Raw genomic sequence first — 215587 nt, 5'->3', positions numbered from 1 at the left:
GCAGCATATTCTGTGAAACACAAACATTAACAACTGTGTTATGATCAAATTTCTATAAAATATAACACTCACTTCTTCAGTTCATTAATGTACATAAATGCAGAAAACATTCATCCACGTAAAAATAAATTGCTGACATTTTTGACATAGGATGTATGGTGCAATGATTTAATCACTGTCCAATGTTTCCTGCTTCTCAGACAGGCTACCTCAGGATTAATGATAATATACTCAGAGGTTGACTTGTGCAGAATTTAAAGCTCTAAATCAAGCCTTTGCTTGGTTGATAATTTAAAAAAAAAAGAAACAAGAATACACAACTGTCTCCATCTGAATGTTCAGAAACCCAATTACGAGGAAAATTGTTTTCTCAAATTGCATAGGAAAGGATGTCCTTTTGGGGGTTTATTACAAGTGCTCTTATTATATTTGACCCATGTCATGTCCTGTATCATCCAGGGATTATTTTTGATTACCGCAACAGAAAAAATAGACCATTCTTTTTAAATTTCCACCCTGATAAGAGGGACATATATCACTGTTTTTTCCCGATTACAAATATTTTGCTTTGTGTAGTTTCATTACAATGCTTCATTTTGAAATTTACAATGTATAGTATGAAAATGTTATTAAATGTCAGTATCAGCCTGAAGAATGTGTTCATATAATTGTGATGCCAATAAAAATACCTACATGGATAAAACTACATGTGCCGTATTTGAATACGATCAAGTAAAGTTACGTTTAAGAATATATCCTGAAGTTAGAACATAGAACAGTACAGCACAGAACAGGCCCTTCGGCCCTCGATGTTGTGCCGAGCCATGATCACCCTACTCAAACCCACGTATCCACCTTATACCCGTAACCCAACAACCCCCCACTTAACCTTACTTTTATTAGGACACTACGGGCAATTTAGCATGGCCAATCCACCTAACCCGCACATCTTTGGACTGTGGGAGGAACCACCCGGAGGAAACCCACGCACACAGGGGGAGGACGTGCAGACTCCACACAGACAGTGACCCAGCCGGGAATCGAACCTGGGACCCTGGAGCTGTGAAGCATTTATGCTAACCACCATGCTACCCTGCTGCCCCCACCATGCTACCCTGCTGCCCAAGTTCTTGATGAGCTCAGTTTAGTTCGGACCACTGTTCATATTAGCTAGCTTTTACATTTAGTTTGCTGCAACACATTACCACTTGTTCTAAATTAATGAATGATTGGTTTGCATTTAATTAAATACATCTAAAATAGTCGTTGTTAGCTGCTTATTAAGTGGCAGTAAAATAACAATAATAAGTTCTTCTTGTGCCAGTTTTCATCATTTACTAATCTTAATGCCACATCATTCATCAGAAGTACAGTCGCAATAATTCTGAAGAGCAGTGACTAGCATGCTGCTCTGGATTCAAATTAATCAGATAAAAAGTTCTGGTCTGTCAACCTCAAAAGACCAAGAGTATTGGCAATGTCAATCCAAATTTTAGGGGACATATTTACAGGAGACAAATGTGACAATTTGGCATTAACTTGAAATCTTGCTCTGAAAAACATTAAATTTCTGAAATGGTTAAAATTCATCTTTTAAGGTGAGCTGATCAGTGCTGGTAGCCCAGAGCTGAATTTTGCTGTTGGGGTTGAAGTCATGCTTGCCAGGGAGTTGACCCTATCTGATGAACAGCAGGATCCTGTGACAGCATTTTGCTGGCACTGTCCAGTTAACTGAGGGCTGACAGCTCAGCAAAGCCTCTGTAAGCAGTGGCCATTACTGATGTTGCATCACCAAGATAGGGTGCCTCAATGCTGAGGAGCCCACGTGTAGCAGGTAGGTTATGTTTGAAGAGCTGAGGCCACTCAGAACCTGACGATAAGTGGTGGCTCATTGGGTGCTACTGCTGTATTGGGAATGGGGCCATTGCCATTGGTGTCCATTCGTGGACCATGGGTTTCCCTTGACAGAAGCCTCCTCCCCACGGAGGCTACCAGGAGTTACCTAGTCATCACCCCCAGTAGCGGTGGAACCCCCCCAAAGTGGGAAAATGCCCGCAGGTTGGGAAGTGGCCTTTAGCCGGGCCATTTTAATGGCTCAATTGTCACCTGGCTGTTGGCCACATTGCTTAGGCTCTCACCGCTGGCGATAATAATAATAATCTATATTATTGTCACTAGTAGGCTTACATCAACACTGCAATGAGGTTACTGTGGAAATCCCCTCGTCGCCACACTCCGGCGCCTGTTCGGGTACACCGAGGGAGAATTCAGAATGTTCAATTCACCTAACAAGCAGTCTTTCGGGACTTGTGGGAGGAAACCAGAGCACCCGGAGGAAAGCCACACAAACACGGGAAGAACGTGCAGACTCCACACAGACCCAAGCTGAGAATCGAGCCTGGGACCCTGGTGCTGTGAAGCAACAGTGCTAACCACTGTGCTACAGTGCAGCCCCCATGCCATGGCAGTGGGAAGATGTCAGGCTCCCCTCCCGAAGACCTTCTCTGCCATATTGCCAGAACCCCTGCTTCCCACCCCATCTCAAATGGGCCAAGAAATTTCAGCCCCTAGAATCAGAAAGACTAATGCAGCTCCAAAATTATGCGGGATGTAGAGAAAGTTTTCTTGATATCCAAGTGCCTCAATGTTGGTGGTTAAAATGTTGTCAAAGTGAATGGATATGAGTAAAATCCCTTCTGAATGAAATTCTACATTAATTTTATGCCAGAAGCTTAATGAGCTTTTCAGACATGGAATATCTCGGCTTTCTGGATCGTGCATGGAACTTTGCTTCAGAAGCTTCTTGCCAGTACATGAAGGCCAAACGAAACCACGTGTTTCTGAAGGGCAATCTTCCAGCATTCACATTAGGTGGGCTCTGTTGGGGAGGTCAAGTGAAGTTTCACATTCTCAAATTTATGGCTGGCACAACAGTAACAGAGGAGCTGGTAAGTCTGTCATTAATTGGAAAATCTTTCATTCGAGGACTGGGGTTTGACCTTGCTTACACCAAAGTAATAACACTTTAATAATTTAGGGCAGGGCACAGAACTGCAGTTGATAATAGAAGTCTGCACGATTGAAAAGTTCTCGAGTCAAAACTTGCATGGCTATAAAAATAAACTGGAATAGAAATTAAATTTTAACCAGGATGAAATCCCATAAACCCATACCCCACAAAAAGGTATCTTTGATACTTTTGAGTGCAGCAATGGGAGCTTTGTAATCTATCGTGATGCCAAATTCTTTAAAAGTAGTTGTACTCATCTGAATTGCCTCATTCGATTCATTTAGCCAAGCCTTTAGTATGTAGGGATTCAGCAAACAAAAGTCGAGTTGCTGATTACCCAGCTCTTTGCACAATATTTAAAATAGCACAAGCCTAGTAGTGTAGAGAGAACATTCAATAAAGGAACAGCAAAGTCAATTGGAAGAAAACATTTATTTTCTTGTTATCCAAACATAATTTCAGTTTAAGTAAATAATAAAAAATCTCTAAATCCATTAAAGCTTTGAAGTCAGAAGACATGAAGAGAGACGATGACTGTTTTCCTGCAGTCTCAGATAACATGAATAATTCAATTTTGTAGTAAAAATGAGACAGTTCACCGACAGTTACATTTCCGTAACCCAGTGTAAAAATTCTAACAGTACCAAGATATTGCCAGTAAAATTGAAACAATGCCACCAATGATAACAGCCTAAAGAATTATATTTAAACCCCAAGCCTAACTATGGATGTTTGAAATTTCTTTATGCGTATCATTTAAAGAAATCAATCTGTGACACAACACAATTAAACTTTGATTGAGATTTCAGACCTTATTTTTGCAATACTCCCAGCACTTCAATGCACCGATTCTGCAATATCCTATATCCAATATCAGAAAGCTGCTTCCTCTTGTAGAGTTAATGCCATTCCACTCATGCAAAAGGTAGAAGATAAAAATGCTCTGCCATGAATCTAAACCTAAACTGACAGAAATGATCAAATTAAAGAGGGGTTTCAGCAAATGCTGTAAAGCTCTTCACACGAGCAAAGAACAAGGGTGTGTACATTTTATCGATGTCAAATGTGGTAACAGCAGTCTCGCCAGTTGACCTAAAAGATGAAATTTAAAAATTAGTCATATTTGCAAGTTCTGTAATTGTTCTGAAAATTAAGAATGGAGACAAGTGTTATGTTTGTAAATGTTAGGAACTATTAAAACTTTCCTGCCATGAATATCCATAACATTAATTTCAGTATTTAAACCAAGAGTTGAGTAACACTTGAGTAACAGTGATCATTGTGTCATCAGGTTTAGATTAATAATGGAGAGGAGCAAGGCACAATCCAAAGTAGAACTCCAAATTGGAAGAAGGCCATTTTACTGCGATAAGAGGGGATCCAACCAGGGTAGAATGGAACCAAGGACTGACAGAAAAAAAAAATGTCAAAAAAAACACTTGCCGATTTTTAAGGAGGGGTGCTTCAAATATAGGCTTGGTACATCCAACAAAGGTGAAAAGCAAGGAAACTAAAACTAGAGCCCCTTGGATAACGAGGAAGATGAAGAATATGATTAAACAAAAAAGGGCCAAATTATGTAAGAGAGGGAGGAGGTAAACAGCAAAATATGCCCACAAAGAGGGAATATGAAAATGGCATGTTGTTACCATTAAGGGAACTATAAAAACTGACATGTAAATACCAAGCTGTAGTAAGTGGCAGGGTGGGGCCTATTAGTAACAAAGGAGATAATAGAGAGCAGAGGCGCAGGGAAAGGCTAGAATACTTAAGTCACTTATATCAGTGTTTGCTAAGGATGAGGGTATGAAACATATTAGGAGAAGTGGTCGGGGTAATGGATAGGCTGAAAATTGTTACGAACAATGTACCAAAAAGGCTAGCAATGCTTAGAACAGTGACATTTCCTGGTCTGGATGGCCTGCATTCCAGTTTTGCTAAAAGTAACAATGGAGGTAGCGGAAGGGCTTAACAATGTTCCCTAAATATGGGACAAGGTGCCAGAGGATTGGAAAATTACAAATGTGACATCCCAGCCAGTCAGTTTTACATCAGTGGTTGATAAGGTTTTAGAAATAATAATCAGACAAACAAAAATAATTAACAAACACTTGGACAGGTTTGAGTTAATAAATCATGCTCGACAAATCTATTGAATTTTTTTATGAAGTAACAGAGAATGTCGAGGAAGGAAATGCAATGGATGTTGGCTACATAGGTTTTAAGATAACACATAATCATAGAATCCCGGCAGCGCAGGAGGCCATTTGGCCCATCGAGTCTGCATCAACCCTCTGAAAGAGCACCCTACCTCGGCCCACTCCCTACCCCCATAATCTCACCTAACCTACATATCATTGGACACTAAGGGGAAATTTAGTATGGCCAAACCCGTACATCTTTGGACTGTGGGAAGAAACAGGAGCACCTGGAGAAACCCCCCCCCCACACACACACGGGGAGAATATGTTAGACAAACTGGATGTAAACTTGGTTTAAGGACAGAAAATGAGTCACAGTAAATAGTTGTTTTTCTGACTGCAGAACGGTGGACAGTAGTGTTCACCAAGATTCAGTCGGATCTCTGCTTTTATAGTTATATGGTTATTGCAATACAGAGTACAATTTCAAAATTTGCAGATGACACCAAACTTGTGTCAGACAGTGCAAATTACACCTAGTGACTGCAACAGGACATAGACTGGAAGAATGGACAGACAAGTGGCAGATCGAATTTAATTAAAAAAAGTGTGAAGAGATGCATTTTGGCAGAAGGGCACAGACTAAATGGCACATTTCTAAAGGGTGTACAGAGACTGATAAGACTGGGAGTTCATGGGCACAGATGTTTGGAAGTTGTAGGACACATTGAGTAGTTTGCAAAGCATATGGGATCTCGGCTTTTTAAATAGAAATCTTGAGTGTAAAAGCAGGGAAGTTATGCTGGACCTTACTGGCTCTGGTTAGGCCACACTGGAGTATTGCCTCCAATTCTGGTCACACACTGTAGGATGGAGGGAAGGTCTTTGAGAAGTTCAGAGGAGATTTTCCAGACTAGTCCCAGGGTTGAGGGATTTTAGCTGCAAGGCCATGCAAGAGTAGTTTGTTGTTGTTTTGATTTGGGAAAAGGAGATCGTGGGGCGATTTGATAGAGGTGTACAAGATTATGATATCGTTAGATATGGTAGACCAAAAAATTATGTTCCCAATAGCTAATGGCACAAGGACTGGGGGATACAGATTTAAGGTTTTGGGCAAGAGATGCAAGGGGGATGTGAGAACGATCCTTTTTTTACTCAGCAAGTGGTACTGATCTGGAATTCACTGTCTATGAAGGCGGTGAAAGTGGAGACGGTGAATGATTTCAAAAGCAAATTGGATGGACAGTTGAGGAAAATAAACATGTAGGACTGTGGGGATAGATCAAGAGAATGGGAATAATTGGATTGCTCAACAGAGAGCAGCATGGACTTGATGGGGTGTGTGGCTTCTTAACGGCTTCAGGAGAAGCCAAGAGTTAGCACAGATCTTTCAATCATTCCCTCACTGAGGAGAATTTGATCGCTTGGTTTGGTTTCAATAGAGGGTAAAAGGCCAACAAGTATTTAAATGATAAAACTGCAGATGCTGGAAATCTAAAATAAAAGTACTTCAATCACTCAGTGGATATTCTGGATGAGCAGCTAATTCTCTTTGAAAAGACATCAACTGATTGTGGTAAATTTGAGTCACGCAGCAAACAATTGCGATTAATTGTATGGAACACATGATACAGTAAAAGAACGGGTTGCCATGTCATTGTACAAAGAAAATTGTTACATGTATTCTGAACACAAAAGTTCTTACATTAGCACTCGAGAAAATAAATGTCAGTATCCAAGGAACAGGATCGCAACCGGTTGTAAACATGCTCAGAGAAAATAATTACTGGAATATGGTTAAACAAAATAAATGATCTGGGATGTAAAATTTGGCCAGCAACTTCCACTTTGCCATCTTACATACAAAAACTTTTGAATTCCAGACTGCATCGCATAAAAAATCTTGAGCCAGTTTTCTTAAAATTAATTTGCACGATATAAACTCTTGCATTTGCAAATGTATTTGTACATTTCAATCTCTGGGTGTAACCACACAAACCCTGCAGTTGCAGAGCAAACACATCCCGAATGTGAAGTAAGAACCTAGCCTAAAAGTGAAATTAAGAGGAGCAAGGCCGACACTCAGCTTGTACCTGTACAGATTTAACATTCATGCAAAGCTGCATCATCTTTACAGGGCTGCGCTGCTGACATTAAAGCCTGCTCACGTCTAAAGTCCCTTGGCTAAAGTCTCAAATTACATCCTGAGGCTTAAAAATGTAGCATTTTCCATGCTCATCTTTCCTGACATAATTGCTATGTTTGACAACGCCATCTATGCCATCTTCGTTTGTTTCACAACTCCATGGAACTCCTAAAATGGCCCCACTTTCAACTGTCCCCATGCATCCAGCACATCTTCAAACCTGGTTTCTCCTCCTGCTCCAAATAGTCACCCTGGAGTTCCTCAATGATTGATTCTTGTGCCCCAAACCTTTCATCCAGGTAGTTTCCTGCAGTATGGTTTGCAAAGTCAGCTTCCACATGCATTCAATAAACTTCTCTCAACCACAAATTTACCACTGGGCTGCAGGGTAACCAACTGAGGAAATAAAATAAGGGACATTTCCACAACAGGGTCCAGGCAGGAGATGGGTGCTGGCGAAACAGAGTGCGGGGTGGATGCGGCTCTTTTGAACATTCCACAAAAACTTTTGCTCACAGTCTACCTCCTTGACCTATTGACACTTCTCAAAACTCATACCACACAAACACAAGATACTCCCCCGCCACACCTCCAACCAAAGGGTTACTCAGCATCCCACTCACCCAATAGCCCCTCTCCCTTACACCACTCACTCATTCACTCAACAGTCTGTTTTCAACACCACCCCCTTCCAGGGTTGCCGTCAGACTCGGGATTTACTGACCCACCTCATGTCCCAGACTCAGGGCTGACCGACCCCCAGCGTGTGACTTTGTGCTGACTTGCCCCCCCCCCCCCCCCCCCCCCCCGCCACCACCCATAACCCAGGACTGTCTGACCCCCTGCCCAGGACTTAGGACCTTCTGGTGTCATGGAACTTGTTTAACAGGCATTTTAATTCCTGGTGAAGTTGGCTCACTCTAGTGGTTGGTGAAAAACATTAGAGATCGGAGTTTTCTTTAGGGCAGAATAAATTACATCTTCTGGAAAAAGAAGCATTTTACAATGTTGGAACTCAGATCATCATGTCCGGTGACTTCTGCTGTGCGGATATCAGTTACAGTATGTCAGGTAAGTACAGGATCATGCCTTTGCCTCCCAATCTTTGGTCAGTAGCCCACTAGCTGCCTAGATGCACTGGTGAGAAACAGCAGTGGGCAGCGGATCGCATGGAATCACATCCCAGGAAGAGTCAGTGCTTTCGCTTAAAATATCCACATTAAGGATTCTAAAATTCTATTAATTATTACAGCAATACACTCTTTAATACTCACTTATAGGTAATCAGGCATGAGTGGTGAAGCCAAACGAGTTTGTTAAATCGCTGTCGACCACTGGAACACAGCTGTAATCCCACATGAAAACTGTGCTCTGCCTCTGGAGCAGAAGTAAGAGTACGCCGGTGAAATCTATATTTCTGATACTCTGCAGTTTTCTGTTGCACAAAGGAGAGAACAAATCACATTTTTTATTTTTTAAATCAACACTTCAGACAACCAGATTCCTGACAACCTATTCCTGATTACGACAATCAGAATAAGGTAATTTAAAAAATATTAATATTTGCAATGATATAAAATTAAAAGGAATATAACACATCAATTATTTTTTCTCTCTTCCTAAGCTGGGAGTTTCCTCAAAGCTATCCCAGCTTCGTCACCGCACACGTACAGCTGAAACCACAGGCAAAGTTTTCTGGGCCTGTTCGTCTTGGGCGTAAATCCCGTTATGGCCTCCAAATCTCGTGAGGGGCCAAAAACGGGATTTGTACCCGTGAAACCTCTGAACACGACCTTCCCGTACCCATGTCGCTGACCTAATCAGGCTGTCAGTTAGGAAGGGCGAGATCCTGATTTGAATGAATTGTGATATAATTAGCGATGGGCGTGGAAGAAGAGGTGCAGGTTGAGGGTGAGGGGGCAGGTCAGGGGTCTCTCCCGGGATGGAGTTTGCGGTTGGTGTGTGCTGCCTGCTGTGTGCCATCATTTGACCCTCACCAATGTCAGTTGTCCACAGTCTCAAACTTAAAGAGAGGAGTTGTGACAAGGGATGAAGGTTGGGTGCAGGCCATCTGGAGAGAACGTATTGAACTTTGCAGCTGCGACCACTCGAATGGCCTGGTGGATCCAAGGTCCTCAAGGATCAAATGGGCATTCAGTTGATCCTGAAGGGGCATCACCGAACCCACCTGTTGGAGACCCAAGGACTGTGATATAAAGGGAGCAAACGACCAGACGCAAGCACATTGGCGACTCGGAAGGGCAAGGGTAGACACTGTGGCTGGTCAAGCAATGATTTGGATAGGCTGTAGACATCCGAGTTAGCTCTAGCAGCTGGAGACGGTGAAGGTATAACAGCTTCCATGGCCAGGAGGGTAATAGGTGTTGGGAGGCTTTGAGGATAATGGGATGTAACACTAACCTGACTGTCTCTTCTCTCATCCCTCCCAGAGTTCTGTATTTTTTACGGGATGGATCCTGTGAAATAGGCCATTATACTGATCATGCTGGAACAGGACAGACTCCAACCATTACAAGTTGCCCAACCCAGGGAGGATGGAGTGCCAGGAGGCTGGGGGACGCCTGGGCAGGATCAAGGGCTGACCGCCCATCAGGTTGAAGGAGGGTTTTGAAGGCATAGGAGGAAATCAAGGATTTACAGGAGCTGGGTGTCCTTCATGGAGCCAGACACCATATACCGCAAGGAGATAGTGCAGCACCTGTGCCTCATTCCAGGGCTCAACTGGTGACCCATGTGAAATATCACAATCATCAGCCCATAAATGCATCTGCGAGGTTACAGATGCTCTGTATGCTCGGGCCTTGGAATACTTTCAAGTTCGAACTTGGCGAGGCTCATCAGGCTGATAGGGCTGCGGGCTTTGCAGCCATCGCTGGACTCCCGGGGGCTATCGATGGAACTCGTGTTGCGTAAAGAGCAGTGTGGCATCAGGGAGTCTCCTTTATTAATTGGAAGGGGTTCCACTCCCTTAATGTTTCGCTCTTGTGCGATGACCGCGTGAACGTTATGCATCTCTGTGCACGATTCCCTGGGAGCAATCACAGATGACCAGGTTCTTCAAGAACAGCTCCAGACCGCCGGGATGGTTCGTGGGGGACAAGTATTACCCCCACTGAGCTCTTGGCTGATGCTGCCAATGCAGAGACCCAAGACCAATGTGGGGTACCAATATAATGAGGCTCACAGTGCCACCCGGTCGGTTCTAGAGCGGTGCATTGGTATCCTGACAATGCGCTTCAGCAGCTGCCTTGACTGGTCTGGTGGAATCCTTCTGGACAGTCCCCTCGCTTCCACTCCGCCCCCGCCCACCAACTGAAGGGTTAATTAACATCTGATCAGGGTGTTGGGTCTGGATTGTTCATGTTCTTAAGTCTCATGTCAAGGCAGGAGGGTGATGACGACCCACAGTGAGGAAAGCTGAGATGCTCCTCAGCTTCTGATCATGTCGGACTCCTGTTTGTCTGTTGAACGAACACCAACAGGCTCGTGTCTGTGTGAGGGTCTGGGGTACATTTCTTACTTTTGTAGTTCCAAAGAGGGAAAGGCATCAAGGTGAAGAGTTCACTGAGTGATGGCAGAGACATTCCAGGAAGTCTGTCACTATGGGTGTCATTATGTTTAACTGTTCTCTCAGGTATGAGGACATGTGGGAAAAGTTCAGATGGGACGATGACCTTTCCCAGTGGGAGAGGGGCCAAAGAAAGTGAGGTTTTGAACTTTAAAAGATTTTATTTTGGTGACGAGTGATAGTGACACTAACTTTAATTACTGGTGCCTAACTTCACCCAAGCCCATTCTGTGCTCCTAGAACTCCTTAAATCTTGCAAGACCTACCACTATGTCTCGGTGTATTCCCAGGATACACATCAGAAATGGAGGTGGCCTTTTGCTTTCCTTGGCCTGAAGCCTGAGATGCCCTGAGTGGGTGCTCTCTGGAGGGCCTGGACCTGGAGGTGTCCGGCCACATTTCGGGAGTCTCTGCAGCACCCTGTTCCGTCCGCTGCCCCCGAGCTGTGCCGGTGTCAGGAAAAGGGATTCAGAAAGGCTGGAGACTGCCAGAGTCACCTTGGTGGAAGGCCCCAGCATAGGTTCCAGTGCTTCCTCCTCCCTTGGGGTGCACGTGGGCCTCTTGGTGACTCATTGGGATAGGAACATAGGAACAGGGGTAGGCCATTCAGCCCTTGCACCTGTCCCACCATTTAATAAGATCATGATTGATCTGAGGCCTGTGGAGGGACAGCTGGAGTGAACTCCAGAAGCCTCAACGTCACCTGGTTCTGCCAGTCCTGGAGGCCCGCCAGTTCCTGTGCGTGTGTTGTATCCCTTCCCCTTGACGGCCAATTGGGTAGCGCGAAAGACTTGAACCTGGCACCGAATTCCCCGCCGGGAGGGAATCCGCGCACCCGCCCCCGTTAGACACACGTAGTACCGACTGCCGACTCTGAGCAGCGTGTCCAGAGGGTCTTGGCAGCTTGACCACTTAGATGCCATGGTGTTAAAGCCCTCAGCAATGGACCTCTGTGCCTGAACCATACTCTTAAGGTCCTCATCCATGGTCCTTAGAGACGTGCCTTGGACTCCGCCAGTTATGGCTCTGATGCAACGCCGTCAATATCTGCTGCGACTGAAGGCTTTAGGACTCCTCCAAGTGGCCTTACAGTTGCACAAATGTCACTGACACCCTCTCTCCTGGATTTCCCGGCTCTGTTTATGTTTGGGCACATAACTCACTTGAGACAGGTCATCGGGATGAAGGTGCAGTGGACCCGGACATCAGGGCGGCAGGCCAACCCCGCTGTTGGTGTTAGCACACTTCTGTCCATCCCCAGTGAGCTCTATTGCCCTTTCCTCGAAGGGAGTGAGGATTTAGAGCTCGGGCATGCACCCATCCGTATTCTCCCTTCCCCTCCTGTTGTGGACAATTTCTTCTGCGGAAACACAGAGACACTGTGAGCTGGATGCCTGGCGGGTCAGGGACATTCGGCATTCATGGACACAGTGGTTAGGCAGAAGGGGGTTGTGATGAGGAGTTCCGCGGGGTTTCGTGGATAATGCTGGGAGGTTGGGTATTGGGCGGTTGCGTGGGTTTCTAGGGGTGACAGAAGGGATGAATGCAGGGACAGACATGTGGTAACTCACCCGTACACATGTAAGAGGCCATTCATCTTTTTCAGCAGAGCACCAGGTCCTCCTGGTCATGCTGCTTGCACTCAACTGCTGCCACCACCTCCCAGGTGGGACTGGTGATATTGCTTGAGTAGTCTTCTGCCAACACGTGGCCATATTGTGACCTCCTTCACCTCCACGGCATCGAGAAGTCCGGTGAGGGCCCCCTCCAATAAACTCTTCAATAATTTATGTGCAGAGTCTTCTTGCTGCCATTCTCCTGGCCTGACTGACAGTGAATGCTGAAGATCCATTTAAATATAGCACCCCGTTGATTGCACTGCTCAGCTGACCCCTGGGGTGTGCGAATCGGATACCTGGTGACTCAGGTGCATGTGCTGCATGCGGGGGCGGGAAAATATTTGACCAAGTGGATGAAGATGGCGATCCGGACTGTGCAGCTGGCTCCGGCGCGAATAGCAGAGTTTCCCAGCCAAAATTACACTTAATCATTTTTTGGGAAACTCCCACCCCACGTCTGCCGCATCTCGGAGGAATTAACATCATGAAATACTGAAAGGAAATTCCTAACTGTAGTCTCTATGTTTCCAGTTCCTTTCAAAAATAATGCTCAAGTAGCAGAGTAGTCAGGTTAGTCAGCCTAAAGGAATTCTATCCAATGGTTTGATACTCTATTATTGTCATTGCCATCATATAACTAATCTGAACATTGAAGACATTTCTAGGCACAGAAAGTTCATGATTTGGGATATCGAGGCTGATTTTCCTAATCTAACAATGAGAATAAATGCAGCCCAGTTGTTCCATCAGAGACCACCAACATTAACACAGAAAGGGACTGAATTGGAGACCTTTTTAACTCTTCCATGAGAGCAACACCGCACAGAGGATTTGTCCAATGATCCATTGTGTTCACTGTGCCTTCAGAAAATTTTCGAAGTTTCTAACTACTCTTTACTTAGAATATTTCTTCATTTTTGTTTCTCAAATCAAGAAGTTATGCAGCCACTTTTTAAAGGAAATTAAAATTTATGCCACATCCATTGGTTTCTAAAAATCATTTTCTGTTATTTATGTGCAGAATGATACAATCTCCAGTTTCTCACCTCCTCCTTCTTCTTCTTAGCCAGGACAGCAAATACTTTGGTTTGGTTATCCGTTTCTTGTGAGAGACGATAATGACCAAAGAGAACAGCATCCATCCTAAGGTGAAGTAGAAAGAATGCTCATGAATAAGACTCCCCCCTCAAAAATTTCATGAGATTAATTCATAAATCATGTCAGGGCGAATTAAACTCATGCACGTGATTTGACTTTAAAAACCACTTTTGTTTTCAGGTAATAGGTCTGTCTACTTTCCATCCATTACTTTAACATCCTGATGGGCTGCAAAGATTTAAAGGTTCAAACTTCTAAAACTAATTTGTGTCATACTCCAACAGTAGAACAGAAGGATGATCGAAATGCATAAAAGGAAAAGTCAGGAGTTTACTCAAAATTCCATCACTTCATAGATATGGCACAGTAAATAGCCATTCGATCCACCTTGATTGTGCCGGCTCTTTGAGTGATCAATCAATTCCATCCCCGTGCCCTTTTCCCCCACAGTCCTACAAAGCCTTCAAGCATTTATCAATTATTACTTTGAATCTGCTTCCACCACCCCAATAGTTAACGCTTCTCAGATAATGCTTCCTAGATCATCACAGCTCACTGTAAAAAAAAGCCTTCCTATGTTATGATAGATAGAGAAATACAGCACAGAACAGGCCCTTCGGCCCACGATGTTGCGCCGAACTTTTGTCCTAGGTTAATCATAGAATTTTGGACAATTTTTCATGGCCAATCCACCCAACCTGCACATCTTTGGACTGCGGGGTGAAACCGGAGTACCCGGAGGAAACCCACGCAGTCACAGGGAGGATGTGCAGACTCCACACAGACAGTGACCCAAGTCGAAATCGAACTTGGGACCCTGGAGCTGTGAAGCAATTGTGCTATCCACAATGCTACCGTGCTGCCCTTAAGAAGTTAATCTACACTTCATTATTCAACCCTAATCCATGTACCTATCCAATAGCCGCTTGAAGGTCCCTAACGTTTCCGACTCAACTACTTCCACAGGCAGTGCATTCCATGCCCCCACTACTCTCTGGGTAAAGAACCTACATCCCCTCTATATCTTCCACCATTTATCTTAAATTTATGTTCCCTTGTAATGGTGTGTTCTACCTGGGGAAAAAGTCTCTGACTGTCTACTCTATCTATTCCCCTAATCATCTTATAAACCTCTATCAAGTCGCCCCTCATCCTTCTCCGTTCTAATGAGAAAAGGCCCAGCACCCTCAACCTTTCCTCGTATGACCTACTCTCCATTCCAGGCAATATCCTGGTAAATCTCCTTTGCACCTTTTCCAAAGCTTCCACATCCTTCCTAAAATGAGGCGACCAGAACTGCACACAGTACTCCAAATGTGGCCTGACCAAGGTTTTGTACAGCTGCATCATCACCTCACGGCTCTTAAATTCAATCCCTCTGCTAATGAACGCTAGCACACCATAGGCCTTCTTCACAGCTCTATCCACTTGAGTGGCAACTTTCAAAGATCTATGAACATAGACCCCAAGATCTCTCTGCTCCTCCACATTGCCAAGAACCCTACCGTTAACCCTGTATTCCGCATTCATATTTGTCCTTCCAAAATGGACAACCTCACACTTGTCAGGGTTAAACTCCATCTGCCACTTCTCAGCCCAGCTCTGCATTCTATCTATGTCTCTTTGAAGCCGACAACAGCCCTCCTCACTATCCACAACTCCACCAATCTTCATATCATCTGCAAATTTACTGACCCACCCTTCAACTCCCTCATCCAAGTCGTTAATGAAAATCACAAACAGCAGAGGACCCAGAACTGATCCCTGCAGTACGCCACTGATAACTGGGCTCCAGGCTGAATATTTGCCATCCACCACCACTCTCTGTCTTCTATCGGTTAGCCAGTTCGTTATCCAACTGGCCAAATTTCCCACTATCCCATGCCTCCTTACTTTCTGCACAAGCCTACAATGGGGAACCTTATCAAATGCCTTACTAAAATCTATGTACACTACATCCACTGCTTTACCTTCATCCACATGCTTGGTCACCCCCTCAAAGAAGTCAATAAGACTTGTAAAGCAAGACCTACCCCTCACAAATCCGTGCTGACTATCCCTAATCAAGCAGTGCCTTTCCAGATGCTCAGAAATCCTATCCCTCAGTACCCTTTCCATTACTTTGCCTACCACCGAAGTAAGACTAACTGGCCTGTAATTTCCAGTAAGAAGTCTTACAACACCAGGTTAAAGTCCAACAGGTTTGTTTCAAACACGAGCTTTCGGAGCACGGCTCCTTCTTCAGGTGATTCACCTGAAGAAGGAGCCGTGCTCCGAAAGCTCGTGTTTGAAACAAACCTGTTGGACTTTAACCTGGTGTTGTAAGACTTCTTACTGTGCTCACCCCAGTCCAACGCCGGCATCTCCACATCATGTAATTTCCAGGGTTATCCCTATTCCCTTTTTTGAACAGGGGCACGACATTCGCCACTCTCCAATCCTCTGGTACCACCCCTGTTGACAGCGAGGACGAAAAGATCATTGCCAACGGTTCTGCAATTTCATTTCTTGCTTCCCATAGAATCCTTGGATATATCCCGTCAGGCCCGGGGGACTTGTCTATCCTCAAGTTTTTCAAAACGCGCAACACATCTTCCTTCCTGACAAGTATCTCCTAGAGCTTATCAGTCTGTTTCACACTGTCCTCTCCAACAATATGGCCTCTCTCGTTTGTAAATACTGAAGAAAAATACTTGTCAAGACCTCTCCTATCTCTTCAGACTCAATACACAATCTCCCGCTACTGTCCTTGATCGGACCTACCCTCGCTCTAGTCATTCTCATATTTCTCGCATATGTGTAAAAGGCCTTGGGGTTTTCCTTGATCCTACCTGCCAAAGATTTTTCATGCCCTCTCTTAGCTCTCCTAATCCCTTTCTTCAGTTCCCTCCTGGCTATCTTGTATCCCTCCAGCGCCCTGTCTGAACCTTGTTTCTTCAGCCTTACATAAGTCTCCTTCTTCCTCTTAACAAGACATTCAACCTCTCTTGTCAACCATGGTTCCCTCACTCGACCATCTCTTCCCTGCCTGACAGGGGCATACATATCAAAGACACGCAGTACCTGTTCCTTGAACAAGTTCCACATTTCACTTGTGTCCTTCCCTGACAGCCTATGTTCCCAACTTCTGCACTTCAATTCTTGTCTGACAGCATTGTATTTACCCTTCCCCCAATTATAAACCTTGCCCTGTTGCTCGCACCTATCCCTCTCCATTACTAAAGTGAAAGTCACAGAATTGTGGTCACTACCTCCAAAATGCTCCCCCACTAACAAATCTATCACCTGCCCTGGTTCATTACCAAGTACTAAATCCAATATAGCCTCCCCTCTGGTCGGACAATCTACATACTGTGTTAGAAAAGCTTCCTGGACACACTGCACAAACACTACCCCATCCAAACTATTTGATCTAAAGAGTTTCCACTCAATGTTTGGGAAGTTGAAGTCACCCATGACTACTACCCTGTGACTTCTGCACCTTTCCAAAATCTGTTTCCCAATCTGTTCCTCCACATCTCTGCTGCTATTTGGGGGCCTATAGAAAACTCCCAACAAGGTGACTGCTCCTTTCCTATTTCTGACTTCAACCCATATTACCTCAGTAGGCAGATCCCCCTCGAACTGCCTTTCTGCAGCTGTTATACTATCTCTAATTAACAATGCCACCCCCCCACCTCTTTTACCATCCTCTCTAATCTTGTTGAAACATCTATAACCAGGGACCTCCAACAACCATTTCTGCCCCTCTTCTATCCAAGTTTCTGTGATGGCCACCACATCGTAGTCCCAAGTACCGATCCATGCCTTAAGTTCACCCACCTTATTCCTGATGCTTCTTGCATTAAAGTATACACACTTCAACCCATCTCCTTGCCTGCAAGTACTCTCCTTTGTCAGTATTACCTTCCCCACTGCATCACTACATGCTTTGGCGTCCTGAATATCGGCTTCCTTAGTTGCTGGACTACAGATCCGGTTCCCATTCCCCTGCCAAATTAGTTTAATTCTTCTGGTTCTTCTGCCAATTGCCCTAAATCTGTGTTCTAGTCACTGGCCCTTCTGTCAATGAAAAGTTTCACATTATTTACTCAATCAAATGCCTTTCATGATTTTGAACACTTTTACTAAATATATCCAAAACCTTCGCTGCTATAAGGCCAATGATCCCAACTTAGCCAGTCACTCCATGTAACTGCATTCCTGCTACCATTCTAACACACCTCCTCTGCATCCTCCCTGAGGATTTGACATCTTCCCTGAACTGTGGTGCTCAGAATTGGGCATATGCTCGAGCTGGAGTAGCACCCACGACTTAGAAAAGATTGGCGTAACCTCCATGCCTTTGTACTTTCTGCACGGACTTATAAAGCCAAGGATCCCATATCCTTACTTCCCTTGCCACATTCAAGGATTTTAATACATGTGTCCAAAGATATGCGGGTTAGGTGTATTGGCCATGATAAGTTGCCTCTTAGTGTCGAGCGATGTGTAGGTTAGATTATGGGGTTACAGGGATAGGACGGGGTTGATAGGGGTACGGTGCTCTTTCAAAGGGTCGGTGCAGGTTCGATGGGCTGAATGACCTCCTTCTGTACTGTGGCTTTCTGTACATGTTCAGATCTCTCTGCCCATCTATCCACTTTAAAACTGAACCATTTAGCTCGATGATACTCTCCCTATTTTTCCTACTGAAATCCGCCACTTCACATTTCTCTGCACTAGATTGTATCTGACATGTGTCTGCTCATTTCACCAATTTCTTTTCCTCAACTAAGATCCTCCTCACATTCCCAAGTTTAGCTGCATACTTGGAAATTATGCCTTGTATACCCAAGGTCATCAATATAAATCAAAAAGAGCAGTGGTCATTATATCAACACTTGGGGAATCACCCTGCCCATTTTCGGTCTCTATTTCTATCCACCCTCTCCCAACTGCATTTTGGTGACAGCAATCCAATCCTGTCCACTCCAAGACTGGTAACCCTGCATAATATTTCTTAGGATGACTCCTTTTGGTAGATAATCTGTTTTTCACTCCCATTGATGCGATTCTTGGTTAAGCACCGCCTTTCTCCTGCCTGGGCTTTATGCTTTATACTTTTCCTGTGGTGGTCCGCTTGATCCAGCAACCACACAACTCCCAAACGTATTCTTTTACTATTAAATCCTTTCCATATGTAACAGAAACGGTCCACCATCTGTCACTCCAATCGCAGTCTCCTTTTGCATCCTGTTTCATACATTCTCCTCCTTTCCTCTCTTCATTTTCCCCTCCCTCCTCTTACTCATGTCATTCCTCCACTCCTTCTTTCCATTCTTGTTCCTCTCCTCACCACACCCTCTTCCATCTCCTTCCTCCACCTTCTAATCCTGTTTGAGCTAAATTCCTTATAAAGGTTTTATTAGCTTGTGTATAGCCCCGTAGAAAATTGAGTGGTACATAAATGTTTCATACATGGCATGCATCTCCGACAAGTCTCACACTTTCCCTATTATCTTCATTTGACGGAATACAATTTAGGCCTGACATCATGTAACACACCCTTGGTCTTACGATAATGCATCCTCTTACTTTGCATGGGATACTTGATAGTACTGATGTTTAGGGTGAATGTGGGGGTGGGGGCGTAGTGGAGGCCAATGGAGTGCAGAGATCAAGAAGATGGAAAGGTTTGGCTAGCTGTTGGGCAGAGAGGAGTCTGGTACACCCCAACCAGTTTAGTGGGGTGGGAGGTGATTGGCAGACTTGGGGGAAGGGCAGCAAGGCAGGAGAATGGGATGCTGTCCGATCATGGGGTTGTCTAGGCAGGCAAGCTGGAATCCAGCTGGCAGGCGGAAAGTCAGGTAACCTCCTAATCCAGAAGCCCTATTGTTCGGTGAATTGGATATTCTGAATTCTCCCTCAGTGTACCCAAACAGGCGCTGGAGTGCGGCGATTTGGGGGTTTTCACAGTAACTTCATTGCCGTGTTAATATAAGCCTACTTGTGACAATAATAAAGGTTATTATTATTCCTTTGATTAGCTGCTGAGTTTCCAGGGGCCATAACACCAGTCATAGAACATAGAACGATACAGCGCAGTACAGGCCCTTCGGCCCTCGATGTTGCACCGACATGGAAAAAAACTAAAGGCCATCTAACCTACACTATGCCCTTATCATCCATATGCTTATCCAATAAACTTTTAAATGCCCTCAATGTTGGCGAGTTCACTACTGTTGCAGGTAGGGCATTCCACGGCCTCACCTCTCTTTGCGTAAAAAACCCACCTCTGACCTCTGTCCTATATCTATTACCCCTCAATTTAAGGCTATGTCCCCTCGTGCTAGCCACCTCCGTCCGCGGGAGAAGGCTCTCGCTGTCCACCCTATCTAACCCTCTGATCATTTTGTATGCCTCTATTAAGTCACCTCTTAACCTTCTTCTCTCTAACGAAAACAACCTCAAGTCCATCAGCCTTTCCTCATAAGATTTTCCCTCCATACCAGGCAACATCCTGGTAAATCTCCTCTGCACCCGTTCCAAAGCTTCCACGTCCTTCCTATAATGAGGCGACCAGAACTGTACGCAATACTCCAAATGCGGCCGTACTAGAGTTTTGTACAACTGCAACATGACCTCATGGCTCCGGAACTCAATCCCTCTACCAATAAAGACCAACACACCATAGGCCTTCTTCACAACCCTATCAACCTGGGTGGCAACTTTCAGGGATCTATGTACATGGACACCGAGATCCCTCTGCTCATCCACACTACCAAGAATTTTACCATTAGCCAAATATTCCGCATTCCTGTTATTCTTTCCAAAGTGAATCACCTCACACTTCTCCACATTAAACTCCATTTTCCACCTCTCAGCCCAGCTCTGCAGCTTATCTATGTCCCTCTGTAACCTGCAACATCCTTCCGCACTGTCTACAACTCCACCGACTTTAGTGTCGTCTGCAAATTTACTCACCCATCCTTCTGCGCCCTCCTCTAGATCATTTATAAAAATGACAAACAGCAACGGCCCCAGAACAGATCCTTGTGGTACGCCACTCGTAACTGAACTCCATTCTGAACATTTCCCATCAACTACCACTCTCTGTCTTCTTTCAACTAGCCAATTTCTGATCCACATCTCTAAATCACCCTCAATCCCCAGCCTCCGTATTTTCTGCAATAGCCGACCGTGGGGAACCTTATCAAACGCTTTACTGAAATCCATATACACCGCATCAACTGCTCTACCCTCGTCTACCTGTTCAGTCACCTTCTCAAAGAACTCGATAAGGTTTGTGAGGCATGACCTACCCTTCACAAAACCATGCTGACTATCCCTAATCATATTATTCCTATCTAGATGATTATAAATCATATCTTTTATAATCCTCTCCAAGACTTTACCCACCACAGACGTTAGGCTCACCGGCCTATAGTTACCGGGGTTATCTCTACTCCCCTTCTTGGACAAAGGGACCACATTTGCTATCCTCCAGTCCTCTGGCACTATTCCTGTAGCCAATGATGACCTAAAAATCAAAGCCAAAGGCTCAGCAATCTCTTCCCTGGCTTCCCAGAGAATCCTAGGATAAATCCCATCAGGCCCTGGGGACTTATCTATTTTCACCTTGTCCAGAATTGCCAACACTTCTTCCCTACGCACCTCAATGCCATCTATTCTAATAGCCTGGGTCTCAGCATTCTGGGTCCATCATTAAATTTCAAATGGTGAATACAAATGAGACATGCAGCCTCCTTCCAATACTTAAACTTGTCCTGCCACCTCCTTGAAGTGAGTTGGCCAGCTGCTCCCTTTAAAAACACAAGTGGGCAGGATGGAGACGGGTTTTAACACTTAATTTCCATACCTTTTTAAAAATAAATTTAGTGTACCCAATCATTTTTCCAATTAAGGGGCAATTTAGCGTGGCCAATCCACCTAGCTTGCACGTTTTTGGGTTGTGGGGGCGAAACCCACGCAGACACGGGGAGAATGTGCAAACTCCACACGGACAGTGACCCAGAGCCGGGATCGAACCTGGGACCTCAGCGCCGTGAGGCGGTTGTGCTAACCACTAGGCCACCGTGCTGCCCTCTAATTCCCATACCTAACCCAAACCCTCTTGCTTGCTTTTTGAGGTTAAAATTCTCCTTAAGTGTGCACAGAATTAACAATGCAATATGAACATTTGTCTTACAGTGCAGACTAAATTTTAACATCCTTTTAGAATTATGTGATATGGCTGATCGATGAACATCTGAATACCACTTGATTATTTAATACCTTGGAGATCTGGCGGATAAACGGGGGACGATGGACTGAGGATCCTCTGGCGTAGTCAGCATCATTACCTGATTATCCGGGAAGAATCGCAGATATCTGGTAACATGAGAAATATCAAACAAGGATCAATAACTATAAATCCTGAATCTGCAACAGGCATGTGTACACTGCAAACCAAAGTTAGGTCTATTATTTAATAAAACAATACAACTTCAGGCGAAATTTCTGAATTTCCCATTGCAACTACCATTTGCATAATCGGAACAAATTTTAAATGGGATCTTGCATCAGATGCAAAACAATAACTGCGTCATGTGGTATTAGATATGAAATTTAACAGTGTAAAGACCCACGTTAGTGACATGGCTGGGTCTCTTAGTCTCGAGAAAATAAAGTTCGCCTTAAGAGGGTCAACGTTAGGGTTCACCCGAAGGTGGCAGCCATTAGTCGACTTTCTCGGGAAAATTAAAGTGTCAACAGCAGAATTCCAAAAAGAGGGGGGGGGGGGGGGGAGACTGTTGTTTTATTGTTGCGGGGGATATGAAGATTGCGATGGGGGTGGAAATGTTTATTGTGCCATGTTTATGTCGCTGTTATTATTATTATAAAAATTGCAAATACCCTAATAAAAATATTTCAAAAAAGATATGAAATTTAACACGTGGGTCAAAACACAAGTATAACTCAAGCAAAAGTAGAGACTTTGCTCAAATAAACTGAAAAAACATGGTTGTTAACACACTGAAAATGAATGAATTCAAAATCTATTCAAAGATCCTTCAAGTCACACAATAGCAAAAGATATAAACAATGGGATTGAGATAACGAGCAAAACAGAAAAAAAACACACACAAAAAAATCTATCGTCGTCAAATAATTTTCTCTGCAGGATATTGTACCAAGCAATTTTAATATTTTACTCGGTATTTTTCTTTTCTCATGATTCCCTCCAATCGAACTGCTGCTTCTATAATTCTCAGTTCCAAACTGACACTAGATTAACAACGTTATGTGGTGCCAGGAATTGACAACCTGAAACTAGGTAATGTCAAAAATCGGACAATAAGGATTTTAAAGTTTTCACACTTGCAACTTCTGGCAGACCAAGTGAAGCGACTCGGGGTCTTGGTCGGTTTCCCACATCTTCAGCTCACACACTGAAACAACCAACCAACCCGTGCTACAGTAACAAAAACTAATTAAGTTCAAGTTAAAGCACAACTGTTCTGCCTCCTTTCTTCTATTTCACTACTAAGAAATTAGCTTACCACAGCCTTCTCAAAAGCAATCAGGGATGTGCAATAAATCCGAAGCATAGGATTGGTGCTATATATATCCCCTCACCCCCCCCCCCCCCTCCACACACACACACACATGCGATCTGGGACTCTGATCCAACATCAGACATGAGGAATAACATTAGTAAGAGGGAGGGAGGGGAAAATGGAGAGAGAAGGAGGAAGATGTATCAAACAGGATGGGAAAGGAGACTGCAATTGGCACCACATAATGTTCATCTGCTGCTGAAATCCTCATCTTTGCCTTAGTTACCTTCAGACTTAACTATTCCAATGCGCTCTTGTCTGATTTCCCACTGTCTGAAAATATAATCATAGAATTTACAGTGCAGTAGGAGGCCATTCGGCCCATCGAGTCTGCACTGGCCCTTGGAAAGAGCACCCTACTCACGCCTCCACCCTATCCCCATAACTCACTAACCCCACTTAACCCTGTTATGGACACCAAAGGCAATTTAGCTTGGCTAATCCACCTGACCCGCACATCTTTGGACTGTGGGAGGAAACCGGAGCACCCGGAGGAAACCCAGGCAGACAGGGGAATAACGTGCAGACTCCGCCACAGACAGTGACCCAAGCGGGAAACGAACCTGGGACCTTGGAGCTGTGAAGCAACTGAGATAACCACTGTGCTACTGTGCTGCTCCTGAGTTCATTAAAATTCTGTTGCTTGTTTCCTAACTTGCAGCAAGTCCTGGGGCTGGATTCGCCAATCCCGATGCCGAAATTGCATTCGGCGACGGGGCGGAGGATCCCCGATGTTGGTGAAATCGGGGCGGCGCCGCTTTCACGATGCTCAGCCCCCTGAAAAGCGCCATACCCGCAGAGTACGCCACGCGCCATAGCCATGGCCTCTGTACATTGGCTGAGGCCCGGCCCGCCATGCTCCGCCCCCGACCGGCCGCGTCCCAGGCATCGTGGGACACATGTGGTCTCACCCATCAGGAACTCACCATGGTGGATGGAAAGTCATTCTAGCGCCACCACAGTCGGGGGAGGGCCGATCCCTGGGCAGGGGTGGACACATTTGGGACCGGGGGGCACTGTGGTGGGGTGGTCCGGGGGGGCGCAGGCCTGCCGAGGGGGGGGGGAGGGGGGGGGGGGGGGGAAGAGAGAACTATTTTGCGGGCCAGGTTCGCGAGCTGCATCCGCCATGATGCACGGCGGCTACAGGCCACCGCCGTGCGCATGCGCGGCCACGGACCTGGAAATTCTCCGGGGCGTATTGGCAGCTACAGCCGGGTGCTCTACACTGCCTTCCTGCTAGCCCCCAGCAAAACGGAATTTGTGGCCGTTTTGCGCCAGTTTTCCTGGTGTAATCGTTTTCGCGCTGGCCTGGCAACTAGTCTCCAAATCCAGCGCCATTTCTCCCATAACCTTTCTGTTTGGTGACCTATATCGTCTCCCAACCCACCAACGCCTCAATTTTAAACTTCGCATTCTTGTTTTGAAATCTTTCCATAACCTTGATCCTCTCCATATGTGCAACCTAGCCCCACAAACCTCAAGCATTTTGTGCTCCTCTAATTCTAGCCTGTGACGAATCCCTTGTCATTGGTCCGTTATTGGCAATTGTGCCTTCAGCTGTCCATGCCCAAAACTCTGGAATTTCCTCCCTCATCATTTCTGCCTGTCACACCTCTTTAAAGATGCTGCTTAAAACCTATTTCTGTGGCTCTTGTCCCAATATCTCACATGGTTTGGTGTAAATTTTGTTTAGTAATGCTCCTGTGAAGCACCTTGGGATGTTTCACTCTGTTAAAAGTACTCCATTGATGTTTGACCATAGGCCACTCGAAAATCAGTCCTTGCTCAACATCTACATAAAGCAGACATTCTGCCAAGGGACTCAATGCCTGGTGATCAGAACTAGGAGTCTTGGCTAATTTTCTCCTTCTTAGGTGAAGGATATAAAACAATTATAATATGAATTATAGTGTTCCTCGTTATCTCTCCCAACTTAATTCATCAAGGATGTGGGCGTCGCTTGTTAGACCAGCATTTATTGCCCATCCCTTCAGAAGTTGGTGGTGAGTTGCCTTCTTGAACTGCTGCAGTCCTTCAGATGTAGGTACACCCACTGTGCTGTCGGGAGGGAATTCCAGGATTTTGTCCCAGCGACAGTGAAGGAATAACGTTGTATTTCCAAGTCAGGGTGGTGGGTGAATTGAATTCTACTAGATACATTTAACCAGAATTTTGTAGACTTTGTTACTGTTAAGTGATTGACTTTAATCAAATGAGCTCAGGAGGGAACATGCCCACAATAGCAAAACACCTATACATTAAGGTTTTGATTGTCTTCATATATATTATTTTAAACTACTGATTCTGTCTTCCGCTGCTGATCCTGTCTTCTTCAAAGGAAAAGGAAAAAGTACCTGTAATATTCCACCTGATGCCAAGCCCTGTAAAAACCATCGAGAGACTCCTCTCCTTGACGTATATAGGTTGTCTTGTTGATATAAACACCTACAAAAATTAACATTGTTAGCAGGCATCAAGTATCAATCCATCATCAATCTAAAACCATATTGTCATTACCCTGACACTTTTTCCTTTTGAAATATCTATTTACTTTTGTTTACAAGCTTTATGAGTTTACTTTGAAATTAGCCACATGGAAATGGTTTGCTATAAGTGAATGAACAGAATTCCATCCCCCCCCCCCCCCCCCCCCCCGGGCATTAAGAATGACATTACTTCATGTTTCTGAAGAAAGAATGAAATCATCGCTTAAATTTACAAATTCTCTAGTTATGATCTCAACACTTCACAATGAGTGAAGGTTCAAATTTTATTCAACAACCGTAGCTGGAATTGTACATAGCGACACATTATGCAGCTTGGCTATGGTGTCCCTCCAGGACCATAAGGTGTCAACACTGGAAGGGGTGGGGGGAGGGGGCTGGAGGGAGGGTGGGGTGGTGGTGCGGGGTGGTAATCACCAATCAATAAAATCAAAACCTGATTCATAAAGACTCTTTCAAGCATAGAATATTCCCTTTTCTGGCAAATTCAATAGAGATCAGAATTAACATTCGGTATTTTCTGGCGTGGATATCATATTTGTGGATTCCTTGAGCTATATATACACCATTGTTAAACACTGGATCCTTCACATTAAGGAATGTTAACACATTGAAAAGAGAAGTCAGGCATACAGAACACCTGGAGCTTCCTATTGTTGGGCTTGTCACAATCTGGCACTGACATTTCTGAAATTAAACCTTGGAAACTATTAATGGGATTGCACTTCACATTCTGGAATGTTTTTTGTCTTGCATTTCCCTATCCCATTTCCTCTACTTTTGGTTTCCCTCCACCACAGACTAAGAAACAGGTTAGCAATCAACACCAAGGACTTTGTCAATGTCATTAACTAGATGTTATCAGATTTTCTCTCCCTCTTAACTGGGCTTTCCTAAGCAAATTAAAGCAATTGCTGAGTCAACTGTGAAGAGAATGAGTCAGTCTGCAAGATACAACAAATTTGTCTATGATTGAGGGTGATATCAGTTATTGCGCCACTTACAAGGAATATCACATGGTGTTATATGACTTGTGTTGTTTTATCATTAATTTTACGGGATGTGGGCTTTGCTGGTTAGGCCAGCAATTATTGCCCATCCTTAAGTTGCCCTTGAGAAGGTGGTCTTGAGTTGCCTTAGTGAAGCGATGCAGTTCCTGAGGTGCAGGTACACTCAAAAGTGCCGTTCGGGAAAGAGTTCCTGATTTTAACCCAGAGACTGTGAAGAAACGGCAATATTTTTCCAAGTCAGGATAGTGTGTGGCTTGGAGGGGAACTTGCAAGTGGTGATGTTCCCATGTGTTTAATGACCTTGTCCTTCCAGATGGTAAAGGTCGTGGATTTGGAAGATGCTGCCTCAGGAGCCTTGGTGAGTTCCTGCAGTGCATCTTGCTGTGTGTCTGTGGTGCAGGGAGTGAATGATTGTGGGTGGTGTACCAATCAAGCAGGCTGCTTTGTCAAATGTTGTTGGGGCGGCACTCATCCAGGTAAGTGGAGAATATTCCATAACACCACCGACATGTGCATTGTAGATGATGGACAGGCTTTGGGGAGTAGGAAGTGAATTATTGACTGCAAGATTCATATCCTTTGACGTACTCTTACATAGAAACATATATAGAAAATAGAAACATTAGGCCTTTCGGCCCTTTTTGAGCCTGCTCTGCCATTAGCATGGCTAATCACGTTCAATACCCTGACCCCACTTTCTCCACATATCCCTTGATCCCTTTAGCCCCAAGAGCTATATCTAATTCCTTCTTGAAATCACACACCGTTTTGCCTTAACTACTCTCTGTGGTTGTGAATTCCACAGATTCAACACTCTCTGGGTGAAGAGATTTCTCTTCACCTCAGTTTACCCCTTATCCCCAAACTATGACCTCTAGTTCTGGACTCCCCCCACCATCAGGAATATTCTTTCGAAATCTACCCTGTCTAATCTTGTTAGAATTTTCTAAGTTTATATGTGATCCCCTCTCACTCTTCTAAACTCCAATGAGTATGATCCAAACTGACGTAGTCTCTCCTCATATGACAAGTCTCACCATCCCAGGAATCAGCCTGGTAAACCTTCGCCGTGCTCACTCCATAGCAAGAACATCCTTCCTCAGATAAGGACACCAAAACCGCACACAATACTCCAGGTGTGGCCTTAGCAATGCCCAACAGAATTGCAGTAAAACATCGCTATTCCTCTACTCAAATCCTCTTGCTTTGAAGGTCAACATACCATTTGCCTTCTTTACTGCCTGCTGTACCTGCACAGCTTACTTTCAGGGACTGATACACAAGGACACCAAGGTCTCACTGAGTATCCACCACTCTCAATTTAAATAATAATAATCTTGCAGCCACAACATTTATATGGCTAGTCCAGTTCTGTTTCTGGTCAATAGTAACCTCCAGGATGTTGTTAGTGAACAATTCTGTGATGGCAATGTCACTTAATGTCAAGTGGCGATGGTTAGATCCTCCCTTGTTGGCGATATTTATTGTCTTGTACTTGTGTTGCCACTTGTCAGCCCAAGCCTGGATACTGTACAGGTATTGCTGCATTTGGGCATGGACTGCTTTAGTATCTGAGGGGTTTGCAAATGGTGCTGAACAAATCTTCAATGAACATCCCCAGTTCTGAAGTTATGATGGAAGGAAGGTCATTGTTGAAGCAACCAAAGGTGTTTGGGCCAGGAAACTACTCTGAGGAATCTGCAGTGATGTTCTGGAGCTGAGATGACTGACCTCCAGCCACCACAACCATCTTCCTTTCTGCCAGGTATGATTCCAACCAGCAAAGGGCTTTTCCCGGTTTCCCATTGACTCCAGCTTTGTTAGGGCTCCTCGATGCCACACTCTGTCAAATGCTGCTTTGATGTCAAGGGCAGTCACTCTCAACTCATCTCTGGCTCGCAGCTCTTTTGTCTTTGTTTGAACCAAAGCTGTAATAAGGTCAGGAGCCGAGTGACCCTGGCAGAACCCAGTGAGCAAGTTATTGCGAAACAAGTGCCGCTTGATAGTGCTGTTGATGACCCCTTCCATCACTTTATTGATCGAGAGTAGACTGATGGGGCGGTAATGGTAGCATTGTGGATAGCACAATTGCTTCACAGCTCTGGGTCCCAGGTTCGATTCCGGCTTGGGTCACTGTCTGTGCGGAGTCTGCACGTTCTCCCAGTGTCTGCGTGGGTTTCCTCCGGGTGCTCCGGTTTCCTCCCACAGTCCAAAGATGAGCAGGTTAGGTGGATTGGCCATGATAAATTGTCCTTAGTGACCAAAATTGCCCTTAGTGTTGGGTGGGGTTACTGGGTTATGGGGATAGGGTGGAGGTGTTGACCTTGGGTAGGGTGCTCTTTCCAAGAGCCGGCGCAGACTCGATGGGCCGAATGGCCTCCTTCTGCACTGTAAATTCTATGATAATTATGATAATTGGCTGGCTTGAACTTGTCCAGTTTCTTGCTTACGGGACATATCTGGGCAATTTCCGCATTGCCGGTTAAATGCCAATGTTGCAGTTATACTGGAACAGCTTTGTTAGGGACATGGCAAGTTCTGGACCACAAGTCTCCAGTACTTGTCTTCAGAGTATTGTCAGGGTCCATAGCATTTGCAGTATCAAGTGCCTTCAGCAGTTTCTTAGTATCACGTGGAGTGAATCAAATTGAATAAAGACTGACAAATATGATGCTGGGGGCCTCCAAAGGATGCCGAGATGGATCATATCTTCGGCACTTTGGATGAAGATTATTGGAAATGATTCAGCCTTACCTTTTGCACTGATGTGCTGGGAACCCCCAGAATTGAGGATGGGGATTTTGCGGGGCCTTCTCCTCTTTAGCTGTTTAATTGTCCATTACCATTCACGCTGGATGCGGCAGGGCTGCAGAGCTTAGATCTGATCCATTGGTTGTGGAATTGTTTAGCTCTACTATTTGCTGGTTATGCTGTCAAGCACTCAAGTAGTCCTGTGTTGTATCTTTACCAGGTTGTCACCTCATTTTTTGGTATGTCTGTTGTCCTGGCATGCCCTCCGCATTCTTCATTAAAACAGGGGTTGATATCCTGACTTGGTGGGGGAATATGCCAGGCCATTAAGTTATAGACGGTGGTCGATTCCAATTCTACTGCTGATGGATCACAACAGCTCATGGATGCCCAGTCTCGAGCTGCTAGATATGTTCGAAGTCTATCCCATTTAGCATGGTGGTAGTTCCACACAACACGTGAAGTGTATCCTCAAAATGAAAATGAGACTTTGTCTCCACAAGGGCTGTGTGGTGGTCATTCCTATCGATACTGTCATGGACAGATGCATCTGCAGCAGGCAGGTGGGTGAGTGTGAGGGTGAAGTCAAGTATGTTTTGCCTGGTTCTCTCACCACCTGTTGCAGACTTGGCAAACCCTGTCTGTGGTGGTATGACTCTTTGGGATGGACATGGAACTCCTCTACCCAGAGTTCATTCTGCACCGGTGCCACAGTTAGTGCTTCGTCCAAGTGATGTTCAAAATGGAGTACTAATTTATAGGCTTAGAGGAGAAGGAAGTGGTAATCAGCAGGAGGTTTACTTGTCCATGTTTGACCTGGTCCCATGAGACTTCATGGAGTCCAGAGGCAATGTTGAGGGCTCCCAGGGCAACTCCCTCTTGATTGTACACCACTGAGCTGCCACCTCTGCTGGGACTATCTTGCCTGTGGGAAAGGACATATCCAGAATGGTGATAATGGTGTCTGGGGCAATATATGCAAGATATGATTCTGTGATTAAGGCTTCACTAGTCTCTGAGAAAGCTCTCACAATTTTAGCACAACGCCCCAGATGTTAGGAAGGACGACTTTGCAGAGTAGACTGGGCTGGCTTTGTCATTGTCTTTTCCTGTGCCTAAGTAATGCCAGGTGGTCTGTCTGGTGTCATTCCTTTTTTGTTTGAAAGCAAGACTTTCAATGAATTGCAGGCCAGATTTTGCAGTTCCAATAGTGGTTACCAGAGAGATGTTTGCTGCTATTGAGCGTTGCAAAGACACTGTGCCTTCTGGTGTGTGCACATTTCTGTTGAAACCTGGGATTTTGCTTGGGGGAACCTTTGCTGTTGGTCCCCCCTGACCTGCGCTGCAAATTAGCAAGAACCTGTATTCTCTCATTTGGGATTAATTGTCTACAACTAACGCTGACTTTAACATTGTTTGGTGCAGAGCCATCTTGGGAGGGGTTTTTCTGTCAGCAGTTCCAAGATTCCTTGGCACCAGCAGAAGGGAACTTATCAGAGGTAAATTATATTTGCTAATTGTTAATATACTGCAACATTTTAACACGGATTATCAGACTTATTGAGTGGATTTTAACGGACCGTTTAAAATTGAAGCGATTTTTAAAAAAATCTTTAAATGTTTATGAATTTCATCCAATTAGTTGACACACTTGATATTTTAATGAAGAAGATTCTTTAGCAAGATTAAAGTAACTTTTTAAAAAGTTCTCGTTATAAAATCCTGTTTATGTGCACATGACACTGAAAGATGACTTAAAAATAACTGAGACTGACCTTCCAGCAGGTACTGCGAATGAGGAAGATCATGTCTGTTCCACTCTGTGCACATTTTTGTATGATTTCTGTTATATGATACCCCAATACAGGGATCAACAAAGAGTCAGGCACCATGCAGAAAGGCTGATCAGAAAACACTACTGCACAACTCTGCTTTCCAAAAAGGACTGACCCACCACCCTGTAGTCTAGAGATGGTGCCAAAAATGGGCAAAATGGAGAATCCCAACAGGACAGCTGGACCTATGTTTTGCAGACCATCTGAAGAAGCTGTAGCTACACCAGGGTGGCGAGGGGACAACTAATATATATTTAGACATTGAGGGGGACAATATCTCTCCTATCTTCAGGAAATTAGGTAAAGGAGCACTGCACACGGAAAGTGAAAAAAGTACCATTTTAGTTTAGCAGCAAAGACTCACTGCAAGACTCTGGAGTTAGTTATTGCTGAATAATTTAAACTTCAGGTGCATTGTGAAAGACTTTTAATACTATTTTAGCTAATTAGCTATTTTAAAATTTTGTAAAGTATTATATTGTTAAAATAGTCACGATTAATAGAATGATTTTGAAATATTTAGAATGATTAGACGGTTGTGTAAAATACAGCAACAGACTCAAGTAGAATAGCACAGCAATTTATAAATGTAACACAATAATTAACATAACATTGGCCAGTCCTCTTTTCATGCACACTAAAATCCTTCAGAAAAACCACACTATCTCCAGCCAATGAACGCCCCTGGGAAATATGTGCTATCTTACTCTACATAGATATACAAGAAATCACTGTACTTCTTTGCTGGCTAGATATGATTTGTTGGGATGATTGGGAGATAATCTCATGCTTCCACTCTGTGAGGTGCAACTTAAAAAAATTTATTCATTCATACTATGCCAGCATCACTGGCTAGACCAGCATTTATTGTCCATCCCTATATGTGCCCTTGAGACAGTGATGGTGAGCTGCCTTGTTGAACCGCTGCAGTCCATGTGTTGTAGGTACATCCACAATGCTGCTGTTAGGAAGGGGGTTCCAGGATTTTGACCCAGCAATAGTGAAGGAACGGCGATATATTTCCAAGTCAGGGTGGTGTGTGGCTTTGAGGTGGTGATGTTCTACTGCTCCTGTCCTTCGAGGTGGTAGAGGTCTCAGGGTTTGGAGCCTGGATGAGTGGTTACGGTGCATCTTGTAGATGGTACACACTGCTGCCACTTTGCTTCAGTGGTGGAGGATTTGAAGCAAGAACTAGTGATTTAATACCATTGCCTATCATAATAAAACATGTGAAGAATGAACAGCAGAAATTCTATATTGTTTAGCATTTACAATTACAAAACATACTGAAGTTGCAACATTTTACGTTATTAATACAAATGAAATTTCTTTAAACCACGCAAATCAGTTCATACGGGTGTTTGAAAATGAAAAAATGAAATGAAAATCGCTTATTGTCACGAGTAGGCTTCAATGAAGTTACTGTGAAAAGCCCCTAGTCGCCACATTCCGGCGCCTGTCCGGGGAGGCTGGTACGGGAATCTGTTCATACGGGAATCTTGCATCAGTTCATAAAAGTGTTTGCAGTGTATTTGATAAGATTCATATAATTGTATATCAAACAGATTTAGATCACAAACTGGATACGGTAAATATGTAGTTCAAAAACCGCAACTTCCAACTGCCAAAAGAAAATCAGAATATAGAAAAACGGGAAGCTAGTGAAATATATGATAGAAAACTTTTCATGATTCCTCTAAATGACAAATATTTCTACATAAACTAATTAATTTTAATATCCTCCTTAGTGAAATGTATGTCTCTACCAATGATTCTATGATAATCTAGAGTAAACACCAATAATTCAATACAAAATAAAAGGTGAACAAATTTTTTGGGTCATGCAAATAATCAAAATGTTCCAAGTACCACATGTTATAAATACTGTAACTAAGTGGATTTCAAAAAGCTTAAATGTTGCATATTTCAGTTATGTTGTCAGTCACCGATACCAACTAATTCAGTATTATCAAAGCAAATGAAAGATTCTTCCACAGGTAACCTAGTTTATATAATTTACACAACAAAGTTTAGGTTGCTCATCATCAACTCACCATCAAATCGGACACGAGGTCTTTCAAGAAACATCTGCCTCCAGGAAGTGTACAGGACCAAGCTACTGCATGCTCTACCCCATACCTTCAGGCAGGCCAAGCGCCAGATTTCAGGATCTCTGATAAACAGAAATTAATAAAATGACTGGAGACAAACAAATGCTCGAGTCGCTATGTACGTGCACATCTGTCCACTCATTTCTTCCCTCGGCAGCAAAGGCTCCAAGCACACTTTCTACTTGATTTATTTGTTCTTTTACCAACCTAATTTGCCAGTTTATCAAGCATCTCAAAGGTTAACTATTTTGATCTCAATTTAACTTTCCTTCCCGTTCTGCTACTAATGTTCCTATTCTGCCCCAACCAAACCTCAAGTGCACTATCTCAAACTGCTGGGCAATTTGAAAAGATCTGATATGAACACATAGATAAAGATTATGAGAGAGAACAATAGTTGCTGAGGTTAAAGGCAATGACATTCGTGCAACCTGGGTGAAGTTAGCCAACTCGACACAGATCAAGAACTTAACCTAGAACCTTTGTAATCTGCATGGTTGCCACGTTACATGGTACGATTAGACACTACGTTTACCGATTAATTTCCTTTAAGAATTTCATAAGCAAAAGTTGCAATATTATCACTTTTCTGACTGAATCAAGAAAGAATTAACTTTTGATGCAGGTTGCTCATTTATAAATCATACCTTGCACAAATGTAAAATGCACGACAGACCATGGACAATTGCTCTAAAGATCGCAGGTCCAAATCACTTGACACAACCCATCGAAAAATATACATGAGGACTTCAAAAGGGAGCTCTGCAAAACGTTAAACCAATGTATTAAAAAGAGAACGAAACAAACTCAACATAGTCACTATTTTCTGCTTAGATTACAACTGCTCAATCTGAAAAACTGGACCAAGACTAACTATTTTTTGAATCCAAAGGCAAAATGAAATAAAAAATGCATTAAATCTGTTATTCTGAAATGAAGGAACGAATAGTGAGCAAAACTTCTGAAATAACTTGAACTTCATTCCATGTTTGCTGTGTTGCTTAACACAAAATATTTTGGATATTGGTCTTATTTCATCAGAATGCAATCAATTAGCTGTAAGAGAATGTAGACAAAAGTAAACAGCTGAATAGTTAAAAAGTGTTACATTAATACTGAATGAAATATGATGAGCGTAAGGAGGCAGTAAAAGAAACCAAGTAGTGAAAGCAAATTTATTTAATTGAGACAATACGATTAAGTATAAAGCTCATACAATGCAGAGACACACAAGTGGAACGTCAAATTTTAAAAAATGTTATTCGGAGGTTTTATGATTTGCGGTTCATGCGACGCTTCAAGTACTTTATTTATGCATGTGGGCAACATTGGCAAGGCCATATTGATCGTCTTTCCAAGGGGGTCTTGACTGTTGCAGATTTGCAGTGGTTTTTATTATGAACGTAGGAAATTCCAGGTTTATTGCCCAGTGACAATGAATGATCCAAAAAAGGGATATACACGGACAAGCATGCAGTGAAGAGCAAAAGAGTAGCTATTAGCTCTACAGTCTAGAGTGGTTGTACATAAAGTGCATAAACGTTTAAAATCAAGGTGAAGAAATATTAAATAAAAACAAATTACTGCGGATGCTAGAATCTGAAACCAAAGAGAAAATGCTGGAAAATCTCAGCAGGTCTGGCAGCATCTGTAGGAGAGAAAAGAGCTAACATTTCGAGTCCAGATGACCCTTTGTCAAAGCTAAAAGACAAAGTGGGAAATATTTATACTGTGGAGTGAGAGAATGAAAGATGAGTCATAGCCACAGAAACCAAGGGAAAGAATGCTAATGCAGTCCCCAGAGCGAACAAAAGGTGTGGAAGGCCAAACAGCAGAGAAACTAACATCAGAGGGTAAACTGTCACATATGTAGATATGGGGGAGGGGGGGGGGGAGGGGCAGCAAAGGGGTGACAGGGTAAGGAAAGGGGATAAGATGGGGGGTAAATATATATAAAGAAAGAAAGAAATGGTAAAAGACAGTTAAAATGAAATGGGATGAAAACATAGGGGTCGAGGTGCAGTAGAGCTAATCATCTGAAATTGTTGAATTCGATATTCAGAACAGAAGGCTGTAGCGTGCCTAACCAGATTATAATATGTTGTTCCTCCACTCACTTTGCGTTGAGCTTCACTGGACCATTGCAGCAGGCCAAGGACAGACATGGCAGCAGGGTCTTGTGTTGAATGGCAAGCAACGGGAAGGTCAGGGTCCTGAATGCGCACAGACCGAAGGTGCTCAGCAAAGCGATCACCCAGTCTGCATTTGGTCTCTCCGATATAGAGACCACATCGAGAGCAGCAAATGCAATAGACCAGATTGAAAGAGGTGCAAGTGAAAACGGTGCTTAATCTGGAATGAGTGTTTTGAGCCTGGGATGTTAAGCATGGAAGAGGTAAAGGGGCAGTGTTACACCTTTGCGATTTCATGGGAAGGTACCATGGGTGATGGGAGGTGTTGGATATGGTGGAGGAGTGGACTAGATTACTTCGGAGGGAACGGTCTCTGCGCAATGCTGACAGAGGGAGTGAAGAGAAGATGTGTTTGGTGGTGGCATCACGCTGGAGTTGCCGAAAATGGCGGAGGTTTATGCTTTGCAAAAGGAGGCTTGCGGATTGAAATGTGAGAACGAGGGGGACTCCATCCTTGTTCTGTGAGAGGGCGAGGGTAGTGGCACGGGAGATGGACCGCACAGTGTTGAGGGCCCTGTCAACAACTGTAGGAGGAAAATCATGGTTGAGGAAAAGAACCACATTTTCAAAGCCCATTTTGGAAAGTGGCATCATCGGAACCATAAGACCATAAGACATAGGAGCAGAATGAGGCCACTCGGCCCATCGAGTCTGCTCCACCACTCATGGGTGATGGAACAAATGCGACGGAGGTAAAGGAGCTGAGAGAAAGGGATGGGGTAGGACTGTAAAATATTAAATATTGTGAATAAATTAGGCCGGTAAAAATAGAGAAAATATTTGATGAGTAAAAATTTTAAACAGGTTTATTTTTACTTCGAATTATGACAGATCAAAGTTTTCTGATGCTACCACGTGAGGTGGAAAGGTAAGCTGTGGGGAGGACACAGAAAGGCTGCCAAGAGATACAGACAGGTTAAAAGAGTGGGCTACATGATGGCAGATATAATATAGGGAACTGTGAAGTTATTCATTTCAGTAAGATTGGAAAAACTAAATTTTTGAAAAAAAAGTTTTTAACTTTGAAGTCTTGATGTTCAAAGAGTCTTAGGTGTGCTTGTACAAGGAACACAGAAGTTAGCATGCAGGTGCAGCAAGCAATTAGGAAGGCAATGGCATGTTGCCATTTATTGCAACAGGACTGGAGTGCAGAAATAAAGAAGTCTTGTTCAATAGGCAAGTGCTTTGGCGAGAACACATTTGGAATACTATGTGCAGTTTTTTTTTTACATAGAATTTACAGTGCAGAAGGAGGCCATTTGGCCCATCGAGTCTGCACCGGCTCTTGGAAAGAGCACCCTACCCAAGGTCAACACCTCCACCCTATCCCCATAACCCAGTAAGGGCAATTTCATCTCCACATTTAAGAAAGGATATATTTGCACTACATCAACGGTTAACTGAATTGACCCTGGATGAAGGGATTGTTCTATGATGAGAGACCAAGTAAACTGAGCTTATTGTCCTTGGTGTCTCGAAGAACGAGGGGCGATCTCATTGAAACGTACAAAATTCTGATGAGGCTTGATAGGCCCATCTCGAGAGAGATAATTTCTGCTCATTGGGGAGTCTATAAAAAGGGGGCATAGTCTTAGGATAGGGGCCGATCATTTAGGACTGAGGTAAGGAGAAATTACTTCACCCAAAGAGCTGTGAAGCTTTAGAATTTACAGTGCAGAAGGAGGCCATTCGGCCCATCATGTCTGCACTGGCCCTTAGAAAGAGCACCCTACTTAAGCCCACACCTCCACCCTATCCCCACAACCCAGTAACCCCACCTACCCCTTTTTTTGGACACCGGAGATAATTTAGTATGGCCAATCCACCTAACCTACACATCTTTGGACTGTGGGAGGGAACCAGAGCACCCGGAGGAAACCCACGCAGACACGGGGAGAACATGCAGACTCCACACAGACAGTGACCCAAGCCGGGAATTGAACCTGGGACCCTGGAGCAGTGAAGCGACAGCGCTAACCACTGTGTTACCGTGCTGCCCATATGATCGAGACTTTCTTGTGTTCTTGTGCCAGGCAGAATGATAAAGACAAGCTACATTTAAAATGCAATTCCTTGCTAGGAAGAGGCAGCAAATCCATATCTGATCTTACGCTCAACTATTTCTAAACACATTACTTAAAATTTAAGGCACTCAATGGTGAGCATGATAGGGAAAAGGTTAGTGCTCATTAAACGTTCAGTACATCAATTCAGCATTATTTATGGCTGCAACATCGACAAGACCTCCGCCCCTCCCCAGTCAGTGCACAATTCTTTTCATCATGATACAGACCCCGCAAGATTCCTTCTGTGTATTGATGACATGGCGAAACGGAAACAAGATGCGGCTTCTCTTTGGAGTCAAGAGCCAAATCAAAACCTATGCTAAAAGATTCCATAAGTACATTTCCTGTGGTTTGAACATGCTCTTACAAAATGCAATAAGGGAACTTACACTGCCTCTTTCAGTTAAGTAGTTTGCTCATACGGTGTGCTTTCACAAAAATGTAATCTAGCCAAAACTATAGCAGAAGATGGCACCAGCTGTTAGTCTATATAGTCAGTCACACCACATGCATGATTGAACCTGTCAAGTTAATCTTGTCAAAGATCTAAATGTCATCATGAAATTCAGGTTAGTCTAGCTTTTGAAATAATTCCTAGTTCAATGTTGATAAAATAAACAATGATGTTATCATATTAATGCAAACAGTTGGTACCTCTAAATCTCTCATTACACCAAATATATCAGGTTTCTATCTGGAAAGTTGTTTGAATTATGTCAAAAACATAAATGATGTTGCAACACATTAAGGACAAGGAAGGTTAAGACCAACTTAGGAGAACTATACAAATTTAATAGTGAAAGTCCAGACCTTCAATGCTTAATTTTTTACATTGAATACTATTTAGCCTCATTAATTACTGAGCTTTATAAAAGATTTTTAATCTTTGAAGTGAACTTTATTCTTTAAATTAAATGTACCTATTACAGAAAGCTGGCACCAGTATTGTTCATTGTGGAGAATCAAGGAAGAGATTGCCTCCCGTCCCACACACCCGCTGCACACCCACCCCCCAAAAAAAACCCTTCACAACCTTTTGATGCTGAGACTGGAAATATTGCACAAACCTTTCATCCTCTCCCAAGATATAGATAAGCAGAACCACAACTATATTGGTTGATTGAATGGAAACATCAAGTGAAATATATATTTCACTTGAAAGGACGAAGGTGATAAATATCTTTTGTTGCAAATCTATGGATCCTCCATGCGTTATTACAGACCAAGTACCTACTGATATTCAGAGAAAGGGGTGATTCCCCATGTGATGGTGGTGTGTTACACATCAGGGAGCCCAAGTTGCTGTGGCAGCAAGAACATTTCCATACATGCTGTAGTTTGAAGCTATGGATACTGATGGTAGAGGCTCCAATGTTCTTTCCATCACATGCTGACCAAGAATCTCTCCTCCTCTTATCAGCTGCCAATGGTATGTGGATCACCATGTAGGGGAGCAGAAACTTCAGTCACTAAAATGGCCTACTGCATCATTAAACAATAGCAAAACATAAATGGCAATAAACCTTGAAAGTGCAAGGTAATTTCTGATGGGCATTTGTTTGAAGAGCAATTATTAATTATAAGTAATTAGATTTATTGACCATTAACTTTGAGTTACTTGCTGTCAGAAATTGGTAGCAGTCAGCGGTGTACTCCAATAAGCAGTCCTGTGATGTACTCCTCCAATTGGCAACTTTTGGATATAGTTCATGAGTTTTAGATGTGTGTGATGTCTACTACAATCAAAAGGAAAACATTGTTCGAAAAGCTCAAGTAGTTGTCTGATTTCGGAATAGATAACCTGACCAGGCAGTTGTTGGAGGGGGTCTCTCCTGAGTGGCTGCAATATTAGCGTTTGGTTCAGTATGGTGTTCCTGAAATCACCACTGTCTGTTTTGCTCTGATTTTCTGTCTATCATAAACACCAAAGACAAGGAAATAGTGCAAAAAGATCTCTTTTCAAAGGCCAAAATCCTTTGTCAGGGGTGAGTTTTCATTTACAGAGCTTTGTCAGTCCCAGAACTCAACAAATGCTTCACAATTCGTATTAAGTTTGGAAATGCTGTGACTGCTCCTCTACAGATGAGTATTGCTGTTGTTTTACAGATAGAAAGGTCCCATCAAAAGGTAGTTGACAAGTTAATTTAGTTGCTGTTATTTGTTATGGGGAACTTCTTTTTCATACAACTTTTAAGACTTTGAACATTACCTGCATAAGCAGACACAGTCTTGGTCTAATATTTCAACTGACGGACAAAGGCATCGTTACATTAATGCCGAGATGTGTCTATCAGATTATGTTCTCGATTCCTAGAGTAGGACTTGGACCCAAACTTTCTGACTAAAAATAGAGAGTGCTAGCAATGAAATTCAGCTGATGTGAAAGGATTTACGGATGAGTCTCAGAAAAATGTCCTGGACCACCTAAGTATAGCCTATTCACTCATGAGAGCATATTGCCCAGCTCGGGTGAATTGACCATCACCATGAATGTTATTTCATAATTTCCATCCTGCTGACAAACAATTTACATGCAATCATACTGGCCCGTTAGTCCCGTCTTGGTTATTTACACACTATAATATGATGATCTTGTCTGCCCAATGGTGTACTGACTTGCTCAGGACCAAACTTTAAAATGGATCAGAGTCAATTCAGTAATTTGAAACGCAAGCCTTTTGACATGCCAAGAGGGCTGTCATCACTATAAGTTCAGGAGGGTGGCTGCAGCTCATAAAGAAAACATTTGTTCCTGAGAACACCAGCACAGATCTAAAGCAGAAGTTTTGTCTAACCTAGGAGATCAGACTGCATTGGAGATCACTAATGAAGCAAGTTTATCTACTGAGATCTTGGAATAGTCTCTTCGCTTCGAAAGCTCAACATAGGGATTGAAGGCAGTCATATCTATTGTGGACTGAAGCCGAGACAAGTGCGGCATCTTAAAGTTATACATTTTGAAAAATGCCACGAAAAACATTCAGAAATGTCACTGAGCATTTCTGACCATACTTGAACATTGTTTTAGAAGATTTTGGAGATCAGTAATATGGGCAAAGTGATTAGCCATTCAGCAACAAAATTGAAAAACTTTACTAAAGCTAAACATACAGCTGAGAGCAGGACTGATGAACATTTCACTGGTTTTGATGGAGAAAAACCTAATGTATAGACAGGCCTGCTTACATTTAACATGTATGCCAGAGAATCATGTGAAATACATCATAGAAGCAAGATTGTCATCACAAAGGGCGACTGTCTCTTTCATGACTTTCCCCAGGGAAATTAAGGTACTGGTGCCAGTCATGGATGTGGAACTTAAAAAATGAAGAACGATAGATCAAAGTGACAGCAAATTTATGCACCATTAGTTAGTTATCTGTTCAAAAAAGGAAGCAAGTGAAAAGTCAGCTCAGCGTCTCTTGAACTTTTATGGCAAGAACCTGAAGTTCAATCCTCATCATCTAATATTTTTCACTGGGAGAGTTTTGACAGTTCTTATATGAAACCTATACCAGCAGATCATATGAAAACTTAATTTAAACATGTCTTTAAGACAAGATACACAGTGCTGGATTTGCCTTACCATGATATAATATGTGCTAATTATTTACAAGGGGAGAGGTGTCAGTAAAACTCTGGAAATGTTATAACTATGCAAGCTGATTGAAAATATGCCTGAGCAATTTAATAATCCTCCTTTGTCAGAAAATGTTGCAGTTGTCAAAGTACCAAAATACTAACAGGTGAGGTGTTACATAGTAAATTGTCCTTTTACTGCATCCCAACAATGTCCTCATATCCAACCCTCAGATGACCTGACATGACTTCACCCTTCCCTTCACCTCTGTGGCACCGTAGCACAGTGGTTAGCACAGTTGCTTCACAGCGCCAGGGTCGCAGGTTCGATTCCTGGCTCAGGTCACATAAGGAGATTCCCAATAGGTTTTGTGAAGTAAACTCATATCTACTGCAAGCTAGGTTGAAGCTACCTAAAATCATCCTATAGACAGCAAACAAACAAGTTTCAATGCATTGACTTGCCTGCTTCATGAACAGGTCCTTCATTCAAAAGAAACAATTTCGACTGACATTTATTAACTTGTAAAATTATCAAATGCATAATTAACTTAAGTCGATCCTATTTTTTTATTTTTAAAAAATATTTTTTATTCTCCTCCTTTTTCACATTTTCTCCCAAATTTACACCCACCAACAATAAACAATAATCAGTCAATATGTCAATCCCCATATCAATAACAACGATCCCATCCTCCCACCAAACCCCAAACATTTGCCCACATGTTCACATGAACAAATGACAAAAATAAATCAGTAATCACCCATCGCCACCATTAACACCCATCGCCCCCCAACCCTCCCCCCCAACTAATGTTTGATGTTATCCAGTTCTTGAAAGTGCATAATGCTGATGAATTGTAGAACCCTTCTATCCTTCCCCTCAGTTCAAACTTAACCTTCTCAAGAGTCAAGAATTCCAACAGGTCCCCCCGCCACGCCAGGGCACAGGGTGGAGAGGTTGCTCTGCAACATATCAGGATCCACCTTCGGGTGATCAACAAGGCAAAGCCTACAACATCTGCTTCCGCACCTGTTTCGAACCCTGGCTGGTCCGACACCCCGAATATGGCCTCCTGGGGGCCCGGGTCCAGTTTCACGTGCATCACTTTAGAAATTACCCTAAAAACCTCCTTCCAGTAATTCTCTAGCTTTGGACAGGACCAAAACATATGAACGTGATTAGCGTGCCCCCCCACCCCCTCAACGTTCACACACATCTTCTATTCCTTCAAAGAATCGGCTCATCCTCGCCCTCGTGAGGTGTGCTCTGTATACCACCTTCAGCTGTATCATCCCCAACCTCGCACACGACGTGGAGGCATTCACTCTCCGGAGCACCTCACATCAGAACCCCTCCTCTATATCCTTTCCTGACTCTTCCTCCCACTTTGCTTTGATCTCTTCCAGTGGTGCCTTCTCCTCTTCCAAAATAGCTCCGTAAACCACTGACACTACCCCCTTCTCCAGTCCCCCTGTCGTCAGCACCTCCTCCAGCGATTGGAGGCCGGCTCCGCCGGGAGGTTCTGTATCACCTTTCTGGCAAAATCTCGAACCTGCATGTATCTAAATATTTCCTCCTGCTCCAGCCCATACTTCGCTTCTAGCTCCTTCAATCCTGCAAACCGACCCCTAAGAAACAAATCTTTGTGTCTTAATCCCCTTCTCCTCCCATTTCCGAAAATTTCCATCCAGCCTCCCTGGCTCAAATCTGTGGTTCAACTTAAGTCTATCTTATTGTATTCTTTACTTAAAATAAAATATGCCATAGTTATAACAGCGATGAAGTAATACATTAAAAAAAAAGTATGTTATTTGGTTTGTGATGTTCAACATACAATACAGACCAGAATCCATAAATATAATGCAGGAAAATCAAGCAGCCACGGATTAGCTGGCGTGTTAGGACAAGTAATACATTATTCCGCCGAAGTTCTGAACAAAAATGTGGTATAGAGTAGTCAGACTGAAGGTCCAGCATAAAAGGTTTTGCAGTCAGAATAATTTGTTGTTGCAAGAAAAAGAACATCCTCTGGTGCCTACTCCATTGTGAAGCATATTTTCTATCACAAGTGTCTAAAAACGCATAACATTTTGACACACAAAATACTTCAGAAATAGATTTGAGCAAATACGGATCACCAGACGGATGTTCAAATTTAAGATTATGGAACAATTCCGAACATACCATTTGAGTGACAAATATGCCTTCAATACTCCTTTAAAATATTACAATTTTATGATGCTAATTCACGAGAGAAGTACTTGCAGTATTGTTTCATCTCAATCCCTCAATGAACAGCATACCTGATATGTGCATCTGATTCACTCCAAACTCAGGTTGACATATTTTGAGGAAAGAGTCCTGTAAGGTGAGCTGCTGTTGAAAGTATGGCAACAAATCAGTTATTTCCTTGGCTTTCCCCATGTCTTCTTTACTGCAAAATGACATTAAGCAACAGAGGGATTAAATAATTATAATGCTGGTTCATTCATACAATGAAGGAATTAAAAAGATGTATACAATTTTAATGCACAGAAAACTACAGAACTGTAAATTCCCGTAAATCAATAACCAGTGTAAATTCAACTACAATTATTGCTGCTGGCATTACTTTTCATTATAATTTCTCATTCTGAATGTTCATGACACACACTATGTAAATGCACACTGATCTATTGTAGTGTAATTAAGAACATGCTTATTGTCAGTGAAACTTTAAGTCACTGTGCCCTACAATTATTCGGCCAACTAAAAGCATTACACCTTCAGGACAGTGAAAGGTGATTTAAAAAATTGCCATGGTCCTTCACTGAACCTTTTGCAAAACTACAGTAGTTTTCAGATGCTGCTGAATAGTGTCAATTACACCATTAGGGGAACGGTGAAGCACACATACCAATGACTTATAAAATGTGGATCATTAATGTTAAAAATCCATAGTATAGACAAATTGAGTTGTTAATCTTTTTAAAAGGGAAGATAGAAAACAGCTTCTTCAGCCCCAAATGTCATCTTAAAAAAAATGTCAATATGCAACTATAGGGCACCTATAGTTCAGGTAAGAGAGGGGTCTGAATATCCGTTTTATAATTTGGCTCTTAAATATAAAGGGAAATATATTTTCACTTCTTTTGTAAGTTGATTATAAACAAAAACACTGATTTTACACATATAAAGGAGAATTGATGTTCACTCTGGAAAAGTCTTGGAATTCAAGAGCATTTAAACATTAACATACCAAATGTACAATTTGCAATGTTCAAATATCTGGTGATAAGGATAGAAATATTAAAACATATGTCTTGTAGCTTCAGAACTATTTATATTTGTCATAAGATCAAATGCAGTAGCAAAAAATAAAATCACTGTAACCTCCTTAACTCTCTACACATAAATTTTCTTTTTTATTATAGATCCCATTGAATATCTAAATACATGGGTCTCCCTCCTCCCCGGTCCTTTAGAATTAAAACTGGACAAATATGATTCCATGTACATCCCTTTGCTATTTGTAATATTTACCATTACTGTTCTAGCTTGTATTATGCACTTCAGCTGCAAGCCAATCAGACATTGTTTTCATGGTATGGCTCCTGCCTGGCTTAAACTGTAGCTCCCGTTTAGTAGAGAGCTTGATACAGGTCTAAATCAGCAGGACCATTTTCCAATGTCAAACTTTAAATAACTAGTGAGGAGATGCCTTTTCGGGATCAAAATCAGCCTTCCCTAACTGGTCTAGTCTCTGAGTCTCACACCAATGTTATTGACCCCTTTGAAATAGCCTTGCAAACCATTCAGTGCGTTAAATCACTGATGTAGCAGGTCAAAAAGGTCCACCACCACATCCTCAGGACAACTAGGCACGGACAATAAATGTGAGAGAAAATGTCAGAGACACCCGTTTCATGAGAAGGAATTTAAAGAAAGGAGAGAGGTGCAGAATCCTGCTCTTTAAACCTGCAAGTCAAAGTCAGGCAAGTTGTGATGAAACCTCGGACCCGAAATGTCAACTATTTCTCTCTTCTTTGATGTTGCCTGATCTGTAGAAAATGTTGCCAAAAATCTCTGTTTTTACTGTGGAATTTGGCAATCTGAAGTGTTTTTATTTTGCTTTAAAGTTTACAATGCCTTCAAGCGATCCAATGGACCCCTTAAGCATTTTGAAAAGTAGGTTTGACACAATTGGCTTTGAGATGGATTTGTTGTGTGCAGCCAAACAGTACAAGACCACTTTCACCAGGGAATCTCGCCCATCTTTGCTTTAGAATCAGGTAAGGCACCCCACCATTGATAGTTGAAGCATTGTTAAGGTGAAGTCAAAAAAAAAAATAGGAAAAAGAACAGAAATGATCAGACAAGGTAACTCTACTGCGAAGTACCATTAAGAGAGTAAAAGTGTACAACAGTGCAGCAGGATTGAGATAGAGAATCACTATTAAATTTGCCTCAACTTTTCATGGTAAAATATTTTTATGTTTCAAAGCATTCTGTGTTGTTCTATGGGGTTCAAAATGTCTCTCTGGTGATATGGGTTGGTAATTGGCATTGCGCATCAGCACATCACACTGGCTTGGATGAAGGAAGAGTGTTGCTTTTCCAAGTTGGAAGATGACACCAAAATAGAAGCGTAGTAAACAGTAAGGACTGTAAGAATGTAACAAATAGACATGGGCAGGACTATGGCACATGGAGTTCAAATCTGAGGAAGCATGTAATTTTCCTCCTGAATGTTCATTCACTTGTGAACAAGCCTCTTGCCACCCATAAGCTGTTAGGACAACTGCATTGACTTCATAGAAACTTGACTGAGGGATGATGCCACCTTTTTCTCGAAATGAAGCGCCCACCACCCAGCTATATATTCTACCATCTGCCCCATCCAGAGTGATGCAGTGGCAATATTGTTCTCATTACCAAATCACACCTTGGTTTATGCACCACCCTCCCCCACCCCCCAACTTTCTGTGATTCCAACTGAACCTATAATGTGCCCTTGCCTCCGAATTCACTACCCTCTAATCTTTCCTTAATACTCCAGCCGATGTTCACATTCCCTCTGTTGGCCTTGCCATCTCACCTGGCCTCACTATTCCTGTCATAATATACATCTATGTATATAATGGAGTGCAGACAGTCAGTGATTGACACACAGGATGACCAGTAAGCACACAGAACACAGCAGCCAATCACCAGACAGGCAGTGATTGACACACAGGATGACCAGTAAGCACACAGAACACAGCAGCCAATCACCAGACAGGACACAACCACTATAAAGCCAGAGGGCACCAGTTTTCCCGCTCTCTCGGGACCAAGCCTCTGAGACAGTCAGAGCTCGTGAGCTAGCCAGTGCAAACACCACGTGGTAGCTAGTAAGTCTGGTCAGGCTAGTGTCAGGTCTCCATTCAAGTCAGCATAGTGTCAACCTACAGTTGAACATGTATAATAGTTTAGATGTTAAATAAAATTGTGTGGCATCTCATCAAGTGTTGGAAGTCTGTCTCTCGCTACACTGCATCAAGTGCAGTCCACATTGACCCAGCCAGCCCAACACATCAATTCCCATTGTTGGAATCCTAGATATACCAATCTCAGCTCAATTTCTTCCATTACTCTCCACCCACAACCCCATCTAAACTTATCTGTCTGTGTCTGCCTCAGGAAAGAAGCCTCTAGCAATCTGTTTACAATTACACTTTGGCCCTCCATTCACTACAATATTGAATAGCTACCAATCTACGAAACTACACTCTCACCTCCCACTGTGATGCATTAAAACCATTATTCTCTCACCCTGGCTGTTATCATTCTGGTTACAGCCCTCAGCTCTGCTTCCAAAATCCAAGGGATGCAGGCTTGAACATATATGGTAGACAACTGGTTTAGCCATTCAATGCCAGATCTGGTTCAACCACATAAAGGAAAAACTGCTCACTATTCCAGGATCATTCTGCAATGTAAAGACAACCTTTTCTCTTCTGCAAACTGCCTTCATAAATCCCCTTCTCCAACTTCAACAATAAGCACAAGGACTCATGGACATCAACAAGATTGAGATCTTCTGCTCAGTTGCCTCTAACCTCCCTCTGCTCACCAGCACATCTTGGATGAGCAGAAATTTCCATTTCCTCCAACTAAATCTTGGGAAAGGGCAAATCCATTGTCTTTGTTCCCCGCCATAAATGCCATTCATGAGCCCAACCACTGTCTCCATCCTTCTCGTTCGAAACGGTCTGAGGTTGAACCAGGCTGATCATAACCTTGATCTCATATCTGGCCCAAGATGAGCTTCTGACCACATATCTGCAACGTTACTGAGAATGCCTGTCTCTGCTCCTGTTGCAGCTTATCTGCTGCTGAAACCTTCACCCATGACTTTGCAATCCCTGGACTTGACTATTCCAATGTACTTTTGGCTGGCCTCTCACGTTTATAAAATATATCCTTCTGCATGAGTTCTTTTAAATGGATTTCCAGCAAGTATCTGTAATGCACATCAAATACTGAAATAATGGAAAAGAAAAAAAAAATGATCAATTCTGCTCATTACAATATCTAGGGGGATCCCATAGATGAACTCTACTTAAAAATATTCTACAACATAATATGTAATTGGACAAGGAAGTGCAAAAACAAAAAGGATGCATTTAACTAGAATTCCATAAAGCAGGTATAATTATATCGAGGTCCGCTAAATTAGAATGGATAGGAATGAATGACATTGTGTTTATACCAAACGTGTATTTACTGTTCAAATCAGACACAAATTACCCAAGATAATATCGCAACCTTTTTGAAGCATCAAAAATTTCAAAGCGTTGTTTCATCCTACAACATCCTATGCATAGTTCGAGAAAAGCACTGATAAGATCACAGAAAACTTTAGATCATAATTTAATCTTGTCCCAACAACACAAGCTTATCAAGTTTTCCCTGCACATGGGTTTTACTATTTAACTAGTCAATCTCCTGCGGCCTGGAACGTGGGTGAGGGCTAGAGCGTGCAAGTCAAAGAGGGTTAGAGAGAGGCAAATCAGTTGACAAATACTGTGAAGGCTGCAGATAAGCGATAAAGGAGGGAAAGGCTGGTCGGTGTGCTGGGGTAACAGGCCAGGGACAGTGTCGAGTGGCAAGATACTGCAGGGAGGGGGAGGGAAAGATAGGCAGGCATAGTGTGATGGTGGTAAGAGAAGTCAGAGACTAGGAGAGAGAGTTGGGGAGAGATAGATGAGAACTGGGGGTGCTGGGGAAGGGAGGGTGGATGGAGGGCAGTAGGTGAGAGAGGGGAATGGAGATAGGGAGGTTGAAGAGGACATGAAAGGCAAGCGAGCCACCCTTCTGTAGAAAATGCACTGCCACAGCACCACCTCTTGGCCAATATTAATTACTGCAGTTGTCAACATGTTTCATTTTAGTTGATTGACAGGCATGTAACATAATGGTGGCATAAGGTGTCAACCACAGCACCACCTATGGGTACAATACTATATGATGTTGAGATAATTCAGTTTTAATATAAAACAGTAAGGGCATACTGAAAAACTTATATATACATGTGTTTATATTACATTTTAAAATTGTAAGTGCAAATATGCGTCAGCTCAATAGCTCAGTTCAGCTGGCAGCATTTTCACCTCTGTCAGACAGCTGTGGGTTGAATCCCCATTCCAGGACACAAGTGCAAAATCTGACCCTCACAGTTTGGGTGCCATCTTTCAGATAAAATGCCAGATTGAATGGTATTGTCCAGGGCTTTAACCTCGAGTTCTGGCCAATATTTATCCCTCAATTAGCATGGTGATAAAGACAACTTCTCTGTTCGTTATCGCATTGCTATTTGGGGGAGCATGCTGTATGCATATTGTTGACGCACTTATTACACAAAATCAGTGACTACACTTTTGAAAGTACTTCACTAGCAGTAAAGCACTTTCAGATACAGAGAAGCAAACGGCATTGCAGTGAGGCATCGACTCCACAAACACATCATGATAAAAGACAAGACAAAACAATGCCAAAAGCAAAACAGCAGGTCCTTCAGTAACCGAAAAGTGAAAGGATGGGTTAACTTTCCACATTAGTCCTTTGTAGGAACTATGATAGCAAGACAAAGGAGTTACTTTCTAAGACTAAGCAAAACAAGCACTGGCGGTGACATCAAGAATATTTCAAAAGCACTGATTTGCTAACAATTACAAAAAGATTGCTAAAGATAAGAGCCTGTAAACAGCCCATGTTATTGTTAGCATTCTTTTTATTTTCATCAGACTTCCATCAGTTTTTTTATATTTTATCTTGAGATAGAACAAAAATAGTGGCTAACATTATTGTTAACATCAAGCCTATATCTCAAAAGCACATTAGGAGTTGTTTGCTTTTATTAGTTACACAGTGTGCTCTTTACTGTTATGAAAGTAAGGTTTTTGAAATGAGAAAAGTTAGGAATGTTAACAGAAGGAGAATAAGAATCAGCATAATGAATCTATCAGTGACTGCTGTATGGGCCGTTTCACTTTCCTCGGAAAGGTCATTACTGTACAGCTACGGTACCTCAAATCCAGCTGCTGAAAAACTGGGCAGTGTCCAAAAATCGGACATTTGTTTTGTGTGCACCGAGTGGCTTTGCAAACATTGCCCTCAACTGACCCAGAGAGCAGAAACATTACATGTATCTCCTATTCACTGAATTAAGGGGCTCTGATTTTACCCCCCGTACCCACCTCCCCCCAAAAAACTGGCAAGTTCCAAAATCCGACAGGGACTCAAAAGTCCCGAGTTTGACAGATTTGAGATACTGTACCTACAAATGACATAGTTTGTCAGTTTGACATCGACCTATCTACACATTGGATATCGGATAGGTAATTTTATACTTTCGATATAGGAAGCACATACAGTGGAGCATTTCAAACACAATGTCTTTAGGATACCCTTAAACGGTACACAATATTATTTAAGGATAAATGGATAAATGGGCAGCACGACTTCACAGCGCCAGGGTCCCAGCTTCGATTCCCGCTTGGGTCACTGTCGGTACGGAGTCTGTACATTCTCCCAGTGTCTGTGTGGGTTTCCTCCGGGTGCCCCAGTTTCCTCCCACAGTCCAAAGATGTGCAGGTTAGGTGGATTGGTCATGCTAAATTGCCGTTAGGTTAGATGGGGCTGCTGGGTTATGGGGATAGGGTGGAGGTGTGGGCTTAAGTAGGGTGCTCTTTCCAAGAGCCAGTGGGGACTCAATGGGCCGAATGGCCTCCTTCTGCACTGTAAATTCTATGATACACACCACTTAGGAAGTATTCTACAAAATGGCCACTAGATTGCGTCAATGTACTCTTAAAAAATATTTGTAACACATTTTATGGCCATAAAAAGGCCATTAGATCTAACAATTCTTCAGTGATTGTCCTACCTTTTCTCATTTTTTTAATCACTTGGTGAAAAAGTTACACCCAGCTTTGCACCTTCAAGTTCATAATTTATTCTTTAGTTAATGTAATCTCTCTTTAGTCTAGTTTTTGCTGCAACTAAACATTGTGCTACCAACACAAATTTAGATTAGTGCAGATTTGTAACTCCTTTCTTTCTTGATCAGCACACTCTATAACTTATTTGGCATATACGTTCTCTTGGTTCTTTGCTTCTGTACTTAATACAGAGCTCCTCCAAGAAGAAAGTGGAATTGAAGCCGCAAACAGATCAGTCTTGACCTAATTGAATCCAATTAGCCTATTCCTGCTGGCATTTATGTTCCAATGTTAACATTTATCTACATTTAATTTAACCCGTCACTGCGTGACCAAGATATTCTGAATTTCCTTGCACTGTTCCTCATTATATGTTCGCACAAAATAAAAAAAGCTTGGTACTGGGAATCTGAAGAAGCAGCAGGTACTGGGAATCTGAAAAAGCAGCAGGTACTGGGAATCTGAAGAAGCAGCAGGTACTGGGAATCTGAAGAAGCAGCAGGTACTGGGAATCTGAAAAAGCAGCAGGTACTGGGAATCTGAAAAAGCAGCAGGTACTGGGAATCTGAAGAAGCAGCAGGTACTGGGAATCTGAAGAAGCAGCAGGTACTGGGAATCTGAAGAAGCAGCAGGTACTGGGAATCTGAAGAAGCAGCAGGTACTGGGAATCTGAAGAAGCAGCAGGTACTGGGAATCTGAAAAAGCAGCAGGTACTGGGAATCTGAAGAAGCAGCAGGTACTAGGAATCTGAAAAAGCCGCGGGTACTGGGAATCTGAAAAAGCCGCAGGTACTGGGAATCTGAAAAAGCAGTCAGTCAGGCAGTATCCATGGAGCGAGAAAGCAAGTTCATGATTTAGACTGATAATCTGACAAAAAGCCATTGTCATGAAACAATGACTTGGTGTTCCTTTACGTATGCTGCCCGACTATTTCCAGCACTTATTATTAGGTATTGCCCTCACGTATTACGTCAATTGCAGATTTGGAAGATTTTTCTTACAATTACGAACTCTCCCCTCCCCCCATAAAATAAAGTAAATTCTTAAGTTCCAAGATTTACTCCCACAGTACCTTATTCTCAACCTGAAATATTCCAACATGCCCATCTTCTACTTCTGTATTGAAACCAATTTTATATCTAGCAATAAACTTTGTTTCCCAACTCTTGATTCCTTTCCAGAGAAATTAATCCGGAAACACTAAAAACCTTCGGCAAAATTCAAGCATAGGTCGACCATATCAATATGGGGGGGATATAATGCCAAATATCTGAAACAGGGGCCCAACCCACTTCAAACCCACCCATCACCAGTTTTAATAGATGTGCGACAAGTCATTATATACTATAACGGTCATTTAAATATCAAAGTGAGGCAATCTGGCTTCCTTTTAACAATCACTTGATTTTTAACTCATGTTGGCTTTGATTCTTTGGCTTTATGAGATCGAGCAGGTGCAAGAAGGGCTGAATCTGTGATATCAATGCCTTTACAGCACTGCTTGTGGGCCAGAGAAGAGTACAAGTCTTTCCTCCAGGGCCAACAGAGCCCAGTGACCACCCCACTTCGTTCCCGCACTGCCTGTTCCACCGGTAGGCTACCATCACATCGCCGGCCCCACCCGCTCATCCTTGCAATCTTCAACATGCACCAATAAGTTCATCTGATATCCTTGGTTGTGGCTTTCTGTGAGAGGCGACTTGCCCAACCGTCTTTTGCCTGACAATATGGTGGAAAACCAATAGAAAGTTTAAAAACTGCAGGATATTTAGGAAATCCTTTCTTCCAGTTGCCTGACCGCACAATAGCTCTCACAAAACAGAACATGCCTCTCGACTAAAATCCAGAATATAAACTTTTATAATCAAACGCTTCAGTATTCGCATGGATCGGGTTTAAACACGGACAGTGTCAGGAAAGCTCTGGGGGTCTGAAATCGGTTTATAGTGTTGGATACTAAGATGACAAAGATTGCAAACTCGGGGAGTGAAATCGGAGGGTGGAGAATCTTTAGAGACAGAATGGCCTTCACCTAAATGGAGCAAATACCAGTATCTGAATGGGAGAGTAAATAGGAAAAACAGGCAGATAAACTGACAAGGTAAACTGAGAAGAAACATTCAGGGCAGCATCATAGAACAGGTGATCACCTAGGTGAAAAGTGCGTTGAATAAAGACATAGGGCAGGATTCTCCCACTGGAAAGGGCAGGATTCTCCCATTGGGAACGCAAATCGCAAAGCAATTCAGTATTTCTTGCCATGCAAATTTACACATGGCGAGAAATACGAGGGATTTCCGAGGGAATCCCACCATCGGGCTGCCCGACAGCAAAGTCCCCCGGCTGGCTTTAAACACGGAAACCCCCGGCTCTCCTCTCGCTGTTTTAAACTGTGAAACTCCCGGCTCGCCTCTCACTGTTTTAAACTGTGAAACTCCCGGCTCTCCTCTCGCTGTTTTAAACACTGAAACTCCCGGCTCTCCTCTCACTGTTTTAAACACAGAAACCGCCGGCTCTCCTCTCGCTGTTTTAAACACTGAAACTCCCGGCTCTCCTCTCGCTGTTTTAAACACTGAAACTCCCGGCTCGCCTCTCACTGTTTTAAACTGTGAAACTCCCGGCTCTCCTCTCGCTGTTTTAAACACTGAAACTCCCGGCTCTCCTCTTGCTGTTTTAAACACAGAAACCGCCGGCTCTCCTCTCGCTGTTTTAAACACTGAAACTCCCGGCTCTCCTCTCACTGTTTTAAACACTGAAACTCCCGGCTCTCCTCTCGCTGTTTTAAACACTGAAACTCCCGGCTCTCCTCTCGCTGTTTTAAACACTGAAACTCCCGGCTCGCCTCTCACTGTTTTAAACACTGAAACTCCTGGCTCTCCTCTCGCTGTTTTAAACACTGAAACTCCCGGCTCTCCTCTCACTGTTTTAAACACAGAAACCGCCGGCTCTCCTCTCGCTGTTTTAAACACTGAAACTCCCGGTCTCCTCTCACTGTTTTAAACACTGAAACTCCCGGCTCTCCTCTCGCTGTTTTAAACATTGAAACTCCCGGCTCTCCTCTCGCTGTTTTAAACACTGAAACTCCCGGCTCTCCTCTCGCTGTTCTAAACACTGAAACTCCCGGCTCTCCTCTCGCTGTTTTAAACACTGAAACTGCCGGCTCTCCTCTCGCTGTTTTAAACACTGACAGTTGGGCTACTCAATTGCCTCTTAGTGTCCAAAAAAAAAATTTGGTCTGGTTACTCGGTTACAAGCATAGGTGTAGAGCGTGGGCGTGGGGGGTGCTCTTTCAGAGGGTCGGTGCACACACGATGAGCCAAAATGGTCTAATTCTTCACTGTAGGGATTCGATGATTCTATGTTCTCTTTCAAGGAATGGACAGGTGGTGCTTCCAGGTGAGTACCCAACTGTGATTTATTTCACTGCCCCCTAGCTTCCTGACAGGGAGAGGTGGAGCGGGAAATTTGGTGCCAGACCCGCTAAATGGATTATTAGGATCCATTTGCATCCATTAGTATCCCCCGCTGGTGCAAACCGTGAACTCACCGCCAGAAGAAGGCCGGAGCACAGCGGTCGCTTAGACGCCCAACGCAAACCTCTATTTCCGGCTGATTCTCTGCCCGATCGTCATCTGCATTGCGGTGTCGTGGGGCAGAGAATCCAGTCCATAGAATTCACAGAATGTACTTGAGCCAATTGGTCCAGTTATGCAAGATTCTATTATTAGAGAGAGAGAGAGAGAGAGAGAGAGAGAGAGAGAGAGCTTTTTCCGTAGCTGCAAACTTCCAAATAATCTGTTGCTCGTAGGTAAAGGATATAATGAAGATGCTAGATAGGAGTAGTAAGCAATCCATGTTAGCATCGAAGATGTAAGGAAGAGAAAATGGAGATGTTTGAGGAAATAGATGTTAGATCAAAAAACAGGACCTTGAGGATTGTGATTCTGAGATTACTCCTGCTGCCACATGCTAGGTCAGTGAGGTTAGAATAATTAACACTTTGACAGATGGTGCAGAAAGGTAGGTTTCCGATTTCTAGGTCACTTGCACCAATTCTGAGGCAGCAGCAGCTTTATAAACAGGATGGTTCTCTCTTTAACATAACCAGCACAGATGTCCTCACAGGCAGGGTAAATTGAGTAGTAAGGGAGGATTAAACCACAAATGGTCAAAATTGTAGGGCAAGTCAGGAGGGTTAATGTTAACTATTCTTGAGGGTAGACTCAGGAGAGCAATATGGAAAGATGCGCTATTAGGTAAATAGACAAATTACATATCAGAGTGAATTAAAGATGAGACACCCGGAGGAAACCCATGCAGACACGGGGAGAACGTGAAGACTCCGCACAGACAGTGACCCAAGCCGGGAATCAAACCTGGAACCCTGGAGCTGGTAAGCAACTGTGTTAGCCACTGTGTTACCATTCTGCCCAGTACTTATTTGTGAATGAACAAAGCACTAGAATTAAAGTTGAGAACTGGAGACAATAACTGGAATAGCCTTGATAGAAACTAGGTTTTAGCCAGGTTGGATTGGATTGGATTTGTTTGTCACGTGTACCGAGGTACAGTGAAAAGTATTTTTCTGCGAGCAGATCAACAGATCATTAAGTACATGAAAAGAAAAAGAAATAAAAGAAAATACATCATAGGGCAACACAAGGTACACAATGTAACTTTGTAAGCACCAGCATTGGATGAGGCATACAGGGGTGTAGTGTTAATGAGGTCAGTCCATAAGAGGGTCGTTTAGGAGTCTGGTAACAGTGGGGAAGCTGTTTTTGAGTCTGTTCGTGCGTGTTCTCAGACTTCTGTATCTCCTGCCCGATGGAAGAAGTTGGAAGAGTGAGTAAGCCGGGCGGGAGGGGTCTTTGATTATGCTGCCCGTTTTCCCCAGGCAGCGGGAGGTGTAGATGGAGTCAATGGATGGGAGGCAGGTTCGTGTGATGGACTGGGCTGTGTTCACAACTCTCTGAAGTTTGTTGCGGTCCTGGGCCGAGCAGTTACCATACCAGGCTGTGATGCAGCCAGATAGGATGCATTCTATGGTGCATCTGTAAAAGTTGGTAAGAGTTAATGTGGACATGCCAAATGTTTTTAGTTTCCTTAAGAAGTATAGGCGCTGTTGTGCGTTTTTGGTGGTAGCGTCGACGTGCGTAGACCAGGACAGATTTTTGGCGATGCGCACCCCTAGGAATTTAAAATTGCGAACCATCTCCACCTCGGCCCTGTTGATGCCGACAGGGGTGTGTACAGTACTTTTCTTCCTAAAGTCAATGACCAGCTCTTTAGTTTTTCTGGCATTGAGGGAGAGATTGTTGTTGCTGCACCACTCCATTCAGTTCTCTATCTCTCTCCTGTATTCTGACTCGTCGTTATTAGAGATCCGGCCCACTATGGTTGTATCGTCAGCAAACTTGTAGATGGAGTTGGAAACAAATTTTGCCACGCAGCCGTTTGTGTACAGGGAGTAGAGTAGGGGGCTAAGTACACAGCCTTGCGGGGCCCCGGTATTGAGGACTATTGTGGAGGAGGTGTTTTGTTTATTCTTACTGATTGTGGTCTGTGGGTCAGAAAGTTGAGAATCCAGTTGCAGAGTGAGGAGCCAAGTCTTAGACTTTGGAGCTTTGATAGGAGCTTGGCTGGGATTATGGTGTTGAAGGCGGAGCTGTAGTCAATAAATAGGAGTCTGATGTAAGAGTCCTAGTTGTCGAGATGCTCTAGGGATGAGCGTAGGGCCAGGGAAATGGCGTCTGCTGTGTACCGGTTGCGGCGGTAGAACTGCAGTGGATCAAGGCGTTCTGGGAGCATGGAGATGATGCGCTGCATGACCAACCTCTAGAAGCACTTCATTACGACTGAAGTCAGAGCTACCGGACGGTAGTCATTGAGGCACGTTGTCTGGTTCTTCTTTGGCACCGGTATGATGATGGTCTTCTTGAAGAAGGTGGGGGCCTCGGAGTGGAGGAGGGACAGGTTAAAGATGTCCGTAAACACATCTGCCAGCTGGTCCGCGCAGGCTCCGAGTGCATGACGAGGGATCCTGTCTGGGCCCGTTGCCTTCCGAGGGTTCACTTTCAGGAAGGCCGATCTGACTTTGGAAGCTGTGATGGTGGGTATGGGTGAGTTATGGGCTGCTGGGGCACTCGACAGCGGATTGTTGGTTTCCTGCTGGAACCAAGCATAGAATGCATTGAGTTCATCGGGGAAGGGTGTGCTGCTGTCGGAGATGCTGCTCATCTTCGCTTTGTAGCCCGCCCAAGTCTTCAACCGATCTATATCCTGCGTAACTAGAAGCCATATCAGGCATAACTATAAGGTTTGGGGGAGGGGGGGGGGGATATGGGAGAGATGTTCGAGGTAGGTTCTTTACTCAAAGTGGTTAGGGTTTGGAATGGACTGCCTGCTGTGATAGTGGAGTCGGACACTTTAGGAACTTTCAAGCGCATGGATAGGCGCATGGAGCACACCAGAATGACAGGGAGTGGGAGAGCTTGATCTTGGTTTCGGACAATGATCGGCACAACATTGAGAGCCGAAGGGCCTGTTCTGTGCTGTACTGTTCTATGTTGTTTAGGCCTTGCCACAACCGCCGAGAGCCTGTCTGTGTCTCTAGCTTTGTTTGATATTATCTCTTGGCATCTCGGATGGCATTGCGGAGGTCGTATCTGGATTTCTTGTAAAGGTCAGGGTCATCTGACTTGAACGCCAAAGACCTGTCCTTCAGTAGGGAGTCAATCTTGCGATTGAGCCATGGTTTGGTTGGGGAACGTACATACTGCTTTCTTTGGCACGCAGTCATCCACACATTTGCTGATGAAGTCTGTGACGGTGGTGGCATACTCATTTATGTTGGTCACAGTGCTCTTAAATATAGACCAGTCCACTGTCTCGAAGCAGTCACGCAAGAGCTCTTCTGTTTCCTCGGACCAGCACTGCACGACCTTCTGAGCTGGATTCTCCCGCTTGAGTTTCTGCTTCTATGCCGGGAGAAGGAGCACCGTCTTATGGTCTGATATCCCAAAGTGCAGTCAGGGGATGGAAAGGTAGGTGCACTTGGTTTTTCAGTAGCAGTGGTCAAGAGTGTTGCTGCCCCTGGTGGGACAGGAGATGTGCTGGTGGAATTTTGGCAGCACACACTTGAGGTTGGGTTTGTTGAAGTCTCCGGCCACGATGAACAAGGCCTCCGGGTGTTCTGTTTCGTAGTTGTTTATAACGGTGTACAATTCGTCCAACGCCTTCTTTGCTTCTGACTGGGGTAGGATGTAGATCGCTGTGATAATGGCTGAAGTGAATTCACGTGGAATAGTATGGGTGGCAATTCACGGTCAGGTATTCCATATCCGGGGAGCAGTAGGTCGCCAGGGTCGCCACATCCAAGCATCAGGAGGAGTTGATGAGGAGGCAAACCCCTCCACCCTTTGCATTGCCTGATGATGCGGTGCAGTCTGTCCGGTGAATTGAGAAGCCTTCAGGTTGTATGGCACAGCCCGGTGTGGCAGGGGTGAGCCATGTCTCTGTGAAACAGAGCACACAGCAGTCTCTTACTTCCCTCTGAGAGGTAAGTCTAGCGTTAAGTTCATCCAGCTTGTTTTCGATTGCTTGGATGTATGCCAGGTGTGTGCTGGGGAGAGGGGTCTTGAGACCACGTTGCCCCAGAATATTACAAAATGTAGAATTTTCATGAGGCACAAGTGAAGGAATAAAATAGTTGCAATCTTCAACCGATGTAATCACAGTCATGGTAAGGGAACTTTTTCTTGATGGTGCTGCTCAAAAAACAGTCTGGTAGAACTAAATTAATAATCAGTGACTCGCTATCATATTTGGACCACATTGTTGACCACAAGATAGCGGGAAACGAAAAAGGTATAGGCATCTTAGGAAAGGTTTGTAATCATAATGAGGTTACAGTACTTAAGCGAGTTCGTTGAACACATGAACAGATTTAGTTCAATTCAGATAAATGCAGAGCCCTTTTGACAGGGAGAAATATGAAGTAATGCAGAGTGACAAAATTAAAGTGAAAGGATGCACATTCTAAATGTTCAGATTCCTAATAGGGTAGATGAAAAGAGATATTTAGGAGGAATGGTGGCAGTGCAGGCTGAAAAAGCCATTAGGTTGGACACGTAGAATCTAGAATTTATACAGTGACAGAGTATAAAAATAAGGAATTAATATTGACTCTGTACAAGCTTTGGTAAACGTAGTCCACGTCAGAGCTATATCAAAGGGTTCACTACTGCTCTGCAGACCATGAGCTTGGTGAGATGCTGGTCTTCAAAACACTGTTCCTCAGGTAACACTGACAGCAGTGTTGAACCTTGAAGTCCATGTGTGCCCTGGTTGAAGGTATGCTCCCAAGGTATGAAAAGTGGTCCACGTTGCCTCATCGTAGATTTTGTTAGCTGGGGAGGTTGGTAGAGGACCTTTATCGTACAGACTTCGAGTGTAAGGCCCATTTTCTCAACATTTTGGTGTAGGCATTGACAATGGTTTGGAGTTTGTCCTTCAAGTGTGCACAGGAGCAAGAATTGTCTGCTTACAACAGTTCAACGATAGAGGATGGGGCAACTTGGATCTGGCCTGCAGCTGGAGGAGGTTGAATAGATTCCTATTTGTTCTGTAGTTTAGCTCCACTCCAGCAGGGAGCTGTCTGTGGGTAAGATGGAGCATTACAGTATGGAATATCAAGAGGAGCGGTGCGATGACATAGCCTTGCTTGACCCAGTCCAAACGTGAATTCGGTCTGCGGTGGATGCATTGGTCAGGATCACGGTTTGCATGTCATCATGGAGCAGGTGGAGTATGGTGACAAATGTTTGGGGCCAGCCGAAAGGGAGAGACACACCATATTCCCTCACAGTTGGCAGTGTTAAAGGCCTTTGTGAAGTCAAATGACATGTACAAGAGTTAGTGCTGTTCCCTACATTTCTCTTGTAGTTGGCGCATGGTGAAGATCATGTCCGTTAGCCCCTTAGTGGGCAGAATCCGCATTGGGACTCCATGTGGAGCTCTTCCGCCACAGGGAGAAGACAAGGAAGACTCCTGCGATGGCCGACTCACTTTGAAGACCGGGCATCTGAGAGTTAATGGCCGAGCCTGCAAGACCTCGCAACGGCATTATTCAGTACTGGTCTCAACAACAGGGTTTGGGGGAGGAGGGGGTCTTGCAGAGACCTTCTGGTTGATGGGGACAGAGCAGGGTAGTACCCTTGCAGTGCCAGGGTTAAGGCCCGATTCAGCAGACAAAAGCTAAAGTCCACTTTTGAGCGTGTTTGGTTGGATCTTTCTCGGTGGTTGCAGCAGCAAGAAACATCATTCAGCTGCACTTTGCCTTTTGTATGGGCCTCGGGGAGTTTTGTACCAGCGTGGCCACACTCATTTCTTGCTAGCGAGATTAGGTCACCAGCACGAACGACTCCCCCCAAATCAAGGCACAATTTTGAAAGGCAGCCCTGATTCTTCTCCACCCCCACCCACCCAACCCCTTTCAAGTCTCCCTCTTCCCCGACTTTGTCGAGGCCCCTGTAAACCCTCCTCCAAGAGGCAAGGGGCAAGGCCCCCACTCCGAGCCCGAACCCTGCACTGCAAGTTACTACCCTGCCCTGTCCCCATCCACCAGAGGGTCTCTGCAAGACCCCCCCCCCCCCCCCTCCTCCTCCAAGCCCTGTTGTTTAGACCAGCACTGAATGATGCCCTTGTGAGGTCTTGCAGGCTCGTTGACGCCCAGGTGCCCGGTGAATCTAGAGTCCGGGTATTTAAATGAGCCCATTGTCTCATTCAAATATGCAGATCTGGATCTCGCCCAGCGAGATTGTGATTCTGATCACGTCAGGCAGAGTGAGCCAGGTGACTCACAATTTGGGCACTCATGCAATTCACCCGTTGTCTCTGGAGTGTCATCGGGCGGAATACTGTTGCTGAATTGCACCCAGAGTCTCTTCCAGTGGACACTGGCCGACTCTCTGTCCTTGATTTGCACTCAACTTCACTTTCCCGCTTAATCCCCATAGCCTTGGATTCTTTACTGATTAAAAATAAGTCTATCTCAGCCGTGCACATTTTAAAAATGTTTTAAAATAAATTTAAGGTACCCAATTATATTTTTTTGCCAATGAAGTGGCCAATCCACCTACCCTGCACATCTTTTGGGGGTGGGGTGAGACCCACGCAAACACAGGAGAATGTGTAAACGCCACACGGACAGTGACTCGGGACCGAGATTGAACCCGGGTCCTCAGCGCTGTGATGCAGCAGTGCTAACCACTGTGCCATCCTGCTGCCCAACCTTGAGCATACTTAATGACTTAGTCTCTATAGCCCACTATGGTAAAGAATTCCAGAGATTCACCATCCTCGGAAGGATGACATTCCTCCTCATCTTGGTCTTAAATGGATGTCCCCTTCGTCTCAGATTATGCCCTCTGGTCCTAGACAAGGGGAAACAACCTCTCAGCATCTCAGTCACAAGGAGTCATCAGGCTGAGAGTGAGGCGCTAATTGGATAGGGCTCTCTTCTCAGGGTCATCGAGTGCTGCAGTTGATTTTTCTAGAACATTGTTTCTGAGTAACAGCAGTAACATGAATTCAACAAGGCACAATAGGATGCAACATGCCCATCAACAGGTAGAAATCTGCCCAGTGACAGCAGTAGCCAGCATTCAAAAGACAGGATGAGATGAGTTTTTCCCAGTAACTAGATTAGCAGGAATCCGGTGTGAATCATCTTTTAGTGGAAACAGCTGATCTAGGTGACTGGAAGCAGGGAGGTCAGTGTGTTGGTCAGTTTACATCGAGCAGCCTGGAGACCGTTTTTGTTTACATTTAATAGCTAAGAGGGCAAGTTTTACATCTAACAGCTTCTGGGTCTTAGAGCCAAATCAGTGCAGAAACCTTCATAAAGGGAGTTCAAATATCTTTTATCGACAAGGGAAAGTTATTTTCCAAACTTGATAATCAGCCCTGTATAGTGTCGGAATTATAAGCTCGATTTAACTTATAAATCTATTTAACTTGGATATTGTTTGGGGGACAGGGAAAGTGTTCAGGAGTTCAGGGATCATAGATATATTTTGGAACAAGGGTCACATTCTGCATTAACTGTGTGTTGGTGGTTCATATACTTTATTGTCTGAGTTGCGTAGTCCTGTTCCTGTATCTTTTCTTTAACTTAATAAATAGACTTTAATAATTGTTACATGACGATTGGACTAATTATTCTCACTGGAGTTTTACTTGACTCCTCACACTATTCCAAAAACAAAACTGTACACCCCCATGAACCGGTGTTCCAAGTTGGGATACCCTCGAAGATAACACTAGCGTGATTTGCAACAGTCGCTGCTTTGGGGCTACGCTGATGTTGATCACAGAGCGGATGCAACGATGGTACACCTTGTAGTCATCAGTCAGCTTCTGTCATGTTGCACATCCTTGCAGTCTCTCATTTGGACAATGATACACTTGAGCAAGTGCCTGTGCTTGGAGTGGCGTGTTGACATGAAGTCTTGAACTTGTCTCTCAGACGGAATGAGGTGTTGGTTCTGAGAAGGCTGTGTTCTCGGCATTTTGTCAGGAGCAGGGTACCATTGGTGCTGGATTTGCAGGGTATTATTGGTGCTGGATTTCTCTATCCCATCTCTGCTGTTTACACCTCCCCAGATGTTTGCATCCTTTTCAACTCTGGCATGGAGGTCACCAAGGAGGATCAATTTGTCGGCCATTGGGACTCAGTTCAATGATTGCTTGGGGCTGAAGTAAAATTCCTCTTTGGACTCATGTGTAGCTTCCAATGTTGGGGCATACATGCTCATAACTGGCTCTGGGCTTGCTGGGTCATGAGCAGTTTGTTTATCCTGCAAGGGGAGTCTCCGGGATGGTCAGCTAGTTTGTTTTTAATGGTGAAGCCAACCCATTAGTTCTATGCTTTAGACCATAAAAGTTCTATATTTAATTCCCAGTCTGCATTGAGTTTGCTTCTACTGTAGTACAGTTATGGGTTGGGATTCTCCGACCCTGCGCCAGGTAAGAGAATTCCCGGGGGGAGGCGCGGATCCCGCCCGCCGCCGGCGGCCCTATTCTCAGGCGCCGTTTTTCGGGGGGCGGCGGGATTCCCGACACGCTGGTCGGGGGCTGTTGACAGCGGCCCTCCCGGCGCATCTCCGGGCCCCAATGGGCTGAGTGGCCGTAACGTTTTGGCAGTCCCGCCGGCTTGAATTACTCACGTCACGCACGGCAGGACCTGGCAGGGAAGTGTAGGGGGGCGGTCCTGGGAGGGGGCGCAGGGGAGATCCGACCCTGCGGGCAGGGCCCACGGTGGCCTGGCCCGCGATTTGGGCCTACTGATCTGCAGGCGGGCTGGTTCTGTGAGGGGGCCTTCTTTTTCCTCCCCGCCGGGCCCCTGTAGGGCTCCGCCATATTGCCGGGGGCCGGTGTGGAGAAGAGAGCCCTCCCACATGCGCGGGAATGCGCCGGCCCTAGCAGCGCGAACCACTGGTTGGCGCCAGTTTTACGGCCGGCGTGGGGACATTGCACCATTTTCAGAAAATCCTGCCCATAGAGTCTGCAAAACCCATACTCGAAGGGCCACAAGCACAAATTGCAGCCACATGCAAGATATTAGAGGAAAGACATGACCTATGGTATCACAGTCGAGCTTGAAATTTTTTAACAGGATGGGAGAAGATTGAAGGGATTGGGCTGGGTCTCATGAATTTTAGAACACTAGCTTAAGTTAAATTAATTTGAGTATGTAAATGATTTTCACAAGAGGCCACCCAGTTAAATCAGGAAGCTAAAAGTACTATTCCATTGACAAAACACAGAAAAGAGGAGTACGTCATTCAGTTCCTCAAGCCTGTTCTGTCAGTTAGTTACATAAGGGCTGACTTACACTTAATTCCATTCATTTGCCTTAGATACACATCTTTTGAAACACTTACTCAGTTTGGAATATGGGCGGCACTGTAGCACAGTGGTTAGCGCTGTTGCTTCACAGCACCAGGAATCCGGGTTCGATTCCTGGCTTGGGTCACTGTCTGTGCGGAGTCTGCACATTCTCCCCGTGTCTGTGTGGGTTTCCTCCGGGTGCTCCAGTTTCCTCCCACAAGTCCCGAAAGACGTGCTGTTAGGTGAATTCTCCCCGTGTACCCGAACAGACGCGGGATTGTGGCGACTCGGAAATTTACACAGCAACTTCATTGCAGTGTTAACGTAAGCCGACTTGTGATTATTATTATGTCAATTGATCCAGCAGCTTTAGCCACCGAGGGAGGAAATTTCACATTTCCACTACCCTTTGTGTGAGAAAGTAATTCTTAACTTCACTTCAGAATGGCCGAGCTCAAGATTTCATCCCCTTGTTCTGAAGTCGCTCACTACGGAAATAATTACTTTGGATCTGCTCCATCAGGTAATATCAAAATTGACAACTGGATCACCCCATATTTTTCCAAATCCTAGGAATTATAACCAAGAGCTGTGTAACTTGTGCATATGATTCAACCTTTTGAGTCCTAGAATAATTTTGCATTTCACCCACCCGTACCTCCCCACCAAGGCTAATGTATGCTTCCTGAGGAAGTGCCCAGATCTGAACTTGATTCTCCAGACGAGATCTGACCACAGCATTCATCGTATGACTGAACATTTTCCTCCACCCTTTTGTTTTCCAATACTTCAGATGAAGGCTAATATCTCACTGGAAGTTTCAACCACACTGTCTACCTGTGCATTAACTTTTAGTGGTTTGTAAACTTTTATAAACACAATTTTCCTCCTCCAGTTTTTAGCTTCTATTCATTTGTTATTCTTGGATCCGATGTGGATTAATTCACACTTCCAAATATTTAATACTAGCTACTGCAGTTTTGCTCACTTAACCAGTTTATGTCCCTTTGAAACTTGTTCTCACCTACGCAACTTACGGTGCCTCCTAACTTAGTGTTATCTGAACCTCTCAGCAGGAACTGGCCAAAGTTCCCTAAGCAACAAACACCGGTCACATATCCATTTAGTTTACTATCAAATTTTTCAAAAAGAAACAGAAAAAGGTCAAAGAAACTAATCGGTATTTAAGTGAATGGTGAACTTCCCCATCATGGGTTATTACATAGCAGACATAAATACTGCACTCTTCAGTAATTTATAAAATGTTGCTGTGTCACAACAAACTGAGTGCAAGTCACCCTTACTTCAATCTCCATGTCATGGAGGGAGTGTTGATGATATCCAACTCATTTTTTTCATGCAACTGTAGGCTGTGCACAAGTTGATTTGGTAATTGTAAAACAAGTACTGCCAGAGAACTTGGATTATAATGCCTTTAAAGCACCATGAAAAGAAAGTGCATTCTAACTCCTTGCAGTGCTAAACTTTGCTCTGGCTTTATTTTTCCCGTGTCTTTTTGAATACCTGATAACCTTTCATTCAATGATGAATTTAATGCACAGTACATTCATCCTACAAAACAAATGTTACATGCATTTCTTTTACCCAAATTCTTTCATCACAAATGTCCAAGTAGTCAAATTTAGTTACTAAAGAATATAATCTCTATTTTTCATCTTGAATCTCAGTAGAGTTTGAGCAGTAATTTTTCACGTACTAAGCTTTGCCATTTCCATCACTTTCCGGAGAATGGACATAGGTGATCTTGAATTCAATGTCAGGTACAAGTTGCATGGCCCTCCGATAGTATTTGATAGCTGAAATCAAGAAGGATATAATTAGCATCCAGATGATAAACACAGCATCCAATAAGTTGATATTGATACAATGTGAAATCATAATTTTCTTCTTTGCAGCAAACATCACAGCTAGCATGTGCAGACATCACTGAATCACAACTTCTTCCTCGATATTGAGACACTAAAGTTATTATGGGGATATACCAAGGGATGTTTCAGTTATAAAAGAAAAAAGAGAGATGTTTGCATGAGCAGCTAAAATTTTTAACTAAATAAGGCAGCTGCCACAAAATTTGTATATTATTTTCTAAGTGAAAGATTTTTTTTTACACTGCATTATACTTCAGCCATCCACAATATCTGGTACACCATGCTATCAACTTACTGGATCAGAAAATATCAGAGTTTCTTAACAATCAATTTATTTTCTTTCCAGTAATTATGAAGCAGTTTCCTTGATTGCTGATTTAACATAAATGTAATGTATTTCTACATCAATTTTTTACATCTGTAATGTCAGTTTTGTGGTGGCTAAGGAAATTACATTTGCTTTAAAAATGACCAAAATTAGAACTGCTTTGTACAGTTGTTTTTGTTGTGCTGCAGTGATTTTTTATCACATATACAGTACATGGTCTTGCACAAATTGGTGTGAAGTAATCTCCACTGCTTCAAAGTGCCTGTTCCATCAAAAGCATAACCATCTTGAAAAGCAACAACTAAACATTTTTTAAAAAGGCAATAGGTTAGAAAAGAATCAAATGTTCTCTAAATCTGAAAACTGCCAAGGGGCAGCAGGGTAGCATGGTGGTTAGCATAAATGCTTCACAGCTCCAGGGTCCCAGGTTCGATTCCCGGCTGGGTCACTATCTGTGTGGAGTCTGCACGTCCTCCCCGTGTGCGTGGGTTTCCTCCGGGTGGTCCGGTTTCCTCCCACAGTCCAAAGATGTGCGGGTTAGGTGGATTGGCCATGCTAAATTGCCCGTAGTGTCCTAATAAAAGTAAGGTTAAGGGGGGGGTTGTTGGGTTACAGGTATGGGGTGGATACGTGGGTTTGAGTAGGGTGATCATGGCTCGGCACAACATTGAGGGCCGAAGGGCCTGTTCTGTGTTGTACTGTTCTATGTTCTATGTTCTATGTCTTTTCTGTGAAAATATTGGTTGAAGCAGCCGTTTCCGCGTGTGCTGCAGAAGGCCCCATCACATACTGGACCTCGACTTCCAAAAGATTTTTGACAAAATTCCAAACTCATCAAGGTCAAAGCTTGGGAGTTTAGGGTAAATCCTGAAGTTGATTGAGGAATTAGCTACAGGACATGAAACAATAGGTACTTGCCAGGAGAGTTATGGTGGAGGGAGTTGGGTGGAGTGAGTTGTAAACCTCCAGATGTGTGATCTAGATTTAGCAATTCCAGAAAGTGGCAAACTTTTCAGATGACACAAAAGTAGATGGGGCAGTGAAAATGCCTTTAAAGCACCTTTAAGTGCAAACTAACTCCTTGCAGTACTAATTTTTTCTCTGGTTTTATTTTTGATAACTTGAAGCAACTTGAAAATTGGTGACAGATTTGGGCGACATGGCAAAGTAGGCAGGGCAATGTCGAATGAAACTTAATGCAGATGAGGAAGGAAGAACGATTGCTATGGATGTTGTTGAAATATATGAAGATGAAACAGAGAGAGCCAGGAGTTAGTCAACTCAACATTAAACATGACTGAACAAAGTAGAACAGCAGTCAACAATCCCAACTGGATCTTAAACTATATAGCTGAAACACTAGAAAAAAAAAAGGTAAAGAAAGACATTGATCAAACTGCTGCTTGAATACTGCTTGAACCCAATAATCATTAATAAATCAGGAATATCTCCATTCACTGTACATCGTGTGAAAAACCCAAGGTTAATGCTTTGGGTCAGGGAATGTGTTCGGAGTAAGGACTGGAGAAACTTATTCTTTTTTTAAAACCTAGAAAGTAGGCAACAAACTATATAGAGGTATAATCATAAAATTGCATTAATGCATTAAAGGAATCCAACCAAACTATTTCTTTAAACTCGGTAAACAACATGACGGATTCAAATGAATGTGCGGTAACTACTCCCCCGCCCTATCACTGTAATTTTACCTAACCTGCACATCTTTGGACACTAAGCAGCAATTTAGCATAGCCAATCCATCTCACCTGCACATCTGTGGGACGAAACGGGAGCACCCGGAGGAAACTCAAGCAGACATGTGAAAAACGTGCAAACTCCACACAGACGGTCACCCAAGCCCAGAATTGAACCCAAGACCCTGGCGCTGTGAGGCAGCAGTGCTGCCGTTTTAACAGTACTATTTAAGAAACATATTCCAAAGCACAGAGGCAGCATCAGACAAAACTGAAAAGAATATACAGCAACAATAGAATTCTGGTTAAATAATACCATTACTGCCTTTCTTGTGGTTGTTTATTAGGACTGAGAAAACCTGAGGAGTAAATAAAGACAGAAAATGCTCAGCAGATCAGGCAGAATCTGTCGAGAGAGTACTGGGTTAACGTTTCGGGTATATGACCTTTCATCAGAACTGACAAAGGTCACTGAATCGATTGTCAACTGTTTCTCTCTCCACAGACTCTGCCTGATCTCCTGATAATTTCTAACATCCGCTGTTTGTATTCAGATTTCGAACATCTGCAAGTTTGGCTTTTAGTAAGACTACAGAAAGTTTGTATTGTCAACACCAATGGGGCTGTTTAGCACAGGGCTAAATCGCTGGCTTTGAAAGCAGACCAAGCAGGCCAGCAGCACGGTTCGATTCCCGTAACAGCCTTCCCGAACAGGCGCCGGAATGTGGCGACTAGGGGCTTTTCACAGTAACTTCATTTGAAGCCTACTCGTGACAATAAGCGATTTTCATTTAATTTCATCTCGGGTTTATTTGCTAAAATAACCAATAATGGTATCGATGTCTCTCTTCATTTAAATACTTAAGACCGACTGCATGGGAGCAGAGTAGAGCATGCAACAAAAGAGCAATTTAATTTGAAATTTTAAAATCAAGATATCTGTAAACATTGCTTAAGTGCATGACAGGTGAGGAGACTATATTCCCTCCTCACGGTGGCCGAATAATATCCTACACTTGCTGCACCTGTGGCTGTGTACCCTAGAATGAATATGCCTTCAGGAGACAAGGAAAGTCAAGTACTAACTTAACATATCCTTAGTTATGTTTTACCCATTATATGTCAACTCATGATATAATACAAGAATGTGTAAACAGGAGCATATCTAGCAGAGGGGGCTCCAATGAATCCATCAATGCATCATATAGTGCAGTACTGAGTTACAGATGATAAAAAGTCTCAGGCCACTGGTCTGCCTGAGTTAACTGGAAGCTCTATCAGCAGAGCAGCACGTCTCATCACTTGAACTGAGGAAAGGGAGGGGTAGCAACCAGTGACAATTCTTACTTCTGAGCACTATTTAAATCGCTGAAGGGTCAAGCTGAGGCTCGAAGATTCCTGATGGGACCGTACATAGGGACGCAGCCATGAGATTTGTATTAGACTGGACGGCAGCGACTTCAGTTGAGAGGAACATCAAAATGATATGAAAAATGCATAAAAGGAAAGGTTATGGAGTAGGTTACTTTGGAAATAAAATATTATGAGAAGTTACATGGATAGATATGCCAGAGGCACACACGATTTCATGGTTGAAAGATAATTCTAGGTCTGAGAAGTATCATGCAATACAGTCAAGTAAACAGAAGTACATTAGGGACAGAGCTGGATAAAAGCGCTAAACTATCTAGAAGGAAAACAGTGCAGTCAACAACCTCTGACCTTGTTCTGCTACTGCACTGACAAGAGTTCTAACTGGTCCCAGGAGAGAACAGTGAACATGGAATCGCTTAGAAAATGAAACCAGCATGTTGAAACCCCTTTTTTATGTCAACAAAAGAGGACATTTGGAAGCAGACTGAAAATGAAAGCGCTAATTAAAGGTTACGCAGAACTAACTCACTCCTGGTGGACAAGGCAGCCAGGGTCTTTCATCACATTAATGTGTTTCTCAATTGGGTAGATTCTTTAATTACAAATACAGGTTCAAGCATTAAATACTAAAATAGTTGGGAGATGAAAATAACCAAAAAGGAAAACAGTGCAACAAGAAGTCAACAATGTCTGCCCTTGTTCTGTTACTGCACTGATAGACGTCTAACTGATCCCAGGAGTGTTCGTGGCCATGTACATTTCAAATAACTACGGTTGTTCCAAAAAATAACACTACTATAAAGCTGCATGATTCTGGTTAGATAATGCATGTAGTTCAAATTATCTATTAATGTACAAACAATAATTATCCTTGTAAACTATATTTACCAAAGCACACACTCTTTTCACATTTGTTTGAACTTGAATAGTTGCAAGCTGACATTATCTGGTGCTCAAGTAGGCCAGCAGCAATAAGCATTGTTTAGGGTACAATTAAACTGGAGCAACAGTGAGTAAATAGAAATGACAAACAGATCAGCTATCACCTATTAACAGGGAAACAGGCTCAAGTGGTTAAATGGTCTCCTGTTTGTTGCTTAAAAACAATTGATGAATCTTTGTGATCAAGACAAGGGATGTTATGGGTCTGGTTTGCATTTCACTTATCGAACAGATCGTTAACACCATGTACAAATAAGTAAAATTCCATTGGCTGGACTTTGTAACCACAACGTTAGAAAAGTACCTGCTATTCACAATTGTCAACAACTGTTATTGAAAAATCAGGAACTGTGATCTTCACATTAGAAAATGAAGCACAAGAAAACTGTCAATGTTACTCCACTCTTTAAGAAGGGTAAGACACTCAAACTGGGAAATGATAAGCCAGTCTAACATCCTTTATGGGGGACTTACAAGACTATTATAAGGGACAGAGCAACTGAACGTTTGAGACAAATCTAAACTGATCAGAGAGACCCAGCTTTGACAAAAGGCCATTGACCTGAAAAGTCAAGTATTTCTCATTCTGTGAATTCTGCCAGACCTGCTGAATATTTCCAGCATTTTAGAATCATAGAATCTCAGCAGTGCAAAAGGAGGCCATTTGGCCCATTGAGTCTGCACCGGCTCTTGGAAAGAGAACTCTACTTAAGCCCACGCCTCCACCCTATTCCCATAACCTAACCTAACCTTTTGGGGGAGCGCAGGATGCACCCGAGGCTCTCTGCAGTAGGGTGAGGGGCTCACTCGTGCCTGACACTGTGTTGTCCTCTGGGGGACTCCCGGAATCCGGCACATCATAATTCAAGGTTCTTTTATTTTTTTGCCTCCGTAGATAGTTCAGGCAGTGCCCTATTGCCTCCCCTCCCCCTCCCCTGACTTCCTCCCTCCCCACACCCCTTCCTTTCCCTTCTGTTGGTACAGAGGCGAGGGTATCTGGTCTCTCCAGCGCAAAGTTTAGTGCTTGTACCATTTATTTTTTTGTAGAAATGTGTTGTGGACTGTTTTAATAATCAGAATATCCACCCCCTCCCCTCCCCATACATTGGTACTGAGGGGAGAGTACCCTGTTCCTCCAACACGAAATTAGTGTTTGTACCGTTCGGCCTTGTATATATTTTTTACTGTTTTAATAAAAAGATATGGACAATCCACCCTAACTGCACACCTTTGAACTGTAGGAGGAAACCCATGTAGACAAAGAGAGAAACTGCGAACTCCACACACAGTCACCCAAGGCCGGAATTGAAACTGGGTCCCTGGAGCTGTGAGGCATCAGTGCTAACCACTGTGCCACCATTTTGTATTTCAGAGAGAACCAGCATGGAAATGTAAAGGGCAGGACATGTTAATATGGCAAATAAAGGAGTTGTTAATAAAGTCAGTTGGGGAAGAATGTATCTGGCACCAAGCTTTACACCTCTATTAGAGTTACCCATTACAAGTTCACCCCTCTTAAACCAACCACATTTTTGTTATTTATGGGAAACAGTTAATGTTCATCATGTGTGTATTATGTAACACAATTAACAGGAGTATGTACAATGTTATTTAAGTACATAAGTCACTGAAAGTTCATGGTCAGGTATAAAAACAAACTTTAAAGGTTAATGGAAAGTTGGCCTTGATTGCAAAGGACATTAAGATGCAGAGGTTTCGTTGGGAGTTCCATAAAACTCTGGTTGGACCCCTTTTGGGTATCATTCTGGGCACCACATCTCAGGAGAAATAATTACCATCGGAGTGGGAGCAATGCAGTTTCACCAGAATAATAACAGGGCTACATTTTGAGGTCAGGATGCACAGATTAGGATATTCCCTTGAGTATAGCTGTTGTCGAAGTAAAAAAGGTGATTGCTTGAATCTTTATGAAGATGCGAGTCAGGCAGGTTGTAGTGATGCAGGAGCTTCCTTGACTTTGACCAGTATGAATGAGGTACTTGGTATTTGTGTGATTGACATCAAGGACTGAAGGATGGATGGGCAAACTGACCAGAGCACCATGGTACAGAAAGCCATTCAAGCGAGGGAACTAAAAAAACAATGTTGTAATATTGTCAGTGGATATAGTTCTCTGCATCTGCAATAGGGAATTCAAAAGATTGTGTTTCTGTTTCCTCAATTTATGAAGGGCCAGAAGGTCCTCGTGCTCCTTATGGCTAAAGATAAACATGAGATACGAGGAAAGGATCCAGTTGAGGTCTACGCAGGAACCAATGACATAGGTAGAACTAGGAATGAGTTCGGCTGAGAGAATGAGGATATTGGGTCCAAACTAAGGCACAGAACTTCAGTAGGAATATTCTTTGGATTGTTCCCTGAGCCATGCACCTATTTGCACAGGTCATACAGATCAGATAATTAAACGCATGACTCCAGTGATGCGTGGGAAGAAGGGATTTTGATTATGGTGCATTGACACCTGCATCGGAGAAAGAGGGCGCTGTCTCTTTTGTGATGGGGTCTACTTAAACTGAATGGTGTCAGCGTCCTGGTGTTGGGATACCAGACGAGACCCCAACATTTGTTAGGAAACCTGACGAGAACCCCAAACAATTTTTGTTAATTTCTAAAACTGTGAGGAAAGGGTACTTTACCCCAGGATTGATGACTCTGATCAATAGATATATTTTGTGAAAACAAATTTTAATTTAAACACAGAATTAACCATAGTAACATCGAAGAATTAGCTTTGCAATTATCTGTTAAACATTTCTTAAACACAAGGAAAAACTTCAACCTCAACCTCCTATCTATACTTGCTACTAACTCTAAGCAAGCCAATACAGTTCAAATGGCACTTATAAAGTTAACACAACAGGTTTCCGTGCTTAGCTGTGTAGAGATTTTTGAAGAGAGGTCTTTTCAAGAGTAGACACCATACACCTCTGCTCAACCTAACAGCGTTTGGCAAAACTGCTCTTCATCTTAAAACCCTGAGCACTAGACAGAGACTGCAAAACTACAGACAGATCTGGCTCCTCCCATTAATTACATCATCTGTGTCCCACTAAGTTCCATGACCTGCTTAGCTAGGGCTAAACACTTCAGTCCCTCCTAAATTATCTACACTGCAGGGAATCTCCAGCAATCGAAACATGATTCCATTAACCCTTCGTCTGTAACCAAGTTAAAATCAATAATTACCTCACTCGTTTACAACTTCTTAATTACAGCTTCAGCAGACACACAGTCTGGTACCTCAAGGTTCTTTATATTACTGCAATAAATATATGCCGTAACCAAGGATTTTAAAAAACATTACTACAGCAGATATAAAATAGAATATATAACAATTTCTACATTCATCACACTAGTAAATCACAGAACCAGGCTTGTAGGCAAAGCATTAAACTACAAGGTGGGAAGATTAATCAGCTGAAGAAAAGTTTGGAAATCTAACTAGAAATGTTGATGCATTAAAGCTATGTAATGATTTGGGTAAAGACAAGCAGTAAGGCAGGAAGGGATAGAGTTTAAAGGTAACAGTACATCCGTGAATATGGGACATGTCAAAAGAAGTGGTTAAATAAAGGCTCTTTAGGGCAGCGCAGTGGCACAGTGGTTAGCACTGGGACTGCGGCGCTGAGGACCCGGGTTCAAATCCTGGCCCTGGGTCACTGCCCGTGTGGAGTTTGCACATTCTCCCTGTGTCTGCATGGGTTTCAGCCCCACAACCCAAAAGGATGTGCAGGTTAGGTGGATTGGCCATGCTAAATTGCCCCTTAATTGGAGAAAAAAAAATTGGGTCCTCTAAAATTTGAAAAAAAATAAAGGCTCTTTATCTGAATACACAAAGTAAACATAACAATACAAACAATAATGCTATAAACAGAGATAAATCCACAGACGGTTGCAAGGTGACCAGGATGGAGAACTAAATATTCCATAGCACTTAAACATTTTCAAAGGACAAGCATAATGGAAAAATAGTAGCCTTGATAATAAATGATGACATAAGTACAGTGATAAGAAAGTTTCATGGCTCAAAAGATCAGGAGGTACAATCATGACGGGTTTAGATTAAGGATAATACGGGTCAGAAAATGCTGGTAGGGGTAGTTAATTGACCCCCTAACTGTAGTTATACCATTAGACAGAGTCTTGAGGTAAGAAATGAGAATTTGTAACAAATGAAATGTAATAATCGTGGCGGACTTTAATCTTCTTATCGACTAGGTAAATTAAATGGACAAAGATAATCTTAGTTGGGAGATGAATTTGTAGCATACTTCTGTGACATTTTCCCAGGATAATAAAAAATTAGGGGTAAAGCTGTTTTTGATCTAGCATTCCACAATGAGGCACGTCTAACTAGTACTCTCGTAGTAAAAGACCCTGTGAAAAAGTGATCGTAACATAATTAAATTACATATTAAATTCCAAAAGATGTGCAGATTAGGTGGATTGGCCATGCTAAATTGCCCGTAGTGTCCTAATAAAAGTAAGGTTAAGGGGGGGTTGTTGGGTTACGGGTATAGGGTGGATACGTGGGTTTGAGTAGGGTGATCATGGCTCGGCACAACATTGAGGGCCGAAGGGCCTGTTCTGTGCTGTACTGTTCTATGTTCTATATTAAGTTTGAGGGTGACATTCACAATGCAAAACAAAAGTCTTAACTTAAAATAAACTACAACGGTGCGAGGCGGAGGTAACTGGCCTAAAGTTGATGGGGGGTAAATAGACAAAAAGGTAAATAAACAGTGGGAAACATTTAAAGAAATGATTCAAATCTTTCAACAAAAATATGTTCCATTAAAAAATTCGGGAAGTTTAGGATAGTGTTAGATTTAAAAAGGCTTACAATGCTGCAAAGAACAGTGCTCAGTCTGCAGGTTGGGATTAAAACGAACAAAGAAATGAGAGTTAACTGATCAGGAATATAAGAAGATAAGAACTTTTACAAAAACTTAAAAAATAAATTCCTTAGAGGCAGAGGCAGGAGAAATTTTCACGGGGAATAAGGAAATGGCAGAGACATTCCATCTTCACTACAGACGACAAAGTACATACCAGAAATAAAGGATAAACAAGGACTCAAGGTAATTAATATAAGAGAAAAAGGATTAATGAAACCCAGACTAAAAGCTGACAAATCCCCAGGCCCTGATGGCCTATTTCCCAAAGTTCTATAAGGGGCTGTTGCAGAGATAGTGGATGAACTGGTAATGACTTTCCAAAATTCCCTAGATGCAGTAACAGTTGGAAGTTAGCAAATGTAATGCAGTATTCAAGAAAGGAAGGAGGGAGAGAGAGAACAGGGAACTATAGACCAGTAAGTTTGCCATCTGTAGTTAGGAAAATGCTGGAGTCTCTCATTAAGTAAGTCTCAACAATGCATCTAGAAAATTGTAGCATTATCAGAGTCAAAATAGTTTTATGAAAGGGAAATCATGTTTGACCAATGTATTAATGGTGGAACGGTGGTGCAGTGATTAGCACGGCTGCGTCACGGTGCCAAGGACCCAGGTTCGATCCTAGCCCTGGGTCACTGTCTATGTGGAGTTTGCAAATTCTCCCATTTACAGTCTGCGAGGGTCTCACCCCCAGATGTGCAGAGTAGGTGGATTGGCCACGCTAAATTATCCCTTAATTGGAAAAAAAATTAATTGGGTGCTTTAAATTTATTTTTAAAAGACAAATTTTTAAAAGCTTTTTGAGGATGTAACTTCTCAGGTAGATAAAGAGGAACCAGTAAATGTTGTATACTTCGATTTCCAAAATGCATTCAATAAGGTGTCACTTAACGTTAATACACCTTGCTCCCAAGTCCACATATCTGTCCTTGGCCTGCTGCAATGTTCCAGTGAAGCTCAACCCAAACTGGAGGAACAACATCTCATCTTCCGGTTGGGCACACTACAGCCTTCCCATCTCAACGTCAAATTCAACAACTTCAGATGATTAGATCTACCCCACCTCGATCCCTTTGTTTTCATCCCATTTCATTTTAACTGTCTTTTACCATTTCTTTCTTTCTTTATATATATTTAACCCACCCCCATCTTATCCCCATTCCTTACCTTTTCTCCCCTTTGCTTCTTCAATCCCCCCCCCCCCCCCCCACATCTACATCTGTCACAGTTTGCCCTCTGATGTCAGTTTCTCTGCTGTTTGGCCTTTCACATATTTTGTTCTCTCTTGGGACTGCCAATAGCAATCTTTCTCTTGGTTTCTGTGGCTAATAGCACCCTGTTTCCTTGGTTTCTGTGCCTATGACTCATCTTTCATTCTCTTACTCCATAGTATAAATATTTCCCACTTTCTCGGTCTTTTAGCTTTGACAAAGGGTCATCTGGACTCAAAACATGAGCTCTTTCTCTCCCTACAGATGCTGCCAGATCTGCTGAGATTTTCCAGCATTTTCTCTTTGACTACATAAGGGCTCATGGGTTTGGGGTAATATTTTACTATGGAGGATTACTTAACAGACAGGAAAAAGGACTAAATGGGCCATTTTCAAGTTGGTAGGCTGTGGAGTTCCCCAATAATCAGATTGGAGATTCAGCTATTTATAGTCCATTGAAACAACTTAGATGTGACTGAGAGTAATGTATCCAAATGTACAGATGATACACAGCTAGGTAGAAATGTAAAACATAATAGTGTGAAGATAACAAACTGACAGCTTATATTGTGGGGAAATGTGAGGTTACACACTTGGGTCATTAGAATAGAAATGCAGAGTATTTTAAAAACACAATTAAATGTTCAGAGGGACTCAACAAAATGGCATGTTAGCCTTTATTACAAGGGAATTGGAATACAAAAATAACAACGCTCTGTTTCAATTGTACAATTGTACAGTGCTTTGGTGAGACCACACCTGGAGTATTGTGCATAGATTTGTCTCCATGTATAAGGATATGGTTGCCTTGGAATTTCATTAGGTTGGTTCCTGGGTTACTATGAATATGAAAGGTTGAGTATAGTATAGTGGGCCAATACTGTCTAGAGTTAAGGAGAATGAGAAGTGATCTCATTCAAACATTCACACTCTGAAGGGGCTTCATAGGGTAGACATTAAGAAGTTAGGGGCAGCAGGGTAGCATGGTGGTTAGCATAAATGCTTCACAGCTCCAGGGTCCCAGGTTCGATTCCCGGCTGGGTCACTGTCTGTGTGGAGTCTGCACGTCCTCCCCCTGTGTGCGTGGGTTTCCTCCGGGTGCTCCGGTTTCCTCCCACAGTCCAAAGATGTGCGGGTTAGGTGGATTGGCCATGCTAAATTGCCCGTAGTGTCCTAATAAAAGTAAGGTTAGGGGGGGGTTGTTGGGTTACGGGTATAGGGTGGATACGTGGGTTTGAGTAGGGTGATCATGGCTCGGCACAACATTGAGGGCTGAAGGGCCTGTTCTGTGCTGTACTGTTCTATGTTCTAAGCTACGTCCCCTGGTTGGGTAATCCCGAATATGGGGCACAGTCTTAGGATAAGGGGTCAATAATTTTAGACTGAGGTAAGGAAATATTTTTTCATTCAGAGAGTTGGAATCTTTGGAATTGTCTATCAAAATATGCTAAATACAATCAAGGCTGAAATGTCAAGATTCTTGATCTCTCAGGGAATCAAGACATATCAAGAAAGTGCGAAACTTGAGTTCAGAGAATCACAGAATTGTTATGGTGCAAAAGGAGACCATTTGGCTCATTGGGTCTGCACTGGATCTACAAATGAGCATCATGACGTAGTGCCATTTCCCTGCACATTTTTCTGAAAGTAACCATCTCATGCCCACTTGAATGCCTCGACTGAATGTGCCCCACCACACTTGCAGGCAGTGCATTCCAGACCCGAACCACTCATGTGAAAAAGTTGAGGCAGATGATTAGCACTGACGATACTGAATGGCTGAGTCAGCTTAAGGTGCCATGTCATCTACACCGGCTTCCATTTCTTATGTTCTTATTCAAGGGATTGGTAGGGTATAGTGAAGAAAGCCAGAATAAGAGGGTATATAACTTCCAAATAAAGGTAGGCTCTTCAGGGGTGATGTTGAGAAACACTCACACAAATGATAGGGACATTTGGAACGCTCTCCCCAAACATCGATGAAGCTGGAGTAATTTAAAACTTCAAAACTATTTCTAATAAATATTAGGGAATGATATTAATTAAGGGTTACCGCTGCAATGTGGTTAGATGGAATTAAGACAGAGATCAGTAATTACCTAAATGAATGACAAAACTGCCTCAAGGGGCCGAATGGCATACTTCTATTTCTAGTTACATCTTACAGTAAAATGTTCCCTTTGTGTTACGTTAGAGCAAGCTTGCATTGTGATATTGTCCTATAGGAACTGAATTGAGGCTGCCCAAACCAATTTCGCATAGGGAAGCAATATTATATGATAAACAGAAGACTTTTAACTGGATTCAAATTTGGGTCTTAGAAGATGAAATATTAATTCTCGTTTGTACGAACATGAAAAGGAGTTGTCTTTCTCCCAGGTCCCAATACAGGTAAAAATATATTCTAAAAATATTTTCAAATGTTCTTTGAAATCTGAGCAGCAACCTGAACCTTTTGGTCTTTTCAGAAATTGAAGAACAAAAATCGTGCTGATCCCTTCATGACTGAAAACATAGTTCACACACATACACATTACCTTCATAAACGATAGGGACATTTGGAACGCTCTCCCCAAACATCGATGAGGCTGGAGTAATTTAAAACTTCAAAACTATTTCCAATAAATATTAGGGAATGATATTAATTAAGGGTTACCGCTGCAATGTGGTTAGATGGAATTAAGACAGAGATCAGTAATTACCTAAATGAATGACAAAACTGCCTCAAGGGGCCGAATGGCATACTTCTATTTCTAGTTACATCTTACAGTAAAATGTTCCCTTTGTGTTACGTTAGGGCAAGCTTGCATTGTGATATTGTCCTATAGGAACTGAATTGAGGCTGCCCAAACCAATTTCGCATAGGGAAGCAATATTATATGATAAACAGAAGACTTTTAACTGGATTCAAATTTGGGTCTTAGAAGATGAAATATTAATTCTCGTTTGTACGAACATGAAAAGGAATTGTCTTTCTCCCAGGTCCCAATACAGGTAAAAATATATTCTAAAAATATTTGCAAATGTTCTTTGAAATCTGAGCAGCAACCTGAACCTTTTGGTCTTTTCAGAAATTGAAGAACAAAAATCGCGCTGATCCCTTCATGACTGAAAACATAGTTCACACACATACACATTACCTTCATAAACTGCACCATTCCGTTCTTGCTCAACAGCTTTCAGGAACAGTTCTTTGGCCTGCAAAATAAATATGTATTTGTCACTTGCAAGCAAGATTTAAAAGCAGTACAATGTTACTTGGCAAAAAATAGCAGCTGTGACTCAGCTGTGAAGTTTGTCTGCAATGTGAAGCCACATGCCAACCCAGATTTTATTTATATTTCACATTCAGTTCATTTCGTGGTTTTCAAGCAACAGATATTTGGACATGGCTACTGTTAAAGCAGTTCATCATTAATGCTGGTGTTTGCTCAAAGCACAAAAAACAGAGTGAAAAATATGTTTTGTGATATTTGAGAACATTTTTAATATTGTCTGCCACTTTTGTTAATTGCCTGCAATATTAAGTGCATAGAACTCATGATGTTTTCACCTCCAAGACTAAAATAAGCTGTGCAGATACCGTGGCCATAATTTTCTCCCATTTTTGACCGCTCCCCAAACTTTCCAATTCCTGTAGGGTTACCACCTTCTTTCAGATTCCCCTTCTGATTACATGACCCCACCAACATTGAGCTCCCACCTAAGCACATGATTAACTATCTAATCAACGCGCATACCAATATATTGCCGATGATTCTACCAACATTATTAATTATTTCCTTTATTCACTGGTTGTTTCAAAATGTTCTTCATCATAACCTCCTTAAAATCCCACCTTTAATTTCCCACCCACTTCAACGAACGAATTTCTGAAATTGCCTTCCTTTCCCAAGACTTTGATCAAATTGCTGACGTTCAGCCCTGCCCATTTCTCCCACATGTAAAAACATATAGGGTGAGATTCTCCGCACTCCCCACGGTGCGGAGAATAGCGTGGCTCGTACAATTTTACGGCCACGCTGTTCCGACGCCCTCCCGCTATTCTCCCCCCCCCCCACGCCCAACTCTCGACACGAATCGCTGCCGCCGTTTTTTTACGGCCGGCAGCGATTCACAGCTGATAGATGGGCCGAGTTCCCAGCCCTTTACGGCTGTTTTTACGAACGGCAAACACACCTGGTCTGGCCGTTCGTAAAAACGGCCGTAAACACTCGCATTTTATAACCATGGCACCGATTGGCACGGCAGTACCACGGCCTTACGATTTCTCCCCATATGGGAGAATCTCGCCCATAATGCCCATACTTCATAATGTAATTAAATGCCACAATGGTTAAATCATCCTCGGGTTTTCATGTGTTCTGAGTGGTTAAAGTTTCCAGACTCAAAGTAATTAAGTATACATATTTCATAAAGCATCAGAAACATTACAAAAATTACCTTTTCTTCACGAGCAAGCTCCTGTTTCCCTTTGATACCTGAAGATTTGAAAAGCGGCTTCTTGCCCGAGACTTTACCAGACTCCATGTCTGATCCGTTGGAGGTTCCATTTGGATTCAGCTCAGACATCCATTGAGCACGAAATACATCAAGTTCCTCCTTAAAAATAAAAAAATGGCACCTCCATAAAAAGGTTTAAACACGATTCACCCACGACATGACGAAAACGTGATCCCAAATTTTAATAAGTACCAGAAATTATTTAATATTTATCAGTGTGGTAACGTGAGACTGCAAAGTAGGTAGTTTAAAAGGAACATATTTACATAAATAAATAAGGAAACTTAACAATAACAGTAACTCAGCAGAACAGTAGTAACAGGAATAACCATGTTACTCAGGAGCACTAGTAAAACAGGTGTTGCTTGACAGGTCGCCTCTTGCAGACTGAATAAGCCCGCCCAAAGCTTGCACCTGCATTGAACCCTCAGCAGGCACCAGTAAAACAATTACACAGGAGACAGGATTATAAGACCACTGTACTAAAAATGACACTGTAACAATTAGTTATTTGCCTTTCTTGCATTAATTTTTTACCCAGCATAGAATTCTACAGCATAGGCCCATCGTAGAGAACTATTAGCTCCACTCATCTTTTGCTCCCCATAGTATTGCAAATTTTTCCTCGTCGTGTACATACCCAATTTCAGTTTGATGCTACACATGGAAAAAGGAAGTTAAAAGACTTCACCATAAGTGAAGGTCAGGCACAGTAACAGCGGGACACATTTATCGCATATAGTGAACCTTGGTGTATGATGTGGCTAGAATAACAACATTGTCATGTGAGAGTACCTTTAAGAAATTGGGGTTTATAAAATAGCTGGAGTGGATGTACCTTTAAGAAATGGGTGTTTATCAGTGATGCCAGAGTGTGGGTGGAGCTGGGCTGTCTGTCTGCTTTTACTTTCGCTTTGGAGTCTCTGCTACAGGGTGTGTTTAGTTTTGTTTTAGGTTTGGAGAAGCTGCCGTCACAGCAAGATGTGTATGAATCTCTGCAAGCTGAAGAATGTTCATTTGGTGATTTCAAAGTGGTAACTATTCTGAGTAGTGAAGTTAACGCTGATGTGTCTGTTCGAAGGGTTCTTTTTGTCTTATAGATGTTGCAAGGAAAGATTAAGAGTTACTTAGAGAGTACTGTATTCTTTGGGGGATTTATTGGTGTTGATAGTTAAGATTTTACTGTGGGTTCATAAAGTGTCAACTGGTTTCATCAATAAACATTGTTTTAATTTAAAAGTACTGTAGATTTCTATTGCATCACACCTGCAGAGTAGGCCAGTGTACTCCCCATAACTACAATCTATTAAAGGTTGTGGGTCAGGTGAACTCCATGATACACTTTGGGATTCTCTAAACCCTGGCCCATAACAACATACATAGGGAAACGTGCAGCGATTGAAAACATTTTTTACAGAATGATGACATCACTGGCTAGGCCAGCATTTATTGCCCGTCCTTAGTTACCTTTCAAAAGTCTACAGTGAGCTGCCTTCTTGGGATCGCTGCAGTCGCGGAGGCGTAGGTACACCCACAGTGCTGTGAGGAAGAGAATTCAAGGATTTTGACCCAGCGACAGTGAAGGAACGGTGATATATCTCCAAGTTAGAGTAGTGAGTGATTGGAGGGGAATCTCCAGGTGGTGGCGTTCTCAGGTATCTGCTGCTCTTGCTTTCTAGATGTTAACGGCTGTGGGTTTGGAGGGTGCTGCTTAAGGCACTTTGGTTAGCTCCAGAAGTGCATCTTGCAGACAGTGCACACAATTGCCAGTATACTTTGGTGTTGGGAGGACTGAATGTGGAAGGGGTGCCAATCAAGCAGGCTGCATTGTCCTGGATGGCGTGGAGCGTCTTTCAGTGTTGTTGGAGCTGCACTCATCCAGGCAAAAGTATTCCATCACACTCCTGACTTGTGCCTGACAGGCTTTGGCGAATCAGGGTGAGAGTTACTCACCATAGCATTCCTAGCCTTTGACCTGTTCTGGCAGCCACGGTATTTATATGGCTAGTTCAGTTTCGTTTCTGGTCAATGGAGACCTGCTCTGGTAGCAACAGTAGTTTTATGGCTAGTCCAGTTCAGTTCTGGTCAATAGTAACCCCCAGGATGTTGATTTTGAGGGATTCAGCGATTGTAATGCCATGGGGCAATGGTTAGATCCTCTCTTGGAGATGGTCATTGCCTGCCACTTCTTTGGAGCAAATATTACTTGCTACTTGTCAGTGCAAGTCTGGAGAATATCCAGGTCTTGCTGTATTTGGACTTGGACTGCTTTAATATCGGAGGAGTCACTAATAATGCTTAATATTGTGCAGTCACCCCCAATCACTGCAAACATCCCTACTTCTGATTTTATGATGGAAGTAATTGGCCAGGTTGGATTTGTCTTGTTTCTCGTGTAGAGGACATACCAGGGCAATTTTCCACATTACTGGTAGATGCCAGTGTTGTACAGGAACAACTTGGCACAGAATGCGGCACGTTCTGGAGCACGTCTTCCGGACTATTGCCAGAACATTGTTTGGCAGTATTCAATGCCTTCGCTGTTTCTTGATATCATGTGGAGTGAATTGAATTGACAGAATACTGACATGTGTGATGTTGGGGACCTCCGGAGGCGAGTTGGATCATCCACTTGGCTTTTATGGCTGAAGATTGTTGTGAATGCTTCAGCCTTATCTTTTGCACAGATGTGCTCGGCTCCTCCATTATTTGAGGATGGAGATCTTTATGGAGCCGCCTCCTCCAGTGAGTTGTTTAATTGTCCACCATCATTCACAGCTAGCTATGGCAGGCCAACAAGCTTAGATCGGTTGTTTGTGGAATTGCTTGGCTCTGTCTATCACTTGTTGTTTTGCATGAAAATAGTCCGAGGCTGTAGCTTCACCAGCTTGACACCTCATTTTGACATGCCTGGTGTCGTTCCTGGCATGCCCTCCTGCACTCCTCATTGAACAAGGGATCATGGTAATGGCAGAGTGGGGATATGTGTTTAAGTACAATTCTGTTGTAGTGCATCATGGATGCCCAGTCTGTTTGAAGTCTATCGTGCCACACAATGGACGGTATCCTCAACGTGAAGATGGGATTTGTCAGCACAAGGGCTGTGTGATGGTCACTCCGACTGATACTGCCAGGGACAGATGCATTGGTGGCAGGCAGTTTGGTGAGCATGAGGTCAAGTAGAACAAAGAAAATTAGAGCACAGGAACAGGCCCTTCGGCCCTCCCAGCCTGCGCCGATCCAGATCCTTTATCTAAACCTGTTGCCTAAAAGAACAAAGAAAATTTACGTTTTTCCTTTTGGTTGGTTCTCATCACTAGTCCCAGCCCAGTTCCTTTAGAACGGGGCCAGCTCAGCCTGCGATGGCAGTACCGAGCTACTCTTGGTGATGGATATTGAAGCCCCCCCCCACCCAGAGTACATTCTGCACCCTTGCCATCCTCAGTGCTTTTGAGATAACGTACCATCTGTGAAGCAACAAAATGAAATAATTCAGGCAGTATCATCCATTGCTGTCTATTTGTGTGGAATTGGTAATGTCACAGTCCAAACAATCTTAGGGAAAACAAAAAAAAATTAAGAGGCAACGCTAGCAATCAGCATCCCAGTATCCCTACTACCTAAAAAAAGTTAGGTTGGGAGTTTTCACAAACTTCTGTGTTATACCCTCCTTGTCTCATAAATGGTGTGATGAATTGAGAGAAATAAGAGTGTTTTAGAAACAGGTCTCTAATTACAGAAAGATCCCATAGCAATCTGCCAGAGCTGACAGAACAGAGCAGCCATAATAGATCAGGTATTGTTTTTATTTATGGGCTTATTATCTGACCAAACCCAGAATGTAACAAAGAAACAGGCCCTTGTATCAGCATAGTTTGGTCTCATGATCCGCATACCTATACAAATTGGCTGAAATAATGTGAAAACATGCCCATTCAAGAGATAAAGCAAAGGGATGATTACATGGGTTAGAAACAAGGATTAAATCTGCTTCAAGTATTTTTCTGTTGACAATTGAAACGGTAAAAGTAATTAAACAAATGATTGACACAAAGTGTCTACTGGACCCTAAAGTAAGGTACATAAAAGAGCAGTCAATAAGGGGAAATTCGGGAAGATGAGTGATCGAGGCCACCTTTGGCTTAAAATCTTCGTTAACTCATTCTTGAGGTGAATGCATGCTTAGCACATAGCTTATAACACATAGCAGATAGCTATAGCTTAGCACAACAGCCAGCCTGAACATCACCGCAGGCTATAAAGATCGAACTGTTCTCCCTCATCATCCATTCAGCTGACCCAGGAGTGATAAACGTCCTCACCTGTTGTTGTCATATGCATACTCTATTCTGATGTTGCAGTGTGTTCTAACTCTTCAATAAATCACCGTGACCCTTGATATCTCTGATTAAATCTTACATAATGGTTAGGTGAAATGATAGTGGGTGTCATCTTCGAGAGTGAAATATGTAAGCTCACGGATTTGAAGTTACAGTCCCCATAATGTTGGAAGGTGTTTTTCAGATAGGATATTAAACTGAGACTGTCTTTCTTCCCAGGTGGATGTACAATATCCTATGACGTTACTCAAAGAGGAAGAGAGCCCTGGTGTCCTGGCTACTATACTGACATTCCAATCACGTGCGGTTCATAGAACTTTGTTGCATGCAAATATGCATCCACATTTCATTTCAAAATCGACAACACTTCAAATGCATTTAATTGATTAGAAAACATTTTGGGGTCTTTAAAGTTGCGAAAGACATTAAAATGCATGTTCTTTCTTTTCCAATAACTCACTCCAAAAGATGTTATTTTTGGTCATGGTGAGAATTTGGCTTTGTTCTCCCAGTTATAAGTGCAATCAATTGTACTTAGGCTATGTATTTCATTAAAAACCCATTGGTACCTTTTACTCCTACAGATCATGTTACATTAACAATTTCAATGTTAAGGTACCATGTTGTGCAAGTCATGATAATGCTATTTTGTAGTGAGAGCGTGATATGAAGTTAAACAATCCCACAGATTGTTTAAAATATATTCTGACAATATTTTGTACCAGCAATTGAAATTTCTTCTGTCCTAATTAGTGTTCAGAAAAATGTAAAAATTCAAAAGAGAGAACAGAAGGAGAAGATGTAGACTAATTAAGACTTGCGGCCATCCATCAGGTTTTATTTGGTACATGATAGTCACATGATGTTTGGATCATGCCATGAACTATTGTTTGTGAACAGAGAAAATGGGAGCTTTTGTAATGGAGTTCCCACTAGAACTTGTTGTGCAGATGAGTGTCAACTCGTTATCTTGCCTTATGTTTTTTCAACCATCCAGGATTGTCCCTCAAGCTTTCAAGAATTAAGATTGATCCGTGAATACAATTGTGAGCAAGCCAAGAAAAATATTTGGGGGGCATGAAAAAACGGTGTTCTTTTACACTTTTTTGTCGGAAGAATCAATGCATAAAACTAGGAAGAGAATCAAGATGAGGGTAGCAGTATCCAACATACTTTCTCCCGCCAAAGCAGTCCTGGAGATCACTGGACAATGAGAAACAGAACAGGAGGGCGAAGCTTGACCCAAGCAGATGCTTGCATATGACTTCAAACCATTTGCTCAGCTCTGAAAATAGGCACCAGACTTCACACTTGAAGTTGTATTCTCAAGACTATCACCTGAACATTTCTAGCTTCTATCTACTATCTTGACTCTTGCCCCCTTTCTCACTTTTCTAGGTTTTTCTTAGCAGCAAGAGACTCCTGCCAAAGCAAGGCAACTTGAAGGTGGGCTTTGCTGCTATACTTGCACTGCAACGCACTCCATCCCACCAAGGTACTAGTTTAGAAATTAACATGGGTTAGATCATGAAACTGAGAGGTCTGCACTTGATGAAACAGGCAGCAGCAGGTACCATTGACGGGTACAGGCCAGGAAACAGGACATTCTATTGAGCACGTTAGGTTGATTTCTTCAGAGGGCAGGGAACAAAAAGAAACCTTATGGAATTAAAGAAGGGAAGACCTACTCCTTAGACAGATGCAAGAGTACCTCTTTGACTGTGCACCCAGTGTTCTGGGTATGACCTATAACAAACAGCCACCATTTGACATCTTTCTATGTTTACCCTCTCAAACCCCCTCATATCTCAAAGGTTTCTATCAGATTATCCCTTTTCTGGAGAAATGTCTCTCGGCCCGTTAATCTTTCCTGTGGGTATAGTTATTATTCTAGCCTTTATATTATTTATATAAAATAGCGATCAAGAATTTTCACAGGTTTTCTACAAATTTAATATAACTCGTTTAGAAATTGATCTCTCCAGAAATTAATGTTTGCTTTTAAAAAAAATGCCATACCACCAGGCGTTGTCGGAACGTGGTGACTCGGGGCTTTTCACAGTAATTTAATCTGAAGCGTACTTGTGACAATAAACGATTTTCGCAATAACTGAATTGTGACTTTGTTTTCTCTACAACACGATACACTTCTCTTCCAAACAGTATGTGACCTGCTTATTCTCCGTGCCAAAAATAGCATCTTTCACTTATCTATGGGCAGCACGGTATCACAGTGGATAGCATTGTGTTTCACAACACCAGGGACCCAGGTTCGATTCCCAGCTTGGGTTGCTGTCTGTGCGTAGTCTGCAAGTTCTCCCAGTGTCTGTGGGTTTCCTCCGGGTGCTCCTATTTCCTCCCACAGGTTGCAAAAGACATGCTTGTTAGGTGAGTTGGACATTCTGAATTCTCCTTCAGTGCAGCCAAACAGGTGCAGTAGCGTGGGGACGAGTGGATTTTCACAGTAACTTCATTGCAGTGTTCATGTAAGCCGACTTGTGACAGTAATAAAGATTATTATGTAGAAGTTAATTTCAAAGTACATCCACTGGGCAAGCTTATTGTCTGCCTATTTTCTGCATCCCTCCTCTGTACAAAAAACATTTCCACATTTAGTGCCATCTGAAAATTTGAAAATACCCATCTGATTCAAAATCAAAATTATTTGTCTAAGTGGAGAACAGTGGTTCCAAGAATGATCCCTCTGCATCAGCACTGTTGGCCAGCCTGAGGATTTACCTTTCAAAGACACTCTGTTTTATGTTTTAAAGCAATAATAATAGCTTATTGTCACAAGTAGGCTTCAATGAAGTTACTGTGAAAAGCCCCTAATCGTCACATTCCAGCGACTGTACGGGGAGACCGGTACAGGAATTGAACCCGCGTTGCTGGCATTGTTCTGCATGACATGCCAGCTGTTTAGCCCAGTTTGCTATCCATTTTGTATTTTGTTACTTTGCCGCTGACTTCACATGTGCAACGTGCATCATCAGTCCATGTGGCACCTTATCAAAAGGCCTTTTCAAAATCCTTATTATATTCCACCTACTGCACTGCCCTTACCTCCCCTTTCTTCAAAAGGTAAGGTTGGTTAAACTTGACTTTCACTTTTGAAATCTGTGATGACAATTCTTTATTCTATTTTCAGTTTCTGGGTTTTTAAATTTCACCTTTACTGAAAGAGTCCACTGTCTTTCCTATCACCGATGTGAACATAGAATTTACAGTGCAGAAGGAGGCCATTCGGCCCATCGAATCTGCACCGGGTCTTGGAAAGAGCACCCCACACCTCCACCCTATCTCCGTAATCCAACCTCACTTTTTGGACACCAAGGGCAATTTATCATGGCCAATCCACCTAACCTGCACATCTTTGGACTGTGGGAGGAAACCGTAACAACCGGAGGAAACCCACGCAGACACGGGGAGAACATGCAGACTCTGCACAGTGACCCAAGCTGGGAATTGAACCTGGGACACCGGCTCTGTGAAGCAACAGTGCTAACCACTGTTCTACCGTGCTGCCCATTGGATGACATCAACCTGTCAAATAGTTCTAATCACATGGAACCATGTGGGTTTATTAGGTACAGCCAGCATGGATTGCTACAGGGCAAATAGTGTACAATTAACTTGCTGGAGCTTTTTGAAGAGATAACAGAGACGGTCAATGTTGATGTGGTGTTCATGGACTTTCAAAAGGTATTTGATGCAGTGCCACACAGCTGACTTGAGAAAAGTAGTAGCTCATGGAATAAAAGGATATTTCTCAGGTTGAAAGTTGTGTATTGGTCTTCCCCAGGAGTTGGTATTGGGACCCTTGCTTTTCCCGCTTTATATTGATCTAGATCTTGGTGTGCATGGAGACAATTTGGCAGTTTGTGGATGATACAAAACTTGGAATCATGTGAAGAGGACAGTGTAAACGTCAAAAGGACATGGGCAAGTTGGTGGAGTGGGCCGATAGATGGCAGATGAAAGTTCAATGCGGAGAAGTGAGGTGATGTATTTTGGTAGGAAGACATATGGAGACAACATAAAATAAGGGGCAAAAAATTCTTCAGTGGTGGATAAGAGGAGGGACCGGGGGTGTTTATGTGCAGACGTCTTGAAGGTGGCAGGACAGGTGGAAAGAGCAGTTAATAATCATACAGTACCTGAGTTTTGTGCACAGGGGTATAGAGTACAAGAGCAAGGAAATTATCTGAACTTCTACAAGACACAGGTTAGAACTCAGCTGGATATTCTGTACAGTTTCTGGGTGCCCGCACTATAGGAAGGATGTGAACATATTGGAGGAGAAATGCAGAAGAGGTTTACATGATGGTTCCAAAGATGATAAACTTCAGTTATGAGGTTGGGACTGTACTCCTTAGAGAGACAAAGGCTAAAAGGAGATCTGATGACAGAGGGTCGAGCAGAGTAGATCGAGAGAAACTGTTCCTATTCATAAAAGGATTGCGGGCGAGGGGACACAGATTTGTTGTTCGTAAAGGAAGCAAATGTGATGAGAAAAAACACTTTTAGAACATAGAACGATACAGCGCAGTAACAGGCCCTTCGGCCCTCGATGTTGCACCGACATGGAAAAAAAACTAAAGGCCATCTAACCTACACTATGCCCTTATCATCCATAATGCTTATCCAATAAACTTTTAAATGCCCTCAATGTTGGCGAGTTCACTACTGTTGCAGGTAGGGCATTCCACGGCCTCACCACTCTTTGCGTAAAAAACCCACCTCTGACCTCTGTCCTATATCTATTACCCCTCAATTTAAGGCTATGTCCCCTCTGTGCTAGCCACCCCCAATCGCGGGAGAAAGGCTCTCGCTGTCCACCCCTATCTAACCCTCTGATCATTTTGTATGCCTCTATTAAGTCACCTCTTAACCTTCTGTCTCTCTAACGAAAACAACCTCAAGTCCATCAGCCTTTCCTCATAAGATTTTCCCTCCATACCAGGCAACATCCTGGTAAATCTCCTCTGCACACCCGTTCCAAAGCTTCCACGCCCTTCCTATAATGAGGCGACCAGAACTGTACGCAATACTCCAAATGCGGCCGTACTAGAGTTTTGTACAACTGCAAACATGACCTCATGGCTCCGGAACTCAATCCCTCTACCAATAAAGGCCAACACACCATAGGCCTTCTTCACAACCCTATCAACCTGGGTGGCAACTTTCAGGGATCTATGTACATGGACACCGAGATCCTCTGCTCATCCACACTACCAAGAATTTACCATTAGCCAAATATTCCGCATCCTGTTATTCTTTCCAAAGTGAATCACCTCACACTTCTCCACATTAAACTCCATTTGCCACCTCTCAGCCCAGCTCTGCAGCTTATCTATGTCCCTCTGTAACCTGCAACATCCTTCCGCACTGTCTACAACTCCACCGACTTTAGTGTCGTCTGCAAATTTACTCACCCATCCTTCTGCGCCCCCTCTATATCCTTTATAAAATGACAAACAGCAACGGCCCCAGAACAGATCCTTGTGGTACGCCACTCGTAACTGAACTCCATTCTGAACATTTCCCATCAACCTACCACTCTCTGTCTTCTTTCAAACTAGCCAATTTCTGATCCACATCTCTAAATCACCCTCAATCCCCAGCCTCCGTATTTTCTGCAATAGCCGACCGTGGGGAACCTTATCAAACGCTTTACTGAAATCCATATACACCACATCAACTGCTCTACCCTCGTCTACCTGTTCAGTCACCTTCTCAAAGAACTCGATAAGGTTTGTGAGGCATGACCTACCCTTCACAAAACCATGCTGACTATCCCTAATCATATTATTCCTATCTAGATGATTATAAATCGTATCTTTTATAATCCTCTCCAAGACTTTACCCACCACAGACGTTAGGCTCACCGGCCCATAGTTACCGGGGTTCTCTACTCCCCTTCTTGAACAAAGGGACCACATTTGCTATCCTCCAGTCCTCTGGCACTATTCCTGTAGCCAATGATGACCTAAAAATCAAAGCCAAAGGCTCAGCAATCTCTTCCCTTTTAACGGAGTGTTTTGGGTTTGGAATGCCACCCAGAAGTGTGGTGGAGCCATGTTCAATCAAGACAATGAAGAGGGCCTTAGATGATTTTTTGAATAGAAACAATGTGCAGGGGTACAGGGAAAAGGCAGGAGAATGGCAGTAAGTCACAATGCTTGCTTGGTTAGCTGGTGCAGACACTATGGGCCAAATACCTTCTTCCTACGCTGTAACAATTCTGTGATCAAATCTCCCCTTAGCCTTCTTTTCTCAGAAGAAAACAGTTACAACTTCACCAATTTTATTTTGTAACTCAAGTTACTCATCTCTGAAACCATTCTTGTAAATCTTCACTCCAATGGAGTGCACAGAACTGTACCATAATACTCCAGCTTGAGGTTTAACTCGTGTTTTATACAAGTTCAACATAACCTTCTGGCGCTTGTACGCTATGCCCCAATTCATGAAGCCTAGGATTATGCAAGTTTTTATTCATTGCTCTCTCAATCTGTCCTACCTCCTTTAATGACCTATGCACATATCTACCCAGGACTCTCTGCTCCTGCACCCCCCTTTAGAGTTATATGCTCTATTTTGTATTGACTCTCCATGTTCTTCCTACTAAAATACATCATTTGCCCCACATACTTTTAATGTTCTTAATTTAACTTTGCCTTTCAATTACTTTCACACTTTCAATTACTTTCACACTTTTTAATCTTTTCATATTCCCTGTTGTCATACCTCCTTTGTTGTTTCTGCACTGAGTGGATGCTTCTTTCTTCATTTTCAATTTCGCCTTCATTTCATTCTTCATCAAACCATATGTATGAAGTCTTGCTGCTTGTGATACGCACCTATCCTGAATGAATACTCCCAACATTAAATGGAGACACGTATGAACGGTTTGGAATTGAATTGTATGTACCCAAAAGCAATTTTAACCTCCTCTTCCGTTCCCTTCCAGCAGATGGGCAGGATTAAAACTGTCCTTCTATGTCTGTCAAGTCCACATCATCAGAAAGCATCTTGTGGGAAAACGAATGATTCCTCCCCTCAATTTGAATAATTTTCTGAACAAATGCACCACAATGAACATGTGAGCTTTTGAAAACAACGGCAACATAGTTTTCAGCTTGTTGTCCTTAGTGTGGATGCATCTTGCGGACAATTGTTTCCACCGTAGAGAATGAATCAGCTCATAAAATAATTATATTTATCTCTGGAGATATTCTTACTGTAAATACAAGTAAGAAAAAATTGACCAAACCAACAATTTTGTCATTCTCTGTGTTGAAATATTTGCCTGAAATTCAAATAATGTTATTTATTCCCTCTCACAACATCAAGTAGCACCTCTACTCCAGAATACAGCCTATAGCTACTTTCCTACCGCAGGCATCAGTGGCAGAAAAGGTTTATATTTGTCATAGTAGAAACCTTTAATTCTTCGTCAAAATTTGGACTGCTTAATTGTCTAAAAGTGGAGTATTTGTGCAGCAACTCCTTACTAGATATGGTACATTTTCAGACTAAAATTAATGCATCACAAGGGATACACGAACACGGATAAGATAGTTTAACTTAGTTAATAGGTTAAAACATGGCCTGTGTCAATTTGTCGATTCAGATTAATTGAATATTCAAATTTGACAAGTTACAGTCCATCTGACTGTATTTTCGCCAGAATCAGAAAGTCATGAGTTAAAACCATTACGTAAATTGAACATATAATGCATGCTGATAATAGTGCTCATAACAATTCGAATTGCCAGATTTCAGATGAGACATGAAACCATTGCCCATCTACTTGGTCCGATGGACATAACAGATTGTATAGCACGTTTGTCCTGGCCTTCATTTATAACTTAACCACTACCACTAACAAAAGATTAACTAGACAAGCGACGCATTGCCATTTGTGGGACTTGGCTGCACATTGATTGGCTGCTGTATTTCTCCACATTATAACTGTGACGACACTGCAAAGTAAATCTTTACTTGTAAATCATAGGCTGGGACAACCTGATGTTGTGAAAGATTTAATCCAGCTTTTTGATTAGAAAACATCACTTTTGATGGTGCCTTTAATATGCTAAAAGCCAGGCTGAATGCAGATTTTGGTTACACCTTAGTTCAGAACATCTATCTGTTCCAGCTTCTCTCTAGCCACTCCAAAACACTCTTCAATCAGTAGCTGCTCTTCAGACATCGGAAGCTTCTCAACACGAGGACTGTTGAGTCACATGTTTTATTCATGCATATTCATCAATCACACGTGCAATAATACTAATATATACATAGGTTACAGGGGAGCTCAACAAACAAATCGAAACGAGAGATTGCACCACAATGCAATAGTCACATAAAACTATAAGAAATAGGAACAGGATATACCATTTAGTCCTTTGAGCCTGCTCTGCCATTTAACAAGATAGTGGCTGATCCAACATTCACAAAGTCTACTTTCCTGCCTTAATTCCCCTACTGATTAAAAACTTATCGATCTCAGCCTTGAAATCTTCAAGGGCTCGACCTCCACAGCTTCCTGGGTTAAATAATTTCAATGATTCACAACCTTATGAGAAGAAATTCTTCCTCAAATTTATCTTAAATGAGCACCCCCTTATTCTCCGACTATGCCCTCTGGTCCTACACTCCCCACGAGTAGAAACATCCTCCCAACATTTACCCCGTCTAACCACTAAGAATCCTGTATGTCCCATTCTTCAGAATTCCATAGAGTACAAAATCCACCTGTTTAATCTTTCCTCATAAGGCAGTTCCTCCATACCTGGGGTCATCCGAGTAAACCTCTCTGTATTGCCTCCAATAATACATCTTTCCTTTAATAGGGGGACAATAACTGTACACAGTATTCCAAATATGGCCTCACTAGTACGCTTTTACAGTTGCAGCAACACCTCTTTCCTTTTATACTCCAACCCCTTTGAAATAAAAGCCAGCATTGCATTTGCCTTCCCTATTACCTTCTGCACCCACATGCTAACTTTCTGGATATCATGAACAAGGACCTCCAAGTCCAGTTGTGCTACAGCTTTCTGCAGTCTCTCCCCATTTAAATAATAATCCATCTTCTCATTGTTTTTCCAAAATGAACAATCTTACATTTACCCACATTAAATTCGATTTATTAATTTTCTGCCCACTCATTTAACGTCCCTGTAAACTATTTATATCCTACTTACAACCTGCATTCCCTCCCATCTTTATATCATCCGCAAATTTGGCACCGTACACTCTGTTCCTTCCTCCAAATCATTAATACATATTGTGAAGAGCTGCAGTCCCAGCACTACACTCCACTGGTTACTGGCCTCCAAGCTGAGAAAGACCCTCTTATCACACTTCACTGCTGCCTGTTACTTAGCCAACCCTCTATTCATGCCAGAATATTACCTCCAACACCATCAATTCCTGTCTTGTGTAGCAGCCTTTTGTGTGGCACCTTATCAAATGCCCTTTGAAAATCCAAATATCCAACATTGACTGGTTCTTCTCTAACCACTCTGGCTGATACCGCCTCAAAGAGCTCTACTACATTTGTCAGACATGATTTCCCCCTTCATGAAACCAGGTTAACTCTGCATGATCAGATTATGACTTTCCAAATGCACTGCTATTCTCTCCTTAATAACCAATTCTAATATTTTTTTCAATAACTGAAGTTTGACTAACAGATTTGTAGTTTCCTGTTTTTTGCTTCCTCCCAGTTTTGAAAAATGAGTACCACATTGGTCGTTTCCAGTCCTTCGACACAGTTCCAGAATTTTTTGAAAATGACTAATCAATGCATCCTCGATCTCGGTCGCTACCTACCTCCTTTAAGATCCTGGGGTGAAAACCAGCGGGTCCAGGAGACCTGTCAACTTTTAACCCCATTAGTGTGCCTGAAACAAATCCTCTGGTGATGGTGTATATATTTAATTCCTCCCCTGTATGTTTTACTATTCCTGGGATGCCTGTAGTATCCTCTGCAGTAAAGACAGGGATAAAATATCTATATTACTACTCAGCCATTGCTTTGTTCCCCATAATTCCTTCTCTAGTTTCATGCTTTCTTTTTCTTCGCTCTTCCTTTTAATATACTTAAAAAAGCTTTAAATGTTATCTGTATTTATGTTTCTCGCTTGCTTGCCCTCGTAGTTTATTTTCTCCTTCATGATTTTTTTTAGCCCATCTTTGCTGCATTTTGAATCTATCCCACTTGTTCTGGCCTACCACGAACTTTTGCCATGCTATATGTTTCAACATAAAACCCTCCTTAACTTCCTTTGTTATTTATCTTAGTTCCTTCCTCCCCTCAGTCTTCCCCCCTCATCGCATATATTTTTTGCTGAGAGTTAAGAATTATCGCGCTAAATGTTTCCCCAAATGGTGTTTTATGTCACATGCTTCAGTGAGGACAGGGATATTCCATTTGCATATTCTCTTGAAAGTGGTATCACAAGGATTGGATATACACAGGTCTAGAAATTACTCATGAAGATAGTGTGGGATGAAGACAATGGATTCACCGGATTTTCCTCTATTATTATTTTGGTGTCATTATTATGCCTTCTATTTTAAATAGGTCAATAATGCCATTCAAAACATTGATATTTAATTCTTATTAAAATCTAATAATGAGAACAGAATTGTTAAAAAATGTATTTCCTCATAATACTTGCACCAAAAAAAACAAAATCTTTACTTTGGGAAAAGTGAAATCCGAGTTTGGGATTCCTTCCTTTATTGGCATGAATGTAAAGTAGACAAGAATAGTACTAGTTCTGACAGTAACTCAGCAGCAAATAATTATACTATAATTAACTCATCTCACTGGTCAAAGAGATTCTACAATACAATATCACAAAGACACACGTTCACCCAATTTCTTATCTCAATTGAGCCAGGAAGGGGACACCTGCAACAGACAAGCAACAAGACCCACTTTCAGGAGCAAGGAAAAGGAGTACGCCAGTCAGCTACAAAAGCAATAAGATAGCAGTGATACTTTTACAATTGTAGTTGTGAAATATTCTCAATTTAAAAGTATTCAAAAACTAACAATTTGCAGTGCACTTTTAGTACAATTCTAATACTCTGAATAAACATTTATAACATTTTAAAATACCTTAATAGCATTCCTAATGAAAAGATACTCGATAAAATACAAAACTATCCATTATACTTATGGTTAAAATTACAGTAAATTCAAAGGCTTTTCATTTTAGTTGTCTGTCAATTTAAATCAAAACCAAGCAAAACAGGCTAAATGAAAATTTGTTGCTTAATTTATATCTCAATCTGATTTATCAGCTAATTCAAAAATGTAAATGTTCTGAGATGAAGATCCTGATCAGGTAACAATCACCCTTGTGATTCATGTTGAACTGCATTATTAAGAAAGCAGCTAACTTTCTGGGGTTTCAAGTTTTAATTTCCTTCATCCTGTGTTTAAGCCCATCATTGTGTCACTCTCCACCACCCCAAACACATGAGCTCCTTTAGTTCTACAACATCACTCCATCTCTCTTTGTGGCTGCAGCTCTCCTGGTTTTACTGCCTGGGATTTCTTCCTTTGGCCTTTCACCTACTCCATCACCTGCCCCTCCTCATACACATCTCTTAGACCAAATCTTTAGCCATCCCCTCGAATGTCTGGTTCTTTGGTTTGAAATCCATTTTCCTCAAGTCTTTGTGAAGCACCTTGGGACAGCAGGTTATCATCTGACGTGGTCTTGTCGAACAGCTTTCTTTACGGCTGAGACACTTTACAAACAAATTATATTCCCACAAGTTGCACATTCTCCCTGTGTCTGTGTGGGTCTCACCCCCACAACCTAAAGATGTGCAGGGTTGGCCACTCTAAATTGCTCCTTAAATGGAAAACAAAGAATTGGGTACTTAAATTAATTTTAAAAAAATGACATTCCCACAAAAAAGCATTGACAAGTGAGTCCAACGTTTTTAATCTGGCTTTAAAAAAAGATGAAATAAAAATCAGAATGTGGAGTGAGGAGGATGGCTAAAGAGCAGACATTAGAACTGAGAGAAAAATTTAGGAAAGACAGAAGGAATTTTTTCTCTCAAAGATTGATCGACAGCTGCGAAGGGTAAATGTAGCGCAAAATATTGACTTGTTTAACAAAAAAAGAGGTTGGCTGTCATAAAGTAAAGATGATAGATAAATTTGGTATTCTAGAAAGAAAAGGGCTGAAGAGATTTCTGATCTAAACCTGCAACTTGAGACAAACTGCTTTCCTTTCTAAAGGCAGGTTTAATGCATTCACATGCCCGAAAAAATTTCTCCCTCTTCGGTCTGCAGACCCAGAATTTGTGTTACGTATAACTGACCAACAATTAATGATGAACAAGTCACACTATAAATCTCTACAATGACGCTATAAAGAATGAATTAGAAAACCAAAATTAACTTTAAACTTCGAGTAAATTGAGCTGAAAATGGTGACAAAAGTACAGTGACTTTGACTTGAATTGGAGATTTGTTATGTAATGCATTTGGCAATGTGTTAAGCAGAGATGAAGGATTTATAGGCAGCGTGTTAAGCAGAAGATGAAACATTTATTGACTGTGTTAAGCAGAGATAAAGGATTTAGTTTGAACTATTTAATGAGAACAGAAAGGAGATGCGACATAAACATATGTGGAAAGTGGTCTTGGTTCTCACATGACCAGTCCCATCCTCTTACAAAGGAATATAATATTATCTTGGTAGGAAATTGCTACACATTCATTGGTTGAAAGAAGTTACACAGCTCAGGAATTAGGTAAACAAGTAATTCAGAACAATTAAAATAGTTAAATAGCTGTGAAACTTAGGATCGTGGTAAGCCTGGCACATCTGAACAAAACTTAAATTTACATAAAGTTCCTCATGGCAGAAGTAACAGGAAGAGGCGGTCATCAATTAGGAAAAGGAATTTGGAGCAAGGAGTCCGAAGGCATGATAGAAGAAAATTTTTCAATAATTTGGGCTTTACTTGAACTTCCGTTTCCAAAAAACTGTGCAAACCAAATTTGCGGTATTAATGCGGACAGCGAGTTCTTGGATGCCAAAACCCCCCAGCCATGGACAATTAAGAGGTAACAAATGACATTAAAGTAAGAGGAAGCAAAATTGCAAAATGTAGGGCGGCACGGTGGTGCAGTGGTTAGCACTGCTGCCGAGTGCACCGGGTCACTGTACGTGTGGAGTTGCAAATTCTCCCTGTGTCTGTGTGGGTTTCACCCCCACAACCCAAAGATGTGCAGGGTAGGTGGATTGGCCGCACCAAATTGTCCCTTAATTGGAAAAAAATAATTGGGGACTCGAAATTTTTTTTTAAAATGCAAAAAGTAGCACAGCTCCAGGTTAAAAGAAAAGAAACAAAGAACAGCAAAGGGTGATAAGACATAATGGGAGCTCCAAAAAAGCCAGGAGATCAAAATCTATACAAAAATTATAATTATAGTTGGAAAAAAAAGTGGTCAGGAGCAACATGGGCCTCTTGCAAACTGATAGTATGAATGAAAACAAGGAAATGCTGCTCCGCTCAAGTTTTGCATTAGTTTTGATAGAAGAGGTTTAGCATGCTGGACATCCCATGGAAATTAATTTGAAATACACTTGGTAATACAGATCTTGAGTATTGTTGAAAAGACACAGGCCGTTGAAGAGTTTTTGTTTACACTCATGAAGACAGTGACTGAAATGCCAAATTTCAAAGGGTGCAATAATTTATACAGCATGAGGAAAGGATGCTCAGTGGTTGGCAGGTCTGCTGATTGGTCAAGGTACTGGCATGGTGAATGCACCAGGAGAATGAGATACCTGGGCTCGTTCAACAAATGCTGCCCAATTGCAGAATCACATCTGACATGAGATATTATCTTCTCAATTTTGTAACCATGAACTGGTTGAGTACAGGGAATACTCTGCTTATTGTGAACAGTTGAAGGGATGCGCCATTTGATACGATCTGCCAATTGTTGGGATGACCTACAAACTTGGCATTGCATTGGCAACGAATTTATAGATATCCCTTATTTGTGCGGTGGGTCGACATCTTTTTGGCAACATTCTGCGAGTGGAAAATAATACTACTCAACCAGCTGTACTTGCTGAACAATTCCGGTGTGCTAAGAACAATACAAACAACCAATTTAAGATTATCAGTTGAGCTTGTAATGTAGTTCACTTTTGCTTGCTACAAGCTACATATACATATATTCATATCAGTTATGAACATGTTGAGATGCATCAACCAGACAGACAGCTGCAACAACAGAAATGTGAACTCTTGTATAAATGTAAAACTCTACCCAAGGTCATTGGAGGATTTGCACAAATTGATGATTTTTCAAACAATATCTTATCAGCATTAGCCTATTTGTTTCAAAGAGGTTAATGCTGGTGTTAAAGCCAATCAAAAATCTTGTCTACAGCAATTGACTATGGTATGTGGTGAATCAGTTGTGTTTCAAAGTTAATGCTTATGTTTCCTACCCTGTATACTTAAGTACAATTGGGTTGACTTAATTTAGTCCTGATTGCATGCTACACTGTTAGAAATGCCAATTGAGGTGCAAATCGGAGGCCAGGTGCTCACATGGACATGATAAACTACGTGACACAATCCTAAAAAAATGCTCTGGTTAATATTTCTCAACTACCATCGCAAACACAGATTATCTGACATTAATGTTTGCCAGACTGGCTGTTGTGTCTCCTACAATACAACAATGACTCAACGACTATACATCAAAACCACTTCAATGGATGGGAGGTGCTTTAGAGCGTCTTGAAGTTGGATTTTTATTTATTTACAATATTATTGCATAAACTGTTAATAATCAAGGACCAACAAAATTCTATTTCTGTTGTAGATTGTTAAATAGAATTCCTTGGCAAATGTACGTGTGCTCTACAATTCTGGCAGTCTGCTGCAATAGGAAAACTGGTTTTAATTATTTTAAAAGCAAAGCAAGGTTTCTACCTGAAGGTTTGCTTCTTCAGGCCTTTCATTTTCGTCAGCATCAATGACACCTGTATAGTTATCTTTTTCACTGTCTACCTGTTAACAGAAGAACAAATTGTTCTTATTAGTTACATGTAGCAAACCTAGAGGCATCAAAGGTCTGAAGGTTTCAGCAGCAGATATGCTGAAGTAGGGGCTGAAATGGATGATACTATGGAAGTGGAAGTAAGCAATCTTATGGAGAGAAAATGGGACTGAAAACACAACCTGGGGCCAAATAGGACTCTGAGGTCGCGAACAGTATGGTTCAGACTCAGAGTGGCCAGGAAATGGAATGGAATGGAATGGTTGATTTGTGGTCTCGGCTTAAATGTTTGCTGGAAAAGCTTGTAAACACACACTGTCCAAACTGGAGTGAAGAATTACTTAATTGTCGAGACCCAGCAGGGCAGAAATTGTCCATAAAACTATAAGCTATTATTTCTTCAGAAAAGAACAACCAAGCAGTTTTTTTTTAATTTTTAAAGAAATCAATTACAGTATAGAAATAAAATCCAAAGTGAACAAAATGTAAATTTGGAGCTTGAGAAGCTGTTGGGAGTACTGAAACTCAGTTTAAGTCATCATCAAAAATGAAAACAATTTTGAAAAGTGCTGCAAATCTGGCCACTGTAATTATGTGCTTTCAGTTACTGGGAAAAATAAACTGAACAGTGCAAGGGAGTGAAATTTGAGAGTTAATTACCGGTAAACAAAATATCATGTGGGGAAAAATGTTTACCTTGATGTTGAGATCTGTGATTTGTAAACTGTACAAATGCTAATTCAGTATGCATTTAGTGAGGAAATATGGACAGTCGATATATTTGTCAGTTCATGTATGCGTGCTACATATACTAATACTGAAGTGTACAGCAGAATTGCTTTTGCTCCCTAGTTGATATCTAAAAATGTCAATCAGAACAAAATAGTGTTCCTGGATATAAATCGCTGAATTATTTAATGGTTCCCAACTAGTAGATGAATATGGAATAATCATATCATAAATAGTTGCTTGGAATCAGTGGGAAGCGTAGCTGCTTAGGATTACAAAAAATCACGAAAAGACAGAGCTCAGGAGAGGTTACGATAGTCCCCATCTCACAAAATATGACACAGTGTATGGAAAGGCTCAGTAAACCAAGGTCCACCACACTAAGAAAACAAAAAGGGACAGTCAATAGGGAATTAAAGGTGCTATATTTAAATGCCCGCAGTGTACGGAAAAAGGTAGATGAGCTTGTGGCCCAGATTGTGACTGGCAGGTATGATGTGGTAGGCATCACAGAGACGTGGTTGCAGGGGGTTCAGGACTGGCAGTTAAACATCCAGGGATTTACAACCTATCGAAAAGACAGAGAGGTGGGTAGAGGGGGCGGGGTTGCCTTGTTAATTAGAAATGAAATTAAATCAATAGCACTAAACGACATAGGGTCAGACGATGTGGAGTCTGTGTGGGTAGAGTTGAGGAACCACAAAGGCAAAAAAACCATAATGGGAGTTATGTACAGGCCTCCTGACAGTGGTCAGGACCAGGGGCACAAAATGCACCAAGAAATAGAAAGGGCATGTCAGAAAGGCAAGGTCACAGTGATCATGGGGGACTTCAATATGCAGGTGGACTGGGTAAATAATGTTGCCAGTGGACCCAAAGAAAGGGAATTCATTGAATGTTTACAGGATGGCTTTTTGGAACAGCTTGTGATGGAGCCCACGAGGGAACAGGCTATTCTGGACATATGTGTTATGTAATGAGCCAGAATTGATAAAAGATCTTAAAGTAAGGGAACACTTAGGAAGCAGTGATCATAATATGGTAGAATTCAGTCTGCAATTTGAAAGAAAGAAGGTAGAATCAGATGTAAAGGTTTTACAGTTAAATAAAGGTAATTACAGGCGCATGAGGGAGGAACTGACAAAAATCGACTGGAAGCAGAGCCTAGTGGGAAAGACAGTAGAACAGCAATGGAAGGAGTTTCTGGGAGTAATTGAGGACACAGTGCAGAGGTTCATCCCAAAGAAAAGAAAGGTTATCAGAGGGAGGATTAGGCAGCCATGGCTGACAAAGGAAGTCAGGGAATGCATCAAGGCAAAAGAGAGAGCCTATAATGTGGCAAAGAGTAGTGGGAAGTCAGAATATTGGGAAGGCTACAAAAACAAACAGAGGATAACAAAGAGAGAAATAAGGAAGGAGAGGATCAAATATGAAGGTAGGCTAGCCAGTAACATTAGGAATGATAGTAAAAGTTTCTTTAAATACATTAAAAACAAACGAGAGGCAAAAGTAGACATTGGGCCGCTCCAAAATGACGCTGGTAATCTAGTGATGGGAGACAAGGAAATAGCTGAGGAACTTAATAAGTACTTTGCGTCAGTCTTCACAGTAGAAGACATGAGTAATATCCCAACAATTCAGGAAAGTCAGGGGGCAGAGTTGAATATGGTTGCCATCACAAAGGAGAAGGTGCTAGAGAAACTAAAAGGTCTGAAAATTGATAAATCTCCGGGCCCAGATGGGCTACATCCTAGAGTTCTAAAGGAGATAGCTGAAGAAATAGTGGAGGCGTTAGTTATGATCTTTCAAAAGTCACTGGAATCAGGGAAAGTCCCAGAGGATTGGAAAATCGCTGTTGTAACCCCCTGTTCAAGAAGGGAACAAGAAAAAAGATGGAAAATTATAGGCCAATTAGCCTAACCTCGGTTGTTGGCAAAATTCTAGAATCCATCGTTAAGGATGAGATTTCTAAATTCTTGGAAGTGCAGGGTCGGATTAGGACAAGTCAGCATGGATTTAGTAAGGGGAGGTCGTGCCTGACAAACCTGTTAGAGTTCTTTGAAGAGATAACAAATAGGTTAGACCAAGGAGAGCCAATGGATGTTATCTATCTTGACTTCCAAAAGGCCTTTGACAAGGTGCCTCACGGGAGACTCCTGAGTAAAATAAGGGCCCATGGTATTCGAGGCAAGGTACTAACATGGATTGACGATTGGCTGTCAGACAGAAGGCAGAGAGTTGGGATAAAAGGTTCTTTTTCGGAATGGCAACCGGTGACAAGTGGTGTCCCGCAGGGTTCAGTGTTGGGGCCACAGCTGTTCTCTTTATATATTAACGATCTAGATGACGGGACTGGGGGCATTCTGGCCAAGTTTGCCGATGATACAAAGATAGGTGGAGGGGCAGGTAGTATTGAGGAGGTGGGGAGGCTGCAGAAAGATTTAGACAGTTTAGGAGAATGGTCCAAGAAGTGGCTGATGAAATTCAACGTGGGCAAGTGCGAGGTCTTGCACTTTGGAAAAAAGAATAGAGGCATGGACTATTTTCTAAACGGTGACAAAATTCATAATGCTAAAGTGCAAAGGGACTTGGGAGTCCTAGTCCAGGATTCTCTAAAGGTAAACTTGCAGGTTGAGTCCGTAATTAAGAAAGCAAATGTAATGTTGTCATTTATCTCAAGAGGCTTGGAATATAAAAGCAGGGATGTACTTCTGAGGCTTTATAAAGCACTAGTTAGGCCCCATTTAGAATACTGTGAGCAATTTTGGGCCCCATACCTCAGGAAGGAAATACTGGCACTGGAGCGGGTCCAGCGGAGATTCACACGGATGATCCCAGGAATGGTAGGCCTAACATACGATGAACGTCTGAGGATCGTGGGATTATATTCATTGGAGTTTAGGAGGTTGAGGGGAGATCTAATAGAAACGTACAAGATAATGAATGGCTTGGATAGGATGGACGTAGGGAAGTTGTTTCCATTAGCAGGGGAGACTAGGACGCGGGGGAACAGCCTTAGAATAAAAGGGAGTCACTTTAGAACAGAGATGAGGAGAAATTTCTTCAGCCAGAGAGTGGTAGGTCTGTGGAATTCATTGCCACAGAGGGCGGTGGAGGCCGGGACATTGAGTGTCTTTAAGACAGAAATTGATAAATTCTTGATTTCTCGAGGAATTAAGGGCTATGGTGAGAGAGCGGGTAAATGGAGTTGAAATCAACCATGATTGAATGGTGGAGTGGGCTCGATGGGCCGAATGGCCTTAGAACATAGAACAGTACAGCACAGAACAGGCCCTTCGGCCCTCGATATCGTGCCGAGCAATGATCACCCTACTTAAACCCACGTAACCCGTATCCCAACAATCCCCCCATTAACCTTACACTACGGGCAATTTAGCATGGCCAATCCACCTAACCCGCACATCTTTGGACTGTGGGAGGAAACCGGAGCACCCGGAGGAAACCCACGCACACACGGGGAGGACGTGCAGACTCCAGACAGACAGTGACCCAGCCGGGAATCGAACCTGGGACCCTGGAGCTGTGAAGCATTGATGCTAACCACCATGCTACCGTGAGGCCCCTTACTTCCACTCCTATGTCTTATGGTAGCGCAGACCTTGAACATTGCTGAAGCTTTTCACCTTTCACTTATCAGGACAAAGGCAAGCATGCAAAGTTTCAAACGATCATAACTATTTATACTACAGTAAAAAAGGGTGCTGATTGGTTGGCAAGTCAACTCAGTTTTGCTGAAGCGTTGCCGTGGAGAAATCAACGGGAGACTAGGTTCCAAGCTCCTGGGTAATTCAAAAATGGCACACGGCTTGAACATGTCCCTTTTTTATTTAAGCATAGAACAGGCCCTGTACGTGAATATATGTCATTTCTAGCAAGTGTAAATAAGCCACATTCCGAGCTCGACCCACAATCTTAAATTGGTCATTTTGCAGCTATCAGTGCGCTCAGGACTTTTCCACAGGTACTGTCTAATCATCGAGTGACATCTAACAGTAGGCATTTTGTTTTGGGTTTTGCAAACACGGATTGGTTGATTCCAGTCTGTACTTTGCCCGTTACGAACTGAAGGAACATGCTGCTCGATTCGATCAGCTGACCACAGCGATGGAGAGTCTACATATCTGGAATCGCACTGACACTGAAATTCTTACACTACATTTCTCAATCTTGTGGCAAGTCTGTTTGGACTAACAGCAGCATCTTGCTAGTGGAAAATACCACTTGCATAGCAGGAGCATAAAATGGCTTGCTTAACACGTTGCACAAATGTTTGAAATACTTTACTTTTCTAGGGTACGCAGACTGGGCACTTCCAGTTCCAAAAGTCGCTTCCTTAGGCCCATTTTCAAATTCACATGACACACAACAAATAATGACCTGATCACGATAGTCATCGCCCTGCGGGATATCTCTGAAGCAGGAGATTTTTGCTTCAATCTTACACCATGAGCAAATAGATCAGGTCCTATTTTCCATGTTGCTGATCAGACCAATCCATTCTGCATATGGATGCAGAAATAGTCTGCGAAGCTACCTTTGGAATCAAGTTCCATTTATAAGCTGATGGCAGCCAATTTGATCTCTTTGCCGGTCTCCTTCATCGAAAGACTAAAAGAATCTTTTCCAACTGTCAGTTCGACATTAAGACCTGCATAAGCCAAAGTTTTCTTTATTTTGAATCCCGCGAGCAGCTATTTGGTTGTCTCCATCCCCCAGACCCTGGTATGTTACGTTGGGTTAAGCAAATTACAGAACATTGACTGTCAGCTCTAATATTCTCTCACCAAGACTGATTTCTTCCAGCCCCACAACTGTTGACTCCCGTTGCCAATCTTTGACCCTTCTCCATCACTTCTGCTTCACATTCAGCCCAATGTTCCAGCACTTGAACTCTTTTCCCAGTTCCCCCAATTTTGTCACCAAACTCCTATGCTTTCAAAATCCCTCACCTCAATAGTGGTCTTGGTTGCCTCAACCTTACCATCTCCATTTGTTTTTCCTACTTGATATCTCAGAGTGCTTGCCATTAATGAGGACATCTTCCTGCATATTGCTGCTGTTGTTACTTTCTTGGCACAATTTTCTTGTCAGTGAGTTTCATCAGCCGCACTCAGATGGGATTATATTTCTACAACATACATCAATTACTACAACAAAGATTGTCAGAGTTACCATCTGTTTCCATAGCCTCTAAAGATATAACAACTTGAGTAACCTGTGATGGGCAACAATTAACCTGGATTAACATACACACTTTGCACCAGCTAAAACTGATTAACTTTTGAAAACTGGATTGATAACTTTAAACATTAAACAATTTATAAACAAATACGTTTCCCATGCATTTGCCTAATTAGCCAAAACAACCAGATGCCTTAAAAACAGCATTCAAATCTGCTACACTCTCAGATAATGTGCTTTGTATTGTGCAACACCCTAAATTTGATTCAAGAAATTCCCCAAAGAACCAGGTCTAAATGATATTGATAAGAGAAGTTCTGATATAGTATTTGTAAAAATAAATTTATCACACTTAAAATAAAATTAAGCAAAGAGAACATGATTAATGTTAACAGCCAATAGTTACAATATATTTCACCCTGGTTTCTGAAATGCAGACCAACATTTGAAACAACTTTCAATTCCTCTTCCCCAAAAATCAAGTAAATAACCATTGACCTCACTTATTCAACAGCAAAGGCATACAGCTTAGTGCCAGCGAAAAATGAAGTGTACCAAACTTTCTTCTCCATCACTTCTGCTGCACATTCGGCCTCAATGTTCCAGCACTTGAACTCTTTTCCCAGTTCCCCCAATTTTGTGACTACACTCCTGTGCTTTCAAATGCCTTCACTTCAATAGTGGTATTGGTTGCCTCAACATGACCATCTCCTTGTGTTTCTTCCTGCTTGATATCTCAGGGCAGTTGCCATTAATGAGGACATCTTCTGCTTCCTGCATATTGCTGCTGTTGTTACTTTTTCGGCACAATTTTCTTGTCAGTAATGGCAAAATAATAGTGTAGCATGGTAATAATACCAATTTCTTTAAAGTAGCATATTTGGCGACTTATTGCAACCAATGGCCAAAAAAATTTACCCATGCTTTTCTTAATATTCATATGCCGCAAATAAAAAAAATACATTCCACACCTTTGGCCTTATTTCCTGCTGTCATTTTAAAAAAAAAATCAAGCTTTAATATCAATTTTGTTCATTCTAAATTCTTCTGTCAATTGACTCATCGTAATGTAACGCCCAGTTTCAGCCACTAATTGGCTCTTTATGACTGTCCTTCCCACAACCTGCTCAAATGGTGCAACCGTTTGAGTATTTCCACATAGTTTTTCCTTCATAATTGAAATTTCTATTGTCCAAAAGTATTGTATCAAAATTCAGGAAACTGGTAGGATTTGCTAAATAAATAAAAAAGACCAAAATCCATCGAGCTGATCTTCTCCCAAACTGGTTGTCACACGGTACAATAATAATGGTGTGGCAAGGAAAACGCCGTGTGGAGCTTTGGAGATCACCTGTTCAAGGTCACCTGTTCCACCTGAGCAAGGAACATTGGAACACAGGACTTCAGAGTTGGCCATTCAGTCCTTCAAATCTGCTCCACCATTCCATAAAATCAGCACTGATCTGGTTGTTCTCTCAACTCCACTTTGCCATCTGACCTCCACAATCCTTGGTCCCTTTTACTGATCAAAAAACTGCCAAACTCTGCCTTAAATAAATTCAATCACTCTGCCTTCACTGCTTTTATTTGGAAGAGAATTACACTTATTAATAACTGAGAACTTTTTCCTCCTCATCTCAAAACAAACGACCTCTTATTAAAAGGTGTTCTCTAGTTCAGGTCTCTCTCAAGTGGAAACACCCTCCCCAGATCTATCCTATCAAGTCCACTCTGGATCTTATATATTTCAATCAGATTGCTTCTCATTTTTGTAATCTAATGGATATCGGCCCAATCTGTTCAAGCTTTCTTCAGAAGAGTCCCTCATCCCAGGATTGAGGAGTGAACTTTCTCTGGACTGCTTCTAATGCAATAATATTCTCCCCAATAAGGAGACCAAAACTCTGCTCAGTTTAAGGTATGGTCTCACTAAGGCCCCATATTTTCATAAAACTTCCCTACTTTTATATTCCATTCCCCTTTTCCCAGCACCATTTCTCTTGTGATAGTTTTAAGTTCTTCCTTCCCATTCACCTGTTGACTTGCAAGTATCTTTGGGAAGTTTTCCAAGACCTTTACAGTGAAGACAGAAAAAATATTGGTTTAAAGCCCCAGCCACTTCCTTGTTTTGCATTATCAATTCCACAGACTCGATTCTCTAGAGGACAAACATGAGGTTTAGTTACTCTTGAAACTCTATCTGCTTTCATATTACTAGCTGGCTTTCTCTCACACTCTACTTTCTCCCTATTTTTTAATCTTTCTTTGCTGGTTCTTAAAATTCTGACCCATCGCTAACTTTTGCAGATTTGTCCAGTGGAGCTTTTCTTTCTGACTGGGATAAATTTTGTTAAGTGTGAATAAATATCTCCATAAAAGTCTGCCACAGCATCTCTACTCTCCTACGTTTTAACCTCGCGTTTCACATACATTTTATGAATTCACTCTCGCACAACTGACTTCTTATCGTTACTATTTGTTATTTCTTGGGATGAATACAGGATATTTTTATATATATTGTGTCTGTTCCAGGAATGTTATTAAAATAATTTAGATTAAAATATCCAGATTATATGTTAGCTAAAGGTGTGAACAGCTAGGCAGGCTGTGGTCACTCATGAGGGTGGATGGGTCTGTTTTTGGTTTTGTTTTCAGCCCTGCCCTGTGTCTGTTGTTTTTAGTTTTGTTTCCAGCCCTGCCCTGTTGCTTTAGTTTCGTTTCCAGCACTTCCCTGTGCCTGTTGTTTTGAGTTTCTTTTTAGAGTTCTGCTCTGGATTCTGTAAAACGGTTTGTTTCTTAGACTGTCTTTTGTAAGCTTCTCTCCCAAGGACATTGTGAATAAATATGTAAGCCACCAAGTGTTAACTTTATTAATAAGCACCATTTGATCGGTGTTTGTGGATTTTGCTTAATTGAAATTGAAAGCTCGAAGACCTTGCCATTTTTAAAAAAAGAGCTGTTTAACTGCTTATTGAAAAGGCTATTTTTCCTGGATATTAATGGGGTTAATCCTGTAGTCATAAGAAAGTTTGTTTTAATATACAAGATCCACTGTGGTCAGTGGAAGCTTTGACAAAGGGTCACCCAGACGTGAAAAGTTAGCTCCCTTCTCTCTCTACAAAGATGCTGTCAGACCTGCTGAGATTGTCCAGCATTTTCTGTGTCAATGGAATCACTCTTGGAGTGAAGTATCCTTTCCTCAGTTTACAAACTAACCAATTGTTGGGATGTTGTCCCGTTTCATAATATAAATTGGGGTCTGGTCCGGTACCGTAATACTTGTACCTGAACTGTTTCCACATCTTTGTCTTTGGAGCCAATGTCATCTCTCACTTCTGTGCTCATGATGTCCTTAAATTAATCAAATTTGCATTCGAATAAGTCAATATTAACTGCTTCCATCATGGCCCAGGGCGGCTGTTCTATAGACTGACTACTCGCCCACTGGAATATTGTTTCCATTGATTAATTTTGAATTCACCATGAAAGTTGTCATTTGAAAATGTTAAAAGCCTTTACTAAAATCCTAGGTATTATAAATATTTTCTTGGGTTTAGCAATGCAGATCATTCCCATTAGTGATGAATGTCTTACATTTGGGAATGTATCCATATTGTTTACATCATATAATGATCTCAGTCACAAATGTAACTCAATCCTTTTTATTTTTTCTCCCTATTTTTCAAACTGATAAAGCACTCATCCAGAACTTTCTTGGTGTAACGGTTCCAGCAATATCTTTCTTTTGGACTACTTCTCATCGCAAAAACGAACCTACATCTTAGATCTTGATGCAAGATCCACAGTTAGGTATCTTGTTTAAAACCTTGCTGGCTGCCCTTCTGTCATATTTTTCATTCTGCTCTTGGACAGTGAAGCACATGGTGGCACTGATTTCCTCCCAGTTAGGGATTGACCATGAGTTCAGAAACCAGCTCCTCTCCTCATCCTCCTTTGATGTATCGGTTTAATCATATTGCCTATTGTTCTAAAAACCAATGGAGGGAACCTTGGCTGATGGGCCTGGGGACAGAACGGACACTCACTATCAGCTTGGAATCAAAAAGTGCAGTTACATGCCAGAAACTGAATTGTATAACTTCAGTAAACGTTTTGAAAAGGTAAGCTCCATAAAGAGACTGTCGCAAGATCATATTTCAAAAACATAACTCAATCACCAGATTTTCTCTAAAATATAAAAAGGCAAATTTCGAAGGTAAACAAAAATCTTCTGGGGGGTGGGGTGAACTGACTTTAAAAAAAAAAAGATTTGTGAGCTGTTTTATTTTAAATGTTGGTCACCGATTTTAAAAGTTCTGGATTGTTTTGACTGCTGGAATTTGTCTCAGCTGCCACAACGTGGGCAGAGTTTTTAGAGCAGATTGCTGGGAGTGGCCTGAAGCCTCTTCATTGAGATGGACTGACCTCTTGACTTAAAAAAAACTTTTATTTTGCAGTTGCAAACCATCAACTAGGCAGAGAAAAGCCTCAAGGAAGAGCTGTATTATTGTAATAAAGTTGTGTTAACACAAGCACGGCAGAGGTATGCCACTGATTGAATGTTCTCTTCACTTTCTTAATATTACCTCTCCTTATTCTTCCTTCAAAATGCATTACTTCTCAACTCTATGTATTAAATTTCACCTGTCATGTGTCTGCTCATTTCAACTGTTTGTCTGTGCTCTCCTGAAGTCTGCTGCCATCTCCTCACTGTTTATGACAGTTCCAAGTTTGTCCACTGAAGAAATTGTGCCCCCTACACACTTCCAACTCCGTAATGTTTTTTTTTTAAAGTTGGATTTTGAAAGTTAACAAAATCCTGTGGAAAAATGAGTCGGATGTATTGGTGGGGGAGGGGAAACAAGACTATGGGTGAGATGAGTGACAGCAGAGTGGGAGGACAACAGAGATAGAACAGGTACTTTAATGGGGAAGGCATTAGGCTATTGATGGAACTAAGAGTATGATAGGCAGTCGGGTGATGAGACTGTGAAGTAATTAGGATGCAAAAGTAGTGAAGAGATTGGGAGAAGGGAGCAAGAAAGGCAGCCTCCAAGGGCCACACTTTCCCCAACGGAAAAGGCAGCCTACAGCAACTCATGGCACCTCATTAATTTACCTACCACACAATCTAGAGCAACCCCACCCCTTACAAAGGAAAGAAAAAGATATAATGAGAAGATACAATGAAACAAAAGGATAGAGAAAGTAAGAGAGAAATCGTATTTTTTTATTTACTGTACCCAAGTTATCCAAATTGTATTCTCCATGTTTGGGTCAAATTTTACCTTTATATAACAGTGACAAATCTAATATGTACAGGTAGGTAACACATGAATCAAATGAGATTCAATAACAGTGTGGGGCAAAGAAAACAAAAGCACTCAAAAATAAACCAGTAGAAGGAGAAGCAGGAATTAACTGATCAACTCAAATTATTTTGAGAATGGTTTTGGCTATCTTGGTATCATCACCAGCATTATTTATTGAGTATGGCTGTGTCAAAAGTACCAAAATCTGCAAACGCTACAAGAAAATGATTGAACTTACAGGAATTATGTTTAAACCTCTTGTGTCAATATTTTCCAGTTGGAGAACTGCATCTGTGCAAGGTAACTCAGTTATCATGGGGGTGCCCAGACTACCACTCGCAGATGCAGACTAATCAATTTCCAGGCTAAAGATTTAACAAGCGTCAGTATCTATTACTGACAGATATACTACCTCAAAAGTATTCCACTTAGTTTATGAGCACTTACTAATTCATACACTCTGGTGCATCAAAAAAAAATTAATATGAAAACACCCTGTGAAACGACTATCAGAAGCAGTTATGATTATTTAAAATATGTTTGCATGAAACTTAAATAATATTACAAGGCAACTGTAGTTTTTCTTAAGAAATGTTGTCTTCTTGTAATTTGCAATTAACTGTGACCAAACTTGATGACAACTGAAGAGAAAGACTCGCAAACATTGGGAAATTTGAACAGGAATACCTTGGAAGATGATTTAATGTTCCAAATGGAAGAACAGCTCCATTTATTTATTTTTTAACCAAATTAACCAAAATACACGGTGAGGGAGGATTATTGAAGAAAAAACTGAAAATATAAGGAAATACTCAGCAGTTTAGCTAGATTCTACGAAGAGAAAAACAGAATTAATGTTTCAGGTCAGTTACCGTTGCTAGTTCTGAAGAAAGGCCGTGGTCTTGAAACATTAAATATTTTCAATTCCAGAGGTGCTGCGAGACCCACTTTTCTTTTTATTTCATATTTCCAACATTCACAGCATTTTGCTTAAGGATTATTGACATTTTGGAGGAAGTTCTGAATAAAGGTCCTGATTTAAATATGATTTTTATGGTAACATCAAGTACTGCTCCAGAGATTAAAGGTGAACAATGAGATATGCACGTGGTCGAGGTTTGTCTTATGTTGAGTTTTGCTACAAATATCTATATTCTTAATAAGTAGATGATTGGAATGAAGAGCTGCTCCCCATATTACATGTGCATGCATGAAAGTTTTTTAAAAATCTGCATTGGGCAAGAAAAAGTGTCTGGTTATTTTCCAGGGCCTAATCAAAAACCATACCCTTTGGGAATCAATATGAATTTTATCCCAAATTCTGAAGTGAAAATGCGAGCCACCTGTTGTAGGTATTGCTCACACCACTAAAACTATTTATAAATATACGGTCAAGGGTACAAGATAGGAGCTGGCTCCATGCTCAAGTCTGCAAATGGCTCGGTTCTGCACTGACCCCAAAGTATTCTCATTCTTCACTGTGTGGGTGGTACTAAACTCAGTCCCACCCTAAATGTCCCAGACCCTTACATTACACTAACCATGAAACTTTGTGACTTGACTCAGGAAATATTAAAATGCCAAAAGAAGATTCTTGATGATTTTAGTTTCAAGAATTTGTCTTATTGATTTTTTTTCCTTCTGGGTTGATAAAAGTAGTTGATTTTGATATACTCTTCAGCTACAGGTGTACTGACATTCAAAATAGAGGATCTGAATTTCACATGTATTATTCACTTTTGGAAGACCTTACATCTCAAACAATTACACTCAAGAAATATAGCAGTTTCCCCTCGATTAGCTAAACTCAGCTATGATTATCTAGAACAAACTCAAGTTAAAGTAACCAGATAACATTATCCTAATTTCCTGCTGCTCCTTTGTGCCATTTGTTTCGGTTGTTTTTCATACCAAGCCCTCGTTGACTCACCACTTATTTATGGAGCATCTTTCTAATTTCAAAAACAGATTCACACGTTTGGGACCAAAGAAAAGAATCCTCCGTCAACCTTAATATGAAACTTAAGTGTAGCTACAATTTTCTTTTCAAATTGATGACTATGTATATACACACATCTATCGCAAGTGGGTGGAAATTTAAAGCAAGATCTGGTTAAAGGCAAACAATTTGCAAATTTATAGAAGTTTCCCAATTATATTCAATACATTGTTGAGAAAACATGATAAATTTGAGTGTAACAGAGTAAATAAATTGCAGAGCTCATTGTCTCTAGAGTCTTCGGCTCCTTAAAGAATTAGGTAACCTCCCAAGGTATTACTTAGACAACAAAATACTGCCTCGCATCCTCTATCTATCTCTCTCCGATTTTGGTCTCTATCTTCCTGTTGTCTCATATTTTCATCTTATTAATGTCGTCTCTATCTTTACACATCCCTTCCTCTCATTGTCAATCATATTCTCTCTCGTAGTCTAGGAAAATCGGCATGTCTTTCTTTTTCACCGACTTGTCGCTCTTTCTCCCATGGAAGCCTGAAGCTGAAGTCCGGGTTGCAATTTTCTGACAACCGTAGAAAATAATGTCACCTCCAGCTGGAAGGCATCGAGTTAGGTCAGGGAATTGGGAGGGATTTAAAACAGGGCATGTGTTTCTCGGGTGAAATTAGTTCACAAATTGGGGCAGAGGAGACTCAAGAGTTCAGGACAAGGGTATACCTTCCCCCAAACTGATCTTTCTGTTGCCATCATGCTCGACCTGCGGCCATGGCCATATTTGGGTGTTTGGGAGGCTTCACAACATATATTGTCCTGAAATCCATTGACCTGTGTGTCCTTGGATCCTAATTAGTCGAGTGTGGAGATTGTAACATTTAAGGTACAGGATGTGCCAATGCTTGTTAGATTGGCTCTTGCCGAGTCACAGTGATGGAACCCTCTGGGAGTGTTTTGAGAGTTCCCAGATCAGTTCAAGGGTCAGGGAGCAGTTCTTGAAGCAGTTTTGGGAAGTCGGCCAGCTAATAGGCGTCACAGAAACAGGCTCCAAACTTAAAGAGCCGCAGAGAGCAGATTTTAAGTAAAGAGGGTCATTGGGCAATGGTAGAACTTTGGAGCAGTGGTTTTCTGCTTGGCCATCGATCTGAAAGTGTGCTTGGAAGGGAGAAGGAATCTCTAAATACGAGACTGAAACTCTATGAGGTGGGCCATTGTTAAAGCTGCCCCTGTGGGAACAACCTTTGGAGAGAATTCCAAAGAGAGATCTTTGAAGGTTAAGCTCGGAATCCCTCGTGAGACAGTTTCAATGAGATTGTTCGACTTGGTTTTTACTGACGTCGGGGTAGGTTCTTCAGAGTAGGTTCTTGAGAAACCTGCTGACTGTCTTGGTGGCATCTCTCATTTACTCTGTAGTGTAGTGTGTTCGAACACAGTTCATCTGTTTGTTCGAGTACAAGATATATCTTGTAAATTTCTGATCTTGTAAAGTTTACTTTTGTTTGTTCAAAACCCATGGAATCCTGTCTCCTTATTAAAAAGACAAGTGTGTTGAATCTCAACCGTTATCTACTTTTAATAAAACATTATTGGTTCCTAACTGGATCTCCCCCCACTTCCCATATCCCAGGGTCCGGTCAAGAATTGTAACAACAGCAAGAATGAAGCTTGGAGCCAGGATGGCAGGACCTGGATTCATGAGGGTGAAAAGCTCTCTCCCTTTTCTCACCTCTGCTGGGAGGGAGAAAATTACTTGGATGGAGACAAAACATCAAACTGTATGAACAAAATTAATTCCAAATTGCATTCACTTATTGTTCACTTTTAACAAAGTTTCCAAAAAATATCAACACTTGCACAACCAGTAGAACGAAATATTACAAGCTGATCATTTATGCCATATCGCTTGTGTTATGTTCTCCATAGGCAAAATCCAACAGGTATACACTTGCATTTTATCATTTGTATGGAGTATAAATATTAGAAGAGGGTGTATGCTGGCTAAAGGGGGCGGCCACAATTATTGTTATGAAGATGCTTACCTGTAAATATTCATGTTAAATTTTTGTGTTTTTCCTTTTTTTTTCTCTCTCTCTAATAACTTGTAATTTGTCATATATAAAATATGAAAACTCAATAAAAAAACATTTAAAAAAAAAAAATATTAGAAGAGGGTTAGATGGTAATAAGACACACCCTCATCGGGAACTTATTGTAAGGCTTATTGAGATCAGCATTATAAACAAGTTGTTTATAAATTTCCAGCAATCTACATACAGAGATCAAAAGAATGTTGAGGCTGTTATTAGAGGGTGGGACTGCCAGTACAACTTGAACATGCTGAATTATTTCCTTTCCTGAAATTACTAAAAGGTACTACTTTGACAAGTTTAATTATTTACTGAAACAAATTTTTAATGGTCCTACACTATTCTTTTTAAACAGCTGTTTCTGATGTTGCTTTCAACAATAGTCAAACTGAAATAGAAACATCCATCCAACTAACCACACCATTATATAATTATTTAATCTAAATCAGACCATTGATAATAATCCCCCAAAATGAAGCAACTTGAATCAAATTATGATGTATTAATTAAATAAAGTACTTACCTTGATTACTTTTGCTCGGGCTAAATTCCAAACCTCACTGGTCGCTTTCAGTTAGTTCATGGATATCTTGTTGCTCGAGACTAACCTCTTATGAGCCTGTACTCTTTCAATTTTTACATTTGCTTAACTGCCACAGGAAAAGGAAGGACACAATAGCTAATCATACCACTTCCGTAATCCATTACTTAACCTGTTACTGGCTTACATCAGAACTCTGGTAAGGCACCAAACAAACAGGCTTAATCAGTCCCTGATATTCATCAGTTACAATTATGTAAATTAACGTCTCTTTTTCAACTCATTGGACAAATTAATCACGGCGTTTGACTGGGGGGGGGGGAAGGAATGCTAGGATCACAAAGAAGGTCCTACAGAAAACAAAATCCAGAGAACAAAACCCAAACCTACAATTCTACCACCAAACCTATAATTCTACCACTGGGCAGCGACAGCGGAAGTAGTGATGGGATGGACAAAGGAGCCAGAAGCCGAGTGGGTGCGCGCGGAGGAGTTTCCTGCAAGGAGACCTCTCTCCGGGCTCTTGCCACGGCGGCACTTCCATCCCCGCCCAAGAAACACTCCAGCAGCCCTGTGGTGATACCCACCCTCCAGACATGGAACCAACTACGGCAGCAATTCGGACTCACCGAAATGTCCGATAAAGCCCCCATCTGTAATAACCACAGGTTCACACCAGCACTCACCGACGCCACCTTCAAAAGGTGGAGACAGGAAGGGGGGACACTGACAGTCAGGGACCTATACACTGACAATAGGGTCACAACACTGGAAGAACTGTCGCAGAGATTCGAACTACCTAAAGGCAAAAAATTCAGCTACCTGCAGCTTATAAACTTAAAAAGCTTCCTGCGGAAGGAGACAAGTACATACCCGCGACCACCATATTCTATTAGAAGAGCTACTGGACGCAGGCATCTTAGGCAGAGGGAACTGTAGTGACATGTACGAACGATTGCTAGAGAGGGCCGACACTGAACTGGACATGACAAGGAGGAAATGGGAGGAAGATTTGGGGTTTGAAATAGGGTGGTGATTCTAGAGCGAAGCACTGCACAGGGCCAACTCCACCGTCACATGCGCAAGGCTCAACCCAAGGCAGCTAAAAGTGGTCCACTATGCCAACTTGACCAGAACCCGAATGAGCAAGTTCTTCCCAGAGGCAGAGGATAGATGTGAACCGTGCCAAGGAGGCCCGGCCAACCAACCCACATGTTCTGGTCTTGCCCCAGACTTGCTGGGGACAGGACAGCCTTCTTCGAGGCAATGTCCAAAGTGGTGTGGATGAGGGTGGAGCCATGCCCGGAAACAGCAGTCTTCGGGGTATCAGACCAGTCAGATCTCTTAATGGGGAGGAGGGCGGACGCCCTTGCCTTTGCCTCCCTGATCGCTCGCCGTAGAATCCTGCTCGGTTGGCGATCAACAACACTGCAAACTGGCAGTCCCACCAATTGGAATTTCTCCAAATGGAGAAAATCAAATTCAACACCGTTGGTCAGAAGAGGGCTTTCACAAAAGATGTGAGCCATTCACATGACTGTTCCGAGACTTGTTTGTGGCCAACACATAAATAAATAGCCAGTAGCCAGGGACAAATAGCCAAGACAAGACAGAAAGAGGAAAGCGAGGGAGGACCAGGGGCAGGGAGGGTGGGGGTTTGGGGGTGACAGACTGTAAATAGAGAAACCCAAGAATAAACTTTTGTGACTGTACGACAAATGACAACAAACGGCAATGCATATAATTTTGAAAATGCCAATAAAAAGATTTTTTAAAATGTTAATTAAAGTCAAAATACATTTTCATGTGCATTGTCTCGCTGATGTGATATTAAACTGAAGTTCTGACAGTCAGGGACCTATACACTGACGGTAGGGTCACAACACTGGAAGAACTATCGCAGAGATTCTGTCCTGATGTAAAGAATATGGCATTATTTGAAGAGATCTCCCCATGTCTCCTTATTTATACCTTAAACAAGATCACTAAAATAGATTAACTGGTCATAATATGTGTTATCCACTGTGTACAGTTTGGTTTCTACATTTCTTCACAACGATTGTTTGTGAAATAATTCTTTATGAAAGATACAAAATAAATGCAAGTTTCTTTTCTTAAATACCACACTGCACTGACCCTTCATGTTCCAATGATCCTTTACTGCTTGAACACAAGATCAAAACAATGCTTTTTGCAATTGACACAAATATTAATTCAGAACAAACATTGTAGTGTTATTAAAATCCAATCTGATCAAAATAAAGCCTTTCCACAATTTGTTGAATAGTCTAAAATGTTATTTTTCATTCATCTCATTACATTTGCCTCAAACTATAACTGAGCAAGGGGAAACAGATAGCTGGCATTGCTCCTACTAAAGCTTTCTCCATTTTAAGCAACCAACAGTTGATTAAAAAATATCATCTCAGTAAATTATTTTGTTTCTGACTTCCCCATGTGGGTTGGAAAGGCTGGGAATGCATCTTGTGGATTGGAACTCATTGTTTTTACAATTGACCTTTAGTGCTCTGAAGTGCTGTGTCACTGAACTAATACAAGATTTTGTTACAATAAATAGCATTGAAACTGAATTTTAAAAGGTTAGGGATCATAAAATCAACAAACTTTTTTGTAACTTGAAAATTCAACTCATAGAAAAGCTGCTCCTTTGTACTGAATTGTTAGGTTGTAAACAGTTGAATTACTTCACTTTTCTGGACATGGTGTTTTTTCTCATACTTTGTATGCGTTCTACTGGGTCTGAATTTGCTACAGAATACGAACATCAAGTGTAGTAACCTATTTGTAGGAATATTTGTTTTGACCTGGAATATCTTATAGTTTAGGTTTGGACTAAAACTTTACTTGTGTTCATATGCTGCACTATTGAAACAATGATTTGCGTAATGTATTAGAGAAAGGAGTTATGCCTTAATAAAGGGCAGCACGGTAGCATGGTGGTTAGCATAAATGCTTCACAGCTCCAGGGTCCCAGGTTCGGTTCCCGGCTGGGTCACTGTCTGTGTGGAGTCTGCACGTCCTCCCCGTGTGTGCGTGGGTTTCCTCCGGGTGCTCCGGTTTCTTCCCACAGTCCAAAGATGTGCGGGTTAGGTGGATTGGCCATTCTAAATTGCCCGTAGTGTCCTAAAAGTAAGGTTAAGGGGGGGTTGTTGGGTTACGGGTATAGGGGGGATACGTGGGTTTGAGTAGGGTGATCATTGCTCGGCACAACATCGAGGGCCGAAGGGCCTGTTCTGTGCTGTACTGTTCTATGTAAAGCCAGAAGGAAACACTATACTTCCGTCACTTATCAAGGAAAAAGCTTTTAATAAAAGTTCCCTCTTTTGAGTGGGGCACAAAGAATAGAGAAGTCTCAAGACCTTTATGATGAAATTAATGTTTTGATCACTAATTTGAACAACCCAAAGTCATTTCTTCAGGAAATTGATGGTCTCGATTCAAAAGCAGATTTATTACGCAGGAACAGGAGTAAGTCATTTAGCTTCTCAAGCCTGTCTGAGCACTCAGTTATGAATTAGCTGATCTGTAACTTTATTCCACATCTCCATTTTTGTTTTATTTCTCTTATCCAAACCAAACAAAAAACACTAATCTATCTCAGTCTGAAATTTCTCAATTTACATAGTGAGCCATTTCTGGATGTCTACTACCCTTTATATGCATTACTTCCTGAATTTGCTCCTAAATATCCCAGCTATAAGGTTAAGATTATGCCCTTTTGTTTTAGATTCCCTTATCAGTGGAAATGTTTTTTCCATATCCAACAGAATCCCGTAATAATCTTAAATATCTTGATTGGAACACTCATCGAAACTCAAACCAAGTACATGCAATCTTAATCGATCCCATTAAGCCTTGGAGTAATTCCAACAAATCTATTCTCCGGCTCTTCCAAAACCAGATACCTCTCCACAGAATTATTGCTCAGATCAATGGTAGAGGCATAGAATATAAAAGTAAGGATATAACACTGGTGTGGCCACAACTGGAGTATTGTGTGCAGTTCTGGTCACCACATTACAAGAAGGATGCAATTGCTTGGAGAGAACGCAGAGGTTTACAAGAATGTTGCTAGGGCTAGAAAAGTGTAGCAACGAGGAGAGATTTGATAGGTTGGGGTATTTGCTTTTGAACAAAGGTGGCGGAGAGGTGACTTAATTGAGGTGTACAAAAATTGAGGGAAAAGGATAGAGTGGACAGGATAAAACGGTTTCCCTTGATTGAGAATTCTAGAACCTGGGGACATAGAGTCAAGAAAAGTGGCAGAATGTGTCGAGGGAATGAGGAAGAATTTTTACCCAGAGGCTAGTGGCTACCAGGAATTCGCTATCTGAGTTGGTGGTGAAAGCAACCCTAAGCTCTTTTTAAAAAGTACCTGGATCTGCACCTTATGTGCTGTGAGATACCTGGGTAGCCTTGGACTGGCATGGACAAGATGGGCCAAATGGCCTCCTTCTATGCTCTAACTTTTCTAAGGTTCGATGATCCAATTGCAGTAATCCAGATGGGGTCTGAGTAAGGTGTGTGCATAACTCAAGTCAGTTCCTCACTTTTGAATTACAATTCCCTTGCAATAAAGGCCAATATTCCATTGGCCTTTTTGATTATTTTATGTACCTGTGCATTAGATTTTAGCGATTTGTGTAGTGACCAGTCATCATTCTCCTCTATGAAGTACTCACTGGAAGGACCATTTTGTTTAGACGATGTCTGCATGGTCGCAGCCACGAATTATACAGAGGGTCACCTTTTAGGTGACTGCCTTTTCCAAGTCAGAACTACAACAATTCAACTGTTGACAGACAAAACCATTATCAATCTATCTCGATCGACATAACTGTATAAATATATGATGTTGGAAAAAAAATGTACCTTTTTCCTCATTTAAGCCCAATCATCAAACTAATCACATCCTGGGTCCAAGACAATTTTAATTACCTTCACTGTTTCACTGGGCTTGGAAAAGAATAAAGGAGCAGCAAGAGGACACCAGCATTACAGGACCAATTGAATCACCAAGTTAATCACGGGTCTGGTGTATCTTATTTTAAGGTGGAGCAAGATACTCTCCATACGGTGGCATTGTTTAAAATATTACTAAATTTGGTGGGTGTGAAGTCATGTTAGCTGATTTCAGGTAATTATTTAGTATTTACAAAATTTGGAAGTGATCAACTGCATCACCAGGCTTTCTTGCATGTTGCAAGTCACTACACAATGTACACTACGTGATAAAATCTGTGTTCATCATGTGGTCATAAAGCAAACACCTTTGGGCAAGCCAGACATTAAGACAAACTGTTTCATCAAAAGGAAAACACTCAATTTTCCTTTACACGGTTATCGGTTATCTTATAGTTTTAAAAATCTTTAAAATTATGTTGAAATTGGTCAATGTTCAGACTGCCGTTTTATTTTGTATCTGAGTGCTCTGAAGAGCCATATGGGCTCAAAATGTTAGCTGTTTCTCTCTCCACAGGTGCTGCCATACCTGACATTTCCAAGCATTTTCTGTTTTTATTTCAGATTTCAAGCATCTGTAGTATATGTATTCTTGCTTTGGCTGAGTTGTATTTAGGTTTCAAAAGCATAAACATGACGACTTTTAATTGTCTAATTTATTTTCAATATTTTTTTTCTTAAAAGGAGCACAGTTTTCACAATGGCAGCAGTAATTCAACTGCTGGCCAATGCCATCACTGGGGATGACCTCTCACTCTCCATCTTCAATAGACACCCTCAACACATTCTCTAGCTTCCCCCTCACTTTTATCCGATCGACGGGTAAACTGCAAACCAGTTCCCGGGTAACACCTAAAATCAGAGGACATGGAGCTGCAGGAAAGGCCCTGTGAACCCCGGACCTTACAAGTCCCCATTCTCCCTGCACCGCCCAACAACCTGGGCCAAGCCTGCCAATCCTGCAGGCCCACGTTTAATATGTGAACAGACAACACTGCAACTAACGCACGTCGCCCGGACCGGGCCAGAAACGCTCCAAGTGCCCTTTTACTTCCCCTATGTTGTTCTTTCACCCCCCTTCGAATTACACATTAGGTTTTAAGAGGAAAGACACTAATGCACAGGATTGCCAAATTAAAATAAAGAATCGTTCGAGTGCATGCAGTAGAGGTGGTGGCAATTCGGTCCGAAGGTGTGTATGCTTTCACCCCCCTCAATTAAAAATATTAACCCCGCAGCAGAAATGGGTTTGCTGCAGCCCTCTTTTTTTAAAATGCAGAAAGGCCTTGTGTTTTGTTTTGCAGCCCAGGACTGAACAGTTTGGTTGGAGGGAGGAGGGGCACTCTGCCCATTGCCAATCAGCAAAGTCAGACACCACCGCATTGCCTTCTGTCACCCAAAGCACATCAAGAGAAAGGACCGCCGCCGCCACTTCAAACAGTGTTTACCATGCTTTAAAGTGCTTGCGGATTTCCAGCGCGTAAACCAGGGACGACGATCGATCACAGATTATTGCAGTTCTCGGTCGGAGAAGCGAACGACACAGTCCAAGAAAATACGCGCTCTCCACACGGCCGCCATTTCGAGAGCTCGGAGGGGAGTGAAGCCGGTGAGTCACCCTCACCCACCGCCAGCACAGGAAAACAAAACCGCCTACTCGCCCCGCTACGGAGAGCCGCAGGAAAGAGGCGGGGCGCCGCGGCCGCACGCCATTGCGCGCGCATTCAACACCCCCCTGCAGAAAATCAAAGCGATCGCTTGCACTGCGCTCCACGCATGCGCGCCTTCCCCTCAACCGGTCGCTCTCTGAAACCCGACGCGCCAAACTAATTAACGTGCGCGCGCGACGCACGCCGCCCTGATTCAACCGTCCGTACGTACGTACATACGCAGGCAAGCGGCCCCGATTCAACCCCCCCCCCGCCCCGCCCCCGCATGCGCGGTGTAGTTGCTGCCCGACGGGGCGGTGTTGCCGAGAGAGGGGAGGGGAGTTAATGGCGGAGGAGGAGCTCTGTCTCCCGGGAAAAGACACATCTGTGCTGCCGCCATGTTGGGCCGGACCGAATCGCGGGGAGGAGGTCTTGGCTTGTGATGTGTTTATCTCTTTTACCGCTTGAAGATACCTTTTCTCACCTTTCGTTTGAAAATAATAACGCGGCTTCAATTAAGTGGCTCTGGGCTCCCGGCAAGCGGTAAGTTTTTTTAAAAAATGTATATATTTCTCTCTCTGTATCTCCCATCATTAACTACCGCCGGATTGCGTGTGTCTAAAATGATTTCCTTTGTGACCAGAATTGTCCCTGCGCGGCTTTCCGTAAACTTACAAAAAGCGAATTAACCGGCAAGTCAACGCGCCAGGGACTTCTAAAACAGTTTTTGAACTGTTGTCAAGTGTTTGCCTTTAACGTGTAGTTGCTAACCCCGGGATGCTTCAATTACTGTTGCTGTTTCTGGCTGAACTTCTCTTAACTGTGAATCCTATTCGTCTGACAAGTCCTGAGTAAAAGAGAATATACCTCCTGAGTTTGGCATTTTTTATTTTGGTTATTCTTTGGTTTGGGCTTTATTTCTTTTCCGTGTAATTTCTATCTTGGATGACATCTATTAAAACTGGCAAGGGGAGTGGAGTGAGTGGGAGTGGAAATTTGAAGTCAAGGTAGGAAGCAGAGGCAAAAAAAAAATACCATGTTGGTGTCTGAAACAAGTGAAGCGACCCCTTTGGGGCTGTATCATCTCTCTTTATCCACTCCGCCTTGTGGAAGGCATAGAGTGAAAAGTCTGGACTTTTCTCGTGCATTTCGCAGCCATTCTTAAGACCCCAAAGTACTTGCATTTATTTATTTATGACTTCAGGGGGTCCAAAGGTATCTGCAGTCATTCGGGCATTTTCGAGGTTTGGTCCCCATTGTAACGTAGTAAAATACAGCAGTCACGGTCCTACACGCAACAATGCGATGTTTAGTTTAGTTGGGTTGGGAGCTAAGTGTTGACGTTGGGAGAAAGCAGGGCCATATGCCCATCTTTCACAGGTGGAACATCACCTTCCACAACGTTTAGCTCATTCAAAGCGATATTCTCTACCTTCATCGACCACCGTCCTGCATTCTTATCCTCTTGCCGTCTGCCAGCACTGCTGGGCTCCAATAAATTGACATAAAGCTCATTCTGACTTTAAAATCCCTCAATTACTTCATCCTATTTCAGCTTCATTTCTTTATTTCCTGGTCGCAATCCTTTGCTTCTCCAAAATTTGGATTTTTGTTCTTTGTAATCCTCCCATTAATCATCCTGTCTTGTCCTCCATCCCTACTTAAGAAACTTGACCAAACCTTCCTCTTGAACATGCCCTCATCTCTTGACAAGTTGTTGAAAATCAATCTTGCGACTAGGGGCTTTTCACAGTAACTTCATTTGAAGCCTACTTGTGACAATAAGCGATTTTCATTTCATTTCTCTTGTGATGCATAGTGAATTGTTTCACCTGTGTATTTTAAAATAAGTTAAATAAATGTATGGATGTAATTGTTTGCAGAATAGTATAGGAGATCGAGAGAAACCAGAAGATGATCATGATTTGCGTGTGAATTTAGATTTCCTATTTATTGTGTGTTATTGTGGAAGTACTTAACAGTTTGTATTACTTTTACTTCAATGCTGGTTGTTTGAGCTAATAATGGTTATGTCATTCAAATAGTGTACCTCGCTAATTGATCCCTGAGTAACCTAACATTCTTTTTGAAAATTAACTATTTGCTAATGAATGCAGGTGTGAAAGCTGTAGTTTGTGTTTGAAGACAAGCCAATGCTCTGAATATTCACTTGCCTACATTCCTAATGCAAGTGTAATGGAGTCTGTTTGAAAGAAATTGGCGTTGTGTTTGGCATTTTGTCATTGGGTCCGAATGTAAACATGAATATTCAAACAAACCAAAGGTTGCCTAGCAGCTGTTGTATGCTTGTACAGTTTATCCATTGCAGAACCAAGTAAGTTAAATTAGATGCCAGCTTCTAAGTTGCTAAACTTTATATAATCAGAAAACAAAATAATATACTGTGCCTGATAAAGACAATATGAAATGCTGAATATATTACATTTATAATGGTAATGATCATATCCCAATGTTTCCAGTAATTATGAAGATGTTTTGGACAATTATGTATTAAATAAATTGGTATTTGGGTTTCATTGTTACCACACATGCTTAGCCGATAACCAGGCTAAAGAAAATACTGCCGAAGCAAACATGCTTGCGCACACATCTTTGTGTGATATTAATTCATTTTGTTCAGTTTTACCAACTGTGGGTTGCATCAGTGACACATTAGCATTACTAGTTCAGTGTCCTTTTCAGATTCCCATGTGAGATGTGCACTTGCTATGCTTTAGCCCAAGTGCAGAGTGCCAACATTTCACATGGCCACCATAATGCTTTTTTGAAAACGTTGAATCAGTATACTTTGTTTACTGTATGACAATTATTTGGTGCAGATTTCAAAGTGAAGTGCATTTCAAGTTTTCGTTGAATGAACAGAATCTTCATTTGAGCTCAGAATGCTTATTTCCTAATGGCATATTGTATTTTCTCAAGTTAAGGAAATATTTTTATGTAGTTCAAAGTTTTGCTGCTGTTAGTAATTATTTTGCCTTTAGTTAGAATCCACTTTATCTACAAAGCCCTGTTAGGATATTCTGAAGTATGCAAAGATCAGTCAAAATATCCAATTGTTCAATGCTGAAGTGATTCATGAAAATTTTAGACGTAAAATTGCCTTCCAAAACTTTCAGAAATAATTAAATTATGGTTTGAGTAAAGAGGAAATTGAAAAAATGGATATTACAGACAGCAAACGCTATGCCAACACAATTTTTCAATACAGTATATTAGAAGTGAGATTCCTTAAGGTTGGCAATAGGATCAGAAATGAGCAAAAAAACTGTTTGAATAATTTTGTCCAGGTTACTCAGTCGGGGACACGTTGGTAATGTCAACTATAATTGGAGATAATCCAAGTGGAATTAATATCTTGGACCTCCATCTTAGTGATGTCGTAGATAAGCTCAAAGGATTCAAACTAGACAAATCTCTGGGGATATATTTCCTTAATGTACTGAAGGTGCTTTCATATGGAGGTCTGCAAGTGGAAGTAGATGCAGGATCCTCTGTCAGCTCCACTTCATTGTGGAACGTGGCTATGATTCTGGGAACCAATTGGATTTTAGACCCCTACATTTTTGGGTGTTCAAATATTCTGTCAAATCAAGGAAGCTGATTCTCTAAAGTAAACACTGGAGGCCAATCTCTATTTATTGTATGGATCTCCGCAGTAGAATGCAGCTGGGCAAGATTGAATTACCTCCAAAAGTGCGCACCACAGTCTCCATGACAGAATAACCTACGGTTGTTCCAAGTGATGCAGGCAACCTGAAGGAATAAAATTCAACCTTTTGAGTGCTAGTGATTTTGGCTGGCAATAGTTAAAATTTATCTCATTAAAGGAGTACTTAGACTTAATGATTTGATTTAATTTCCATGTGGAGACATTCCCATAACTTCTTGGCTACCCAACACTGGATTTGGGTGTTACCGCAAAGATGCACCAAGGAATCACACTCAGAAGTTCTCAGGTGAGGGTTTACCAGATAGTTGTCCAGGAGCGCTAATTTTCCCAGGACAGTTGCGCTGTGCTGCGCCACCACCCAGCTGCTGGCCCATCTCTAATTCCTCTCACCTGTCTTAAAAACATGTCTCCTAGTTTTTATGGGGAGTGCCCACAAGAGGAAACACATCCATCTTGTCCAGACTGTTCAGGATCATGTATACCTCAATCAAGTCTCCATGCATTGTGCTAAATTCCAGTGGAAACAAGCCCAGCCGTCACTAGACAACCGGCTCATTCCAGGTATCAATCTGGTAAACTTCCTTGTACTGCCCCGACACAAAAATAAACATACCAAGACTGCACACAGTATTTGAGATGTAACCTTACCAATGCTCTGATTAACTGAAGCATAGCATCCTTACTTCTCAGATTCCAGCATCCACAGTATTTTGCTATCTTTACTTTTATGTTCAATTCCTCTGTTAAGTAAGGGTAGCATTAGGCTTAATTACTTGTACGCACATGCTAACTTTGTGTGACTTGCGCACTAGAACGGTGTTTTTCAAACTTTTTTTCCGGGGACCCATTTTTACCAAGCGGCCGACCTTCGCGACCCACGCCGGCTGACCTTCGCGACCCAACATTTTCTCTTACCTTGTTTGCTGCTGACAAAATGGCAGAATTATAATCGTGCCCAAAGCACGTAATGTCAATGTTTTGGGGGGTGGGGTGGGGGGGGGGGGGGGGGACCTGCTCTCTGCCTCCCTGCCTCCCTTCAGGCAGGAAGATTACATAGAATTTTTTTTAAATCCTCTGCGTCTCCGATTGTGCAAATTTGCGGTCAAGAGCCGCAGCAACTGGTTTTTTAATAGAAATTTGGGGCATGGGGGGGGGGGTCATTTGCTAAAATCTATTGGAAAAAAAATGCAGAAACTGAAAATGTTTTCATCCTCTAGAAATGGGAAGTTCACCACATTTCACCGAAACATTACACTTAAAAATCAGTTATTTAATGAAGCTTCCAAATACAATCTGCAGGCGGTTTGTTTTGGAATGTTTAAAAATCAAGATTTTACAAGTTGACATTTCTTGGTTGAAGTTACAGCTGCGATGAAACCATCGTTGGATCACTCATCATTCTTGAAGTAAGGGACTTCCACTTCATCAACATCAAAGTTCAGAAAGCAACCAATCGCATCATTCTCCCCAAACTTTTTGCAGTCGGCTTTTAACAATGCCGTCTGCGAACGGCCTTCAAAAGAGCTGTGAGCAAATTTTTAAAAATGCGACCGCACTGTGCATGCATGACCGCTCATCGGTGCGCATGCGCAAAACTCTGCACATGCAAACCGATGAGCGGGCATACATGCACAGTGCGGTCGCATTTTTTTATGTTCGTGCCCATTTTTGAAGGCCGCTTGCAGCTGGCATTATTAAACGCCAACTGCTGTGGATTTGTGCAATCGGGAGTATCACAGCGGACAGCTCCGACACCCTCGCGGGTCGCACCCCTGACTGTGACAATGCCTGCACTAGAACACCTTGACCCCGCTGCCCCTCAGAATTCTACAGTTGTTTTTCATTTATGTAATACTCTACTTTTTAATATTCTCACTGCCAAAGTGAACACCATCACATTTCAAACATTATACTCCATCTGCCAGGTTTTTGCCTATTCACTCTATTAATCCATTTGCAACCTCCTTATGTACTATCTCGCCTTCATTGCATCATCTGCAAATTTAGCTACCTTGTCTTTGCTCCCCTCATCTAAATCATAGATGCAAATTGCTAAATCACAGCACATCCCAGCGGGCCTCCACCCGTTACACCTGCCAAGCTGAAAAATCCACATTTATGCATACTCTGTTTTCTCCTATATTTCGATCCATGTTACCCACCACACCATGAGCTTTCCGTGATAACCTTTAATGTGACACCTTATCAAATGCCTTCTGGAAATCAGAGTACAGTACATCCACCAGTTCCCTTTCATCCACAGCACTTGTTACTCCTTCAAAGATCAACAACAAATTGGTTGAATATGATTACCCTTCCACAATCTTGCTGACCCTTCCTGATTGCCTTGAGTTTTTCTAACTGCCCAGCTATAACCTCTTCAATGATAGGTTTTTTAGCACCTTCCCATGAGAGACATCAAGCTAACTATCCTACTCTGTACTGTTTGCCCCCCACCCTTCTTGAATAGAGGGGTTATGTTTTCTACTTTCCAGTGCCACCATATGTGATTTTGTGTTTAGTTGCAATCTGTTTCCACCAGTGTTGTAGCATTTGTGCATAGATAACTATTAGCTTGTTATCTGTAACTTGGGGGAAATAGAGTACAATGCCCTGTGTTTCGCACCAGGATTACAGAGACATTCAAGTCACAAGAAAGTATGCAGAACAGCCACAAAGCTGATCATATGTGAAGATGAGCTAGAAAGGCATGGGCACTTTTTTAATCTTGAAAGGTGTAATTTAAAATGACTTCATATAAGTACAAAATGGTACAGATACTGCAAATGTAGAATCCAAGAGTCATGCATTCAAATTAGCAAAATACATAAAAGCTTGGTGTTAGAATTGTTTGTGCAGAAAAGTGATAAACATATGACGTAGAACTTGGGTGAGGTTAAAAACTCAGAAGTGATTCATTTTAGGAAGAATTGGATGCTTTGTTTGAAGGAGCGAGAGACTGCATGTTAGCATGGCTGGATAGCTTTCCACATCCAAACTGAATTTGAATGACGTCCAAATCGAAGGTGATGTGTCCGTATTGTGGCACGTGTACGTAGAAACATAGACAATAGGAGCAGGAGGAGGCCATTTGGCCCTTTGAGCCTGCTCCACCATTCATTATGAACATGGCTGATCATACAACTCAATAGCTCAATCCTGCCCCCCCCCCCCCCCCCCCCCCCAATATCCTTTGATCCTCTTCGCCTGAAGTGCTATATCTTACTGCTTCTTAGAAACATGCAACGTTTTGGCATCAGCTACTTCCTGTGGTAATGAATTCCACAGACCAACCATTCTCTGGGTGAAAAAATTTCTCCTCATCCCTGTCCTAAATGGTCTACCCCGTATCCTCAGTGTGACCCCTGGTTCTGGACACACCCACCATTGGTAATATCCTTCCTGCATCTACCCTGTCTAATAGATTTCTGAGATAGCTCTCCCCTTCTCCATTTCGCCCCTCCCCCCATTCTTCTGTACTCCAGGGCATATAATCCTAACCAATTCAAACTGCCCTCATAGTCAGTCCCCCAATCCCAGGAATCTGTCTGATAAACCTTCACAGCACTCCCTCAAGAATAAGAACATCCCTCCAAGGATAAGGAGACCAAAACTGCATACAATATTCCTGATGTGGCCTCACCCAGGCCCTGGTATAATTATAGCAAGACATCCCTAGGGGCTCCTGCACTCGAAACCTCTCGCAATGCAGGCCAGCGTACCATTTGCCTTCTTTACCATCTGCTATACCTGCACGCTTACCTTCAGTGACTGATGGACAAGTCACTGCACACTGGTGTACATTCCCCTCCCCTAATTTATCCCCATTCAGATAATAGTTTGTCTTCTCATTTTTGCTAAGTGGATAACCTCGCATTTCTCCAAATTATACTGCATCTGTCATTCATTTGCCCACTCAATGTGCCCAAATCACACTGAAGGATCTCTGCATCCTCCTCACAGCACCGACCCAACTTGATGTCATCTGCAAATGTGGAGATATTACATTTTGTTCCCTCCTCTAAATAATTATATTGGGAATAGCTGGGGTCCCAACACTGATCCCTGCAGTAAATTAAAAAATTAATTAAAATCGCTTATTGTCACGAGTAGGCTTCAATTAAGTTACTGTGAAAAGACCCTAGTCGCCACATTCCGGCGCCTGTCCGGGGAGGCTGGTACGGTAGCCCTTGTAACTGCCTGCCAATTTGAAGAAGACGTGTTAATTCCTACTCTGTTTCCTGTCTGCCAACCAGTTTTCTATCCATCTCAATGCAGTACCTCTAATCCCATGTGCTTTAATATTACACACTAATCTCTTATGCGGGACTTTGTCGAAAGCTTCTGAAAGTCCAAATATACCACATTTGCTGGCTCCCTCTCGTCACCTCTTTGGTGACATCTTTGAAGAATTTCCCCTTCCTAAATCCATGCTAACTCTGTCCGATCATGCCACTATTTTCTAAGTGCACTGCTATAAAATCTTTACATAATTTACATAATTTGTGCCAAATTCACTGCCAGCGACTGAGAATTCCCAACATCCATGCACTTAATTGTCACAGTGGGGAAGTGCCAGATATAACTGCAGAAGAGGTTTTGGAACACCAGAAATGTACAAAACATTTTGCCCATTAAGCTGTTTTTTTACATGTTGTGGCAGCAAGCATCAAAGATCCTTGTTGCTTTGTTTTTGCTGGTTTATATTGAACATTTATTATCTTTAATATGCAAGTAAGTGACATGCCAGCACTTTTAAACTTCTAAATAATGCATAAAATGTTTATGATTAGTACTCTGAACAGCTGTAGAAACTGTACATTTATTCTCCTTCCATAGAGTAAAATTACCTTTTAAGAATGTAATCTGAGCAGTTCTGTAGTTTGCACGTCATTTAACATGCAATGTCTTGTCCTAGCTGTATCTTTTCTCGAATTGTAATTTTACGACTATTTAGGTGAATGAAGGTTCCTCTAATGCAGGGTTTACCAAACTGTGGATTGCGACCTGTGGGTGGATCACGAGTGTGTGTCGGGAGGGCCATGGAGTAACCGTTAGTGCCGGTCCCGCAGTGGCCCCGATCGCTGCAGAAGCGCCCAATGTCCGTTACCGGCTTTTACATGAGAATGGCGGCCGCTGCTGCCTTTTAAATTAAAATGTATGAAACTGTGTGGAATCTTCTGGTGTGAAGCGGCAGCAGAAAACAGGCCCCGTATCAAGCTCGTACACTTGATGTCGAGCGCCCTCCATGTGCCTCCCCAAACAGGCGCCAGAATGTGGCGGCTAGAGGCTTTTCACAGTAACTTCATTTGAAGGCTACTTGTGACAATAAGCGATTTTCATTTCATGTACGTGCTTTTGCCGACAAATCATGGAGCAGAGTTGTTTCCATTTTCCAACTGCTGACAAGAGGACTGTGAAGATGGATCATTTCTTAAAAGTAAGAGATAGCCAGAGACTGAAATAGGCAGTGTACCGACTGGACTGGATCTCATAATGGAATCTGCTGGACAGAACTACTCGGCAGAGTCCAGTTTGTTCTGTCTCGAGCTCCAGGGCTTCTGATGAACAGTCCAAAAAGAAGAAACTTAATTCGAGATCAAAGCAGGATAAAGGTGATTTCTTGGGAGGTATGGTTTTGACAGTTGCGCCAATGCCAATTAGGATCTAAAGTCCATGTGTGTTATGTGCAGGTAAGTACTGGCAATGAAACAAGTTTCAGATTATGAAAAATTCCTTTTGTTGTTGAGACCCAAGAGTCAGTTATTAACTTACATCTGGACTCCGACTCCAAATTACAAGACTCTGCTGCTGCAGATGACCTATGATACCATATTAGAAACACCATGAGGCTGTCAGCATTCTCGAGTTGCAGCCCTTGGGAGTAAAACTACCCTTCTGATGGTGTTTCCTTTCACAACGGCCGACAGGTGCTAAGTTGGATTTTCTGTTTTCATAAAGATGAAGATAGCTCCTGATGCGCGCATTGCTTTCTCCTCCTTTGAATCTGATTCAAGTGAAATCCGATGGTTGGCACGGGGGGGGGGTTGAAAAATACTGCTGCAATGTCATTCCAAGATCATCTCTACATGTTTGTATAGCATAACTATTTCCTATAGAAATGAGATTTTTTTCACCATTTTGTGCATAATTAATTGTTTTGGCTAATGGGTGAACAGTGAGTGATGAGATAAGGTATGTTCTGGGTGAATTGGACTTTGCAGATGGTGGATCCCAGGAATCCAATAAGACTACTAGACTTGGATAAGGAATTAAACATTGGAATTAAAGTAGAGTGCAATTTAATGTTCTAGCCACACTAAAGTATATCTCACTGAAATAAATTGTTCTACAGGGGAGGCTTCAATGCAGCTTTGCAGTGCAATAATTTGTAATCTTAGCCTAATGTAGAACGTCAAGAAATTTACAAAAATAATGTTGGTAGATTAATGCCTCCTGTCACATGGACTAAGCTATCTGATTATACTTCAGAAGATTAGGTTTAGGTCATCTTGACCAAAGCTGAATGTAATCACTCATGGGTTATACTGTAAGCAGGATATTTTGTAGTGTTGACACGTAACAGAAGAACAGTGGAGCGACAGTGCAAGGCAATACTCAAACATCACAGAAATTAGAAATTTACTTGGGGATAGTAAATGCCTGGCAGTTGGTTAAAATTGAACTGATATGCATAACTGTTGGTAGAAGCTTAACGGTTTTTAAGTGCAATAAAGGCAGTACTATACAAGTGAAAGCATAGGTTTTAAGGCATGGCGGAACTTTCTGTTTTCTGTTGTCAAATGAAGAAATATGGTAGTACAATGCTATTCTTGGTTGTCATTTTGGACATAGACTGTACCCCTGTTGATTTTGTTAGTGCTCACGCGTGTGGTAAATCAGTCACCGGAGCAAAACGTGTACCTGTATATACGCAGTTTAATCAATTCCAATGGAGAATCATCAGATTATTTGGCATTTTTTTTTCTCCATGCTGCTATTGTACATTTTGGGCAACTCGTGTCTACTGCATGCCAGAGGTGATGGCAAGCTGTTCAACTTAACAAGACTCTCAGACTCCCAAGTCTGAGAGTTGCTGGCTGCTGATCACGCCACACTGGTAACCTAGACAATGAGTTGGGTTATGTAAGCTGAATGAATAATGGCTACGCCCCCCAAATACATGCTCTATGGCAAGCTTGGTGTTGGCATGTGACCAGTGGATCATCCTTGTCTGCGAAACGTCCTCCGGTTGACCGGGATCTGAGTCTGTGCATGTAAAGTCCTCGCTGCTGAACCGAGTGCCTGATGAGTAGTCAGCAAGGGTATGGGAAATGCAGGGGAAAAAATTAATGATTATATAGTGAAGAAGAACGCCTGCTGGAACTCGGGTATCAGTTGTCTCCCCGACCAATGCTATTCATCTTTGGAAGGGACTGGTATGCAAATTGACTTATACAATCACAGTGGACGATCTTTAATACAGACTGGGCACAGTCCATTTTCTCCTAAGAAGGATGGATGCCAAATATGCCTTTTAATGTAGAAAAATATATTTGAATGCTTCACAGATAATCAAGAGCCAAAGCTGGAAACTTTCAAGAGGGCTGACCATGAAAGTGAAGTAAACCTTTTGAGGCTAAGGAGGCAGAGGACCTTGGAGAAATTTAGTGTTTGGAACCTCGGCACTGAAGGCACCACCACCAATGATGTGATAAAGGAGGCAGAACACTAGTTTGAGTTAGAAGCATGAATAGCTTCAAACGGTATAGGTTTTGTGTCTCACTAAAAATGGGAGTGCAAGGATGAGATGTTCTGCAGCTCATGCAATGATGGCTCACAAAGGTAGTGATGATGGCAAAAAAATACTTGGCCAGTGGTTGGGTAATGAAAGAGCTTTGGCTAAACTTGTATAGAGTGTATAGATGATGGGAGGCTGGACACCATATCGTTGAACAAGTCAAGTTGAAGTGACAAAGGCATGCGTGAGGATTTCAGCAGTAGATGGACTGAGGTAGTGGTGGCAGTGAGCAATGTTGCAAAGGTGGAAGGATGGAGCCCTTTCAGTGGAGTCTGTTTGTGACTAGCAACTTCACTTGGCTGCTGGTTCAATCCGTGGTTGTTGAGAAAGATGGTGTTTGTGTTGAGGGTTAGGGTGTTGAGGGTTAGGGTGGAGTTTGTAGTGGGCACCGAAGACCATGTATCTTGTATTCCTGTTGTTTAGCATGGGTGGGGTGGGGGGAAATGTGGCTTGTTTGAAATGGGACATTCAGTAGTCTGTGTTCAGAGAAATGATGGCGAGGGAGAGCTGTGAAAATTGAAGCCAGATGTTGTCACTAGATGTGCATATAGGTGTGCAAAAAGTTGAGGGCAGATCTTTGGACAAGTCCAGAAGTGACTATTTAAAGGCATAGAAGAAACGCTTGCTCGGCATGCTTCAGCTATGCTCATATAGGACAGAATGGATCAAGCAAGGACAGTACCATTAAGTTGGATAAAGGTTAAAAAGTACTTGTAGGATGGTATGGTAGAGATGCAGAGAGGTTTTGAAAATCTTGAAACTGAGACTTTTGAGTCGCGTGTTTGAGATAGAAATCAGCAGTGATCTATTTGAATGGCAGACCGACTCAAGGTGCTGAATAATTGACTCCTGTTTGTATGCTTGTGTTATTTGTGGAGTACAATGATATGGGCCTTATTCATGGCTTGTTTCAACTTTCCTGCACTATACTTTTCCCTGAAAGCAGTGGTTTATTGCTAAATGCTTCAAAGCTGCTGTTTACACTAATTTAGAATAGCAGCACATGGAAACACAAAACAACGTGGAATCATGCTGTGCTTGGAATTGCAGAATTGGCTTACAAATCTTTTAGGAGTTTCATAGTTCAGAAAACAACTTCATTTGGAACTGACTTCAGAGCCAGTTGTCGGGAAGATGATGCTCAGTTGGCACTCCAGTCATTATACATTCATTTGCTGTTTGGTATGCAGACAATTTTCTTTAATGCATGCTTTGGTAGGAGAACTAGCTGAATACGTTATTTAAAATGTTTATAGTTTAATTGCTCGCTAAGTATTCACACTTCAGTATTTATTTTCATTGCACACTCACTTCTGAGGCAGATGATTGTTGATTCAAAGCCCAGTCCATAACCTTAACCTCAGTTTACACTGGCACCAGTACAATACTCAGGGTCTTCTACACTGAATGAGACATTAACCTTCTCCATTCTCGATGTGAAAGGTGTCACCTGACATCACTTAAATATAAAACGACAATGAGATGCATAAAGGTGGGGCAGTTTGGTTGTCATATTTTTCTACATCAATAACTACATTTCAGTATTCATTTAATTGATTTTAAAGAGATTGTGTAAGACACTATATTCCTGTCCATGCATGGGGTAATATGGAAAAGAGGAATATTGTTCCTAGTAAGTCTTGGGGGTGGCATTTACTTTTTCAGTCTCAATTGCCAGAATTTCCAAGTTGGTCCACAGGTTTGTTCGACAAGGGCAATGTCCTGATTGAACTTGGTTTTCCATGAAACTCTCTAAAATCCCTTTATGATCTTTTTTGTATCTTTGGAATAATGATGGACTTTTCTCATGCTATTCAATTTTTAAAAGTAATTTTGGTGGCTAGTTACTTCCTCTGCCTACATCTTTAGTATATGAGAAATGGGAAAGCAGCTTTTTAAAATTAAGTGAGCTTTGAAAACTCTTGAAACCGTAAGAAGGGAGTATAGGAGAAGAAATTGGTGGAAGAAAACTGGGAGAAGTGTATTTGGCCTGTGTCACAGATATTTGAATGATCAAGTCGGAGGAGCAGTGGATGGAGGATTAAGGGATGGAATTGAGAGAGGGAGGGACGGAGCTAACAGGGAAAGGAGGTGGGGAGGTAAAAGTGGCGGGAACATAGTGGTCTCAAGATGATGGGAGAAAACCTGGATGAATAAAGTGAGGTTGACAAGGCGAACTACAGAGGGCCACATTTTCCCAGCAAGCTTGACTCTGAATGGAAAAAATAGGAAGAAGTTGGCAAGAGAAGCAGAAGTACTTTGAATTATAGTGTAACATGCTTACATGGGCTGTTTCATTATAGATACAGACCAAACAAAGGGCCCTGTTCCAATGATCCCCACCTTCACAATCAACGTGAAGATTACACTTTTTCCATATGAAATGCTGTTGGAGAGCGTCCAATATATATTGAAGTAACTGTTCCTCTGCATTTTTGAGCATAGTAGCCTGTATTTTGTGTTAAGATTAATGGTGAGGCACTTTGTGTTTAAGGTGAAGCTAACAGTGCTGTAATGGAGTAATTCAGTCACCAATTTGACAGGTGTACATAGGCTAATGTAGAAATCCAGAAATTGCTGTACGATTTGCCATGTTCCTCTTCGAGCTGTGCTCCACTGTTAGCTCAAACTCTGCATTGAAATTCATGGGAGGGTCGGAAGTTGTTGCATTTATTCACTGGCTACCTCCTTATCATGTCAGAAAAAGGTCGATTCAGGCATGTGAGTAAATTTGCAGCAGAAAAGTATTGCTCAAAAAAGAGACAAGCTGGTGAAGCATTTTGTCTTGGGCAAATCAAGGCAGAACAAAGATGTCACATTTTTAAAAAATAAAAAAATTAGAGTACACAATTTTTTCCAATTAAGGGGCAATTTAGGATGGCCAATCTACCTACCCTGCAGACCTTTGGGTTGTGGGGGCAAAACCCATGCAAACACAGGAGAAAGTGCAAACTCCACACGGACAGTGACCCAGAGCCGGGATCGAACCTGGGACCAACGGCGCTGTGAGGCAGCAATGCTAGTCACTGTGCTGCCCAAAATGTCACATTTTAATGGGAACAGTACTACTTGAGAAGCAGGTACTGATTGATTGGCAAGTAGATTCTGCTAAAGGCATTGCCAAAACAATACACAAGTGAACAGTTAATTACCAACCTTTTTTTTTTGAATTCCAATCAGGCAGGTCAACTCTGGTGAAGAAATTGTCAAGGGGAATTCATCAGGGACTGGGTGCCCCCAACCAAGCTTCTGTTTAGTTGGAAAATGCGCAAATCATAAGATATACTTGATGCTTGCAAAGAACAGAGTCCTATATGTAGCTTCTAGCATGTGTAAGTGAGTCACACGTAGATGTTGGTTGTTAGTTTGTTAGTCAGTAAGTATTGTTCAGAAGAAACATCTAATGTTCGACACTTATGAGTTTTGAAAGCACAGGCTGGCTGAGTCCGGGCTTTGCCTGTTGCAAACAGCCAAATTCATATGCTGTTAAGGTCCACCAGTCATTGGGATGCATGGCCTATACCTTGGTCACCACACAGTCACTGAAAGTCATATACCACATTACTCATTGGTGTAATAGGCAAAATATTATTTTGGCTTGACAACAGCATCCTGTTGGTGGACAACACCACTCGTATTGCATAGTAAAGTATGAAATGGCTAGCTTTACCTGTAGCACAAATTTCTGTGACAGTCTACCATTCCAGGGTGATCTGAGAATTGAAGGTTATTAAAATTAAACTTTTTTATGCATTTACAACCATTAAAGCGATCAGACAGCAATTAAAAAGCTTATTTCAGCAAAATGTACTACCAAACAACTAAATGTGATTGTCTAAGTTCTGGCCAACTACCTCTCTGGTGTTGAAAATTAAATTTTACTAATGTGAGCTCAACAGTCTTCAAAACTAAATTGAAGACGTCAATCCTATTTTACTAATTTCTGTGCTTAAACTTTACAACAAATTGTATATTCTAATTTACGCTTCTTGGTTTAAAGTTGTACCTCAAAGATTCTGATTGTTTGAAGAGCCACACTATTGCTTACCCTAGTCTCCAACTACATGTGGCAGGCTCCATGCATGTAAACAGTCCGTGGGCACTGAGTATATAGGCAGCAGACCAAATTGGAGGGTGACAAAGATCACATCAGGCTAGAAGGCTTTGAAAACCAGGCTGAGAATTTAAAAAATGGAAACTGTGCCAGACTAATGTGATTGCTGATCAACACTAACACAAAGTTCATTAGCATATGGGCAGCAGCTATTTGAAAGACTGAAATGTTTGGCTTCCCAATTACTACCCTGCAATCAGGAGAGCAATACCTTTGCCCAGCAGCAAAACGATGATGTTTGGGAGGTGGAAGCTGGCAGTCTTGTTGGTGGAATGGATATGTAGTTGGAAGCTCAAGTCCATATTTGATATGACACCCAAGGTTCTGCCTCAGGCAGTTGCTGGGGGAGGAGTGGAGTTGGTGATCAGAGGACAGATCTTCCCAATATTTAACTGGAAAAAAATTCTGCCCGTACAATCACACAGTGAAACAAATCAGACAATTGTGAAGTATAGCCTGGTGCTGCCAGCTTGTCCGAAACTGACATGTTTATGGATGCGCAGAGAGCAACATTTGATGAAAAATAAGAGAGGTCGTGGATAGATCTTTTGTGGGAGATTCCCAATTGAATAGTAATAGAGTCACTGCAGGGAATTGTCCCACTACGACCAAATAGATAGTTTATTCAACTATTTCTGTGAAGGATGCCACTTGCATTTAATGCATAATATTTAATGCAACATTTTCCTCCCTGCTAAAATCCATTTTGAAGTCAAAAGGGGAGAGTTATCCTATTGAAGATGGAGTTTTCAACTTTGAAAATGACAAAAGAAATGGATGATTACAAAATTCAACACTGGCCTTGGGCATGAATAAAAATGTAATCATTAGGAGGAATGGAGGAAGAGGTGAATGTCAGTGTCTTGAATATGTATTTCGTAGTTGTTCACAAAAGACCGAGGCTATCTGTCTCCATTAGAGAACAAGAGAGAGAAAGAAAATTGGTAATATAGCTTGAGGGACACTACTCCACACCATGCAAGGTCAGGCTTCCATGAAAGACAAAATGTAGCATATTTTAATGGTAGGAAATGTCCCTAAGTGCTGCATGCATGGGTGAAAGAAAATGGGTTCCAGGCAGGAGGAGAGACTAAGTGGTGACTTAAAGTCCTAAGAGGCCAATTCTTGGAGAAAAAATGTTGCTTTCACAATGCATATTTTTGTTGAAGAACAAATGGGGCAGCACATTCGGGGGAGAGGAAATATGGTGAGATGCAAATTCCAGTAGTTCAAGGTCAATTTGCCTTCTCGCATAAACAACATCTTGCCCATAGCCTCCCTTATTGTAAAGAGCTTGCTGGACATGCACATTAATTGTTAACAATGGAGTTTATTTTTAATTAAAATAATGGCTACATAAATGTAAGTCTTTGCCATGTGCTTCAAAAATATGAAAACTTCATGTGTGATGAATTAGTTGAACTTGGAAGGGTTTGATCCCGGCCGCTGGTGGGGTTTGTGTGGAGTTTGTACATTCACCCTGTGTCTGCGTGGGTCTCACCCTCGCAACGCAAAAAGATGTGCAGGGTAGGTGAATTGGCCACGCTAAATTGCCCATTAATTGGAAAAAAAGAATTGGTACTCTAAATTTATATTTAAAAAAGAAATTGGTGGAAGGAATAATGTTGGCCAGTTATTTGCTCTCCAGTTCAGGAAATCTTGAAGCCTGCTTGAGTAGGCAGACAAGATCATGGTTTAATGTTGTGTTCAAAGGATAGTGCCCCTGGCAAGACTATATTATTTTCAGTACAGTTAATTTTACAGGAAAACTATTACACGCGCCCTTAATGAATAAATGTTCTCCTAAGTAGAAACTTTACAATGGTCATTGAAATGTTTTTGTTTAAATCTCTTCTCTCTCTAACGTTTTAAATCTATTTACAGGTAACCTCTCCAAAATATGCCTGTCGTAACTGGTATAGACCTAGATGCGAATGGCTACATATGTTGCTGCACCAACAGAAGGTTCTGTCTAAATAATTTCTTGCCACTGAGCGAGGAAACTTGGGTACATTTCAAACTCTGCTGCAAGTGCAGAATCTCTACATTGGCATGAATCGTTACACCACCATGAAACAACTTGGGGATGGAACATATGGCTCTGTTCTCATGGGAAGAAGTATAGATTCAGGAGAGCTAGTTGCCATTAAAAAGTAAGTAATTTAAAAAATTTGTGTAAGTACGCCTGCCATTAACTCACCTAGTTTTCAAAGGTATGTCCCTCTTTGAAGATTGGTTATGTTGCACTGCAAATTGTACTTCCATATATACTGGTTTCCTTTTTATTTGGCTCATGTTTGAAGACTACCTGCAGTGTTATAGCAAAACTATTATGCAGTGATGCTGTAATTGTGGTTCAATTACATTCTTAGAGATTGGTTAAGTGCCTTGTTCCAACTCCTTAACAAAACCATTATTCAGCCAGCCAATAAAAGGTACACAATTGTGTCACAGACTTGCACACAGCCCCTTGTTTGTATAACCAAATAATTTCAACAGGAACTTCCGATCAGTCGGCGCATATACCATCTTGCTACCCTCTAACATTGTTGTATTAGAAAGCAATTTCAAAGTAAAATGGCATGCTGAAGTCAGGTTCTGTTCTCTTTCTTCCAACTATTCTTCTCCCAAACACACGCCCACTCGTCACACTAAAACACTAACCTTTTTTGGTGAAGCACAGTGACTGAAAAAATGCACAGGTGAGAACATGCATTTACAGTTCCTTCAACCTCTTGCTGCCCTAGCTTTAATTGGTTTGAAAGAAAAAAAATTGGCAATTAGATGTTGCCAAATTGAACGACCCTTGAGAAAACCAAGGCCAATTTTTGGGAATTTATTTTCATCTGTCTTCCAAGAACTGTGGTGAAATATTTTTGGCTTTATATGTTACAAGTTCTCTTTTTCAAAAAAAAACTCAAAGGGCCATTATATACCAGGCTCTTTTTAATGGTGTTAATGTCGGCAGTGCTTCCTGTTATAATAAACAAATATGTTTCGTTTTTATAACAAAACAAAGTACAACATAGCTGCCCCATGTTCAATTTACTGTTTTATTTCATAGAATGAAGAGGAAGTTCTATTCTTGGGATGAATGCATGAATCTCCGCGAAGTCAAGGTATTCCACTTTTGTTACCAAGGCTTGTCTTACCTGCAATAATTTGTTTCTGTTGTTTTCAAACACTTTCTCCTTTTCAGTCACTTCAGTTGTTTATCAGGGAACCCACCAGTCTCACTTACCGTTGTAATAATACTACTGCTAATGTTAAAGGTCTGTTTAAGAGCACCAGGAGTTTGTTTAATCTCTTTTAACATCTTTTTGAGGCTTTTCTCTCCCTCTTGCCAACGTTATGGCATTTGCGAAAAGCAACAAATACTCTGGATGCTGGAAACATTTGGATTGGGTGTTCCATGTAATTGGATTGGAGAGCCTTGATCAACATTGTAGTATGTGATTTAGGCATCCTATGGTACAGCAAATTCTAGAATTTCATTCCTTGCACAGAAATGGCAAAGCAACTTGCATTTCTTCACTTAGAGGTGCTACGTTGATGGAAAAGTCAAGTGATGGACCTGGGTCAAATATTGAATTGTGAAAGAAATTGGCCCTTTTGTACACCAGCAAAGTGGTGACCAGGTGGAGGGGCTCGATCAGGGAATTTCAGCTGGGTGGCCATATTAACTGAAGTGCAACAGCCATTAGTAGGGCAAGCAGGAAACTGACAAATACCTTCGAGCAAAAGAAGCAGAGGGTATATTCAGCGAATGTGAACACCAATCAACAATGAATTGGATTGAGGGGGCCAAGACAAAAGGAGGCATTTAAATACAAGTAATAAGCTCTGGTAGCACTAAAGATACCATTTTGGATGAGTGCTGTGAGTCGGAAGTGAAATTGTAATCGCTTCATACCAAGTTTGTTTTTCAAAGTTTTTATTGGTCTAGAGCATTATCATGACACCCTGGGCTAGTGTGTGCTCAATTCCAGCCCATTTGACCCGGAGTTGCAACACGATTAAAATTTAGGTACGGGTGGACTTGCGGGCCCAACCTGGGAATACATCACTTTTGGGGCGGCACAGTAGCACAGTGGTTAGCACTGTTGCTTCACAGCTCCAGGGTCCCGAGTAGGCTTCAAATGAAGTTACTGTGAAAAGTCCCTAGTCGCCATATTCCGCCGCCTGTTCGGGGAGGCTGTTACGGGAATCGAACCGTTCTGCTGGCCTACCTTGGTCTGCTTTCAAAGCCAGGGATTTAGCCTTGTGCTAAACAGCCCCTAGTAACTGCTGTTGGGTAATTTGGACATTCTGAATTCTCCCTCCTGAACACGAACAGGCACCGGAATGTGCCGACTAGGGGATTTCCATGGTAACCATTAATGCAGTGTTAATGTAAGCCTACTTGTGACAATAACGATTATTTACATGCATTGTGTTTCGCCTCAGTCAGATGGTCATAACCCAGTTAGTGGGAAAGAGATTATGTAGCTAATGGGAGAAGCCAGACTTCAATCAGGTTTTCAGTCTGTCAATAACTAACTTTTTCTGTCTTGGAACGGAGTAGGGACAGTGGAGGATTAGCGCTACCCAATCTTTCCGGATACTACTGGGCGGCGAACGCATCGATGGTGCGCAAGTGGGTGATGGAGGGGGAGGGGGCAGCTTGGAAACGTATGGAGAGGGCGTCCTGCGGCAATACAAGCCTGGGGGCGCTAGTAACGGCACCATGGCCGCTCCCCCCCACAAGGTATACCACGAGTCCGGTAGTGGCGGCCACCCTTAAAATCTGGGGGCAGTGGAGGCGACACAGGGGGGAAGTGGGGGGGTCTGATGGCGGCGCCACTGAGAGGGAACCACAGATTTGTCCCGGGGAACACTGGCGGGGGATTCCAGAGCTGGCACAGGGCGGGCATCAGGCAACTGAGGGACATGTTCATAGAGGGGAGGTTTGCGAGCCTGGGAGAGCTGGAGGAGAAATTTGAGCTCCCCCCGGGGAACACGTTTAGATACCTGCAGGTGAAGGCATTTGCCAGACGACAGGTGGAAGGATTCCCCTTGCTTCCCGATGGAGGGGCGAGTGATAGGGTGCTGTCAGGGGCCTGGGTCGGAGAAGGGAAGGTCTCGGACATCTACAAAATAATGCAGGAGGTGGAGGAGGTACCGATAGAGGAGCTGAAAGACAAGTGGGAAGCGGAGCTGGGAGAGCAGATAGAAGATGGGACATGGGCGGATGCCCTAGAGAGGGTCAATTCGTCGTCGTCGTGCGCAAGGTTGGGCCTCATCCAATTTAAGGTGCTGCACAGAGCCCATATGACGGGGACTAGGATGAGTCGGTTCTTCGGGGGGGAGGACAGGTGTGTTAGGTGTTCGGGAAGCCCTGCGAACCATGTACATATGTTCTGGATGTGTCCGGCACTGGAAGAGTTCTGGGAGGGGGTGGCGGGGACGGTATCGAGAGTGGTGGGAACCAGGGTCAAACCAGGGTGGGGGCTAGCGATTTTTGGGGTTGGGGTGGAGCCAGGAGTACAGGAGGCAAGGGAGGCCGGAATATTGGCCTTTGCGTCCTTGGTAGCTCGGAGAAGGATCCTGATTCAGTGGAGGGACACAAGGCCACCAAGCGTTAACACCTGGTTAAACGACATGGCAAGCTTCATCCAATTGGAAAGAATCAAATTCGCCTTGAGAGGGTCGGTACAGGGGTTCTTCCGGCGGTGGCAGCCCTTCCTTGACTTTCTGGATCAGAGATAGGAACCGGAGGCCGAAACAGCAGCAACCCGGGGAGAAAAGGGGGGGGGAATAGCAACGAAGGGAGCACGTCAGCGGGGGGTCGCGGGCAAGGACTGCCCGAGGCCATCGGCAGAAAGGGAAAAAACGGTTTGGTTGCTAGACTGATAGCGCGGAGGGGGGGGGGAGGGGGAGGGGGGGGGGGGGAGGGAGGGTGGGGGGGGAGGGAGGGTGGGGGGGGAGGGAGGGTGGGGGGGGAGGGAGGGTGGGGGGGGAGGGAGGGTGGGGGGGGAGGGAGGGTGGGGGGGGAGGGAGGGTGGGGGGGTGCGCGCGGGGGAGGGCGGGGGGAGGTTTTTCCAGGGGGGACTTGTGGTGTTATAATTTAAAATGTAATAGGGGTAAATGTTTGTATCGAAAAATTTCAATAAAAATTATTTTTAAAAAAAACTAACTTTTTCTGAAAAAGACTGCTTTTGGATTGGGATGTGAACAGAATAGGTTGTCAGGTTAAACTGTAGTCTGACAGACAAGGATCTACAGATTCTTTCCTGAAGGTTCTCACTCTCTCGAGCTGTTTATCCAAAACGTCTCTACAAAGCAAGTATTCCTGGGTCTACTAACAGCATATAAAAGTGGGTTTTGACCTGAGGTGGGTTTGCCTGATTGGAGATGAAGTGTTTAATTTTATTGTTCGCTTTGTTTCACTGATAATTGTAAGCTGTTTTCTTGTGTGATGCTAAAGTGAGACGAATACTGTGTTGGTACTGAAATTTGTATTCCTTATTTGTGTGTGGAATCACTCTTGGTGCAAAGTATCCTTTCCTCAATCTGACAAATTAAATAAAATATTGGGGTTTCTGTTCATTATCCTTGCAACTGCCGGGGTCTGATCCGGGATCATAATACAGGGTAAATGCCGAGAGTATGTTTCCCTTCATGGGAGAGTCTAGGACCAGAGGGCATAGTCTCCGATTAAAGAGGTGCTAATTTACGATTGAGAGGAGGAATTTATTCTGAACGTTGAGTGTTTGGAACTGCTTGCCACAGGGAGCTGTGTTGGGGCAGAGCCATTGTGTATATTTTAAGGCTGAGATGGGCAGATTCTTGATCAGTGTGGGAATCAAGGGTTATGGGGGGAAAAGGTAAGAACGTGGACGTGAGGAATGTCGGATCAACCATGATGCTCTTGAATTGTGGAGCAGGCTCAAGGGGCCCAACGACCTACTGTTTCTATTTCCTGTGGTCTAAACCTTTCTTCCCAACTCTCAAGGCATCACGCAATAACCAATCACTGACTGGTGTCAGGCAGCACACTGTCCCTGGCCAACACACAGGTTGCCTGTTAGCCAATCAAACCCACTTCCTCCAGAGCTGGTTACTAAGATGCACTCTGCACTGATGGCCTGGTTCTCCTCTCCAAAATACAAAACCCAGGAATGCACTGTCTGGACAAGCAGGCTACCTCAGCTCTTATCCTCTTCTTTCTGATTATGGGTCCACTGATCAAAAATAAAAGAAAATGGGAACAAAGGAAATAAACAGGAAGGACTCTCATAGGATGTTCACCTTGCATTGGTTTTACATTTGAACTGGTATGAATATGTAACCATATACCATGGAAATTGAATTTTTGCCTTTTTACCAACCCTCCAGTTGCAGCACACATGATACCTTCTTAACACAGCCGTCATAGCTGCATTGTGCAACTGCAATTTACTGTTGAAACTTAATTGTGGGGAAAATAAAACTGCACAGTAGAACTGATTGTAACTAACTTAGTTTGTTCTCCCCTTACTTAAATATCCAAATAACGGTTCATGAGCCCAGTCTTTTAGCCAAATTTTGAATAGGCTTGTTGAGCGGAAAAATTTATTAAGCTTAAAACTATTGATATCTGGATTTTCTGACCATTTAAACTTTTTAAGATCTCAAATCAAGCTGTCTGACATCTGCAGAAGGTTAACAGTGGGCTACTTAACGATCAAAAGTTGCTGTTGGTATCATTAGTACATGCAGCGATTGGAATACTTTAGGAATGTTTGGTTCTAAGTATTGGACAGCTTAAGGGTTAAAAGCTTAGGGTTAAATGTGTTTGGCTGCAATGGAATGTGTTTTTCAGTTTGGACTAATAGACTGTGGTTGACTGAGAAAGTACCTGGGGGAGTTAATGTGCTTTGCAACCTGCAGAGATAATTTGTTTTTAGCTTGGGGAGATGAGGTTATTGCTGGGTGGAGCCAAGGAATGCAACGAGACATTTTGAGGAGCTTTAGAGCGGGGAGTTTTTGGAGAAACTTGAGACAGGAGATGAATTTTGATCTGCCTGATGCTGAGTCCACAATTCTCCCACAGTAAGATAGATTTAAAGCTGTATGTTTCTTTTATTGTTTAATGGGAAATCGAGTAGTAGTGTTTAAGGTGCAATTGTAAGCTGTTCTTTTCGGGTATGAAACTAAAAAAAATAATTTTGTATCCAAAATGAAGTGCTTTTTTGTTTTAAAAATACCAACACCTATTTCTTTCATGCCATAACTCCTGGAACAAATGATTCCATGCAGCCTTTCAAATAAACTAAAAGTTTGGGGTTTCGGTCCAATATTCCAGCCATGATGTGGTCTGGTCTGGGATCGTAATAGTAGCACAATATTAAATTTTGAGTCTGGGAAGCTTCCATGGTGGTGTTGGGCAGAAGAGCCCCAGGTAAGCGTGGCTTCTTGGCCTGTTTTTAACCCCCTCAAGGCCCACTGGGAGCAGGAGTATTCACAAAGGCCTCGCCTGGAAGTCTGTCAGCTCTGTTTGTTGCCATGAAAGATACTGCTTTTTCTCTTGATTGTGGTTCAGTTGTTGCTGATGTCCACCACCCCCCTCCCACAACCAGAAACCTTCCTACTTTCTGCTCCAAATTGATTTACGGAGCTATCCTCTTGGATCCCTGACTTACTGTCTTCTGCTCTGTCTGGCCAGTTGGTAGGGAGCAGTTTGCACACGATTATGTAAATAAGGCCTGATATTAAAATCATCAGAGCCCCCATGTCTTCAATCGTACTTGAATCCTAACTGCTTGCCTTCCTCTTCGCTTCCTAATTTGTTATGGTAGATGTCATTACACCCCAAGTAGAATTTAAACGCTCACTTTGCTTAAATCTTATCATTCTAGTCACTCAAGAAGTTAAACCATGCAAACGTAATCAAGCTGAAAGAAGTTGTGAGAGAAAATGATCATCTCTATTTTGTGTTTGAATATATGAAGGAAAATCTCTACCAGCTGATGAAAGACAGGTAATACAGGGTTTCATAATGTCTCCTTATTACCAAATTTGGTCATAATGCACATTAAATACAATTGTAAAAACTGTGACTGTCTGGGGGCGGGGTAAATGTTTAAAATGCTGAATATCTGAAATTTTGCACAACTTGAGTAGGAAATGTTAATAGTTCCTGTAAAAGTTCACTGAAGAAACAAACTAAAGTAACTAATAAAACGTATATAATTTATTTTGTGCAGCACTCCCTCAGTAAAAGCAGTCATCATAATTGCAGACCAAATGTAGCATTTGCATAATATGTGCAGTAGTAGTAACTGTTAGTTTAAGCTGAATTAAATACCACTGTGTAAATAGCACAGAGATAATCCAAAGCTCTGTGCCAAAAGCTTTGAGGACGTACAAAACATGGTGGGTTACTATACCTTGTGCCTCTAACATATGGGATTTGAAGCCACTTAACCACAATAATAAGCTGCACTTTATATAGTTCCTTTTAATGCAGGAAAACTTGCCAAGCATTTCATGAGTGTTATTTCACAAATTGACACTGAGCCACATGAAATATCAGGACAGGTGATCAAGAGCTTGGTTGCAAAAACTGTTTTTTAAAGCGCTTAAAGGAGAGAAGATGGACTATTCTCCTGAGACCAATCGAGGCAGGAAGATTTAATATTTTTAAGGCTGAGTTGAGGCAGGGCAAGGCCATGAAAGGATTTGCTCTGTTTTAATTACCTTTGCTCAAGAGTCGTCAGGTATCTTTCTGATACCACCACAGGGTTCAAAGCCGAATACTGATCAATAACTCAATACACCAGTTAGTAAGTTTGAAATCAATACACATTTATTTACACACAGTCAATTATTACTCATCCATAAACTCTACTCGCTAAACTACAACTACTACTAAAGCCTATACTTAGCTTCGAGTGGCCCACTCAGTCAGAGGAAAAATGGCCGTTTTCCGGTTCTGATACTGCTGGCTTTGAACTGGGATAGGATAGTAGCTAGGAGCGCCTATCTCGTAGTGTGCGTTGACCTTAGACTTACTTGGCTGGTGCTTAGCGGTCTCTCGTCGCTGAGAGTCAAATGCCAAGGTAAGAGTTCTTCCAAGAGCTACCAAGAGAGCGAACTGAACTTGGGGACTCTGTTTTATAGTCCCCAGGGGTTTCGCGCCCTTCTGGGCGGACCCCGGACTTGGTCCCAATTAATTGGACCATGTCCCAATCGTTCGTATTGATTTTCTCCAATACCGGGGTTGTTCCCTGATCGTTGGGCGGGCCCTATGTAACCGTTGGCCTGCCTTTGTTTTAGCTTCCACTGGCACCGGGGAGTCTGTCCTGGTCTCGATTGTTTCCATGTTTCTTTTTGTCCCCGGAGATAGCTCATTACTATGCTAATGGCTATTGGTTTCAGTTCTGTCTGGGTTCTGCAAGTCTTAATACACAGGAAACCTTGCACCTGCTTGTTTTCTAGTGCTGTCCATTTTTCCCTGCACTCTTTGCGAGTATCCATTTTGGAATCGGGCCGTGGCCACCCCAGGTGGCTACAATATGGAGTGGGAAGCTTGGCTTGTGGTCAAATAGGGCAGATTTCCAAAAATTCTGGTTCAGTCTCAAGTCAGTGGCTAAGGAAGTTCCATGGATTTGACGACTAACAAATGGAATTTGTGGCAGGACTGAAGGATATTTCTAATCCAATATTTTATGTCAAATAAGCAGTGTGACAATCAGCAGAAGTGGAGGACTTGGAGAGAATTGGTGGTGAGTTAGAGCTGGATGTTGTCAGCACAGATTTGATGTTGCACTTTTCAGTTGATGTCACTTATTGGAAGCCTGAGATGAGAAACTGAAGGGGCTCCAGGATGGACTTGTGGCAGATTTCAGAGTTAATTGTGTGGCAATGACTGAAGAAACCATTGCAGGAGATCAAATGAAAACGGGTTGTTGGAAGCCTTCTATGTGAAATGAGTTTGAGAAATCTCAACCCTACTCCGCAGGTCATGAACACTTCAGTTCACCTAGTAAGTAACTGATTCAGAGTTTCTAAGTTGGGATCCCAAGTTTGTGTTAAGTTAATTGATATCAGTCAATCCTAGTTTGATGTATGGTAAAAATAGCCTGGGTTTCTTCTCTTGACTAATTTAGGAATGCAATCCATGTTGAGAATGTTCATAAGGGTCACTATTACGATCCATGACAATGGTCATGGGAATGGTCTTGATGGGAACAGAAATTGATTCTGAATTGAATGCATATTTTGGTATGTTAAGCCAAGTGCAATTCATATTGGTATGCAAGACCAAGACTGGTGCATTCAACAACATGCCAGTTAACCAGTGCTTTTCTTGTGCATGCTTTTTATAGTGTGGACCAAGTCCGAATAGATGTGCACACGAGACAAACAATGAGACATTAATTTCTTCATGTTCACAATACTGACCCCTCAGCTGCTCTGTTGGACTGAATTGTGAGTCCTACAATTCCTGCCCAGTTACATAATCCTTCTGCCAAAGCAGGCATTGTTAATTATAGGAAAACAATGCAGCCACTAATGTTACACAGTAGTATTTTTGTATTTAGATTTTTTAAACGAAGGTCGCTCACTTTTTCTTGTTCAACTGACACTTGATATCTTGGGTCGACTGCGATTTGATATAGAACAGTACAGCACAGAACAGGCCCTTCGGCCCTCAATGTTGTGCCGAGCAATGATCACCCTACTTAAACCCACGTAACCCGTATACCCGTAACCCAACAATCCCCCCATTAACCTTACACTACGGGCAATTTAGCACGGCCAATCCACCTAACCCGCACATCTTTGGACTGTGGGAGGAAACCGGAGCACCCGGAGGAAACCCACGCACACACGGGGAGGACGTGCAGACTCCACACAGACAGTGACCCAGCCGGGAATCGAACCTGGGACCACTGGAGCTGTGAAGCATTGATGCTAACCACCATGCTACCGTGAGGCCCCTATCTCTGGTCCAATACAGTCGAATTGCAATACAGTTTCTAATCTGTTTTAATTTGAATCCAGTCCGTCAAACTGGATTTCCCTTTTATGTCCACACAAGTCTTGACCACTGAAACTTTCGAAGTTGGACTAATTTGCTCTAGTTTATAATTATCTGCCAATACCATTGTTGTTGATTACTGAAACGTTGGAAAAGTTCAAATTTATAGAGATCTCCATTGGTTCAGTTGTTGAGGAAATGAAAAGGCCATTTTCTTAGATGCATGGGTGTTTAGCCATATTTAAAGTCAGATATACAGCATAGAAAGAGGCCATTTTGCCCAACATGTCTGTACTAGCCATCAAACACCTATCCATTCTAATCCCATTTTCCAGCACTTGGTTCGTAGCCTTGTATACTCTGGCATTTTAATCCTCTAAATGCTTCTTAATGTTGAGGGTTTCTCCCTCCCCTTTGAGGCAGTGGGTTCCAGCTTCCCACCATGGTTTGAAGATTCTCCTTAAATTGCCTGTCCCTGACTTTCAATCTATGCCCCCTTCAGCTGCTTTGTTAGGTTTTTGACCCCTCTACTGAGGGGAATGAGTTTATTTCTATCTACCCTAATTTCTTCATAATTTTGTACACCTCACTAATCTTTATTAGTGTCACAAGTAGGCTTACATTAACACTGCAATGAGGTTACTGTGAAAATCTCCTGGTTGCCACATTCTTATTTATTTATTTATTTTTAAATAAATTTGGAGTACCAAATTCATTTTTCCAATTAAGGGCAGATTTAGCATGGCCAATCCACCTACCATGCACATCTTTGGGTTGTGGGGTGGAAACCCATGCAAATACAGGGAGAATGTGCAAATTCCACACACAGTGACCCAAAGCTGGGATCGAACCTGGGATGCATTGTTGTGAGGCAGCAGTGCTAACCAGTGCACCACCGTGCTGCTCACAGTTACCAAATTCTGCCACCTATTTGGTATACTGAGGGAGAATTCGGAATGTCCAAGTCACCTAACAAGCACGTCTTTCGGGTCTTGTGGGAAGAAACCGTAGCACCTTGAGGAAACCCACACAGACACGAGGAGAATGTGCAGACACCATACAGACAGTGACCCAAGCCGGGAATCAAACCCGGGTCCTGAAGGCTGTGAAGCAACAGTGCTAACCACTGTGCTACTGAACCGTCCATTCAGGCCCTCCTTCAACCTTCTTTGCTCCAAGGAAAACAAACTCCGGTTAACCGCCTCTCTTCACAGCTAAAATTCTCCGTCCCAGGCAACGTCCTGGTGAATCTATTCTGCACTCTGTCTAGTACAGTCACATCCTTCTTATAGTGTGACAACCAGAACTGCACATAGTACTCTACTGTGGCCTAACAAGTGTTTTGTAAAGCTCCATCATAACCTCCTTTCTCTTGTATTCTGTGCCTCTGTTAATAATCCCAAATGTCACCTTAACCACCTTATCTGCCTCTCCTTCTGCCTCCAGGGATCTTTGGACTTGAGCTCAAAATCTTTCTGGCCTTTTGAATGGCAGTCCGCTCAGATGTACTTTGTGTATTCCCTTGCCTTGTTAATAATCCCAAAATGCATCCCTTCACACTTTTTACATTTTCCACTGTTCTGTCCATCTGACCAGCACATCTATTACTTCTAAATCGATGATTTACTGTAATTGTAAAGGGCATTGGGGAGGCCACACCTGGAGTATTGTGTGCATTTTGGTGTCCTTATCTGAGGAAGGATCTTCGGAGGAGGGGGGCAGGCTGGATCAGGGTATTAAACTTAATGATCAGCCACGATCATAATGAATGGCGGAGCAGGCTCGAAGAGCCAAATGGCTCCTCCTGCTTTTATTTTCTATGTCCTGTATTGTAAGGATTTCCTCCCCTCTTCACCATACAATTATTTACCACACTACCATCTGTGAACTCATAAATCGTACATCCACATCTAGATCATTGATGCACAATACAACAGCAAGAGACCCAGCACCGATCGCTATGGTGCACTACTAGACATAGGCTTCCAGTCATAAATACAACTTTTGACCATCACCCTCTGCATCCTGCCACTAGGCCAATTTTGGATACAATTTGCCAAGTTGTGCTGGATCTCATGGGCTCTTAGCTTCTTAACTAGTTTCCCATGCAAAGCCTTCCTGAAGTCCACGTACACTACATCAACTGCACTGCCCTCATTGATGCAACTAGCCACCTCGCAAAATTCAATCAAAGAAATTAGACCTGATCTCCCCTGACAAAGCCAAGTTGACTATTAATCCTTGCCTCTCCAAATGTGGAGGTTAATTCTGTCCATCAGAATTTTCTATATTTAAATCGTCCTTCGCTATAATTAACACATGCAAAATACTTATTTAATACCTGACCAATGTCTTTCGGCTCCACACACATTACCACTTAGGTCCCTACTCTTTCCTGGTTAACCTCCTGATCTTAATTTATTTATAAAATAACCGTGGAATTTTCCTTTATTCAGTCCGTCAGTGTTTATTTTTTCAAGATTTTTTCAGTCAGAAAAAACTTGGCAAAAGAAACAATGACCACCAGTGAAGCATTTTTAACTGTGATAGATTTTCTGTTATCTCAGTGGACAAGGTTTAAATTGGGTATGGTTAGTTGATTTTGTAAGCTGCAGAGAGTTCACTTTATGGCCATATGCTACCACGTAAGTTATTGTTTTGTATTTGTAAGTTCATGTGGAGTAAGGAGTTTAACAGCTCCATGGGTGTACCCACATCACATGGACTAGCGGTTCAAGAAGGCAGCTCTTAACCACCTTCTCGAGTGAAATTAGGGATGGGCAATAAATGCTGGCCTGACCAATGATTCCCACGTTCCTGAATTTAAAAAAAAAGCTTCAAATGCTGAGCCCAGGACTATTCTTGTCAAGAACCTCGAATACCCGGCTGGATTAGTTCAGAATTGATCAGTGTGTCAGAAGTTTGTTCAATTGCAAGCTGAGTGTGGGCTTGCGAAAAGTTCACTTGCAGCAACTGTATTCATGTAGGCACACAATTCTCAATCCTAATTTCCACCCACCCTCTCCCCATATCCCCATGAGGTTAAGAAGTACGTTTTCGGTTTTCTTCTGAAAATGCTTTAAAGTCGATTTAGAATTAATCTTTAGTGGTATTGTCCACAGTGCAGTCTGTCTGAATCTAGTTTGGGTGATTCAGTTTGCCAGGTCAGTTCTTGCCCATAAAAGTGACCATGACTCGTGTCTTGTGTTCTTGTCTCAATAAGATTCCAATGAATGTGCTGGTTTGGGAATATTTTTCAAACTTTATTTATTTTCTGAAACATGTGCACTGTTCGGCACATAAGTTTTCATGTCAAAGATAATATGCTAAGATGACTTGTTTACACCAATGAAACTACTTAATGACAGGTCATTTTTAGTGAAGGGGTGGATGCTCCTGATAAAAAAATTTATCTCGAGTGATAAAATCATTTGAAAACTACAAATAAACTGCACCAAGTTACCATTCTTAAATATATGAAGTATATTTCAGAGGAATGAAGGAAAAAGGAACATTTACATTCTATTGTGCTTACCGATGCACTGTATCATTGAAAGTTTGTCATTATGAAAATTCTTCAAAAAAATATTTTCAGGCATTTTTGTAAAAACTAACCAAAGCAGAAGAAAAATCATACATTATAAATAACCAATACCCAAGCACCCACTCCCCACCATCGCCCCCTTCTCCCATCCTGCCTGCTCCATTTTAAACCACCCCCCACCCCCCTTGTTGACTCGTCAATCCTCCTTAAAGAAGTCAATGAACGGCTTCCACCTCCAACGCCCCCTCAGGATGAACTTGACCTTCTGCAGCCTCGGGAATTCCGGCAGGTCACTCAACCACACGCCCCCTGCTTTCGGCGGCTCGAGTCCTTCCATCCAAGAAGGATCTGTCTCCGAGCTATCAGAGAGGCAAAGACCAAGACATCGGCCTCTCTCAGCCCCTGGACTCCCAGGTCTTCTGACACGCTGAATATCGCTACCTCTGGACTTGGGCCAACTTCACCCCCAGCATTTTGGACATTACCCCTGTCAAACCCCTTTTGCTTTGGATGTGCCCAGAACATGTGAATGTAATTTGTGGATCTTCTCGGGCACTGCCCACACCTATCCTCTACCCCCTTAAAAACCTACTCATCCGCGCCACCGTTGTATGTGCTCTTTGAATGACCTTAAACTGAATGACGTTTAGCTTCGCACACGACGAGGTCGCATTCACCTTCCGCAGGGCCTCAGTCCACATCCTGGCCTCCACTTCCTCTCCTACATCTGCTTTATATTCCCCACTGGGGCTCCCTCCCAATCCATCAGCTCCTTGGAGACTTCAGACACCTCTCCCTCTCTTATCTCGTGGTTCAACAGTACTTTATCCTGCAATCCCAGGGCAGGAGACTGGGAAAAGGCGGCACCTCTCTCCTCACAAAATCCTGGACCTGCAGGTACCCAAAGCGGTTCCCCTGGGGAACTTCTACTCTTCTAGGTCCTCCAACTTTGGAACTGCCCCCTAAAACAGGTCTCCGGAATCGCTCAATCCCTGCCTGCCGCCACCCCCGAAACCTTGCATCTAGACCCCATGGTGCAAACTTATGGTTGTGACAAATCGGTGCCTACCCCGGGGAACCCTCCAGTCCAAACGCTGCCTCCACTACCCCCACACTCTCCAGGCCGACACCAGCACTGGGCTCATGGAGTGCCTGGCCAGTGAGACAGCAGAGGTGCTGTCAACAACGCTCTTAAGTTTGTTCCCCTACAAGCAGCCACCTCCATTCGTCCCGACTCCGACCCCTCTCCCACTACCTATTTCCTAATCATGGTGATGTTCACTGCCCAGTAGTAGTTCATTATATTTGGCAACGCGAGCCCCTGCTTCAAAAAAGCCCTTAGGTCCCTTGGGGTCCTCCCTGCCCCCACAAACCCAGTAATCAGCACATTGACCTTTTTTGATACACGCCTTCGTGGCAAAGATTGGGAGTTTCCGAAATACGAACAGAAACCTTGGCAGCACTATCATTTTTACTGTCCCGCCAGTGACAATGGCAGCAATCCCACCTCTTAATGCCCCCTTCAACTGTTCCACCAATCAGGTCAAATTCAACTTGTGCAACTGCACCGAACCTCGCGTCACCTGAATGCCCAGGTATCTGAAGCTCGCCCCCACTACCTCAAGTGGCAGATTCCCCAATCTCGTTTCCTGCCCTCTAGCCTCAATCGGGAACACCTCGCTCTTTGCCATGTTCAACTTTTACCCAGAGAATCAGCCAAAATGCCCTCCATACTACCCAGCAGGTCGTCAGCGTACAGAGAGACCTTGTGCTCGGCGCTACACCCTCCTGCCCAAGCATAATCCCTCTCCCATCCCTCAATGCCCGAAGCGCCATTGCCAGCGGCTCTATTGCCAAAGCAAAGAGCAATGGAGAGAGCGTCACCTCTGCCTTGTCGCTTGATGCAGCCCAAAATACCCCAAACTCACTCAGTTCATCCACACATTTGTGGCCGGTGCCTTGTACATCAGTCGGACCCAGTCTACAAATCCCTGCCCAAACTGCACCAGCATCTCCCACAGATATTCCCACTCCGCCCAGTTGAACGCCTTTTCCGCATCCATCCCCACGACCACCTGCCCCTCCAGAGACATTGAATAGCCTTCTTACATTCACCGACAGCTGCCTCCTTCCTCTGCTGGCTGAACTTGGCATTCAAAAACTCCACGAGCTGCTCTGTTGAAGACTGGGCGGGCACAATAGCCCCCTTGCCCTCTGCCATCTTATCCTGTGGCACACCACGAAGACTTTCCTATTCCAGCAGCTCTTTTCTTCTCGCCCCACTCCTAATTCGTAGATCCATCCACCAGCCACACCAGAGGAGTAACTCATTCTCCAGATACTCCTGCACCTCTTTTCATCAAAACATTTTCCCTTCGGACTGGGAAGAGGCCAGAAAATATCACCTTGAGCAGGAGCCACCAAATGTGCGACTGCTCACTCCATGGCTGCCATTGGAAGTCCACATGAAAATTAATTTTTATCAAACTTGAACACAGGAAATTAAATTTTGTATGCAATTTCCTGATTGTGCGAAAAGTAAAAATTGATTCCTTAATTTTTAGTAAATATGTTGAATAGTGTATAGCTTGAGCCACAGTCCGATAAGAGTGCCTGTTCCAACACCAACAAAAGGCAAAAGCCTCACCTGACTAAATGTGATGACAGTCCACCAAGTTGGGAAAGAATGGCGGTGATTCTTAGACATCTGGGTCAGTTTACATTCACTTAGATATCAGGCATTTCAAGACATGTTCAGGAAATGTAGTCAATCTGAAACAGAAACTTTCAGTTCCATACCTGGCCTGTGGTGATCTGGGTGATCTTGTCCAAAATGTGACTCTGGAACTGTCATTGTATTGACCTGCTATGAGTTGGAGAGGCAGAAAAACACCACCCGTGTTCAACTTGCTAATCACTATCCCGCCTCGGTGACTGATCCTAGAAAATACATATTAATGGATGCCAGGCAAAAGTGAAAAACAACTGACACGCACTCTGACCAAAATAACATGTTTATGTTATTGTTTTGACTCGGGTGTGACAGTCATTGATTGATGACTGGGCCTTGGGGGCGTTTGTGGGACTCCATCCCAGTTGGTCGGTCTAAGTGCTCTCCGGAGAAATGAGAGGAAAATTGATCATGGAAAAACAATTGTTTTAAAAGATATGTGGAAAAATCATGGTGTGACAACTTTTTCTGGGCCATTTTGATGATTTAGAGCTTGAATATTCCCAAATGATGAACTTGAATCGAAATTCTGGTTGCTATGTTTTTAAAAACTATTCTACTGAATGACTTTTGATTGAAAATGGCACAGGCCTTAAAAGACTGGCTGAAATTTAGTAATTTTGGTATGTTTTTCAATAAAATCCCTTGACGTACATGGCAAAACTACAGATTTGAGAATATTGTATCATGGTTCTGAGTGAAAATTTGAATATTTGCAGAGGCAATGAATGTACAGTAATTTGAGAAAATTGCAACAACGAATGCATTGTGAACAATATAATCTAATATTGTAGCATTAACCTTGTTGCAGTGAATTGATCATTTAGAATACGACCATTACCTTCCATCTCTCATATATGCATTTCTCATATGTGGAATATTTAAAAAATAAATAAATAAATAAAATTGCATCCCTACATTTAAACAGAATTTAGAATTAATGCCACTTTTGGATTAACAGGTTTGCCCTGTTCAAAGCCAATTAAATATAATGTTGGCAGTGGAATACTTGAGAGCCCGAGTGCCATCAAATGATAATCCTGTACTTGTTCAAACTAATTGATTTTTCTTTCCAGAAACCGACTGTTTCCTGAATCGTCTATTAGAAATATCATGTACCAGATACTGCAAGGATTAGCTTTTATCCACAAACATGGTAGGTGTTCAAAAATATTTGAGGAGAAAGGTTCACGAATGCTTGGCAATAAAATAAATATTTAATGTAAAAAAAAAAATCTATTTCTTAATTGAATAATTCTGTCCATTGAAGCCCAATTTGTTGGATCTGTTTTGGGGAGAAATAAAATTATCTGGTTCCTCTCATAGGCCCCATTCTATGACCTTGAGCCATTCCTTTCTGGATTTTGAGCTCTGCTGCCAGGTCTTTCTTTCAACCTACATCTGCACATGTTCTTAGTATTTTGCACTTTAAATTTAAGAAAAGATTGCTGTTGAAGATTACGGCACATTATTGAAAACAAAACGGGCAGCTGGCATTTTGAGATATTTACAACTCCATTTTCTATCCGCTGTAAAGCATACTAATTAGTTAATGTCAGTTAGGTATTATTTGTTTCATAATATTTAGCTTAATTTAATTCATAATAGTTCAAAGTCCACCAGGACTTGAGCATATGATCTAGGCTGATAGTACTGTAGAGTACACTACTTGGGGTTTGCCCCACCCCCCGCCATCTCTGCGTTTGAGGTATTGGTAGCATAGTGGTTTGCACTGTGGCTTCACCGTCAGGGTCCCAGGTTCGATTCTTGGCTTGGGTCACTGTGCGGAGTCTGCACGTTCTCCCAGTGTCTGCGTGGATTTGCTCCGGGTGCTCTGATTTCCTCCCACCTCCGGGTGCTCCGATTTCCTCCCTCCCACAAGTCCCAAAAGACGCGCTTTTTAGTTGAATTGGACATTCTGAATTCTCCCTCTGAGTACCCGAACAGGTGCCACAGTGTGGTGACTAGGGGATTTTCACTGCAACTTCAGTGTTAATGCAAGTCTACTTGATACAATAATAAAGATGATACTTTGTGTCTAACTTTACCAAGGAAGAAGATTCTGCCCAGGTTATGGTGAAAGAGGAAGTAGTTCAGATATGTGAAGCATTTTGAATTGACGAGGTGGTGGTTGGTATTGGATAGATTATCTGTACTTCAGGTTGATAACTGGACTAGATGAGATGCATTGAAGGATGCTGAAGGTAGTGAGCGTGGGGCTTGTGGAGGCACTAGCCATAATGTCCCATCTTCCTTCGATGCAGGTGGGTGCCAGACTACTTGAGAACTGCAGCTGTTACACTTTTGTTCTAAAAAGGCTATAAATATTAGTCCAGCAACTACAGACTTCAGTGGGGGAGCTTTTAGAAAGTATAATTCAAGACAAAATAATCACTTAGACCATGAAAACCAAAACAGATTTGTTGAGAGAAAATTGTGTTCAACTAACTTGCTGGAATTCTTTGGTGAGGTAACAGAGGATTGATGAGGGTAATGGTGTTGATGTGGTGTGCATTGACTTCCAAAAGGATTTTTTGATATGTTGCTGCAAAATAAGCTTGTGGGCTAAATTGGAGGTAATGGAATAAAAGGACGGTAGCAAGATAATTTGGCTGACTGACGGGAAACTGAGAGGGATGTTGAATGGATTGTTTTTGACGAGAGGAAGGTTTATAGTGGAGTTTCCGAGGGATGGGTGTTGGGACCCCTGCTCATCCAGATGCATGTTAACGACTTAGACTTTTGTATCCAGGGCACAATTTCAAAATTTGTGGATGATATGAAAATTGAAAATATTGTGAACCATGAGGAGGATAGTGGTGTTGAGCTTCTACAGTAAGAAGTCTTACAACACCAGGTTAAAGTCCAACAGGTTTGTTTTGAATCACTAGCTTTTGGAGAACTGCTCTTTCCTCAGAAGCTTCAAAAGGACATGGGTTGGTAGAATAGGTGGACAAGTGGCAGATGAAATTTAATGTAGAAAAGTATGAAATGATTCATTTTGGTAAAGGAATGCAGAGAGACTATATAAAATAAAGGGGATGCAGGAGCAGAGGAACCTTGGTGTAAATGTGCATGAACATTTGTGGCAGAGCATGATTAATAAATAATGCAGCATCTTGGGCTTCATTAGTAGTGGTACAATACACGAGCAAGGAAGTTACATTAAGCTTGTATAGAACACTCAACTGGAGTGTTGCGCCCATTTCTGGGAAAAATTAACTACTTTAGATGAAGTGCAGAATGTTTCCAGGGCGGCACGGTAGCACAGTGGGTAGCACTGTTGCTTCACAGTCCAAGGGTCCCAGGTTCGATTCCCGCTTGGGTTACTGGCTGTTCAGAGTCTGCACCTTCTCCCTGTGTCTGCGTGGGCTTCCTCTGGGTGCTCCGGTTTCCTCCCACAGTCCAAAGATGTGCAGGTTAGGTGGATTGGCCATTTTAAATTGCCCTTGGTGTCCAAAAGAATGGTTAGGTTGGATTACGGGGAAAGGGTGGAGGTGTGGGTTTAGGTGCCAAGGGCTGGCACAAACTAGATGGGCCGAATGGCCACCTTCTGCACTGTAAATTCCATGATTAGGATGAGGAAGTTCAGTTATGTGGACAGATTGGAACTGGGTCTGTTTTCCTTGGAGCAGGGCGTTTGAGAGGAAGTTTCATAAAGATATTCAAAACCATGAAGGGTTTGGATAGAGTAGATAGGGTGAAACTGTTCCCACTTGTGGAGGAATAGAATCAGATGGTACAGATTTTAAAAAAATTATTCAAGGCTTTTTGACAAAAATATAAATATACAAAATATCAAAAGACCAACCAAAGGGCAGCAGTAGAACATCACATCAACACCAACCAACCCCCCCCTCACTGACCCCTCAATCCTCCTTGAAGAAATTGATGAACGGTTCAACTGACCCCCGCAGTGCGAACTTAATCTTTGCTAACTGCCGGAATTTCGGGTCGTTCACCCCCACACCCCTGCCTTAGGCAGCTCCGAGATCTTCCAGCACAACAAAATCCATCTCCGGGCTATCAGGGATGCAAAGGCCAATACACCCACCACAGACCAAATGCGCAAAGCCCCTCTCCAAAGTTTAGTATCCTCACACCCCTCCCAGTCCATCTCGCAAAGTCCATCAACTCCTCTGGCGAATGAAAATAAAACTTTTGCTTCTGATAATTCACCTATAAACGGGCAGGGTACAGAAGCCCAAACCTGACTCCCTTCTTGAAGAGGACAGCCTTTACATGGTTAAATCCTGCTCTCCTCTTTGCCAGCTCTTCACCCAGGTCCTGGTAGATTCGCAGACCACTTCCTTCGGGTGCATTTCCTGGTCTGCCTCGCCCACTGCAAAATCTTTTCCTTATCCAAGCACAGTGCAACCGCACCACCATTGCCCTTGGCTCCCCCATCTGCGGCCGCCTCAGCCATCTGTGCACCAGATCCACCACATCGGGCCGATCAAAGGCCCCCTCCCCCATCAACTGCTCCAACATCCTTGCCACACACTTGGCGGAGTCTGCTCCCTCGACTATCGGTATCCCGACTATCCTCACTCTGCCGCCTGGCGTGACCCTCCAGTTCCTCCAACTTCTCTCTCGACCTCTTCTGGCTGTCCACCACTATCCCAAACTCTGCCGCCAGCAAGGCTATCTTATGTTTCCCCACTGCCTCCTCCACCTTCTGAATTGCCAGGCCCTGAGCCTCCAGCCCTTGCCCCACTTCCTCAATCGTCATCCTCAGCAGCTTCCCCACCTCAGCCAGGTCCTCCCAAGGCCTTCTTTGTCTGCTGCTGGAACTTATTATTTAGAAACTCCACCAGTTGCTCTATGGACCACTGGGCAGGCAGTGCTGCACCCTTGGCCTCTGCAATCTTCACCTGCGGCGCACCACGAAAACTGCCCTGCTCCAGCTGCGCGCTCTTTCTCGTAGCACTTCTCACCTGATCCATGCACCAGGCTCACCAGAGTATTACCTTCCCCAGACATTCATAGAATCATAGAATTTATAGTGCAAAAGCAGACCATTCGGCCCATCGAGTTTGCACCAGCCCTTGAAAAGAGCACTGTACCTCAGCCCACACATCCACTCTATCCCAGTAACCCCACCTAACCATTTTAATGGGCACTAAGAGCAATTCAGAATGGTCAATCTACCTAACCTGCACCTCCTTGAACTGTGGGAGGAAACCAGGGTACCCAGAGGAAACCCAGGCAGATACTGGGAGAGCATGCAAACTCTGCACAGACAATGACCCAAGCAGGAATCAAACCTGGGACCCTGATGCTGTGAAGCTACAGTGCTAACTACTGTGCGACCGTGCCACCTAGTGCACTCCTTTCGTCCTCAAAAAGACCCTCATTCAGGTAGAGAAGGCCCAACAAAATCCTCCTCGAGCAGGATCCACCAAATGTGCAACCACTCACTCCATGGTCGCGGTGTGTGTTGTGTAGAGTCAGGGACAATTGAGGCTTTCAAACGAGAATTCGACCCTGATTTGTAAAGTTTTTTAAAAAATGGAGGGTTACAGGGACAAGGTGGGAGAGAGTGGCTCTCAGTAAATTACTCCTTCAGAGGGCCCTCATTGACATCAGATGAATGATCATTTCCTGTAACATAACTGTTCTGTAATTCAACGACTGGAAAAGTATTAGCATGATGCCCAACTTTCCTTCCTCAAGCAAAGCTACCAAAAACACACACTGTTATCCTTACTGCAACTTGAAACATTGAGTCATAGAATCGTACAGCACCAAAAAGGCCCTTCTGCCCATTGAGCCTGAGCTGGTCAAAAACAACCATCTAATCATTCTGAAAACCATTTTCCAGCACTTGGTCCATAGCCTGGTATGCTCTGGAATCGCAAATAGACATATAAAATACTTCTTAAAATGTTATGAGGGTCACTGCCTCCACCACCCTTTCAGGCAGGGAACTCCAAACACCCACCACCCTCTGGGTGAAAATGTATTTCCTCCAATCTCCTCCAAACCTCCTGCCCCTACTTTAAATCTATGACCCACGGTCATTGATCCCTCCACCAAGGGGAAAATATATTCCTGTCCACTCTATCCATACCCCTTATATTTTATACATCTCAATCATCTCCTCCCTCAGTCTCCTTTGCTCCAAGGAAAACAATCTAAGTATATCCAATCTCTCTTCTGAAATAACACACTCCCACCCAGGCAATATCCTAATAAATCTCTGCACCCTTTCCAGTGCTATCACATCCCCCCTCTAATGTAGATTTCAGAACTGGTTCAACTTCAACTAATCGTTCAACTTCTTAGAAGCTATCTTATAACTGTTCTCTAACTAACTTGGTTGGTAAATTAACTATTTGGTATAATAGTTGAAGCATGCATGCCAGGATGGTTTGTGCTGAATTAGTGGATCTCTTTGCCTTGGAGGGGAAATGCTCCTGACTATTTTGGTACTTCCTGCTACAAATTGAATATGTGAAGTTTTGCTAAAAGCTTTATTAGATTTGGTCATGATGCTTACTAAAAAGTCTGCTGAAGTTCACTGTCCAGGCTTGCACCAGAAGACTAATTACCTGAGCAAGGAAGTACTGCCACCCTAGAATGGGTCTGGGCTTTAGACACAAGGCAAGAGCTAAAATTGAATCCCAAAGCAGGAATTTTTTGTTTTATTTCTATGACACATAGTTGAATTTTGAGGTGATCTGGGAACTTAGTGTTGAAAGATACTAGTTTGTTTACTTGTACAAAATGAACCCAAACAATGTTTACATTGTAGCTTTTTAATGCAGAGGAATTGTCACAAAGTATCAGCACTTTCAGCAAATAATGCAGAGGCTGAGGCAATGGGAGGAGTGGCCCAAATCTGTCTGAGGTAGGTTATAAGCAGAGGCATGGAATTCCAGAGCATGGGATCCTGACGGCAAAGACAGAGTCAGGTGTAGTGAGATGTAGGGAAAGAAGCATGCATTAAAGACGGTGTCTGATTAACAAAGCTGGGGAATTGCAGGGCTGGAGGAGGTAACAGAAATAGGCATGGGGGAGGTTTGAAGGGATTTGAAGGTGAAGAGTAAACTGGTGATACTTGTGTAGTCTGGTTGTGAGACAGGAATTGTTGATGAACTGAGATGGGAAGGGTGTTGGTTCCGATGTTTGGTTGGTTTGGTGTTGACAATTGGAGTAATCAATTCTATAGCTGCTTCCAATATGGATGAGGGCTTTGGTACAAGATGTCTGGAGACTGATGTGACAAACATGGAGGTAAGCAGTCTTTAAAATGGAGATGTTAGATTGGATGGTCAGCTGAAACTTGCTTGGTATAACAGTGGTCCAGGGCATGAATAGAATCAACATGGGTATAGTGTTTCTGACCCAACTGATTAAGCTTGTGTTGTCTTGATCTCCTTGGCAGATTTTCACATTCAACCCTTTTAAAGAGGGTGGATTATTTGGGGCCTTAGTCGCCTGATGCTTTCTTTGATCAGACTGCACACCAGTTTCACCGAGGCGGGAGGAAAGTCAGGCAGGAGGAAATTGGTGACAAGGATTAACAGAAAAGATCCTGCCAACATCTGTATCCCAGGAGATATCTTGGGACTTCGCTGGTGTGGCTTTTCTTTTGAAGGAGGAACAGAACTTGTGATATGGCACCATTAAAAACCCCTCCACTCACGCTTTGGGATGTTCTGTAGATTCTAATCCTCAGTAGACATGGGATGGTTCCTTGACTTAATGGCAGTGGTAGAGTGGAGGATAGCCATGTTACAGATCGTGAAAGTGCCTCATGGATGTCCAGTTTTGAACTGCTAGGTCTGTTCAGACCTTAGCCAATTTAGCACGCTGGTAGTGTCACAAAAGATGAAGACGGATATCCTCAGTCCAAAGGTGCACTGCAATGTGAATGACCAGAGAATCTGTTTAGTGATAGTTGAGGGGCAAATATTGATCGGGCAACTGATGGGCTCCCCTGATGCTCTTCAAAATAGTGCTGTGGGATGTTTTTATGCACTTCTGAGGGAGCAGAATGGGCCTCAATTTGATATCGTCCAAAACTGATGCCTCCAAGAGTGCAATGTTCCCTCAGTACTTGATGAAATTTGTACTCTGCTCAATTTGTACTCTGTGCTCAATGTTTTTAAAATCAAAAGCACTGCACTTATCTATTTCTGGTTTGTTAATCCTGCAGAGAGCTGCCATATGTCAAAGTAGGGTCATAAGTTTAAGTTATAGCTAACATAGGAGCTGCCATTGACCAAATCTTTTTGATGATTTTTTTTGTTGAATTTATGTTTCTAGAAGTTCTTGTCAATTTAGATGTTTGAAAGTTGATATATTGATAGGTTCACATTTTCTGTGTTTATCAGTACAAATAAAATAAAGTCACTAAATCTAGCAGCGTGTTCCTGTGTTGTCTCATGAGTTGCACAATAAATCAAGTGGATAGACTAAGGAAATATTTCTTGCTGATTATCACTTACTGCCCTCCATCCCTCAGTTGATCAATCTATGTTTAAACAAGTCCCGAGGGTCTCGAGGCTGCAGAATGTACTTTTAGTGGGAGACTTCATTACAATGTCCATTGTCAAAGGTGGTTCACGCCATTACTGACTGTCCAAATCATGAATGGTCATTTCTGCCAGACTGACCTGTAGCAAGTGATGAGGGAACCAACATGAAGGAGAAATTTGCTTTCATCACTTTTCACAGATGTATCTGTCCATTCAAGTATCAATAGGAATGACCATTGCGCAGTCCTTGTGGCGACAAAGTTCCACTTTTGGACTGAGGTACCCTCCTTTGTCTTTCGTGGCATGACCATCTGCTCAATTGACCAAGTTCCGAACAGACATCGCAGTTCAAAACTGGACCTCTGTGAAGCACTTTCACAATCTGTAACCTCATTGTTCAGCCTACACTCCACTCTACCACTACCATGAAGTCAAGGGACCACCCCTGGTCTCCAGAGGACTGTAGAAGAAGAAGATGGTAGGTGCCAAGCTGATGGTGGTGATAAAAAATACAGGGCAACATGTGTACTGAACAATACAAAACAGCATGATTGGACAGGGTTAAGTGATTCCACAGCCTGCAGACTAGGTCAAAGCCACACTGCCGACGCATCCAAACAACTGATGAAGGGAAGGGATACAAAGAATATTCCCATTCTCCATGATGACAAAGTCCAGCACATTTGCACGTGATAAGATTGAAGCATTTGCAACCAGCCAAAAGTGCTGAATGAATAATTTTCTTATGGTTCCAATCAAATTACTGCACTTGGATGGTCAGAATGTATTGGATAGAATAAAGGTTATGGGTCCAGAAAAGACTTTGGTGTCAGTGCTGAAGATTGCAAGACTACGCATGTCTGTGCAGCTCAAACATCAGCATCTACTCAACAAAGTGGAAAGTTGCCCAGATATGTCTTGTCCACAGAAAATCCAATCTAGCCATTTGTTGTCTCATCAGCCTGTGGTTGCCAATAATTCTATCAAATGATGACACTCCTTCACAAGTAATTGGCATGATGCTCTGATTGAATTCCAGTAAGATCACTTGGCTGCAGACTTCCATACAGCCATAGTCTAAAAAGCGAAGTTCTCGTGAGGTGCGAACATGAAGGCACCATTTAACTGAGTGGCAATAAGAAACCCTGGTAAAATTGATGTTGGTGGGAATCTGGAACACTGTTGGTTGCAGTCATACCTGGAAGAAATGAAGGTGATTGTTGGAGGCCAGTCATGTCTGCTCTGGGCATCATTTGCAGGAGTTTCTCACAGTAGTGTCTTAGGCCATGCTGTCAGCTGTTTCAGCAATGATCTTTCCTCCATCAGGCCAGCAGTGGGTGAAGGAGTTTGGGAGAGGAATATGGACTGGCGCAAGGGGAAGGGCTTAGGTACCTGCAGCTCCAAGACTTTGTAAAGAAGGGGTTTCCGACTTCCCAATAGCGCCGACCCCATCGTTGGCGGTAGTACTGCCGGCAGGGGGAGAAGTGGGTGGTGTCGGTGATTTACAGGGAGATTCTGGAGGAGGATTGGGTGTCCAATAAAGGGATTAAGGCCAAGTGGGAAGAAGAGTTGGGCAGGTAATGGAAGAAGTTCTGTGGTGTGAGGTGCTATCAAGGGTGAATGCCTCAACCACGTGTGAGAGGTTGGGGCTGATAAAACTGAAGGTCGTATATTGGGCGTACCTCACGAAAGCAAGGGTGAGCCAGCTCTTTGAGGGGGTGGAGGATGTCTGTGAGAGGTGCGGAAGGGCAAACCATGCACATATGTATTGGTCCTGCCCAAAGTTGGAGAGGTGTTGGAGGGAGGTCTTCAGCATCACCTCAGGGGTACTGCGTGTGGACTTGGAACTGTGTCCCCCAGAAGTCATTTTCGGGGTGTCGGACCGACTCGAGCTGCAGGCGGATGAGGGGCAGGTGTTTTAGCCTTCGTCTCGCTGCTTGCCCGGAGGTGGGTCCTGCTGAGGTGGAGGTCAGCTTCTCCACCCTGTGTCTCGGCGTGGCGGGGGGACCTACTGGAATTCTTGACCCCGGAGAAGGTGAAATTGGAGCTGATGGTGCCGAAGGAGGGGTTCTACAGTTCATGGGGATTGCAGTTTCGGCAACTTGTTGCCATTGAACACTGGATGGGAGGGGGAGGTTGGGTTTGTTTTTCTCCTTTGTTGTTAACTTATTTTTGGAATGTCCGAGTTGATGTATCTGACTGTGTATGTGTATATTATATATATATATATATATATATAAGCAAAAAATGAAACGGTTCATGTTTGCATGCAGCAAGACCAGGACACAATTTATCCTTGGGCTGATGGCTGACAATTTGCACCCCACAAGTCTGGCACCGTTCATTTCCAAAAAGGAAGTATTCACCCCTCCACTTGCCATTCACAACCGCATTACCATAATTGAATTAATCCCACTGCCAGTTTTCTTGTGGCTGGATGGGGACCATTGGCCAGAAACTTAATGGATCGGCCATATAAGTACTCTACTGACAAGAACAGAGTGACTCGTCTCCTGACGCCTGTAGCCTTTATACCAGAGAGATGCATTATTCTCCACTGCCCAATTTAGTGCACCGCCAGCAACACTGAAGCTCAACACAGTCAAGGAAAAAGCAGTCTGCTTCATTGGCTATCCAATCTCCACCATCAACACTCTATCCATCCTCCACCACCGACACAAGGTGGCACCAGTGTGTGCCACTTAGAAGATGCATTGCAACAACCTGCCAAGGCTTTCCAAACCTATGACCACTACCACAGAGGGACTAGAACAATGGCTGTATAGGAACATGGCCTCTGCCAAGTCATAGACCATCCTGATTTGGACATGCATTGCCACTCTTTCATTGTCATTGCATCAAATGCAAGGGGCTGTTTAGCTCACTGGGCAAAATCGCTGGCTTTGAAAGCAGGCCAGCAGCACAGTTCGGTTCCCGTAACAGCCTCCCTGAACAGGCACCGGAATGTGGCAACTAGGGGCTTTTCACAGTAACTTCATTTGAAGCCTACTTGTGACAATAAGCGATTTTCATTTTCATTTCATCCCACCACCCAAAGTGCCTAACAGCACTGTGGGAGTATCTTCACTACAGGACTGCAGAGGTTCAAGAAAGTGGCCCACTTCATAGAATCATAGAATTCACAGTGCAGAAGGAAGCCATTTGGCCCATCGAGTCTGCACCGGCCCTTGGAAAGAGCACCCTACCTAAACCCACACCTCCACACTATCCCTGTAACCCAGTGACCCCACCTAACCTTCTTGGACACTAAGGGCAATTTCGCATGGCCAATCCACCTAACCTGCACATCTTTGGACTGTGGGAGGGAACTGGAGCACCCGGAGGAAACCCAGGCAGACATGGGGAGAAGGTGCAAACTCCGCACAGAGTGACCCAAGCCGGGAATCTAACCTGGGACCCCGGAGCGGTGAAGCAACTGTGCTAACCACTGTGCTACTGTGCCCCCCTCACTTGCATCTTCAAGGACAATTGGGGATGAGCAATAAATCATGACCAGACCAGAGATGCTCAATCATAAATAAACAAAAGGCAACTCAACCATCCTTCGAAAATGGTTGGCTGGGTGCACTAAGAAGAAAAAATGAGTCGAGTCGAAAGAAAGCCTTTTATTGCTGCAGGAAACTTTTATCATCTGATTCTGATTTTATTTGTGTGTTGCATTCCAGGATTTTTTCATCGTGACATGAAACCAGAAAATCTCCTTTGTATGGGACCAGAACTTATAAAAATAGCTGATTTTGGTCTAGCTCGTGAAATTCGATCTCGTCCACCATACACTGATTATGTGTCTACAAGATGGTAAGAATGTCTTTTCTAATAACATACACTTGAATTTCCAATTCCATTTGACATTTGAAAAGTCGTATTGCACTAGTTAAAGCCACGTCAAGGGCAGCTGTGAAATTCTGCTAAAGTGGTGAATAAAAATTGTATTTCGCAGCTGGATATGGCATCCTATTTCACAACAATTTGCTTTTTGTCATACTTTTATGGACATGTAAGATTTTTGCTCCTCAAACTTGTCAATTAGCATTATGAACAAAACACTCAAACTGAAAATATCATAGTGATCTCCTTTATTGTACCAAACCAAGTTACCACCGAAGTATCAAAGCGTCACTACAAACGGTATCAAAAGCTCATACACAAAGTCATAGAGGTCTGCAACACAGAAAAGGCTCTTTGGCTCATCACGTTTACGCCAGTTAAAACAACCATCTAACTATTCTAATCCCATTTTCCAGCACTTGGCCCATAGCCTTGTAGGTCTTGGCATTGCAAGTGCACATCTAAATACTTATTCCATGTTATGAGAGTCTCTGTCTTCACTGTCCTTTCAGGCAGTGAGTTCCAGACTCCCGCCATTCTGTGTGAAAAAGCTTTTACACACATCCCCTCTAAACCTTCTGTCCCCTCATCAGTGATCCTTCCACCAATGAGAAAAGTTTGTTCCTGTCTATCTATGCCACTCAAAATTTTATGCATCCCAATCATGACCCCTCTCCATATCCTCTACTCTAAGAAAAACAACCACCGTCTATCCATTCTCTCTCCAGCTCAGGCAACATCCTGGTAAATTTCTTCTGCACCCTTTCCAGTGCTATCACATCACTCTTATAATGTGGATTTCAGAGCTGCACGCTAGCTGTGCCCTAACCAATGTTTCATATAGTTCTAGCATAACCTCCCTGCTATTAAGCTTTATGCCTCAGCTAATAAAAGCAAGTATACCATATGGCTTCTTCACCACTGTATCCACCTGCTCTGCTAGCTTAAGGGAGCGGTGTGCATGCACACCAAGTTCCCTCTGATCCTCGGGCTTCCCAGGGTTCTGCCGTTCATAAAGTATTCCCTTGCCTTGTTTATCCTCCCCAAGTGCCTCACCTCAAACTTATCTGGATTGAATTCCATTTGCCACTGATCAGCCAGTCTATATCCTCCTGTAATCTAAGGCTATCCTACCCTATCTTTACCGCCCCACTCCATCAACCCTCCAACATTCATACCTAAATCATTGATGTAAACCACAGACAGCAAGGGCCGGCACCAACACTGATCTCGTGGGACCCCACTGGTCACTGGCTTCCAGTCAGAAAAACATACCTTGACCGCCATCCTCTGCTTCCTGTCACTCAGCCAATTTTGGATCCAATTTGCCAAATTTCCTTGGGTTCCATGTGTATCAAAACTTTGTTCTACTAAAGCTATCCAAACTCATGGCTTGGACATAAATATCACCTGTTAAGAGGCAAAATGATTAGTTTCCCTCCTGGTAGATTCCAATGTCCCCTGAGTCCCAGACCCAGGCGTTGCCTCTTATGATTGTTCCTGCAGGCTCTAACTCCAGAAGTTCCTTTTGTGTCTGCATCTCATACAAATCTTGCTGGCACTGATCATGCTTCCAGTCACTTACTCACAGGACAGGCACTGATCAATCACTGTTCTTTTGTCACGAATGCTCAGGGAATCGAGTCTCTCGTTTTATTTATCTCGAGAGCACAACATTGTTCTGTGTTAAACCACTGTTTTCAAGACATAACAGCTATTGTTAAATCAATTCCTATGCTTGTTCTTCAATGCAAGCATGTGTTGTGAGGTTATCCGTTTTGGACCAAAAGTGGATAGAACGGGGTATTTTCGAAATGGGAAGAGGTTAAGTACAGTGGATGTCCAAATAATCTTACGAGTTCAGGTGCATAAATCTTTAAAATGTCACAAGCAAGTGCAGGAAATGAGCAAAAGGCTATTGGAATACAAGCCTTTATATCTAGAGGATTGGAGTATAAAGACACAGGTTACGCTGCAGCTATACCAAACCCTATTTCGACCCCTCTTGGGGTACTGAGAGCAGTTCTGGGCACTACACCGTAGGAAAGGTATATTGGCCTTGGAGGGAGTGCAACTTTGGTTTCCAATAACAATACTCTTGTCACAAGTACATGGCAGCACGGCGCAGTGGTTAGCACAGCTGCCTCATGGCACCGAGGTCTCAGGTTCGATCTCTGTTCTAGGTCACTCCGTGTGGAGTTTGCACATTCTCGCCGTGTTTGCGTGGGTTTTGCCCCACAGTCCAAAGATGTGCACCGTAGATGGATTGGCCTTGCTAAATTGGCCCTTAATTGGAAAAAAATGATTGGGTCCTGTAAATTTATTTTTAAAAAAAATAACTATTGTCACAAGCAGGCTTACATTAACACTATAATGAAGTTACTGTGAAAAGCCCCTATTCGCCACATTCCGGTGCCTGTTCGGGTACACACCAGGAGAATTCAGAGTGTCCAAATTACCTAACAGCATGCTTTTCAGGACTTGTGGGTGGAAACCGGAGAACCGGGAGGAAACCCACGCAGACACTGAGCGAATGTGCAAACTCCACACACAGTGCCCCAAGCCGGGAATCGAATCTGGGACCCTGACGCTGTGCAGCAACAATGCTGACCACTGTGCTACCGTCCGCCTTGCACTGCAGAGGTTAAGCTACAAGAAGCGATTATGCAAATTAGGCCTGCTTTCGCTAGAATTTAGAAGATTAAGGGGTGATTTGATCAAAGGATTTCAGATATCAACAGGTAAAGACTGGGTAGGTAAAGATAAACTATTTCCACAGGTTAGCGATTCTAAAACTAGGGGACCTAATCTAAAATTTAGGGTCAGGCCGTTTAGAAGAGATGATAGGAAGCACTCCTTAACGTAAAGGGGAGGTGGAGATTTGGAACCCTCTCCCATAAACAGCAGGTGAAGCTGGAACAGTTAAGTTTAATTCTGAGATAGGTAGGCTTTTGTGCAAAGATATTAAGGAATATGGGTCAAAGGCAGGTATATGGAGTATCTGGCCACAGATCAGCCATGATCTCATTGAATGGTAGGACAGGCATTTGGAGCTGAATGGCCTTCTCCTGTTCCTGTGTTCCTGTAACCTTGCTGCTCCCACCGTCCTTGACTTGATATCAAGTTAGCTCTTTTAATCAAGCTCTGCTGGTGTTTACGAATACCCAACAGGTTGCAATGTCGTAAACTGATTTGTATTCCCAAAGAGGGCTGATTATGTTTGAGCACGGAACCATAAAAGTAGGTGCTAAATTTTCAGTATTTCCTTTGCCTCAACCATACCGTAGTTGTTGGTATACAAGTTGATCTTTGAAGCCTCAAAATCCCTCCAAAAATGGAGTTAACAGCAAATATGAAAGTGAATAAAAGGAGTGTCTAGGCCAAAAATGCAGGGTGGGTGGGGGTAGGCTCGACTTCGAAGTCGTGTCAATAAAGCGCAATTTACAGTAACTTTGCCAGAACGTAAATTAGTTGGCATAAGTCAACTCAAATGCAGTTCTGTTTGATTTCAGTTAACATTGAGGGATGAGTAAAGGTGCATCTTAATCCTTGCTGCTAAATAATTCTGATGAGATTAATTAAAAACAGTGAGAGCTCGGTGTGAAATCCTGATGATGAACTAAAACATGAGTTTGTGAGGAGCAGTGCCTTTTTCACCTCCTTTCCTCCTGATCAATAAATTGTACTGATAGACTGTGAATATATCTAGCATTTGTTTGAAAAAAAATAGTGCAGAAGGAGGCCATTCGACCCATCAAGTCTGCACCCACCCTCCGAAAAAACGCCCTACCTAGGCAAACTTCCCCACCCTATCCACGTAGCCTCTTTTGGACATTATGCGACAATTTAGCGTGGCCAATCCACCTGACCTGTACATCTTTGGTTTGTGGAAGGAAACCGGAGCATCCGGAGGAAACCCACACAGACCCGGGGAGAAAGTGCAAACTCCTCACAACACAGACAAGCACCCAAGGCCGGAATTGAATCCAGGTCCTGGTGCTGTGAGGCAGCAGTGCAAACCATTGCATCACCGTGCAGCCCTATGTGTACTGTTTAATAAAGAAGGACATTTGTTTTAAGGTTATTGGCAACTGCTTTCGTTTGAACCCTTGCACCTTTAGTGGGTTCAAGGAAATGCTTAAATTCACTGATAACATTGTTTGAGTAGCTTTATTTCCTGCAATATTGTTGAAGTTCAAATATTTAGAACATAGAACATGAAACATACAGTGCAGAAGGAGGCCGTTTGGCCCATCGAGTCTACACCAACCCACTTAAGCCCTTACTTCCACCCTTTTCCCCTAACCCAATAGCCCCATCTCACCTTTTTGGACACGAAGGGCAATTTAGCATGGCCAATCCACCTAACCTGCACGTCTTTGGACTGTGGGAGGAAACCGGAGCACCCGGAGGAAACCCACGGAGACACGGGAAGATCGTGCAGACTCCGCACAGACAGTGACCCAGCGGGGAATCGAACCTGGGACCCTGGCGCTGTGAAGCCACAGTGCTGTCCACTTGCGCTACCATGCTGCCCTTGGCTTTTCTGTGCTCATTCTTTCTGTCCATTTTACTTCTCTATTCTCTCCTAATTTTAACACGTAAAATCTATTTTTTTTTAGTGAATGCTAGTTGTATTCATATAGCTGATGTATTTCAAAGAAAATTCTAGCACTATTTCACAGCCTCACTTTCTTCTTTCTCCTCACCTCCGATTATTTCAACCTATTTTAGAAGTGAGAGCAACTTCTGAAATTCAGAGCTCGAATATTACTGGAAAAAACACGTCAAAGAATTTTACTTTGCACCCAGAATAATGCCAAATTTCAAAGAGCGACAATTTGCGCTGCATGAGAAAAGGGGTGCTGATTGGTTGACTGAAGCATTGGGAGTAAGCCCCATGTCTTCAACATCGAATTCAACAACATCAGATGATTAGCTCTACTCCACCTCGACCCCTTTGTTTTCATCCATTTCATCCATTTAACTGTTCTTTACCATTACTTTTTCTCTTGTCTTTCTTTATATATGATGTGGAGATGCCGGTGTTGGACTGGGGTGAGCATAGTAAGAATTCTTACAACACCAGGTTAAAGTCCAACAGGTTTGTTTCAAACACTAGCTTTCGGAGCACTGCTCCTTCCTCAGGTGTACCGAAAGCTAGTGTTTGAAACAAACGTGTTGGACTTTAACCTGGTGTAAGACTTCTTACTGTTTCGTTATATATATTCACCCCCCCCCCCATCTTATCTGCCTTTCGTTACCCTATCTCCCCTTCGCTTCCCCTTTCCCCTCCCCCCACATCTACATCGATCACAGTTTACGCTCTTATTTTAGTTTCTCTGCAGTTTGGCCTGTCACACCTTTTGTTGTCTCTGTGGACTGCCATTAGCACTTCCCCTGGCTTTCTGTGGCTATTAGCACCCGGTTTCCCTAGGTTCTTGTGGCTATGACTCGTCTTTCATTCTCGCTCCACAGTATAAATATTTCCCACTTTCTCTTTAGCTTTGACAAAGGGCACCTGTACTCGAAACATTAGCTCTTTTCTCTCCCTACAGATGCTGCCAGACCTGAGATTTTCCAGCATTTTCTCTTCGGAGTAAGTAGCTCCCTGGTGCATTCTCATGGCAATGTCTCAACAAACACAGCTGACATGCCAACCAATCAGCACCCCTTTCCTCTTATAAATTATTCCCATAAAATGTGACAATCTTGCATCTGTCCTGATGAGTGAAAGAAAAAAGTTTGAACAGCATGTTGTTTTATCAGCAAAATATCTGAAGTGCCAAAATTGTTTTCAAGTCAAAAGTTTAAATACTTCGGATTGACTTGATCTTTCACACTTTGAGTAGTAACCACAATTGGGTACATTTTTGGTGGTCAGGTTTTAGGAAGGACAATAGACAGTTGAACTTGTTTATCCATAAATACTTTGCTTTCTTTCTTGACAAATTTATGACAGCAGATTCTATATTTTAACCTTGATTTCTCATGATGTTGAATGCAAGGTTCAAAATTCTTGTTAATTTGTGCCCAGGAATGGTGATACATAGTCCAACAGGTTACTGAAAACTGGCGCATGTTACTTGTGGCGTAGCCACCTGCAGTCAAGGTGACTACAAAACACCTACCCCAGGAAGATTGTAATGCTTATCTGTTCCTCCAGACAGCCATTTTGTAAATCTTTTGAGAACTAAAATGGTGTTTTTTGAACTAAGTTTTTTTTGAGGCTGTGGGGTAGATGAGGGTAATGCAGTTGATATAGTGTATGAGAGCTTCCAAAATGCATTTGAAGTATCATATAATAGGCGTGCCAACAAAGTTGAAATCCATGGAATAAATGGGACAATATGTGGCAGGAGGTCGGCCGAGTCCAGGGCATCCCATGGAGGCTGGATACGGCGACGCTCCTTGCAGATGAGGGGTTTTGTGAAAGTGCAGCCTGGCCATCGGGAATTATGTAGGTTTTAACAAAAGAATGAGGAAGTTTCTCCTTTCACTTTCTGGGATGCGTTGAAGGTGGTGGTTAGGAGAGAGATAATTTTTTATATGGACCTACATGGAAAAGGTTGGAAGGGTAGAAAGGCAAAGGTTGGTTGACTCCATTCTGGAAGTGGACCAGCAATGTTCCATGGTCTCCATAGCAGAGTTGTTAACGGAGAGAAAGAGAAACAGATGGAGTTCGAGCTGAAATCAATAGGGAAGTGGGTGAGCCAACTTGGTCGCTTTCGAGGGGCATTTTGAGTACTGCCAGCTGGTTATTGCCTCACCAGTTAAGGCTGCAGGCGGCCGCAAAGGCGATAGCCCAGTTTAAGGACTGGGAGGGAGGGCTGGTTACTGCTCCGGATAATGAAGGGGTTTTGAGGCTTTCTATCTGGGAAGGCACTGGTGGAATTCTACAGTTTGTGGCCTTGTAAACACTGCACTTGTTGGCAATGTTTCATGACACTCTTGGGGGGCGGGGGTGCGTGGCAGCATTCTCTTTGATCCCGAAGAAGGACAACAATCCCATAGAGTGTGGGTCTTACAGGGCTGTATCACTGTTGAATGCTAAAGCAAAGGTATTTGGCAAGGTGCTAATGACGCATCTGCAGGGGTACTTGCTGGAGGTGACCTGAGGACCAGACCAGGTTTGTCACAGCCAAAGAAATATATATTTTTTTGTAACCCGGATGAACTTTATCAATACAAAAAGTCGTGCCTTTCTGGATAAAAATGCACCAGCAACCTTTCAAAGATTAACCACCAAGGTCATTAAAGGATTATTGATGATTTGTCTGTGTTCGGCCAAAACTGGGAGGAACATTTGCAACACTTGAACGAATTGTTTGATTAGTTTCAAAGGGATAATTTAGTCATAAACTTGGCAAAAAGTGAATTTGTCAAAGCAAAAGTAACTTATTTGGGCCACACTTTGGGAAAAGGCCAAGTAGTGCGCAGAGAAGCAAAAATAAGGGCTATCTTGGATTCACCAGTGCCTGATATTGGGTTTTGCAATATAAAGGCATAAGTGGATTCTTGTTTGTTCCAAATTTCAGCATTTTCGTGGCCCCCTGACAAGCTTGTTTAAAAACAGCAAGAGATTTGAGTGGACAAAGGAATGTCAAGTGCCCTTGATAGCTTGAAAGCTGTACTGACTTAACACACCAGTATTAGCAGTGCCGAATTATCTGGTAAACCATTTAAAATGGCCGTTGAGGCCAGCAATGCAGGTGTTGGTGCAGTTTTATGACAGGAGGATGAGATGGGATCGAATGGCAAGTTAATTACTTTTCTTAGTTGAATTCTTTCCAGTAAAAATTCTCTCCACTAGTGAAAAAGAGACTTTACGTTTAATGTTGGTTGTACAACGTTTTGAAATCTGTATCTCCAACAACTTTGCAGGGACCGTTACTTAAATGGACTTCAAGCCGCTAACCTTTCTTGCAAAATTTCATACCAACACTGACACTGTTTCGTTGCAGATTAATGCTACAACCATGTAATTAGAAAATTACTCCTGTTGCAGAAGAATTTAGAAGAGTGCAGGATTTTGCAGGTGTTTCACACCTATTCAATTATAATGTTCCTCACTTCCCAGCTGACCAGGTGACAGAGTTTGAGTTCAAACTGTAGTAGGGGAGCTAAGTATCCATCAGGTGGCTTGACAGCTCCCCAAACATGGCAAATACAGGGCAATTATCCCTTTGCTTATCCAAATGAATGACATATACCAATCAAAAGATGCAGAAATTGTCTGTTTCCATTCACAACTAATAATTAGGATTACTTGATGCATAACATATGAGTATAATTAACCAATCATAATCGGGACACATACATTTAACTATAATATCGTCAAGCATGTATTCATCTGATGACTGCCAGACCGAGTATTGTCCCTTGTCTGAGTGGACACACGTGAGCTGCAGCGGCATAATGATCAATTGAATGTGTGGGAGCTGTGTGACTCAGCCTGCATATAATTAATATAGCACTGGTCCTTGAATGCTGTCTGTAGACAGTCTGAGCTGAAGCAACTGGTTTCTCATCACTGGTTTTCTGTCTTTGAGAATTTAGCAGCCGGTGTGATTTTTAAACCTGCTTGACCTGAAAGCCTTATAAGGGGTGTCTGGGTGTCTTTGTTGAAGTATATAAGATCCTGAATGGTCTTCACGAGGTGGATGTGGAAGGATGTTTCCTCTTGTGGGCAAGTCCAGAACTCAGAGGCACTGTTTAAAAATTAGGGGTCGCTCTTTTAGGGCAGAGATCAGGAGACTTCTTTCCTCTGTGTTGGCAACTTTGGAACCTTCTGCCTCAGAAGGTGGTGGGGCTGGGATCATTTTAAAATATTTTTAAGGTGGAGGTAGATAGATTCTTGTTAGGAAAGGGAATCAAAGGTAATCGGGGTAGATAGAAATGTGGAATTTGAAACACAAGTAAATCAGCCATGATAGAATAGAATCATCACAGTACAGAAGGAGGCCTTTTGGCCTATCAAGTCTGAGGCCGTGATGGAGGCAGATTCAATCATGACCATCAAAAGGGAATTGGATAATTATCTGAAGCAAAAAAGAAAATTGCAGAGTTAGTGGGTTAAAGGTTTGCCACCCTGCCTAGGATGTCCAGGTGGTGCTGCCAGTGCCAGGTTGGCATTGCCAGGGGACAGGCTTGGAGGGTGGGTGTCTTGCTAATTGGAGGGTGGATGAGGGGGAAGGGGGGTTCCTGGGGACCTTGTCACAGTTGAGTGGTAGGGCGGGGGAGTGAAGGAAGAGCAGAAAGCGTCGGGGGGCGCGCTTGGTTGGGGGGGGGGGCGGTGGGGGGGCTGAAAGGAGGCCGGGAGATGATCGGCGCTGTTGGTTAAAATGGCGTTGGTTAAATGGTTAAAACAGCTGATCTGTGAACAGCTGTTCCTGCTGGTGTGATCAGCTCGGCAGCAGGAAATCTTGCAGCCTCAGCAGAGAGAAACTCCCCTGAGCCCCCAAAAAATGGCAGAGGGACGTTGAATAGCAGGGTGATTCTCAGAGCCACAGCCGTCGAGAATCACCCCGCCAAACCCACCCGATAGCGGGCTTAGTTTTAAGTCTGCTGAATCGCGCCAAAAGATCCTTAAGGTTAAATTAAGGTGGAATGACTGGTGAATTTTTTCAAAATAAAAGTAATTTTAAGAATGCTGGAAGGTTGTCTTTTTAAAAAAATGTTCCTTCAATTATTTCCGATTAGTTGTGTTTATATCTGTTGGAGTTTAAATGGTTCTCTGCAATAGATCCTTGAAGGCAGCAGGACAGGTAGATAACGTGGTTAAGAAGCCATCTGGGATACTCTTCTATTCTGTGCCTTGGCTAATAGGCAAATATCCCAAATGCCTACTTAACCACGTTATCTACCTGTACAAAATGCTCGTTAGGCCACACCGAGAATACTGTGAGGTTCTGCTCGCTACACTATTGGAAGGTTGTGATTGCACTCGAGAAGATCCAGAGGAGATTCACTAGGATATTGCCTGGCTGAGGCGATTCAGCTATGAAGAGAGGCTGGTTATGCTGAGGTTGCTTTCCTTTGAGAAGGAAAGGCTGAGGGGTTAACTGAATGAGGTTTACAAAACTAGGTAGGAAGGAACTTTTCCCTTTAGAGAGGAGCCAATAACCAAGGGCCATAGATTTACGGTAAGGGGCAGGAGATTTAGAGGGGATTTGAGGAAAACCTTTTTCACCCAGAATGGTGGGAGCCTGGTGGAGGTGGGTACCCTCAACATTTAAACATAATTTTGAGTACTTAAAATTCCATAGCATACAAGGCTATGGACTGAGTGCTGAAAAATGGGATGAGAATAGATCAGTACTTGATGGTCAGTGCAGATATGATGGACTGGAGGGCCTCTTTTTGTGCTGTAAAGCTCTATGACTCTATATAGTGCACAAATAATTGCCTCAGTTTAACCAGCAGGTGGAGTTAGTCTATTTCCGGTGAAGCCAAAAAGTTCTGTGAATTTGATTTTTTTTCAGGAAGGAGCAAATCGTATTGATCATTGCAACATTTCTATTCTCATGCACACATTTTTTATTCTTTTTTGTTTACAGGTACAGAGCACCTGAAGTTCTTCTGCGATCAACAAATTATAGCTCTCCTATTGACATGTGGGCTGTTGGTTGTATTATGGCTGAACTCTACACACTAAGACCTCTTTTTCCTGGTTCGAGTGAAATAGATGAGATTTTCAAAATTTGCCAAGTTTTAGGAACACCTAAAAAGGTATAAAACTTTATTACGTTGGTTGCAGTTATTTTAAAATTGAAAAGCGTTGATGACTGTTGATGCCCGTAACGCATGCCATCACCATTGATATAAAGAGAAGGATAGAAGACAAATAAAGAAATAGTACTCGGCTGTTAAGCTTTGATTTTAAAAGCCTGTCTATTATTAGGGGTAAGGGAAGACTTGGAGATGTAGAGTTCCATTGTAATTTTTGAGAAAACAATCTTGCAGTTTTTACATATTTGTGATTTTTACTTAAAGTTTTGACATCTTTTGTGCAAGAAGAAGAGAGAAATGCTGCACCTGCATTTATTGAAAATCGCTTTTTATGTATATTAGAAGTGTTGTACTGCAACAACCATGCTATTCTGGGCTGGAAAGCCAACTAATTTAGCATGATGCTCAACCCATAATTAAGGGCCCATCCCCGCATCCATTCCATTACCAAGACTACTTGCCCTTCAACTCCAGTCACACCATATGGAGCCACTCCAATGCTGTCTTGCCATGGCAAAATCTCTGATCTACTCTCTCATTATCTAAGTGTGGGATTTTTCTACTGCTTTACTTACTAGGCTTATTCAGAAGACAACAGCCTGCATCATTGCCCATACAAAAGCCCTACTCTTATCATAATGTATCCCCATTTCATCCTTCTTGTCTCAACTATTTAGTTTTAAGATCCTGCTCATTTCCATGCCTGTCCGTGGCTTCAGGAGTGTTTGAGGCCTTGGATGATCAGAAGGAGACAATAAAAGGGCAGGTGTTGAATGAGATCTTAGCCTCTGCCCCCTTTTCTTTCCACTTTTTGTTGGTTTTGGTTTTTCCTTTTTTGGACACATTCCCTCGACACATCTTTTGTTTCTTTGCTTGACCCGTTACCACTCCCTTTGCTTTGCACAACCAGCTGTTTTGCCATTTAATCTTTCTTGCCCTCCACACAATCACAGACCTTCCCTTTTCCTTCTTCTACTCCCCCGCACCCCCTCACCCCTGACTCTGAACTTGCTCAAAACTGATGTTTATCTATAACTTTTCCCAGGTCTGATGAAAGGCCATTGTCTTGAAATATTAACAGTTTCTCTATCTACAGATGTTGCCAGACCTATTTACAAAATAAATTATTTCCAATTCACAATATTTTGCTCATGTATTTGTTTACTGCTCATTCTTTGAACCCACTGTTTCACCATCAGTAAATAATCTTTCAGTCACGAATGCATCTGTCCTCTGCATCTCGCTCCTTATGCCTGCTCACTTTGTTCACCTCTGTAATTCGCCATAGTCTCCCCAATCCCCTCCACTTTCAAAAGTCTCCCAGAAAATGCTCATCTTGGACAATGTTTTGTTCTAAACAGTCCAAATTTCTGTACACTAGATTCAAGTTGCATTTTAAAAGTACTCTTAATTTTCTGAACTTCGAAATTATATTCATGAAATATATGGCAACTTGGGTTGTCCATATATCTTAATTTCTCTGATAATGTGTATACTTGTATCAGACAACTTTCTAATTGCCATCTCTTAGAATAATTGGTCAGAAGGCTTTCAGCTTGCAACAGCCATGAACTTCCGATGGCCTCAGTGTGTCCCCAATAACCTCAAGACTCTGATTCCTAATGCAAGTAGTGAGGCTATTCAGCTCATGAGAGATATGCTCCAATGGGACCCAAAGAAGCGACCAACTCCAAGCCAGGTGAGTTTTTAGACAATAATTAGACTGATCAATTTTTAAATGTATGCTGCTAGTGCTGGTATAAAATTGTCATTACCCGCAGTTGACTTGTAGAAAGGGTAAAATCATAGAATCTTGCAACACTGAAGGAGAGCTTTCACTTCTAATTCGTCCAGCTTAGGCTAAAATCATCGTAGATTTTCATTAGTTCTGGCTGGGTGTGAAGATTTGTACACTTGTAAATTAATGGAAGAGAAATAAAACAAGTTCCAAAATATGTTTGTGATCCTCCCAGCAAATTTTCTTCAGTGATTGGGAATTAACTTGAATGTCGACAAACAAGATGTCACATTTTTCTACCAAAATTATAGAGGCCAATACTGCATGGAAATGAGACTAAATCTGGTAGAGGAGCAAGATGTCTAACGGTATTGATATACGGATCACTTAAGTAGTGACACATGTGAATGGGGCATTTAAAAAGATAACAAGCACTGGGATTCATTTCTGGAGGCATAGAATTTAAAAAACAAAAATGATGTTAAAAGTGCCTCAAACCTGGGTTAGACCACACATGGAAAATTGTGTACAGTTTTGGCTATCATATTGTAAACAGGCACAGCGGCACTAGAGAAGGTTCAAAAAACGTTTACAAGGACAATACCAGAACTGAGAGGATGTACATTTTGCGAGGCTGAACAGACTGAAACTCTTTCCTCAATTCGCAACGGTTGATAAACTTAATGGAGGTCGGTTAACTCCCAGGAGGCCGTTGTATTTGACTTCAATCTTGCTAATGTGATGAAAATAAATGCAAATGAAGATTAATGAAATGGGAGTCATCCAGAACTCTCCATCCGGAGCGGACCAGTTAGATAGCAAACTGGTTCGCACCCGGTGCAAATCTCTATTTTGGCCTTTCCCAGTATTTAACTACTGTGCCCAGATCTGCGCTGGGCGCAACACAGTGGTTAAATCGCGCGCATAGATGTACCAAATATTTATGCTGCCAATTTAATTGCTGTTTGTAGCTCAATTTAAAAATCAGTGCTTTCACTGTTACTGGCCTGATGTTGTCAGACCAGTATGTGGAATTCTGTGGTTTTGAATATTAGTGTTGATTGCTGATGCTGCTCAATATGTGAACGATGTGAAATGCTCCCACTATTCTTTTGGTTTGGGGAAAGCTTTCATGTTAAGACTTTAAAATCACCAAAAAAGACACTTAACATAACTGTAGTCTCTGCTACTTGGTTTCTTTTTGGTGTCTACATCCTTTTGGTAGGAGGTTCTCTGAACTGATTTAAGAATTTTTTCACTGGTATGCAGGAGTATTGAAATAAAACAGTTTAACTTTTTACTGCTCCCCTTGTGTAATGTTGCAGGAGCTTGACTGATCAGAATTCTGTTTTGAAAGATATACTCGTCATAACTCCATAGAAAGAAACGTTCCTTCTGAACTTCTCTGTCCTATTCTTTGTGAGCTTAGAATCTGGACATCACTAGACTAAGTAGAAAGGCTATTACAGCTAAATCCTTTCTCTAAACTTCTCTGTCCCATTCTTTGTGAGCTTTGAATCTGGACATCACTAGACTAAGTAGAAAGGCTATTACAGCTAAATCCTTTCTCATCTGATCTACAGTTCCAGTTGGGTAGAAGTTGGAAATGTACCATGTTATACCCAGGAACGGTGAATCTCTTAAAGCATACCTGAATATCACACTCAGATTAGCTAATTTCAGTACAGATTAGGGATTGAATATGCTACCTTTCTGGTTTATGTGATATAATGAATAATTTGCCCATCGAGTCATCTAGGGTTCATCTATTCATTCAGAATGCTTCAGTATGATCTTTTGCATTCCTTTATATTTGTAGGCACTACGATATCCCTATTTCCATGTTGGTCAAGCTCTGGGAACACCTCAGCAAGTGCAAGAACAAGGAAAGCAGCAAAGAGAAATGCAATACAAACATCCAGTTAATCAGCTGAAGCCTCCACCTCAGCCCCCACCTCTGCATCATCCTCATCCACCTTCAAAGCCACTTCAACAAATTACATCCTCTCAGCATCAAATGTGTGCACGGCAAATAGATCTAGCACCTGGTTCACTTGAAAGAGGAAACCAGAGTGAACAAGAAAAACCCCATCAAAATATTTTACCTTCAATCAATACAAAAACGTGTCAAGTAAGATTTTTTTTGTATTTAGGAATAACAATATTGTGTGGTAGTGAATGTACTGGTTAGCATTGTAAAGTTATTTTTAGCGCAAGACAAAACTGATCAATTATTTTAGAATTTGTTTTACAATGAAATGAAAAATGAAATGAAATGAAAATCACTTATTGTCACGAGTCGGCTTCAATGAAGTTAACAATGTGACTTTATCACATTTGTATTATACTTGCAAGAGACCTGATCCAAAGTACTATACTCTCTGCATTCTGAGGTAATTCTGTTAATCTGCATTCTCTGCAAATGCTGTTCTCCATTAGGAACATGGTCTTGTGAAATTGCCGCTTAGAACTGCAGATTATTTTTGGCAGTTAGGAATTTTGTACAATTGTTATTGCTACAATTAAATAGTTTAGCATATGGTGTGATATTTAGAAAATAAATATATATATTTTTTGGACTTGACAACCATTTAGCATGAAAATATAATCATTTTCAACTTTATTCAAGAATCAATCTTTTTACACAAATGAAATTAAGTAATGTTTCCCTTTGGTCACTTTTTAGTGAAACTGCACAATATTTTTTCAATCTTGATTTTTCTATTGCTCTGGTGATATCTGTTGAGCAGTGAAAAATATTGTAACCAAAATGTTTTGCATCATTATTTAAACATATATAAAAGTGTATTTAATACAATTATCTGCAGGATGTTGACCTTGTTGAATATGCTAACTACCTGTGTGCTGCAGCTTTGAGAGATGTGCGTGATGCACATTTAATGATGCACATCCAAGTTTGCAATGCTGAAGGTTTTATCTTGTGACTTTTGAATTTATTATCTTTGCAGCTCCAGTCAAAGTCTCAAATTCAATGTACTCTGACAAAGGATGTATTTTTTCCTCCTTGTCCAATCGTTGACATGATCAGTCACATCATGCTCCAATGGCTATCTTCTTTATCCAACTTGATTGAACAGCTCTTGTTTGGTTCCACTTGTTATATTTTAAATAATGACTTATCTAATATATATATATATATATTACACTTGAATCCACCAGGATGATAAAATGGCCAATACTCTTCTTGGTAAAAGATGAATTATTTAAAGAGTAATAAAATAATAAACTGTGGATCATTTTACTTGATACTAAATTAACAATAAAGAATTAAAGTACAAAGACGCTCTGAGGAGGGTTAATGCACCCGCAACATGTGCCAGGCTCGGTCTGATTCAGTTCAAGGTGGTTCACCGGGCCCACATGACGGTGGCCCGGATGAGCAAATTCTTTCGGCTGGAGGACAAGTGTACTAGATGTGGAGGAGGACCAGCGAACCGTGTCCACATGTTCTGGGCGTGTCCAAAACTCAGGGGATACTGGCAGGGATTTGCGGACGTAATATTCCGGGTACTGAAAACAAGGGTGGTGATGAGTCCAGAGGTGGCGATTTTTGGGGTGTCGGAAGACCCGGGAGTACAGGAGGGGATAGAGGCCGACGTTGTGGCCTTTGCTTCCCTGATAGACCGGCGACGGAAACTGTTGGCTTGGAGGGACTCAAAGCCCTCAAAGTATGGCTGTCGGACATGGCAAGCTTTTTCGGCTTGGAAAAAATCAAGTTCGCCTTACGAGGATCACTATCGGGGTTCATCCGGAGGTGGCAACCTTTCATCGACTTCTTCGCGGGGAACTAATGGTCAGCATGGGGAGGGTAGAATAGTGTAGTGTAGGGGGGAAGAATAGGCGGGTCTATCTGCGAGGGTGGTACTGTTATTTGCACTGTTTTTTTGTAATTGGTATCTGCACACTAATGCATATTGTTACTGTTTACAATGCCAAAAATACCTCAATAAAATTGTCTTTTAAAAAAAAAAGAATTGAAGTACAATACAGATAACTATCTGACTATACACTATTGTAACAAACTAGTTCTAACTTCTCTCACTCTAGCTATTCTGTCTTGCTTGTTCACTGTTCTGAATCACATCATCATCTACATCATCTGACTTAGAAAAGGCGGGAAATCAGTTCTTGTAGTATCTGACTATGCGCCATCTAGTGTTGAAATGACTACTACATTTACATACATTGATCATGTATATTGATAACTGAATATCACTACACCACTCTTGCCTATTTAACTATAACCACTTCTAGCGATGGATGCCCTCCCATCTCAACACAATTATCGCCACAATACACCAAGGATTCACCTTTTGTTCCTCATCTGCCCCTTGCCAATATCATCCAGCTACTGTCAGCTTCTGTATGTCGGCTTGCAGCACCCAGCTCCAACTCTCTACCATCTCTCGTGATGTTTCATTTCCTCGGTTGTCTGATACCCAGTCACAGAAGAACCGCTATTTCCCTGAAAACCATTATCTTTAACATGCTCCACAATTTTCTTACATTTGTCTCTGATTCCATTTCCCACTTTGTTCAGGGTCTCGGGTTGAAGTAGATTATTAATAACCTCGGTATTCGAGACAGCTCTAATCTCGACATCCAACCCCATATCCCCATCACAAAAGCTGTCTACTTCTATATGATGTGCAGGTTAGGTGGATTGGCCATGATAAATTGCCCTTAGTGTCCAAAATTGCCCTTAGTTTTGGGGTTACTGGGTTATGGGGGTAGGGTGGAGGTGTTGACCTTGGGTGGGGTGCTCTTTCCAAGAGCCGGTGCAGACTCGATGGGCCGAATGGCCTCCTTCTGCACTGTAAATTCTATGAATATCCATAATAGTGCCTGTCTCCTCCCTTCCTCAATCTTTTCTGTGATGTAACTTTATCCCAGAATGCAGTTGTTCAAGTCTCCAGTCTTCCATGTTCTCTATATTCCTAGCTAACTAATTTAGGCTTCTGACGTCTGAATATCCCCAATTTAAAATGTTCATATTAGTGTGTATATTTCTTCATATATTTTTCCCACCTTATTTCTGTAACACCCAAGTCCTCCAGCTACTTACCGCATGCACACATGCCCAGGGGTTCTGCGTTCCTTCAATTTTGGCACCTTGTACATCGCACATTCCTTTAGTTGCATCACAGCAGCTGTAAGTTCAGCCAGACAAGGTACTTTACCACACTCTTGAATTCCCTCCCTAAGTGCCTCCTGCTTAGGCTTTGTTCTGTATCACGTTGGCTCAACAGACATTTTTATTTGGCCTGATCATGCCTCTGAAATTCCTCAGTATAGTTTGCTGTGTGAAAAGTTCTTTATAACTGATTTGTTATCAAGGATTCCAGTGAAAAATGTTGAATATTACAATTTGACATCCAGTATTTGTTTTAATACCTGATGCATTTTTTGTTTGATCTCAGAAAGCAATCAGGACGGAGGAAAATATATGCAGCAGCACCAAGGCAAAAAGCTGTTCTCGACGATGGAGTCATGCTGTCTTGAAAGATTTCAACAACTGGAATGATGCAGGAGATTTGGGATTTGGTTCGTCAACTAAAAATGCAAATTTAAATGATAAAAAAAGACAAAGTCAAGAATCACAGTTTAAGTAAGCAGACCATTATTATGGCTAAATGTGCCATTTTGTGCATTTTTCTTTTTTAACTTAAACTACTCCTATGTTACAGAATGGGAAGTCTTTTAGATTTCACGTCTTCAAATAGTAAATCAAACAGCAACAACATGCCTACAGCCATTATAATGCCTCAACTAGATACAACTGCATCTAGAGCTTCTTCAGCCAAGTATCACTATCTGAAACAATCCAGGTATCTACCAGGTTCGTAACAAAACATATATGTTTACTAAAATAGGAAAGAACAAATTATTGGGGAGAGTGAAGAGGAATGTAAGCTTTGAAATTGCAGCAAAATTGGGCTAATTTTTAACTTGCACCTAGTGTAATTTTTGTTTGTATGACTATTAATATAATCATTATGTCTCACTATCTGCACCTACTCCCTGGTTTCTGTTTACGATTGGTATAATAATTGACAAGTTACCACCCTCCGTTTTGCTCCTTCGACCTGAAACCCAAAGCTTTGTGTCATCTAATCACTTTTTGATCATCTTACTAGTATTCTTTTTAACCTCAGTGGTTTCCTGTCCTCTGTTATAAAAAACATATGGTTAAATGGTTCTGCAGGATAAGAATATAGGATGAAACCTCCTACAGATATATGATTTTTGGATCTTGGAACAAAGTGGGAATATTGAATTCACCTATAGTGAGTTAAAAATTGAATTCTGATTTCAATTATTAACCCATTGTTAACAGCACAGCTGAGTATGTAATGCCTCAGGACAAGAATGGAGAATATTATTGTGGGAGAATAGGAAAGAGGAGGACCAGGAAAATAGGAGTAAGAATAGCTGGGTTATGGTGGAATTGCCTGCCATCTACTTGTGGTGAATTGCATTTTTATTTGGTATTTGGTTACTATCGAATGTGTCATCTCAATATTCATAAGATAAGACCATAAGACATAGGAGCAGAATTAGACCACTCGGCCCAACGAATGCTCCACTGAATAATTTAATCATGGCTGATATTTTTCTCTCTCCCATTCTCCGCCTTCTCCCCATAACCCTTGATCCCCTTATTAATCAACGACCTGTCTATCTCAGTCTTAAAGACGCTCAGTGATTTGGCCTCTACAGCCTTCTGCAGCAAAGAGTTCCCAGACTCACCAACCTTCTGGCTGAAGACATTCCTCCTCATCACTGTTTTAAAGGATCGTCCCTTTAGTCTGAGATTGTGTCCTCTGGTTCTAGTTTTTCCTACTAGTGGAAACATCCTCTGCATGTCCACAGGCCTTGCAGTGTCCTGTAAGTTTCAATAAAATCCTCCCCTTATCCTTCTAAACTCGGAGTATAGACCCAGAGTGCTCAATCATTCCTCATATGACAAGTTCTTCATTCCAGGGATCATTCGTGTGAACCTTCTCTGGATCCTTTCCAAGGTTAGCACATCCTTCCTTAGATATGGGGTCCAAAACTGCTCACAATACTCCAAATGGGGTCTGACCAGAGCCTTATACTTCCTCAGAAGTACATCCCTGCTCTTGTATTCTTGCCCTCTTGACATGAATGCTAACATTGCATTTGCCTTCCCAACTGCCATCTGAACCTGCCCATGAACCTTAAGAGAATCTTGAACAAGGACTCCTAAGTTTCTTTTTGTGCTTCTGATTTCCTAAGCACTTCCCCATTTAGAAAATAGTCCATGTCTCCATTCCTCCTTCCAAAGTGCATAACCTCACACTTTTCCACATTGTATTCCATCTGCCACTTCTTTGCCCACTCTCCTAGCCTGTCCAAGTACTTCTGCAGCCCCCTCTGCTTCCTCAATACTACCTGCCCCTCTACATATCTTTGTTTCATCTGCAAATTTAGCAACAGTGCCTTCAGTTCCTTCTTCCAAATAGTTAATGTATATTGTGAAAAGTTATAGTCCCAGCACCGACCCGTGAGGCACACCACTTGTCACCGGCTGCCATCCTGAAGTTGACTTTAAAGTTGACCTTTTTAGCCCCACTCTCTGCCTTCTGCCAGTCAGCCAATCCCCTATCCATGCCAGGATTCTATCCTTAACATCATGGGTGTTTAACTTATTTACCAGTCTCCTATATGGCATCTTGTCAAAGGCCATCTGGAAATCTAAATAAATCACGTCCACTGGTTCTCCTTTGTCTAACTTCCTCATATAGGAAGATATTCCACATCTCTTTTTTCAGTATGGTAAAATTAATGAAAATCAACTAGATAGAGCTGAAGAGCTTTTTTCAAAATCTCAAAGTAGATTCAAAACAACAATTATTTCACCTATTTGTCTTTAAAACCTTGTTTGTATTTCCATAACTGATGGGCAATCATTAAAAGTAGGTAATACAATTATAAAAATAAAACATTTTTTGATTCTACAGGATTAAATGCCAAGAGCACCCCACTTGCCAATGCAGGTAAAGATTTCAGTGCACATAGTACCTGGGCCAATTCTAACCTTTCCAGTAAACCTTTAGGAGTAGTTGGAGGACCTCTTCCCATGAGCTGTACTAATGCAGGTATTGTAGTTATGTTGTTTTATTAAGACTAATACATTTTCAGTAAAACTATGTTTCATATGAATTGACGCATCTTGCAATTTGATAAAATACAATTGCGTACAGTATATTCATACTTCAGTTGGTAAATAAGCTTTATAAAGTGGCATACAGATTGGAGATGGATTCTGAAGAGCCGGAGTAGTTTTTGGTTATGTTATTGCACTATGTGATGTATGAGTATTGGGAGAGTTATGGGGACTCTAGTAAAAGTCCTTTGAACAGCACGTTTGACTAAGAAAGACCTTGCTGTTCAACGACACTTTGCTGGGTTTTTTTGGGGCTTGGCAAGAAACTTCCAATCGAGACCACTCTTTAAGTCATAATTGCGTGGGGTTCGCGGCACCAATTCTGAAGGCAGCCATGATCGTTTGACCCCCTTCACCATCCCCAGCATGGCCTTGCTGGTGAGGCCGGTGAATACCATGCCCTGGGAGAACCCTAAATATGCACGCCTGGATCTTGCCTAGTGAGTGAGATGAGATCCAGATCACGACACCTCGTGAGATTCTGTTAAATCTCGGGAAAAATTCTGAGCATCACAAATTTCTTGTGACCTCTCGCAAGATTCAACTGCCTTGTCCCGACACCATGTTGGGTGCGATGAGTCCACCGAAGCTTGCCTATGATTTTTCTAAGTCAAGTTGAGGTGGTTCATGTCTTACTCAAATTATTTTATAGGTTTTTTCAATTGGGATTTACTTCCGGTTCGGCCATTTAACCTATACAGTAGCTAAAATTGAAGTAATCACCTTTCTCAAATTTTCCCTGTACGAAGCAACACCCCTTTTCTAGGGACACATTATTTAAGAGATCATCACTCTTCACAATTGACTAAATTGATGAAAACATTTTGCAGTGCCCAGATAAGTATAACAGTGAGTAAATCAAACAACCTGCCTCTTGTCGTTTCCAACACTTTCTTGGGCATTGTCCTATCCCTAGTTGCACTCTTACTGTCTGACAATACCACTTTTGAGCTGATCACTGAAACCAGGATGAGGGGTTCTCTCCCCCCATAGATCGATTAATTGCATCCGCTCCCCGTCTGTCTGGCGTAGTAAATCAGAAACTTGGTGAGGGGACTCCAAAGATCCGATATCCTGTAGAATTGTATTTCTTTCCCTCTTGGAAGGATATCTGTTGCTATAGTTACAGAAAACATGTTGTTTATGTTGTCTTATGTACTTTGGCTCCAAAAGGTATCAATTCTGGGTCTTATTGCTTTTTAAAATCAGATAGTGACTTTCTCATTGTTTTACACTGGTGGTCAAGGCCGGTTTGAATTCTTCTGGTCAAGCATGGAGAATAAAAATTGCGTGGAGAATAATAATTGAACTGATGTGGGAGAATATGGAGGAAAGAGGAGGATAAGGCGAATAGAAGTAGGAATAGCTGTGGTACTGTAGAGTTGCCTGCCAGCCACTTGTGCTGAATTGCATTTTTGTTTGGTCTGTATTAGTAATTTTTGTTAACTATTGGATATGTCCTCTCAATATTCATTTGCATGATATTTACAAATATATTTTAATTTGTGTCAATAAAACAAATGGTAGCAAAATGGGCAAGTACTTTTGATTGTTGTGCATGCTTTACTTCCTTGGCTACTGCTCATTGGTGATCTGCTCAAATGATGTGTAACAGGGAAAGAACATTGTGAATGGTGAAGCTGTCATTGTAGACGACTCTATCAATAAAAATAGCTGCTCCAGATTAGAACAAAACAAACCCAGCTGATCCGCAGTTCCAGTTGGATGCACGTGGAAAAGGAAAGCAGCACCTGATTGGCAAACAGTGATGGGTCTGCCACAACTTCTGAAGATGCGTGGGTTTGTCGCATGAAAATGAGGAACAAGAGCAGCACGGTGGCACAGTGGTTAGCATTGCTGCCTACGGCGCTGAGGACCTGGGTTCGAATCCCGACCCTGGATCACTGTCCGTGTGGAGTTTGCACATTCTCCCCGTGTCTGCGTGGGTTTCACCCCCACAACCCAAAGATGTGCAGGATAGGCATATTGGCCACGCTAGATTGCCCCTTCATTGGAAAAATAATTGGGTACTCTAAATTTATATTTAAAAAAAAGAAAATGAGGAACAGTCACTGTTTCTGTGAAGAGTTCCTTTGGAAATCTGACTTCTCAGTGGAGCTTCCAGCCATAAAGGGTCAAGATTGTGTGAACAGTTTGCAATAAATTGGAAAATCAGTTTGCCATTGTGGAAAATGAGGAGAAACTGTTTCACCTATTGTGCGCTGAGAAGTTTGCTGATGGTGAGGTGTTAATTTTACAGAAACGATTTGAATATATTTGGAGGGGTGGCACAGTGGTTAGCACTGCTGCCTCACAGCTCCAGGGACCCGGGTTCAATTCCGGCCTCGGGTGACTGTGGAGTTTGCACTTCATTTCCCTGTCTGCGTGGGTTCCCTCTGGGTGCTCCGGTTTCCTCACACACTCCAAAGATGTGCAGGTTAGATGGATTGACTATGATAAATTGCCCTTCCAAAAACGTTAGGTGGGGTTACTGGGTTCCGGGGATAAGGTGGAGCTGTGGGCTTAAGTAGGGTGCTCTTTCCAAGGGCCAGTGCAGACTCGATGGGCCAAATTGACTCCTGCACTGTAAATTCTATGTTTCTGGATTGCTCCCCACATGCCTGGATGAGTGCAGCTCCAGCTACAGTCAAGAAGCTCAGCTTCGTCCAGGACAACGCAGCCTACTTGATTGGCAATGCATCCACTACAGACGGATATGACAGCAATGTGTACCATCAACAAGATGCACTCCAGGAACACTTCCAAATACACAACCGTGACCGTCGAGAAGGACAAGGGCAACAGACACATGGAAACACCACCACCTACAGGTTCCCCTCCAAGACACTCCGTATCCTGACTTGGAACTGTATCTCGTTCCTTCACTGTTGCTGGGTCAAAAACCTGGAACTTTCTTCCTAACAGCACTGTGGGTGTACCTGCACCACAGGGACTGCAGCAGTTCAAGAAGTCAGATCACCATCTCGAAACGAAAATCGGAATGGGCAATAGATACTGGCCTCGACAGCGATGCGCAAATCCTGCAAATTAATTTTTTTAATATTCATACAATTTCTGATCATTTTGGAGTCGGGAGTGCATGAAATGTCTCTATAGATATCTTTCAATCAACAAGAAACTGCTGAAACAATTTCTCCTGTCATCTGAAACAAATCAAAAATTATTTTCTCCATAAAATTTGAGATTTGCGGGTGAATCATTAGCTTGTTATAGTTTACTGAATCTGTCTAATGCACTCAAAACTCACTTGAAACTGAAAGATTCTCTTGCATTTTAACTTGTACTGGGTGAATTTTCACCACTTGCCTGACTGTCAAATTTTGTGTGAGATTTGTTGATCAAAATGCTGAACTGAACAATAAACTTGGGGGCATTTTAGCTGCTGCAAAATGTCAGAATTTCAGATATATTGTCCAGCGCGAGGGACCCGGTTCGATTCTGGGCTTCGGTCACTCTCTGTGTGGAGTTTGCACATTCTCCCTGTGTCTGTGTGGGTTTCCTCTGGGTGCTCCAGTTTCCACCCACAGTCCAAAGATATGTAGGTTATGTGGATTGGCCATGCTAAAATATTACCCCTTGGTGTCTGATGATGTGCAGGCTAGTTGAATTGATCATGATCAATGTGTGGGGTTGCAGGAGAGAGAGGGGGAGTGGGTTTGGCCGTGTGTTCTATTGGAGGGTTGGGGCAGCTTGATGGGCCGAATGGCCTCCTTCACTGTAGGGGTTTTATGATAGTGAAGGTGCTTCTTGGGAGCAACAATCAAAAGGGAAGATGAAAGGGTTTTTTCACTTATTGGGATCTGGAATGCTCTACTTGGAAAAAATGGTGGAGGTTGATTCCATAAATAACTTGTGTTGTACCGGCACTTAAGGATGAGGAACAAAAGGTAAGAAGTGTTGGATTAAGCACAGCTGTTGTTTAAAGCAGCCAGCCATGGACCAGACGGCTGCCTCCTGTGCTATTTGTTCTATTATTATATGAATTAAGAGTAGACTTTATCTCAAGTGCTCAATTTCAACAATAATCCCAAATCATTGTCATTCACTTTAGTGCACATATGTTTCACTGAAAATTACCTGTTTTTTAAAGGATCCTGTAAATAATTACAGTGGGAAGTTAAACTGCTTGTTCCTCAAGTAAAATTGAAGTTTTTACTGTCTTAATGAGTTATAACATTTTATGATTTTATTTTTTCAGTTTATACAACTGGGACTGATGTCTCTGGAGGATACACACCATCATTTCTTAAGAAAGAAGTTGGATCTGCTGGCCAAAGAGTGCAGTTGGCACCAGTTGTGGAATCTGATTCTAGTAAGTATAAAATACTTGTTTAATTGGACTACATGCACCTTTTCAGTTAACCTTCATATTCTTTACGTTATTTATAACTTTTTACAACTTTACAAGAATATTCTTTACAACTTTTTATACACACTTCTTCCGTTATCTCCTTGGGATATTTTTTCACAGTTGCTGGTAGCTTCTCCCATACGTCATCCAAGTGATTTCATGTGTCAGCTGAAATAGGGTCACCAAGATATTTGACATATCAAGGCCAAGCCTGATCCTGTCCTTGCCTGACATCCACAAATACTTTCAGAAGGAGTTCACCATGTAGCACGCAGGAGCAGTGATGCCTTTATTTTCTCATTGCATATTAAGGCATCCAGTTTTTAAAAATGCTTTTGCAGGATGGGACATAACTGGCAAGGCCGGCATTTGTTGTCCATTCCTAATTACCCTGGATAAGGTGGTGGTGAGCTGCTGATTTTAGCCACTGCTGTCCATGTGGTGTAAGTACACCTACAGTGCTGTTAGGGAGGGAGTTCCAGGATTTTGACCCAGCGACACTGAAGGAACAGTGATATATTTTCAAGCTAGGATGGTGTGTGGCTCAGGTAATTTCCAGGTGGTGATGTTCCCATGCGTCTGCTGTCCTTGCCCTTGGTGGTAAGTCCATGGATTTGGAAGGTGCTATCAAAAGAACTTTGGCTGAGATCAGCTAACATACCCTGGATCAGGGATTGAAACAAAGACTTTGGTGACCACTGGCTTTTTGTTTGCTGCCTTTAAAGCAAATAGAAATGAAACATAACGTTCTGACTAAAGTTTTACTTTTATATCAGTGCACCGCAAGACAAAGTAGCACATTGGCAATTGTGAAATTATGCGCTATTTTAGTAAATATTCTATGGAGTATAAAATACAACAGACTTAATTATAGTTTTTGTGGAGTATCACATTGGTTGATGAATTAGTATTGTAGGATTACTTATTCTATCTTCTAATAAGTGTCGATTGTCCGGTTGATTGGAGGTGTCGAAAATGATTCACTTCAACAGACCTTTTTACATAAGAACTAAATCAAAAACATAATAACGAAATATTCAAATGCATGGCAAAGAGTTCATTAATCAAAAAACATAAAATAAATCAAAAATAAATGAATGGAATGATTTTTTAACTCGAAGGTAGAAATTCTGGGCCACACCTTGGCCACGAGGTCTTAATCTTAAGGGAATCCTTATCTGTGGTCTAATCCCTTATTTACTCATTGGCTTCTAATTCTCAGCTGAGACCCTCTGGTTAGTTCAAGCAGATGACTGTCACTTAGAGGGCAATTTATTAATTAAACATTGGCCATTGCTTAAGATTGACAGGGATCCAACAGGAATAATTTAGTGAGTACGCGAGCTGTCTCACGAGCAGAGGATTCTTACTCCACGGCTAGCCATCAACCTTGCTGTAATTACTTAATTAATGGATTCTATTTGTTGAAACAAATGTTTGAATTTCTGCTGACGACTGTAAAGTTCAAGGTTTATTCATTATCTGAAACAATCTTTTCACAGTCGTGGTCTTTTGAATAATTCCATTCTTTAGCTATGCACTCAATCAGTACCTAAAGACAACAATAAATCAATGAATCAATAAATCAGTAACCTATTAGTATCATAAGGAAAAAGTTGCAGAAGAGTATTAACAGATTGACTATTTGCTCATTTTGCGTTCACAGATTATGCAACTTGGAAAGCCAGCCGACCACAATTGGGATGTCAGCCATATAATTCTTCAAGCAAGAGCATTAGTGGGTTAATGACACGCCCGCCTGCAGTCCACCCAATACATGGACGGATTGACTGGTCTTCCAAATATGGAGGGCACAGATAAAATAGATGTAAATAACATACAACTACATCTCAGTAGTATTGGTTTGGTAATATCATTTGAATATCTCAATTTTTCTGATTGAAAGTTGCCACATAATTGCTGTTGGGGTTGGTTAAGGTTGTTTCCATTAACAATTGGTGTTTTTCCTCACCTCTGAAGAGAAAGATATTTTTGCAAGAGCTTTTCTGAAAATTTGGTCGTTAATTTAATTTTTTTACACTTTTTCTCTACTTCTGTAAATATTGTGTAATATATATAACAAGTTATCAGGGTTTATATATATATATATATATATATATATATATATATATATATATATATATATATTTATCTATATATATATATATATATATATATATATATGTGTGTAATGTATTCAATATTTTGTTAAAGGACAGGTAGACCCATGCAGATCTTTTTGCATCTGAAAACTAGCATTTAAAGAATATACTCTGAATGCAGGCGCACTAAAAGTGTGAGACATTGAAATTTGCCTGTGGCAATCAAGCAGGGAGGTGTTTATTTTTCTATTTTTTTTGGGTGGGGGGGAGAATTTATTACCAAGTGTGAAGAATTATTTTTTGTAGCAGATTCATTGACTAGTCTTCATTCTTGTGGAACAGACTCGATGGGCCGAATGGCGTAGTTGTACTCGTATATATTATGGTCTTAATAAGTAAGCAGAGAAAAAGATTAAATTTCTTTATCTTTTATCACATCACTCACTTTTGGGAGTAGAGTGTAGTCCTGCTCTCAGGCCCCTCTCGATGTTCTGTACAAACTGGCTATAAAGAAATGGCACATTGGCGTCTTGCTCTTGTGCCACAAGAGATACGGCAAATCTATCACTTGGAAACTTCTGACTTCAACCATGTACCCTGCCACTAAATGGCACAAGCATTCTGGCACTCGTGTTCTGTGCCACTTTCCATCTCTGTTCTTTCGTTCCCTAAGTAATTTTAAGATGTTATTGAAAATACATTTTAGAGAATTACATTGAGAAGTATTAGCTGTAGATTACTGTGTAAAAGTCGACCCTTTAAACGTCAAAAATACTTTCCAAAAACACAGGGGTTGACTAATATTCTAAATTTAAAGGTGAACCACTGTTTTTGGCAGACTTGTAGATATGCACACATACTGTTTGGACTAAACTTCTTTCAGGCAAAGTAATGAATGGACCAAACCAAGTAGCAAGTGCATCAGCCTTCTCCTATATTTACCTGGCAAAACAGACTTGACTCATAAAGTGCACACACATTTTACTTGAACTTCCTAAAACTCCAATTTATTTTGTTCCTATTTCCTTCTTTGGAGCCTTCCAGAATGGGCTCACAGTTGATTTAAAGGTGACCATTTTCCAGGTTGTGTTGTGACTAGCCACAATTTCTTTACTTCCCACTTTCCACATAAATAACGTCCATCATCTGTCTAGTTAATACGGGGGAAAATGGCCTTTCTTTGAATTTGGGTAAAGATCAAGTTCAAAGGTCAGTCATCACTGGGACTAGAGTTTTCTGGTCTGCAATGTAACATCGGTTCTCATGTTGAGGGGTTCCAGTGTTCAAGGAAAGTATCATTGAATGGTCTCCACTGCATTTTATTTGTGGAGAGCTTTAAAATCAAATTTTTCCTGAGCTCTGCTATTATGTAAATTCTGTCTGACTTCCAGTTGTGTGTTTTGTCTTTGAGGAGTCTTTTTTCTTTGTAGTTTTTGGGAAATTCTTCCAATAGTTTGAGAAAAACATGATGCTTCTGAAGTATACTCATGTCTGTATTGCATCAATCTTTTCAAATCTATTTTAACCTGTAGCATCTGATGAGCTGGGCTATAGTAGTGCAATCAAAATGCATTAAAGCAATGCAGGAAATTGCATACATGTTAATTTGTTCTAATTGTGCTCAATATTTTTCATTTTTATAGCTTTAATATAGTTTAAAAATTAGTCAAATTTTCTATTATACTGTACTGTTAATTTCAAAGATTTTTCTCTTGTAATTAAGCTGTTCCTTGGATCTACCCACATACCATATTTGTACAGAATTAAAATTTAGATTTAACTGCTCATCTCCAGTTTTCTTCTGAGACTAAACATTTGATCGAATTGAGGATATGAAGTGTTCAGAAAATATAGGGAAGAGGAAGAAAGGGAGGTGGGGTAGAAGTACTAATTAGGGAAGAAATTGAGGGGATGTCCATGAGGAGGAAAAGACAGAATCCATTTAGTTAGAATTGAGAAGTAAGACTGGAATTATAATGCTACTGGGGAGATTCTATTAACCTGCAAATAGTGAGAGACAGATATAAGAGCATAATCTGCAGGGAAGTCGCATATCTAAGAACTATGAATGGTGATGTTGGGAGACTTTAATTACCCAAGGTCAATTGGGATAATGTTGGAATAATGGCTAAGGAATGGAAAGGGGGTGGGGGGTGGAAGGAATTTATTAAATGTGTTCAGGAGAACTTCCTTTAGCAGTATGTTCTCGGTCCAATGAGGAGGGAGGCATTGTTGGATCTGGTGCTGGGGAATGAAATGGAACAAATGGACAATGTGGGGCAGTACTTGGGTAAAAGTGCTCGTTGGATCATAAGGTTTGGACTAACATTGGAGTTAGCATAAAAGGGAACTTAAAAATCTAGTCATAAATAATAAGCAGGTTGCAAGAGACAGCATGGGACCTATTGGGGATAAAGAAGGTCATGCATGCTTGGAAGTGCAAGTCAAGGCTGGAATACTTCATGATACTTTGCATTGGTGTTGACAGGATATCAGTAGAAATGGAAGATGGTAGAGATAATGAACTAGATGAACATTGGTACGAAGGACGGACTGGAAAGGTTGACCATAATCTTCCGCACTTCCCCAGGTACAGTGGAGTTGCCAAAGGATCAAAGAATGGCAAATGTTCAAGATGGTGTAAGGACATTCCTAACAACTACAGATCGGTCAGTTTAGTGTCAGTGGTGGGTCAGGTTTTGTAACCATAGTTGGGCAAAACAAAATATCAACGAGCAGTTGGAGAAGTTTGGGTCAGTAAGGAGAGCCAGCACGGATTGTAAAAGAAAGATTGTGCCCATGAATTTAATTGAATCTTTTGATGAAGTAATGGAGAAGATTGATGAAGGGAAAGCAATGGACACTGGCTGTATGAATTTAAAGAAAGCATTTCACATAAAAGACTGGTTAACCAAATTATGCCTCATATAATAGCCATCTGCGTCAGCTTGGATCAAGAACTGGATAAGAACAGGAACAGTGAGTGGATGTTTTTCAGACTGGAAAATGGTAGACTGGTGTTCGCCAAGGTTCAGTGCCAGTGGTTTTTTGACTTGTATATTGGAATGCAAAGTAAAGTTCCAAAATTTGCCAATGATTGCATACTTGGAAATATGGCTGACAGTTGGGGATGATGCCAATTGTCTAAAACAGGACATATATAGGTGGGCAAGTAAAATGGACAGACAAGTCAGAATTTAATGCAAAGAAAAGTGAGGTGATGCACTTTGGCTAAAGGAGAGAAGCAATATAGACAAAATTACTCAGTTCTTAAAAAGGTACAGGAACAAGGACCGTGGGCTCGTGCATAGAACTGTAAAGTTGGTAGGACATGATAGTTGGCAAAGTGTATGGGATCTTGGGAGTCATAAAAGCGGGGAGGTAATGCTCGACCTGTATAAAGCTCTGGTGAGGCCGCAATTAAATAATTGCTCCCATTTCCCGACGACACCCTTTACCACAATGGTTCCAGGAATCAGGGATTTTAACTACAAGATTAGGGTGGAGAATTTGGATTGTTCTCCTGAGAGCAAAGGAGATTGAGGAAAGATTGATAGAGCTGTGCAAAATTATGACAGATTTATATAAGGTACACAAAAACAAAACCGTTCCCATTAGCTGTTTGTGCAAGAACCAAGGGACGCGTTTACGGTTTTGTCGAAGTGAAACACGGTGAATATGCGGAATAACATTTAATGCTGCGAATGGTAATTATATGGAATTTTGCTGCCCAGGTGATGATGGATGATTTCCAAAGGAAATTGGATGGGTCCTGGAGAGAAATAAACTTGCAGGAGAAAGGGTGCAGAGCCGGGGACTGGAATTAATTAGAATGCTCAAAGAGAACCAGCAAGGACTCAATGGGCTGAATGGCTACCTTTTTAAAAAAAAATTTTTTTTTTAATTTGAGTTGCCAAATATTTTTCTTTTTCCAATTAAGGGGCAATTTAGTGTGGTCAATCCTAACCTGCACATCTTTGGGTTGTGAGGTGAATGTGCAAACTTCACACTGACAGTGACCCAGGGCCGGGATTCGAACCCAGGTCCTCAGTGCTGCAGTCACAGTGCTAACCATTACGCCACATGCTACCATTGGCTGAATGGCGACCTTTTGTTGCACTGTCTCTGATTCTGATTTTTACTTTCTGGCCTTTGCTTTTTCACTAAAGGATGTTGATTCCGCAACCCCCCCCCCCCCCCCCCCACAAAATGCAGGTTGTTCATGACTGCATGCAAATTTGATGATGATGGGCTTATAGTGAAAGAACAAGACACCTCTGTTTTGTGGCGATATCATGTTCAACAATGAGGCAGCAGTGGTACAAGTAGGAGGAACATGTACCCAGGCCACTTTTGACGTTTTTGCAACCTGTAAATCGTGCTAATTTCTCTCAGCACTTTCATCTACCTATTTATTTTCTAACTATTTCTCTTCTATAATATGCACATTCGCAGACTTCATCAGAACCACAAAAGATGTTTGTTTTTTAAGAAAAATTGTACAGAGGCCAGCAGCCCACCTGGTTTCCCTTGAGCAGCCCACCCGGTTGCCCTTGTGCCTGGATGTCTTCTGCCCCAGAGAGGACTCCACCCTCTGGGTTGATCACCACTCTCTTCCCAATTGGTTCCCCAAGCCAGGTGATCCTCTTCTGCTGAGTTGCCTTTAAAGGGACAATCATCACAAATCCCCACATCTTCCTTGTCACATCTCTTGTTCTTTTTTTCAGCAGCCCCAATGTGTCATGTATATCCCTATCCCTCCCTCTTACACAAACATGCTTTTGTGTTGATGGTGCTTTTGAAATAAAAGATGAGCACATTCATCTTTCGCAGCTGAATGGTGCCAGTGGCGAAGCATGCTTCAGCATTCTGCCTGTGGAGCCACTTAGCTTGTCTTGCAAATTGTATTCACCAGTGTCACTGGACATGCCAAATGAAAATATCCTAGCTTCATGCAGCGAGGGAACACTCTTGGGTCTGAGGTTTTTACATTGGGTCTGAGGCTTCTACATTATTATTAAGGTAGGACACGGGTAGAGTTGGTTATCTGAATGTGTCATGGTGACATTTTTATGCATGTGGTTTTCATCAGGCAAACCACCTGTGTTGCCCTGGAAACCATCAGTTTATTTAACTCCATGCCTCATTAGAATCTGAGTTTCCCACCTGATCTGATCTACCCAGCTCACCTGCCTATTTGCAGAGCACAATTTAAATGATTGCATGTGGTTCCTGATTAAACTTTGGGGAAATGTTAGAAATGCTGAGGAACTGCAGCTGCAGGTTCTCTCGAACCTCACTGGGAAGTCCTGCTGGAAGAGGGCATGGTGAGGGAGAAAGTCCCAGCCAGTGGCAGGAGGATCCCCAAAGACCTTGTTCACCAGCCATGGAGTGACATTGCATAGAACCATCACCCCAGGACCTGGATTAAGTGTTAAAGCAGCAAGCGTGAGTACGGCTCTTCATTTCCCCAGGAGACTTGCATAGTGTGAGTGTACTAGAACATAGAACATAGAACAGTACAGCACAGAACAGGTCCTTCGGCCCTCGATGTTGTGCCGAGCCATGATCACCCTACTCAAACCCACGTATCCACCCTATACCCGTAACCCAACAACTGCCCCACCCCTTAACCTTACTTTTTAGGACACTACGGGCAATTTAGCATGGCCAATCCACCTAACCCGCACATCTTTGAACTGTGGGAGGAAACCGGAGCACCCGGAGGAAACCCACGCACACACTGGGAGGACGTGCAGACTCTGCACAGACAGTGACCCAGCCGGGAATCGAACCTGGGACCCTGGAGCTGTGAAGCATTTATGCTAACCACCATGCTACCGTGCTGCCCGATACTAATCCAGAAAACCAGGCCTCGTTTGTTGCTGCTTTTCAGTGGTCAAGGTGATATTGTAATAGCCAAGTCCCTTTATTATACTGTCCCTTCTATCAACGAGGTGTAAATAAAGTACAATAATGGGCTGCCTGTAGTTGAGCATGTGTTAGTGTAATACACAACAACAGGATCAGCTAACCCTCACAGTGCTGTAAAAGTTGGGGCAGCAAGCAGTAACCCATCTAGAGATTCTGCAAAGGGGATTTATTTCTCATCTCTTGTGTACACCCTTCCTCATACCTCACACTGTTGATTTTTACAAGCTGGCCATCTTTAATGTTTTCTGGTCCTGATGATAGATGGCCCACGTGATAGTGAGATGAGGAATAGGGAGAGAGAGCAATTAAACACGTGGCTACAGGGATGGTGCAGGCGGGAGGGATTCAGATTTCTGGATAACTGGGGCTCTTTCTGGGGAAGGTGGGACCTCTATAGACAGGATGGTCTACATCTGAACCTGAGGGGCACCAATATCCTGGGGGGGAGATTTGTTAGTGCTCTTTGGGGGGGTTTAAACTAATTCAGCAGGGGCATGGGAACCTGGATTGTAGTTTTGGGGTACAGGAGATTGAGAGTATAGAGGTCAGGAGCACAGATTTGACTTCGCAGGAGGGTGCCAGTGTTCAGGTAAGGGGTTTGAAGTGTGTCTACTTCAATGCCAGGAGTATACGAAATAAGGTAGGGGAACAGGCAGCATGGGTGGGTACCTGGGACTTCGACGTTGTGGCCATTTCAGAGACATGGATAGAGCAGGGACAGGAATGGTTGTTGCAGGTTCCGGGGTTTAGGTGTTTTAGTAAGCTCAGAGAAGGGGGCAAAAGAGGGGGAGGTGTGGCGCTGCTAGTCAAGGACAGTATTACGGTGGCGGAAAGGATGCTAGATGGGGACTCTTTTTCTGAGGTAGTATGGGCTGAGGTTAGAAACAGGAAAGGAGAGGTCACCCTGTTGGGAGTTTTCTATAGGCCACCTAATAGTTCTAGGGATGTAGAGGAAAGGATGGCGGAGATGATTCTGGAAAAGAGCGAAAGTAACAGGGTAGTTGTTATGGGAGACTTTAACTTTCCAAATATTGACTGGAAAAGATATAGTTCGAGTACATTAGATGGGTCGTTCTTTGTACAATGTGTGCAGGAGGGTTTCCTGACACAATATGTTGACAGGCCAACAAGAGGCGAGGCCACATTGGATTTGGTTTTGGGTAATGAACCAGGCCAGGTGTTAGATCTAGAGGTAGGTGAGCACTTTGGAAACAGTGACCACAATTCGGTGACCTTTACGTTAGTGATGGAAAGGGATAAGTATACCCCGCAGGGCAAGAGTTATAGCTGGGGGGAGGGCAATTATGATGCCATTAGACATGACTTAGGATGTGTTGGTTGGAGAAGTAGGCTGCAAGGGTTGGGCACACTGGATATGTGGAGCTTGTTCAAGGAACAGCTATTGCATGTTCTTGATAAGTACGTACCAGTCAGGCAGGGAGGAAGGGGTCGAGCGAGGGAACCGTGGTTTACCAAAGAAGTGGAATCTCTTGTTAAGAGGAAGAAGGAGGCCTATGTGAAAATGAGGCATGAAGTTTCAGTTGGGGCGCTTGATAGTTACAAGGAAGCGAGGAAGGATCTAAAGAGAGAGCTGAGACGAGCAAGGAGGGGACATGAGAAGTCTTTGGCAGGTAGGATCAAGGAAAACCCAAAAGCTTTCTATAGGTATGTCAGGAATAAAAGAATGACTAGGGTAAGAGTAGGGCCAGTCAAGGACAGTGGTGGGAAGTTGTGTGTGGAGGCTGAGGAGATAAGCGAGATACTAAATGAATACTTTTTGTCAGTATTCACTCAAGAAAAAGATAATATTGTGGAGGAGAATGCTGAGACCCAGGCTATTAGAATAGATGGCATTGAGGTGCGTAGGGAAGAAGTGTTGGCAATTCTGGACAAGGTGAAAATAGATAAGTCCCTGGGGCCGGATGGGATTTATCCTAGGATTCTCTGGGAAGCCAGGGAAGAGATTGCTGAGCCTTTGGCTTTGATTTTTTAGGTCATCATTGGCTACAGGAATAGTGCCAGAGGACTGGAGGATAGCAAATGTGGTCCCTTTGTTCAAGAAGGGGAGTAGAGATAACCCCGGTAACTATAGGCCAGTGAGCCTAACGTCTGTGGTGGGTAAGGTCTTGGAGAGGATTATAAAAGATACGATTTATAAGCATCTAGATAGGAATAATATGATTAGGGATAGTCAGCATGGTTTTGTGAAGGGTAGGTCATGCCTCACAAACCTTATCGAGTTCTTTGAGAAGGTGACTGAACAGGTAGACGAGGGTAGAGCAGTTGATGTGGTGTATATGGATTTCAGTAAAGCGTTTGATAAGGTTCCCCACGGTCGGCTATTGCAGAAAATACGGAGGCTGGGGATTGAAGGTGATTTAGAGATGTGGATCAGAAATTGGCTAGTTGAAAGAAGACAGAGAGTGGTAGTTGATGGGAAATGTTCAGAATGGAGTTCAGTTACGAGTGGCGTACCACAAGGATCTGTTCTGGGGCCGTTGCTGTTTGTCATTTTTATAAATGACCTAGAGGAGGGCGCAGAAGGATGGGTGAGTAAATTTGCAGACGACACTAAAGTCAGTGGAGTTGTAGACTGTGCGGAAGGATGTTGCAGGTTACAGAGGGACATAGATAAGCTGCAGAGCTGGGCTGAGAGGTGGCAAATGGAGTTTAATGTGGAGAAGTGTGAGGTGATTCACTTTGGAAAGAATAAGAGGAATGCGGAATATTTGGCTAATGGTAAAATTCTTGGTAGTGTGGATGAGCAGAGGGATCTCGGTGTCCATGTACATAGATCCCTGAAAGTTGCCACCCAGGTTGATAGGGTTGTGAAGAAGGCCTATGGTGTGTTGGCCTTTATTGGTAGAGGGATTGAGTTCCGGAGCCATGAGGTCATGTTGCAGTTGTACAAAACTCTAGTACGGCCGCATTTGGAGTATTGCGTACAGTTCTGGTTGCCTCATTATAGGAAGGACGTGGAAGCTTTGGAACGGGTGCAGAGGAGATTTACCAGGATGTTGCCTGGTATGGAGGGAAAATCTTATGAGGAAAGGCTGATGGACTTGAGGTTGTTTTCGTTAGAGAGAAGAAGGTTAAGAGGTGACTTAATAGAGGCATACAAAATGATCCGAGGGTTAGATAAGGTGGACAGCGAGAGCCTTCTCCCGCGGATGGGGGTGGCTAGCACGAGGGGACATAGCCTTAAATTGAGGGGTAATATATATAGGACAGAGGTCAGAGGTGGGTTTTTTACGCAAAGAGTGGTGAGGCCGTGGAATGCCCTACCTGCAACAGTAGTGAACTCGCCAACATTGAGGGCATTTAAAAGTTTATTGGATAAGCATATGGATGATAAGGGCATAGTGTAGGTTAGATGGCCTTTAGTTTTTTTTTCCATGTCGGTGCAACATCGAGGGCCGAAGGGCCTGTACTGCGCTGTATCGTTCTATGTTCTATGAAGGACGATTGCCTAAAATGTTAACTTGCTGCTATTTTTACGTGGTGCCTTCATCTGATGGGCAATGAGCTATGGTTTTTGCTTACAGATGCCCTCGTGTGGACAATTCATATATGGCACTTTTTCAATAGTGATGCCACTATTAATTCTTGGATTGGTATTGTTTATTGCCATGTGTACCGAGATATAGTGAAAAGTATTTTTCTGCGAGCAGCTCAAACCGATCATTTAGTACATTAAAAGAAAAGAAAATACATTATATTGATCATTTGGTAGTACAGAACTTGAATATTGCTGAAAAAATACATTTTGTTTTTACGCATCAGAACAGGGGCAAGAGTACCACTGTCAGGGGAAATAACTTTATACCATATAAAGAGACTGCTGATTGGTTGGCAAGTGGACTCTTGCTTGGTAGAGGTATTGCCATGGAGGATGCACCAGTTAATGGTGACTGACAGTTTTTTCTAATTTTTCCAATTAAGGGGCAATTTTAGGGTTGCCAATTCATCTACCTGGCACATCTTTAGGTTGTGGGGTGAGACCTAGGCAGATGAGAGGAGAACGTGCAAACTCCACATGGACAGTGACCCAGGGCTGGGATCGAACCTGGGCCCTCGGTGCCATGATGCAGCACTGCTAACCACTGCACTACCATGCTGCACGGGGTGACTGACCATTAACTGCTATGCATTGTTTTAAAATTTAAGCCATGCAGCTTGACTTTGATCAAGGCATTGCCCTGGGGAATGAAGCAGTGAATGGCTGTCACTTACTTTGTTTAGTGTGTGTGTGTGTGTGTGTGTGTGTATATATATGTGCACAGAGAACAAGCAATCAGCGCTCTTTTTGACAGTATTCAGTGTTGTTTCTCTTGTCATTGTCCTGATGAGTGCCTGATGAAAAGCTTTGGCAAAATGCCCTGTATTGAAAACTCAAGCCAGCGGAACCTGGGCCATCAATATGACTTCAGTATTATTTGCGCACTATTATTTTAGGGAAAAGGCTGGGGAATAGAGGCTGATCTCAATTTAAGGTAGATCATGAGAGAAATCTATCTCACTCGGCTCCATCTGCAACAAGCCCTCCCCATCTTCATGGTGACTGATACACCTGAATGCCAAGAATAAATATGTCTTATTACCCGTTGTACCCTTTATGATAAATATTGTGAAGCTAAAACCAAAAGCTCTCCATACAAAAGCACATCGGCATATTTTATCATTCTTTGAAGCCGGGTTAGATAATTTCGCAAAATGCATTTTTTTTTAGTAAAGGGAAAAAGTATTATGGTAGCAAATGCTTTGCATTTTGTCGCACAATACATGGGAACAGGCGCTGTCGTACATAGACAGCTTCAATTGTGAGGCAGGGAAGAATCTGTGTAGTGGAGAGCCACATTCTACCTGACAGATAGTGAAAATGTTCGTTGTGATTTATTGCAAGGAGCAATACAAGGATAACTTATAATGGAAAGGTTGCATGGGGATATTAGGAAATGCGTCCCTCTGGCTCTTTGGTTGTCAAAGGTATTTATTTGACTGTCTTGCTTAATCAGGTTATTTTTGCTCCTCCAACTGCTCAGTATGACTTCTTTCAATACTGAGGTTATGGTGAATGTAGCAGCGTATAAGAATCCAGGAAACATTGCCTAATTTATACTGAAGGATAGCCCCCAGATCTGCCAAGTCTGGAATTTTTATTCATAAAGTACAGTTCTGGAAATTAAAGATATATAGAGCAGTGTATTGCTTTGCAAACTAGTCTGACACCCCTTTAAATTTAATTTCAAGCAGGTAAACTGCATGAAAGATCAAAAGAGGATTGGTTCAATACACATCCTGTGCTGTGTGAGAACTCGTGGGCATTCCTTGGTCTTCATGTCACTATTATGTGCAGGAAGTGTAATTAGCTGGAGGAGCTTTAATTCAGGGTTCAGAATATGAGCAGCAGCTGGCATATCCGCAAGGCTGAGCACTGTGTGGGTAGACTCTGGTGTGTTCACCCCACAGCTTAAGGGTGTGCAAGAAAAGAGGGAATAGGTGTCCACCAGACAGACTAGGAATACAAGGCAGGAGTCCCTCTCTAACAGTTCTGAATATTGGTGAAAGTGAAGATTCCTCTGGGGATTGTAGCAAGAGCCAAATCCACAGCATCATGGGTGGCTCAGCTGTACGTGGGATGGAGACATGAGGAAGATAGCAGATTACATGATTAGGGGTATGGATGTAGGCATGAACCAAGGTTGGTATGTTGCCTCCCTGATGGCAGGATCCAGGATTTAACTGAGCAACTGGAACATGGAGGGGGAGGGAGAATTCAAACTGTCGAGGTCCATTTCAATACCAAAAACATAGGTAGGAAGAGAGTTGAGGTCCTTCAGGCAGATTTTTGGGAGTAGAAAAGAGAATAAGCAGGACCTCAAAGTTGGGGAACCTAACAGTTGCTCATATTTAGACCACTTAAAAAAAAATGTATCGACAGTGCTTGAGGGCTCCTCATCCTTCCTTGCACCCAGTCCTGTTGGGCTGCCAAACAAAATTGAGGTAATCCATTAGAGGTTAACTGAGTTTCATAATCAGAATTCCTTTATGCCCTATTCTTATGGAGTAAGAAGAGTCTGAAGCAGAGGAATGCAGGAAAGGTAAACTCAGGAAGCAAGATTAGAGCAGGATGATATCAGTATTACGAATGTACAGATTCCAGTACCCCTGCTGTAATTGGAGTCAACAATCTGTGACATGAGACTGTATTTGCCCAAAGAAGCATTAAAATAATTATGTCCCCCCTGCTACAGCCAGCCCTCCAGTCCATCCCTGCCATTTGGACCACACTTAGTCATTGTGAGTTATCCCTCTGGCAGTGACGTGTGAGGACAGTGCAATTTTCATGTATTGTTTATTTCCCCAGGGCACAATGGGTGGTAAGTAGGTGAGACTCCTATGGCTCTTGAAACACCACCTAAAACAACCCTAAAAACATTCCATTCATTAAATGTGAAGTTTGTGAACCGCACAGATCACTTATTGTTCTATCATCCTGGGAGTTGAGGAACGGTCATTGACGACCACTACCACCTGCCTTGATGAGTGGTGTCTTCTTGCTCACCCTATTAGCCCAATACTTTGAGCTGAATGAGAAATATGCAGTGCAACACTTGCTTGCCACCACTGCTCCTCCTTGTACTTAATCCTTAACCTTTGCTGTTCCGCTTAATCTGGATCCTTGCTGTATCCCTACCCAGTTTTTTTTTTCCTGCAATATAATTAACCACCATTGGGTTCTCCCAACCGCAGGCACTGAACATTGATTTGCCTATGAAGTGTAGTGTTCCACTGTTTTGCTGTAGCCAGACTGACCCCCTACATTTTCTGGTTGCAAAAGAACCCCCCCCCCCCCCCTTGCCATCCCCCTTGTGAATTTCTGGCTTCCCATATGTTAGGCGCACCTGCGAACAACTTAGTGAAATAATTTGTCTTCGTTGTTTCTCTCAGTAAGTATTGCCTGTCTGCAACTGAGTTAGTGCGCTGGATACTTTTAAAAAATAAATTTAGACTACTCAATTAATTATTTCCAATTAAGGGGCAATTTAGCATGGCCAATCCACCTACCCTGCACATCTTTGGGTTGTGGGGCGAAACCCACGCAAACACAGGGAGAATGTGCAAACTGCACACGGACAATGACCCAGAGCTGGGATTGAACCTGGGACATCGGAGCCATGAGGCAGCAGTGCTAATATATATATATATATGGCTGGTTTAGCTCACCAGGCTAAATTGCTGACTTTTAAAGCAGGCCAGCAGCACGGTTCGATTCCCGTACCAGCCTCCCCGGACAGGTGCCGGAATGTGGCGACTAGGGGCTTTTCACAGTAACTTCATTGAAGCCTACTCGTGACAATAAGCCATTTTCATTTCATATAGAAGAGAAGGGAACACGCACAAAAAATAAAAACAACAAAAAAAGTTAGAATAAAATAACTAGTAGGGTATTATGTGCTACCTCAACAACAGCAGCTCTACAATTGGCAGTATTGTTTTTAGCACATAAATAGACATCTGTTTGTCTGGGGGGTACATATACATTTGGGCATCGGGGAAAAAATTACAGAAGGCAATACGCGAATGGATCTCGTGTTGGTGTTGTCGCTTACTTCTCCCGGACGGTTTACGCAGCCATTGTCTTGCGATCACCTCCGCTTCAGCCGTTCGTCCCATCTTTCGCCCGGATTTTCCTTGTTCTCTGCTCCTGTAGATGCCAAGTTTGTTATTGTTTCACGTGCCCCCCTTCCGGCTGTCATTCCCTTGCCTCCCCACCCCCACCTCGCTGGTTCCCCTCTATTGTTCCCTGTCTCCTCCCTCTTCCACCCCTCACCTCCCCTTCTCCTGTGGTTCGCCTTTCTTTTCTCTTAGGTATAGCTGCTGTTGTTTCCCCTGCCCCCCCCCCCCTCCCCTCCGCCTTAGCTACTTTCCCCTGATTCTTGGCTACCTGTCTATTCTTCTGCTTGTTCGTTGGCCACAAACAGGTCCCGGAATGGCTCCCATGTTCTGTGGAAGCCATCGTCTGACCCTCGGATGGCGAATTTGATTTTCTCTATTTGGAGAGATTCTGAGAGGTCGGACAGCCAGTCTGCAGCTTTAGGTGGTGCTGCTGACCGCCAGCCGAACAGGATTCTATGGCAGGCGATCAAGGAGGCAAGGGCATCCGCCCTCTTCCCCTGGAATAGAACTGGCTGGTCTGATACCCCGAAGACCGCCACTTTTGGGCATGGCTTCACCCTCATCCCCACCACATTGGACATTGGCATGGCTCCACCCTCATCCCCACCACTTTGGACATGTATGCTGGATACTTAAGGAGGTCGCTGGCTCCCACAGTATTTGAATCCACTTGAATAAAACTCATTGAGCCAGAATGTGCAACTAAAATGTTCTTCAACTTTAAGTATGTGAATTTTCTATAACTTAAAATAATAAAACAGTATTAGAACACAATAAATTTATTGATCACAGAAAACCGTTGTATGACTAATTTGATTGATTGAATGTTCCAGCGTTTAAAATTGAGCAAAAAAAACCTATTTTTAATCCTATAAAATAGAAAGACATACACTGGGCTATTAACTTTCCAATCCTTAACAACAAATATGACTGTAAATTTGTACTGTTTTCCAGAAACACATTCTATTTAATAATCGTGACGCACTTTCAATATTTACAAAATGTCTCAACTTCAGGAAATCATTTTGCAAGCAAACGAGATAGTAAAATCAGAGCTTTGTAAATTATTTAAAATATAATAACCTTGTCTGGAATTTGATATCTGCACAAAGTAAAGTGGGTAGTTTGTTAACAGTCCATTGTTCAGTAAGAGAATGACTTGCTTGGTTTGATTAAGGAAAGTACTGATGCTTGCTACTGTTAAGTGCTTGTGTTAGAAAAGAAAAAGTAATACAACTGGAGAAATGCTTGAGGAGGTATTAAGGGGAGAATGATGTGCAGCTGCCATCTGAAAGCGAGAAAGCAACAAGAAATGTGGAAAGAAAACAAAACCAACTGCGGACAAGAGATTACAGCTTGTATTTGTTAAATTTAATGTTGAGTCGAGAAGGGAATCTGTAAGTGCCTGATGCACGTGCTGTTTCTTGAGAAGTCACTTAAAAGGTTGCAAACCTGAAACATCATGAAGCATCAGAATATCCACTTGCAAACTATTGGTAACATTATACATTCAACAACAAAGGTCCCAGGTCCCAAACAGTCCCATAGCCCCCAGAGGCCTACAAGCAGACACAAACTGGGTTAACCTTTTGGGCTCCCCACATGGCAACTTTCCCACTCACTGTTGGTTAAATACCAGTGGGGATGGGATGAGGCCTTTATGTGGTCTTCCTTGACCTGGACTAAATTAGGGAGAAGGCTGGAGGCCACTAAACTTGCCAAGGACGGGGGCTTTAAATTCCGTCTGATGTATGAGTCACTGTGCGTCCTGATGCTTACCCCCACGCTCCCTGTGAGCAATGTTCCACACTGAGTGTGCCTCCGGATCGTGGAAATGCCTCTTTTTAAAAGCCCTGAGTGTGAAGCTAGTGCAGAACATTGAAGGGAAAGACCCTCCATTCTAAAATGGTTTTAATTATTGGAGGGAATTTGGTTCAGAGTTCTGTCTACAATACCTGCATTTATAAATCCTAAAAATATATGCAATTCAATGATAATTACAGGATGCTTAAAGCTTCAAATTTACACTTTAGATTTCCAGGCAGAATCAGTGGACCAAATAAGTACACACAAAAAACTGGAGTTTCTCAAACACTCATAAATATAGCCTATTATTCATTTCAAGGCACATCCTTTGGGATACAGGTTGATATTGATCATTCCTGTCAGACCCAAAAGGCTGCCACTTCATATAAACAAGGTTTTCTCATAAGAGGTACTGTAGGCCCTGACTATATCAACTAAATACAGGCTGCAGAATGGGACAAAGTGATTTACTGAAAAGCAAATCTCCGAGTGACCTTGAAAACACATTTCAGGTGGCCAAACATTTATGTAAACCCAACTCATTCAGTGATTTATTGGTAACAAACTTCAAAAGTATGACTATTTGTCAAACAAAATCAAGATGTGTTAGTAGTTCAAATACCCACTGCTAACAGAATTAGTCTAAGACTTATGCATATTTGGGGTCATGCTAATTATTTTCAAGGATAGATTTAACAGGAATAGAATGATTGATGTCAATGAAATAGAAACACTGACTTGGCCAATTATTTTTTTTAATTAACTAATTTTTCCAGGACGCGAGTGTTGCTGGCTAGACCAGCATTTACTGCCCAACCCCAGTTGCCCTTGTGAAGGTGGTGGTGAGCAGCCCACAGTGCTGTTTTGGAGGGACGTCTTGGATTTTGACCTAGTGAAAGAAAAGAAATGGTGATATATTTCCTAGTCAGAATTGTGTGTCTTGGATAACATGCAGATGGTGGTGTTCCCATCCTTTTGTAACCCTTGTCCTAGGTGGTAATGGTTGTGCCTTGTAGATGGTGTACACTGCTGCCACTGTGGAAGGAGTGAATGTGCAAGGTGGTGGATGGGGTGCCAATCTCTTAATCCTTAGAATGAATCCCTTTACACGGTGTTCTCGTAAAAGCTTTCTGTCCTTAATTGTATCTCACACCCCTCCTTGTAAATGCGCATTCTCTGGCCCATCCTCTGCAGAACTAAACATAAGCAAAAAGTCAAAATGATCCTTTCCAGAAATCTCTTAATTAATCTTTGCAATTCTGGGCACCACACTTGAGGAAGGATGTCTCTGCCTAAAGCAGGGTGCAAAGGAGATTTACTAGGATGGCAAAAAGGGTAAATCAGAGGCTGGTTTAGCTCAGTGGGCTAGACAGCTGCTTTGCGATGCAGAACAAGGCCAGCAACTCAGGTTCATTTCCTGTACCAGCTGAGAATTCTGAATTCCCCCTCTGTACCCAAACAGGCGGCGGAATGTGGCAACTAGGGGCTTTTCACAATAACTTAATTGCAGTCTTAATGTAAGCCTACTTGTGGCAATAAAGATAATTTACATTTAAGACTTGAATTATGTGGAGAGAAACCACGATTTTCTCCCTTAGAGCAAGGAATACTAAGGGGAGATTTGATAGAGGTATTCAAAATCACAAATAGTTACAGTGGAGTAAACAAGGAGAAATTATTTTAGCTGGTGGAGGGTTGGTAACCAGATGGCACAAATTTAAGGTAATTGGCAAATTTACTGGAGGGACATGGGCAAGGGGTGGGGGGGGGGGGGGGGGTGGAGTTGAGGCATGTTGTTTGATCTGGAATGCACAGTATTTCAGATTTGGAAGATGATTCAGTCAGAACATTCAAAGGAGAATTGGATGAATATCTGAAGGGGGAAATGTTCAGGACTATGGGGAAACGCATGGGAATGGGATTTTTTTTATTTGTTCATGGGATGTGGAAGTCGCTGGCTGAGCCACCATTTATTGCCCATCCACGAGGGCATTTAGGAGTCAACCACATTGCTGTGGGTCTGGAGTCACATGTAGGCCAGACCAGGTAAGAATGACAGATTTCCTTCCCTAAAGGACGTTAGTGAACCAGATGGTTTTTTTATGACAATCGACAATGGTTCCATGGTCACCTTTAGACTTTTAATTCCAGATTTCTAATTAATTGGTTAGTGCTACAAAAGAGCCAGCACAGACACATTGAGCTAAACAGCTGCCTCCTGTGCTGTATGATTCTACGATTGGAGTGACATAATGTCTAATGGCATGGCCCTTGTCATTGAAAGACACTTGCATCTTGATTGTGCTGTGTGGCATGAATGGAAACAGTGCAGTTCATTTGTGGCTTTCTGGCCCTGGGAAATCAGAGTAGGTCATTAATTTGTGGGAGAAGCGAATCCAGCATTAGCACAGTAAGACAAGTGAAAAATTACCTTCTGTGTATTTATTGCCTCATAGCACATAAGAAATCGGAGGAGCCTGCCCCGCTATTTCAGAAGATCATGAATGATCTGGTCATGGCTTCAGCCCACTTCCTTGTCTGCTCCCCCTAACCTTCGACTCTCTTTTTGGGCAAATCATGTGTAATGGCCTTGAATATATTCAATGACTGTCTCCACTGCTCCCTGTGGATGGAAATTCCAAAGACTAACAACCCACTGCAAGAAGAAATTCCTTCTCTTCTGTGTTAAATGATAGACTCCTGTCATGATATGCAAACATGCAACCAATGAACACTCAGAATAGGACACAACCAATGGGCAGTCAGGACATCACCACAAGGGGGCATGACATAAACATTATAATGGGGATGAGGCATTCACACCCTGCCTCTTTCCACAGACAGACATCGAGAGAGCTAGACAGGGTTGATCAGCAGCATCACACCCCAGCATGTGGCTCAGAACAAGCCGGTACAGTTAGATTGAGTTACTCCAGTTAGATTAGCAGAGAGTTGAACTCATTTGAGAACTGTGTTAATCGTTCAATAAACACCTTGAACTCATTTCAGAGTCTGGAGCATCCTTTAGTTAAGGTTGCATTAAGTAGCAGCCTGTGTTATCCAAAGCAGCACAACACAACATGATACCAGGAGTGACTGTTCAATCTATTTAGTTCAACTCAGCAAGATCCATGACAACTAGCTCCTGAATACAGGCACAATGGACAAGATTCAGGCTCCTCATCAGCTCAGGACCACTGGCAATCTTAGTACCAACTAATTGCCAACATTTACTGTTGAGACAGATCATAGGCCTCTAGTCCACATCATCCAAAAGGACCTGAACGACGTGATGCCTCGTTTGCAGAGAATTCTGCTCAAACTCCGGAGGTATGATTTCAATTTGGTGTACACACCTGGCAAGGAGCTCATCATCGTCGATGCATTGTCACGCTCCGTCAACTCACCCAGTGAACCACTGGAGATCATATAGCACATTGAATTGCAGGTACAACTGTGTGCAAGAACTCTCCCGGCAACAGATGAGAAGATCGTTCTCATCCGAGAAGAGACAGCCAAAGACCCCCTGTTGCAGCGAGTCATCCACAACCTCAGCAATGGCTGGCAGAAAGGGCAATGCCTCAATTCTACAACGTCAAGGACGACCCGACGCTGATCGGCATCCTGCTCAAGCTGGACAGGATAGTCATCCCGCTATGTCTCCAGAACATGGTGCTGCGACAGATTCATCAGGGACACCTGGGCGTAGAAAAATGCAGACGCAGGGCCCGGCAAGCTGTCTACTGGCCCGGCATCAACCAGGACATCAAGGTTGGCGTGGACCTATTCCATGTGAATGGTCGCGACTATATCTTAATCATTGATTACTTTTTGAAGTATCCTGAGGTGCTGAAGCTGCAGACCTCACCTCATGGACTGTCATCAAAGCGTGTAAAGAGACATTCTCATGGCATGGCATCCCGAACACCATCATGAGCGACAATGGCACGTGCTTCCACAGTCGAGAATGGTCCACGTTTGCCAAGAGCTACAATTTCAGGCATGTCACCTCCAGTCCACACTATCCGCAGTCCAATGGCAAAGACGAAAAAGGGGTGCACATCGTTAAGCAGCTCATCAGCAAGGCCTCGGACTCCGCTTCCGACATACACCTTGCAGTACTTGCGTACCGGGTGACTCCCTTATCCACTGGCATGTCGCCAGCTCAACTGCTGATGAACAGGGACAACACTTCCAGCCATACACCTGCCCAACCTTGATCACCTCCCGGTGCTGCAGAAGAGGCAGCAGCTTCGCGAAAGCCAGAAGCAGGACTATGACGTACATGCCACCGATCTGGACGTGCTATCCCCAGCAGACACTATCAGGATCAAGATACTGGATGTTGGGTGGTCTACTCCGGCTGTCGTTGTTCGACAGACCGCGCCCAGATCCTATGTCATACGTTTAGCTGATGGCTCCATTGTGCGAAGGAATCGAAGGGCAC

At 42.4% G+C, this 215587-nt stretch overlaps 2 protein-coding genes across 7 annotated transcripts; one reads left to right on the top strand and one right to left on the bottom strand.

Annotated features, from left to right (window-relative positions):
• Nucleotides 1-3423: 3423 nt before the first annotated feature.
• fbxo9 (F-box protein 9) lies at nt 3424-122379 on the bottom strand. Of its 3 annotated transcripts, XM_038800440.1 has the most exons (13): nt 122142-122379; nt 99822-99899; nt 80413-80571; nt 79110-79167; nt 65333-65432; nt 43561-43691; nt 34064-34178; nt 33360-33478; nt 25560-25650; nt 21881-21976; nt 13552-13648; nt 8572-8732; nt 3424-4102 (listed from the first exon to the last, which is right to left on the bottom strand). In XM_038800440.1, the coding sequence occupies exons 1-13, from the start codon at nt 122142-122144 to the stop codon at nt 3994-3996; spliced, it is 1317 nt and encodes a 438-aa protein (XP_038656368.1). In that variant the 5' UTR covers nt 122145-122379; the 3' UTR covers nt 3424-3993. The 3 variants fall into 3 exon arrangements, with proteins under 3 accessions (XP_038656368.1, XP_038656369.1, XP_038656370.1); XM_038800441.1 differs by lacking the exon at nt 99822-99899 and having other exon boundaries at nt 122142-122378; XM_038800442.1 differs by lacking the exons at nt 99822-99899; nt 122142-122379 and adding an exon at nt 115693-115775.
• Nucleotides 122380-122655: 276 nt separating this feature from the next.
• Nucleotides 122656-197505, top strand: mak (male germ cell-associated kinase). Of its 4 annotated transcripts, XM_038800437.1 has the most exons (15): nt 122657-122885; nt 126233-126319; nt 139833-140101; nt 141013-141067; nt 146828-146949; nt 157307-157386; nt 168403-168535; nt 179125-179296; nt 180828-180995; nt 182854-183165; nt 186476-186663; nt 186743-186894; nt 189041-189178; nt 193466-193579; nt 195285-197505. In XM_038800437.1, the coding sequence occupies exons 3-15, from the start codon at nt 140001-140003 to the stop codon at nt 195437-195439; spliced, it is 1890 nt and encodes a 629-aa protein (XP_038656365.1). In that variant the 5' UTR covers nt 122657-122885; nt 126233-126319; nt 139833-140000; the 3' UTR covers nt 195440-197505. The 4 variants fall into 4 exon arrangements, with proteins under 4 accessions (XP_038656366.1, XP_038656365.1, XP_038656364.1 ...); XM_038800436.1 differs by lacking the exon at nt 126233-126319; XM_038800438.1 differs by lacking the exons at nt 126233-126319; nt 189041-189178 and having other exon boundaries at nt 122656-122885.
• Nucleotides 197506-215587: the final 18082 nt, after the last annotated feature.

This window comes from Scyliorhinus canicula, chromosome 6 (genome assembly GCF_902713615.1).
Source record: "Scyliorhinus canicula chromosome 6, sScyCan1.1, whole genome shotgun sequence".
Classification (NCBI taxonomy): Eukaryota; Metazoa; Chordata; class Chondrichthyes; order Carcharhiniformes; family Scyliorhinidae; genus Scyliorhinus; species Scyliorhinus canicula.
The sequence above is the reverse complement of the archived record's forward strand: the minus strand, read 5'-3'. Positions and strand labels throughout refer to the sequence as shown.

What these genes read in the sequence shown, in the direction of transcription:
- mak (XM_038800436.1), top strand. Translation starts at nt 140,001, where the DNA reads ATGAATCGTTACACCACCATGAAACAACTTGGGGATGGAACATATGGC. An exon ending in GATTATGTGTCTACAAGATG is followed by an intron (nt 168,536 to 179,124) that starts GTAAGAATGTCT and finishes TTTTGTTTACAG; the next exon opens with GTACAGAGCACCTGAAGTTC. An exon ending in AGTCAAGAATCACAGTTTAA is followed by an intron (nt 186,664 to 186,742) that starts GTAAGCAGACCA and finishes CCTATGTTACAG; the next exon opens with AATGGGAAGTCTTTTAGATT.
- fbxo9 (XM_038800440.1), bottom strand. An exon ending in GAATGGTGCAGTTTATGAAG is followed by an intron (nt 65,433 to 79,109) that starts GTAATGTGTATG and finishes TCTTGATTTCAG; the next exon opens with CTATCAAATACTATCGGAGG. An exon ending in GCATTTTACATTTGTGCAAG is followed by an intron (nt 33,479 to 34,063) that starts GTATGATTTATA and finishes TCTGTTTATCAG; the next exon opens with AGATCCTGAAATCTGGCGCT.